This window comes from Hyla sarda, chromosome 6 (assembly GCF_029499605.1).
Source record: "Hyla sarda isolate aHylSar1 chromosome 6, aHylSar1.hap1, whole genome shotgun sequence".
Taxonomy (NCBI): domain Eukaryota; kingdom Metazoa; phylum Chordata; class Amphibia; order Anura; family Hylidae; genus Hyla; species Hyla sarda.
The window spans coordinates 155,000,018-155,243,810 of record NC_079194.1 but is presented as its reverse complement, the minus strand read 5'-3'; the positions used below and the strand labels follow the sequence as shown (position 1 = coordinate 155,243,810).

Sequence of the window (243,793 nt, the reverse complement as noted above, 5' to 3'; positions counted from 1 at the left end):
TGCGTGGGTTTGCGACCAGCTGTATTGGCAAAATGCAACTTTTTGAAAAGTTGAAGATAGTAAAAATATTACCACCGCATAACTCCTAACTAAACACAACCATATAGTCAAGGCTTCTATATGAAACGTCGCACACTTTTGCCACAGAAAATGACTGCACCAAACCATTGTGAGAAAAAAAAAAAACTCTCCAAACATAATAATAAATTCCCCCATTGTCGAGAGTAATCCCTCATTCTGCAGTACAAAAAACACAATATAGTACTAGTGCATTTACGATTATAAGAATCCAGAAAATTACATTCTGACAACACAATTATAAAGTAGAAACATTTACACTATTGCTAGTTTTCTATTTCCATTTACTATTATACATAAACATTTTGTTATGCTGCGGTTTTAAAAAACAAAAAACAACAAGTTTCCCCTATGATTCTGCACTCAATATCTCATAATGACAAACAGAACGTTCGACATCTTTGGTAATTAAGAGTTTTTAGATCCTTTACTTAGTACCTAAATGGGTATTCCAGGGAACTCAACTTATCTCCTATCCACAGGATAGGTGTCTGATCGTGGGGGTCTGACCGCTTGTGTCTGATCTCCTGTACAGGGGCCCAGCTCTCATGCTGAGCTTACCAAACTCCTGAGTGCTCCGGCCCCCATAGACTAGCAGGAGTGATAGCCTGCTCAGCCGATCACCGACTGAGACAGGACTTTCAGATGGCTGTCACTTCTGCTCATCTTGGAAGGTAGGGACCAGAGCACTTCAAAGGACTAGTGAATAGTCTGGCCCTGTACAGGAGATTGTGTGATCAGACCCCCATGATCAGACACTTATCCCCTGCTATGTGGAGTTCCCCGGATGACCTCTTTAATTGAAGCACCTTTTGCAGCAATTAGAGCCTCCAGTCTTCTTGGGTATGATGCCAAAAGGTTTGCACACCTGGATTTGGGGCAGTTTGATGGCATTTCTTGACGGGACGCAGCAGCAACAGCGGGGCCTGATGGACCCCATTTTGATGGGGGGGGGGCAAAGGGGCAACAGCAGGTCCCAATGGACCCCATTATAGTCAATGGGGTCAATCAGGCGCCGCTGTTTTTCAGCGGGAGTAGTGGGAGAAAAAGACAGCGCAAGCTGTATTTTTTTCTCCCGCTATTTTCCCCAGTGGCCCAGACGGCCATCACACTACCGTGTAATAACAGTAGTGTGTAAGGGCCCTGAACATAACAAAATATGAAAAAAGTGAAAGGGTCTGGAAACTGACCGACTAGCTGTAGATAAAATTACATTAAAGTAAACAATAAGCTTGCTAACGTGCTCATTTATGATTTTGGGAGGGTAGTTTATATGAATGATTGTACCCAAGGTAAGGTGCTGCTGACAAACAGTACTCTTTGTGCTCACATAACATACGCGTTAAGCAAGAAATGTGCATTTAAACCTTTGTTGTTTGACTGCTGGGCGTGTTTACACTAAGCAATGATTGGAAACAAACCTTACAAATGATCAACGCTCATCGCCCCTTGTAAAAGGCCATCAAGAGAGGAAACCCAACCCATGCGTCATCCAGTGTGACACTCACAAACATCTGAGGACAAACACCACTTGTGCAGTCTATCATTTTCCTGACCCATACATTATAGAAGACGGGGGTAAGTTACCAGGTGCACGGCTGTGATCTCTGCCTCTCCTGGCCTGTGAAGTGTATATATACAATGACAACATTCATAGAGAGGCCCAGACCACCACCCCCAGAAACAGCTGCTCAGATCATCAAACACTTCCAGTCTTCACAACCACTAACAAATAGATTCTCAAGGAACCCTGCAAACTACAACTTACTGTGCATATAATGCATTTGTGGGGGATTTTTCTCAACATGAAATCAGTCTTCAATGTATAGATATATGCGGAACACTACAAGACATTACACTTTATTAAGCCTAGTAAAGGATTCTGGGCAGAATCTGACAGTGGTGTTCTCTAAATCCATATGTCATGCTCTACCCCCTCAGGCTTTGCATCAAGTGCAGTATTGCTCAGAGCGTCCCTTTAAAGGGAACCTGTCATGTCTTTAATATTAACCCAACAATGAGTCGTTAGGGCTGTGCCCAGCTGCTTCTCTCCATCCCACCAGCCCTGATTTATATATCTCTTTCTGATTGGGTATAAGGAGAGATCTATGAATCAAGGCTGGTAGGGCACACAAGTTACCAATGACAAGTGATGGCTGGAACATGTTGGAAAAATAACAAATAATACGGCTACTATCATTCTATGATCAAGTACTGGGTCCCAAAAGTGACAATGGATAAGAGCAGAAGATCTGGTGGAGTCAGCTGTTACTACGCAGCAGCACAACATTTTTCTATCACTGCGGAGCAACATACAGTGCTGCTTAAAGGGGTACTCTGATGAAAAACATTTTTTTTTTTAAATCAACTGGTGCCAGAAAGTTAAACAGATTTGCAAATTACTTCCATAAAAAAAAATCTTTACCCTTCCAGTACTTTTTAGCTGCTGTATACTACAGAGGAAATTATTTTCTTTTTGAATTTCTTTTCTGTTACCTCTGTCCGTATCAGGAACTCTGTCCGTATCAGGAACTGTCCAGAGGAGGAGAAAATCCCCATTGTGAACCTATGCTGCTCTGGACAGTTCCTGACACGGACAGAGGTGTCAGCAGAGAGCACTCTGGACAAGACAAAAAAGAAATTCAAAAAGAAAAGAATTTCCTCTGTAGCATACAGCGGCTAAAAAGTACTGGAAGGGTAAAGATTTTTTTAATTGAAGTCATTTACACATCTGTTTAACTTTCTGGAACCAGATGATTTAAATAAAAAAAAATTCCACTGGAGTACCCCTTTAACAATTGTTCATTACCAAATAGATTAAAGGGGTTATCCAGGAAAAAACTTTTTTATATATATATCAACTGGCTCCAGAAAGTTAAACAGATTTGTAAATTACTTTTATTAAAAAATCTTAATCCTTTCAGTACTTATGAGCTTCTGAAGTTAAGGTTGTTCTTTTCTGTCTAAGTGCTCTCTGATGACATGTGTCTCGGGAACCGCCCATTTTAGAAGAGGTTTGCTATGGGGATTTGCTTCTAAACTGGGCGTTTCCTGAGACACGTGTCATCGGAGAGCACTTAGACAGAAAAGAACAACCTTAACTTCAGAAGCTCATAAGTACTGAAAGGATAAAGATTTTTTTAATAGAAGTACTATACAAATCTGTTTAACTTTCTGGAGCCAGTTGATATATATAAAAAAGTTTTTTCCTGGATAATCCCTTTAACTAATTATTGAATAATTACAATGGAAAACTAAAGTTCTGAACAAAGTTTTCCCTTAAAAACCTAGACCTGAGGATGAGTAAATCATGTCTTACCTATTGATTTCAATACCAGCAGATCGTAAGACTGATATAAAAAGAGATTATAATGCAGCAGGGAGTTTTTGTAATCCTAATGGACATGATGCAAATGACACTATAAGACAGTGGTCTTCAACCTGCGGACCTCCAGATGTTGCAAAACTACAACTCTCAGCATGCCAGAACAGCCTTTGGCTGTCCGGGCATGCTGGGAGTTGTAGTTTTGCAACATCTGGAGGTCCGCAGGTTGAAGACCACTGCTATGGGAATTAACAGGATCCATCAATGTGTCAAAAACAACGTAAACATAAAAAGGTTAATGTGAAAGTGGCCCAGTACTGTAACTATCAATCTATACAATTTACATAAATAATACTGTAGTGGTCATTCTGCACGCTATACATTAATAATAGTACTGTAGTGGTCATTCTGCACGCTATACATTAATAATAGTACTGTAGTGGTCATTCTGCACGCTATACATTAATAATAATACTGTAGCGGTCATTCTGCACGCTATACATTAATAATACTGTAGCGGTCATTCTGCACGCTATACATTAATAATAATACTGTAGTGGTCATTCTGCACGCTATACATTAATAATAATACTGTAGTGGTCATTCTGCACGCTATACATTAATAATAGTACTGTAGTGGTCATTCTGCACGCTATACATTAATAATAATACTGTAGTGGTCATTCTGCACGCTATACATTAATAATAATAATGTAGCGGTCATTCTGCACACTATACATTAATAATAATACTGTAGCGGTCATTCTGCACGCTATACATTAATAATACTGTAGCGGTCATTCTGCACGCTATACATTAATAATAGTACTGTAGTGGTCATTCTGCACGCTATACATTAATAATAATACTGTAGCGGTCATTCTGCACGCTATACATTAATAATAATACTGTAGTGGTCATTCTGCACGCTATACATTAATAATAATACTGTAGCGGTCATTCTGCACGCTATACATTAATAATAGTACTGTAGTGGTCATTCTGCACGCTATACATTAATAATAATACTGTAGCGGTCATTCTGCACGCTATACATTAATAATAATACTGTAGCGGTCATTCTGCACGCTATACATTAATAATAGTACTGTAGTGGTCATTCTGCACGCTATACATTAATAATAATACTGTAGCGGCCATTCTGCACACTATACATTAATAATAATACTGTAGTGGTCATTCTGCACGCTATACATTAATAATAATACTGTAGTGGTCATTCTGCACGCTATACATTAATAATAATACTGTAGTGGTCATTCTGCACGCTATACATTAATAATAATACTGTAGTGGTCATTCTGCACGCTATACATTAATAATAATACTGTAGTGGTCATTCTGCACGCTATACATTAATAATAGTACTTTAGCGGTCATTCTGCACGTTATACATTAATAATAATACTTTAGCGGTCATTCTGCACGTTATACATTAATAATAATACTGTAGCGGTCATTCTGCACGCTATACATTAATAATAATACTGTAGTGGTCATTCTGCATGCTATACATTAATAATAATACTGTAGCGGTCATTCTGCACGCTATACATTAATAATAATACTGTAGTGGTCATTCTGCACGCTATACATTAATAATAATACTGTAGCGGTCATTCTGCACACTATACATTAATAATAATACTGTAGTGGTAATTCTGCACGCTATACATTAATAATAATACTGTAGCGGTCATTCTGCACGCTATACATTAATAATAATACTGTAGTGGTCATTCTGCACGCTATACATTAATAATAATACTGTAGCGGTCATTCTGCACGTTATACATTAATAATAATACTGTAGTGGTCATTCTGCACGCTATACATTAATAATAATACTGTAGCGGTCATTCTGCACGTTATACATTAATAATAATACTGTAGCGGTCATTCTGCACGCTATACATTAATAATAATACTGTAGTGGTCATTCTGCACGCTATACATTAATAATACTGTAGCGGTCATTCTGCACGCTATACATTAATAATAATACTGTAGTGGTCATTCTGCACGCTATACATTAATAATAATACTGTAGCGGTCATTCTGCACGTTATACATTAATAATAATACTGTAGTGGTCATTCTGCACGCTATACATTAATAATAATACTGTAGTGGTCATTCTGCACGCTATACATTAATAATAATACTGTAGCGGTCATTCTGCACACTATACATTAATAATAATACTGTAGTGGTAATTCTGCACGCTATACATTAATAATAATACTGTAGTGGTCATTCTGCACGCTATACATTAATAATAATACTGTAGCGGTCATTCTGCACGTTATACATTAATAATAATACTGTAGCGGTCATTCTGCACGCTATACATTAATAATAATACTGTAGTGGTCATTCTGCACGCTATACATTAATAATAGTACTGTAGTGGCCATTCTGCACGCTATACATTAATAATACTGTAGTGGTCATTCTGCACGCTATACATTAATAATAATACTGTAGTGGTCATTCTGCACGCTATACATTAATAATAATACTGTAGCGGTCATTCTGCACGCTATACATTAATAATAATACTGTAGCGGTCATTCTGCACGCTATACATTAATAATAATACTGTAGCGGTCATTCTGCACGCTATACATTAATAATAATACTGTAGCGGTCATTCTGCACGCTATACATTAATAATAATACTGTAGTGGTCATTCTGCACGCTATACATTAATAATAATACTGTAGTGGTCATTCTGCACGCTATACATTAATAATAGTACTGTAGCGGTCATTCTGCACGCTATACATTAATAATAATACTGTAGTGGTCATTCTGCACGCTATACATTAATAATAGTACTTTAGCGGTCATTCTGCACGTTATACATTAATAATAATACTGTAGCGGTCATTCTGCACACTATACATTAATAATAATACTGTAGCGGTCATTCTGCACGCTATACATTAATAATAATACTGTAGCGGCCATTCTGCACGCTATACATTAATAATAATACTGTAGCGGTCATTCTGCACGCTATACATTAATAATAGTACTGTAGCGGTCATTCTGCACGCTATACGTTAATAATAATACTGTAGTGGTCATTCTGCACGCTATACATTAATAATAGTACTGTAGTGGCCATTCTGCACGCTATACATTAATAATACTGTAGTGGTCATTCTGCACGCTATACATTAATAATAATACTGTAGTGGTCATTCTGCACGCTATACATTAATAATAATACTGTAGTGGTCATTCTGCACGCTATACATTAATAATAATACTGTAGTGGTCATTCTGCACGCTATACATTAATAATAATACTGTAGCGGTCATTCTGCACACTATACATTAATAATAATACTGTAGTGGTAATTCTGCACGCTATACATTAATAATAATACTGTAGTGGTCATTCTGCACGCTATACATTAATAATAATACTGTAGCGGTCATTCTGCACGTTATACATTAATAATAATACTGTAGCGGTCATTCTGCACGCTATACATTAATAATAATACTGTAGTGGTCATTCTGCACGCTATACATTAATAATATACTGTAGTGGTCATTCTGCACGCTATACATTAATAATAATACTGTAGCGGTCATTCTGCACGTTATACATTAATAATAATACTGTAGTGGTCATTCTGCACGCTATACATTAATAATAATACTGTAGTGGTCATTCTGCACGCTATACATTAATAATAATACTGTAGCGGTCATTCTGCACACTATACATTAATAATAATACTGTAGTGGTAATTCTGCACGCTATACATTAATAATAATACTGTAGTGGTCATTCTGCACGCTATACATTAATAATAATACTGTAGCGGTCATTCTGCACGTTATACATTAATAATAATACTGTAGCGGTCATTCTGCACGCTATACATTAATAATAATACTGTAGTGGTCATTCTGCACGCTATACATTAATAATAGTACTGTAGTGGCCATTCTGCACGCTATACATTAATAATACTGTAGTGGTCATTCTGCACGCTATACATTAATAATAATACTGTAGTGGTCATTCTGCACGCTATACATTAATAATAATACTGTAGCGGTCATTCTGCACGCTATACATTAATAATAATACTGTAGCGGTCATTCTGCACGCTATACATTAATAATAATACTGTAGCGGTCATTCTGCACGCTATACATTAATAATAATACTGTAGCGGCCATTCTGCACGCTATACATTAATAATAATACTGTAGTGGTCATTCTGCACGCTATACATTAATAATAATACTGTAGTGGTCATTCTGCACACTATACATTAATAATAATACTGTAGCGGTCATTCTGCACGCTATACATTAATAATAATACTGTAGCGGTCATTCTGCACGCTATACATTAATAATAATACTGTAGCGGCCATTCTGCACGCTATACATTAATAATAATACTGTAGTGGTCATTCTGCACGCTATACATTAATAATAGTACTGTAGCGGTCATTCTGCACGCTATACATTAATAATAATACTGTAGCGGCCATTCTGCACGCTATACATTAATAATACTGTAGCGGTCATTCTGCACGCTATACATTAATAATAATACTGTAGCGGTCATTCTGCACGCTATACATTAATAATAATACTGTAGTGGTCATTCTGCACGCTATACATTAATAATAATACTGTAGTGGTCATTCTGCACGCTATACATTAATAATAATACTGTAGCGGCCATTCTGCACGCTATACATTAATAATAATACTGTAGCGGTCATTCTGCACGCTATACATTAATAATAATACTGTAGCGGTCATTCTGCACGCTATACATTAATAATAATACTGTAGTGGTCATTCTGCACGCTATACATTAATAATAATACTGTAGCGGTCATTCTGCACGCTATACATTAATAATAATACTGTAGTGGTCATTCTGCACGCTATACATTAATAATAGTACTGTAGCGGTCATTCTGCACGTTATACATTAATAATAATACTGTAGCGGCCATTCTGCACGCTATACATTAATAATAGTAGACAGGAGGTAATACTGTAGTCAGAACTGTAGGATAATGAACACTTGTACAATGCTACATTTTCATGCATACTAATTTTAATGTGAAATATCTAAGGATTGATAGGGGGTGACTAGCTATTGCATTCTCAGCATTTCTATCACATTTGTACCACTCACAGCGACAGCTTTGTAGATTCTCCAGTTTGTATCCAGGCAGCCTCCAACTCCTGATGTTCCCGCGTAGCCAAGACTTTAGGAAAACTCTGTATCCTGATATTAACTCAGCGGCTGAATGACTGCAGAGGAAACCTCCTCTGGAATAATTGTAGCTCGGACATGAATCAGAGTCAGCTTGTGCTTCCCCCTTATCCCCCCTCCCATCCTTCATCTACATATGCAGCTTATACTCCTGGCTTCTGCTTTGGCTGAGTACATTGCAGGAGCAGAGCGTCTCTGTGGGTGCAAACAAACATAGAAGTAAAAAAAACTCTTACAGACAAATGGGGAAAGCAATTCTGCATTGATTATGCGAATAGTTATTAAACATTGAGTTTCCACCAAGAAAAATCTTACTTTATTAGAAATTCATTGAAATCTTATCCACACAGTACAGACAGTCATGCAGGTCTGACGTGTTTCGGTCAAGCCTGACCATAATCAGGGCTCAAGTTCTGTAGGAACGCATGGGAACTGATTTCCTGCACTTTTTCCACAGCAGGAGTCTTGCAGGATCGGCCCTTGAGTGGAAATCTTAGGCGAGTTCCCACACTTTTTTCCCCCCAGGACTTGATCCTTGACCTTAATCATAGACCATGTCAAAGTTTACAGTGAAAAAAACAATTACCTCAATCAGACGTCCGGATCATCATTTCCCGGCTGGTTTCTATGTACCTGTGTGCATTTGTTACTTATTTTAATAGTTTTTAAATGTTGTAAGTACTTCCAGTTCGTGTGCAAGGACGGGGAGTTGTCCAGAATTGAGAATCAGTAGTTTTGTAAATTGTAATATATTCTAAGGAGTTCTGTAATTTTGTAAAATACTTTGGTTTCAAGATTTCTGCTACCTGTCAGTGAATGATAATTTATTTTAAAGGAGTTGTGCTATAATGACAACTTATTACCAATCCAAAAGGATAGATGATAAGAAATAGAAGAGATCTGACTGCTGGGATTTCCACTAACAAGAATGGGGGTCCAGATTGACCCTGTGTGAATTGAAAACAATTTGGATATGTAACTGTGCTCAAGTCAAACTTTATTAGACTCGTGAAGATAGTGGAGTGCTGTATCATTGGCTGTCCCATAGAGTCTGAATAGAGCAGGTAGGTGGAGTGGATGTGTATAGGTGATAAGTTGTCATTATGGCACAACCCATTTTGGAGGGTTGTGATCTTGTCCTATAAGAGCTGTCAATCAGCCAGAGTGAAACATTTCTGCTGCTGGTCTGTTCAGCACAGATACAACTGACTACACTAATACACTTCAAGCTGCATAACCTGTGTCTTTTCTACCACCAGGTTGCTGACAACAATTGTAATATGTGACCTCTTGTTCTTTTTACATAAGGCACAGGGAGCCTTTTGCTGTCCAAAGGATATGTATGTAACCCTAACAGGAAATACTCTTGTAGCAGCAGGCACTGCAAGGCACATCTCAGGGACTTTATATATGGTATGGTCTCTTATGTGTGCAACAAAATGCTTTTGTCTGGAGAACTGTTATACTAGACATCACACTGGGATATTTCATTTAAAGGGGAACTCCGGTGGAAAAAAAAATGTTTTCAAATCAACTGGTGCAAAAAAGTTAAACAGATATGTCAATCACTTATTTAAAAATCTTAACCCTTATAGTACTCATCAGAAATTTGTGAAGTTCTTTCCAGTCTGACCACAGTGCTCTATGCTGACACCTCTGTCTGTGTCAGGAACTGTCCAGAGCAGGAAAGGTTTTCTATGGGGATATGATTCTAATCTGGACAGTTCCTGACATGGACAGAGGTGTCAGCAGAGAGCACGGTTGCCAGACAGAAAAGAAATTCACAAATTTCTTTGTTTTATCCCGCAGCTGATAAGTACTGGAAGGATTAAGATTTTTTAATACAAGTAATTTACAAATCTGTTTAACTTTCAGGCACCAATTGATTTGAAAACATTTGTTTTCTAGTTGTTTTCACCGGTGTTCCCCTTTAAGTAGGTGTTAATGCAATAACTAAAGACGCCCAAAATCCTTGCAAGAGCATAGTCTCATGTAGGTCAAACACTCTTTGTATGTTAAACATTAGTGCTATGCCATTTTGGGTATTATATCATGAATTTCTATTACTTTTGTTGTGAATTTGGTGTTCCTTTAGCCATCAAATGATGTGTACACTATATACTCTATCCCTTTGACTGACAGGTCAAGCTTACAAGACAGCTGCACAACACCCGGCCTTTGACAGTCAATGACACGACTCCAGAGACACTCCAGGGAAGCCCATGCTGGCTACACAGAAGCTGAAGCAATCACTTTCTAGTCTGGTTTTATACAAGGTAAGTGGCCATTTTATGAGCGGTGCTTGCAGACAGGACAGATGTGTTTGCCATTAAACCTGCAGCAGAGGGTCAGTCACTCGGAAACAATGAGGGTAATAGGAATCTTGTTTCATGACTTCTAGTAAAATGATCTTTCTTTCAGTCACAAAAGGATCCTCCTTAAATGATCCCACACTTCAGTGAATCTCACGTTTAGAGTTACCTAAAAGAGCTGTAGAATGAAGTTTGTTAGTAACAGGAGTGAAGGGGGTTCATTTGCTATTGACTCTCTCTCTCTCAGCCAGAATGTAGAGCTGGTTTTTGATGTGTACAATCCAGAACATCCACATATGATTTCAATTTATTTCGATAGCCTAATACAGGAGAACTAAATGTAAAAAGGGATGTTTTCTACCACATAGGCTATATAACAGGGTCCAACAGGGGACCTTCCCTACAATCAGCCACCATGGAGAGAAGGGAATGCTGGATAGAGGTGCTTCAAAGTGAATGTTACTCAGGAAAACAGCAACACAGGACGAGCTGAAGTCATTATACAGGGCACCCAATAGTTTTGTTTCTAAAATACAAATATGTACAGAGCCTGGAGTAAAGACAACACTTCTCAAAATACAAACACCAGATCAAGTACGGTCAAGTACAGACTTATATCAATCGGTGTACACTACAAGCAAATACAACCAATAATAAAACAATACAATGACCATATTGTGTGCTACACACACTGGTGGGGGAGATTTATCAAAAGCTGACCAGTTGCCCATAGCAACCAATCAGATTGCTTCTTTCATTTCTTAACCCGTACAGGACCCAGGGCGTATGGATATGCCTTCTGTACCTGGGTCTTAAGGACCCAGGGCGTATCCATACGCCCGTGGGAATTTCGGTCCCCGCCGCGTGCCAGGCAGGGACCGGACCGACTGCTGATATCGATCAGCAGGCACCCCGCGCAAATGCTCAGGGGGTCATCAGACCCACCCATGTCGGCGATCGGCGCAAATCGCAAGTGAATTCACACTTGCGATTTGCGCCGATTCCGGGTCATACGGGTCTATGGTGACCCGGAATATATAAAGGGGATCACGGTTGTCAGGTGCCACCCCTTCTATCCCTGCTATTGGTGGTCTAGACGCGACAACCAATAGCAGATCGGGGGCGGCGGGGCTAACTTTCGTTTTCCACGTTCTGCCCACCCACAATAGGCGGGGCAGAATGGGGAACTGAAGGGGACCGGGCGCCAAAGATCCACTTACCTGTCAGTGGAGGCTGCTGGACGCGATCGGCTGCGGTGATCGGCGCAGGCGGCATGTCGTGCGGCAGAAGAGGACGGCTCCCTGGATCCGACGGAAGCCAGTAAGTTGCCTAGCAACATCTAGAGGGCTACAGTCTGAGACTGTAGCCCTCCAGATGTTACAAAACTACAACTCCCAGCAGGTCCAACCAGTGTGCCTCCAGCTGTTGCAAAACTACAACTCCCAGCATGCAGGGTCTTTCAGTACATGCTGGGAGTTGTAGTTTTGAAACAGCTGGAGGGTTGCCCCCCCATGTGAATGTACAGGGTACATTGACATGGGCAGGTTTACAGTAAGTTTCCTACTTCAAGTATGAGCTGCGGCAAATTTTTCGCCGCAGCGCAAATTTCTAGCGGGTAAACCTCTGCCAGTGTGAGCGTACCCTAAAAACACTACACTACCACATAATAAAGGGTATAACACTACATATACACCCCCTTACACTGTCCCCCCCAATAAAAATGAAAAACTTATTGTACGGCAGTGTTTCCAAAATGGAGCCTCCAGCTGTTGCAAAACAACAACTCCCAGCATTTCCGGACAGCCAATGACTGTCCAGGCATGCTGGGAGTTTAGCAACAGCTGGAGGCACCCTGTTTGGGAATCACCAGCATAGAATACCCCTATGTAATCCCTAATTTAGTCCTCAAATGCGCATGGCGCTCTCTCACTTCAGAGCCCTGTCGTATTTCAAGGAAACAGTTTAGGGGTATTTCTGTACTTGGGAATGCAAAGGAGAATAGGGTAAAAGGCGGCAGCGCCTCCACCAAACCGCCTTTTTCCCCATTCTCCTTTGCATTATCTATACTGGTTACCTTTGGTTCAACCAGTGGCGGTCGAGAGTGCGGCAGCACATTTGCCTTTACCCTATTTTTAACAGCAGAAAGTGCTGTTGGTTCATGGTCACCCTACAGTAAACCACCTTAAGGTCAGTATATCACTTGGGTGTGGTGGAGGGCACACACCTTTTTGATATACATTACAAGGGAGCGACCCCTGCTTTGTCTTTTTTTTCTCTTCCCGACTGTCTGTACTTGGGAGAAATTGCACTACAAATTTTGGGGGGCTTTTTCTCCTTTTACCCCTTATGAAAAGGAAAAGTTGGGGGCTACACCAGCCTGTTAGTGTTAAAAAAAAAAAATTACACTAACATGCTGGTGTTGCCCCATACTTTTTTTTTCACAAGTGTTAAAAAGAAAAAAAGACCCCCGAAATTTGTAACGCAATTTCTCCTGAGTAGGGAAATACCCCAGATGTGGGCGTAAAATGCTCTGCGGGCGCACAACAAGGCTCAGGAGTGAGAGCGCACTATGTACATTTGAAGCCTAAATTGGTGATTTGCACAGGGGTGGCTGATTTTACAGCGGTTCTGCCATAAACGCAAAAAAATAAATACCCACATGTGACCCCATTTTGGAAACTACATCCCTCACGGAACGTAACAAGGGGTATAGTGAGCCTTAACACCCCACAGGTGTTTAATGAAAATTCTTCAAATTTGGATGGAAAAATGAAAAAAATGCTGGTGTTAGCAAAAATGTTTCATTTTCACAAGGAAAAATAGGAAAAAAGCCCCCCAAAATTTGTAACCCCATTTCTTCTGAGTAAGAACATACCCCATATGTGGATGTAAAGTGCTCTGCTGGCGCACTACAATGCTCAGAAGAGAAGGAGCACCGTTGGGATTTAGCAGAGAAAATTTGTCCGGAATTGAAGGCAGCGTGTGTTTACAAAGCCCCCATAGAGCCAGAACAATGGACCCCCCCCCCCACATGTGACCCCATTTTGATAACTATACCCCTCATGTAATGTAATAAGAGGTACAGTGAGCATTTACGCCCCACAGGTGTCTGACAGATTTTTGGAAGAGCGGTCCGTGAAAAGGAAAAATGTAATTTTTCATTTGCACAGCCCACTGTTCCAAAGATCTATCAAACGCCAGTGGGGTGTAAATACTCACTGCACCCCTTATTAAGTTCTGTGAGGGGTGAAGTTTCCAAAATGGGGTCACATGTGGGGGGTTCCACTGTTTTGGCACCACAGGGGGCTTTGTAAACGCACATGGCCCCTGACTTCTATTCCAAACCAAAAAAAAATTTTCCATTTACACATCCGACTTTATCAAAAAGTCGTCAAACACCTGTGAGGTGTTAAGGCTCACTGTACCCCTTGTTGCATTCCTTGAGGGTTGTAGTTTCCAAAATAGTATGCCATGTGGTTTTTTTTTTTGCTGTCCTGGCACTATAGGGGCTTCGTAAATGTGACATACCCTCCAAAAACCATTTCAGCAAAATTCGCTTTTCAAAAGCCAAATGTGACTCCTTCTCTTCTGAGCATTGTACTGCGCCAGCAGAGCACTTGACGTCCACACAAGGGGTATTTCCATACTCAGAAGAGATGGGGTTACAAATTTTGGGGGGCATTTTGTCCTATTATCCCTTGTAAAAATTTAAAATTTGGGGGAAAACTAGCATTTTAGTGAAAAAATATATATAATTTACACATCCAACTTTAACAAAAATTTGTGAAACACCTGTGGGGTGTTAAGGCTCACTGGACCCCTTGTTACATGCCTTGAGGGGTGTAGTTTCCAAAATAGTATGCCATGTGGTTTTTTCAGAGAAACTCACTCTCCAAAATCCCACTGTCGCTCCTTCCCTTCTGAGCCCTCTAGTGAATCCGCTGAACACTTGACATACACATATGAGGTATTTCCTTACTCGAGAGAAATTGGGTTACACATTTTAGGAAGATTTATCTCCTTTTACCCCTTGTAAAAATTCAAAAACTGGGTCTACAAGAACATGCCAGTGTAAAAAATGAAGATTTTGAATTCTCTCCATCATTGCTGCTATTCCTGTGAAACACCTAAAGGGTTAACAAACCTTTTGAATGTCATTTTGAATACTTTGAGGGGTGCAGTTTTCATAATGGGGTCATTTGTGGGGTATGTCTAATAAGAAGGCCCTTCAAATCCACTGCAAAACAGAACTGGTCCCTGAAAAATTTCTTTTTCGAAAATGTTGTGAAAAATTGGAAAATTGCTGCTATACTTTGAAGCCCTCTGATGTCTTCCAAAAGTAAAAACATGTCAACTTCATGATGCAATCATAAAGCAGACATGTTGTATATGTGAATCAATATATAATTTATTTGGAATATAAATTTTCCTTATACGCAGAGAGCTTCAAAGTAAAAAAAAATGCAAAATTTTTTCATCAAATTTTGGAATTTTTCACCAAGAAACAATGCAAGTATCGACAAAATGTTACCACTAACATAAAGTAGAATATGTCACGAAAAAACAATCTCGGAATCAGAATGAAAGGTAAAAGCATCCCAGAGGTATTAATGCTTAAAGTGAAAGTGGTCAGATGTTCAAAAAATGGCCGGGTTCTACAGTGAAAATTAGCTGGGTCCTTAAGGGGTTAAAGGGCTTTAAAAAAAAAAAAAAAAAATGAAGCAATCTGATTGGTTGCTATGGGAAACTGGTAAACTTTTACTCTGCACAGGTTTTGATAAATCTCCCCATGTGTCCTTGAATATAACCACATTACACATATTGCCCCTAAAACAATGACAGTGCTGCACAGAGTGTTCTTGAAAAAAATATAGGGCTACATAAGTGGTCCAAAATCTGACAATGTCTATGCTCCCTAACTGTCCTGATTTAGGAGGGACAGTCCTGCTTTTGGGAACCCTGTCCAAAGTCCCACTTTCAGCCGCTGTGTCTTGCTGCCAAACTCGGCCAAACTACTTGCACGTCTCCTTCTCCTCACTGCAGGCTCTGAACTGTTCCCCCTGCACTGTTTCAGGCAGCGACAGTGTCTGGTGCATCCAGTAGGGGTCGCACAAGGTCTGCCTCTTTAAGAACCTGTGTGCGCCTCTGATTCTGCTCCCCCTCCAATCCCTGACTGGCATCACCTATTTAAGGGTGTACCGCCTTCCTTTCCTTGCCTGAGCAATATTGTAGTTTTCTACAAGCAAAGAGGTCATTGGTTTTGTTCCTGTGTACCAGTTTCCTGACCAGCTTCAGTTCCTGATTTAGTCTCTGCCTAATCCTTCTGCACCTGTTTAGCCTCTCTTGTGTTTGACTACACCTCTCTCTGCCAGCAAGCTTGTTCCACCCAGCTGCACCTGAGCTATTCAGCCCTGCTGTTATAACAGCTCCAGCTCTGCTAAGCACCTGACCTACTGTGTCTGACTCAGCCTGCTGTGATCTCCCATCTCCAGTGTCAGCTCACTCTCACCTCCCTGTGTCCCTGCTTTAGGGTGTTCTGGCCAGCTGCCGTGACCATTCTTTTTGTAGCGACCTGGTGTTTTTCAGCAGCTAAGACCAGCTTTTGCATCTTAGAGCAGGATAAAAGGTGAAAACCGGTTGAACACTTAGACTCCGTTCCTAAGTTTGGCCCTACGCCAAACCGGTAAGTAGCACAGGGGGTCCACACCCTTTGGGACATTACAAGGGGATCTGTCTGCCTACTGGAGTGACCTAACTATCTATTGGGGGAACCTACCTACTCTTCCCCAACCCACTTATCTACCCACTCTACTGTGTGGGACACAAAGCCTGTTAGTCTATAACCTGTTTATAGGAGATCCTCCTAAACTCAGGTGAAAAACTGTTAAAGAGGTATTCCCATTCCACATGTGCAGGTGTAGCTGAAGGTGTGGTTAGAGGTGTGTTTGTGGGCATGGTTAGGACATAGTTAGGATTGTGGCTTGTCCCTCTTTGCTCTCACCAAAAGTTAGGAGGTATGCAATGTCCGTGCTCCTTTATAACAAAAAGTGCCACACAGGGACCCCTAAACACTCAGACGGTTGGAGAGGGCCACAAAAAAAGACAAAAAACATATTCACTTGTCCCTGCTAAATGCAGCTCTGCAGTACAATACAGGTTGTAACTCAGGATCAGTACAGGATAAGTAATGTATGTACAAAGTGACTCCACCAGCAGAACAGTGAGTGTACCCCTTGACTATAATATAGGCTAAGTGCAGGATAAGTAAATATAATGTTTGCACAGAGTGACTCCACAAACAGAATAGCGAGTGCGGCTCTGGACTTTAATGCAAGCTCTAACTCAGGGTCGCTACCAGATAAGTGATGTAATGCACATACACAATTACTTCACCAGCAGAATATTGAATGCAGATCTGGAGTACAATACAAGCTATCACTCAGAATCCATACAGGATAAGTAATATGATTGTAACATCCGTGCTCTGGCCAGACACGCTAGCCGTGAGCCCTCTATCATGTCCCCGCTGCCGGTGGGGTGGGATTCGCATTGCGGGACGCGCCTGCATGCGAATCCCAGCCTGTCACTCACCTTTCTGTCCTTGCAGCCTCGATGCGCGTGCCTACGCCTCCTAGGGTGCGCGCTCGCCGGAGCTCTCACTCTCAAAGGGCCGGTGCTTATTATTTAGTGAAGTGTCTACACCTGCACCCTGGTCCTTAAATATCAGCTCTTCCCTTGATTCCTGGCCGGATATTTGGTTGTCTATTGCCATAGTGAAAGTTCTGTGACTGTTTCTGTGTACCTGTTCATTTCTACCTTTCTACCCTGCCCTGACCTGCCATCTTGCCACGTCCTGCCAGTCTCCTTCTGTGCCACGCCATCTCCCAGCTACCTGTGTGGATGAGTGGTGCCAGGGGTAGCAACCTGGGTGCCGCCTGCCACAGCAAGAACATCCTGCTTTGTGGCGGGCTCTGGTGAAAACCAGCTGCACCTTAGACTCCGCTCCCTGGCACAGCTCACATCATTATCCACACAGGCCCAGAGGATCCACCACCCGCCGTGACCATAATAATGATTATACAAATTGACAACTCCAGTAGAGGAAATAGCAAACTCCTGGCACATACCAATAGAGTGGGGAGTGACTATTAAAATGTAACTTTTACTTCTTACCAAATAAAATATAGATATGATACACATCCCATTCCTGGGGAACAAATGTAAAATCAATAGTCCTGCCAGACAAATAATCAGATAAATAGTGACCCAGATTCACAAGCGAACTGCGATCACCAATATAAGTACATATGGAGAATACACTATAAACACAACTGGTTCAATAATTACTCATGCACTGTACACACAGCATGTCATGGGTGAACCCATGACCTGTCTCATTGGTTGCTCGACACGTTTCTGCCAAGATGTAACAGCATCCTCAGGGGAAACCAGAGAGGAATGTTGCATAAAGTACAGTTTGCATACTATGGTGCAATTATAGTGCAAATCAAACATAGCTATATCCTAAACAGCCAGATGTGAGTCCGTTACTTATAATGTCAAGTATGCCGATATAGTAGACCTCATGCTGTGGGAAATAGAAAAGCCGCAAGACTCCAGGTACCTAAAAAATAAAACAGACATAGGGTGGCGGAGACAAAGGACATGATAACCTCTAGAGTGGTGTCCCTCTAAAAAAAATAGAACATGTGTCCCCCAGTAACTCTACTCACACACAGTCAATGTTGCAAAGGTGTACCTGCGGAGAGAAATCCACATTGACAAAATGTTCCTGTAAAGCAAAGGGGGAGAAAGGAAACTTTGTTTCGCAAAGCGGATTACTCATGGTCATTTTGTCTGGCTATTTGCTTAGTTGGTGGAGTGCATGCCTGCATTGGCAGGGAGCTGTGGCATCTGGCTGCGCTGTACACACCATGTGAGAGCGGCTTCTGACGTTACATCCGGTCGCCCATGCAGACATGTCAGAATGCCGCGCCCCTGTCTAACGCCTCTAATGGGCGTGGCTAGGATAGACTATGCACGTGCGCTAATGCGCTGGAGGTCAGACAAAAACACTAAGTGTTGTATGTCTTGGAATTGCAGAACTTTTCACTGAACTATTCCAAATGTAAATAATCTAAACAAAGATAAAGCCTATATTTAAAGCAAGGTGAGTATTGTATGAATATAGTGTGGTGGCTCAGTACGGTTATGTACTCTCGGCAAGGACAAAAATAAAGATAATAATGTTGTATATCAAAAGATGCAGTTTCAAACATCCATGCAGGGAAGAAGGGGCAATAATCAAATATATTGTGCAAAAATTCTCAATCCTTTACACAACTATAGACACACACTCCACGTGAGACAGACACAGAAGTATCTTCTGACACCGAAGCAGGGGACTGTGATAGGTCCACTAAGAGGCGGACGAGGACTGGTAGTTATAGAAATAGGAGAAATAGAGGTGCAGCCCGTAACAGGGGAGATTCCAACAGAAACCAGTTCAATAATACAGAATGGACTGGTGGCACGTCTTCCTCACAATCTCCCTCCTCCTCTTTTTTAGGGAACAAGGACCCCTATTCCATTCGGGTCAGAGAGGGTCGTCACAAATAATATCCACAAATAATGAGAGTACCTTAAGGATTGTGAATTTGCCTAATTTTTCTATTTCCGATACACAGATGCGGGTCTTGAGTCGTGGCCTCTCATACATTCCAACTACGCACTTTGATGTGTTTATTCTTCCATCTTCATCAGGAATTTAAAATGGAAGAAATTCTTCAAGCAAATGGATAGGAGAGAATGCATGGCATGAGGTATTAATGAACTCCCTGCTGCAAGAGATTTGACTTGGAGTCTTTCCGCACACATGGAAAATTGCCATGGCAGTGTCTGTTTTCTGGCAATTTTTCTGGTGTACTTTCAGGTGGAAAAATGCAAGAAAAAAAAAAACTGGTGGAAATAGCCTTAAAAGCCTTGTTTTTCATGTAGGCAGGGTCATACAAATCTCTTGATCGTTCACGGGGCCCTTTGCTTCCATCATTCATCGGACATGCATTCTCCTGTATGATAGGTGGCTCTTTAACCTGCCAAAAAGAAGCAATCAGCCTTTGCACATTCATCAGCTGATCCCACTATTACACAGGGCCATATCAGCCTGTTCAGCTGACAAACTCCAGGTGTAATAGGGCCCTTAGACCATGTTCACACGTCAGAATTTCCGTGCAGGATTCCGCATTAGAATCCAGCACGGAGATTCTGCTGCAGCAGAGTCCTGTTGAATTCAACGAGATTCTTCTGCATTGTGCACTCAGCAAAATGATTCCGGGAAAGAAATTCTGATTTCCATGTCCGCAGAAAGAATTAACTAGTTCATTTTTACTGCGGACTTGGTTCGGAATACATAGCAGTCTATGAGATGGTGCATTCCTGTGGGGTCCTAGCGCCAGCATATTTGTGATATTCCGTAGTGTGAACTCCGTAGTGTGAACATAGCCTTAGGCTCACGACAGGATATATAACTTAATGTTCGAACAAAGTGATTCCAGCTCTGGAGTATAATATATGATGTCACTTAGAATTAGTAAAGGATAAGTGTTGTAATTATTGTGTACACTGACTACACCTACAGAAGCATATGCGCAGCTCTGGATTATAATACAGGCTATAAATCAGGATCATTAGAGCTTAGTATAAGGTATTTCCAAAGTGACTTGCTTTCAAATGTTGATTAACTCGGAATATAATTGTGAATTTCTATTTGTAAACTGTATCTGGAATGCAAATTGGAATCAAAGCTTTGCTTACTGATCACACGTTCCTCTTAAAACCTAGGACTCCCCTCCCCCAAAAGACATAATCTGGAGACCTGCACTAGTGTAATCCATAGCGCACAGCTAATCCATAGCGCACAGTACAAACAAAAGTGTGTGCACTAGTCAAGTGCTATGTCTGCAAGTAACCTGATGTCCACTGTTGTCCTTACAGAACATTCTCGGACCCATTTTACTATGCAACCATTTAAAAAAAAAAGTGTAATAGGAAAAAAAAACAAAAAAAAAAAAACACATCGGCCCACATTTATCATTGTAGGTGTAAGTGAAGCATTTATCATTGTAGGTGTAAGTGAAGCATTTATCATTGTAAGTGTAAGTGGAGCATTTATCATGCTGGTAATGTGTAGGAGCACCAAATTTATTAAATGGCCACAGAGCATAGGATAAATTTTGTGCAGGTCACATTTTCTGAAATTTCTCTCTTCACATACTCCAAAAAGCTAAGCTAAGTCTGGGCTGGTCTAGTTTTGGAGACTTCTCAGTGGCTTTGCGCCTTTTTTGCTCCTTTTCATAAAAAGGTTGATAAAACCCTTCCATATCACGTGTATTGCCAAAATCAGTGGATTTCAACTCAAAATCAGCAGAAATGTGTAAACAAAAAGGGGCAAAAAAAGGTGCAAAAAACCCTGCTTGATCCTTTTTGCCACTTTTTTAGACACAAAAAACTGTCTAAAGACAATGATAAATGTGGCCCATCAAATCTAAAGTTCTAACCTTCACATTTTTAAACCCATAGAAAAGAATGGGATCAATTAACAGCTGTTTTTCAATATTTAAGAACACGCAGGTTAAAAAAGTTAATGAAAAGTATTTATCGACCAAAAAATACTGAGTGGACAAATGACGACATGTCAGTGAATGGAAATATTCCTCTTGAATCCGGCGGCAGAAAACCTGTACAGACCTACTACTGCTCAGAGCTGAGGGATTTTTGTTTAGTGTAGGCAATACTCTTATACTTTAGACATTTTACCTGCACTGACACCTGTAACAAACTGTTGGAATAGGATAGAGATTAGTGCTGCTAATGTATTTAATTCACAGTATAGTCTAAACCGCTTACTATACCGATTTTAAACTCTGATGTGAACAATAAATATTCCCTTTGATATTAGGAGAGTTGTTGGGAATAATGAGTTTAAAAACACAATATTAGAAAGTTACGGAACAGTTTATTATATAATAAAAGATATGGATCCTACCTCTAATGATAGCAGGTGAAATGTATTCTCAGCCCTTGCACATCTGAAAAAAAAGAGTTGATGGAAAGGATCCCAACTTTGTAAAGGCTTCGCTGCTCAGTTCTAAATGTATTTTCAGCTACTGTATCACTTAGCTTCCTAGAACAAGGAGGGGGGGGGGGGGGTTGGTCAGGCTGCCCAAGTCAACACTGCTGCCTTTGTGCAGGTGGTGACAAGGTATTTAACAAGTCCTATAAAAGCTTGGGATTTATAATCACTCACAAGGATTCAGGAGAAGGCAAGAAAAACAAATAAAAATGTTGCACAACACTGTAAATTGGGCACATCTACTGACAGCTTAGCTTTATCATATACAGTCATAACCGTAAATATTGGCACCCCTGAAATATTTATAGAAAATGAAGTATTTCTCACAGAAAAGGATTGCAGTAACACATGTTTTGCTATACACATGTTTATTCCTTTTGAGTGTGTTGGAACTAAACCAAAAAAGGGAGGAAAAAAGCAAATTGGACATAATGTCACTCCAAACTCCAAAAATGGGCTGGACAAAATTATTGGCACAATTAACTTAATATTTGGTGGCAAACCTTTTGGAAAAAATAACTGAAATCTGTCGTTCCTATAACTATCAATAAGCTTCTTACACCTCTCAGCCGGAATGTTGGACCACTCTTCCTTTGCAAACTGCTCCAGGTCTTTCTTATTGGAAGGGCGCCTTTTCCCAACAGCAATTTTAGGATCTCTCCACAGGTGTTCAATGGGATTTAGATCTGGACTCATTCCTGGCCACTTCAGAACTCTCCAGCGTTTTGTTGCCATCCATTTCTTGGTGTTTTTTTTACGTATGTTTGGGGTCATCGTCCTGCTGGAAGACCCAAGATCTCGGACGCAAACCCAGCTTTCTGACACTAGGCTGTACAGTGCGACCCAAAATCTGTTGCTAATCCTCAGATTTCATGATGCCTTGCACACATTCAAGGCCCCCAGTGCCAGCAAAACGACCCCAAAACATCATTGAACCTCCACCATATTTCACTGTAGGTACTGTGTTCTTTTCTTTGTAGGCCTCATTCCATTTTCAGTAAACAGTAGAATGATGTGCTTTACCAAAAAGCTCTATCTTGGTCTTGTCTGACATAACGTTATCCTAGAAGGATTTTGTCTTACTCAAGTTCATTTTTACAAAAATTTAGCTTTGCTTTTTTATGTCTCTGTGTCAGCAGTGGGGTCCTCCTGGGTCTCCTGTGATAGCGTTTAATTTCATTTAAATGTCGACGGATAGTTCGCACTGACACTGATACTCCCTGAGCCTGCAGGACAGCTTGAATATCTTTGGAACTTGTTTGGGGCTGCTTATCCACCATCCGGACTATCCTGCATTGACACCTTTCATAAATTTTTCTCTTCCGTCCATGCCCAAAGAGATTAGCTACAGTGCCATGGGTTGCAAAATTCTTGATAATGTTGCGCACTGTGGACAAAGGCAAATCTAGATCTCTGGAGATGGACTTGTAACCTTGAGATTGTTGATATTTTTCCACAATTTTGGTTCTCATGTCCTCAGACAGTTCTCTTCTCCTCTTTATGTTGTCCATGCTTAGTGTGGCACACACAGACAAACAATGCAAAGATTAAGTGAACGTCTCTCCTTTTTATCTGTTTCAGGTGTGATTTTTATATTGCCCACACCTTGTTACTTGCCCCAGGTGAGTATAAAGGAGCATCACATGCTTGAAACAAACTTATTTTTCCACAATTTTGAAAGGGTGCCAATAATTTTGTCCAGCCTATTTTGGAGTTTGGTGTGACATTATGTCCAATTAGCTTTTTTTCCTCCCTATTTTGGTTTAGTTCAAATACATACACAAATGGAATAAACATGTGTATAGCAAACATGTGTTACTGCAATCCTTTTCTGTGAGAAATACTTCATTTTCTAGAAAAATTTCAGGGGCGCCGACATTTACGGCCATGACTGTACATGTGAAATATGTTAAAGCCATTACACAGACACTAGGAATTCATAGAACACAAAAAGGGACTGGTGTTTTTCCTGCAAGTGTGTATTAACTGGCTTCCAATAGTGATAACTTATAACAGGCTGTAAAAGATGTGGCAGATTTATTAAGAGGCAAACTTTAAAATCTGCCATGTCGACCACGTTTTTGCCTGCGGTCGGGAAACCGCATACGGCCGAAAAAGCAGCCAACCGGAGGCTGCGGTTCACTCCGGTCGGCTCATAGACATACATTAACTACGGTTCCCTATACGGCTGAGTGCGGGTGCCGCGATTAAGCCCCGCCCACCCCTCCTCCCAGCCGTATACGGGAACCGTAATTACAAACCGTAGTGTGTACCTAGCCTAAGCTAGTGGACATAGCTTAACATCATTGATGGTTCCAATATATTGCACAGAAAAAGAGAAGATTCTGCGGCCTATGTCTCTATGGCAAACCCTCAGAAGCAACAGCATGGAGGACATTAGAAAGCAGTAAATTATTGACAGTGTAAGCTGTGAATCAAGCCCTGTGGTGAGATCTAATACTTACTTTAAGCTCCTGTAGCCTTTCTTTGGTGTATCTGGTCATTTCTGTCTCTCCTACTACTCTGCCTCTCCTCTTTTTTATTTTTATTTGTATGAGCAGCATAGTCCGTCTTGCATCTCAGGCCTGATTTGATCTGTTTTTTTCAGAATGAATACTGAGAGTAAGAAAGCGGAATAAGGAAGGAACTGCTAAGAGGAGAAAGAGCTCTTTTCAAAACCTGGGGTGCACCATGGCTCTGCGCACTGTGGCTCTGTGACACAACCCTGGCTCAGCAGGATGATTGACAAGCCAGAAGCCTGCACAGAGCCCTGCTTATCCCACCCTCACTTCCTGTATTTTATTTCCTCACAGAGATACACAGGCAATAGCTGCAGGGACAGCATTTTTTCACCCCAAAATATACATATTTCTTAACCATGTATATTACAAATATACATATAATGTTATGTACATTATATAACAAGTTTTTGCAAATGACCCGTACACTTTAATAGCCAACAACAGTCTTACGTGACAGAGTGAAAATAATGTATGGCTTGCTCACTTTAAGGGTCTGTCACATGTACTATATTTGCTGCAGAGTTCATGCTTCAGCTTTTAATGCTAAAGATTATCATTGATTTACTTGCATAAAAAGCTAAAGAGAAGATCAAATCTCCAAAATTTAAAACATGGGCAAGACTCATTGATAAAACAAGCTATAGTAAAATCGAGACCCCAGTACTCACTTGTAGACACTAAACACAGGTTAATACAGCTAAAAATAGCAGTTGTTTGTTAATATGATTATCACCCTCGTACTCATCTATTTGCAGACATCCTGTGACGTTGAACAAATATTTGACGTAACCTTTGTTTACTAGTTTATGTCACAGCACCAAGGACAATTGTTTAAGCAATTTTTTAAAGCAAATTACTAAGACAGGACAAAAAAAAAACTAAAGAAAACTGTACTTATCTTCTCTGATCCCCTGCCAATGCTGTTCTGATGGTCCCTGGTACTGCTGCTCAGTATGTCCTGTTTTTTGTTTCTACACAAGGAATATCAGAAGCTGACGCAGGACAAAAATGCACGAGTGGTGACTTCCTCATGTTGAGACCGAAACAGGGGAATCAGGCAAGGAAAGTACAGGTTTCTTTGGTTTTTTTTAAAGCACTGTCTGAGCCCATTTGCTTATAAAAATTGTTTCCAGACAACCCCTTTACATATTTCACAATGATATTTTATAACCCAAGAGGCGCTTTCTTCTACGTTCACCAGCGCACAGTCAATCATAGATGCTTACAATTGTCTGGATAAAATGCCTAATAACAAAGGGTCTTGAGTCTACTTAATGATTTAAATAGCAAATGAAATGTAGAATTTATAGGATGCATATAGTAAAATAACACATTAACAGTTTTCTGTACATAAACAATAATTATAGATGCCTGCAGAAAGAAAGCAACAATAAATAAACAGCTCTTCAAAAACAGCACATAAGTAAATGCGCCAATCAACCATAACATTTAAACCACAAGAGGAAGTAAATTACAAGGATATCTCATGACAGTGGCCCCCGTCAAGGGTGGCAAGAAGTGGAATTTTAGTCAGCAACTAACTAGGCAGTATTTGAAGTTGATGTTCTGGGTGTAAGGATCTCAGTAACTCTGACAAAGGCTAAATTGTGACAGCTGGATGACTAATGGGTCAGAATTTTTAAAGTGGTCACTGACACTTAGGATAGGGGATAGGTTTTTGTATTCCGGAGAACTCCTTTAAGACTCAATGATGCAGGTCGGGAGAAAAGGGTAGCCTGTCTGGTCTCCTCCAACAGAAGAGCGCAATTTGTTAAAAAAAGTTAATGCTGGCTATGACAGAAAGGTGTCAGAACACAGGTTGCTGCTTGTAGGCTTCATAGCCACTGAACATTCAGACAACCAATGCTAACCACTGTTTAACATTGATGGATTCTACAAAAGCCATGTGAGCATTCCATCAAGGTCATGAAACAATGGAAGAAAGTGGCCAAGTCAAATGAATTAGGTTTTAATTTACATTATGTGAAAGGCTGGGTGCATGTTTATCTTTTACCTGAAGAAGATTTAGAATCTAGATACAATATAAGGATAAGGCAGACCAGTGGAGGAAGTGTGATGCTATGGGAAATAATTGTGCTGAGTAATCTTAGGACCTGGTATTCACATGGATGTTACTTTGACATGTATCATCCACCTAAATATTATTGTAGAAGACGTACACCCCTTCTCTAATGGTAGTGGCCTCTTTCAGCAGAATAATGCTCTCTGCCAGACTGCAAAAATTGTTGAGGAATATTTTGAGGAATATGACAAAGTTCAAGCTGTTGACTTGGCCTCAAAGTTTCCCAGATCTCAATCCAACAGAGCATCTTTTGGTAACATTTTGAAGCCAGAGACCACAGGACACCTTCAGATGTATGTTATGAAGTCTATGCATTAATGGTCAAAGCTGGAGACCTACATGATATTAGACAAGTGGTTTTAACAATATGGCTGATCAGTGGAAAACATAGAATTGCTGGAATTGTAGCAATAAAAATAATAACTATACAAAATTGCAGAGTATATAAAAAAAGTCTCTATAAGTCTTTAACATCTATCATTTGTCTTGATAACCTTATCTTCTGAAAGGCTGGGAGATTATAAGGTAGAGACATCTCCATGAATGGACATGTATGTTTGTCCACATACATCAAGGTGAAAACAGGTAAACAATTAAAAGCAAGTAAAGGTAAAATGAATTAAACATGGCGGCTGGGTGCTCAGTTTGGTGGAATGATAGGCAATACAACTTGATTGAAACACTGTCCTGCCACTGAATACAAACAGTACCACATTTCTATGTTTGCATGTTCTCCCCATGTCCATATTGATGCATACTAATCTTTTCCAGGAACAGCTATGTTTTAAGAGGACATTAACAATATTCATTTTGCTTTCCAATTAAAGTGAAAAGCAATTTAAATGTGAAACAAAGCTGTAATAACAAGTATAAGAATGCCATCATCGTACAAGGATTTCTACCTATTCTGTGCACTTAATTACAAACCTTGTAAAAAAAATAGCTAATAACATTATCTCTGCGCCCATCCTAATGAAATGTACTATGCACACCTACTGTACGGTGACAAAGTAACGTAAATAAGCATTGCATATGCTAATGAAGCCACCTTAGCTTGCTTTCTCTGGCATGTTGATGTTCCATCAAAGCCTTTTACAATCAGAAGAATAAATGTGTAATCTTGCCTAGATTCTAGTATAGGAGCCAACCCCTAACCAAAGCCAGCTTTAGATTTTAGAGGTTCGATGAAGCTGCAATCGTCTTTTGTTATTGCTTTGTCTAGTGGACACAGGACTCAACCCATAAACTTCCCCTGGGGACATTAAAGGTTGGAGTTCTTGTTGCTGGGTGTCTGCAGAACCTAAATGACTTCTTATACCTTGTGATGGGGAACTAGTGAAAGGAAAACAGCTACAGGTTTCCGGCAGAGTCTGGAGAACAGGTGGACTGAAGATATCCTGCCTTAAACACTTAGATCCATCCGAGTTGGCATCAGGAGCTGGTGGAGAACCAATACTCTCAAGAGAGGAAATGCTTTGCTTCCAAGACTTTTGCAGATCCACCGGGACTATTTTTGTAGTCTCTGAGGAGATACAGACTGTGTTTTCATCCGGTTCCCCTTTCCATGGAAGAACTTTCTCAGCCATAGTTGGTGATGGTGGAACAATTCGAGGGCTTTGACAAACTCCCAACATTCCTGTGGATATAAGATTTTGAGTTTATGACAGGGTCATTTATTTGGTGTGTTTTCAAACAACTTGACTGCATTGTATAGAAACTTAAAGCAAATGATACACAGATGGAAATGGATGTGACTCACAAGTATATGAGGCAAACATGAAACCTATTAAAGAGTTCCTTCACATAGAACATGAGTCAGAACATCTTCTGTGTCTAACATATTGGTTTGTATAGAATCTTGCTATCTGCCTCTGCTCCCTGTTTGGAGATCAAACATATGTTTTACAAGTGACAAGTACTTGGCCAAGTTGTTCATGTTACATCCGTGTGGGGGGGGGGGGGGGGGGGGGACTATATAAGAGTCTACCATGTATGCTTGGCAACACTCACCTGGAGAAACAAAGTAATAGACATGTAAAAATCCAACCTTTCTCATTCCTGCTTTTCCTCAACATCTATAGAAACATTGGGCCATCTGTATAGACATGAGAAGTATGAAGTCTTACCTGAGATTTTAACACTGTGTAGAATTTCATCTGTTGCTCGAGCAATAAACGTTATACCCTCATCCTCTTCTACCTCGATTTCTGCACATTCCTCTTCTGAGTCAGGAGTGACAATAATAGATGCTGATAGAAGGAAAACATTTATAAATATTATTTGCAACAAAATGCTATACATGTGCATTATGAATAAGCAATATTATATGTTAATTTAAGTTCATGCATACCTACTAGGTTCTATAGAAGAAGTTAAAGGGGTACTCCGGTGAAATTATTATTATTTTTTTTTAAATCAACTGGTATCAGAACGTTAAACAGATTTTTTAATTACTTCTATTTAAAATTGTAATGCTTTCAGTAAATTACTTCTATTTAAAAATCTTAATCCTTCCAGAAAGAACAGAATAGTTCACTGGGGACTGCAGATATCAATTTTACCCGCAGTCAAACTGCGCACCTCTGAGGTGCTCAATAAGTGGGAGGAGAAACCAGCCACTTTGCTCTGTAAAATTTTTCCAGATTCTTCTAGAAGAAGAAAAATGCAACTTTGAGGTCTCTGGCAGAAAATTCAAAGAGCAACAGGAGGTGATGGCTAGATTCAGGGGTGACCCTAAATTTGCCACCAAAGAAAAATCAACTCCAGAGCACAATCAAAAGATTTTTCTATCACCTCAAAAAGCAAAAACATACGCAATTTGTAAGAGACCTCAAAGATTTTCTGGACAATAAACCATATACTGTCCTGGAAAAAGTAAATTTGCCTACTCCCTCCTCCTCTTCTTTTTTAGACTGGGAGAATCCATATCTGCTCCGACTCACGGTGGGCCAGGGAAAGTCGTAGCTACCCCTAAAATCAGGTGGAATCACCCCACAAATTCTTAATCTTTCTGACTATCCACTGACAGGAACTCAAACTTAAACCCTAGGTAAGGGCCTGTCTTTCGTCCCTACAATTAATTTTGACCTCTTTATTTACCCGCAAATTAAGCTGGCACAAATTTTTCAAAAACATTGACCGTAAAAAAATGCCAGGATTTGGGGACGAACTGGCCACAATTAGGCACCTAACGGACCTTTTAGAGACTGGAGAGAGGGATAGAGATGAAGGCCCTTTTACAGATTTGAGACACAAGAGTAGAGCAAAGCTATCGATGGGTTATATATCCTGCATTGAGATCTTCAGTGAATTGGTGACATGTGATCTTGGCAGACTGCAAACTAGTAGATTTACTTTGAGAAATAATCTTTCACGCCAGGAAAGAGAGGCAATAAGGGAACTTGAAAATAATAACATACTGGTCATCAACCCCTCGGACAAGGGGGAAAGCATAGTGGTGATGGGAAGAGACCAATATAAAGAAATGTGTTACAAAATACTTAATGACAGGGAATCCTACGAGATCCTACCGCATGACCCTACCACTATGTATAAGGATACATTGATTAGGACACTCCAAAATGTCAGATTGAATAGACTTATAAGGGATAAGGAATTGGAATTCTTGTCCCCTGTTGCTCCCATTTCCCCCACGTGCTATGCATTGCCCAATATACACAAAGGCATAGTACCTTTGAAAGTGAGCTCTATAGTGTCTGGCATTGGGGGCATTGCACAGAACGTGGGGGCATATCTTGACAAGGTCTTGAGGCACTTTGTCACGTCATTGCCATCATATACTCGGGATACCATGGATTTGTTATCCAAACTAGATTGAGGACACTGTGTTGTTGAGAGGAGTCGATGTGGAAGCTTTGTATTCCCCCATTCCACACGACAAGGGCCTCAAGGCAGTTGCATATTTTTTGTCCACACGGCCCACCTATATGCAAAACGATAATGCATTCGTTCTTACACTCATGGACTTAATTTTGCATCACAATTACTTTCTCTTCGACGGATACATTACCACCAACTCAAAGGGACTGCCATGGGCAGTCCCTGTGCATTAACCTATGCTAACATCTTTTTAGGTTGGTGGGAAGCAACTATGGCGTTCGTCGAGGAGACAGAACATTTTAGTGATCTGGCCCCCTTATGTATATAGATGATGTTTTCATCCTGTGGACTGGTACGGCATCTCAGTTTAGCCAATTCATGGAGTCTATCAATTCCAATCACATAGGCCTCACCTTCACTTACACATTGGACAGCCATTTCCTAGCGTTTCTTGACATGACCATCACTAAAAATGGACAAGGGGTGCTTAGTACTAATGTGTTCCATAAGACCACTGCGACGAACAGCCTCCTAGAGGTGGGAGAGTTGCCATCCAGGACCCCTAAAAAGGAGGATCCCCAAGGGGCAATATCTCCGCTTCACGAGTAACTGTTCAATGAAGCAGATTTTGCTGTACAGGCAAGGGAATTAAGAGGCAGATTTAGAGAAAGGGGCTATCCTGATCACGTCCTTACACCAGCATATAGGATAGCCCAGTCTATTCCGAAGGAACAATTACTCATCCCCAGAGAACGGACAGAGGAACCTGTAGGATCATAGGGACCTATGATAACATGTCAGACCAGTGAGGGAGATTTTCCAGAGGCACTGGAGCATTTTACTTATGGATAGTGAGGGGAATATATAATTGTATACAGAGCTTTTTTGGTGTATTTTTTTAACAAAAAAATTTGCGCAAGAGGTTTTTTTGCGCATTTTTTTTGTTCAAAATCTGATAGAATTCTTCATAGCCATGTCTACGGTTAAGTTAACCATAGAGCACTTTCTACTGTAGAATCAAATTTATTAACTGCGGGTTTTTTTTTACGCAAAAAAATGCGCAAAAGCACTTTTCTTGCGCAAATATACACCACCTCGGAGGACACATACCAAAGTGTCTATTTTGGGACAGTTAGGACTACTTTTCCCATCATGGACAGACTCTGCCCATGATCGGAGTTATAGTCCAGGGGCTGAGGTGCAGATTGCAGCAGGTCATTATCCAGAGACCTGCTGCGATATGCATTTATTAACTGTAAAAGCCGGCAAGAACAAGCGGCTACACTGCGCTGCCCACCGGCTCCTGTAAACAGTGTCAAAATTCGTAATCCCCATCAACGGAACAGAGGAGCTCTGATTGGTGAATAGCTATCCACCAATCAGAGCTCCCGTCTCCCGGTGGGGATTATGAATTATAAGAACTGTATATGGGAGCCGGCGGGCAGCACAGTGTAGCCGCATGTGCCACCGGCTTTTACAGTTAATAAATGCGGATGGCAGCGGATCTCTGGAGAACAAGTCGGCGGCACATGTATACATTGAGACGTGACCGGGACCATGCGATCCCGTATCACGTGATCCCCATACACCGGAAGGTAGTTGGACCAGAAGCAATTGTAGGATGCACGTTGTATAACAATAGGAGGCGTGGAATGGGCTCACCTGCCAGGTATCACCTCAACTAATATGTATATATATACTGGATGTGGGGAAAACTTTAGCACAACACCCCTGAGGAACACGTGGGGCTCTGGCGTGACCCCGTCCTTGCTTATTGGATTTCCATTTGTGTCTCTTGCCTAAGTATCTTTTAGGAACACCTTTATTTTTGTACATTTGATTATTGTGATGCAAGTTAGGTGCTTAAGAGGCAGCATAATTTTGTACATTTTGTGGATATTCTATTACTGTTTGCTTATATTGGACGCGGTCACTTACCTGTGGGAGGGGGTTCATGGCCCTTCTCCAGGGTTGTGCTATGCTCTGTTTGAGCAGTTTTAATTGTTTTTAAATATCTCCAAGTACAAGTTATTTGTATGTTGATTGTATATGTGCCCTAATAAAGCTTTTGTATTTTTGCAATACCCTAGTGGTGTACGCTCTTTTGCAGTGATTACTTTGCTCCAATAGTGGAAGAGAAAAATTGATGAAAGGTGTCAACGCAGGATAGTCCAGATGGTGGATAAGCAGCCCCAAACAAGTTCCAAAGATATTCAAGCTGTCCTGCAGGCTCAGGGAGCATCAGTGTCAGCGCGAACTATCCATCAACATTTAAATTAAATGAAACGCTATGGCAGGAGAGCCAGAAGGACCCCACTGCTGACACAGACATAAAAAAGCAAGACTACATTTTGGCAAAATATACTTGAGTAAGCCAAAATCCTTTTGGGAAAACGTCTTGGACAGATGAGACCAAGGTAGAGCTATTTGGTAAAGCACATCATTCTACTGTAAAAACAGAATGAGGCTTACAAAGAAAAGAACACAGTACCTACAATGAAATATGGTGGAGGTTCAATGATGTTTTGGGGTTGTTTTGCTGCCTCTGGCACTGGGTGCCTTGAATGTGTGCAAGGCATCATGAAAACTGAGGATTGCCAACAGATTTTGGGTCGCACTGTACAGCCCAGATTCAGAAAGCTGTGTTTGTGTCTAAGATTTTGGGCCTTCCAGCAGGACAATGACCCCAAACATACGTCAAAAAGCACTCAGAAATGGGTGGCAACAAAGGGCTGGAGAGTTCTGAAGTGGCCAGCAATGAGTCCACATCTAAATCCCATTGAACACCTGTGGAGAGATCTTAAAATTGAACTTTTTTTCCTCCTTTTTTTGGTTTAGTTCCAATACACACAGAGGGAATAAACGCGTGTATAGCAAGACACATGTTACTGCAATCCTTTTCTGTGAGAAATACTTCATTTTCTTGAAACATTTCAGGGGTGCCAACATTTACGACCATGATTGTATGACTAAAACACAGACAGTCAACGTAAGATATAATCGTGTCTATAGGATCAAAGGCTTTATCAATTGCAGTACTATAGCTGTAATTAAGTCGCCAACTTCTCATGTGGCCTCAAATACGTAGGAAAAACTGTACACAAAAAGCGTAGGAGGGTCCTTGAGAATGTTGGCGATGTTAAAAATAAACGGGACACAGCCATCTCTAAACATATCCATGAGGTACATGGCGGGGACAGATCTCATCTGAAGTTCTTTGGGATTGAAAAGATACTCCCCTCAGCGAGGGGCAGTGACCTGGATAATTTATTATTATAACGGGAGGCGCGGTGGATATATACCCTTGATATAGTAACACCTAGGGGACTTAACAAGCAACTATGCTTTACTAGCTTCATCTAGAGCTCTTTCACAGGGGGCTCCCCTAGGGGTGATGATTAGGTAGCTAGTGCAGGCTATAGTCAGCTCACCGGTTGGACCACCCCTTATATAGGATGTACTAGGGCTTACTAGGCTAGGTTCCTGTGCGGGACCACACTTGTTAGGGCAGCCACCCCGCCTATGTCTAATTATTTCTTACCAGTTATCCTGGGTGCATTATAATCTAGGATACCACCATCACAAACTTATTCTTGAGCATGCATCTGTACTTTAACTTTTTTTTGCCAGCTCTGTAACTTGATGTGGTATAGACTAGCCATTATGCCTTGTCCTTCTTGTGATTGAAAGCCACTTCTGCGGCCATCTGAACTGGTCCGGAACGGTCACGGATGGGTTAATGACATGCTCAGCTCCTGCTCAGTTATACTCAGGTAGCAGCAGTCATGCCTCCTTGCCTTGGTGTCGTGCTGTGGACGCGTCATTCACCGGGCGTCGCCGTCCGCCCGGAACACAGATATTACGACAGACGCTGTCTGTTTCCCACATGTGCGCATAGTAGCCAGCCACATCGCACGGGTGCACGGAGGAAACATCGGGACACCTTAACAGTGAGCATGGTATCTTACTTTGCAGGAATCTTCTTGTAGTGTTGAACCAGCTCTGATTACCTGCATAGTATATTGTTTTTCTTTTCTAGGATCTACAAGGATCTTGATGTTACCTGCTCCCTTTTTGTTTCTAGGTTCCTGCTGCTCCCAATCTGATGGAGTGTTTTGGAGCCGATTAATACATGAGGGCCATGTCTGTATTGGCAGTCCTTATTATTTATGGTTTCACATTGTAACTTGCTAACTTAGGAGGAAGTATACGGCCTTCCTGTACTATTTATACCTGTACTATACCTGTCCCTGTGTATATCCCTGTTGTAGCCCCTGATAAAAGTCACACTAATCTGTGTCCGAAACGCGTTGCGCAGGGTAAGGGAAAAATTGAAGTGATTACCTATATAATTATGTTTATAGTGCCATTCTTTATTTCTATATGTTGGAATGGTATATTTGCGTCTCATTAATGGTTTTTTACCTATCATCAGTGTTGCAGACCTCACCATCACTTTATGTATTATACATTTTAATACACTTGATTAAAAGTTACGTTTTATATCTCTCTCCCTCCTTTTCATTTAATTAGATTTTGCTGGGAGTATCTGACAATAGGTGGGTAGATACCTGCTATCATCTACAATTTAGTACTCCTTCCGGTACTACTACAGAGGAAGTTCTTTTCTTTTTAAATGTATTTTCTGTCAGACCACAGTGCTCTCTGCTGACACCTCTGTCTGTCTCAGGAACTGTCCAGAGCAGGAGCAAATCCCCATAGCAAATGTATCCTGTTCTTGACAGTTCCTAAGACAGACAGTTGTCAGCAGAGTGCACTGTGGTCAGACAGAAAGGAAACTCAAAAAGAAAAGAACTTCCTGTGGAGCATACAGCATCTTAAAAGTACTAGAAGGATTAAGATTATTAAATAGAAGTCATTTACAAATCTGTATCTTTCTAGCACCAATTGATTTAAAAAAAAAAATCGTTTTTCACCGGAGTACCCCTTTAAAATGAACATATAGAAATGTGCTATTTGATATCTATATAGATTACCAAAATCCAAATGCTGGCCCGCACTCTCAAACCCTTCCTAAAGTCTAAATCAGGTTAATGGTCACCAAAAAAAAATCATATTTCTCATCATATTGGCATAGATTTATAAATGTGCCTCAAACCAAAACAGTCTGGTTTTGCCTACATCAACCAATCACGGCTCAGCTTTAAGATCTTAATAAACTCTGGTGAAATATAAGTGTTGTGGTTGGTTGTTATGGAAAAAAAACAGACAGTTTTCGTTTCATGCAGATAAATTACAGCCTGCAAGAATGATAAAATACCAAAATACACATTTAGAGATAAGAAAACCTTTCAAAAGTGCATTTCAGCCACTCTGGCTAAACAAAACAGAAAGTTTGTTTTAGACAGAATCAGTTCTGTCAGAACCAAATTTAACTTCACCATACTTTTAAAAGATTCCCCTTGGAACCTTTTCACTGCACTACACAGGCTGCTGCATACAGCGTTGGCTTACTGTCAAATGCTACGAGGTTTCCCAGCAAGAAGCAGAAAGTTTTTGGCTGTGCGCCATAAAACTATATATATTTTTTTAAACCTGGTGTGTGCATGCTTTTTGTCATACTTAACATTTTGTGCATATGTGTGAGCATGCGTGTGACCTCCCCTTGCAGTTTATTATTTGGTCTAATTTTTGGTATTTAGTAGTGAAAGCTGTCTGATAGATGTCATACATAACTAAGTCAGGGCTTAGCTGTAGCCTGTAAAACAGCTAATTCTTAGTCCCCTCACCCCTCCCCCATTATTACCCCAGTACCCACTGACACTGGGGTACTGGGAATCGCCGGGTACAAACAGGCCCAGACTGTCAAAAATTATTATCTGTGGCTAGGCTGGTATTATAAGGCTGGCAATGGCCAAAATAAATGGCCCTTGCCACTCTGGTAATGCCAGGCTGCTAATATTTGGTTCTGTATCTGGATAATTATGGAAAATAGGGGGAAATTCCACATTTTTGTTTTTCAATTATTTATTACTTATGAAAAAACTAGCTGAATACCCGGCGTTGACCGGTTTTTCCTTCCAAATCCCTGTTGGGGAGGAAAATAAACAAAAGGAGGAAGCTTTTGACTTCACATCCCGTCCTCATATATTGTTGTCATATCCCAACCCCATATCCCCTCCTCATATCCCGACCTCCTATCCCGTCATCATATCTCGACCTCATATGCCATCCTCACATCTTGTCCTCCTATCCCGACCTCCTATCCCGACCTCATATCTCAACTTCCTAACCCGACCTCCTAACCTGACCTCCTATCTCGACCTACTATCCCGTCCTCCTATCTCGACCTCCTATCCCGACCTCCTATCCCGACCTCCTACCCGACCTCCTATCTCGACCTACTATCCCGTCCTCCTATCCCGACCTCCTATCCCGTCCTCCTATCCCGTCCTCCTATCCCGTCCTGGTATCCCGACCCGTAATATGTGTACTAGGTATTGAAATATCTCCAGACGTACGGAAATTATGTGGGAACATACATTTCCCATTGATTTGCATGGGACTTTAACCCCTTAACGATGAAGGACGTAAATGTATGTCCTGGTGATGCGGTACTTAACACACCAGGATGTACATTAACGTCCGGAGCGATGCCCGGATCATGCGCGGCAGATCCCGGCTGTTGATCGCAGCCAGATGCCGTGATCAATACCGATCACGGCATCTGCAGCATCGCGGTCACTTAATTGGATGATCGGATCGCCCGCGGCGCTGCCGCGGCGTCCCGATCATCCAGCACGGCAGCCGGAGATCCCTCTCACCTGCCTCCGCTGTCTTCCGGGAGTCTTCTGCTCTGATCTGCCTTCCCGCAGACCAGAGCAGAAGATGACCGATAACCCTGATCAGTGCTATGTCCTATACATAGCACTGAACAGTATTAGCAATCGAGTGATTGCTTTAAATAGTCCCCTATGGGGACTATTAAAGTGTAAAAATAAAAGTAAAAAAGTAAAAAAATTAAAGTAAAAAAAAAACCCTCCCCCAATAAAAACGCAAATTGCCCCATTTTACCTATTTCACCCCCAAAAAGTGTTAAAAAATTATTTTATATACATATTTGGTATCGCCGCGTGCATAAATATCTGAACTATTAAAATAAAATGTTAACGGCGTGAACGTAAAAAAAAAAAGTCCAAAATAGCTGCTTTTTTTATAACATTTTATTCCCCAAAAAATTTATTAAAATTTTTATATAAGTAAATATGGTATCAATAAAAAGTACAGATCACAGCGCAAAAAATGAGCCCTCATACCACCGCTTATACGGAAAAATGAAAAAGTTATAGGTCTTCAAAATAGGGGGATCTTAAAAGTACTAATTTGGTTAAAAAGTTTGTGATTTATTTTAAGCGCAACAGTAATAGAAAAGTATGTTATCATGGGTATCATTTTAATCGTACTGACCAAAGGAATAAAGAACACATGTCATTTTTACTATAAATTGTACGGCGTGAAAACGAAACCTTCCAAAATTAGCAAAATTGCGGTTTTCTTTTTAATTTCCCCACAAAAATAGTATTTATTTGGTAGTGACATAAATTTTATGGTAAAGTGAGTGATGGCATCACAACGGACAACTGGTTGCGCAAAAAACAAGCCCTTATACTAGTCTGTGCATGAAAATATAAAAGAGTTATAATTTTTTGAAGGCGAGTAGGAAAAAATGAAAACGTAAAAAAAAATTCTGCGTCCTTAAGGCCCAAATGGGCTGCGTCCTTATGAGGTTAAACAAAAACCCCGACCCTCACAAATGGGGGTAGTTAAGGGTTAAATTAACTATCCTATATTTTAAGTGGACAAATAAGTAACTTGTGACCAAGTATTATCGAAATATCTCCAGCTGTTTGGAAGTTATGCTGTGACATGTATTTCCCATTGACTTGTATGGGACTTTAAACATAAACCCCGCCCCTGGCAAATGGGGGTGAGTAAGGGTTAAATCACCTATCCTATGTTTGTTGTTGACATATTAGTAACATGTGTGCCAATATTAATATCTTTAGCCGTTTCGACGTGATGCTGGAACATACACACAGACACACGTTGAGTTTTATATATATAGATGTATGGTGTCCCCCCTGTAACTAGCCTAATTATACCAGCCTGCTACCACCCAGCACTGTTCCCCAACAGCAACAAGACCAGGATCACGTGTCAGGCCGATGAAGTCATCAGCACTGCATCATTGCCAATGTTGGCCGCAACATGTGATCGGCGTCAATTACTTAATTTTTTATTTTGACGCAGATGAGCGTTGTGGCTGCCCTCAGCAAGGATAAAACAGAAGGGTAAAGGATCTATTGTCATTTTAGAACTCTAGCAAGCTGTAAATATTTTTATTTTTATAACTGACATGACTCCTTTAATCCATTGCACCAATGACTAAAGGGGTACAGTTCACTAAAAATTTTTGTATTTTTTTTTTATGACCCTTTCTAGCGTACATTAGTTCTGTTTTCCCACCCTCTCCTGATAAACCATATACAGAGAGCTAAATATTGCAACTGCTTAACCTACAGAACACATTCATAAGAGTGGATGTCCAGTAGTCCATGCACAAAATTAGTTATTCTGATGAAGCTACCATGACAACCTCAGAGAAAGCACAAAATTTACACATCTCAATACATCTTCATTGATCTGCAAATCTCACAAATTCTATTGATGCCCTGCAAGCATATAAGGACGAACAAAATGCCTTACCAGTATTTTCCCAGCTCATGATTTTGCTGTGTCTTCCATTTCGTGATTCAAGCTCCATGCTAGCTCTTCTCTATAAGTTTACATACAAAGAAAATAAATACATCACCACACATGTAGATTTATTTATATTAATAAACCCTAACCTAACACATAACCCAGGGGTATATATATATATATATATATATATATATATATATATATATATATTTATATATACACACATATACACTGCTCTAAAAAAGAAAGGGAACACTAAGATAACACATCCTAGATTTGAATGAATGAACTAATCGTATGAAATACTTTCATCTTTACATAGTTGAATGTGCTGACAACAAAATCACACAAAAATTATCAATGGAAATCAAATTTATCAACCCATGGAGGTCTGGATATGGAGTCACACTCAAAATCAAAGTGGAAAACCACACTACAGGCTGATCTAACTTTGATGTAATGTCCTTAAAACAAGTCAAAATGAGGCTCAGTACTGTGTTTGGCCTCCATGTGCCCGTATTACCTCCCTACAATGCCTGGGCATGCTCCTGATGAGGTGGCGGATGGTCTCCTGAGGGATGTCCTCCCAGAACTGGACTAAATCATCCGCCAACTCCTCGACAGTCTGTGGTGCAATGTGGTGTTGGTGGATGGAGCGAGACATAGTTACATAGTTACATACATAGTTAGTATGGTTGAAAAAAGACATACGTCCATCAAGTCCAACCAGGGAATTAAAGGGAAGGGTGTAAGGGGATAAGGGAAAGGGATGTAGTTTTATAATTCTGCATAAGCATTAATGTTATTTTGTTCCAGGAATGTATCTAACCCTGTTTTAAAGCTGTTAATTGTTCCTGCTGTGACCAGTTCCTGAGGTAGACCGTTCCATAAATTCACAGTCCTCACGGTAAAGAAGGTGTGTCGCCCCTTTAGACTAAACCTTTTCTTCTCCAGACGGAGGGAGTGCCCCCTCGTCCTTTGGGGGGGGGGGGGGGGGGGGGGGGTTAACCTGGAACAGTTTTTCTCCATATTTTTTGTATGGGCCATTTATATACTTATATACGTTTATCATATCCCCCCTTAAACGTCTCTTCTCAAGACTAAACAATTGTAACTCCTTTAATCGCTCCTCATAGCTAAGATGTTCCATGCCCCATATTAGTTTAGTCGCGCGTCTCTGCACCCTTTCCAACTCCGCAGTGTCCCTTTTATGAACAGGCGACCAAAACTGAACAGCATATTCCAGGTGTGGCCGTACCAATGCTTTATAAAGGGGGAGTATTATGTCCCTGTCCCTTGAGTCCATGCCTCTTTTTATACATGACAATATCCTGCCGGCTTTGGAAGCAGCAGCCTGACATTGCATGCTATTCTGTAGTCTGTGATCTACAAGTACACCCAGATCCTTCTCTACCAGTGACTCTGCCAGTTTAATCCCCCCTAAGACATACGACGCATGCAGGTTATTAGTACCCAGATGCATAACTTTACATTTATCCACATTGATGTCCCAGATGTGCTCAATCAGATTCAGGTCTGGGGAATGGGCGGGCCAGTCCATAGCATCAATGGCTTCCTCTTGCAGGAACTGCTGACACACTCCAGCCACATGAGGTCTAGCATTGTCTTGCATTAGGAGGAACCCAGGGCCAACCGCACCAGCATATGGTCTCACAAGGGGTCTGAGGATCTCATCTCGGTACCTAATGGCAGTCAGGCTACCTCTGGCAAGCACATGGAGGGCTGTGCATCCCTCCAAAGAAATGCCACACCACACCATTACTGACCCACCGCCAAACCGGTCATGCTGGAGGATGTTGCAGGCAGCAGAACGATCTCCAAGGCGTCTCCAGACTCTGTCACATGTGCTCAGTGTGAACCTGCTTTCATCTGTGAAGAGCACAGGGCACCAGTGACGAATTTGCCAATCTTGGTGTTCTCTGGTAAATGCCAAACATCCTGCACAGTGTTTGGCTGTAAGCACAACCCCCACCTGTGGATGTCGGGCCCTCATACCACCCTCATGGAGTCTGTTTCTGACCGTCTGAGTGGACACATGCACATTTGTGGCCTGCTTGAGGTCATTTTGCAGGGCTCTGACAGTGCTCCTCCTTGCACAAAGGCGGAGGTAGCGGTCCTGCTCCTGGGTTGTTGCCCTCCTACGGCCTCCTCCACCTCTCCTGATGTACTGGCCTGTCTCCTGGTAGCGCCTCCATGCTCTGGACACAGACACAGCAAACCTTCTTGCCACAGCTCGCATTGATGTGTCATGCAGGATGAGCTGCACTACCTGAGCCACTTGTATGGGTTGTAGACCCGTCTCATGCTACCACTAGAGTGAAAGTACCGACAGCATTCAAAAGTGACCAAAACATTAGCTAGGAAGCATAGGAACTGAGAAGTGGTCTGTGGTCACCACCTGCAGAACCACTTCTTGGGGGTGTCTTGCTAATTGCCTATAATTTCCACCTGTTATCTGTTCCATTTGCACAACAGCATGTGAAATTGATTGTCAATCAGTGTTGCTTCCTGAGTGGACAGTGTGATTTCACAGAAGTGTGATTGACTTGGAGTTACATTTTGTTGTTTAAGTGTTCCCTTTTTTTTTTTTTTGAGCAGCATATACATATATATTTTAAAGGAGAATTGGTATCATAGCAAACTTCAGACCCCCCCCCCCCCCCTTTAGAGCTACATCCCAACACATAAGGATAAGAAGCTTTTTCAGACAGCTCCCAATTTAGTGTTTAGTTGCACAGCAGCATCAACAGTGAGGGGAAGATTTAAAAAGGTTCACACTTTCTATCGTGAAAAATAATGAAACCCATTATGACTGGGACCAAGTGCAAAGGGGGCTTCATTGAAGCTAGAGTAGCAGTCTCCTTTGTATGTACATCTTAGACAGACCCTAAGCATAAACAGAAAGCCCAGTTTGTAAGATCTAGCCAGTAATCATGTGCCTATCTGCTAAGGGGCAGTAACTAATCCCTACAAGCCTTGACCTGCGAGTCCTGCAGACAATGGAAGTGACCTAAAGTCCTGCATCCAGAGTAAGTGTCGATAGATTAATATATTGCCAATGAACAGAATGACAGGTGGAGGACACGGGTCAGACTAAAGTTGAGAACTTTCTAAACAAAATAAGATTTTTTAATTACCTAGTCAAACTTTGAGAAAAATCAATATTCTGATCATCAAAATGTCAACACTTAGGATTCAAAGTGTCTTTTCAGTTTTATGTAAATAAAGCTCTACAGTTTCCAATGGCAGTAACACATGAAATCTAAACACAATAAGGGCAGGACCAACTAAGCTGCAGGATGTAGGGACTGAGGAGGCAGCTTTAGGGATAATTATGTACTGGGGGTCTCTTTGTTTAAAAGCCCCACAGCCAGCAATAACATAATCATGCTTGAGCTATTAGTATAGGACCTATATTAATAGATCCAGCATGATTATGTTATTGCTGGCTGTGGGCTTTTTTAGGTTATAGGTTATCATGTATACAGAATTTATTACATACAGTTCCAGCTGTGGGCAGTGGTTGCAAATACTGAAACAAAATGATGTCCATCCTGGAGAACCCCCCCCCCCCCCCCACCCCTCCACAGTCTCTAGAACAGTTGTGGAAGCTAAAACTTTGGCATATACACCATTCAAATTATTTACAGTACATGGCTTTGGAGTGCAAGTCCTTAACCAAAAAAATTCCCCAAACTCTCAATGCCTCCATATTCACATACTGACCAACATGGTCTATGCACTGATGAACAGACAGTCCACCATGCCCAGTCTTTTTTTCCAAAAGCTATTTATCTCTGAAAGCTGATTAGCATGATTGGAGCTGCCAACAGAAGGTCATGCTCCATTTTGCACTGATAGATCCATAGTTGGTGAGTCACGTTATTCAATGAGAGATGAAAGGAAAAGGGTCAATGTCTGTCTTCTTAAAGAGCGAAGCAGAAACCCCTATATACTGCTAGCATTTTGTCAACACTTATTGTGAAAATACAGAATACAGACTGTCAAGCAACCAAACAATCTGAGGATTAGAATCTCAATCAAGATCTAAAGCAGATGAGCACAGGAATATGTTGCGATAAAAGGCAACCAATTCATGTACCATCAAGCCAATTTTATAAGGTTAATTAAAAAGTTTTTCTATGGTTTTTATTGGAAACTGAGTCTGATCTACTTAATCTGGTGATGTTGACCAATTTATTCATTGTTCAAGGAGAATGAAAGGTTCAGACAAGTTGCATCTATCAGAAACAGTTGTAGATTTGAGCCTGTGCTGCATAGTTTATTGGGAATATGGGGGTGAGGTTAACAAAGAAAGTTGTGTCTAGAGAGGTTTTGATATTTTTTATGAATTTTTTTTTTTTATGTATAATGAAAATTACTGAAACTTTCTAAGGCTCCATGTAGAGACCTGATTGCAGTTACTGTGACACAGGATTAAATGGAGACAACGGATCCACTGCGGTGGTTGGCAGGCTCTGGCATGTCTAGCTGCTTACCTTGGCTGAGTTGCTCGCTTAGCTCCACATCCCTGCTGCTGGCTACAGACTTTCTCTGCTGTACTGTCTTAGGTGCTGACAGTTTCTGGTGCACCGAGTAGGGGACATGCACATACACTTCCTGTCCCTTAAAGGGTTTAGGCATGTCCCTGATTCCAATCCCTGCCAAACATGGCCTATAGAACACCGATTCCCTTATTCCTGAGCAACATTGTAGTTTACTACAGTGAAGGTTCCTGTCTGCACTGTTCCTGTGTTCCTGACCTAAGCCTTATTTCTGACTCAGTCTCTGCCTGATCCACCTGTACATCGTTGCCCTCCTGTTATGATCTAGACTGTCAATCATGATTCTATATTCTGAGCTAGCTAACACCACCTTCTGCTTCTGAGCTACTCAGCTCTGCTAAAACACCAACTTAGCATGACTACATCAGACTCTGTTTGCTGCGCCATTACCAGCTACAACATCAGCTCATCCCTCCAGCCTGTATCCTGATGCTTGGCACTGGGTTGTTCGGGCCTGCCTGGCCAGCTGCCACACTTAAAGAGTACCTATCATGATCTAAACTCTCCCTAATTCCCCCCCATCTGTCCCTGACTCTCATTGACACTATCACTGTGTTTCTTTTCATTCAAAACCCCCTCTTTCTACCTTATTTCTTGTGTTCTTGGCTGCTCATTCAGCTGTCCTAGTGTGAGGGAGGGGGCATGGCCCAGCATAGAGGCTATGAACACAGCAGCCGGCAGCTCTGAATCTTCTCCTCTCTGTTTTCAACTGCATGTGCAGAGAGAAGAAAGATCGGAGCTCAAATAGTAAAATGAATGAGGGCATGCAGTAAGGCAGAGTCAGGAGTTTGCCCTACTGTGCTATGAGCACAGTGCTGGCTCCTGCCTGTCTGACTGACAGGCAGGGAGCAGTGCAGAGCTTGTTTGTGTCCCGGCTGCAGTCTGAGATTTAGGACTCCAGCATGAGCCTGAAATCTATAAAATAAAAAGGCTTGCGGCCAGGACTGGTAGGGAGACCCCAAGTGGAAAATTCAATAGAAAGAAGCAATTTTTTTTTTATAACATGCAATTGGAAAGTCATTCTGCATACATTAATCTATCAAAAGTTTTTTTGATGAAAGGTACCCTTTAACTGGGGAAACTCTAGCAGTAGCAACCCTGTATCTCCTCTGCAGCTAAAAAAAAAACAGCTTTCACATCCTGAAGTGAGATAAAGGGTGAAAACCAAAGTGGCACAGTGGGTCCACATCCGTTGGGGCGTTACAGGATGCTCAGAGGAAAATATAGAATATGTAGAGAAAGAACTTGAACAGGGAAAGGGTAGAAGATGCATTAGAAGAAGGTACACTATTCCATGCACTGAAGCTAATCATACTCTATCTTTTGAAGTGTCACTTGCTTAGGTAGGCATAAGTAGATGGGGGCTCCAGTCCAGTTCTTTCAATGAAGTTCCAAATATACTTGTTACAGTCTCTGATGCAATCTTCTGAATCACAATCTGCTTTATTCTGATAGCCCCAAAGTTATTTCTGTTTTGTAGTGAAAATCTACATAGTCAAGTGGCAAAAGGAGATTTGGCACTGGTATTCACGTGGTGCTCATAGATAAAAAGTAATCCACAGTATGGTAAAAAAATCTTGGCACCCACAATTTCTTGAAGAATGCTTCTGTGTTTATTCACACACTAAGGATATTTACATTAGTAAAACACAGGACGCCTTTCGGCAACAGCAGTTTTCAACTGGTGTCAGTTGAAAACAGCTGTTGCCAAAATATGTCCTATGTGTTGCTTATGTGAATAAACATGATAGCATTCTTTAAGAAATCGTGAGTGCCGAGAGTTTTTCCCTTACTATTAACAACAATACTGACTTGCTTGTCAATGTAGTTCGCAGATGCATAGCTAATGCACAAAAAGGACCCAGCCTTCGCCTCCATAATACAGCAAATCCCAGCCTGATGACCTGAACAGACAACTGTCAGTTTAGGTAATCAAACTCTTTGTCATGCCTGCAAAAACGGATGCAAAAATGTGTCCATTATACACTTATGTGTTGGGACCCTAAAAGGAAGCAGACACAATAAAAACAAGGCAGATTATACAATTAAAGCAGTGAATGTAGAGCACTTTCATTCTTTACTCACTTATACTTTTTATTCTTTTCAAGGGCAGCAATATCCTCAACTTACTTGCACTATAGCACTGTGACATTTATGCACTTGCTTACATTTGTTCCTGATGTAATCTTCAAACCATTGCTTCCATATACCACACTAGCACTTGATAAACTCCCCTGTGAATATTAAGCAGGAGCCCCAAAGAAAAATTATCTGCCTGTCAATAATAGAGGACTCTATAACACAATGTCTGCTCTAGACGAAAAAGAAAACAGAGTTATATAAAAACCAGACTGCAAAATCCATCATGCTCTCACCATACCACAGCATTTACTGGAAAATATAAGTCAGAGCAGAGCAGTGAGCTATGGATTATTTAAGAAGCAGCCTCTACTGTTCACAGGCCTATTTTCAAGCTTGTAAAGTCTCAGAACCCAAAGGAAATTGGAGTTTGCAATCCCAAGACTGATTAGAAAAATCTGGCCTGGGAAGCAGTGCTGGCACGAGATATGCAGGACACGTCTCCCTCTCCAGATCAGATTCTTTCGGTCTGTTTGCTTGCGGTGCTGGCAGACTCCGGGTAATGGGGAATTTGTATTAATAATAAAAGTGTGTGGAGCAGAATGCTGACTTAGTGTTTTTCTATTAAGACACAATGTGGTGGGTCTTCATTTGTGAGTATTTTCCATAATATCAAGCATGACCTACACTGGCTTTGGGTTCATTTGTCCAGATGTCCCATACATTTTTGGCAATGTGGGCATGATCCTCACCACACAAAGAAGTGATATGTTCTACCTGCCTAGTTCATTTACTAGTCTAATCATATCAAATTCTGTAAAAGTTGTAATATAATCAGTGCTTTAATCCCTCATCCTCTTTAAGACCTGTACCTGCTGTCAGTGAATGGTTACAAAGTTATTTACACAAAAGTTTGGACACCCAGTACATATCTAATACTTCTCGATATCTTTACTTCCACTATTCTGTGAAATTATTTCAATTCTCAGTAATTGTTCTTATTCTGTATATGTTCAAATTGTAAACTACCTTTTTTTAGTTGTGCATACAATGGTCCAGCAACACGACTGGTCTATAACACACCTACTATAGTGAAAGTAGTGAGAAAAAAACCGCTCTGGGGTAGGTGTTGGTGGTACCTCAAAATGACCATCCACTTTGACTAGTTTGTGACCATGCAGTAATCTGTTTTGTATAATATTTCTTCAGAGATCATATTTGAACACTATATTATGTACCTGGCTATGAGGGGACAGCTTTTCCTACGTTGTCATGCTAATAGGCCCCAAATATGAATCACTATGTTTAATAGAACATGGCAATATGATACACCATTTTGTCCCATATACCCTAAGGGTGACTCACTGGAACAAGTGGGGATTCCTGGAAGTTGTAGTCAACGTTGGTGACACTTGAAACAGCTCATCGTTCTTTTATGTCAAGATTTCTACATTTCTCTGAAAATGCATGTTTTATACGGTAAAATACATGTTATTTTGAGATATAATTCTCTTATTTATTGCACTGAGTAGGATACTTAGTAGTCTATTAACTGCAGTGAATACTTAGATCTTGGAAATTTGTATTATTTAGGGTACAGTCCCATGTAGCGTATATACAGCGTATTTTGTGCTGCACAGTGGAGGCAGCCCTGTGTGTGCAGCGAGGTTTGGAGGCGAGGCCAGCATGTCAACTTGGTAGCCTGTACATGCTGAGATCGTAGGGTGATAGGATTGTATTGGTGCAACCAGACTGTATAGTTGCCTGAGATTGAAAGAAATTACTGAATATGAAAATGTATTTAATTTCAATAAATCTCTTTAAAGCTCTTTAAATTATATCCATGTCCCCAAAGTGCAAAAGTCCTTTATCCACAGTTAAGCTGAATCACCATCCATCTGGTTTTATTCAAAAAGTGATCTACATTAGTAAATAAAAAACACTACAGAGCAATCTTGTATCTAGATCAGTATCAGGGTCACAAGAAAGCACTGATGAGGTTAACAAAAAAGCCTGCTAGTTATACTCAGGACCTGGCTAATCCGCAAAGGTTCCATTTTGTTGGCTCCGGCTCTACTGCTGAGGTTTATTACAATTACACAGAGGAAAAATCTTGAAATGAATCTTATTTGATAACCATCTGAGGATAAAATTACATGGGATGGTGGTGCAAACTGTACAATTACGTCAATAGAATCGGCTTGTAAATTCATAAGATGGATGTTTCCACTCACTGAGAATGTCGAAACGAACAAGAACCTGTGAATATTATATATCTCACTGCCAGGGTAAGCTAAAAATACCCTAACAAACAATCTGAAGCACAAGGACAGGTTACCATTCTGACCACAGAGCTGGCCAAGGAGTGGGACTAAAAGGGGAATTAGACTCAGGACAATGCCCAGGGCCAGAGTCTTAACTAGAATGCTAGAGGCTGCTGTTGGTTAGACCAAATTAAAAAACAATACAGAATGTTCAAAATGTTTAAGGAAAAATGTGAGTCAGATTCATCTCCTTTAGAGGGGTCCTAAATTTTATAGAATTTAGAACCAGTGAATACACAGGGGGAGATTTATGAAAACCTGTCCAGAGGAAAAGTTGCTGAGTTGCCCATAGCAACCAATCAGATTGCTTCTTTCATTCTTAACAAGGCCTCTAAAAAATAAAAAAAACAATCTGATTGGTTGCTATCAGCAACTAAGCAACTTTTTCTCTGAATAGAAAAATCTCCCTCATAATGTGTTCTGGTTGTCACAGATGTGTTTGCCCTCCTCCTTAAAGGGGTACCACGCCCCTAGACATCTTAACCCCTATGCAAAGGATAGGGCATTAGATGTCTGATCGCGGGGGTCCCGCCGCTGTGGACCCCCGTGATCTCTCCTGAAGCACCCCCATTCTTCAGCTGAATGGAGCGAGGATAGGCTGAGAGGGAGTATTGTGACGTCACGGCTCCGTCTCCTCGTGACGTCACGCCCCCTCAATGTAATTCTATGGGAGGGGGTGTGGCAGTCCCCCGCGATCAGATATCTTATCCCCTATAATTAGTATAGGGGATAAGATGTCTAGGGGCGTAGTACCCCTTTAATGTTGCTATAGCTATTTAGAAGGCATTATAAGAAGCTAAAAAAAATAATTTTTGAAAATTATGTCAAATAATATCCCCACCATGAAGTGGCCATTGAAAAAACCATCTGTTTACTGTTCAGTTGTACAGCAGCTACAATGGCTACTAAAGCTGTTAAGAAGTATCAAAGCAGTTTATAATAATTCATGGTCTACAGCAGTGCTAGCTTAGGTCTAGTGAAATATAGACATACTCCTGATGATCAAAGAAGTTTGTATCTTTTAGGGCCCATGCACACTACAGAATTTGTGTGCAGCAGGCGCCGCTAGAATTAATCAATGCTATGACTCTGCGGACATGTGCCGTCCCCAATGCAGCTCTGTGCGGAATTCCACCTAGAGGATTAACATCTTTATTTTTTCGTCAGTTCACAATCAGAATTTCCAATGTGAAATTCTGCAGTGTGCACAGTGCAGCAGATTTCCATTGAAGACAAGGCTGCTACACTGGAATCTTACCCCAGAATTTCTCTGAACAAACATTCTGTAGTATGCATAGTTCATAGTATTACACATAGTTTTTCCAACAAAAAGTTGACCATAAAGTGTCTCCCATAACAAGTTGCTTACTTTGGAGTATTGTTATGGGAGAATATCCCATGATTGGGATAAAAAAATGTTGCTTTTCCTCATAGAAGAGGGGAGGTTCTTGCAACTGAGACTTGCACTATGGGCTGTGTCTGGCCCAGGTCAGCCAAAACATTGTGACCTGATATGCGCTGCACTTGCCAAGTGCCGCAGGCCGAATTTATTACAATTTACGTCTGGTCACATTTGTCTCTTGATAAATCCGTCTCCACTGTTCACTGGCCGGGGTTTATGTATCTGACCTACAGGCGTCAGGAGCATGCACATTGGTAATAATATAAAAAAATACAATCATCCCATCATTACCTTCTTGCGTCCATCTTTTTTCACCCGTGACTTGGACAAGCAGGTGTTGTGCTTGGTAGATTTAAAAGACTCCAATCTACGCTTCATGATCTGCTGGAAAACCTCTTTTTCCTGTCGTTCCTGCTCATCCTGCGTCATAAAATGGCGACTGTAGCTGGCTTTGCACTATAAAGAGAAGATTATTAGGCCAGTGTATGCCAATTAGACTACAGGAAATGTTAATGACAAACCGCACCATCCGGCGGGGTTTGTAGAGGCTGCCCCTTAGCACATGATGCATGACCGCATCTTCTCTGTCTTTCCCACTGCGCACTGTGTCAATTGCCTGAAGATCCAGCCAAGCTTTGCTCCCATTTTCCCTCCTAGGATAAAAAGGTAACATTAACCAATGCATATATTGGAAGATTTCGGAAAGATTGAGTGATGTTATGTGGTGATGTTATTAGAATTTCCCTCTTCAGATAGATGTAAAGACAAAATACAAGTACAGATGATGCAGACAAGATGACACATGGCTCCTTACAGAAGGTTGGTCACTGAAGTCTCTGACATAGATGCTCGGCTTGGCATGGACGGTAAGGATAGTCTATCAGGAGACACTATATGACCTCCCTATAAGACAGGATTGGTCAAAGGATTAGTACACGTATGTCTAAACTAACAAATCAGATTATTGGGTGAAAAATGTATTTAATTTATAAATTCTATTATGCCAATTCTTTATGATTTGTTTCTGGGAAAGCTGGTTACTACCAACAAAATCTTTTTTGCTCCCTAGCTTTCTCAGACTTGTACATAGCAAGATAAATAACTATACTTTTTAGAGAGCCCATTTGCATTATGGAATATCCGCCCAGAGAAATTCCTTAAACAATCAGATTACGACAGCTCATCTCCATTGATGACAATGCATTTCCGAGCAGATTCTGTCAAAAGAATGAACAAGTTCCTTATAAATTCTGCAGTGTGCACGGTACAGCAGAGTCTCATTGAAAACAATGGGGGACTGCTGTACTAGAATTTCTGAGCGGAATATTTCAGCTTGAAAATTCTGTAGTATAAATGGGCTCTTATTACAGAGTGGCCAGAACTGTAAGTAAAATGGACGTCAAGTAAATTAGAGTATTTTTTTCTATTTTGCAGAAAAAAAATTCATAATGTAGTTCTGGGAACACTTGGACTCTTTTCATGCACAAGTCACTGTCATTATTAGTAAGATATAAATGTTCCCTGTCTCTTTCTCCAGTTCCAGTCTGACTCATTGTCCATCTGGCCAGGAAATCTATTTTTGAGTTGGTATAATGCGGGATGGGACCTGTGCTATTCCGGGTGCACAGATGCGAGACAACCCTTACCCTTTATCTTATTTATTTATTTATTTATTTTTTTAATTACCAGAAATTTCAGCTGTTTTATTTTCTAGAAACTTCATGTTGCATTTTACCTCCCACTGTATATTAAAAAGTCCAACAACTTTCTAATAAACTTTGTGTTTCAGCTCCCCACAATAGTACAGTTTCCTGCTTACTGACAGTGAATGGAAACGTGTTCAGAAAACCTGCTCTGAACCAGTCCTGCTCCCACAGCCCATGCGTTTGTGCACACAACAGCAGCACTAATCCCTCTCTTGTCCAGACTCTAGGCTGATCGCTCTTATTGCACCTACTCTCATCCATTGCAGCAACCTCCACAGCTTGTGGAGTTGTTGCACATATTCCCATTGAAAACAATCGGACACATGTTGCACACTCTGTAAACCTGGTCTAATAGAACAATCACATGCAGTATTCATGTTATATGTCATCCAGCAAATATGACTAGTTACACACTGCAGTGAAAATTGGCACAAAAAATTATTATATCATATACAGGGCCGGCTCTTGCAAAGGAAGTTTAGGCTGCTGCCTAGAGCGCACCATTGATGAGGGCGCTGCATGTGGCACTTTTTATTTTTTTTTGCTCCTCTTGCTTAATTCTTTCTGTGTATGTGATGTCACAGTGCTGCGCTCCTGACAGCAGGATAGAGGAGGGATGCACCACCACTGCACGTTCAGCTTGAGTACTGAAGAATCGATCCAGAGTTATGTTTACCCCTACCTTTGATGATGTCACCACATGTTGGGGCGGAGCCCAGCCGTGCAGGATAGGAGACATGGTGGTTGAAGGACCTTTGGTGATGCTGTGGAGGAGGGGGGGTTCTGAGCTGAAGTGTAGGCCACATGTTTTCTGTACAGTCACTAATGTGGTGTTGTGTATGAAAAAATCTGCACCTCAGTGTCACCCCAGTAGTAAGGTTATTACATGAGGAGGGGTTCTGTTACAGTGTCTCACCCCAGTAGTAGGGAGATTACAAGGGGGGGGGGGGGTTGTTACAGTGTGTCATTTCAGTAGTAAGGTGATTTTTATTTGTTATCTAAGAGCCGAGGAACGTGCTCTCGAATCACTAAAAAAAATTTGCAAAAAGGATGTGGTCTATCGCAAGCCCTTCTCCAACAGGAGAGAGGCTCCCCCCAACAAACCTTACCCTTCACCTCCGGACCATAAGGTACCTATGAGGTTCCAGGTTCGATGTCCCTTTTCGCCGAAACTACTAAGGGACCACAAATGCTCCCGGCATCCCCCTTGGTGTTAGCCAAGGTATCTGCCCGCAGAGCCGATAGCGGTCGGTACCCTGCCCATGCAGGAGTACCCAGGGTTTTTTCAGGGAGGTGAGGAACCTGATGGCCACACACACCTCCACTAGACCGCTAGGAGGGACACCCAGAAGGGCTACAGCATCCTAATAATTCTGTGGACACAACATGCAAAAAGTGACAAAAATAAATAAGCGAATGTGCACAGATACTGCCCGAACATCCAGACGATCTATAAAAAATGTATTTGATCCTAGCCAGAAGGCTGGGAATCAAGAGGGGAGTGCCACAAGGTGGAGAGTTCATGAGGCCAGTGCTTCAACTAAGTGAGCCAATACACCCAGTGAGTTTTGGCACCTCGGGAGTCACCATTCCCCGAGGCACTAAAATACCTAGACTCTAGACCCTCCCAGCCTCATGGCAAGACCCGGAGAGAACAGGTCACATTGGGGCAGCTGTCGAGCCGATTGCTCAGAACCACTGGTTCTGCCCCGAAATGCCCTGGTACACCTGCCCCCTCTATGCAGCACCCATCCCCACTAGTCCCACACCTCAGTAGTAAGGTGATTAAATAGGGAGGAGGTTTGTTACAGCGTGTCACTCAGCTTAGGCTGCTTTCACACGATAAAATTAATCCGTTAAAAGATCCGTTATAAACGTCCATTAGAAAAGCTTTAAAAAAGGATGTTAAAACGTCTGTTACAACATCCCATTAACCCCTTCATGTCCCAGCCCATTTTCACCTTCAGGACCTGGGCATTTTTTGAACATCTGACCACTGTCACTTTAAACATTAATAACTCTGGGATGCTTTTACTTATCATTCTGATTCCGAGATTGTTTTTTCGTGACATATTCTACTTTATGTTATTGGTAAAATTTCACTAATATTTGCATCCTTTCTTGGTAAAAAAATCAAAAAATTTCTAACTTTGAAACTCTCTGCTTGTAAGGAAAATGGATATTCCAAATAAATTACATATTGATTGACATATACAATATGTCTACTTTATGTTTGCATCAAAAAATGTACGTGTTTTTACTTTTGGAAGACACCAGAGGGCTTCAAAATCATACTTTTTCAGAGACCAGTTCAGGTTGGAAGTGGATTTTAAGGGTCTTCATATTAGAAATACCCCATAAATGACCGCATTATAAAAACTGCACCCCCCAAAGTATTCAAAATGACATTCAGTAAGTGTTTTAACCCTTTAGGTGTTTCACAGGAATAGCAGCAAAGTGAAGGGGAAAATTCAAAATCTTCATTTTTTACACTTGCCTGTTCTTGTAGACCCAATTTTTGAATTTTTACAAGGGGTAAAAGGAGAGAAATCACCCTAAAATTTGTAACCCAATTTCTCTCAAGTAAGTAAACACCTCATATGTGTATGTAAAGTGTTCGGCGGGCGCACTAGAGGGCTCAGAAGGGAAGGAGCGATAATGGGATTTTGGAGAGTGAGTTTTTCTGAAAGGGTTTTTGGGGGGCATGTCCCATTTAGGAAGCCCCTATGGTGACAGAACAGTGGACCCCCCCACATGTGACCCCATTTTGGAAAATACACCCCTCATGGAATTTAATAAGGGGTGCAGTGAGCATTTACACCCCACTGGCGTTTGACAGATATTTGAAACAGTGGACTGTGCAAATGAAAAATTGTATTTTTCATTTTCACAGCCCACTGTTCCAAAAATCTGTCATACACCAGTGGGGTGTAAATGCTCACTGCACCACTTATTAAATTCCATGAGGGGTGTAGTTTCCAAAATGGGGTCACATATGGATATTTATTGTTTTGCGTTTATGTCAGAACTGCTGTAACAATCAGCCACCCCTGTGCAAATCACCTCAAATGTACATGGTGCACTCTCCCTTCTGAGCTTTGTTGTGCACCCCCAGAGCACTTTGCGCCCACATATGGGGTATATCCGTACTCGGGAGAAATTGCATAACAAATTTTGAGGGTCTTTTTTCCCTTTTACCTCTTGTGAAAATGAAAAGTATGCGGCAACACCAGCATGTCAGTGTAAAAAATTTAATTTTTATACACTAACATGCTGGTGTAGACCCCAACTTCACCTTTTCATAGGGGTTAAAGAAGAAAAAGCCCCCCAAAATTTGTAAGGCAATTTCTCCCTAGTACGGAGATACCCCATATGTGTCCCAAAACTGTTGCCCTGAAATACGAGAGGGCTCCAAAGTGAGAGCGCCATGCGCATTTGAGGCCTAAATTAGGGATTTGCATAGGGGTGGACATAGGGGTATTCTATGCCAGTGATTCCCAAACAGGGTGCCTCCAGCTGTTTCAAAACTCCCAGCATGCCTGGACAGTCAATGGCTGTCCGGAAATACTGGGAGTTGTTGTTTTGCAACAGCTGGAGGCTCCGTTTTGGAAACAGTAGCGTACCAGACGTTTTTCATTTTTATTGGGGAGGGGAGGGGGGCTGTGTAGGGGTATATGTAGTGTTTTTTACTTTTTATTTTAGGTTAGTGTAAGTGTAGTGTAGTGTAGTGTTTTTAGGGTACAGTCACATGGGCAGAGGTTCACAGCAAGTTTGCCGCAGGGAGTTTGAGCTGCAGCGCAAAATTTGCGCCATCTCAAACTTGCAGCACTCACTGTAAACATCCAGCTGTTGCAAAACTACACCTTCGAGCATGCCCTTTGGCTGTCCGTGCATGCTGGGAGTTGTAGTTTTGCAACAGCTGGAGGCACACTGGTTGCAAAACACGGAGTTAGATAACAAACTGGTGTTTCGCAACCAGTGTGCCTTCAGCTGTTGCAAAAATTACAAATCTCAGCATGCAGTTACAGCAGAAGGGCATGCTGGGACTTGTAGTTATGCAACAGCTAGAGGCATACCGCTACCAGCATGCCCTTTGGCTGTGCGTGCATGCTGGGGGTTGTAGTTATCTAACAACTGAAGGCACACTGGTTGCAAAACACTTGAAAGTTTATTACTTAGTGTTTCCAAACCAGTGTGCCTCCAGCTGTTGCAAAACTACAACTCCCAGCATGCATGGTCTGTCAGTGCATGCTGGGAGTTATAGTTTTGCAACAATTGCAACAGCTGGAGGCACTGAGGTAGGAAACGGACAATGTTTCCCAACTAGTGTGCCTCCAGTTGTTGCAAAACTACAACTCCCAGCATGCCCAGACTGCCCAGGCATGCTGGAAGTTGTAGTTCGGCAATATCTGAAGGATCAGATGTTGCCGAACTACAACTTCCAGCATGCTTGGGCAGTCTGGTATGCTGGGAGTTGTAGTTTTGCAACATCTGGAGGTCCAGAGTTTGGAGACCACTGTATAATGGTCTCCAATCTGTGCTCTTCCAGATGTTACAGAACTACAACTCCCAGCATGCCTGGACAGACTGAGCATGCTGAGATTTGTAGTTTTGCAACATCTGGAATAGCACAGATTGGAGACCATTATACAGTGATCTCCAAACTGTGGACCTCCAGATGTTGCAAAACTACAACTCCCAGCATGCACAGAAAGCCAAAGGCTGTCTGGGCATGCTGGGAGTTGCAGTTTTGAAACTCCCAGATGCAGCGGTGAGATCGCTGCTGCCAATGAAGATGCCGCCCTGCTGCTGGAAACTTACCGCCGGAACGCACCACCGCCGGGACCACCTGGAGGACGCTGCTCGCGCCGGGACCGCTCGGGACACCGCATGGCCGGGTAAGTGGCGCCGGGGGACGGGTAAGGGACACTTAGCAGATCGGGACTCACACACCGCTCTGCTAAGTATTCTCATAGCGAAACACTGCTATCAGCTAATCAGATTTGACTAGCTGATAGCAGCGATCGCTGGGGGAATGAAACCCCCCCCCCGTGGGCGCATGGTAAGATGGCTGGCTATCAGTGATAGCCACCATCTTACTGGGCGCTGCGGGATGCCGCGAGTAGCGGCAAAAATGTTCATGACGTACCTGTGTGTCATGGGTCGGGAACACCTTCCCACTCATGACCTACAGGTATGTCATAGGTCGGGAAGGGGTTAACGTCTATGGGATTTTTTGAATATCCGATATGACCCGTTATAGTCAGTCATGACTAACGGACGTTATTTGTGACGGAAGAATTAACTCAACATGCACTAATTTTTCTTCCCTCACAACAAACAGATAAATTGACGACCATTATTATTAACATTAAAGTCTATGGCAAATGGATGAGCTTTTATGTCATCCGTTTGCACTTGGTTTATAATATCCGCTATTACTTCTGAGCTCAGAAGAGGTGACATCAGAAGACTCCTGCAGCAGACGGCTGCTGGCACTATGCGCTGCTAATAGAAATCCTTTTCATTCATATCGCTGTAGGGGTATATGTATATAGATGCGCTGGGGGGGCAGACATATAGCATTATCTGCCCCTCACAGCGCTTCTATATACATATGCCGGCGCAGTGCTATGTATGAAAAGTATATCTATCAGCAGCATCGGGCCGCCGGCTGCTGGCACTATGCGCTCCTGTTAGAAATACTTTTCATTCATAGCGCTCGGGTGACATATGACAAATGCGCCGGCGGGGATATTATATATATATATATATATATATATATATATATATATATATATATATGCGGTGGTGGGGGTCATATGTTTATTAATGCGCTGCGGGGGGTGTATATATAAATGCGCTGGCGGGGGTCATACCTTTATTAATGCGCTGATGGGGGGCATATTATAAATGTGCTGGGGGGCTAGATATATAGGCTATATGTCTAGCCGCCCCCCCCCACCGTAGCGCTATATATCTTGCCCCCCACAACGCTTTTAATATACATATGGCCCCCGCTGCCACTCACAATGTTCATTTTAAAAACCCCGCGGAGAGCCTCAATGGCTCCTCAGTACCGGCCATTCAAGGCTCCCTGCGGGGGATTTAAAAATGAAAGTTAAAACACACGATACATCGCAGGGTTGCGGACCATGCCGCCCACTCCCCTGCTTAATAACTTCTGATCGCATCGGGTCTCAGAAGTGAGACTCAGTGCGATCAATCCCTCAGCCCCTGTATTACAACCCCCATCATGGAGCAGACTCTGTTCCATGATGGGGGTAGTAGTACAAACACTAATGTAGCCTCCCGAGCTGTCTGCAGACTCCTGCAGTCAGGGAATTACTACTCCCATCATGGAAATAAGTCTGTTCCATCATGGGAGTAGTAGAAGTCCCAGCTGTGGGAGTCTGTAGGCAGAGGTGTTCAGCCATACATGACTGATGTTATAACGGGTCTTAATGGATCAATATTTATTCAGACATTATCACCCGTTATTATACATCCGTTTTTACACAGAAAACGGACGTTTAATAACGGATGAATGCTCATAGTGTGAAAGGAGCCTAAGGAGATTACATGAGGAGGAGGTTTGTTACAGTGTGTCACCCCAGTAGTAAGGTGACTACATAAGGAGGAGGTTTGTTACAGTGTGTCACTCCACTAGTAAGGACATTATATGAGGAGGGCCTTTGCTGCAGTGCGGCACCTCAGTAGTAAGGGGATTACATGAGGAGGGGTTTGTTACAGTGTGTCACCCCATTAGTAAGGTGGAGCTTGTCAAAGGGTGGAGTCAAGAAGGGGGGGGGGGCGCAAAAATCCTTGCACCAGCCCTGTACATATGTATATATGTATTAACGATACAGTCGTGACCGTAAATGTTGGCACACCTGAAATTTTTCTAGAAAATGAAGTATTTCTCACAGAAAAGGATTACAGTAACACATGTTTTGCTATACACATGTTTATTCCCTTTGTGTCTATTGGAACTAAACCAAAAAAAGGGAGGAAAAAAAAGCAAAATTGGACATAATGTCACACCAAACTCCAAAAATGGGCTGGACAAAATTATTGGCACCCTTAACTTAATATTTGGTTGCACACCCTTTGGAAAAAATTACTGAAATCAGTCGCTTCCTATAACCATCAATAACCTTCTTATATCTCTCAGCTGGAATGATGGACCACTCTTCCTTTGCAAACTGCTCCAGGTCTCTCTTATTGGAAGGGCGCCTTTTCCTAACAGCAATTTTAAGATCTCTTCAGAGGTGTCCAATAGGAATTAGATCTGGACTCGTTGCTGGCCACTTCAGAACTCTCCAGCGCTTTGTTGCCATCCATTTCTGGAGGATTTTTGACGTATGTTTGGGGTCATTGTCCTGCTGGAAGACCCAAGATCTCGGACGCAAACCCAGCTTTCTGATACCGGGCTGTACAGTGCGACCCAAAATCCACTGGTAATCCTCAGATTTCATGATGCCTTGCACACATTCAAGGCACCCAGTGCCAGAGGCAACAAAACAACCCCAAAACATCATTGAACCTCCATCATATTTCACTGTAGGTATGGTGTTCTTTTCTTTGTAGGCCTCATTCCGTTTTCGGTAAACAGTAGAATGATGTGCTTTACCAAAAAGCTCTATCTTGGTCTCATCTGTCCACAAGATGTTTTCCCAGAAGGATTTTGGCTTACTCAAGTTCATTTTGGCAAAATGTAGTCTTGCTTTTTTACGGCTCTGGGTCAGCAGTGGGGTCTCCTGCCCTAGCGTTTCATTTCATTTAAATGTTGACATATAGATCGCGCTGACTCTGATGTTCCCTTAGCCTGCAGGACAGCTTGAAAATCTTTGGAACTTGTTTGGGGCTGCTTATCCGCCATCCGGACTATCCTGTGTTGACAACTTTCATCAACTTTTCCCTTCCGTCCATGCCCAGGGAGTTTAGCTACAGTACCATGGGTTGCAAACTTCTTAATAATGTTGCGCACTGTGGACAAAGGCAAATCTAGATCTCTGGAGATGGACTTGTAACCTTGAGATTGTTGATATGTTTCCACAATATTGGTTCTCAAGTCCTCAGACAGTTCTTTTCTCCTCTTTCTGTTGTCCAATCTTAGTGTGGTGCACACAGACACACAATGCAAAGATAATGTGAACTTCTCTCCTTTTTATCTGCTTTCAGGTGTGGTTTTTATATTGCCCACACCTTTTACTTGCCCTAGGTGAGTTTAACCCCTTAAGGACGAGTGCCGTAAATGTACGGAGCTGCTAAGAACTACTTAGCGCACAGTGCCGTACATTTACGGCGCATATTTCCTGGATCACAGTGTCTCTGGACGTGGTGATCGGAACAGGATGACTGCTGATATCTATCAGCAGCCATCCCGGCATATCGCCTAGGGGGGTCCTGAGACCCCCTCATGTCGGTGATCGTGGAAAATCGCCGGTCAATTCAGACCGACGATTTGCCGCTATTCCGGGTCAATCGGGTCTCATGTGACCCGGAAAAAAAGGGTGAATGGGGCTGTCAGAGCATTCACCCTTACCCAGCAGGAGTGAGGTGGCACATGTGCCGCCTCACGATCAAGTGATTGATCGGTCGGAACGTCCAACCAATCACGGACCTGCTGGGGACGGCGATCAGAGCGGAGATCGGCGCTGGTGGGGGTCTCCTACCTTGCCCTGGTCCGGCGGGGGTCCCCTCGTGTGCGGTGGCGGCGACAGGAGCAGCAGGATCGCTCCCGGAGGCGGGATATAGCGGCGGAGGTCCCGGCGGCAGGATACAGCAGGAGGTGAGGCCTGTTCACCTCCTACTGTTGCTTAGCAATAACTCGCAGCATGCAAAGCCAAAGGGCATGCTGGGAGTTGTAGTTTTGCAACAGCTGGAGTTCCAACTACAACTCCCAGCATGCCCTTTGGTAGCCTGTGCATGCTGGGGGTTGTAGTTATGCAACAGCTGGAGGCAAATATTTTCTATGAAAAAGTGTGCATTCAGCTGTTGCATAACTACAACTCCCAGCATGCACAGACTACCAAAGGGCATGCTGGGAGTTGTAGCAGTGTGCCTCCAGCTGTTGCAAAACTACAGCTCTCAGCATGCCCTTCAACTGTCAATGCATGCTGATTGTTGCAGTTTTGCAACAGCTGGAGACACATTGGTTGTGAAACAGTTTGTTACCTAACTCAGTGACTCGCAACTAGTGTGCCTCCAGCTGTTGCAAAAAATACAACTCCCAGCATGCACTGAGAGACTGTACATGCTGGGAGTTGTAGTTTTACAACAGCTGGAGGCACACTGGTTGCGAAACACTGAGTTAAGTAACAAACGCTCAGTGCTTCGCAACCAATGTGCCTCCAGCTGTTGCATAACTACAACTCCCAGCATGTATGGTCTGCCAGTGTATTCTGGGAGTTGTAGGTTTGCCCCCCCCCCATGTGAATGTACAGGGTACATTCACATGGGTGGGTTTACAGCAAGTTTCTGCTGCAAGTTAGAGATGCGGCAAATTTTAAGCCGCAGCTCAAACTCCCAGCTCAAACTTACTGTAAATTCAACCCTAAAAACACTACACTACACAAAATAAAAAGTAAACACTACCTATAGACCATATCTCTACACAGTCCCCCCCCCCCCAATAATAAAAAAAAAAAACATCTTGTACAGCAGTGTTTCCAAAACAGAGGCTCCAGCTGTTGAAAAAAAATAACTCCCAGTATTGCCGGACAACCACTGACTGTCCAGACATGCTGGGAGTTTTGCAACAGCTGGAGACCCCCTGTTTGGGAAACACTGCTGTGGGGTATTTTTGTGGCGGATTCAAGTCCCCAATCTAGGCCTCAAATGCGCATGGTGCTCTCTGGCTTTGGAGCCCTGTTGTATTTCAAGGAAACAGTTTAGGGCCACATATGGGGTATCTCCGTACTCGGGAGAAATTGCATTACAAATTTTGGGGAGCTTTTTCTCCTTTTACCCCTTATGAAAAGGTAAAGTTGGGGTCTACACCAGCATGTTAGTGTAAAAAAAAAAAACATTTTTACACTAACTTTGCCCCATACTTTTAATTTTCACAAGCGGTAAAAGGAAAAAAAAGACCCCAAAATTTGTAACGCAATTTCTCCTGAATACGGAATTACCCCATATGTGGGCGTAAAATGTTCTGTGGATGCACAACAAGGCTCAGGAGTGAGAACACACCATGTACATTTGAGGTCTAAATTGGTGATTTGTACAGGGGTGGCTGATTTTTCAGCGGTTCTGACATAAACGCAAAATAAATAAATACCCAGATGTGACCACATTTTGGAAACTACACCCCTCACGGAACGTAACAACGGGTATAGGGAGCCTTAACACCCCACAGGTGTTTGACAAATTTTCGTTAAAGTTGGATGTGAAAATTAAAAAAAAAATGCTGTGTTACCCTACATTTTTCATTTTCACAAGGGAGAATACGAAAAAAGCCCCCCAAAATTTGTAACCCCATTTCTTCTGAGTAAGAACATACCCCATATGTGGATGTAAAGTGCTCTGCGGGCGAACTACAATGCTCAAAAGAGAAGGAGCTCCATTGGGATTTTGGAGAGAGAATGTGTCTGAAATTGAAGGCCATGTGTGTTTACAAAGCCCCCATAGTGCCAGTCGACCCCGCCCCCCTCACATGTGACCCCATTTTGGAAACTACACCCCTCCCGTAATTAGGGGTACAGTGACCATTTACACCACACAGGTGTCTTCCAGATTTTTGGAACAGTGGTCCGTGAAAATGAAAAAAAAATTTTTTCATTTGCACAGCCCACTGTTCCAAAGATCTGTCAAACGCCAGTGGGGTGTAAATGTTCACTGCACCCCTTATTAAATTCTGTGAAGGGAGTAGTTTCCAAAATGGGGTCACATGTGGGGGGGTCCACTGTTCCGGCACCATGGGGGGCTTTGTAAACGCACATAGCCCCCAACTTCTATTCCAAACAAATTCTCTCACCAAATGCTCAATGGCGCTCCTTCGCTTCTGAGCATTGTAGTTCGCCCGCAGAGCACTTTACATCCACATATGGGGTATTTCCATTCTCAGAAGAAATGGGGTTACACATTTTGGGAGGCTTTTTCTCCAATTACCCCTTGTGAAAATGAAAAATTTGGGGTAACATCAGCATTTTAGTGAAAAAAATATCTAATTTTTAATTTTCCTGTCCGACTTTAGCGGAAATTTGTCAAACACCTGTGAGGTGTTAAGGCTCATTGTACCCCTTGTTACGTTCCTTTAGGGGTGTAGTTTCCAAAATAGTGTGCCATGTGTTTTTTTTTTCCTGTTCTGGCACCATAGGGGCTTCCTAAATGCGACATGCCCCCCAAAAACCATTTCAAAAAAATTTGCTTTCCAAAATCCAAATGTGACTTCTCTTCTGAGCATTGTAGTGCGCCAGCAGTGCACTTGACGTCCACACATGTGGTATTTCCATACTCAGAAGAGATGGGGTTACAAATTTTGGTGGCATTTTCTCCTATAACCCTTTGCAAAACTGTAAAATTTTGGGGAAAACCAGCATATTAGTGAAAATTTTTTTTTAATTTACACATCCGACTTTAACGAAAAGTCGTAAAAACAACTGTGGGGTGTTAAGGCTCACTTGTTACGCTCCTTGAGGGGTGTAGTTTCCAAAATCGTATGCCATGTTTTTTTTTTTTTTTTTTTGCTGTTCTGGCACCATAGGGGCTTCCTAAATGTGACATGCCCTCCAAAAACCATTTCAGAAAAACTCACTCTCCAAAATCCCATTGTTGCTCCTTCCCTTCTGAGCCTTGTAGTGCACCCAATCCACCTATGAGGTATTTCCTTACTCGACAGAAATTGGGTTACAAATTTTGGGGGGCCTTTCTCCTTTTACCCCTACAAAAACATACGAGTGTAAAAAATGAAGATTTTGAATTTTCTCCTTCACTTTGCTGCTATTCCTATGAAACACCTAAAAGGTTAACACACTTTCTGGATGTCATTTTGAATACTTTGGGGGTGCAGTCTTTATAATGGGGCCATTTATGGGGTATTTCTAATATAAAGACCCCTCAAATTCCCTTCAAAACTGAACTGGTCCCTGAAAAATTCCGATTTAGAAAATTCTGTGAAAAATTGGAAGATTACTGCTGAACTTTGAAGCCCTCTGATGTCTTCCAAAAGTAAAAACATGTCAACTTTATGATGCAAATATAAAGTAGACATGTTGTATGTATGAATCAATATATAATTTATTTGGAATATCCATTTTCCTTACAAACAGAGAGTTTCAAAGTTCGAAAATGCTAATTTTTTGAAATTTTCATGAAATTTGGGGATTTTTCACCAAGAAAGGATGCAGGTAACGACGAAAATTTACCACTCTGTTAAAGTAGAATATGTCACAAAAACAATCTCGGAATCAGAATAATTGCTAAAATCATCCCAGCGTTATTAATGCATAAAGTGATAGTGGTTAGATGTGCAAAAAAGGCCTGCGTCCTTAAGGTGAAAAAGGGCTCAGTCCATAAGGGTTTAAAGGAGCATCACATGCTTGAAACAATCTTATTTTTCCACAATTTTGAAAGTGTGGGGGACAACTGCTGCCTAATCTGGGGGACAACTATGCTGCCTAATCTGGGGGACAACTATGCTCCTAATCTGGGGGAAAACTATGATCCTAATCTAGGGGACAAGTATGCTAATCTGGGGAACAACTATGCTCCTAATCTGGGGGACAACTATGCTGCCTAATCGGGGGACAACTATGCTGCCTGATCTGGGGGAAAACTACCTGGCCCTTCACAATTTTTTAGTTTCTAATGTGGCCCCATGGAAAAAATAATTGCCCACCCCTGATTTACAGCCATGACTGTACCTCTAGTACACTTTAAAAGTTAGCAGGCAGAAGGATTGGGAGCAGTAGGGGAAGACAAATCACCCAAAAAGAGAGGCCACAGGCTCAGCAAGTAATAGAGGGAGAACGTGTAACGTTACAGAAACCAGTGAAGGAAAGGTAAAGGAACCCAAATCTGCGCTATACACAACATTTCAAACTGCACCATGTCCAGTACACATCTATGATTGCACAATGAGTGACTGTTATAGGTAAACTTGAAAGCTTTATCACTTGGTGTATACCCACCTGGTCTGCCAGACTTAATGCGTCCCGAATATTCAGCTTGTAGCAAACATCCCATATTTCATCCTTAATCCGATATGCTGATTTTCTCATCAGCAGCTGACTCAGATACTTCTTATCGAACTGCTCCCACCTATGGCAACCAAAGAAATTTAGCATTAAAAATAAAGAACAAAAATATAAAAATATATATTGTACATTAAAAAGTTCTACAACTTCCTAACACACCTCAACTTTCAGTTTTTTTTTAACCATTTTAAAATTATCTACTTGCTGCTTATATCCAGCAACCAAAAAGATCTTATAGACCTAACATGTACAACAATTGAGTGTATGCCACACTTATATCTAGAACAGACAATGTGCAGGTAAATATATGATCCTCTAATACGGAGTTTACACAGGGATTTCATGTAACAAACTCGGCTGTGAAAAGTATAAGGCCTATAGAAGGTCTAAGTCTAGTGTCAGCTTTAGGAGGGTATGTTCACATAGGCTGGTTTCCTGCTGCAGGTTTTCCGCAGCGTACAAACCACAGCAGACCCGTATTGAGACCCCTATCAATGTAATCTGCTGCGGATTTTCGGCTGCAGAGATTACACAGCAGTGGGAAACTTAAACCGGCAGTGGGAAACTCCTCCATGTGATCATACCCTAAGGCTAAGTTTCCACTTTTTATAACTACATTTTTTATAAATTTTCAATCAGGGACCAATTAATGTGAGTGGGTGTTACGCCTAGCGCTCCGGGTCTCCGCTCCTCCCCGGAGCGCTCACGGCGTCTTTCTCCCTGCAGCTCCCCGGTCAGTCCCGCTGACCGGGAGCGCTGCACTGTCATGGCCGTCGGGGATGCGATTCGCACAGCGGGACGCGCCCGCTCGCGAATCGCATCCCAGGTCACTTACCCGTCCCGCGGTCCCCTGCTGTCATGTGCTGGCGCGCGCGGCTCCGCTCTCTAGGGCGCGCGCGCGCCAGCTCTCTGAGACTTAAAGGGCCAGTGCACCAATGATTGGTGCCTGGCCCAATTAGCTTAATTGGCTTCCACCTGCTCCCTGGCTATATCTGATCTCCTCCCATGCACTCCCTTGCCGGATCTTGTTGCCTTGTGCCAGTGAAAGCGTTTAGTGTGTCCAAAGCCTGTGTACCTGAACTTCTGCTATCCATCCTGACTACGAACCTTGCCGCCTGCCCCCGACCTTCTGCTACGTCTGACCTTGCCTCTGCCTTGTCCTTCTGTCCCACGCCTTCTCAGCAGTCAGTGAGGTTGAGCCGTTGCTAGTGGATACGACCTGGTTGCTACTGCCGCAGCAAGACCATCCCGCTTTGCGGCGGGCTCTGGCGAAAACCAGTAGCCTCTTAGAACCGGTCCACTAGCACGGTCCACGCCAATCCCTCGCTGACACAGCGGATCCACAACCCGTAAGCCGAATCGTGACAGTGGGCAGGGACATAAAAATGTAGCCAGCAATATTAAAAATGTATAAAGGGGCCATGTAATTGCAAAAATAATATATTTTTTAACTAATTTTTTGAAATGTGAATGTATTTTAAGAAACGAAAAGAAGATAGCGGAGCACTCACCAGGTAGGTCAGCGGAAGGCTTCTTTATTGATCAGATCGACCAGTCGGGATACATGCAGGGGAGGATGGAAAATGGCACCATCCTGACAAAGCGCTTTGGCGCGTAAATGGTCCGTCGCCGCTCCTTGTACCCCCGCGTCTTTTTCCATCCTCCCCTGCATGTATCCCGACTGGTCGATCTGATCAATAAATAAGCCTTCTGCTGACCTGGTGAGTGCTCCGCTATCTTCTTTTTAGGTTTCATATCATCTGCTGCTCATGTTCGGCGTGGTAGCACCGAAGAGGTTGAAACTGCTGGCTTCCAGGGACTGTGTGGATCAGGTGTCCATCCATTATTGTTCTATGCAACGTGTGGGAAGGTGTGAGACCAATCTTCTATGTCTATGTGAATGTATTTTAATTATGTATTTTATAAAGTGTTTGTAATTTTTACTTGTTTTAAACTTTATTCTCTTTATTTTATACATTATTTAGGTGCTACTTGTAACACTCATGTTTCAGAAGACAGGAACTCCAGTGGATGTGGACCTGTGTGGCAGATGACTCTGACCGTACCGGGAAGCGGAGTCTAAGGTTCTGCTGGGTCGCTACCCCTGGCACGGCTCGACCACACAGGCGGCTGAGAAGAAGCAAGGCACAGGAGGGATAAGGCAGCTTGTAGTCAGGATAGCAGAAGGTCAAGGCAGGCGGCAAAGTAGCGTAGTCAGGATGTAGCAGGAGGTCAGTAGGCTGGCAACAGAGGAGTAAGGTCAAGTCACAGAGCAAAGGATCAGATACACGGTAAGGCAACTCTCAGGAATGCTTTCTCTCAGGCACAAGGCAACAAAGATCCGGCAGGGAAGTGAGGAGGGTGGAGTAATTTATCAATGAGCCACTGGTGAATTAAACTAATGAGTGCACTGGCCCTTAAAATCTTAAAGCTTCGGCACGAGCGTGCCCTAGGGAACGGGGACATGTGCGCCTGAGCAGAGAGGCAGAGGCTGGTGCAGGAGAAGCACCAGGTGAATGACGGACTGGTGCTCGCATGCAGGCGCGTCCCGCGATGCGAGTCCCAGCCCCGTCGGCAGCAGCAGGTATCGGGACCATGCGCTCACGGCCAGCGTAATGTAACACTACTACTACTCCCAGTCTGGAACAGTACTGTACTAATAGACAGATCGCAGTGGGTGTCACTCCTGACACCCGTTGCGATCCCCCTGTATAATCTATAGAAGCCGGTGACACGGCCGCACTTGTAACATCAGTGCTCCGGCCAGACACGCTTGCTGTGAGCGCTCTCTTGACATGTCCCCGCAGCCGGCGGGGCTGCGATTTGTATTGCGGGACGTGCCAGCATGCGAATCCCAGCCAGTCACTCACCTCCCTGTTCCTTCCGTTCTCACAGCCTCGGTGCGCATACCCCCGCCTCCTAGGGCGCACGCTCTGGAACTCTTTAATTTAAAGGGCCAGTACACCATTAAATTACCTGTGTCCTCAGTTATAAGTTCCTGCTCCTTCCACACTTCCCTACCGGATCTTTGTTGCCCCAGTGCCTAAGAGAAAGCGTACCTGTTAGTTGTCTTGCCGTGTTCCTGACCCTTAGCTCCGTGACCTGACCTTGCTCCTTTGCCGCCTGCCTTTTGACCTCCTGCTCGGTCCCTGACTACGCACCTGTGCCACCTGCCCTGACCTTCTGCTATCCAGACTACGTCCTGCCTCATCCCTTCTGTACCTCGCATCACCTCAGCCGCCTGTGTGGTTGAGTCGTGCCAGGGGTAGCGACCTGGCTGCCGCCTGCCGCAGCAAGGCCGTCCCACTTTGCGGCGGGCTCTGAAGAAAACCAGCGGCACCTTAGACTCCGCTCCCTAGCACGTCCCGCGTCAACCGCCACACAGGTCCAGAGGATCCAAATCCGACGGTTTTCCTATCTGCTGAAACGAGAGTGCTAAAGCTCTGGTCCCCTACCCAGGACTGTATTCTTCTTTGATGTGAAGTTTTCTTCACATCACAGATTCATATTTGGCAGTGAGAGTTGTGATTGGCCGGATGGTGCGGCTCTGAGCGGCAAATCAGTGTTGTGAATTTCAGTGATGTTAATTTCAGAGATGTGAATTTCTATTCTTATCACTGGCCGTCCGGAGTTCATAGCTGAGATGCGGAGCGCTGCAAAGAGACGCTCTGCATCTCAGCAATATAAAGGAGGATCGCAACGGGCGTCAAGAGTCTGTCTATTAGTACATGTATTACAGAATCTGTAATAGTACAGCTCCCATGTTCCATGCTGGGAATAGTAGTAGTACCTAAATAATGTATAAAATAAAGAGACTAAAGTTTAAAACAAGTAAAAATCACACACACTTTATAAAACACATAATTAAAATACATTATTAATAAAAAGTTTCACAAAATTAATAAAAAAAATATATTTTTACAATTACATTGCCCCTTTATACATTTTTAATGTCGGCTACGAGTCTAACTTGGGGATCACTTGACGGTATGAAGTGACGCCATCGGCTCCTGCATCTGACTGCTCCTCCAGCTGCCTGATGAGTCCTGCGGACAAAGAGCTGTGCCCTCTCCCCCCAGCCTAGCTGGCAGCCGCAGTGTTGCGTTTTTGCCCTTTCTTGTGTTGCCTGCTGCGGTGGAGTCGTGCCGGCGCAGCTGCACTGGCATCAGGAAGACAGCTCACTCCTGGATATGAAGGGTTTTCTGGCGGAGAACATGAGTGGTGGAACATGGGACCAGCTGCTGGTGAACCCGGAAGACGCCGGGAGAACGCCCTAAGCCCGGAGTGTCCGGGCCATGTGAAAAAGCACCCCTGTACAATGCCACTCATGAGGTGGGTGATATGGTTGATGCTAAAGGACAAAGGTACAGTGGGTATCTGAAGATATGCCTGGAAGGATGCCCTATTCCTAAAGGGGCAATGCAGTGATGGGGCTTTGAAAAATACTTTGTTGCAGGACTGTGGGGTGATCCGTACCAAAAGAGCAGCAGAGGTAGAGTAAATAGCAGATGGTTGTTTTTAAAAGTATAAGCCATCAAGGCGAAACAGAAAGAGGGGAGAATGAAATTGTGTGCCGGGAATGAAACTCCTCCAGCTGTTGCTAAAATAAAAAAGAAGATAATTGCTTTTATTTAGGGTGGATATACTCAGGAGATGGAGAGAGGAGATAAAGAACTGATATGTTTTTGTTCATTTCCCCAGCCTTTATTAATGGTGGTTCCTGTTGAAATAGTCATCAACATGGTTGGAGTGGGGAAAAAGATTCTACAAAACTTTAAGGCTAGGTTCAGACTACTGAATTTCCGCCTGCAATTCCGCTTTGAAATTGCAGGCGGAAATTCCACTTGCTAAAATGTATAGTGAAGTGAATGGGTTTCCATTCCCAAATTCACACTTCAGAATTTGTGAAGCGGAATTTGTGATCGGAAAATCCGCTTGGAAATTTCCACCTGAAGAATGGCGTTGCTCATTCTTCAGGCGGAAATACTCGGGGAACACATTGCAGTTTGAACCTAGCCTAAGTCTGTTTTATGATATGTAAGGCAGCTGGAAATATGATGCAGGTATGTCAAATCCTGAGATGGCCCCTCCCCCATTGTTTGTTTTTGCTGCAGACTATCTATAAACTAGAAGTATTATCTAGCTGGTTCTAATAAGTATTTTAAAGACAGTAAGCCCAAGGAACAGCATGCGTTGGGACATGCCACCAAAACTTAAAGGAGTAGTCCAGTGGTGACTCAGTGGTGAGCAACTCATCCCCTATCCTAAGGATAGGGGATAAGTTGCAGATCGCGGGGGGTCCGACCGCTGGGGCCCCCTGCGATCTCCTGTATGGAGCCCCGAAAGCCCGCGGGAAGGGGGATAAGTTTTTCACCACTGGACTACCCCTTTAACACCGGGAAATCTGGAGGGGGAGGGACCGAGCATACACATACCCCCAGAATTGATAAATACCTGAAATCCCCACAGGACACTATAAAAACAAGGAAACAGAAACATGCCGGTCAGGATACTGACATGTCCACGGCAGTCTATGGGTCAAGATATGCTGCACTTCAGAGCCAAGAGGCCGAAGAGTAGGGAGAGAGGGCTACTGCGAACTCACAAGTTCTAAGTACGATTTTAAATGGGGTGGAGAAGTGTAATAAGGCTTTGGAGGGGTTGAATTTCAAGGTTGGAATCCTTAGCACAGATGTCTCTCTAATTGTGTGATGAATAAAGAAATGGATTGGCAGGGAAGAGATTTGGGAAGTTGTAATACTCTCCTGTATAAATGGTGCCAAAAAGTGGGGTGGGAGGATGCCTGGTGAAATTTGTGCTTTCTTGTTTCAATGCTACTCACAAAACTGCTTCGAGAATAGATCATGTATTGACTAATAGTTCTGTGATGGCATTGATGCAGAAGATATCTTATGAGCCCAGGTGTATATCGGACCATGTGATGGTGGTATGTTATATTATAAAGGGACTGGAAAAGAAGGAGGGAGTTAGGAGTATGTATATAAATCCCCATTGGTTCAAAATTGAGGAGATGACTAGGGGAGTAGAAGTGAAGTCAGAGAATTTGGGGAAATAAAGGCTCTACTTATATCCTCATGGTGTGGGATACTAATTAGAAATATCGCCAGGTTTAAGAAAAAAACGTAAAGAAGAAGAGAATGTGTTAGTAGCAAAAATAAAGGGAGCAGAGAGGATTTATGACAATCCTATCGAACATAACTGGAACCAGGTAAATCTACTGCAAGAAATGCATTGGAACTTAGCAATGGAAAAGTCACAACATGCTACTTTCTTTAGGAAACAAAGACAATGGCCCTGATTTACTAAAGTCCAACCGACTTTTTTTCTTGGTTTATGTGCCCCCTCCCATAGACTTGCATTGAGAGGTGGGGTGTGACGTCACACGGGGGCGGAGTCGTGATGTCACAATCTTCCATCCCGGAGGTTGAGATGGACTCAGCCTGAGGACTTCCAGCGGTTCTGGAAACAGCTACAGGTAGGTGCTGCATGGTAGATCCAGGGGGTCCCCAGCAGCGGGACCCGGCAATCTGACATCTTATCCCCTATCCTTTGGATAGGGGATAAGATGTCTAGGGGTGGAGTTTAATTTTTAATTTATTTTTAACACATTTGCAAAATTAGGTTTAAATCAATTGAACATCTAAGCTGATAAACAAGGATAATTGTTGTAATGTTTGAAAAATGATAACACATGAATACTTTGGATTCATGAAAACATTTTTAAACAAACAAGTCTAAACCATTTTGACTCACACAACTCCAGAATAAACACTCCACTCTTAGTAAATCAGAGCACATATGTAGAAACGGAGAAACCAAATAAAATATTTATGGGGATGATTAATAAAAAGGAGAAAAAAAGGATTACAATAATAAAGGATAAAGAGGGTAAGGAAGTTAGAAGACAGGAATAAATAACCCGGGTAGCACTACAGTTCTATCAGGATTTATATACAAAGGAAAGGAAGAAGACAGAAAGAAATAGAGACATTCTTGGATGAGATAAATCTCCCTAGAATTAGTGAGGAAGAGAGAATAGATAAGGAGAAGAGCATTAGTCTAGAATAAATGGGAATGGTTTTAAAACGTTCCCTCATGGCTCTGCCCCGGGGTCAGATTGTTTAGTATTCGATATCTACAAAAAATTCAGTGAACCCCTGTTATCATATCTTCTTGAGGTAATTAAGGAATCCTTGGACAAAGGGGAATTGTCCCCTTCAATGGTGGAAGCCATTATTATTTTAATGCCTAAAAAGGGGAACGATAACCGGACATTGATGCCTTTAGAACCATATCTGTTCTGAATACAGATCAAAAAAAATTTGCAAACATTTTGGCTAGGCGATTGCAACGGGAAATCAAGGGGGGAGAAAGAAAAAAAAAGAAAAGAAAAAAGAAAAAAACGCCACACCATACAACCTTCCTCTTTTGTTATCTTTTCTTTCTCTTTTCCTTTCCTCTTACCCTACCTCCTTTTTATTTTTCCCTTTCTCTCCCCCGACTTGCCGCCTCTAGGCTGCAACTTTTTTGGTCGCAATCTCTGGACGACTACCCCCCAACCTCCCATAGTGGTATTTTACTCACCATGGTCTCCCGGGTAGCGAAGAATTTCAGGTGTTGAGGTTTATGAGGTTATTTATTTCTTCATTTCACACTACTTTCTCCCAATTTAACAACAAAGGAGAGAAGGAAGAAGCAAGAGAAAAAAAAAAAAGAAAAAAAAAAAAAAGCTCCCCTCCATCCTCCACTCCACTTCCCCCCCTCCCGCCCCCCGAGGGAGAGAGAAGGTCAAACACATTCAATGCTTATTTTAACTGAGGTCCTACCAATATTTAGGGAAAGGGGAAAAAAAAAAAATCAACTCCACTCCGCCTATCAAGGAGCAGAGGTATCGGGCTGACCACAGGTATTCAAGTATTAGCATTTTTCATCAGGGAATGGATTAAGGCAGTAGAACAGATAAAAGTCTATTTACTATAGGGGAGGAAAGTTGGCCCGAAGATAGAAAAGGAATGGAGTAAATGGGAAGAGACAACCTATCTGGCTGTGGTAGGGGGGGGGGGCGGAAGGGATTGGAGTTGACATGTTTGTATTTTATATTGTCACCAATGTTGTAATATTTTGGAATAAAAAAAATAAAACATTTTGAATATAAAAAAATAAAATAATAATGTCGGCTACATTTTTATGTCCCTGCCTGCTTACATAAATTGGTCCCTGATTAATAAAAATTTTGTTCTGAAAAATGTAAATTCCGTTACATACAATTTTTTCCATCTCAACTGCATCATTTTTATTATTTTATTTTTTTGGTACCCAACAAATTTGCGCACAGGGAAACTGCCAAAGGGGCGAAAAATGCAGTTTCTACACAAAGGTAAAAAACGCCAGAAAAACAAAACACAGGGAAATGCTGTGGCCTTTTTTCTGGCATTTCTTAGCCTAAAAAAAACAAGTGGAAACTTAGCCTTAGGGTGCATCCACATCTAGGATTTGATCCCCGCTGTACCCCATTGATTTCAGTGAGCTGCCCAGAGTCAGAATTTGTTACTGGTTGGCTCATTTTCCAGCCGTTTTATTCACACAAAGCATTTTAGAAAGTTACAGACTTTTTGTCATTAAACAGCAGTACTAACTTAACAAATATTTAAAACCACTGTAGGATTTGACCAGTAAGGGCCTGTCCACACTGCTGAATTTCCAGCCAAAAAATTCTGTAGCAGAATTACATTTACAGAAGAGTCCCATTGTTTTCCAATTGATTGTCCTGCACCATTAACACTGCAGAATATCTCCGGGTGAAAATTCTGCAGCGTCGACGGGCCCTAAAGACAGCATCACAACAGTTGTTGTAGCATCACAACAGGTGTTGTAGCTGAGGTGCACCATTAGGTTATGTTCATACACTGTTTTTATTATACAGATTTTAGAAAGGATTCCATGCTGAAATCTGTGCAAAATTTAATTACTATCCACATCACATGCATGTAAATGGGGTTTCCTATTTACATGCTATGGAAAAATTCTAAAGCAAACCTTTGCCCTTTTGGAAAAAAACAAATTGGCCACAGAACTTAGTAGCATGTATTGGGCACAAGTAAAAAAAAAGATTAGGCCCATGAATGACAACTGGTCTAATCCATGTGCATCTCTGCTGCAAAAATGTTAGGCACAGCCTTTAGATTTCTGCTGGAGAAATGCATCATACTTTTTTTTCATTGTGTGAACAAAACTTTAGGCTACATGATCACCATGCCACCTTGCTATGCTGAAACTACTAATTTTAGCAGGGCAGCATAGTGATCTTATGTTGAGCAGCAACTGATCACTGTGTAGCCCTAGCTTTACTGCTATTTCTAGCTGCCCCAGACAGCTCCATTACACAAGGATATTAAGGCTATATTCACAAGTCGGAATGACCGCACAGAGAATTCAACGGGACTCTGCATCAGCGGAATCTCCGTGCCATGTTCCGACGTGTGAACATAGCCTAAGACATTTTGCATAAAGACGGTATATCATTAGGTGCTGACACTGCGTTACACGTATGTGTTCTCTGCCTTACATATGATTCTCAATTCTATCTTGGCATTCTATTTCTATCTGAAACACTAAGATAACAAATATAGATATGCTAGCACTTAATATATGTTATTTAATCATACATGGTGCAGGGTTCACTTACTTGTCTCTCCAATGATGGTAGCCATGGTGACCAATTATGTCCTCAACAGCAGCCATTATGTGGTCAAAGGCCTTAAGAAGAGAGAAAATGTCCAACTTGATACACATTCATGACTGTAATAAAATACTTCTAAATTAGAACAAATTTTCATGAATGTTTTTTTCGAGGTTCTACTAAGTATTTATTTATTTTTTTTATAAATAAAAGATGTATTTTTAGTGCACATGAAAATATGGAAGCGATTTCTATATATATCTTATTTATTCTGTACTTAACCCCTTAAGGACTCGGCCCATTTTGGCCTTAAGGACTCAGACAATTTAATTTTTACATTTTCATTTTTTCCTCCTCGCCTTCTAAAAATCATAACTCTTTTATATTTTCATCCACAGACTAATATGAGGGCTTGTTTTTTGCGCGACCAGTTGTCCTTTGTAATGACATCACTCATTATATCATAAAATGTATGGCGCAAAAAAACCCCACTATTTTTGTGGGGAAATTAAAACAAAAAACGCAATTTTGCTAATTTTGGAAGGTTTCGTTTTCACGTCGTACAATTTATGGTAAAAATGACATGTGTTCTTTATTCTGAGGGTCAATACGATTAAAATGATACCCATTATTACGTACTTTTATATTATTGTTGCGCTTAAAAAAAATCACAAACTTTTTAACCAAATTAGTACGTTTATAATCCCTTTATTTTGATGACCTCTAACTTTTTTATTTTTCCGTATAAGCGGCGGTATGGGGGCTCATTTTTTGCGCCATGATCTGTACTTTTTTTTGATACCACATTTGCATATAAAAAACTTTTAATTAATTTTTTATAATTTTTTAAAATAAAATGTATTAAAAAAGTAGGAATTTTGGACTTTTTTTTTTTTCGTTCACGCCGTTCACCGTACGGGATCATTAACATTTTATTTTAATAGTTCGGACATTTACGCACACGGCGATACCAAATATGTCTATAATAAAAAAAAATTACGCTTTTTGGGGGTAAAATAGGAAAAAACGGACGTTTTACTTTTTTATTGGGGGAGGGAATTTTTCACTTTTTTTTTACTTTTATTTTTACATTTTTTTACTTTTTTTTTTACACTTGAATAGTCCCCATAGGGGACTATTCATAGCAATACCATGATTGCTAATACTGATCTGTTCTATGTATAGGACATAGAACAGATCAGTGTTTTCGGTCATCTTCTGCTCTGGTCTGCTCGATCACAGACCAGAGCAGGAGATGCCGGGAGCCGGACGGAGGAAGGTGAGGGGATCTCCGTGCGGCGTTATGAATGATCGGATCCCCGCAGCAGCGCTGCGGGCGATCCGATCATTCATTCAAATCGCGCACTGCCGCAGATGCCGGGATCTGTATTGATCCCGGCACCTGAGGGGTTAATGGCGGACGCCCGCGAGATCGCGGGCGTCGGCCATTGCCGGCGGGTCCCTGGCTGCGATCAGCAGCCGGGATCAGCCGCGCATGACACGGGCATCGCTCCGATGCCCGCGGTTATGCACAGGACGTAAATGTACGTCCTGGTGCGTTAAGTACCACCGCACCAGGACGTACATTTACGTCCTGCGTCCTTAAGGGGTTAAAGGGGTATTCCAGGCCAAAACTTTTTTTTATATAACAACTGGCTCCGGAAAGTTAAATAGATTTGTAAATTACTTCTATTAAAAAATCTTAATCCTTCCAATAGTTATCAGCTTCTGAAGTTGAGTTGTTGTTTTCTGTCTAACTGCTCTCTGATGACTCACGTCCCGGGAGCTGTGCAGTTCCTATGGGGATATTCTCCCATCATGCACAGCTCCCGGGACGTGACATCATCATTGAGCAGATAGACAGAAAACTACAGAAGCTAATAACTATTGGAAGGATTAAGATTTTTTAATAGAAGTAATTTACAAATCTGTTTAACTTTCCGGAGCCAGTTGATATATATAAAAAAAGGTTTTGCCTGGAATACCCCTTTAAGGTTACAGCCGAAAACCTTCAGCTAAACTCCTTGCCTGCCTTTATCAGTCTTGTCATGAATACATTTATGTCCAATCCAACCACCATGAGAGATATTAATGGTTATTATTTGAAACAACATATTGCTTCTGAAAAATCAAAGCAAGACTGAGACACATGTAGAAACATTTATATTGGACACAGGCAAATAATTTTGGGCCTTTAAAGTCAAGCACTGATAACTCAGCACAGACATAGGTTATGGCATAGCATTGATAAGTGTATGCAGTCTACAGATTGCATGTAATAGTCCCCTATGGGGACTAAAAAAAGTAAGAAAAAATTGTAAAAAATCATAAATGAATTAACCCCTTCCAAATAAAAAATCTGAATCACCACCCTTTCAAAAGAAGTGTAAATAAAAAAAATATATATATTTTTTATATAAAAAGCTCTTTCTCTTATAAAAACACTCCTTTTTCCCATTAAGGGTACGTTCACACGGGTGGATCTACAGCGTAGAACCGCTGAAGAACCACTACATGCTGCCCTTAGATGTGCCTGCTCGGAACGGCAATACACCACTACGAACAGACACACTGAAACGATGTGCAAGTCGCTGCGCATGTGTGGTGTTCTCGCACACATCTCGGCTGCTCCCCCTGCTCCATGAGCTAGGCCGAGAGCAGCGGTGATGTGCGAGTACACTGCACATGCGTGCTGCGACTCACATATCACAGTGTTTCTGCTCGTATTGGCATATTGCCGCTCAGGGCACATCTAAAGGCACCACGTAGCGGCCCTTCAGCGGCGAATCCGCAGTGTAAAATACGCTGTGGATTTGCCCGTGTGAACGTACCCTTAAGGAAAAAAAAACCCTGTCACATGACATTGAAAAAAGTATCAGTAATTGGTATCAGCGAGTACTTAAAAAGTATCAGTACTGGTACTATGTCTTAATAATATGGTGTTGGGACATCCCTAACTATTATCATGGGTTCACTAAGAGACCTTTTAACCCCTTAAGGACTCAACGTTTTTTCCGTTTTTGCATTTTGAATTTTGCTCATCACCTTCTAAAAATCATAGCGCTTTCAATTTTGCACATAAAATTCCATATGATGGCTTATTTTTTGCGCCACCAATTCTACTTTGCAGTGACATTAGTCATTTTACCAAAAAATGCACGGCGAAATGGAAAAAAAATTCATTGTGCGACAAAATTGAAGAAAAAATTTCATTTTGTAACTTTTGGGGGCTTCCGTTTCTATGCAGTGCATCTTTCGGTAAAAAGATGACACCTTATCTTTATTCTGTAGGTCCATACGGTTAAAATGATACCCTACTTATATAGGTTTGATTTTGTCGTACTTCTGAAAAAAATCTTAACTACATGCAGGAAAATTTATACGTTTAAAATTGTCATCTTCTGACCCCTATAACTTTTTTTTCCCCCGCATACGGGCTGGTATGAGGGCTCATTTTTTGCGCAGTGTTCTGAAGTTTTTATCGGTACCATGTTTGCATTGATCAGACTTTTTGATCGCTTTTTATAAAAAAAATTTATGATATAAAAAGTTACCAAAAATATGCTATTTTGGACTTTGGATTTTTTTTGCGTATACGCCATTGACCGTGTGGTTTAATTAACTATATATTTTTATAGTTTGGATATTTACGCACGCGGTGATACTACATATGTTTATTTACACATGTTTTTTTATGGGAAAAGAGGGGTGATTCAAACTTTTAATTAGGGAAGGGGTTAAATTACCTTTATTAACTTTTTTTGCAGTGTTATAGCTCCCATAGGGGCTATAACACTGCACACACTGATCTTTTACCCTGATCCCTGCAAAGCCATAGCTTTGCATGGATCAGCGTAATAGGGGGTTGATTGCTCAAGCCTGTAGCTCAGGCTTGGAGCAATCAAACGCCGATCGGACGCGACAGAGCAAGGTAAGGGGTCCTCCGCTTGCGTTCTAGCTGATCGGGACATCGTGATTTTATCGTGATCAGCCTGACTAAGCTGCTTGGAAACTTTTACTTTCATTTTCGAACACCGCGTTGATCGCTACGTCTGAAGGGTTAGTAGTTATTAGCCCAGGGTCCCGGCTATCAATAGCAGCCGGGACCGACTCGGGGTGATGCGGGGTCACGGCGAGACCCAGTTTTAAACACCGGGACCGGGCGCAGGGCATACAGGTATGCCCTGCGTCCTTAAGAGGTTAAAATTTGGCTTCTAGTAGTTCCCCTTTAAATCAATAACCTGACAGCAAGAAGAGATCCTGACAACGGTTAAAACCAAAAAATGCTGAATGTTTCTGTAATGTCCCAGTACAGAACATGGTTCTGTATTACCCTTAGGCCCTGTCAGGTTGAGTCTCTCAGTGACCTGGGGGCTCTCCTGCAGTGTCTCCCCAGCTGTTACTGTACTGTTATCTATTTTATTTTATGGATAGTCAGTGACCTAATGTATAGTTAGTATAAAGGACCTTTGGAGGAATCCAGCAGTTGTCTAAAGGACCTGTGAAATGTCACATGTTATGTTTATGTTGTCACATGTTACCCAGAGGGCACCAGCTTAACCTATGACCCGCAGCTTGACCAATGGGCTTTGGCTCAGCCCCCCTCTATATACGGTAGCAGCCACTACAATTCTCTCTCTTATGCTCCCTGCTGAGGACCAGCAAACACCAGAGATCTCAGTGCTAGTGACCAGCACCTGGAAGGCCTCAAATCTACAGTCATTCCAGTAAGTCAAAAGTCTATGTCTGCTGCCACTACTACCTATAGTCAAGTCCAGTGTAGCCTCAAGTCAAGCCTCAAGATAATTTAAAGTCTATTACAAGTCTAATTGGTCCCAGCAAGCTGCAAGATCCTTCTGTGTTCCTGTGTTCTGGCCTAGCTGTGAAGATAAAACCATCTATCTAAACTCAGTAAAGCTTCCATTAAACCATAACTGGTTGTGGACTCTCCTTTCACTAACCATTGGAATAGCGGAGATACCATTCGTGTGGTTCCTGTAACCAAAAACCACTCTGGCGTCACGAATAATACCATCTTGCCCCTCCACCTAAACCGCTACAACCCGTGGTCCCGCCATACACTGTGGGTCACTACATTTCCACATTCCACACTGATTACGTTTTATCAGTACACCATATTGTTGAGTACTGTCACCTTATTGCCACCACCCAACTGCTTCTATACTTCCTCGCAACCGCTGCAGTCCCTCCAATAGGAGACCAGTGCAAGGTTTCTTACACGCCTTACAACCTCCTAATTGCTGGCAAGAGGACGCCACAAGTAAGAGCTGTACCAGTTACACCTGCTGCCCGGACATCGCAGCAGTGAGCCGGATGCAGATCCATGCCCTTCTTCAGTGGAGACAGCTGGCATTCCCTCTTACAGCGGAGTCAGCACATCATACATCACCACTAAAGCTATGATCTTCATCTTATACGGGTATTTTGGTATCTGCAGGCCGGGGTCAGCCCGTGCCATCCTGTATAGTCCATCTAACGGGACAGGCTGTTTCGCTACTACATCGCGACTCTGCTATCCAGCAATTATCTGATGTTGCATCGTAACTACCTATGTAATCTAAAAACTTCATATTAATCATATATATATATATATATATATATTTTATTATTATTTTTTTTTTTAACAACGATTTCTTTATCCTATCAATAATTTATTAACCTATTATCGCTGGATCTGGAGCAAGGGCCCTGCTCAGATACCAGCTTCTGTATTTATTTATTTATTCAATCAATGATGCTATTTTATATGAAACCAGCTACATCGCATTTCTCTAGTGAGATTTTATATTAAGGTATTATACACCTTACTTAATTCAGTTCATTCCTTGAGGTCTGATTTCCATTTCACTAGCTTTCAATATAATATAAAATATGCAATAAATCGCTTTACATACTTGCAACATATACATCATGATCTTGATGATTTTTTTAAGCATCACACCACTTTTAAACAATCAAGATGTTACTTGTTCATGATTTGCAGGGCTACAAGCCTTGTCTTGCATGATTATACACCACGAGACCCCACTGGCCCTTTCATAGCCATGCTCAAAATAACTCTTAATGCCCTTTTGATGTCATGTTTCCTTCTTCCCTTTCTTGCGCATCTATCTATACTCCCCCCTCCCCTCCAAACCACAGAAAATCTGAGCCTGGCTCTGCGGTTTGTAGAGGGCACTTAATTAGATAGCTTGGATGAATTGCCAAGGATGGTGGATGAACAGCTGTTATGGTTGAAGATCTTACGTGCTCATGTAATTCTTCACTTAGCGTTGGCTTGTGGTGGTCTCGTCTCTTCACTTTTAGCCACTTGACAAGAGGTTTGATGGTCAGACCCTGGAATAGAAGAGAAGCGAGGCATTTTTATTTTAGAACTAATATCTGTTCATGACAGATTCAATCTATATAGTAATTAAAATTCACCTACTATTAAGCATTCTGAAAACCTTTGTTCTAGTTCATCTGAGGAGAACATGTGCTTACCAGAAATTCACAGACCAGTGACACATGAAAAGCCATGATAAATGCTTCTCATAATACTACTAGAGAAATCAGAGATGGAAAGGGACTTAAGAATACTAGCGAACAGTAGGCTGAGTAATGACACCTAATGCCAGGCAGCTGCTGTAAAGACTAATCTGATCTTGGTAGTGGACCTCTGGAATGGGCCAGCATTGCATGATCTGTCATAAAGCTCTAATAAGGCTATAGCAATATGGATTTGTTAAGCACAATGCCCAGCAACAGTATGTTGTGTAGCACAGCTTGCATTATAAATTTCAAGTTGATCATTATAAAAAAACATGATGGTTGTCCTCATGGTGGAGAAAGAATGTGGCTAAGGAGAAAAGGATGACTTAGATTACCTGTAGTCACACCTACATTTTGAATGAAGTAAAGCTTTCACAAAACATACCTTTCATATTTCACAAATTTTCAAGTATTTTTAAATATTTGTTCACATTAAACAGTTTGTGTAATCTTTGGACATTTCCTCTCAGATAGAAAGGTCCCCTAAGCTGATCAATGGATGTCCCATTGTGTTGACCCCTAATGATCAGCTGTAATCTGTGAGAAAATTCTCCTTCAGCACCACCACAAGGCAAATGCAACAATTCATACTTCCCATTGAAAAAAAATAGACTGTATGCCTGAATCTATTATTCACGCTTGGTTTACTTAATAGGCACCGTCACTTAAAAAAAAATTTTTTGCCAAGAAAAGAGCATGACAAGTGAGATAAACTTACAATGTAAGTCTATTGGATTGTCTTGGTTTGTCTTATGCTTCTCTTACTGCTCATTCTAGTGACTGATCAGGATCTGAATATCCAGACCCAACCAATCAAAACTTTTGACTTGTCTCACTGACATATGAAAAGTTTTTTTAAGCGAAATGTATACTTTAGTGAGCTGATATAAGCTGCAGACAGGGTCCAATGGTTGACATGATGACAATATTAAGTATACCTTTATTAGTGTTCATGGGTTTGCCATAACTTAAAAAATTATAATTTCATTCTTAGGCTTAAAGGGGTACTCCGGTGAAAACCTTTTTTTTTTTTTTAAATCAACTGGTCCCAGAAACTTAAACAGATTTGTAAATGACTTCTATTAAAAAAAATCTTAATCCTTCCTGTACTTATTATCTGCTGAATACTACAGAGGAAATACTTTTATTTTTGGAACACTGTGCTCTCTGCTGACATCACGACCACAGTGCTCTCTGCTGACATTATTATAATAATAATAACTCTTTATTTATATAGCACTCACACCTATTTGTAGATGTTGTCCTTAGTGGGATCTGAACCCACAACCACAGTGCTGCAAGGTAACAGTGCTGACCACTGAGCCACTGTGCTGCTCTAACCATATATTTGCTAAAATGGACAGAGATGTCAGCAGAGAGCACTGTGGTCATGATGTAATCAGAATCTCCTCTGTAGTATTCAGCAGCTAATAAGTACAGGAAAGATTAAGATTTTTTTAATAGAAGTAATTTACAAATCTGTTTAACTTTATGGCACCAGTTGATTTAAAAGAAAAAAGTTTTTCACCGGAGTACCCCTTTAAGAGTCAAGTAGGCGGGTCCAGCTGCTTAAGTGCTGCTACACTGCTTGCCTTTTGTGTCCTCCATCCCTCCCCTCCCTGTCCTGGACATACAGGTTGCAGAGCCCTGTCTCCAAATTTTACATGATACTGCAGCACTTCAGATCAGCCTTGCCTCCTTGACACTTGAGCCTATGAAGAACACCCTAATTTTATAAGTTATACAAACCCATCAACACTCAAAAGGCATGTAAATATTGTCTTCCTGTCACCTATTGGATGGAGTCAGCAGCTTATATCATACATATCTGCTAACAGATTCACTTTATTATCTCACTCAGACCCTATACCACTAGCCTTTTTTGTTTAAGGTGGTTTACTTTTAGGACACATATACAGTGGTCCCTCAAGTTACAATATTAATTGGTTCTGGGACAACCATTGTAAGTTGAAACCATTGTATGTTGAGACCAGAACTCTATGGAAACCTGGTAATTGGTTCTAAAGGCTCCAAAATGTCATCCAAAAATAGGAAAAAGTGTGAATTAAAGAAAAATAAGTAGATAACTAATATAGATAAAGCAAGTCTTTACATATAAAAGTAGGAAAGATCTGCTGGGAGCTGTAAATCACTGTCTATGTCAGTGTTTCCCAAGCAGGGAGCCTCCAGCTTTTGCAAAACTACAACTCCCAGCATGCCCGGACAGCCAAAGGCTGTCCGGGCATGCTGGGAGTTGTAGTTTTGCAAAAGCTGGGGCCACCCTGCTTGGGAAACACCGGTCTATGTAGAGGACAGGAGCTTCTTCAGGGTCCTGTACAGTACACGCAATGTCACAAAAAAGTAATAGAGTCGCCCTCATCTGGTGTCTAAAAGAGCAGCTAACCCTGGGACAGGTAAAGTGTCCAGAACATGTAATACCAGACACCAGTCAGTGCATGCACTTCAGTAATACAGGTGTTTTACCAGTGAATGCCCATTTTGATTGGTCGGTTCTTCCAGCCATTGACACGTTTCACAGGTCTGGACTGTCCGTAGCATTGTATGTTGAGTCTGGTTTCAACTTACGATGGTCCAGAAAAGACCACTGTATGTTGAAACTATTGTATGTTGAGGCCATTGTAAGTTGAGGGATCACTGTACTATATTACCTTATTACTGTAAATACTTCATATTGAATAGTGTAGTTATTAATGGACACAATTAAAAGTTACATTTTGGAGGATATCATTTTTTATGAGATAGGACTAAGTGGAGCCATGAGGAGATGTGATGGCACAGACCATACCTGTCAGGCCTGACACCTTATTTTAGTAAATGTTGAGAATCAGTGTGGTCAAAACAATAGCAGTCATGAATTCATGTTATATTCAGGTGATCTGCTATCAATGTCTGAAGGACCCTTTGATACAAAAGCAATTAAAAACATCTAAACAATTAAACAATCTAAACAAAGGGGGATTTATGCCTTTCCTGACCATCTGTAAACTCCTCCTGGGACCCTTTGTACTTTGGCCCACTTACTTATTACTTCCCCATTTACCTATTGTCTCTGCATTACATAAACGGGATGATAAATAGGTATGTGACATTCATTGTTACTCCCTGGATAGAAGATATGTCCGATCAGTAAAGAAGTTAGCGACGGCTGAACTTACAGACAGCAACTGCTGGAACCACAAAGGGAGAGAACAAAAGTAAAAATAATAATTGTATGTTTTGTCAAGGACAATCCAAAATAAATGAAGGCTTTATGCTAGGATACAATTCAAAACAAAGAAATATTATGTGCTCCTTTGTGTAGTATCATCAAAAAAGATTTCTATCCAGGCAAAACAATGAAGCATTGTACAAAGCATCATAGGGTTTGGCACCCATCCTTCCTCTAGTCCAGAATGGCACTTCTGTCTAGTTATGCAGTAATACTGTCCTCTGGAAGATCAGATAGATTTGAATCTTCTTGAATATTGTGATATAAGACCATGGCGGCATAACCTAGGTATCATCTGGTATATATTTATATATGGACAGCTGGTATAAAATTATACAACTTTTTGTATATAGTGATATGGACAAGGCTGATATAACCTGGGTATATACTGTATATAATTATGTATGCACAGGAGGCATAATATATGCATCCTCTTGTATATAGTGATGTGGGCCATGCTGGTATAACCTGGATATCCTTTGTATATGATTATATGTACAGCTGGTATACGTTATACATCTTCTTGTATATAGTTATATGGACCATGCTGGTATAACCTGGATATCCTTTGTATATAATTATATGTACAGCTGGTATAAAATTATACAACTTTTTGTATATAGTGATATGGACCAGGCTGATATAACCTGGGTATATACTGTATATAATTATGTATGCACAGGAGGCATAATATATGCATCCTCTTGTATATAGTGATGTGGGCCATAATGGTATAACCTGGATATCCTTTGTATATGATTATATGTACAGCTGGTATAAAATTATACAACTTTTTGTATATAGTGATATGGACCAGGCTGATATAACCTGGGTATATACTGTATATAATTATGTATGCACAGGAGGCATAATATATGCATCCTCTTGTATATAGTGATGTAGGCCATAATGGTATAACCTGGATATCCTTTGTATATGATTATATGTACAGCTGGTATACGTTATACCTCTTCTTGTATATAGTTATATGGACCATGCTGGTATAACCTGGATATCCTTTGTATATAATTATATGTACAGCTGGTATACGTTATACCTCTTCTTGTATATAGTTATATGGACCATGCTGGTATAACCTGGATATCTTCTGTATATAATTATATGTACAGCTGGTATACGTTATACATCTTCTTGTATATAGTGATATGGACCATGCTGGTATAACCTGGATATCCTTTGTATATAATTATATGTACAGCTGGTATACGTTATACCTCTTCTTGTATATAGTTATATGGACCATGCTGGTATAACCTGGATATCTTCTGTATATAATTATATGTACAGCTGGTATACGTTATACATCTTCTTGTATATAGTGATATGGACCATGCTGGTATAACCTGGATATCCTTTGTATATAATTATATGTACAGCTGGTATACTTTATACCTCTTCTTGTATATATAGTTATATGGACCATGCTGGTATAACCTGGATATCTTCTGTATATAATTATATGCAGAGCTCGTATACGTTATACATCTTCTTGTATATAGTGATATGGACCATGCTGGTATAACCTGGATATCCTTTGTATATAATTATATGTACAGCTGGTATACTTTATACATCTTCTTGTATATAGTGATATGGACCATGCTGGTATAACCTGGATATCTTCTGTATATAATTATATGCAGAGCTGGTATAAGTTATGCATCTTGTATATAGTGATAGAGAGCATGCTGGTTTCTTCTGGACATTTTCTGGTATATAATTACATATGTACAGCTGGGCATCTTGTATATATAGTGATATGGACTTTGCTGATTTAACCTAGGCATTTCTGGTATATAATAAGATAAATGTTACATTATAACCAAGATAAATGTTAAATTATAACCATATGCATAATGAATCTTGATGTGCTTCTAGTACAAAAGTAGTTACATTAAGCATGGCAACCACAAGCTGAGCTCGCATTGCTATATTGTATTATGCAGTTATACCGCTTACCAATGAATGACAGCTTGCGCCCTGTATGAAATTTGTTCTGACCCTAATGGGCTTAAACATGTGAATGCAGGGTGCAAACACTGCCAGCTGTCATTAACCCTTGCCTGAGGTAGCCTCAGAACCTACTCTTCATCTTGTAAACCTCCCTCCTAGACAGTACGAGAGCAGTGAAAAGGTTAACAGCAGATTCAGCTCCATAATAATTAAATCATGTCAGAATGTTTAGATGTAAATAACAGGACAATTAGAGGCAGATCTGATTGAACTATTACCTTCTACAAAGATATTATTAGACACGTCTGCTGGATGTGACTGTGGTGCAGCTGATGTAGCCGAGGTGGCTAGTGAATAATGAAGCACATTATACAGACATAGGACAACGTGTAAGTGAATTATACCCTAAAGAGATACTAATGGATATGTCTCATTATCATCTTAATCTAATATTCTCTGCCACTTTCTTAAAGGACTCTTCCATTCTTATGTAAATAAAGCGTAATCATTGCACAATAAAAATGCATGCGTTCATTCTCCTTCCCATCAAGAGGGACATTCAGTGGCTGAAACCCCATGCAGAGCTAAAAGTTACATAAAGTGGATATAAAATGAGACAAAGCTAAATTATGTCATTACCTAAAGAAGCTTTCCATTCTGTCAGGTATATATATATAAAAAAAATCTACTTGTCTTCCGCCGCTCCCCCAGTGCCTCAGTTGTCCCACTACAGTCCCTGGTGCACTCCTCTTCCGGGTTCACTGTGGTCAACACGTCATTCTGTGGCTCAGCAGTCGCTGGCGGCAGTGATAACCCGCCTCGGCCAGTGATTGTTGGACAGCAATCTGATGTATTGGGCCCTGGCACAGGTCTTCCTGCTGGTGAGGGGGACTCAATACCTGTCCCATGACTCCCTGTCCTGCAAGTCCATGCCTCTTTTGATACATGACAATATTGTGCTGGACATTACATGTTATTCTGTAGTCTATGATCTACAAGTACACCCAAACCCTTCACTACCAGAGTCTCTCCCAGTTTAACACACCCTAGGACGTATAATGCACGCAGGTTATTAATGCCCAGATGCATAACTTTACATTTATCCACATTGAACCTCATTTGCCAGGTGGATGCCAAAACATTCAGTTTGTCCAAGTCATCTTGTCACTTATGCACATCTTTTACAGAGTGTACTGTGCTACAAGGCTTAGTGTCATCTGCAAAGATAGAAACAGAGTTGTTAATCCCCTCCTTTATATCATTAGAGGAAATCTGTCATCAGTATCACCCGCACTAACCTGTCATACAGGCTTGTAGTGCGGGTGATACTGATCAAAATGATACTTATAATGCCCTAAATGGTCCAGCCGTTGCACCGTTTTTCTTTTATGTAAATTAGGTCCCTCGGGCATGGGTGGAGCTAGGACTGGAGCTCCGGGCACCCCATGTGATCTTCTGCCGGGTGGAATTGTTCAATGTTGTAGTGCAATAATTTTTTCAGAATTCACAATATAGTAAAAAAACTTTTACATTCTGGGATGTTATGTGATAAAAAAATACCTATATTACAGCAAATGGTTGTTTTGTGGTACAGAAAAGTAGTGCATGCAGAACTTTTCTATTCCACTAAAAAATTTGTACACAAATATACAGGGGACAAAAACAGGTCCAAACTGACTTACTTTAGGCAACTTTTACATAATATAAGTCTATTGTGGTACTGTTATGGTATAGATGCAAACAAGCCCCAAGTTAAACAAAAGTGTGGTAAACCACTTATAATCCGGGACCAGAGTGGTAAAGGTGCTCTGAAGAATTAACCCTTTGTAAAACCCGCTTGGGGAGAGGGACAGTAAAAAAAAACAAAAAAAAACAAACAAAAAAAAAACAACAACAACCCTCTCTTACCATACTTGCTCCCACACTGGCGCTGGAATCACTTAACTCTGTGACAGGTGTCTGGCGTATCTGGGTTTCGTGACTTTGCACACATCAGCAGCTGAGGCAAGACATTGCTGAAGTCAATAAGCAGTCATGTGACATCACATCATCCAAATCTGGAAGCGCCCGACACTGGTAGGGGCTTTTTGTTTTTTTTAATGTCCCCCTCTCCATGTGATTTTACAAAGGGTTAATTCTCTAAAGCACCCCTTTAAAGCCAGTTCTCAATTCAGGTGCAAACTAAGCTTAATTTACCCATCAGGCTTCTCTCAAGGACAGTATTACATAAAAAATAATAATAATAAAACCTATACAGAGACCAATATCACCTACAAGGGACAAATAATTGCACCACACCATACCATACATAGTGTGACTGGATAATACTGCCATACTGATACTGAATAAAACCACTATACACAGACAAGTATCACCAATAACACCACTATACAAGGGACAAATAATACCGCCATACCATGGCCACTACCATTACACCATATAGTGACTGGATAATACTATTATACTGATACTGAATAAAACCAGACTACGGTAATATCACCACTATACAGTATCTGCACTATACCAGGCACAAATAATTGCACAACACCATGACTACACATTACCCCCACATAGTGAGGAGATAATTCCATCATACTGATAATGAATAAAAGCCATTGTGCACAGACCAATATCCCCCCATTCAAATCTCATATAGTGGTGACCACAACTCTACACAGGCCCTGCAGACCATATAACAGATTACAGTGCAGTTACAAGTAGTGACTCACATGGGGGCCTCTTCATCTTTGTGGTGTCATTTTCTTTCCTTTTCTTCTATGTCTTGCTTAGACGGCCATGAAGACTTCTTCCAACCATGTCACTGCAGGATCTACAAGAAAAACATGTCAGGCTCCGCACATTTTTTTTAACCCTAGTGAGAAGGTGAGCGGGTTGGGCGATGGGTAGGGCATTATGCGATAGTGGGTTATTAGGTAAACTCCCCTCGTGGGTAGGGTATGCCCCCCCCCGCTAGATAGATAGATATTGACACCTGCTAGGTAGGTAGTGTAAGTAGATAGGTAGTGTAGGTAAAAGGGTAGTGTAGGTAAAAGGGTAGTGCAGGTAGCGTAGGTAGATGGGTAGTGTAGGTAGATGGGTAGTGTAAGTTGATGGGGAGTGCAGGTAGAGTAGGAAGATGGGTACCGGAGGTAGGCAGGTAGTGTAAGCAGATGGGCAGTGCAGGTAGGCAGTGCAGGTAGGCAGGTGGGTAATGCAGGTAGGCAGATGGGTAATGCAGGTAGGCAGATGGGTAATGCAGGTAGGCAATCTTCTCCCTACCCTCAATAAAAATCCCACTAACCTTACCATTGCGCCTGCATAGAGCCTCCAATTCCTCCTTTCTAAGTGGCACAGCGCTCTGCTGTTATCACCATGTCACCTCATCGCTCGTGTTGTGCAGGGCAAGCAGAACGCTGCACCGACGGTGCTAAGTGCTGTGAACAGTACAGCAGCAGGGATTCAATTTCCCTGCTCCTGTACAGTACAGAGTGGTGATGTGTACATGGTATGCATCTGTGGTATCCCGGTACAGGACATGGTCCTGTACCATCTCTAGGTCCCCTCCAGAAGAGTCCCTGCAGTCCATAGGGCTCTCCTGCGGGGCCTGCTCCTTGCTCACCTTCTGTTAATGTATTGTAAATGTGTTGTGTACATATTGTTCATTATACATAAAGTTGCACAAATGTATAGAGGTTAGTCATGTGATCTACTGTCATGTGATGTACCCAGAGTTCCCTGGGTACAGGACCTACAGGCTTTGCAACCAATGGGCTTTAGTCCAGCCTCCCTAGTATATAAGGTGCTGTAGTCTCTAAATTCACTCTCTTAGTTCCTGGCTACAAAGCAAGCACAATCTCTGCATCTACTATATTCATCTCATCTAGGCCAAAGCCTAAAGAACCTGGAGCCACTTCAAAACGTGAGTTATCAAGCTACAATTCTAGTGACCACTACTCAACTCAAGGATATTATTAGTAGCACAGTGGCCTGCATAAATAATCACAATACTACAAGTCCCAGCAAGCCTGAGAGGTATCCTGCATCCCGGTTGCCTCTAGAGAAACTGCATAACTGTAAAGATTGTTTAATAAGAATTGCAAGTAAAAGTTCCAGTTATTTTCACAATTCCTGCTGTGGACATTCCTTTATTGCCTGCCGTTTCTGGGTTGGTTGTCGGCAGGGCCTTATACCGAAACAACCACATCCTGGCATCACGACTAATCAGCGGTTAATAACACCTTACCCCACAGGGTTAATACCACCAGATCCTGCTACCCCATTGCAACACCCCGGCACCACATGTCTTTTGGCATCCTACGAACAGGATACGGGTGTGTGCCTTTAATATCTCAGCTACCCTGACTACTCGCAACGAAAAACGGGTGTACACCATTATTACAAGTGCCATAGTCCTCCCCCTATTCAGAACTGTGTTTTCAAAACTGTGCAGGATTGTCGCGGGCCGCGACCGAAATTGCGCCCACAAGTGTGCAGGACATTGTTGCTGAAATTGTGCTTTGCCGGGGTAAGGGGGGAGGTGAAGAAAATTGTGTGGTTGCTGCAGTACCTAAAAGGGTTAAAGTCAGTACCGGCCTTCCCGCGTGCGCGAACAGCCGCAGCTCCTCCCTGCTGGTCCTCTGCAGTCACGCCTCCATGCCTGCCAGCTGGAAGGAACGAAAAGTTCCACCCTGTGTTGCCGAGGGGAAGGATTTCTTGCCCAGACCAAACCGGAAGTCCTCCGGGCTCAGCAAGAATCAAAAGTACCGGCAGCTGCGCCCGCATTGTTATAGCAAACCTCCGCTGCATAGACTCTGCAGACATCGGGACAAAGGTCCGGGCAGTACAGCAGTCCGCGGGAGCCTTGGAAGCAGGCAGCACAAGCCGCCGCAGCACTCCGCAACTCATCATAAAGGGCCAGCGTACCCTTACTGCCCAGCAGCGACAGCGCACCCCATCAAGTCTACAGGACAGTGCACCCCATCAAGTCTACAAGTCAGCGCACTCAATCAAGTCAGCAAGATGTCAGCACCCAGTACGTCAGCACCCAGTCCACCACCTGACCGACAGGATGAAGGTGCTCCTGCGACCCCGCCAAGTGGGTCACCACAGTCTGCAAGGAGAATGTTTCCCTCTTCACCTCCAGTTCCATGTTACAGCCTGGGAGCTCCTGTAGCCGCACCTGTCTACTTTAGGAATCCTGGGCTCCCTACCTATAATGGGGATCCTTTCACCCTTCGAGACTTCAAGGAGAGGATACAGAGTCTCTTTGTTTTTTTTTTCTTTTCCCCCTAACCAGCAGGTGCAGTTACTTACGGGACAGCTACAGGGATAAGCATTGGAAGAGGTCCGCACCTGTCCGGCCTCCAACAAGGCCACAGTGGAGCAGATTTTTAAGCGACTATATCAAGTGTTCGAGTCTTACTCCCCATCTGAGGCTTTTGTGACTCCGATGGGGTTATACGAGTTCAAGAGTATGCCCTTTGGGCTATGCAATGCCCCTGCCACCTTTCAACGCCTAATGGGGCGATGCCTAGGACATCTCAACTTCCAAAGTGTGCTATTATATTTGGATGATGTCATGGTCTACTCCAAGACCTATCAAGAGCATCTGGACCACTTGAAGGAGGTGTTTCAAGTCCTGATCCAGCATGGATTCGCTGGCTACTACCACCGTTTCATCCCTCACTTCGCACAGATTGCTGGACCCCTTACAGCTCTCCTTTCTGGGTACTGCAAAGGAAAACTATAATGGAAGACTCCCTATCCAGTGGGCCGAGGAGCAGGAAACAGCGTTCCTGGCTTTGAAGTACCTGCTCACCGAGCCGCCTATCCTGATTATGGTCAGCCCTTCAGGTTGTACACAGATGCCAGCTTCGAAGGCCTTGATGCTGTTCTATCTCAGGTGCAAGAAGGTAAAGAAAGGGTGATAGCCTACGCCAGCAGACATCTGCGAGGAGCGGAGAAGAACGACTCCAATTACAGTTCCTTCAAGCTGAAGCTCCTCGCCTCAGTCTGGGCAGTGAAAGAAAAGTTCAAGGACTATCTAGCAGCTACCCCTTTCACCATATACACAGACAACAACCCATTGGCGCATTTGAACCCGGCCAAGTTGGGAGCGATTGAGCAGCGTTGGGCCTCCAGGCTAGCCAACTACGATTTCAACATCAAATATTGAAGTGGCAAGTACAATGCGAACGCAGATGTATTATCTCGTATGGCCCCTGATGAAGAACCACCTGTCGAGAACGAGTGGGAATTCGAGGTAATGCCCCCATTTTATCAGAGGTTCGTGAGTCAGCATGTCTTGACTACACAGGAAGACGATGAGCCCAGGTCCACAAGGGTTCCCGAGGACCTCTATACATGGAAGACTCTACAGGACGAAAGTCGAGTCTTGGGGGATCTGTTGGACTACCTACTCCTGAAGAAGGCACCAACCCGTCTACGCCGGTCTCAGTGTGATTATGAGCTAAAGAGGCTGTGGCGACAAAGAAACAGACTGTTTATACAAAAAGGACTGCTGTACAGGAATTTGTTGGATCCATTGTCTGGTGAGCGACTCCATCAGATCCTAGTTCCCAGAAGAGATGCTGCAATGGTCCTAAATGCCTACCACGATCAGTCGGGACACATTGGAATCTACAAGACAGAGGCCACCATCAGACATCGGTTTTATTGGATTGGAATGTGAGGAGGCATTGAAAAATTGTGCGGTCAATGCACCTTCTGTAACGTCACCAAGAATCTCTGCAAGGATGCGAGAGCACCCCCTCATTCCATCCAAACCAGCTGGTCCCCTTGGATCATGTCACTTTATCCTCTACTTGGTTTGGATACACCTACACCCTCACGATGGTAGACCACTACTCCAAGTGGGTGGTGGTAGTGCCTGTCAAGGACCTCATGGCGAAGACTGCTGTGCAGATGTTCTATTCCAACTGGGTCCAGACCCTAGGATGCCCGGAGTCTGTCCTCACGGACCGGGGCACAGCCTTTGAAGCCCAACTGTTCCAGGATTTGTGTCAGTTTAACGACTGTAAGAAGCTCCAGACTATGGCGTACCATCCCCAGGGGAATGGATTGTGTGAACGCATCAACCAAGTCTTCATACACATGCTGCGGGCAGCGTCGGTATCCAAGCACAAAGAGTGGCCCTTCAACAACTCTCCACAGGTCTCACAAGACTGGATCTCCGATCATCAGAGGAGGATTCAGGAAGCTAAGAAAGAAAGACAGCAGAGAGATTACAACCGCCATGCCTCAAGACACTACAACTGGGGGACAGAGTTTGGCTGCGAAAATTTCCCAGGACGCACAAGCTGGAATCCATCTGGGAGACCGAACCCTATACTATAACTGCCATGACATACCCAGATTCAGATGTCTACAAAGTCCAGAAGACTGGATTTGAGCCGCAGGTGGTTCATCGGAACAGAATCAAATTGTGCCTCAGAGAGGATCTACCAGAACCTCCTCCTCCTGCTCCCATAGCTGCTAGACCCGTGAGGGAATATGTGCCAGGAGAGGGAATCCATCCATCGATGAACATACCGATGTTCTCATCCAACCAGCCTACAGTTTTCTGTGCAATGCCATATCCAGTTCCAGCACAACCATCTCTGGTTTCCTCACCTGCTGTAAGCCTGTCTCCCGTGGCAACTTCTTCAAGGTCGAGAACCAACCTCATCACTACACATGGGTCCCACCAGTCCAGGGCCAAGCTCAACTCATGACTCCAGCCCTCAAGCTGGTCCCTCTGGGACTGAAGCAACAAGAGTTTCAGAAGAAGAAGGCACTCCTGAGACCCAAGAGGTGGTGTTGCGTCGGTCTCAAAGGTCGACACAGGGCCAAAAACCAATTAGATTTCAAGACTGACTTCACATATATTCATAAAATTCAGTGTACACATAATTCAGTACATATTAAATCCAAATAGTGTACATTCATAAAGTCCAGTACACATAACTTATAAAATATACTCATAAGAAAAGGTAGGTATATGAATATACCTCACACGCACAAATGTCATGCACTAATATGTTCTTTCTTATCTCTACGGGTTCAGGATGCTTTTGTGGCCAAAAGGTATTCCTGTAGCTAACTAAAAAATACACGTATACAAAAAGGTAACAGTAAGTGAAATTGTTATCTAGATCCAGAGTTCTAGGAGTAAGTGTGTAGTACCGATAGACCCTAGTAGCTAAGGCATTGGGCAGAAAGCCTCAGGCAACCCAATCTGCAACCAGTGTATAACAAGAGAAATAATATGTGGTATTATATCAAATGTATATCAATAGAAAGGTAACAGTGAGATAATGTCCGTATGTAGAAGCACTACAGTCATTATACATACTTTATGTCAAGTGTCAGTCAAAAATATTTTATAGTCATAGTCAAATATCTACATGTCAGTCAAATGTCAATAAAGTTTCAGCTATAGATGGATGTTATAGCTAGGATCGAGCTAGTCATATTGTATGCCTAGTTGTTAGAGATGCATCATAGAAAAAGAAAACAAGTATACCCACACAGAAAAAGGTATTGACATAGAATAAAGTATTGTATTATTGTTATACTGATGATGGTATTAATCAGTAACTCACCAAAAGGAAAAGAAAAAAATACTTCTTCCATCCTGTTCGTAAATAAGTTCCAGAGCATGTATGGACATTATTTAAATGCACAGAGACTCTATATATATTTTTCATCATTTTTATTCTCTCCAGCCTGAACTGGGACATTTGGATTAATGCCTCAGGACTGCATCAGGCCCTATGGCCATTCCGTTCCTCTCCCTAAGGGGACATACGTCGGGGACGACTTTTGTTAAGTAATTGGGTTTGTGGTGTCCCGGTACAGGACATGGTCCTGTACCATCTCTAGGTCCCCTCTGGAAGAGTCCCTGCAGTCCATAGGGCTCTCCTGCAGGGCTCGCCCCTTGCTCACCTTCTGTTAATGCATTGTAAATGTGTTGTGTACATATTGTTCATTATACATAAAGTTGTACAAATGTATAGAGGTTAGTCATGTGATCTACTGTCATGTGATGTACCCAGAGTTCCCTGGGTTATGGGCTTTAGTCCGGCCTACCTAGTATATTAGGGGCTGTAGTCTCTAAATTCACTCTCTTAGTTCCTGGCTACAAAGCAAGCACAATCTCTGCATCTACTAAATTCATCTCATCTAGGCCAAAGCCTAAAGAACCTGGAGCCACTTCAAAACGTGAGTTTCAAGCTCTATCTACAATTCTAGATTCAGATTTTTCAGCCCCACCACCACCAGTGCCCAAAGAAAGCTGCTTCAACTGCCTTATACTAGCGCCAGGCCTGTATACAATAATGAGAAAATAGTCTGCAAAAAAAAGATACAACAAATTAAGAGATAAATATAGAGCAAAAATACAGGCTACATACAATTATAGATTCCTGTCACGATTCGGCTGGCAGGAGGTGGATCCTCTGTGCCAGAGAGGGATTGGCGTGGACCGTGCTGGTGGACCGGTTCTAAGTTGCTACTGGTATTCACCAGAGCCCGCCGCAAAGCGGGATGGTCTTGCAGCGGCGGTAGCAACCAGGTCGTATCCACCAGCAACGGCTCAACCTCTCTGACTGCTGAAGATAGGCGCGGTACAAGGGAGTAGACAAGAGCAAAGTCGGACGTAGCTGAAGGTCAGGGCAGGCAGCAAGGATCGTAGTCAGGGGCAACGGCAGGAGGTCTGGAACACAGGCTAGGAACACACAAGGGAACGCTTTCACTGGCACAATGGCAACAAGATCCGGCGAGGGAGTGCAGGGGAAGTGAGGTATAAGTAGGGAGTGCACACGTGAGAATACTGATTAGGCCTGCTGCGCCAATCAGTGGCGCAGCGGCCCTTTAAATGGCAGAGACCCGGCGCGCGCGCGCCCTAAGGAGCGGGGCCGCGCGTGCCGGGACAACACAGACGGGGAACGGGTCAGGTACGGGAGCAGAGATGCGCATCGCGAGCGGGCGCGTCCCGCATCGCGAATCGCATCCCGGCTGGGAGTAATATCGCAGCGCACCCGGTCAGCAGGTCTGACCGGGGCGCTGCGGATGAGAGAACGTTGCGAGCGCTCCGGGGAGGAGCAGGGACCCGGAGCGCTCGGCGTAACAATTCCCCTATATCCAAAGGCGCCTCCCCAGGCCAGGCTTCTACTAACCTCTTGGTTTGACAACTTCTGTCCTTAGTAAAACAATGCTGACTATCACTTATAATATAACTATTATACTATGTATAGATCACTGTTACCCCCTACATATTCCTGCATGTAGTCCCTTAAATAGTTTGTAAACAATGCATGTTAAGCTTACCGGTCTATAGTTACCTGGGGAAGACCTATTGCCCTTTTTGAAGATAGGCATCACATTTGCCTTGTGTCAGTCTCTAGGTACAATGCTAGTCACCAGAGACTCTCTAAACATTATAAACAATAGCACAGCAATAACTGAACTGAGTTCTCTAAGAACTCTTGGGTGTAATTCATCTGATCAGAGAGCTTTGCTTATAATCACTTTATTTACTTACTTACAGCTCTCTAAATGCATATTTATACACAAACAGTTGTCAATCACTGAGGAGAAACACCCACATGACTAAATCAGAGGTTTACATTAATACATGACAAGTTTTCATGTTTCTTTTCTCATACAATGACACACTCTGCTCAGCTCTTCCTTCTCTATAACAAAGTACCTGCAGGTTGGATTGTCTTTTTAATATCTAGACTAGAATCAATTATAGCAAACTCTCAGCTGAAAAAAAGCATCAGGTCTTTGCAGGTTATTAGATGTAAACTACAGTATTTGCAGTGCCCAGTCCAGTCTTAAAAATGCACATTACATTGCTATTCTGTGTTGCATTGGGAGATGCCTCTGACTGGGTGACATGCAGGATCAACTTTCAATTTAAAAACCTCCTGTGAACAGGGAGAGGTGCATGACTAAAGAGGGTACCACTCTAACTTACTTGCAATGCAAAAAAAACACAAAAAAACACAAAAAAAAAAAAAAAAAACAGGAGTTTTTTTTAAATTGATCCTGCATGTCACCCAGTCAGTGGCTATATGCACAGCAGAGGTAAGTAGAGTAACCATGTTAGGGTGGATTCACCACATTGTGGATGGGGGACACATTTTGATCAAAAGTGTGCTAAGAACCTCCATTTTATGGACCAAGAGTGCTGCTGCAGCCTTCTATTTGTATATTTCGTATTTGCTACAGCAGCGTGCACTCGTGTATTAGGTAGTTGTGCTGGCTATATATATATATACATATATATATATATATATATATATATATATATATATATATATATACATACATACACACACACACAGTGACCCCCCGACCTACGATGGCCCCGACATATGATCAAATCGACATACGATGGCCTCTCAGAGGCCATCACATGTCGATGTCAGCATCGACATACAATGCTTTTTTATGTCGGGGCCATCGCATTAAGTGCTATCCGGCAGCGCCAAATGCTGCTGCTGCTGCCGGATAGCAGCTTAATGTTCCCCGTGTGGTGTGGTAAGTATTACTTACCCCTCCACGATGCTCCGGGGTGCCCTCCAGGTCCAACGCTGGTCTTCCGGTGTCTTCTCGGCCCTCTCCGATGACGTCAATATGCTGTGGCGTAATGGCGTATTGACGTAGTGGCGTAATGACATCGCTACGCAGGCCCAGTAAGGCCTTGCGGAAGAAAGCAGAGGACCGGAGAAGACAGCGGAGGACCGGAGAAGACAGCGGAGAGCCCAGCGGAGGCCCGGGGACACCATCTCGAGCGGCAGGGACAGGTGAGTACAGCTTCCTATACTTTACATTCCACGAATCCCTCAACATACGATGGATTCGACAAACGATGGCTCGTTTGGAACGAATTACCATCGTATGTTGAGGGACCACTGTACACACATGCTATTACAGTGGGGGCAAACAAGTATTTAGTCAGCCACCAATTGTGCCAGTTGTTCCACTTAAAAAGATGAGAGAAGCCTGTAATTTTTTATAATAGGTATACCTTAACTATGAGAGACATAATGAGAAAAAAATTTTCCATAAAATCACATTGTCTGATTTTTAAAGAATTTATTGGAAAATTATGGTGGAAAATAAGTATTTGGTCACCTACAAACAAGCAAGAGTTCTGGCTCTCACAGACCTGTAACTCCTTCTTTAAAGGGTTACTCCGGTGAAAAACTTTTTTTTTTTTAAATCAACTGGTGCCAGAAAGTTAAACAGATTTGTAAATTACTTCTATTAAAAATCTTAATCCTTCCTGTACTTATTAGCTGCTGAATACTACAGCGGAAATTCTTTTCTTTTTGAAACACAGAGCTGTCTGCTGACATCAGGAGCACAGTGCTCTCTGCTGACATCTCTGTCCATTTTAGGAACTGCCTAGAACAGCATATGTTTGCTATGGGGATTTCCTTTTACTCTGGGCAGTTCTTAAAATGGACAGAGATGTCAGCAGAGAGCACTGTGCTTGTGATGTCAGCAGACAGCTCTGCGTTTCAAACTGAAAAGAATTTCCACTGTAGTATTCAGCAGCTAATAAGTACAGGAAGGATTAAGATTTTTTAATAGAAGTAATTTACAAATCTGTTTAACTTTCTGGCACCAGTTGATTTTAAAAAAATAAAGTTTTTCACCGGAGTACCCCTTTAAGAGTCTTCTCTGTCCTCCACTAGTTACCTGTATTAATGGCACCTGTTTGAGGTTGTGGACAGGTGTCTTTTATACTGATAACAAGTTCAAACAGTCACACTCCAAACACCACTATGGTCAAGACCTAAGAGCTGTCGAAGGACACCAGAAACAAAATTGTAGACCTGCACCAGGCTAGGAAGACTAAATCTGCAATAGGCAAACAGCTTGGTGTGAAGAAATCAACTGTGGGAGCAATTATTAGAAAATGGAAGACATACAAGACCACTGAAAATCTCCCTTAATCTGGGGTTCCACACAAGATCTCACCCTGTGGTGTCAAAATGATAAGAACGGTGAGCAAAAATCCCAGAACCACACGGGAGGACTTAGTGAATGACCTGCAGAGAGCTGGGACCAAAGTAACAAAGACTACCATCAGTAACACGCTATGCCGCCAGGGACTCAAATCATGCAGTGCCAGACGTGTAACCCTGCTTAAGCCAGTACATGTCCGGGCCAGTCTGAAGTTTGCTAGAGAGCATTTGGATGATCTAGAAGAGGATTGGGAGAATGTCATATGGTAAGATGAAACCAAAGTAGAACTTTTTGGTAAAAACTCAACTCGTCGTGTTTGGAGGAGAAAAAATGCTGAGTTGCATCCAAAGAACACCATACCTACTGTGAAGCATGGGGGTGGAAACTTCATGCATTGGGACTGTTTTTCTACCAAGGGACCAGGATGACTGATCCGTGTAAAGGAAAGAATGAATGGGGCCATGTATTGTGAGATTTTGAGTGAAAACCTCCTTGCATCAGCAAGGGTATTGAAGATGAAATGTGGCTGGGTCTTTCAGCATGACAATAATCCCACACACACCGCCAAAGCAATGAAGGAGTGGCTTCGTAAGAAGCATTTCAAGGTCCTGGAGTGGCCTAGAAAGCCCCATAGAAAACCTTTGGAGGGAGTTGAAAGTCCATGCTGCCCCAAAACATCACTGCTCTAGAGGAGATCTGCATGGAGAAATGGGCCAAAATACCAGCAAAAGTGTGTGAAAACTTACAGAAAATGTTTGACCTCTGTCATTGCCAACAAAGGGTATATAACAAAGTATTGAGATGAACTTGTGTTATTGACCAAATACTTATTTCACACCATAATTTGCTAAATAAATTCTTTAAAAATCAGACAATGTGATTTTATGGATTTTTTTCTTCTCATTATGTCTCTCATAGTTGATTAAAATTACAGGCCTCTCATCTTTTTAAGTGGGAGAACTTGCACAATTGGTGGCTGACTAAATACTTTTTTGCCCCACTGTAATTACTTTACATTGTATAGGAAGCCTTAATCAGAAACCATGACGTATTGGTGTATGGATAGATGACTAAAGAGCTTGCCTGCAGCCAGCCTTGTATTGACTTTATTCACTTTTCCCAGGAGTAAACATTCATGTCATGGCTGTCACACAAGAGTAGAATCCGGGCTTTGTTCCATTGTGCATATGACTGAATACACACATGGACGAGGTAGAGCTCTCTGTCACTGAGGGAGGAAGCATCTGTAGTCTGCTTGCTTACCATGAAACTTCCTCCTCTATCTGCTAGCACGAATGGCATACAGGTGTCCACCTCTCTGGTCAGTCTATGGTTATAATTCAGTAAGTGATAGTCAAGGGTGGACATCCCAACGGTGATGCTTAATGGGTCCTTTTGTGTAAGCTATATCTAAAATCAACACCATCCTCCAAATTTGGTGGCATTATGCTATAATACGGTAGTCTCAATCATGTGGGTGTCTACTTATTGTGGAGTCACAGGTTGGAGGCCACTGCAATATATGATCTATATACCATATAGAAATCCATTTTTATATAATAAAAATACTCTATATAGAATGACTCCAGCCCTATACAATCACTGCTATTTCCCACATAGAGCTGCTATTCTCTTATACATCATTGTGGACTATGCATGGGTAGGGGCCTAGATGTACCTGCTACTGCTGTACCTCCTTTTGATATACCATTGGATGGGTCATAATGCAATGATGAAATATACATAAACTATTATAAAGACTAGAATCACTCTGAACTCCGTCTTATGGATCTCTATCATCAGCCATAAGTGAGTTTTAGTTTTCTATGTCTCTTCAATAATTCAGAAAATTTGATGATCTGGCATCTATTAAAGGGGTACTCCGGTGGAAAAACATTTCCATATGAACTGGCTGCAGAAAGTTAAACAGATTTGTAAATTACTTCTATTAAAAAATCTTAATCCTTCCATTACTTATGAGCTGCTGTATACTACAGAGGAAGTGGAGTTCTTTTCTGTCTGACCACAGTGCTCTCTGCTCACACATCTGTCCGTGTCAGGAACTGTCCAGAGTAGGAGCAAGTCCCCATAGTAAACCTTTCCTGCTCCGGACAGTTCCTGACACGGACAGAGGTGTCAGCAGAGAGCACTGTGGTCAGACTGAAAGAACTATTCAACTTCCTCTGTAGGATACAGCAGCTGATCAGTATTGGAAGGATTAAGATTTTTAATAAAAGTAATTTACAAACCTGTTTAACCCCTTAAGGACCAATGCAAATAAACCTGTACGCCCCTGAAAGACCAGTCCTGTTTTTTCAAATCGGGGATGTCTGTCTTTATTAGAGAATAACTCTGGTAACGTTTTGCCAATCACGATAATTCTGACATTGTTTTTTTGTCACAAGTTGTCCTTCATGTACATAGTAAAAGTAAGCCGATATCATTTGTAGTTTCTTTTTTACAATGCAAAAAATCATGAAATTTTTACCAAAAATTAAGATTTTTTGCTATTTTAACACTAATAGGTTGCATATATTTATACTTACTGACCAAATAGTTTATGAAACTTATACTTTCAGATGTCTACTTTATTTTGACGTCATTTTTTTGTTTTTAATTAACATTTGAAATTAGTTAGAAGCCTAACAATTTAACTTGAAAATTTTGAAAATTTGAAAAGTACATCTTTTTTTATGTGCTATGCAAGGTTTGCAGAAATTAAAAGGTAGTAGAACATAGGAGCACCCCCCCCAAATGACCCAATTTTAAAAACTAGACCCCTAAAGGTATTCGCTAGGGGGTACAGTGAGTATTTTAACACCATAGTTTTTTGGCAGGAATTATTACAAAGTCAGTGTTAAAAATTCGAAATTTGCAATTTTTCACAAATGCATCATTTGGGGGACATATTTTTTGTACATCACTTCTGATATTGAAAGAAATGCACCCTATATTTTATTTAGCTGCTTGTCCCATGTTCGGAAATACCCCCGCTTAGGCCATATATGGTTCCTTGGCCGCGTGGTAGGACTCAGAAGGAGAGGAGTGCCATTTGGCTTTCAGGGCAGAACAGTACCCCCACCCCCACAAGTGACCCCATTTATATACCGCACCCCTACAAGTTATTGGCTGGACCAGGGACCTCTCTGATTGGTCCTTGGTCGGCTGGCAGTATAACGCATCAGTCTGTGACAGTTAAGGCTCCTGATGGATATATCCGCCATGTTGTGGGAATAAGCACCCGCTCATGGCGAATATATCCATCACTGCTTCGGCTGGGTAGCTCAGTGTGTCCGCTCGTGACTGCTGGCGGGAAATCCGCCGCTATGAGTGGACACACAAAGCTACCCAGCCGCAGCAGGGAGCTCACAACCGTGACTGCTGCATAATGTGTAGGATCACATGGTGGACATCCGCAGCATATTACATGCTGCGGATGTCCGCCAATGCGATCCTACACATTATGCATTTTTTTAAATTAGATTCATTTAATAAATGTATTTTTAAATTTTATTTATTTATTTATTTTTTTTACACTTTTATTACTTTTTTATTTATTTTTACACTTTTTAATGCTTTGGAATACTTAGTATTCCAAAGCATTGCAGTTATATGCTGCCTGCCAGTTTTCACTAGCAGGCAGCATATTAGGACGTGCCTCTGGGACTTCCTTTCAGGCAATACCCAGGGCAGACCTGGGGGCCTTTGTAGGACCCCCGGCTGCCCAGGTATGCAGCAGCACTCCGCGATGCTCCGGGGTGCTGCAGGAGAGACAGAGGGAGCCCCCTCCCTCTGTCAGAACTCCTTACAGCGCGCGGTCACTTCTGACCGCGGCTGTAAGGGTTAAACTGTCAGGAGTGAATTGAACTTCACTCCCGGCAGTGCGGCAGGTCCCGGCCAGCCGCGGCCACACACAGCACCCCGCGATCGCGATGCGGGGTGCTGCAGAGGAGACAGAGGGAGCCCCCTCCCTCTGTCATAACACTTACAGCCCGCGGTCATTTCCGACCGCGGCTGTAAGGGTTAAAACTGCCGGGACCGAAGTTTACTTCGGTCCTGGCAGTGCAGCAGGGTCCCGGCTGTGTGATACAGCCGAGTCCCTGCCGCGATCTCGTTGGTGCACTGGGCAGCACCCACGAGAAGAATGGACGAGTATAGACGTCCAGGTGCGGGAACGGCCGCCAACCTGGACGTCTATACTCGTCCATGGTCGTTATCGGGTTAACTTTCTGTCACCAGTTGATTTAAAAAAGAATTCCCACCGGAGTACCCCTTTAAGCCTCTTTGATGCTCAATTAAAACATTGTTGTTGTACACGGTCCCAGCTATAATGAAAAACCTGCAACCTGCACAGTAGTTCTGGTGCCAGAAAGTTAAACAGATTGGTAAATCACTTCTACTTGAAAATCTTAACCCTTCAACTACTTATCAGCTACTGTATACTACAGAGAAATGTGTGAAGTTCTTTTCTGTCTGACAACAGTGCTCTCTACTGACACCCCTGTCCCTGTCAGGAACTGTCCAGAGCAGGAGAGGTTTTCTATGGGGATTTGATTCTAATCTGGACAGTTCCTGACACGGACAGGGGTGTCAGAAGAGAGCACTGTTATCAGACAGAAAATAAATTTACTAATTTCTCTGTTTTATACAGCAGCCAATAAGTACTGGAAGGATTAAGATTTTTTAATAGAAGCCATTTACAAATCTGTTTAACTTTCAGGCACCAGTTGATTTGAAAACATTTGTTTTCTACTTGTTTCCATCGGAGTTCCCCTTTAAGATAGTTAAGTGTCTACCAACTATTGGATATGTTATTGAACTGCAGGACTATATTAACTTGTTACAGTTATGTGGAATAAACCATAGAAATCCCACCTGTAGAGCTAGTTAAAAGTATTTTTCCTGGTATATATGATACAGGCTCAATCATCTGCTAAACTGACATGTCCTAGAGATGTGTGAGATAATAGCCAAGCACATGTGGAGGTCCATGAGTTGAGACCTCCACAGAGTTATTTCTACAACAGCACTGTAATTAATGTTGAAATATAGGACACACAATACATTTGGAAAGTCTTTAGGCCCTCTTTTTTTTTTTGCAAAAATACTTTCTTAAAAATAAAGCATTTACTTAATAAACTTCATTAAAAATATGATAGCTAAAGATGTGAAAAATTTGTTGTAAAAAAACAAAAACAAAAAACGGCCACTAGGGGGTTTCTGTCTCTTAAATTTTGCAAATGAACCTTGGTAACCAAGTCCTTTAGGTCCTAACAAGATATTTTGGTTATCTCCTTGAGGTGCTGCAGAGCAGTGTATCAGCCAGCTTTCACCAGTGTGAGCTGAACCCCTGTAAGATCCAGACAGCTTGCAGTCTTTTCTAAAGAGGAGCATTTCCATGTATGCTGACAAGCAATACAAGGTGTTAATTATTATTCATATGCAAAATGATTTATTTGTAGTTATTTTATGAACTTATTTCTTGTGTATTTTTACCATATAAGTTCCACATGGCTGCTGTATGGTTATAAAAAGCATGCACTATAGGCACAAAGCTTTGCAAATGTAAAAATGCTTGTGCAGACCTCCTGACAGGGGAGAGGGAGGGGGAGGAAAGTTTGAAGTTTGTCATGCTCCAGACAAAACTCTTTCAGCAGAAGTGCAAAAAGAGTGAGCACAGAAATACATAGATCAAATGGCATTTTACAAATTAACACATGCATATTATTATGCATAAAGCTCTTAGGACACATTACTACTGACAAGCATTTTTTTTTTTCTCGATGTCCTGAATAGGGCACTGGCTGTCTGCTGGAAAGGGGCATGCTGACCCCAGCATGGAGCGGTGGCCGACACGCCCCCTCCATGTATCCCATAGAGATGCATGGAGGGGCGTGTTGGCATTGACTTCCTGCGGGGGTTGAAACGGCCGCTTCCCGAAGACTTCTGTGGCCCGGTTCAGGAGATTGCGTGAGGTCCAAGCGGTCAGACCCTCCACAATCAATAACTTATCCCCTACCCTTTGGATAGGGGATAAGTTATAATTCACTGCACTACTGCTTTAAAAGGGGTACTCCGGTGGAAAACATTTTTTTTTTTTTTTAAATCAACTGGTGCCAGAAAGTTAAACAGATTTGTAAATTACTTCTATTAAAAAATCTTAATACTTCCAGTACTTATTAGCTGCTGAATACTACAGAGGAAATTATTTTCTTTTTGGAACACAGTGCTCTCTGCTGACATCACGAGTACAGAGCTCTCTGCTGACATCTCCATTTTAGGAACTGTCCAGAGCAGCATATGTTTGCTATGGGGATTTTCTCCTACTCTGGACAGTTCTTAAAATGGACAGAGATGTCAGCAAAGAGCACTGTGCTCGTGATTCAGCAGAGAGCTCTGTGTTCCAAATATAAATTAATTTCCTCTGTAGTATTCAGCAGCTAATAAGTATTGGAAGGATTAAGATTTTTTAATAGAAGTAATTTACAAATCTGTTTAACTTTCTGGCACCAGTTGATTAAAAAAAAAAAAAAAAAAAAAGTTTTCCACCGGAGTACCCCTTTAACAGTCAAGACCTTGTGCTAAAATAAAAAAAATTTAAATGTTTTCCCCCGTTAAACGCAATATCCCATAATCAGTATGTGAAATTGATTTTTTATAAATTTTTGCTAATTTATTGAAAAGGAAAATAAAAAAAATTCACATGTACGTAAGTATTCGGATCCCTTGCTAGAAATTGAGCTCTGCCCCCCTTTCATTGCTCTTGATAATTTTTAAAATGTTTCTACACCTTGAATGGAGTCACCTGTGGTAAATTCAGTTGATCGGACAGGATTTAGAAGGTATATTTACGTCCCGTACATACGCAACAGAGGCTGCGCTCGCTTCATGCATGGCAGGTCCCGCCTGCAATGGCAGACATTATCGATCGCACTGATGTCCACAATACACCCCTTAGGTGCCATGATCAATATTGATCAGAGGTATCTGCAGCAATTGGGAAGTTCTGATGGATGATATGATCACCATACCATCACTATTCTTTCTGTGCCAGAAACCCAGAAACATCTGGTGCGGAAATTCTGGCATGTGAACAGTGCAGCAGAATCCCATAGAAATCAATGGGACTCTGCTGCTGCAGAATGTTCCAATGTGTGAACATAGCCTATGCATCATGTCTGGAGGAAACAAAACAAAAGTGAAGAATGGCTATGGCAGAATCATTTCTGTCCTAGCCTCTGAAAAACAACCCCACAGCATAAGGAGACTGCAGTAACCAAAAAGATTATCAATATTCAGAAAACAAAATCAATTCAGACTGTGGTCTAACCCAAAAATATATTTATTGCTCCCAGATCCATAAAAACACAAAACAAAAATACAAATACAAGAATTATTTAGATTTTAGTCTAGACTAGAATAAATTCAGGTTTCAGATGAGGCCCTGAAATAAATTCAAATCTCAGACCACAAACAAAAAAAGGTCAGGATTAAGAGAAGGCTGAATAGATTATTCTTTATGAAAATCTGATCCAAAGCGCTTTGGACCTCAGATGGGTCAAAGGTTTACCTTACAACAAGACAATGACCCCAAGCACACAGCTAGGGAACCAGATGTGGCTTAGGGACAACTGAACATCTCTGGAGAGACCTGAAAATGGTTGTCCACCAACGATCCCCATGCAACCGGACAGAAGCAGAGAGGCTCTGCAGAGTAGAATGGCAGGAAATTCCCAAATTCAGGTGTGTAAACTTTGTGCCATCATCTCCAAGAAGACTGGAGGCTGTAATCACTCCGACTTTAAAGGACAAGTCTCACAGTAAACAATTGTTCAGCTTTTAGTGCAGAAGGTAAAGTTATATAGGTTTGTAAATCACTTCCATTACCAATGCTGCTTAGAAACAAGCTTTATCTGCATTCTTCTGTCTGACAGGAAATTCAGCTGTTCCAGGTTTTCATGACTTTCGACCCCCTATTCAGTCTGTTATCAGCAGCCTCCAGGGGCCGTGACGTGACAATTACCCAGAAAACCCCTGTGCTGCAGAGAGCTCCCTGATCTCGGCCTTAGCCCCTCCCATCTGATGAATATTCACACTGTCCTCCCTCTGTTCTGCAGTGATTGGCTGAGCAGCACTGCCTATATGCCGGCTGATTCAGATCATAGTTCTCTCCCCTCTCCTTGCTAATGTTTTTACACTGATAACGGAGGAGAGGGGGGAGGGGAGGGAGCTGCCAGCGTAGACCTGTCAAACTGAGAATGGAGGGGAGGGAGAGTAGAATTGTCACACTGAGCACTGGGGAGAGAGGAGTGCAGGACAGAAAAGGGGGGAGGTGATTGTGCCACTGTAAAGCTGTTTCATTGAGAGGAGGAGGGGGAGGGAGTGATTTTACAGTGTAAAACTGCAGCTTCAACTCCAGGGTCCCTCTCTCTGAGCACTGAGATTACATGTTGTTTCCTCATGGCCACCCTGCTGTATAGGGCTATGATTGGAGCTCAGTGTTATGTGGGAGTGACTAACATAAGTTAGGGGAGGTAACAAGCTCTCTGCTCAGGCAGCTGAGAGCAGGAAATGTGAGCAGTGCATGCAGGGAAATGTAGTCTTTGAGATCACAGGCATAGCCACCATAACCAGGAAGTAACTGGAATTTATGAGCTGAATAGCCGGTGAATGGGGGCCGGGAAAAAAATCACAAACATGTCAGAGAGGTGGTAGGTGAATATACTATGGAATGGCTAGGTATTTTTTTTTCTTTGCTGCATGGGATATCTTCTTTAACTTAGTTCTAAGGAGAAGATCTCAAGAATTATGTTGGTGCGAAATTTGAGTTTTTCTTTTTTAATAAATTTGCAAAGATTTCTGACATTCTGTTTTCACTTTGTCATTATGAGTGCAGAATGATGGGAGAAAACTTTTCTTCCTCCATATTTTATAACAAAATGTAAATAAAAGTGGAAGGGTCAAAAGACTCTGAATGCATTGTACATTCTGTATTATACTCCAGCTGACCTTACTATTCTGCTGGTGACGTCATTGTGTATATACATTACATAACTTGTATTGATCCCTAGACAATAGTCAGGGCCAGCCTTAGGTAAATGGCACCTTGAGGTGAATTTCTTTTGGTGCCCCCTAGAATATAATGGAAGACCAACTAATTGACTATATTGATTGTATGATCAAGACTAGCATTAGTCTTCCAGTCTGCAGCAAAACACCCTGACCGTTCGCAGTTTAAACAAAACTCCGATCTTATAGGGTTCTAAAGCAATTTGAGTTTGGTAACATCAAACAAAGTAAAAGTCTTAAGTATTTTGATTAGTAATGTGGATGCTAAAATGCAATATCACAGCAGTGTGAAAGCAACTGAAGCTTCTTTCTGGACAAATATATTGACTACTCAAAAAAAAACAAAGTAAGAGTAGAATGAACATGGCACTCACCCAAATGTAGATCAAACTTCAGCTTTATTCCCAGTCCAAAAAAAGCAAAGTTCTGTGCAGAGAAAGGGAGATGAACAGCCAAGGTACGGGGGCGTACTACTGGAGGCAACAACGTTTCACATCACAGGACGCCTCTTATGGCCAACTTCATTTTAATAATGATTTAAAGGGGTACTCCACTGCTCCAGAGTTCGGCGCCGGCTCCAGCGTTCGGAACAGTTTGTTCCAAACACTGAGCAGCGGAGTACCCCTTTAATGATAATGCAATATTTGGCATTGACTCCAGGTCCACTTTAAGCCAGTTTTCCATCCAGTTACAAACTTAAAGGGGTTCTCCCTTGTTTATACTGTTTTTTTGTTATTATGTTTGTGTGTTATGTGTGTATAAGTATGTGTTTTTTTATGTGTGTTGTGATTAATTATATATGTATTTTCTTACCTTTTGTGACGATCCGGAAGCTGGTCCCTTTTTCTTCCAGTGGTATGCTGTGTACCTCGGCCTCCGCCATGTTGTTTTCGGTACGTGGGATGTCGGGGGGTGTGTTCTTGCTTCTGTCCTTCCTATCTTCTGACGTCCGAGGCGAATCTTTTCTTCCTGTTTCTTCCGTGGCTCAGCGACGAATCTGCGGCCTCTTCCGGCGCATGCGCAGATAGTTTTTTTTTTTTTTCTACCAATTAAGTTTTTTTTGTCTAATTGACAAACTGTCTGCGCTTGTGCGAAGTTACGCTATTAGCGTAGACCTAATGTACGCTACGCTGTTAGCGTAGCACTTGCGTACTCGCGCATGCGCAGACAGTTTGTCAATTAGACAAAAAAAACTTTATTGGTAAAAAAAAAAAAAAATACCTGCGCATGCGCCGGAAGAGGCCGCAGATTTGTCGCTGAGCCACGGAAGGACAGAAGCAAGAACACACCCCCCGACATCCCACGTACTGAAAACAACATGGCGGAGGCTGAGGTACACAGCAAACCACTGGAAGAAAAAGGGACCAGCTTCCGGATCTTCACAAAAGGTAAGAATATATATATATACATAATCACATCACACATAAAAAAAACACATACTTATACACACATAACACACAAACATACTAACAAAAAACAGTATAAACAAGGGAGAACCGCTTTAACTTTCTAAACCTAAACACCTTAATTTACCTATCAGACGTCTATGAGGGACAGTGTCAAAGGACGTCATGATAACGTCAAACCTGCTGAGAGCCCTTGCACCTGAGCCTGCTGGTCATGTAAGAAAAACAACAGGGGGAAGAGGGAAAGGAAAAGTGATGTGGCACAAGGGGTTAGGGGGGGGAGGTGATTTGGCACAGGGGGAATAAAGTGGCACAGGGGGATAAAGGGGGAATGAAATGGCACATGGGGGATGAAATTGCATGGGGAATAAAATGACACAGGGGGTGGTAAAGAGTGTCCGCTATTGGTAGATTCTACTACTGGGATCCCTAAATATAACTACTAAGGTCACTGTATTGATGGGCATTGTGCAATTAATATTTTTCTAGGGCTTTAATCTTTGTTGGCATTTCTCTGTATGATACTCTGTGTAATTATTGTCATCTGTTATATATGCATATGTGGGGTTTCTTACCATTTTCTTTGGGGATATATGTTTTTTAAGGGTTAGGCTAGGTTCAGACTGCGAATCTCCAGACCGAAAATTCTGCCGGGAGATTCCGAGTGCGGCCAGCGTCAACTGAATAAGTCAGCGCTAGGACCACGCAGACATTGCAGTCCCCAATAGACTGCAATGTGTTCCGAGAGCACCACCATCGTTCAGGCGGAAATTTTAAAGCATAATTTTCCGTTCACAAATTCTGCTTCCAAAATTCCGATTTGTGAATTTGTGACCGCAAAATGCATTCAATAGCTTGTACATTTTAGCAAGCGGAATTTCTGCCTGCAATTTCAAAGCGGAATTGCAGGCAGAAATTCCGTAGTGTGAACCTAGCCTTAGGGGTGGGTCCTTGTCTGTTTGTAAATATTATTCTTTAATAAAGGTACACTATATGTGAAATAGTTTGTGTATTGCTCTATCTTTGAAAGGTAGCATTGTAGGTTTAACAGACCCCCAGGTAAATTCAAACCAAAACAGACCATGACATTCATTTAGACCACAGAACCTTAAATGAACACTAAGGCCAGGTTCACAGAATCTCTGCAGAATCTCCGAACAGAATTTATAAACTTTTTCTCCCTTTGTAGGGTGCCCTTTGTAGCTGCTCTGTAATCATGGGGTTGCCACATGCCTAACCCTCCTATATCGTCTTGATCCACCTGTGTATAACCCAGACTGCGGACTCTGGACCTGTGCCACCTGTAAAACTATCTTGCTTGTACCCAACTCAACTACTGTGGCACCTAACCATCATCCACACCTGGATCAAACCTCTGCCCAATTCTTCCATATCCTGCACCAGTGCCCTTTGGTCCAATTGGTGAGTAGCTACCCCCACCACGATCACTCTTGGGACGCGACCTGGTACCTTCTAGCAGCTAAGTCCAGCCCTGGACTGGGGTAAAGGGTGAGTAGATCAGCAAGGAGCAGTGGCACTGAAACGAGTGACAGTTGGCAAGATCTTGCCACTACTACACAAATCAGTGGCTCTTGAGACACAGAAATGTTAAACAAGCAAGCACATAGTATTTTTAGAATTATCACATAGCATAGAATTTTTACTAAGACAAATTCACACTGTAGACCAGACCTTAAATTAAATCTAAACATATAGGGGGGTATTTATAAAAGGATGTGTTTTTTTTTCACGTAACTTTGGTGCAGTGTCTTTTTGCGCCAAAGTTTGGCGCATCTTCTCCACTGTCATTTTTACAACTTTCTCAAAATCACACGGTCCTGTGTGTGATTTTAACTTTAGTCAGCAATTTTGGCGCAAATCCCGTTTTTTTTTGGGCGCAAATCACCACCAAGAAATTTTGCGCATGGAAAACACACTTAGCAATGTCAGAAAATGTAAAGGTGTCAAAATACATTAAAGCATTTTTTTTTGTGAAAGCAGCGACGCCTCCAGGGCTGCTCAATACCATCCTGCGACATAGTCGTCTCTGAGGGACCTTCACCATCCATTGAGCCAGCATTGGACATGGCCACACAGGCTCAGGAAAGGTTAGCACTAAAGCAGTGGTCTCCAACCTGCGGACCTCCAGATGTTGCAAAACTACAACTCCCAGCATGCCCGGACAGCCAACGGCTGTCCGGGCATGCTGGGAATTGTAGTTTTGAAACATCTGGAGGCCCGCAGGTTGAAGACCACTGCACTAAAGTAACAAAAAAATAAAAATACCCAAGTTGAAAATAAAATCCATTTCACATGGTGGCTATAAACCCCACAAAAGAAAATAACTCATGTCGCTTGCTGATATACTGCAGGAGGGTCTCAGAAATGGCTGCTCTACAGGGTAAAATACGCGTCCTCTGTGGTGGTGAATTCTGTGTAAAAGGTGCTGGGAACAGCTGATTTCAACATTTCAGCCAAAATTACTAACAACTTGCACCAAATGATAAATTTGGTGCATGTCCATGAAAACCAAAGTGAAAAAAAAAAGGGTAAAAAGAAACGGTCAACAGGCAAAATTGATAAATCTCCCCCATAGACCAGATCACAAAATCCAGAATTCTATATGCTCAGTCAACCACTGGCTAAGAGGGACCCCTCAGAGGCTACTTAGTGGCTGAATGGGGAATACCCCTTTATATGGGTTTACTTCAATGGGTCACTGAAAATCTGCAGTAGTGGCAGATTTATGGATTATTCCAGGACCCATTCACGTCAATGGTAGCAAGATCTGCTGTGGATCTTTTACAGAAAGTACACTGCGGAAAATACGCATGTGTAAATGTACACTAAATCAGCAATCTTTAACTCCGGATCAGTACAGGATAAGTAATGTATGTTCACAGTGACTCCACCAGACAGCTTTGAAGTGTAATACAAGCTGTAACAGTACAGACATGGGCACTTTTGCCATAAGGGCCACATGAATTTGGCTGATCGGTTGTCAGGGCAGCCATTACTAGGCCTTGGTTCCTGCTGTGATTCGGCTATTGATACAGCCTACTCATGGCATGCTGCACCAATAGACCGCTGATGTAACTGATCAATGTAAAACATATATTGAATGATTTCTTACAAATCATTCACCTTTCCCCATTTTTCAAATAAAAAAATGTAAGACACATATTTGCTATAGTTGCATGCAGAATTGTCCAAACTAATGAATGATCACACTCCTAATCCCGCATGGTAACTAGCGTAATGGTCAGCAATAAAAACTCCATAAAGTTCCAGAGAGGCTAGAAGTAATTTACTGTATGTATGTTGTATATAATTTAACTCTATCAGTAAACTTTATAATGATTCAGAGGCGGACATGTTCTTTATTTCACTGCGAAAGCGTCAAATTAGGTCTTATTATTGTAAACAAAGTAAAACATAACAGCGGTGACTCAAACTTCATACAACAAGAAGCAAAGCTGTGATTCACTTACCTGAAACATGACTGTAAAAAACACAACCACAATTGTAGTTGCCACAAAATAGTCTTTAGCCTTTACTTTTTTCCCATCCAATAAAATGACCAAAGCAAAGGCAACAGCCCCCCGGAGACCACCATATGACATCACAACTTGATCTATCCTATCCAGTGGAAGAAGCCTAAAGTGGTTTAAAACGCAAGTCTGTAGCACAACACCTAGAATATAAAATTATTATTTTAAAGCTCAATTTGTATAACTTTGAAATTAAAATTTAAAGTTTTGCATTTTAAAGGGAATCTTTCAGTTGCAATTCACATGTCCTAATAGCTATCTATACCTTTCATGTAGCTGTCTGTGCTTGCATAACATAGAAAAATGTTTTAATTCTAAGTTGAAAAGAGTCAAAGTGTTCACAAGCTGCTGTACAGCTAAAGGCTGGAACAACTCCTCCCTTCCCCTCCCATCTCTGCCCGATTGATTGACTGGCAGCCGAGCCCTGTTTCTAAACCTTGTTCCCCCTCTGTGCATCTAAATTGTGCACAGGTGTGAGATCGGGAAACAAGGCTCAGTTTCCAGTTGACTGTCAATCAAGCAGGGGGAGCGATAGGCGGGAGAAAGGATAACAATGATCGTTAGAACAATGGGAAGCACGCAGCTGACCATCCCTGGTTTTTCTGTACTCCCCCCTCTCACTGCAGGAGTTGGACTCCAGGACTAGAATCAGTCAAATGCAGCTAAACAGGGAGAGAAGCAAACAGCTCATTCTAACATTTGAACCAATTGAAACATTTGACAAGTCACTGATACTTTAAAGGGGTACTCCGGTGGAAAATGAAATTTTTTTTTAAATGAACTGGTGCCAGAAAGTTATACAGATTTGTAAATTCCTTCTATTAAACGATCTTAATCCTTTCAGTACTTTTTAGCAGCTGTTTGCTACAGAGGAAAATTTTTATTTTTTGAATTTCTTTTTCTGTTGTCCACAGTGCTCTCTGCTGACACCTGATACCTTTATCAGGAACTGTCCAGAGCAGGAGAAAATCCCCATAGCAAACCTATGCTACTCTGGACAGTTCCTGACATGGACAGAGATGTAAGCAGAGAGCACTGTGGACAAGGCAAAAAAGAAATTCCAAAAGTAAAGAATTTCCTCTCGAGCATACAACTGCTAAAAAGTACTAAAAGATTTTTTAATAGAACTAATTTACAAATCTCAAAGGAGGTAGTGCGGCACTGCGTGAGTGTGCTGGATTAGGAATGGCAGGTGGGAGTTGGTGTAGCTGTAATGCCTCTGGTGGTGCTCAGATACTATAATAAGCAAAGTTCATGATATCCGTGAAGAGAAATGAAAATATCGGCACTCACCAGTGTGGCTGCAGGGTCTTCTTTATTGAGACATACTCACATGCGGGGTACAGAAGAGAGGGGAGTGGGGGGACAAGTGGTGGCGACCGAGCTCTAGTTTCGCACACTTGGTGTGCTTCGCCTGTGACCCTGCAGCCACACTGGTGAGTGCCGATATTTTCATTTCTCTTCACGGATATAATTTACAAATCTGTTTAACTTTCTGGCACCAGTTCATTTAAAAAAAAAAAGTTTTCCACCGGAGTACTCCTTTAAAGTCAAAGCAAAACAATTTCTGCAAACAATACAAATTTGGTATCATTATAATCTTGTTGACCCCAAAGTAAAGTTGTACCCATGGCACAATGTAAAACAGAAACACATTGTTTTTTTAATAGATAATGTTACATTAAGTGGTACCAATAAAAAAGAAAAACTCTTCCAACAATCCCTTGTACAGCTATATTGGTAAAAAAAAATAAAAATAATCTTATGGGGTAGTGTGCTAAAACTCACCGACCGCCCTGAACACAAAGATGAAGATTAGTGTGGACAGGACCAGTGCTGTGTCCCATGTCCACTTGGATGTGTCTACTGCTGATATTCCAAGGAAGATGAAGATGATTGTCTCAGAGCTGCTGGCTAAAGTCTTCATTGTATATTTCACAGTGGTCCTGGATTTGTTAGAGATGTTGGCTTCTACATATTTTTTGCAACATAAGCCGCAAAATGTCACCCTGTGCATATAATAAAAAGATTTCTAACATTACAAGTTGCAACCCCAAAAATGTATTCTGCACAATGTTCTATATACATATATAGTCATGTATTTATAGACCAGAGGTGGTTAACTGATACCTGTAACCTTTAACGGTTATGGAAAAACAAACCACCAACAATACTATACTACACACTGTGCTAACAGATATGGGAAACATAACCTGACCTTTTCTAAAACCACCACTAGATGGTGCTCCAACCTTGCAATTTATTTTTAAGTTAAGTACAGTATATGAAACATTCAACATATAATTTATCCCATTATTAAATAGGACACACTTTACAAACTCCTTAAACTAACCATCTGAAAAGTTAGCACTAGATATTATCTAAGAAATTATAATTGCGAGAGAGTGAAAAATTCTGCAACTTCCCATTATACTTTGTGGTTTAACTGCTCACCATTTTAAGATCTATGCTTGCTCTTAGTGAATAGAAACAATCTTTTACTGACAGTGTCACAAGGAAACATATTACTCAAACAGACCCTTGTCAAAGTCCTTTCCCCAGCCAACCAGCCAGCACCATGCTCTGTACTCTCAAGGGGCCAGAAACCTAAAATAGCTATCTACTGATAGGTACCCTTCCTTTCGGATGCAATTCTGTTTTAGCTGATAATACCTAGTCATCTCTCATGCATATTTATTGGATCGCACATTGATTCATAGGGTAGTGACTTCCAAAAGGTGGCACACAAGAGGTAATTTCAATACAGTGACCCCCTCGACCTACGATGGCCCCGACATACGATAATTTCAACATGCGATGGCCTCTCAGAGGCCATCACGTGTTGAAGGCAGCATCAACATACAATGCTTTTTATGTCGGGGCCATCGCATAAACGGCTATGCGGCAGCGCAGACTGATTCATCTGCCACCGGATAGCTGTTTACGGTGCTCCGTGAGCTCCGGTGATGTCTCTTACCTGTCCTTGGGGCTCTCTGCATCGTCGGCGCTCTCCTTCATCGTCATCACGTTGCTGCGCACGCCGTCCAGTCATCCAATAGGAGCGGCGTGCGTAGCGACGTGATGGCGACGACGGAGAGCGCGGATGCCTTACCGGAGTGTTGGGGACACCTCGGGGACGCAGCGACAGCGATGGAAGGCGACATCCCGGGCAGTGGTGACGAGCGGTGACGGTCCGGAGCGGTGGGGACAGGTGAGTACAACTTCGTCTAACAGTGGTCTACAACCTGCGGACCTCCAGATGTTGCAAAACTACAACAACCAGCATGCCCGGACAGCCAACGGCTGTCCGGGCATGCTGGGTGTTGTAGTTTTGCAACATCTGGAGGTCCGCAGGTTGTAGACCACTGTCCTATACTTTACATTGCACGGATCCCTCAACATGCGATGGTTTTAACAAACGATGGTCCGTTTGGAACGGATTACCATGATGTTGTTGAGGGACCACTGTACATGTATTGACTAAAAGGCTACCCTGATCTAGCTGTCTAACAGCTGCTGGTTTTGTAACAGTGTATCAGAGCTCTTTGTTATAATAAAAGGAGGGCAGCTTTTCAGCCACGGGATACAAACAAGTCAAGGTCATAAAAAGTTTTGACATTTTCTTTATACGCGATTATGCTTTAGATACGTCATTATTATTTGGACATGTACAAGTGACAGTAGTATTGCAGTACATATTGTGTTGAACCCAGGGCAGATTGTGTGGGCTGTGGTTTATTTCCACTTTTATTTGCTTCAGATAACCAGGTCACACAGATGAGTCACTGAGGAGCTTTTATTTCACCTTGTCCTTTTCGATTCTCAATGAGACAGGTTGGAAAAGCAAAAGCGGGTAATATACAGGGGAGCAGAATCTATGTCTGATAGCGATGCTGTTAAACCACTTTGTTTTTCAAATGCAGCTTTTTCATCAATGCCCTATCATGGAGGAATACAGCTGCCTATTTTGGAAATTATACTGGAAAGCTATTATCTAGGAAGCTATTAAAATATATGTATTTAGCTCTGTTCTGCATTACATAGGAAGACAGCATAACAGTAAGGGTCCTTTTACATGGGCTGACAGTGACACGAGCATTGGTTGACCTTCTAGATGGGCGAATATTAGCTGCTCATGAACTGCCCGAACAATTGCGGTATCACATGTGACCCTTCACTTACATCCATGTTGGCAGCGTTGGTAGCATATCCCATTTACAGATGTATGGCTGCCTAACGATGATTTGTGGTCCTGCCCAATGCCAGCGATCAGCTGACAAATCAGCGTTTGTATAATAGCTGACTGCTGAGCTTTATATACAAGACAGTAATCAGAGGCCTTTTCAAAAATGAAGATTGGAAGACGCTATCTGATCGGAGAGGAAAAGTCGACCAGTTCCCCATAGCAACCAATCAGATTGCTTCTTTCATTTTTGAAAAGGCTTCTGATAAATTAAAGAAGCAATCGGATTGGTTGCTATAGACAACTAGTCAACTTTTCCTCAGCACGGGTTTTGATGAATCTCCCGTTTGGCTCCAGTGGTCTGTTGCAAAGTGCCATAGAGGCAAGTGCAAACAATAAAACAAAATGAAGTTCAATATCAGTGTACTAGAACAGTCAGTGCATTTAGTAGTATAGTAACTCCCCAAAAAGTAAATCATGAATATTTTATTACCCATGTAGATTGCAGGGGCCATGAGGGTAAGGACTCCCTAATTCCATATTCCATTTGTCCTGGAGACTACCTCAGGGGGGTCTCAAAATATGGAAAACATGCATATAATAGGACAAGGACTTATGAGAGAGAGTAGGGATTGAATTTGTTCTGTTGGGTTAATTGGTGTGTGAGGTTTTATGTGGGAACATTAATGACAACGATTTATCAATCTGCCTGAAACCAAAACTGTCTGCTTTTGCCCCCAGCAACCAATCACAGCTCAACTTTCACTTTACCAGAGCTTGTTAAGATTTGAAATCTGAATTGTGAATGGTTGCTATGGGCAAAACCAGATAGTTATGGTTTCAGGTAAATTGATACATTTAGGCCCAAGAAGTCCAACATGCCGCCCTTCAAACATGGAGGTGTGACCCGCTGTAGTGGTAACAGTTTGTCCCTGTATGTTGTATCAGTGTCCTTTAGATGCCAATACAATTGGTAAGTTAATTACTCAGCTCCCTGTCCTGCTGCTCAGCCCTGCGGTGTGGTGCGGGAACCATTACCACTGCCTGTACCCACAGCAGTCAGACCCTAGTAGAGGAACCCAAAGCAGCGCAGCAGCAAGGACAAGTGAGTATTACCAGGGGGATAGGTTATTTAGGGTTAGTGTTCCCCAATCTGTGTCTCTTCAGATGGTGCAAAACTAAAACTCTCCTCATGTCCGGCTGTTGGACTATGATGGGAGTTTTGCAACATCTGGAAAGCCAGAGATTGGAAAACAATTAGTTAGTGTCCGGGGATACAGATCATTAGAGGCATGGTGGTACAGATTATAGGGGCATGGTGGCACAGTACATTAGGGGTATGGTGGTGATGTAAAGTTTATTGGGAGTCCGTAGCAAACCGCGAGCAAATGCACAGTTTATTACTAACTTTGCAATTAAAGTAGGGCTAGCGTACTGAGTGTCATGAGCGTAGTTCGCTAGCATAGAAGCATGGTGGTACAGATTATAGGGGCATGGTGGCACAATACATTAGAGGCATGGGAGTCCGTAGTAAACTGCGAGCGCATGCGCAGTTTAATACGGATTTTGCAGTTACTTTGCTGGTTACACTGACAGCGGGGCTTACAGTTCAGTATAAAAGTAAGTATGCTTATTACACATCCCTCCCTTTCCCCCTTCCTCCCCTGTCAGTGTAAAACTAACTATGTTCATTACGCTAGCAAACTATGCTGACTATGCTAGCAAACTAACTGCAGAGTCTGTAGTAAACTGCGCATTCACTCATGTTTTACTACGGACTCCCAGTAAACTTTACCACAGTGGTGCAGTCCATTACAGGACTGTGGTATTAATTATTAAGTGGGTTAGAGACACAAATCATTAAATAATAAAACCAACAACGAAAAAAGACTTGGGAGTACTGGTGGACAGTAAACTCAACTTTAGTAATCTGTGCCAGGCAGCTGTTGTGACTAACAGTCATGGGATGTATCAAGAGAGGCATAGAGGCATGTAAGGGAAACATAGTTTTGCCTCTGTATTAATCATTAGTCAGACTGGACATGGAGTATTGTGTTCTATTTTGGGCACCTGTATATAAGAAGGACATGCCTTAACTGGAGAGGATGCAGAGGAGGGCGGCAAAGATAATTAACGGTATGGGAGGATTACAGTACCAAGACAGGTTATCTAACTTGGGAGAGATTTGATCGCATTGCAAAAATACATATGAATGGACAGTACAGAGATCTTTCTATTGCTCTTTTTATACCTAGGCCATTAACCATGAAAAGGGGGCATCCTCTATGTTTAGAGGAAGAAAGGTTTCAACATCGTCACAGATGGGAATTCTTTACTGTAAGAGCAGTGAATTTATGGAACTCTGTCACATGATGTTGTGAATGTTGTGATGTCTGACTCAATAAACAAGTTCAAGGGGGGCCTTGATGTTTTTCTGTAAAAATATAATACATCAAGTTATGTATACCAGATTTATGTGGATAGAACGCTGATCCAGGGACTTTTTTCCTCTGTCAAAGAGCAATTGGCATCATCCGCATGAGGGTTTTTTGCGTTCCTCTGGATCAACACCGTAGGGTTTTAGGTTGAACTTGATGGACACTTGTGATTTTTTTTTTACCTTACAAACTATGTAGCTATGTAATTAGGAGCATGATGCCACAGATCATTGGGACATATATTGGAACAGATGATTAGGGGAATGGTGGCACAGATCATTATATGACAGTGGTACAGACTATTAGGGACATAGTGGCACTGATCATTAGGGAGATAGTGGCACAGATCTTTGGGGCATTTAAACATTTTTAATATGTACTGTATTGCTGTGGATCAGATTGCTTCTTCAATTTTCCCCCTGGTAATACTCACCTGTCCTGGGTCTTACAGGCAGTAGTAATTGCTCCTACAGGCAATGCTATTTGCTCCAGCACCATACAGCAGGGTTGAGTGACAGGACAGGTAGACAAGTGCTCTTTTGTTCTTTGTCAGCACTCACCTTTCCAATTGCATCAGTGTCCAAGAGACACCGATACTACTTAAAAGAGAGTGTTGTGGTTACCAATGGAGATCTCTGGCAGGCCACACATCCAGGTTTGGCAGGATACATTTGGCCTTCAGTCTGCATGTTGGATGCTCTAGGACTAGAGGATAAAGGGTATTAACATGCACAGACATTTACAAGGTCATTGCAGCCCAAATAGAAACCTCCATTCCTTACACTTCAGGTTGCTACTAGAAAATTAGGAAAATAGAAATGAGGCGACTAAAGCTCCTCAGAAAAGTAAATGCTTGACTAGCTGTTATATCCCAAATAAAATATTACTAAATGTTGCGCCTGTCATTCTCATATGAATCATGTAATACGTCTGCCAGAGGCTGAAAAAAGGCACTCACGCTAATATAGAAGAAAGTGACACCATCTCCGCAGTAAGGTGGGCGAGATAGACAATAAGGAAGATGAATAGAGGTTCTATAATGCGGACTCGTTTTGTAAACCGAGTGATGAGGGCGAGTAGGAAAGCAAACACTACACCGACAGCAGTTCCTCCAAGACTCACCACAAAGAAGGAACCTGCCAAGGGAATAAGAACACAAGATGACATCGCTTGCCTTTATATGGGGAAAAACATAGGAACAAAGAAATCTATACCCTCAGCATAATATCTCACAATCCTATAGTCAGGTGTAGTTATCATTATGAGCACTTATGTCATGATGAGAGAAAAAGCTTTGAAAGGGTTATCCAGCTTAGAAAACTGTATCCTTTATCCAAGGGATAGGAGATAAGTGTCAGATTGCAGGGGGATTTGACAGCTGGGACCCCCTGCGATCTCCTGCCCCGCAGCCGGGCTCACCCTCTGCAAGAAGCAGGGGTCAGCAGATGCCCTCCATTCATCTTTATGGTAGAGCACAAGAACTGTACTATGGTATCTTCGGCACCCCCATAGAGATGCCTGGCACCCCAGCTCCATGGAGGAGGAGAGCTGGGGGCCAGGCAGGATTTCGGGGGGGGGGGGGGGGGGGGGGGGGGGGGTTGAGATGGTGGTTGGGGTCTGGGGTCCACTATACTTTGGAATGGGGATACATTTTTCTAAGCTGTACTATTCCTTTAATAAGCTCCTTGACCCTAGTGTAAGTTGCACCTTCCAAGATGGACAATTTTGGGACAGTCCTTTTCTGTGTCAGAATGGTAATTTTATGGGTTTAGGGTATGGTTTTGTAGTAAGATTTGAAGGCGGGCCGAGTGTGCCGAAGTGACTATAACACAGCGGTCAGTCTCCAAACCTTACTGGACATACAAGGCTGCCTGTCTGCTTGTAGCAAAATCTATAGCAGATTTCCTGCAGCGTGAAATATGCTGCCTATGCGCTACCTATGACCCTACCCTTAATGTTAATTTACTGTGTTAAATCTGGGAAAACATAAGTTTCTAGATATGGCTGTTAAATGCTTGTTATAGCACCCATGCTATTACACCCTCTGTGTGATTTTGATTCCCTCCCAGAAAGTCTATCTCAGGTCTCCAGTGCAGGCGAAAAGACACAATTTCTAATGTATTGATTCCTATTCTCTGGCCTGCACAATAATGGAATCACTCCGCCACCTTGCACTAAAGGATGCAGACAGTGGGAGCGAGCTACTAAGCATGTGTGACTGCCAGTCCTTAAAGGGGTACTCCGGTGAAAACCTTTTTTCTTTTAAATCAACTGGTGGCAGAAAGTTAAACATATTTGTAAATTACTTCTATTAAAAAATCTTAATCCTTCCAGTACTTATTAGCTGCTGAATGCTACAGAGGAAATTCCTTTCTTTTTGGAACACTGATGACATCACGAGCACAGTGCTCTCTGCTGACATCTCTGTCCATTTTAGCAACCATGCATAGTGGTGGCTCAGTGGTTAGCACTGCTGCCTTGCAGTGCTAGGGACTTGGGTTCAAATCCCACTAAGAACAACAATAAATAAAGCGTTATTATTATTATTATAATAACGTCAGCAGAGAGCACTGTGCTCGTGATGTCATCAGAGAGCATTCCAAAAAGCAAAGAATTTCCTCTGTAGTATTCAGCAGCTAATAAGCACAGGAAGGATTAAGATTTACATATTAAGATTTAAGTAATTTACAAATATGTTTAACTTTCTGCCACCAGTTGATTTAAAAGAAAAAGGTTTTCACCAGAGTACCCCTTTAAAGGGGTATTCCGGGCAAACACATCTTCTCCCCTATCGAAAGGATAAGGGATAAGATGTCTGATCACGGGGGGCCCGCAGCTGGGACCCCCCACAATCTCCCTGCAGCAGCCCGCATTGTATGTGTAGCTGCATCTGAAGTTTCGTAAACCTCTGGGCTTCCGAGACTGGGACGTGATGTCACGCCACGCCCCCTCCATTCAGGTCTATGGGAGAGGGCATTTCCGCCGTTACGCCCCCTCCCATAGAAATGAATGGAGAGGGCGTGGCGTTACGTCACGTCCCACCGTCTCGGAAGCCCGAAGGTTTACGGAACTTCAGACGCAATTACGCATAGAATGCAGGCTGCTGCAGGGAGATCACGGGGGGTCGATAGGGGATAAGATTTTTTGCCCGGAATACCCCTTTAACACAAGCAGACATTGCAGCAGTAAAGGGGGGCCTCAGGAGTTCCCTGTGCTCCCCTGCTTAAAAACATAACTACTTAGGTGCAGTAAAGCAATGTGTATTGTCTGCAGCTCCATCGACCCAATGCTCATATATACCTGAAGCCACTGTAGGTGTGTCCTTGACTCATCTCCAGCAAATAAAAAAAAACCTAGTATAAAGACGAGCCATGGCACCAAGTAAAGTGTCTAGGAGGCGGTCCCCTCACCTTCTCTTGTCTTGACTGACAGGTCTGGTCTTCACAAAAAGTTGGGAGAGACCCATCATGGCAAACCAGACAGGTCAAAGCTGGGAGGCTACTTTCAACACACCTTCCTAAAGCCATGGCTCAGTTTGATATTAAGTTATCTGAAAGGCTACAGCTTTTCAAAGTAAAAAATGTAGTTGTTCATAATAAGGGGGCCTGCGGGGATTCCATGCTAAGCACCTTTATAAAATACTCCATCATAGATCATTTGTTTAGTGTGCACTGAGGATAGAAGGAAAATAGCTTAGGTGGCTGATGAATAACAGCTCAACTATCACAGTTACTCACCCACGCCTCTCACGTAATCTGCAGGCTGGACATTCCGCGGTCCCATCTCAACAAAAGAATTAAACACTTTGTACAAAACCTGAAAGGTGCAAATAATAAGCAGAGTTAGACTTCACGACCAGCACTGAGAAATGAGTCTTCACAGGCAAAATCATAAATTAAAATCTAGAAAAAAGAAAAACAATTATGTGCTCATAATAGCATTTCTAGCAGGTACAACATGGCAAAAAAGGGTATATGTCAGTTCTTGGAGCAGAAAATACTCCTTGCCAAAACCGGCATCGATGAGGCTTTTCCAGACAGAGTTTCCACATAGAAATTCTGCCTGGAATCTGCTTCAAATTATTTGTGTGCCATGGTTTTTGCATGTAGAGGAAATTCAGTTCACACAGGGATATTTCTGGGTGGAATCAGACAGAAAAATTACCTTTCGGAAATGCAATTCTTTTTTTATGGGGATTGTGCTGCAACGTGTGGCCCTAGCACTGGCAGGACATGACAATCTATGGAATGTCCGCCCATGTTTTCTGGGTGAACATTCCACAAATCTTACGCTGTTTGAACATACCTGTAGGGTCCATTCACAGGGGCGGATTTCCAACGGATTTTTGTAGTGTTTTTTCTGCTCAAAATCCACAGTTGATTTTACTACTATTGATTTCAAGGAGTCTACAGAAAATCCATGTCACTTCATCTATGCATGGTTTTACCATTGGAAGATGTTTTAAAGGGGTATTCCAGGCAAAAACTTTTTTTTATAATATATATATCTCAACTGGCTCCGGAAAGTAAATTACTTCTATAAAAAAATCTTAATCCTTCCAATAGTTATTAGCTTCTGAAGTTTTCTGTCTAACTGCTCAATGATGATGTCACGTCCCGGGAGCTGTGCATTATGGGAAAATATCCCCATAGGAGCTGCACAGCTCCTGGGACGTGAGTCATCAGAAAGCAGTTAGACAGAAAACAGCAACTCAACTTCAGAAGCTAATAACTATTGGAAGGATTAAGATTTTTTAATAGAAGTAATTTACAAATCTGTTTAACTTTCCGGAGCCAGTTGATATATAAAAAAAAGTTTTGGCCTGGAATACCCCTTTAAGTGCAAAACTGCACTAATAATTGTGCAGAAATAGGTGCAGATTTCACATATAAAAAAAAAAGGCAGATTTTACACATGTGAAGGAATCCCGAGGCTAAATCTAACCTTTTCAGATTCACTGCAGGTTTTACCTGCAGTACTGCACAGGCACAATCGGCAGCAGATTACAGCACACTACATGTGGATGAGATTTTTCCAAATCTTTCCACAATGAAAGGATATTCAAAGAAAAGCTTTGTTTTGACCAGGATTCGTGGTGCTGAGCGGAGCAAGGAATCACAGAACCAGGATAAAATCATCCGATTTAATACCAATAATGCTACGCGTTTCGCTGCGCATGCGCAGCGAAACGCGTTGCATTATTGGTATTAAATCGGATGGTTTTTATCCTGGTTCTGTGATTCCTTGCTCTGCTCAGCACCACGAATCCTGGTCAAAACAAAGCTTTTCTTTGAATATACTCTACACATGTCCAGAAAAGCTGCAGACGGTTCTTATCCAACTATACACCTTTACCATTGTTGTGTATGTTGTTGCACAACCATCTCCGGTAAGCGGTATTGAATCTGCCTCTTTCTTTACCCCTACCATCTACGTTACTCCACAAGGAGCGCCTTTTCGCCTTTTTTTTTATTTCACAATGAAAGGAGGCAGTGCTGAGCTGTTCAAGTACCACAGCCTGACATGGGTCCTCACATGTTCTCACACCTAGCTCCTCCTTGATTGATATAAAGAGCCCTGTATGTCAATCAAGAAGAGGCTGGTTCAATAGCCTATAGGTTCATTCAGTGTGCACTCTATTACAGCTAAACGGATTGTAAGCTCTTCAGCACAGTAACAGTGCCAACACTGTACTGCACACCATACATCTGTTACATATTAGAACTGCAAATGATATGAACACTGACAATGGCAACAGTTGGTTTGTAGTTCTTGTACCATCTGATCCTACTAATGATCTTATAGCCACGCAGCCAAGTTGATGTCATGGCAGCAAGCAAAAGAGGTCTTGTCATTTGCAGCTACTAAATAAATGATGAAGCCAGCAGGGCCATCAATCCTACTCCTAATGGTTGAAGATGGAATTAACATGATACTCAGACTCAATGACTGGCCACACAGACGGCCATTCGGACATTCCATCAACAGTCTTATAGATGGAAAAGTATTTCTATGCGACATGTCTATTCTTTCTGCAAACTCCTGAAACATCTACCGCGGAAACTCCATCGTGTGCACAGTGCAGCAGAATCCCACTGAAAACAATGTGACTCTGCTGCGGCGGAATGTCCATCATGTGAACATAGCCTTACACCTATATGGCTGCATTTCTAGACAGATAACTGTCTCCGAAACAGATATGAATGAAAATAAAAAGGTTTCTATCTTTGACAGTAACTCAATAAATAACATTTACCGGAGATTTGTAGGGAGTAATTACAATCAGAAATCTTCCTGACTAATATTTCCCAAGAGACAAAACAATCTGTTGGAAGAAAACAGACCTGCTCTATTGATTTACCAGTGTGAGATGTGGAAGTCATGAGACGTATGAATTTCTGTGTCTGAATGTAATAAAACATTTGCGGCTTATGCTACCGGTTACCATAGAATCGTCTCTGTGATGATCACTCATCGTTCTATGGAGCGTTAGGAACATTGCTCACAGGTTTACAGGTCACACAGGTTTAGAGGTAACAATCCAGCCTTCCCTCTCAGTTTCCGCTAATGTTGAGCTTCAAAAGCCAAATTAACTATATGATGACTTACATTCTTGTCACTTATAAGGGAAGTCAACATATATTGTAGGGTAGAGATTTTTTTATTTTTTTTATTTACTTGCTTCACTTTAAGAGACTGTTCAAGTCATATGTTTTTTCGAAAATTGTGCTCGGCCTGGTAATAAAAAGCATAACATTCTCCCGAAGCCTGTCTATCTGTACAGCACTTATGTAGCAGAACCAGCTCTGGAAAACCGACAGCAGAAGTTTTTTCACATACTGAGCACATTTTTAGACAATACTTACAAGGGCAGACAAAAAAAGTTATTGGCTTCTTTATTTAAAACTGGTTTTGAAAAAATATAAATAGACAGTAAAACTTCTTTGACACAAACGACCAAAACTGCATTAAGATGTGGTTTACTGGTGGTATGCATAATAAATGGGAGAACTGAAAATCTGTTCAGGAACTGGGGGTGACCTTCTCAAAAAGTTTGTTTTTCAGAGAGATATCATTGTACTAGAGTGAGAGACACGTACCACAGTAACGGCATCATTGAGCAGAGATTCTCCAAATACTATGATAAATAGGGTCTCATTGACATGAACCTCCTCAAACACAGCCAACACAGCAACAGGGTCGACGGCTGAAATAAGGCTGCCGAAGAGCAGGAAATCCATCAAACCAGCCTCCACCTGGGGGTCTGTAGAGAAAGCAATGTTAAAGGTTTTAGTCATTTAAAAAAAGACTCCACTTTATAATTAAATAGAATGTTAAACTGTGCTCTAGAAAGGAGTAGATAAAACAACCTAAAATAACAAAACTGGTACAAGCTTTGAAAAAGGTAAATACATTTTTGTGTAGTTAAATACTGTTCAAAATAACATGAGCTTATTCACATGCTGCATTTTAGTTATGTTTTTTTTTTTGTTTGTTGATTTTAAGAAAAATATGCCCATTGTTTAACCACATTATTCTGAGGACCACAGTAAAGAATTACAAAACTGTAATGTGATAAATCTTAAAGGTGTACTTCGCTGGAAAACATTTTCTTTTTAAATAAACTGGTGCCAGGAAGTTAAACAGATTTGTAAATGACTTCTATTAAAAAATCTTAACCCCTCCAGTACTTATCAGCTGCTGTATTCTACAGAGGAAGTTCTTTTCTTTCTGAATTTCCTTTCTGTCTGACCACAGTGCTCTCTGCTGACACCTCTGTCCGTTTCAGGAATTGTCCAGAGCAGGAGCAAATCCCCATAGAAAACCCTCCTGCTCTGGACAGTTCCTGAAACGGACATAGGTGTCAGCAGAGAGCACTGTGGTCAGACAGAAAGTAAATTCAGAAAAAAAAGAACTTCCTCTGTAGAATACAGCAGCTGATAAGTACTGGAGGGGTTAAGATTTTTTACTAGAAGTAATTTACAAATCTATTTAAACTTTCTGGCACCAGTTGATAAAAAATAAAAATAATAATAATAATGTTTTCCAGCAGAGTACCCCTTTATACACTGGCATGAAGTCCCTTTGGCAGCCTGCTAGAATGTGCTTTGCTTCTGCCACCTATAAAGAGAAACTACGGAATTACCAGTTTATTATTTCTAGGCCACAAGAGGAGGAAGTAAAGGTGTTTAGACTGACTGAGAGTAAGGCTATGTTATGTTCACACGGCTATTTCCACCCAACCCGCTAAGGGTCTGATCGGCTATTTTTTCTTTTTTTGAGCAGATAGGATGATTTGTATGCAAATGGCTACTGCCGAGTCCCAACGGCCCCAATTCACTTGCATGGGGTCTGTCGGTGACCAGATAATTTTACAGGATTTTAGCGGAGAAAAAAATAGAGCTGCACTATTTTTTCTCCGCTAAACTTCTGTCCTTCTGGCTGGATTGCTGACGGAACTCCGAACAGCAGAGTCAGACGGCAATGTGAACGAGGCCTTAGGCTCTTTGGAGTGTGTTAGAGGTATACGTCACTGGCAGCCATAATAGACTCTGTTTAAATTTATTTTCTTTCTCTCTCTCTCTTTTTTTTTTTTTTTTTTTTTTTTTGGTATAACGCTTCCTGTCTATTTTCTTTCATATAGCAAATAAGCTCAAGTCCCAATACAGCTCAAAGCTGCTGGAAAAACGGCAACAAAACTGCAGTGTCAGAGTAACCTAAGGTTATGTTTCCACTTGGCAGTTTAGTTTGTTTTTATAAAACTTCCACTTTAGTTTTTGAGTCAAAGCCAGAAGTGGATTAAAAAGGAATGGGAATCATAAAGGAAGGACTTCTCGTTACAACTGGATCCACTTCTGAGTTTGGCTCAAAGACTACCATGGCAGTTTTCCAAAAAAACTGCCATGTAAAAACACAGCATCCTAAGCAAAATCCACTCCAAATAAGCTGTAACAAATCGAGAGTATTGGTGTGAAAATGCTGTGTATTTTCTACTGGTGATAATGCGCAGCATTTCACTGTGTGTGGCCCAACCTTCAATGTTATAACATTACAGAGCCCTGAACAGCCTAGACAAGGCTATGATAAGGCTATGTACAACTGTACAACTAGGATGTGGCTAAATTGTACTTGTGATGCTACGGGTTGTCACTAGACAGAAATGTCACTTTAGTAAAGCAGTTATCTTTAGCCACATGATTTCAGATCTATTTTTATTAGACTGGTAGCTATAGGCAACTGCATTACTTTTCTCTGGAAAATGTCTTGATATATCTATTCTATTGTTGCATTAACATGTAGAAGAAATCAGCAATCAGAGCGCCCAATCGGGTTCTGGCTTTTTAAAAATCAAAGCTGGAATCTACTTGGTTGCTATATGCAACTGCTCCATTGTTCCTTAGTACACAGCGTTATGTCCTCCGCTCCAGCCAGACACGCTGGCCATGAGTGCTTTCCTACTCTGCCCAACTCTGCCGGCGGGGCCGGGATTCACATCGCTGGACACGGCCATCACTCACCTCCCTTATCCGTTGTCCCTCCTGTGCATGACCCTGCCTCCTAGGGCGCGCGGGCGCCAGTGATCAAAGATTTAAAGGGGTATTCCGGGAATTTTTTTTATTTGACTATGCTACAGGGGCTGTAAAGTTAGTGTAGTTCATAATATAGTGTCTGTAACTGTGTGTGTGATGGTTTTCTCACAATTTTTCTGTGATTTTCATCCCAATATTTATTTTTACCAGCATACAAAATGACTGTTGTCTCGGATTTTTCCCAGCTTGCAATGCGGTCCTGACCTGACTCACTAGTCAGCTGATGACAGGGAGCCTGTCTGCTTCAATGGGTGGAGGGATCAATCTGCAACTAATGCAACAGCTGTAGGCACCCTGATTGAAGACCACAGGTCTGCAGCTCATTTATGTTTCAATGGGTGGGGTAGCTGATGTGTGGGAAGGAGGAAAATGGTATCATGGGATTTGTAGGCAAACAAGAAAACTGAAAACAGGAAATACAAGTTCACAGAAAGCTAGCTACAGTGTTCTGGTAATCTCACAGCATAGCCATTTAGCTCAAGACAAGCGCAGATCCTTCCTAAGCATGTCCATTACTGTCTGCCAGGTACGTACTAAAATCACCTTATGCTGGATAACCCCTTTAAAAGGGCCAGTACACCCTTAATTATTAGTTACACCTGCTCTCAGTTATAAGTTTCTGCACCTCCCATCACTCCTTGCCGGATCTTTGTTTGCCTTGTGCCATTGTGAAAGCGTTATTCTGTGTTTGCTCTGTACCGTGACCTAACCTTGCTCCTGTGCAGCCTGCCTATTGACCTTCTGCCACGTTCCTGACCTCGCATCTGTGCCGCCTGCCCTGATCTTCTGCTATCCATCGACGAATTGCCTAAATCCTCCTGTGCCACGTATCTCCTCAGCAGCCTGTATGGATAACTCGTGTTTGGGGTAGCGCCCTGGGTGCCACCTGCTGCAGAAAGTCCATCCCGCTTTGCGGAGGTCTCTGGTGAAAACCAGCGGCACCTTAGACTCCGCTCCCTGACACGGCCCAAGTCATCATCCACACAGGCACAGCGGATCCACTATACTGTGACTGTTGCACACAGTTTAAAATGAGAATCTTGTAATACATTTTTTATTGGATTTTATTTTGAAACTACAAGCTTTTAGAAGTCCTCCCTATAGCAAGTCAAAAGGGAGGACTCCTGAAAGCTTGATATTCCAAAATACTGTTAGTCCGATAAAAAAAAAAAGGTATTACTAGTACTGATATCACTAGCCTATACAGCATAGGACGGGTAATGGTGTATGGCAGGTGCTCAGACGTTGGGTCCACGCCCTAAAGGGCTGATGCTTGGTGTCTAGTGGCCCCATCGCCCCAATTTACATGATTGTTTGAGGGTACTCCATCCCACGGAGCTTGTTCACAAGTTCTACACACGCATAGACTACTTCTTAGTATCCAGATGTCTCCTTCCCCTACTTTATGAAGCCTTAATACACTCTTTTGGCTGGTCAGACCATGCCTCCATTAGTATCAGTAGTCCCATCATCCAATGGCGCCTTAACTCCAAGGTTCTGCAAAACCCGAAATATGCGGAAGCCACTAAGACCAAAACTGCTGAATATTTGGATAGACAAGACACGGGGGACACATCTGATAGCACTTTATGGTGCGCCTTTAAAGCCACTTTAAAAGGGGTCACTTTATTAGTCAGACTTTATACAATAAAACTAAAAATGACACCTATCTACATCTGCAACAGTCCCTCACTATTTTACATAGGTAGAATAAGGACTTATACTCACCCACCAGAGAAATGGAGATCTCTAGGATCCAGTCAAAATTGCATGATATGGACTTGCATAAGCATAATTTAGCCTTGCGGCATCTTCAGCTAACGTGCTATTGGCATGGCAATAAAGCTAGCTCATTCCTAGTGAGGCTACTTAAAAAGCGAGAGGCCTTCTGAACACTCCAGGTTATTCTATGGCTTTTGAGCCTCAAGGTTTTCATAACTGCTTTGGCAAATGCTATGATGGCCTTTGTAACCTTTGTGATGGCCTTTCCACCCCTCAACCTCTATCTTATCTTTCCTGTCCCCTCTTAATCTTCCTGCTGTTTCGGATTCCCAGGGAGAAGCCATAACACAAGACTTCTCTTCTGAGGAGTTTATGATGGCTGTTAAATTGAAATCCTCAAAAAAAAAAATATATATAATATATTAAAACAATACTCTAATGGCTCCATTCCTCACCAGGACCTTTAACAATATTGTTTCCAAAGTGTACCCCCTTAGTGAAATACTAAAAGGTGCTCATAGCAACACTGCCCAAACCTAGGAAAGAGCCTTACCATGCAGTCAACTTGTGGCAAATTTCATTGCTTAACAGCGATATCAAGTTTTATGCCACAATTTTGGCTGTACGGCTGAACACAGTTCTGTCCTCTCTGGTGGCTAGAGTCCAGGTGGGGTTTTTCAGGGGTGAGCAGACAGTGAACAGCACATGCAGGTTTCTTCACATCATCTCCAAAGCGAATGTCAATCTGATGCCCAGGATATCCTGTGCAGCTTGTTCTAATGCAGATCAGCACTTTCACATATGGGCAGGGAAGGAGTGCAGTACTGATCTCACCAACTCCCTCTATCCCTGCCTACTTGCCCATCCGCCCTAAATAGCGGATTGACAACCACGGTGACAGCTCCTCCCTAAATATGTGATGGAAGTCACTGTCAACAAAATAAAAATACAACACAAACACAGGTCGGGATACAGTAAGGAAGTACACAGACTAACAGAAATAATATCTAAACACACACTAAGTCAATGTCCACTAGCTGCGTCAATACCAGGAGTTGTCTAAGTACAAAAAGCTAATACCAGAGAGAAGTCGAGAAGTCAAGCCAATAGTCACAGATACTGGGTAAACAGGAATAAACAGGTAATATCGCTAGCTACAGGAGATAACCTTTTTCACAGGCAAAGCCTGGATGTAAACTGAAGGTTTAAATAGGGAGTACACAAGTGAAAGCTAACGAGCTCAGCTGACCATCCCAGAGAGCTAGGTGTAACCACAGAAACCAGAACAAAAGCTCTCAGTGCAGATTAACCCTTCGGGTTCTTACAGGCACACCAAATCTATAAGGAGCCATTTCTTAAGTAGCCATGTCTATTCTTTAGACTCCAACCTAGGCAGGACAAGAGATAAGAATGATAAGATCAAACCACCATTTTAATGAAAGTGGAGGGGCTGAAACAGAAGAGCATGGTGGGCCCAAAGGGCATATCAATTCTGCTATAGAAGCCATATACCGGTGAAAAATATGTGAAATCTCTATCAGAGGGCTGGCAAAATTGCAGGGTGTGGACCAGAAGACCTGTGGGTAGAGGAGTACTGAGAAGAATCAATGACCATGTTAAAATCACCACCCGAAATAAGCATACCTATCTAGAAAAAGCCTATATAAGAAAAAATATCATACAGAGCCTTACCCTGTGTTACGCCGAGCGCTCCGGGTCCCCGCTCCTCCCCGGAGCGCTCGCAGCATCCTCTCATTCGCAGCGCCCCGGTCAGACCTGCTGACCGGGTGCGCTGCAATATCACTCCCAGCCGGGATGCGATTCGCGATGCGGGAGGCGCCCACTCGCGATGCGCATCCCGGCTCCCGTACCTGACCCGTTCCCCGTCTGTCTTGTCCCGGCGCGCGCGGCCCCGCTCCTTAGGGCGCGCGCGCGCCAGGTCTCTGCAATTTAAAGGGCCACTGCGCCACTGATTGGCGCAGCAGGCTTAATCAGTATGTTCACCTGTGCACTCCCTACTTATACCTCACTTCCCCTGCACTCCCTCGCCGGATCTTGTTGCCATTGTGCCAGTGAAAGCGTTTCCTTGTGTGTTCCTAGCCTGTGTTCCAGACCTCCTGCCGTTGCCCCTGACTACGATCCTTGCTGCCTGCCCTGACCTTCTGCCACGTCCGACTTTGCTCTTGTCTACTCCCTTGTACCGCGCTTATCTTCAGTAGTCAGAGAGGTTGAGCCGTTGCTGGTGGATACGACCTGGTTGCTACCGCCGCTGCAAGACCATCCCGCTTTGCGGCGGGCTCTGGTGAATACCAGTAGCAACTTAGAACCGGTCCACCAACACGGTCCATGGCAATCCCTCTCTGGCACAGAGGATCCACCTCCAGCCAGCCGAATCGTGACACCCTGATCAGCATTGGCTAAGTATGCATTTCCAACAATATATACCTTGTCATGGCATATTTTGTTCAAAAAATGTTTAATATTGTCCTCTTCTGACCACTTATAACTTTCTCATATTATTTATATTATATATATATATATATATATATATATATATATATATATATATATATATATATATATATAGGGCTTCATGAGTGCTCATTATTTGCACTGTGATATGTAGTTTTTATTGGTACCACTTTTGCATATATGTGACTTTTTGTTCACTTTTTTTTTGCGTTTTCTGGGATGTGGTGTGACCAAAAATCTTTTTTTTACATTTACATCGTTCACCAAGCGGGATCATTAACATTTTAATGGCTTGGACATTTCCGCACAGGGATACCAAATATGTTTATTTATTTTATTGTTTTACATCTTTTTATTTTCAAATGGGTCAAAAGAGGGGTCATTCAATTTTTATTGAGGGAGGGATTTTTTTTTGTGGGACTATTAACAGTCTATTGATTGCTAATAGAGTTCAGCGCTATGCATAGGCATAGCACTGATCAGTGATATTGGCAATCTAAAAACAGAAAGGGTAAATGACCTTTATTCCATCATCTTATAAAATCATGATACAAAATCAAAGTGTGGTGCAGCAAACATAGGGCAAGTGTTACGCCGAGCGCTCCGGGTCCCTGCTCCTCCCCGAAGCGCTCGCGGCGTCTCTCTCTCTGCAGCGCCCCGGTCAGACCCGCTGACCGGGAGCGCTGCACTGACATTGCCGGCGGGGATGCGATTCGCTCGCGAATCACATCCCAAGTCACTTACCCGTCCCGGTCCCTGGCTGTCATGTTCTGGCGCGCGCGGCTCCGCTCTCTAGGGCTCGCGCGCGCGCCAGCTCTCTAAGATTTAAAGGGCCAGTGCACCAGTGATTGGTGCCTGGACCAATCAGTCTAATTAGCTTCCACCTGCTCCCTGTCTATATCACCTCACTTCCCCTGCACTTCCTTGCCGGATCTTGTTGCCTTGTGCCAGTGAAAGTGTTTAGTGTTGTCCAAAGCCTGTGTTCCAGATCTCCTGCTATCCTCATTGACTACGAACCTTGCCGCCTGCCCCGACCTTCTTCTACGTCTGACCTTGCCTCTGCCTAGTCCTTCTGTCCCACGTCTTCTCAGCAGTCAGCGAGGTTGAGCCGTTGCCGGTGGATACGACCTGGTTGCTACTGCCGCAGCAAGACCATGCCGCTTTGCGGCGGGCTCTGGTGAAAACCAGTAGCAACCCTAGAACCGGTCCACCGACACTGTCCACGCCAATCCCTCGCTGACACAAAGGATCCACATCCAGCCTGCCGAATCCTAACAGTAGATCCGGCCATGGATCCCGCTGAGGTGCCGCTGCCAAGTCTCGCTGACCTATCCACGGTGGTCGCTCACCAATCGCAGCAAATTGCCCAACAAGGACAGCAGCTGTCGCAGTTGACCGCCACGTTACAGCAACTTCTGCCACTGCTACAGCAGCAACCATCTCCTCCGCCAGCTCCTGCACCTCCTCCGCAGCGACTGGCCGCTCCTAGCCTCCGCTTGTCCCTGCCGGACAAATTTGATGGGGACTCTAGACTCTGCCGTGGCTTTCTGTCTCAATGTTCCCTACATATGGAGATGTTGTCGGACCAATTTCCTACAGAACGGTCTAAGGTAGCGTTCGTAGTGAGTCTTCTGTCTGGAAAGGCCTTGTCTTGGGCCACACCGCTCTGGGACCGCAATGATCCTGCCACAGCTACAGTCCAGTCCTTCTTCGCTGAAGTCCGTAGTGTCTTCGAGGAACCAGCCTGAGCTTCTTCTGCCGAGACTGCCCTGCTGAACCTGGTCCAGGGTAATTCTTCAGTAGGCGAGTACGCCATCCAATTTCGTACTCTCGCCTCCGAATTATCTTGGAATAACGAGGCCCTCTGCGCGACCTTTAAAAAAGGCCTATCCAGTAACATCAAGGATGTGCTGGCCACACGAGAGATTCCTGCCAACCTGCAAGAACTTATCCATTTGGCCACCCGCATTGACATGCGGTTTTCTGAAAGACACCAGGAGCTCCGCCAGGAAAAAGACCTTGATCTCTGGGCACCTCTCCCACAGTATCCTTTGCAATCTACCCCTGTGCCTCCCGCCGAGGAGGCTATGCAAGTGGATCGGTCTCGTCTGACCCTTGAAGAGAGGACACGCCGTATTGAAAAAAATCTATGTCTGTACTGCGCTAGTACCGAACATTTCTTGATGGATTGCCCTATTCGTCCTCCACGTCTAGGAAACGCACTCACGCACCCAGCTCACGTGGGTGTGGCGTCTCTTGGTACGAAGTCTGCTTCTCCACGTCCCACTGTGCCCGTGCGGATTTCTCCTTCTGCCAACTCCTCCCTCTCAGCTGTGGCCTGCTTGGACTCTGGTGCTTCTGGAAATTTTATTCTGGACTCTTTGGTGAATAAGTTCTGCATCCCGGTGACCCGTCTCGTCAACCCGCTCTACATTTCTTCGGTCAACGGAGTGAAGTTGGACTGTACTGTGCGTTACCGCACAGAACCCCTCTTAATGTGCATTGGACCCCATCACGAAAAGATTGAATTTTTCGCCCTTCCCAACTGCACCTCTGAAGTCCTGCTCGGTCTGCCATGGCTCCAGCATCATTCTCCCACCCTTGACTGGACCACCGGGGAGATCAAGAATTGGGGTTCTGCTTGCCGTAAGAAATGCCTCATGTCTGCTCCCAGTCCCGTCTGTCGGGCCTCAGTGTCTCCTCCTGTGCCTGGTCTCCCCAAGGCCTATCAGGACTGTGCCGTGCCTCCTCATAGCCCCCGTCCTGGTGACACTCTGCCCCGTGACAAGCTTCACCCTCTGCCCCCCCTCCCCATTCCCACTTCTTCTGAACTACCTGCCGCTGGTATAGCTACCCAGGACTTCTTTTTTCAGAAGGAGACTCAAGAGGCGTCCCCTATGTTCTCGTCTCTTTTGAAGTGACAAGGAGACAAAAAGAGGGGGAGACCTAAGGGGGGGGGGTACTGTTACGCCGAGCGCTCCGGGTCCCTGCTCCTCCCCGGAGCGCTCGCGGCGTCTCTCTCTCTGCAGCGCCCCGGTCAGACCCGCTGACCGGGAGCGCTGCACTGACATTGCCGGCGGGGATGCGATTCGCGTAGCGGGACGCGCCCGCTCGCGAATCACATCCCAAGTCACTAACCCGTCCCGGTCCCCGGCTGTCATGTTCTGGCGCACGCGGCTCCGCTCTCTAGGGCGCGCGCGCGCCAGCTCTCTAAGATTTAAAGGGCCAGTGCACCAGTGATTGGTGCCTGGCCCAATCAGTCTAATTAGCTTCCACCTGCTCCCTGTCTATATCACCTCACTTCCCCTGCACTTCCTTGCCAGATCTTGTTGCCTTGTGCCAGTGAAAGAGTTTAGTGTTGTCCAAAGCCTATGTTCCAGATCTCCTGCTATCCTCATTGACTACGAACCTTGCCGCCTGCCCCGACCTTCTGCCACGTCTGACCTTGCCTCTGCCTAGTCCTTCTGTCCCATGCCTTCTCAGCAGTCAGCGAGGTTGAGCCGTTGCCGGTGGATACGACCTGGTTGCTACCGCCGCAGCAAGACCATCCCGCTTTGCGGCGGGCTCTGGTAAAAACCAGTAGCAACCCTAGAACCGGTCCACCGACACGGTCCACGCCAATCCCTCGCTGACACAGAGGATCCACATCCAGCCTGCCGAATCGTAACAGCAAGACTATGGGGAGTCGTTCCTTCTAATGATCTGACATGTTTCCGACCTACCGGGCCTTAGTCATAGACTTTTTCGATCTACTTCTATGATCTGCCAGAAGGCAGACCATGAGAGGAAGATCACCAGAGCCATTCAGGAGCAGGTGGAAGCTCGGAATTTACTCATCGGACCCCTGCAATCAGGCTACGGGTGGTGAGATGAGTCCCCCTCAAGCCCTGCAGACACTTCAGATGCCTTAAAGGGGTACTCCGGTGGAAAACAATGTTTTTTTTAATTAACTGGTGTCAGAAAGTTAACCAGATTTGTAAATTACTTCTATTTAAAAATCTTAATCATTTACTTATCAGCTGCTGTATGCCCCAGAGGAAGTTTTTTTCTTTGAGTTTCTTTTCTGTCTGACCACAGTGCTCTCTGCTGACACCTCTGTCCATGTCAGGAACTGTCCAGAGTAGGAGCAAATCCCCATAGCAAACCACTCTTGCTCTAGACCGTTCCTGACATGGACAGAGGTGTCAGCAGAGAGCACTGTGGTCAGACTGAAAAGAAATTCAAAAAGTAAAGAACTTCCTCTGTAGTGTAAAGCAGCTGATAAGTACTAGAAAGATTAAGATTTTTAAATAGAGTCATTTACAAATCTGTTTAACTTTCTGGCACCTGTTGATTTAAAAAAACAAAAAAAAAACAAAAAAAAAAAAACACACGTTTCCACCGGAAAACCCCTTTAATCAATATATCGGTATTGATCAGGGTATCTTAGGGAACAGCGGAATTGCTGATGTCCGCCATTATCCATGAGGTCCTGGCTGCTGATAACAGCAGCCGGCTGGTTCAAGTAAGCATGTTGGAACCGTGTCTGGACCAGGACAAAGTGATATACATGTACGCCGCGTGTACTCAAAGAGAACAAAAGAAAAACAGCAAAAATACTAGGGGCCATATGAGCCACAGCCCCCCCCCCCCCCACCCCCACATAAATTAACGCACACAACAGCAGAGCATCCATGCAATCAGACAAGAGGAAAACCTAGAGAGTGTGGTCGGTCCTCCAATCCCAAAGGTACACAAAGGTCTTCCCACGGGCAGCTGTGGAGGTCTAGGAGGGATTGGGGCCAATAAGGCAAAACCTCAAGAGGAGGTTCCATAGCCTCTAGGAAACGTGAAAGATCCACAGGATCTCTGAGATCATACCTTCGTCCATTTTGCCAGTCAGCTGGAATGGAAATCCCCAAGAGTAAGAAATATCACTGGACGCAGAGCAAATCACATCTCATCAGAATGCCTACCAGGATCCTGCCGACAGAGCTTGCACTGAACATGCTTTCATTGCAGCATAGCCAGGTCACACCCTTTACTTATCTAGATCTTAGTAAGCTTTTGACACTGTCCCAAATGGCTGACTTCTCAACAAACAGCTTGGACTCAAATATTGTTGAGGCTAGGTTTCCACTGGCAAAAACGCCAATAAAAATGCTCATTCTGCCGCATGGCTTTTTTAAATGAAAAAAACGCTGTGGCCAGATGTTAGCTGCAAGTCAACAGGGAACTGCAAAATGCCATATCCACTTGGCGTTTTTCAGTTTGGCTTTTTTTTTTTTTTTTTTTTTTTTTATCCTTTTGGTGGTTTTCAGATATTTTTGGCTCCTTGGCAATTTTTCCAAAATGACCTCTTGTTGAGACTTTGGTGTTTTATTTCAGGAAAATCTTGGCATTTTCCTCCCATAGAAGTCTATGGGAGTGAAAAAACGCCATGTGGGTTTTAACTTTGGTGTTTTTGCTGACTTTTTTTTTAATTCTTTTTGGCGATCCATAAAAGTGATGGAGATACCTTTTTTAATAAAATTTTGTAGGGTACCATTAAAAAAAATTATAAAAAAAGATACAGTAGTAATGGAATTTTTTTTATACATTTTTAAACAGGGATCAATTTTGGTGTGCGGGCAGGGCACTAAAAATTTAGCCGACAATAATAAAAATGTAGTTTGTGTGTTTTTCACTTTGTATTTCCATGGTGATGGAAGACAAAGTCAAACTTCTTTTTCCTATCTCTTATGTGAAATATGATGTACGTTTATTGCATAAAAAGATAGAATGTCGGCTCCTGTTATACAATGTGTGTTGTGGCCCCTACTATATTCTTTTTCCCAAAATGGCATCCAGGGTCTAGCCAACGCCCTAACATTCCGATAAGTGGGCTTGTCCTAAAAGGTAGCTGTAATATAATTATTGTTTTGTCCTTCACAAACGTTGCCCAAAGGGGAGGGGCTTATATTTTATATGGACAAAGAACTGTGTAACATAGCAGGAGAATTTGTGAATAGTTTAGTAAATTATGTACAACAAATAATGGTTTAATAAGTGACAAAAGAGATAATTTCATGGGATAAAAAGGCAATCAATATTTGCAGTAATACATTTAGTAAATGTAAAATATTGCCGGATTAAAAGGAAATTCTGGAGTATGTAAACCTGCTTATGTTATTTTCAAGGATATGTAACGGGGAAGGGGGGGGATAGCAGCCCACATACCCAGCTGCAGCACTGAACTCCTGTTCATATACGGAACAATCAAAAGAGATACACTCAGAGTCAGGGGGTATTTTAAATCCAGAGGGCCGGTAACCCTTGTCTTCTCTTTCTCTCTCTATCTCTCTCTCTCTGTTTTTCTCATAGTTCTCTGTAAGAGCGCAATTTCTAGTTTTCTTTTTGTTTTTCTTTATTTATATTTTCTTGTGTTTGTTTGTTTTTTCTCCTCAGTATAGCTTATACAGCGGTATTAGACCAACTCCAAAATACCCATTCCAGCACATCTGTATGGATTTTATTGAACTTCATAGTTGTGAGAAAAAGAAATATTGTCTAGTGATAATTGATGCATTGACCAAATAGGTAAAAGTATTTCCCACAGGAAGTGCTGATGCCCAGCAGTATCTAAAGCTTTACTAAAAGACATGATTCCACAATTTGGGATTCCAGAAAAGATCTATTAGTGATAATGGTCGACATTTTGTAAACCAAAGCTATAAAACACCTAATAGAAGTAATAAATCACTGTGCACACCACCCCCAGTCAGCAGGGTTCGTAGAAAGACATAAAGGTATACTGAAAAGAAAAATGAGAGAAGCTATGGAAGAGACAGAGAAATGTTGGATGTACTGTTTACCATGAGCTGTTCTAAGTATGCATATTACACCCACTAAAGATGGATTAAGTCCTTTTGAGATGGTGTATGGTAGACCATATAACATACCTTTGTTACCAAATGAGACACATATTGAGGAAGCAGAGAGAACCTTAGCAGAATATATGTCCAGACTGCTGGAGCAGAAACAAATTAACCAAGCCTGTTCCATTCCAGAAGAGGGATCCATAGAAGAAGGAAAAAATTTAACATTTTAGAATGGGTCCTCATAAAAGTGATCAAGAAGAAACACTGACATTCACCTAAGTAGAAGGGACCCTACCAATTCCTATTAACCACCCTACAGCAATAAGGATAGCTGAGAGGAATTCCTGGATCCATCAGTCTCACTGTACAAAGGTTCTGCAGGCAGAGCAGGGTGAGAAGGCTGAAGGAACTCCAATAAGTCCGGCTACAAAGGGAGATTCTGCATAAGGCAGAAACTGTCAAACCGGTGAAGCCTCCAATTCCCTACCTCTTGGAGCTCCTCAGCTAAATAGGAGGATAGGGACAATGCTAGTGGTGAGTATGGTGGGAATTCCAGGAATCTTCGGAAGGATAATCTCCAACCTTTACCATAAACACCATGATCAGACACAACTAACAGACTGGGTGGCTGTAGGTAGACCTCTCAATTTGACATTCTCATATGGAACCAGTAGTAAAATACTAGCAGAGCTGTGTCAGTTGATTGAGTGTGGGGATTTAAGACAGGCAAAAGCGATAAGGAATAGTAATGTATATGTATGTATGTATATGTGGCAAAGCCACAGGGTGTGAAGGGGAGGTGTATGGGGAAGATGTTGTAGCACAGGGGCAAGGTGTTATTAACCCCTAATGTTCGTGATGCCAGGGCATGGTTTTCCCGGTAACCACCGGAACGGTAGTACCGCTATCCCAAGGTTAGGCAGGGCAATAATAGTCCAAGACCAGGTTAGGGTTAACGGTAGCTTTACTGAGGTAGACAGATGGAAATAGTCTTTACAGCAAGGCCAGGATCCCAGAGAGGTTGCCAGTAGCACAGTAGGGCCTCGCAGCTTGCTGGGACTTGTAGTGAATTTAATAGACTTTAGTTCAGCCACGCAGACATGGACTTGACTTCCTGGAATGTGGCTGTGGGTGGTTTGAGGCCTTCAGGTGCTGGACACTGGCACTGAGATGTCTGGTCTTTACTGTTCCTCAGAAGAAGTGATGGTGTGAGAGCGAGATTGTAATGGCTGCCCCTCTTATAAAGGGGGGCTGAGGCAGAAGTCCATAGGTCAAGCTGCAGGTCACCTGGTTGGCTGGTGCTCTCTGGGTAAGATAACTCATCATGTGAACACATCATCATGAGACAACTCAAAAGGTCCTTAAAAGGTCCTTAAAACATAATGCACATAACACTAAATACAATATATATGACTACGGGAGAGAGTGGGTCGGCACTGAGGCAAGTAGTGGAGCTCTTAGCGCTAAGATTGCTGTGGATACACAAGTGGAAACATGGAGACTTCAGGCTTACTGCAAGTGCAACGTGGTACTTATTCTAAGAGTGGCAGCTCATAGATGCGGTAAAAAAGAAAGCAGAAGGCACTCACGTTTAGAAGCTGTGCAGATTTCTTTATTCCAAGTGTTTAAGTCCATTTGCGGGACGCCGGAGCAGAGTCAAGCCAGTGCAGTGGTAATGGCCATATCGTGCCTCATCCTCTGCGCTTCATCATGATGAAGCGCTGAGGATGAGGCGCAATATGGCCATTACCACTGCACTGGCTTGACTCTGCTCTGGCGTCCCGCAAATTTTTTACCACAATAAAATTATAATATATATATATATATATATATATATATACACACACACACACACACACACACACACACACACACACACACACTAGCTGAATACCTGGCGTTGCCCGGTTTTTCCTTCCTGATCATTGTTGGGGAGGAAAATAAACAAAGGAGGAAGCTTTTGACTTCATATCCTGTCCTCATATTATTGTCACATCCCAACCCCATATCCCGACCTCCTATCCCGGCCTCCTATGCCGTCCTCATATCCTGTCCTCCTATCTTGACCTCCTATCCCATCCATCTATCCCGACCTCCTATTTCGACCTCCTATCCCGACCTCCTATCCAGTCCTGTAATATGTGTACCAGGTATTATTGAAATATCTCCAGCCGTACGGAAGTTATGTGGGAACATACATTTTCCATTGATTTGCATGGGACTTTAAACAAAAAGTCCGACCTTCACAAATGGGGGTAGTTAAGGGTTAAATTAACTATCCTATATTTTAAGTGGACATATAAGTAACATGTGAGAAGTATTATGGAAATATCTCCTGCCGTTTGGAAGTTATACAGTAACATAACTTATGCAGTAACTTAACACTTCAAAAAAGAATCAGATTTTTTGTCCATAGGATCCTTTAGAAGCCTAAGATCCTCCATTAAAAGTGCTCCTTTCCTAGATAGTTTAGATATAGAGGCATCAATTTTCGGAACCTTCTCCCAGGAAACTAGATCTGTGTCATCATACTAGTATTTTTTCTTGAATGCCCTTGGTAAAAAAAAAAAAAAAAAAAAAAAAAAAAAAAAGACTATCTGGATTACCGCATTCTTTTTTAAATAGAGAAGTAATGCTTCTATGTACTGGAAACACCCTTCACAAACATGATATCCTGTATGGATTTGACCTGTTTGGGGTCCTCAATATTCATGGTATGTCTTATGCTTTTGATAAGGCTGTCAGTGTCTTCTGCTAGAAAAAAAAAAAAAAAAGTCTCCCAGATGTAGAATCTTCTGCAGATGAGGACTCGTCATTTGAATCCACAGAGCCCAGGATAATGTCCTCTTCTGAGCCTGCACCAGGCAAAGCATCACCCACAGGAGGGTCAGGAGCAGTCACAGAAGCAGGTTTAGAGGTATTCATAGACTTCAAAAAATTCTGAATCTCTATTATTATCATCTCTTGCATTGAGGATAGCAGAGATGGTACCTCAGTAGTGTGCTCTAATATTGTGTGCTCTAATATTTGTGGTATCTGTACCTGACCATTAGTTGTGGCTTTACCTACCTATAACAATTTTGGCACAATTTTGCGCCCTGGTTTTAACGTCATTACTAAAAGTTATATCTTAGGCACTTCCTGAGCACTTTTTTGCTTATAATTTTGTGTACAGCAGAATTCCAGTAAAAATTATGGGAGGCTGCTGCACTGAAATTTTGTGAGCAGATTTTTTCCGCTGGATTCAGCTTGGAAATTCTGCTGTGTGAATGGGCCCTTACACTATCTAGATTTAGTTTTAGACCTGTCTAACTTTTATGCAAAACTTTTGTCCACCATGTCACAGCATGTCACATTTTAAGCCACGGCCCTTCATCTTAAAACTATGCCTCTCCGCAGTAAGCCACAACTTCTTGCTGAGTGAGCCGTAAAGAGTGTCTAAGACATAATAAATATGTTTTAGATCAGTGGTCTCCAAACTGTGGAACTTCCACCACTGCAAAACTACAACTCACAGCATGTTGTAGTGGCTGGAGGTCCATGGTTTGGAAGTCAGTATTTTAGATTAATCCAAACAAGAGAAGCAGCACTTCGGCAATGAAAGTTAGAGTATATTTATTATCCCAGTGTGAAAAATTGACTATTTAACTTCATATGAAAGTCTTTAAGCTTAGAAGGGCATTTATTAACATGTGAGACTTTAGGGTTTTTTAATTTTTCACCTGTATGGTACACTGGTGAGCTCCAGATGCAGCTGGTCAGTGTTTATCAAGATGCGAACGAGTGACTTGGTGCTTGTGTGAGGCGCACTTGTCAGACAGCCCTGCATGGCTGCCTGTGCCTGGTCCCCTGGTGAAGTGGAAGATGCGCAAAACTTTTGCAAAACTTGCACGCCATAAATCAGTGCGTAGGCTACGCATCTAGGAAATCATGCCCACAAAACTGGATTTGCTGATGCAAAAAATCATATATGCTGGCAAAATTCACAACTGTGTGCCGCATCTTTGCAAGTTTACACTTAGGGGCCTTGATAAATCATTCCCTAAGTGTTTAAGAAGAAGAAGCAACATACTTGGGGAGTTTTATCAAAACAGGTGACTGATACATGTGATGTGAAGATCAATTACAGGTCCCATTGGAGGTATATTTAAAATCAGGGCAACATATTCTCAGCTTTGTATAATTGATGTATCTATATATTCAGTCACTTCGCAACAGCAAAGCTACAAATACATTAACAATATTCCTGTATGAATTATGAACTCATCCCTGAGAGATCCCATTACACCAAATAAACACGGTGTACGCAATAAAGAGAACCTGGCATTACCGTTTCCCTATTGGGATATACGAATCCTTGTGACAAAAAAGGGGGCCTTTTTAATTTCTTTATAGGAGAGATCCGACCACAAAATATTTTATGAAGTCAATGCATATTAAAGGGGTATGCCCGTGGAAAACAAGTTTTTTTCCCCCCATTTCAATTGGCTCCAGAAAGTTAAACAGATTTGTAAATACTTCTATTTAAAAATCTTAATCCTTCCAGTAGTTATCAGCTGCTGTATACTACAGAGTGCTCGAGTTGTTCTTTTCTGTCTGACCTCAGTGCTATCTGCTGACACCTCTGTTCATGTCAGGAACTGTCCAGAGTGGGGGCAAATCCCAATAGCAAACCTCTCCTACTCTGTACACTTCCTGATATGTACAGAGGTGTCAGCAGAGAGCACTATGGTCAGATAGACAATAACACCTCAACTTCCTCTGTAGTATACAGCAGCTGATAAGTACTGGAAGGATTAAAGGAAATCTGTCACCAGTGTCACCTGCACTAACCTGTCGGTACAGACAGGTAGTGCAGGTGACACTGATGACAACGGTACTCACCTTGTCCTGGTCCGTGGCGGGGATCTTCTGTAATATTCTCCGGTATCTTGGCTCCAGGCACCGGCTTGTGGCATGGGCGTAGCCTAATGATGTAACCGCTGCTGCTCCCAGGACCTGGGACCCAGCAGAGAGCAGCAGCAGTGATGTCACCAAGCTCCGCCCATGCCCAAAGCCGCTACTGCTTTCGGCAGGGTCCCGGGCAGCAGCGGTTACATCATTAAGCTCCACCCGTGCCCCAAGCTGGTGCTCGGGGCGAAGATACCGGAGAGGATTACAGGAGGTCCCCGCCATGGACTGGGACAAGGCGAGTACCGTTGTCATCAGTGTCTCCTGTACTACCTGTTGGTACCAACAGGTTAGTGCAGGTGACACTGGTGACAGATTTCCTTTAAGATTTTTAAATAGAAGTCATTTAGAAATATGTTTAACTTTCTGGCACCAGTTTATTTGAAAAAAAAAAATTTCCACCGGAATTCCCCTTTAAGTCCAAGGAGTCCTCTCATGTATGGCCTCTGAATCATTGCCATGAATATTTAACAACCCTGCTTTTAATGTGATTGGCAAACAAGCTGCACATGATCAGAAGAGGGGCCCTTTGCTTTGCCAGGGGATGATGTAAGTTTAAGGGTCTCAAACATCACAACAATTTCAGTACCATATGATATTAGAAATACAAAACACATGAAACACAAAAATATGAAAGCATACATCAAAAACACACTGATGGGTTAATAAAGGCGTTCAGCTTGGACATTGCACATTGGTTTGGATCAATGTAATTGATAATCTCTGTACAGTTAGCTGGCCCAAAGCTTCCCCCACCAATAATGGCTGATTGTCTGACCTTGAATAGGACAATCCCTTTAAATTGTGAATTTATTGTGACTTGGTTATCAGTTTAATAAAAGTTTTTTTTTTATTTGATGTTATTGTTTAAGGTTTTAATACACTTTTCCCATCAATATTACAGCATTTCAAGTTCTCTGTTTGTGGATAGAAATGTACAACCAAATTTACATCCAAAGGGTTAAAACTTACCCTGACTATAGGCTACTTATATAAATGAAGCATGACTAGTTAAAGAGAGTATGTCACTAAGCTAATTCTGCTCTAACTGAGGACAGCATAAGCTAGTCACAGTCATGTTTACAACATAATGTATCTGCTCTAAATACCTGTTCTGAGGGTTCGTTTTAAGCTGGTCACGGCAAATGTTATAAGTACACTTTATGAAGTTTTTCACTTACCCATTAGCCCCAACAGCTTCACACCCCATAGGGCTATTCCAGTGGCAAAGGAATTCCAAACTGTTCCCACCACAGCATACATAAGAATGGCACCAATGTTGTCAAAAAAGAGGCGACTGGGCATAAAGTAGCCAGAGTCCAGGACTATTGGGGGAAGCAGGAAGAGGAAGAACATATTAGGTTCTAACTGGAATTCGGCCCTCTGGGCTATGGCCAAGACAATCCCTCCAAGGGCCAGTCCCAGGATGATCAGCAGACAGCTCTCTGGAACTATGGTGGTCACCTTCTTGGACAAGCGGAACACTGCACAAACAATAAAGACACATTGATAAGGACCTCCAAAACAATAGTCATTGACTTATAATAAATGTCAGTACTATGATGAGCTGTACACAGAATGCATGCATTCCATCTCCAAAAGGAGCTTACAATCTAACTTACATATTTTGTATACATTAGTAGAGTATAAACAGAAAAATGCTGATGGGCAACAATATATCTCCCATCAGGACACAAGAAGTATTGACCACCTCTGCATTCATGTGAAAAACCTTCTAAGGATAGATGGGGTTCAAGCCATTTGACCCCTCCTGTGTTTAATGGGCAAAGTAAAACAAAAATTTTTTTTTTACATATTCCTAAATGTCTCCTTAGAGAGCAGGCCCGTATTTTCTGCATGTTATCATTTGCAACTTTTTTTTTTTTATAGTTTCTGCCACAAACCAACGTGAACTGATTAGTAAATGTTAGCTTTTGTTCTCAAGATTACAGGTTCATTCTTCAATATGGCCCCCTCCAGCTGCAGCACTTATAAGAACAGCACTCATCTGCTTCCAGAAAGACATTCTATGAAAGGAATCCCATCTCCAACAGCCAAAGCCGTGTGTTGGTCAAGCCCTCGAAATGGATTTGCCACCAAAAATATTAATTAAAAGGAGCGGCATTACCAGGCTGACACGTCTCTGAAAACAGCGCGAGTGTTAATTACACGCTCCTAAAATAAGACACTGTTTCCTTAGTTACTGAAGATACTACTGAAATACAAGGGAAAAAAATCTGAGAAACCTTTTACTGCAAAAGAAAAACCCTTCTAATAGGAGACGGGATCATACATTTTATAATAATAATACATGTCTTATAGATCTACTACATTGTGAATATGGCATCCTCAAGAATTAGCAAAATATTAATATTAATTTAGGCATAGCTCCTGCACTGGTTATCACCTGTATTCACTTGGGAAGATCCCTGTGAAGACTGTGTATAACACCTTACAACTAGTCCCACCTTACAAAAAGAGGGGAATTTATTAAATGGGCACTGTTAGATCAAAATACTTTTACATGTTGTTACTGATGAAAATTAAATATTTAATAAAGAAAATGGCTCCTGAAAATCCCACCACTAAGGCCCCACATACCTACTGGGACACTAACTAGTCCTGCAGCAGCATCGGGCTTGTCCATGAGGAGACAGACCAATCACCTCCCACCTCCTCAGAGAGGATTTCTAACACTGTGAGCTAATGAGAAGAGTATGAGTAAGGGAGATATGATATGCCAGTCTACACTGACATACGCCTAGACACAGGTCTCTGCATGCCATCTGGACCCTGAAAAACAACAGAACATGAAAATCTTTTGCTATTGGTCATTTCTTGTGGCTCAGTGAAATTAAAGGTCGTTCCTGGTATTTGTCTCCCCCAGACATCAGATCCTATAACTAAATATGTCACTGTTAGGATTCTAGTAGGTAATGAACTTTTATTTTTATGAAGCTGTTTTGCTGTATTATGCTTTTTTTATATTACATTTTATTTATATTGAACTACAATTAATTTATGCTGTCTGTCACAGGTATCCACCAAGAGGTATGCTAAAGTATACTGTGGCAACCACCCTTACTCTATCGCAGTGGAGGGAATGTTGTGCCACTTTGGGAAGAGGGAGCTGGCAGATCTCACTATCAGAAACCTCCTTAAAGATTCTGCACAGGACATACAGAGTACCAGTAGTGCTTCATAGTATATATCCTGAAATCTCCCCACTTTGTTTTAAGGGTTGTGGAGCAAGGGGGACTCTGTATCATATATGGTGGAGTTGTCCTGTGGTTACGGAATTCTGGGATAGGGTTACGGATCTCCTCATTTCGATCCTCCCTGGTAGGGTACCCCGTGCACCTGTATATTACCTCTTAGGTCATAAACCCTCAAGGATGCCATATAGCACATTTAAATTGTTCCAGCATATATTGCTTGCCGCTCGCATTCATATTGCTTCTCAATGGAGGAAACCTGATCTGCTATTTTCTAGAGTTGTGGGGAGGATCAACACGATAATGTTGAATGAGAAGCTTTCTGCCATCAGAGAGGATAGGACCAAGCAATTTAACTTAATGTGGGACCCTTGGTTCACTTCACCGCATTGCCCGCCTATAGCTCATAGCTTTTCCTTATATTAACCATTTCAATTTGGGGGGGGGGGGGGTTATGGGAATTGCTGCGGGAGTTATAAACCTGCATATTGTACACTGTTAGTTGTGAATGACGTTCTGACAATTGACCATACCATGCCGAGAAGTTTTATTGTGGTGTCCCGATCCTTCATTACTGTATTGTAATAGGATTCTTCATTGTACACCTGTCCATTCCTGATGTGGTTGTTTGATGGCTGGTCTCCGGACCAGTTCAACTTTTCATTTGCCTTTGTATGTAACTTTTTCATTATCTAAATAAAGCTTCACTGTTTGATGATTAAAGTATATTGTGGCATAGAGCTGTTGGCACTGTTCAGTTTTTAGTGGCCTGAACAGAGTAAACTAGTGACTAAGTTTAGGCCAGTTTCTGCTGGTACAGGCTATTTTAATGGGACTCTGTGTTGTCTGCTGCGAATATACCAGTGAAAAGCAGTTCAAACAAAGCATCCTTTGGGCCACTGAAATGAACGGCATCTGCTGCTGGATAACTGTGAGAGATAGCACTTGTGTTTTTAGACAAATTCATGTAATAACCCATTAAATGGGTGCTCTGGCCCTAAGACATCTTATCCCCGATCCAAAGGGGAGTACCCCTTTAAGGACATGCGTTTATTTAATTTTTCAGTTTAGTTTTTTCGTCTTAGTATTCTAAAAGCCATAACGCTTAAAATTTTCCACTTACAGGCCCATATACTAGCTTGCTTTTTGCACGACCAACTGTACTTTGTAATGACATCACTAATTTTACAGCGAAATGAAAATAAAACATTTGTGGGAAGAATTTGAAAAAAAACCTAAAAAAAATGTTAGCAAACCTTGGGGGCTTCTGCTTCTACACAGTGCACTTTTCGGTACAAATGACATGTTATATCTATTCTCTAGGTCGATATGATTAGAATTATACCGAATTTGTAGGTTTTGTTTTATTTTCCTACTTTTAAAAAATTATAAATTTTTTGTATGAAAATTATGTTTAAATTGACCTCTTTTGACCCTTATAAACTTCTTTATTTTTCCCTATACAGGGACGTATGAGGGCTCATTTTTTGCGCAATGGTCTTAAATTTTAGTGATACTATTTTTGTTTTGATGGGACTTTTTGATCGCTTTTTATTCATTTTTTTCTGGCATAAAAAAGCAACCAAAAATATGAAATTCTTGATTTTGGTATTTTTTTCTATTTACGCCATTGACCATGCAGTTAAATTACCATTATATTTTAATAGTTCAGACAGTTAAGCACACGCCGATACCAAATATGTTTATATTTATTTTTGTTTACATGATTTTATTTTAGAAATGGTAAAAGGGGGGTGATTCAAACGGTTATTAGGAAAGGGGTTATTTATTTACATTTATGAACTTTTTTTCTTCCACTTTTTTATTTTTTTTACACAGTTTTTTAGTCCCCATAGGAGACTATTACCTGCAATCTTCAGATTGCAAACACTAATCAATGCTGCTCCATAGGAGAGCATTGATCAGTGTTATCAATGTTCCATTGCTTCAATATGCAATAGCTGGCTCAAGTATAGAAGCGCCGATCGGACAACAGGGAAAGAAGAGATTTCCTCCGTCCACACAGCTGTTCGGGACATCGCGGTTTCCAAGCAATGGTTACCATCAGCTCCGCTGAGCTGCCAGGAATATATTTTGGCATTTTTAGACGCAGTCATCAACTTTGATCATGGCATCTAAAGAGTTAGTGCTGGACATCGGCCTGAACGGCAATGTCCGGCATTAGCCATGGGTCTGGGTTGCTGATAGCAGCCAGGACCGTGCGGGTATGATGCGAGCTCAGCTTTATAAACAGTGTTCTGCGGCAAGGGGTTAAAGGGGTACTGTGGAGGAAAAAAAATCCCCATAGCAAACCTCTCCTGCTCTGGACAGTTCCTGACACGGACAGAGGTGTCAGCAAAGGGCACTGTGGTATGGTGGAAAATAATTACAAAACTTTCTCTGGAGCATAAAGCAGCTGATAAGAATCGGAAGGCTTAGTATTTTTAAATAGAAGTTATTTACAAATGTGATTAAAGGGGTTATTCAGGAATAGAAAAACAGAGATAATTTCTTTCAAAAACAGCTCCACGTCTGTCCCCAGGTTGTGTGTGGCTTATTACAACTTGGCCCCGTTCACTTTCATAGAACTGAGCTGCAGAACCACACACCTGCAGACAGACGGGGAGCGGTTTTGAAAGAAATTAGCTATTTTTCTTTTCTTGGATTATCCCTTCAACTTTCTAGCACTAGTTGATTTGAAAACATTTTTTTCCCCCCACCGGAGTACCCCTTTAAGCGTGGTACATACAGCGCTACATGTTAGAGAAGATAATTGTTGTGAATTGTGATTATGTGTAGATAAAGCTAGGTCCAGGCTGCGTTAGAGGTTCCATCAGACGTGTCCGTCGCGCTCCTGATGAAAACGGTATGTCGGCATATACAGTAATGAAGGGCAATGGATGTGATTCATTTGAATGGCCCAAATGGAGTCACCTAGTGACTCAGTTTGGGACTTATGCACTATTTTCAGTATATTTGAAACACAGTATGCTACTTGTAATGTAAATAGAGAATATATATCCCAAACGGCGTCACAAGGTAACTGTTTGTGCCATTGAAATGAATGGTAACCATTGCCCTCCGTTACAGTATATGTCAGTATTCCCTATTCAGCGGGATGCCGACAGATACATCTGACAGAAGCACTAATACAGTATCCTCAGTGAAGAAGCAGCTAAAGGTTTCCTGATAGGTCTTGAAGCAAACCCCAAACACACTCACATGTAAGACAGTCTCTGATCTGTGGCTCGTTGGTTGTTTTAAGAGTTATAACAGGCCTTTAGTTCAATGTCCAATATAGGCCTCTCTACTCATACAACACGTTATATATGGTTAAATAAGCTTTCTTACCAGGTCCGGATTTCCTCCTTGGTGTTTGCTAAAGTGGCAAAATGAAGTTTGAAAATGTCCTTCACTGCATGGTATGGTAATGTATGGTAGTCAGCCACAAGTAGTCTTCATGGTGTCATGCGCCATCTTCATGCAGTCCCAAGCTATGGGTATTAATCATTCCAAAGCGTGATTGAGAGTCCAGGCACCGCGGCTGTCAACGCTCCCTCAAGTCTCCACTGCCCCTGCATTTGAAACATTTTGTTCCGAATGCTGGGTGCGGGCTGCAGGGGTCTTTGATGTCACGACCACGCCCCTTGTGAGATCACACCACACCCCCTCAATGCAAGTCTATGGGAGGGGGCGTGGCCCTCTCATAGACTTGCATTGAGGGGACGTGGTGTGACGTCATGACGCCTGCAGCCAGCATTCGGAACAAAATGTTCCAAACGCTAGGGCAGTGGAGTACCCCTTTAACCATCCAAAGCAGCTACCACTAAAAGGTAACCCAATAAGAAATCATGGGGTTAAAGGGGTTATCCAGGAAAAAACTTTTTTTGATATATCAACTGGCTCCAGAAAGTTAAACAGATTTGTAAATTACTTCTATTAAAAAATCTTAATCCTTTCAGTACTTATGAGCTTCTGAAGTTAAGGTTGTTCTTTTCTGTCTAAGTGCTCTCTGATGACACGTGTCTCGGGACCCGCCCAGTTTAGAAGAGGTTTGCTATGGGGATTTGCTTCTAAACTGGGCGGTTCCCGAGACACGTGTCATCAGAGAGCACTTAGTGGAACTGACCGGAGCGCTGCAGTGAGGAGAGTGTAGCGAGCGCTCCGGGGAGGAGCGGGGACCCGGAGCGCTCGGCGTAACAGTACCCCCCCCCCTTGGGTCTCCCCCTCTTCTTGGAGCCTGAGAACCTGAGGACCAGACTTTTGTCCAGGATATTGTCCTCAGGTTCCCAGGACCTCTCTTCTGGACCACAACCCTCCCAATCCACTAAAAAGAAGGTTTTCCCTCTGACCTTTTTTGATGCTAAAATCTCTTTGACGGAGAAGATGTCCGAGGAGCCGGAGACAGGAGTGGGAGGAACAGATTTGGGAGAGAAACGGTTAATGATAAGTGGTTTAAGAAGAGAAACGTGAAAGGCATTAGGAATACGAAGAGAAGGAGGAAGAAGAAGTTTGTAAGAGACAGGATTAATCTGGCGCAAAATTTTGAAAGGACCAAGATAGCGTGGTCCCAACTTATAGCTAGGGACACGGAAGCGGACATATTTAGCGGAGAGCCATACCTTGTCTCCAGGGGAAAAAATGGGAGGAGCTCTTCTTTTCTTATCCGCGAATTTCTTCATGCGTGAAGAAGCCTGTAAGAGAGAATTTTGGGTCTCTCTCCATATGATGGAAAGATCACGAGAAATTTCATCCACAGCGGGCAGACCAGAGGGCAAGGGGGTAGGGAGGGGAGGAAGAGGGTGACGGCCGTACACCACGAAAAATGGGGATTTGGAGGAAGATTCAGAGACTCTGAAATTATACGAGAATTCGGCCCAAGGTAGAAGATCTGCCCAGTCATCCTGGCGGGAGGAAACAAAATGTCGTAAATAATCACCCAAGACCTGGTTAATTCTTTCTACTTGTCCATTGGATTGAGGATGATATGCAGAAGAAAAATTTAATTTAATCTTGAGTTGTTTACAGAGAGCCCTCCAGAATTTAGACACGAATTGGACGCCTCTATCCGAGACGATCTGCGTAGGCAACCCGTGAAGACGAAAAATGTGTACAAAAAATTGTTTAGCCAACTGAGGCGCTGAAGGAAGACCAGGAAGAGGGATGAAATGTGCCATTTTGGAGAATCGATCAACGACCACCCAAATAACAGTGTTGCCATGGGATGGGGGTAAGTCAGTAATAAAATCCATACCAATCAGAGACCAAGGTTGTTCGGGGACAGGCAGAGGATGAAGAAAACCAGCGGGCTTCTGGCGAGGAGTCTTATCCCGGGCACAGATAGTGCAGGCTCGCACAAAGTCCACCACATCAGTCTCTAGAGTCGGCCACCAATAGAAGCGAGAGATGAGTTGCACAGATTTCTTGATGCCCGCATGACCTGCGAGATGGGAGGAGTGACCCCATTTGAGGATTCCGAGGCGTTGGCGTGGAGAAACAAAGGTCTTTCCTGGAGGAGTTTGCCTGATGGAGGCTGGAGAAGTGGAAATCAGGCAGTCAGGAGGAATGATGTGTTGAGGAGAGAGTTCAACTTCAGAAGCATCTGAGGAACGAGAGAGAGCATCGGCCCTAATGTTCTTATCGGCAGGCCGAAAGTGAATTTCAAAATTAAATCGGGCAAAGAACAGAGACCACCTGGCCTGACGAGGATTCAGCCGTTGGGCAGACTGGAGGTAGGAGAGGTTCTTGTGATCGGTGTAAATAATAACTGGAAATCTTGATCCCTCCAGCAGATGCCTCCATTCCTCAAGTGCTAATTTAATGGCTAGAAGCTCTCGATCCCCGATGGAGTAGTTCCTCTCCGCCGGAGAGAAGGTCCTAGAAAAAAAACCACAAGTAACAGCATGCCCGGAAGAGTTTTTTTGTAGAAGGACAGCTCCAGCTCCCACTGAGGAGGCATCAACCTCCAATAGGAAGGGTTTAGATGGGTCCGGTCTGGAGAGCACGGGAGCCGAAGAAAAGGCAGACTTGAGCCGTTTAAAGGCGTCTTCCGCTTGAGGAGGCCAAGACTTGGGATCGGCATTTTTTCTGGTTAAAGCCACAATAGGAGCCACAACGGTAGAAAAATGTGGAATAAATTGCCTGTAATAATTGGCGAACCCCAAAAAACGTTGGATGGCACGGAGTCCGGAGGGGCGTGGCCAATCTAAGACGGCAGAGAGTTTGTCTGGATCCATTTGTAGTCCCTGGCCAGAGACCAAGTATCCTAGGAAAGGAAGAGATTGGCATTCAAACAGACATTTCTCTATTTTGGCATAGAGTTGATTGTCACGAAGTCTCTGAAGAACCATACGGACATGCTGGCGGTGTTCTTCTAGATTGGCAGAAAAAATCAGGATATCGTCCAGATATACAACAACACAGGAGTATAGGAGATCACGAAAAATTTCATTAACAAAGTCTTGGAAGACGGCAGGGGCGTTGCACAGGCCAAAGGGCATGACCAGATACTCAAAGTGTCCATCTCTGGTGTTAAATGCCGTTTTCCATTCATCCCCCTCTCTGATGCGGATGAGATTATAAGCACCTCTTAAGTCCAGTTTGGTAAAGATGTGGGCACCTTGGAGGCGATCAAAGAGTTCAGAGATGAGGGGTAGGGGGTAGCGGTTCTTAACCGTGATTTTATTAAGACCGCGGTAGTCAATGCAAGGACGTAGAGAGCCATCTTTTTTGGACACAAAGAAAAATCCGGCTCCGGCAGGAGAGGAGGATTTACGGATAAAGCCCTTTTTTAAATTTTCCTGGACGTATTCAGACATGGCAAGAGTCTCTGGGACGGACAGAGGATAGATTCTGCCCCGGGGTGGAGTAGTGCCCGGGAGGAGGTCAATAGGACAATCATAAGGCCTGTGAGGAGGTAGAGTCTCAGCTTGTTTTTTGCAAAAAACGTCCGCAAAGTCCATATAGGCCTTAGGGAGACCGGTTACAGGAGGAACCACAGAGTCACGGCAAGGGTTACTGGGAACCGGTTTTAGGCAGTCCTTGGAACAAGAGGGCCCCCAACTCCTGATCTCCCCAGTGGACCAATCCAGGGTTGGGGAATGAAGTTGAAGCCAGGGAAGTCCAAGGAGAATTTCAGAAGTGCAATTGGGGAGGACCAAAAGTTCAATCCTCTCGTGATGAGATCCGATGCACATTAGAAGGGGCTCCGTGCGGAAACGTATGGTACAGTCCAATCTTTCATTGTTTACACAATTGATGTAGAGGGGTCTGGCGAGACTGGTCACCGGGATGTTGAACCTGTTGACGAGAGAGGCCAAAATAAAATTTCCTGCAGATCCGGAGTCCAGGAAGGCCACAGCAGAGAAGGAGAAGGCAGAGGCAGACATCCGCACAGGCACAGTAAGACGTGGAGAAGCAGAGTAGACATCAAGGACTGTCTCACCTTTGTGCGGAGTCAGCGTACGTCTTTCCAGGCGGGGAGGACGGATAGGACAATCCTTCAGGAAGTGTTCGGTACTAGCACAGTACAGGCAGAGATTCTCCATGCGGCGTCGTGTCCTCTCTTGAGGTGTCAGGCGAGACCGGTCGACCTGCATAGCCTCCACGGCGGGAGGCACAGGAACAGATTGCAGGGGACCAGAGGAGAGAGGAGCCGGGGAGAAGAAACGCCTCGTGCGAACAGAGTCCATATCCTGGCGGAGCTCCTGACGCCTTTCGGAAAAACGCATGTCAATGCGAGTGGCTAGGTGAATGAGTTCATGTAGGTTAGCAGGGATTTCTCGTGCGGCCAGAACATCTTTAATGTTGCTGGATAGGCCTTTTTTGAAGGTCGCGCAGAGTGCCTCATTATTCCAGGATAATTCTGAAGCAAGAGTACGGAATTGTACGGCATACTCGCCAACGGAAGAATTACCCTGGACCAGGTTCAACAGGGCAGTCTCAGCAGAAGAGGCTCGGGCAGGTTCCTCAAAGACACTTCGAATTTCCGAGAAGAAGGAGTGTACAGAGGCAGTGACGGGGTCATTGCGGTCCCAGAGCGGTGTGGCCCAAGACAGGGCTTTTCCAGACAGAAGGCTGACTACGAAAGCCACCTTAGACCTTTCAGTGGGGAACTGGTCCGACATCATCTCCAAGTGCAATGAACATTGGGAAAGAAAGCCACGGCAAAACTTAGAGTCCCCATCAAATTTATCCGGCAAGGATAGTCGTAGTCCAGAAGCGGCCACTCGCTGCGGAGGAGGTGCAGGAGCTGGCGGAGGAGATGATTGCTGGAGCTGTGGTAGTAACTGTTGTAGCATAACAGTCAGTTGAGACAGCTGTTGGCCTTGTTGCGCTATCTGTTGTGACTGCTGGGCGACCACCGTGGTGAGGTCAGCGACAACTGGCAGAGGAACTTCAGCGGGATCCATGGCCGGATCTACTGTCACGATGCCGGCTGGCAGGTAGTGGATCCTCTGTGCCAGAGAGGGATTGGCGTGGACCGTGCTAGTGGATCGGTTCTAAGTCACTACTGGTTTTCACCAGAGCCCGCCGCAAAGCGGGATGGTCTTGCTGCGGCGGTAGTGACCAGGTCGTATCCACTAGCAACGGCTCAACCTCTCTGGCTGCTGAAGATAGGCGCGGTACAAGGGAGTAGACAGAAGCAAGGTCGGACGTAGCAGAAGGTCGGGGCAGGCAGCAAGGATCGTAGTCAGGGGCAACGGCAGGAGGTCTGGAACACAGGCTAGGAACACACAAGGAAACGCTTTCACTGGCACGATGGCAACAAGATCCGGCGAGGGAGTGAAGGGGAAGTGAGGTGATATAGGGAAGTGCACAGGTGATAACACTAATTGGAACCACTGCGCCAATCAGCGGCGCAGTGGCCCTTTAAATCGCAAAGACCCGGCGCGCGCGCGCCCTAGGGAGCGGGGCCGCGCGCGCCGGGACAGGACTGACGGAGAGCGAGTCAGGTACGGGAGCCGGGGTGCGCATCGCGAGCGGGCGCTACCCGCATCGCGAATCGCATCCCGGCTGGAGGCGGTATCGCAGCGCCCCGGGTCAGTGGAACTGACCGGAGCGCTGCAGTGAGGAGAGTGTAGCGAGCGCTCCGGGGAGGAGCGGGGACCCGGAGCGCTCGGCGTAACAGTATACATTTTCCTGCATGTAGTTATGATTTTTTCCAGAAGTACGACAAAATCAAACCTATATAAGTAGGGGATCATTTTAACCGTATGGACCTACAGAATAATGATAAGGTGTCATTTTTACCGAAATATGCACTGCGTAGAAACGGAAGCCCCCAAAAGTTACAAAATGGTGTTTTTTCTTCGATTTTGTCGCACAATGATTTTTTTTCCGGTTCATCGTGAATTTTTGGGTAAAATGACTGATGTCACTGCAAAGTAGAATTGGTGATGCAAAAAAAAGCCATAATATGGATTTTTAGGTGGAAAATTGAAAGGGTTATGATTTTTAAAAGGTAAGGAGGAAAAAACGAAAGTGCTAAAACGGAAAAACCCTGAGTCCTTAAGGGGTTAAGCAGCATGATTTGGAAGAGGGCCTCACTGCGCAAAGACCTAGTTGTCACTGTGCACCTTGTGCATTTTTCTCCCATTCTTGATCTCTCAGCAGCTATTTCTTATCCTGTCTATCACCTTTAAAGACTTCTTTAAGATTCTTGTGGTTTTCATTCTCTAGTTGTTACATCCATGACAACTCATCACTCCTAGACCTTCCCTGATATAGTTATACAGTACCCCTCCCTGTAATACTATGTGGTTATACAACCACTACATCCACAAGGGCATCATATGGTGCAAATTAACACAGCAGCAATATATGTTATTTATGTAACAAACCAGTAGCCAAGCACATAGCATAATTCCCCACAGGAAGGACTGCTGATGTCGGCAAGACTTACAGGAAAAAGAACAGTCGGGAAGATAGAGAGACACAAAAAAATGAAGGCTGAGCTGAGGCATCCGCTCTATAGGCATAAGATAACTGTGGTTGTAAAAGAAAAAGGTTGAAATGTAAAGAACCTTAATAATAATCACAGTGTTTTCCTCTCCACATTGACAAAGCCCATACACATTAATTCCTTGTTACATTGAGCAGTAATGAAACAAAAGAGTTTATTAATATTAACACATAAAATAAACGTGAATAGAAATACACATCAATGCAAGTCACACTGACACTTGGGAGGACAGAACAATGACACTGTGACACTTGAGGGTATGAGCAATTATATGCTTTCATTTAGGGGTCCAGGACAATGAGACAATGGCTCTTGGGGTACAGGATAATAACACACACTTCCCTGGGCTGAGGGCTGCACTACAGGACATAGACTGGGGGGAGGTGTTCTCAAATGCTGATACAGAAGGTAAATGGGACAGCTTTAAATCAACTCTAAATAACTATACAGCTAAATATATACCAAAGGGGAACAAATATAAACGATTAAAACTAAATCCTACATGGCTGACAAATGATGTTAAAAGAGCAATAAACAACAAAAAAATTGCCTTAAAAAAATACAAATCTGATGGGTCAGCGATAACATTTAAACAGTACAAAGAGCTTAATAAAATCTGTAAAAATGTAATAACAGCAAAAATTCAAAACGAGAGACAGGTGGCCAAAGAAAGCAAAACTAATCCTAAATATTTTTTTAGATATATAAATGCAAAAAAAACAAGGACAGAGCATGTAGGACCCCTTAATAATGATAATAGGGTGGTTGTCACAGCCGATCAAGAGAAAGCGGAGCTACTGAATGGGTTCTTTAGTTCTGTATATACTATGGAAGAAGGAGTAGCTGACATTGGCCAGGTCAGTGCTGGTAACACATCATGTAATGTACTGAACTGGCTTAATGTAGAGATGGTACAAGGTAAGTTAAGTAATATAAATGTAAGCAAATCCCCAGGACCGGATGGACTACACCCAAGAGTTCTTAGAGTGGTAAGTTCAGTAATATCTGTACCCCTGTTCATGATATTTAGAGATTCTCTGGTGTCTGGTATTGTGCCAAGGGACTGGCGCAAGGCGAATGTGGTGCCAATCTTCAAAAAGGGCTCTAGGTCTTCCCCAGGAAACTATAGACCGGTAAGTTTAACGTGCATTGTGGGTAAATTGTTTGAAGGACTTATAAGGGATTACATACAGGAATACATAGGGGATAATAGTATTATAAGTGATAGCCAGCATGGGTTTACTAAGCATAGAAGTTGTCAAACCAATCTAATTTGCTTTTATGAAGAGGTGAGTAGAAGCCTTGACAGAGGAATGGCTGTGGATATAGTGTTTCTGGATTTTGCTAAAGCGTTTGATACTGTCCCTCATAGACATCTGACAGGTAAGTTAAGGTCTTTGGGTTTGGAAATTTTAGTTTTCAACTGGATTGAACACTGGCTCATGGATCGTACCCAGAGAGTGGTGGTCAATGATTCGTACTCTGATTGGTCCCCGGTTATTAGTGGTGTACCCCAAGGTTCAGTACTGGGCCCGCTGTTGTTTAATTTATTTATCAATGATATAGAGGATGGTATTAACAGCTCTGTTTCTATCTTTGCAGATGACACCAAGCTTTGTAGCACGGTACAGTCTATAGAGGATGTGCATAAGTTACAAGATGACTTGGATAGACTAAGTGTTTGGGCATCCACTTGGCAAATGAGGTTCAATGTGGATAAATGTAAAGTTATGCATCTGGGTACTAATAACCTGCATGCGTCGTATGTCTTAGGGGGGGATTAAACTGGCAGAGTCACTGGTAGAGAAGGATCTGGGTGTACTTGTAGATCACAGACTACAGAATAGCATGCAATGTCAGGCTGCTGCTTACAAAGCCAGCAGGATATTGTCATGTATCAAAAGAGGCATGGACTCAAGGGACAGGGACATAATACTCCCCCTTTATAAAGCATTGGTACGGCCTCACCTGGAATATGCTGTTCAGTTTTGGGCACCTGTCCATAAAAGGGACACTGCGGAGTTGGAAAGGGTGCAGAGACGTGCGACTAAACTAATATGGGGCATGGATCATCTTAGCTATGAGGAGCGATTAAAGGAGTTACAATTGTTTAGTCTTGAGAAGAGACGTTTAAGGGGGGATATGATAAATGTATATAAGAATATTAATGGCCCATACTAAAAATATGGAGAAAAACTGTTCCAGGTTAAACCCCCCCAAAGGACGAGGGGGCACTCCCTCCGTCTGGAGAAGAAAAGGTTTAGTCTCAAGGGGCGACACGCCTTCTTTACCGTGAGGACTGTGAATTTATGGAACGGTCTACCTCAGGAACTGGTCACAGCAGGAACAATTAACAGCTTTAAAACAGGATTAGATACATTCCTGGAACAAAATAACATTAATGCTTATGAAGAAATATAAAATCCCATCCCTTCCCCAATATCGCGCCACACCCCTACCCCTTAATTCCCTGGTTGAACTTGATGGACATATGTCTTTTTTCGACCGTACTAACTATGTAACTTGAGGGACATGACAATGACAGTGACACGTGGGGTACAGGACATTGACACACTGACACTTGAGGAGATAGGGCAAGTCACACAGTGACACTTAGGGTACAGAATAATAACTCAATGACATTTGGGGTAATTGGGGGACAGCACAATGACACACTGGTGATTAGCATTAGATAGCTCAATAGCACATTGACACTTGACTTAGTAGTACAATGACACACTCACCCATGGGATACATACTGACATTTGGTGATACAGAACAATGACACGCTGACATTTAGGTCCATGGACAATGAGACACTAACAACTGGGGGATAGGACAATGGCGCACTGACACGTGGGGTTCAGGTTAATAATACAGTGACATGACAATGACACATACCCCACATAAATGGCTGAACACCACTTGCAGATTATTATGACAGGGCTAATGTTATCTCTCATGCTTCATACACAGTGTGACTTCCACATACGTTACCACTCACGATAGTGTCATTAAACCTATGAGATTCACAACCCACCCCCAAATGCTCCGAACAAGCTCCCACTTCCAGTCCACTTGAAAGTCTTATTCCCTGCTAAGTCACTTAGTAAACGCAGCTTATTTTCCTAATAGAAAGCAATAAATAGTACTCCAGCTTGCTGAATGTGCACCATGGTAACACTCGCTGTACAAGGACATCTTCTTCACTCTCATAAATTCATGACAGAAGTAACAAATTCAGAGTACAGCACAAAATGTAACAAGGCTATGCCCAATAGTATCATAAGACTAGTGCATGCCTAGCTCTTACAGCAGTAGTACCACTAATGCAAATGAGAACTTTTCATTGCATTTAAGATAAGACGAGTCTCTAATATACAAGGCATTTGGAAAGTATTCAGACACTCAATTTTTTTTCTCCACATTTTGTTATATTGCAGCCTTGTGTTAAAAAAAAAAAAGTCAATCCTTGCAAACTTTTATGAAAAGGTAAAAACTTAAAAAAAGTTAGCATGGACATAAGTATTCAGACCCTGTGCAAATGGTCTGAATACTTATGTCCATGAGAATTTAGCTCTGGCTCCTCCCATTTCTATACCTTGATTGGAGTCACTTGTGGTAAATTCAGTTGATTGTAGGGCTGGGCGGTATGACCAAATATGTGTATCACGGTATTTTTTTAACTTACGGCAGTTCCACGGTATATAACGGTATTTTCACCCCCGCCCCAATCATGTGACCCGGCAGCCCCCCCACCAAATCATGTGACCCGCCAGCACTGTTCTCCTTCCTCCAATTAATGATCAGCCTAGCGGGGTACTACTCACATATGTCACCCACAAGCACAACTTGCAAAACTACAACGACCGCCAATGACTGTCCGGGCATGCTGGGAGTTGTAGTTTTGCAACAGCTGGAGGTCCGCAGGTTGGAGACCACTGCTGTACACTGTATACCTATGTCCGGGCTGCAAAAGATACAGAAAATAAACTTTAACCTTACCTACGTCAGCCACACGCTGTTCCTTGGGACTGGAACGTCGGACAGCCGTCAGCCTATCACCGACCGCAGCGATGTCCCGCCCCGGCCAGTGATAGGCTGAGCGCAATGTCATGTAAGAAGCCGGCCAGAGCTCCTTACATGACAGTGGGCTCAGCCTATCACTGGCCGGGGCGGGACATCGCTCCGGCCGGTGATAGGCCATGTTCACACTACGGAATTCTCGCGGAATTCCACGAGCGGAACTCCGCGAGCGGAATTCCGCGGTGTGAACTCAACATTAGTGTGAATGGGTCTCCGCAAGACCCGTTCACACTGCGGAATTTCCACAGCGGACAATTCCGCATCACAAATTCTGTGATGTTCCTTCTTTGCGCGAATTCTGCGAGCACTGCATAGCCGTCAATGGTGACGGCTCAGTGCCCCGCAGCCCTAGCGCCGGAGCACCTCCGGCGGCGGCCGCCAGGCGGAATCTCCACTCGTGGAATTCAGCGGCGAGAATTCCGTAGTGTGAACATGGCCATAGGCTGACGGCTGTCCGACGTTCCCGTCCCCAGCGTGTGGCCGACGTAGGTGAGTTACAGTTTATTTTCTTTATCTTTTGCAGCCCGGGCATAGGGATACAGTGTACAGCAGTGGTCTCAAACCTGCGGACGTCCAGCTGTTGCAAAACTACAACTCCCAGCATGCCCGGACAGCCGTTGGCTGTCCGGGCATGCTAGGAGTTGTAGTTTTGCAACAACTGGAAGTCTGCAGGTTGGAGACGACTGGCGTACAGTATAGAGTTCCAGCGCCCGGCAGCCCCCAACAAAGAGGAGGAGGGCAGTGCTTGCGGGTGACACATGTGAGTAGTACCCCGCTGGGCTGATCATTAATTGGGGGGGGGGGGGGGCAGAACAGTGCTGGCGGGTAACATAGGATTAGTTCCCCGATGTGGGGACAGCGCTGCACTGGGCTGATAATACATTCCCGAGGGGGAGGGCCCCAACCGGTATTGCGGTATGGGGGAAAATTCATATCGTGCAGCCCAGAAAATGTGGTATTCAGTATGAACCGGTATACCGCCCAGCCCTACTTGATTGGGCAGGATTTGGAAAGACACACAGCCATGAGGTGAAAGGAAATGCCTGTAGAGCTCAGACAGGATTATGTCAAGGCACAAGTGTACAAAAACAAGTTTTCAAGAGCACAGTGGCCTCCATAATTCTTAAATGGAAAAGTGTGGAGCAACCAGGACTGTTCCTAGAGCTTGCTACCCCACAAAACTAAGTAATAAGTGGGGAAGTGCCTTGGAAGGAAAGGTAACCAAAAACCCAATGCCAGCATTCAACCAATCTAGACTTCATTGCGATGGCAGAGTGGCCAGAATGAAGTCACTCCTCAGTGGACACATGAAAGCTCACCTGGAGTTTTCAAATAAAAATACCCTAAAGGACTCTCAGAATGTGTTTTATTAAAGGGGTACTCCGGTGGAAAACTTTTTTTATTATTATTATTATTATTATATTTTATTTTATTTTTTTAAATCAACTGGTGCTAGAAAGTTAAACAAATGACTTCCATTACAAAAATCTTAATCCTTCCAGTTCTTATTAGCGTCTGTATACTACACAGGAAATTCTTTTCTTTTTGGATTTTTTTTCTGTAACAAAGTGCTCTTTGCTAACACCTCTGTCCATGTCAGGAACTGTCCAGAGCAGGAGAAAATCCCTATAGCAAACATATGCTGCTCTGGACAGTTCCTAAAATGGACAGAGGTCTCAGCAGAGAGCAATGTGTTTGTGACAGAAAAGAAATACAAAAAGAAAAGAATTTCCTCTGTAGTATAGAGATTCTAATAAGTACTGGAAGGATTAAGATTTTTAATAGAAGTAATTTACAAATCTGTTTGACTTTCTGGCACCAGTTGATTTAAAATTAAAATAAAAAGTTTTCCAAGGGAGTACCCCTTTAAACCTGGAATAAAAGAAACATTACTGAGAGCCTACACCGTTTATTTACTCATTGCTTCCATTTTTTTTAAATAACAGCAGAAGTGCTGCAGTTTTTACAGGATTTTTCTGAATTTTCGTGACGTTGCTGCAAAAACAAAAACATGACTTTGATGTGTGAAAAACCCTTACTAATAAATGTAGAATTTTCTGTATCAGTGCAGGAAAAATGTACGTACCTAGAGGGGAATTTATTAAATCTGTACTTGCTTCCTGTTTAGAGCAAAAAACTTGCAGAGAAAGTGGCAGCCGTGCACCAAATTTATCAAATGTTGCACGGACTTTGATGAATGACCACAGAACTGCTCTGGTTAAATGTCTCAAAGTAGTGGCGGGCCATGTGACAATTGTATAAAATGTCACATGGACCTTAAAAGCATACGAGGCATATCCCACACAAAAAAAAAACTGTTATGTTACTTAGTACCTCATCCTGATGATGTACATGTCATTTTTATATCTCTATCATGCATATGTCACTAAAAAATAGCATATAAACAGTGCTCACTGTCTTTCCCATCTTGTCAAAAGGAGGAGGTGTGTCCTTCTCTTGCCTGCAGTGTGATGACTCCTCCCCCTCCTTCACTTTGCTGACTCACTGCTCTTGAAGGAGCCTGGCAGCCCTGCTCTGTAACCCTTTATTTCCTGGATTTATGCTGTATACACACACGCACAATGATTATTTGAGATTGCCTCTAAAGACAATATGGTGAGTGCATAATTTACATCTTCCTAAATTAGTGCTAAAAGTACAGTGTTTTTTTATGCAAAAATTTCTATATGCTCCTATGTCCTTCATGTGTGTCATCCTTTGGCAGTCCTGTAATGCTGGGACTTGGAATAGTTGGAGGTACACTGTATGGATAACTTTTTTACAGCAGTGTTGCCTTCAGCTATGTGCCTACAGCTTTTGCAAAACTACAACTCAAGGCATGCTTGGAGTTGTAGTTTTGCAACAGCTGGCGGCACATATTTGATAAAACTCTGTGTTACAGCAATGTTGTTCCACCTGCAGCCTTGTCAATCAGCCATCTAGTGTCCATGACCCTTGGACACGATAATGCTGCTGTGGAATTTTCAAAGGCAGTTTTCTTTTATAAAAATTGTATTTTATTTTTTAAAGAAGTATATTAGAAAAACTATTGTTTTGCAAAGATCTACAACATATACAAAGTAGTTATACCTGACAGTGCCTATTCAATACAAGTATTCCATAGAGTTATATAGGGCAGGGTTAAATTGCCCTGTGATAACTTCTAAATCTGGCCCGTGAGACTTTTCACAAAAAGTTGCACATGATGAATTAGTGACCACTGCACAGCCTCGACTTTTTCTGCGTCAAATTCAAAAACAAAACAAAAACAACAGATTGATAAATGCCCCTCCTAGCGTGTTAGTTGTTTCACTCACGAGGATTGTCTAGACTGGATACAACTGTAATAAACCCTAGGCAGTGAGACGTATTAGGTCAGGATAGGTTTTCTTGCTCCCACGTTGAATACTAGATTACCATGTAGCGGAGGAAGAAACTGTCTAAAAGGGGCGCCCCTACACAATGACTATTACTCATTCACATTATAACCAAAAAGACCGTGTAATTTAGTGGCCCATTTGTAAATTTCAGCCAGGAAGCAGATTAGAGCAGCCAGAAGGAGAGAAGGTCACAAAGGAGAAATAAAGTTACAGATGATCACAATTACAGAAAGGGATATATTTAGCTGGAGAGGGATAAAGAGATTTAGACATACATTAGAATGGCGGTGATGGAATGAATGGTTAGATTAAATGACCACGGTCTCCAATATGACAAGAAGTTCTGTAATGTATGCAGATATAGGTGAATGACGGGCAGCTGTGTACAACCTATACCAGCTCGGTAGTTTTCCACTGGCATGCTGAGAGTGGCACCCTGGAGTTCACAGAAATACTGTGTGAGCAAAACAAAGGCTTCCTCAAGAAATGCTTCTCCTCAACAAAAGGAAATGTATTTTGGAATTGTATTATCAGCAATTCTATATTATTACAGTCTGAAGCAATAATAACACGGTAAAAACTGTGTATGCACAAAATCTCTACTATATTCAGTTTCTAGGGCGAAAAGTAACTATCTGACATTTACTACTGTCAGCCATATTAGCTCTCATGGGGCTACTTATCAAGTCACTCAGGATTCTACCTGGTAGTCAAACGCAGTTAAAGGAGTAGTCTAGGATCTGAAATCGTATCCCCCTATCCTGTGTTAGATTGCAGGGGGTCCGACCGCTTAGACCCCCCTGTTATATCCCGTACAGGGCCCCAGCAGTCCACAGAAAGGGGGCGTGTTGACCACCGTACAAGAGATTGCTTGGGGTCCCAGCGGTCGAACCCCCCCCCCCCAATCTGACACTTAGCTAAGGATAGGGGATACGTTTTCAGTTCCTGAAGTACTCTAAATCCTTCTCCCAACAATCTCAGTGTATAGAGCTATTTCTTGCCTATACTCTGAATAGGTCTAATGGAGCAGTGGAGTAGGCATCACCCTATAGATGGGGGTAGGGCACAGATTACTGACTATAAAAGTGTTGTTAATACTAAATATTAAATATATATGCCATACACACAAAGATGAGACACAACCTTACAATCATACAGGAATGTTACACACAGACAGTCAGCAGTAGTGAATGTCCATGTCCATGTGTCCAATTGATAATTCAATAATTATTTCAGTGAGATACAAGTAGCTAGCTTCTCTCTGCATATTGCCTACCATTACCAAATACTATTTAAATATATAGTGGGAATTTTGGGGGAGATTCCTCAAGACCTGTGCTGAGGAAAAGTCAACCAGTCGCCCATAGCAACCAGATTGCTTTTACTTTTCAGAGGCCTTTTCAAAAATGAAAGAAGCAATCTGATTGGTTGCTAGAGGCAACTAGTTAACTTTTCCTCAGCACATATTTTGATGAATCTCCCCCTTTATGTTTACAACTACCTTGCCATATATTGGTATAAAATTGCCCCTGTGCTGCTTTAAGGTAAACTTTAAAGGAAAGATAATGGGGGTCATTTACTAATGTGATCCCGCTGTTTTATCTTGGGTCTCGCACCCAACTGTGTCCCACACTTCGTGCACCAGAATTTGTGACCAAAAAATCCAGAAAACCCGACCAAAAATGTGTGTGGTCACCGGGAAAAGGGGCATGTCCCTGACCGTTTCAAAAAATCTCTATATATTTATTAATGTTCCCACATACAATTTGGTGGATTTTAGCTCCGGAAAACCCAATAGCTCAATGCAGTTATATAAAAAAAAAAAAAAAAAAAAGCAAAACCTAGGGAAAAGTAAAGCATAGGAAAAAAATTGGAAATACCATGGAAAATCCACACGAGCGGATTTTGTTTCAAACTCGCAGCAGGTTTCTTGTTACGAATCTAAAAGGGGCCAACTCTCCGCCGGATGTCCGCAGCAGATTTTCAGCGGAAGAATCTAAGCTGTTGAAATTACGCCACAGACCCCATTGACCTCAATATGTATTATTCAAAAGTCAATCTCACTAGTGTAAGATAGGAAGTGGTCAAGATTTTAGCAAGTGTGAGAATGCAAAGTTATCAGTGTTGTTGTCAAAAAACATACAAATTAGTTTTTAATGTTGCCCCATTTACCCCAAAGAAGTAAAGGAAGGGGGGGGGGGTGTTGGGGAGTGACAAAGACTCAGTATGGCTGCATTCACATCTTTTTACACTACGGGTGTCGGATCCGGCTGGGGAAGGGGCTCTCCCGTACCACTCCTGTATTCACTTTAATGAGCCGAGTGGAGTAAAACGGTGACTCCGGTCGGCTCATTTTTGACCCGTATCAAGTTTTGTGACCGGACCTAAAACCGTAGTATACTACAGTTTTAGGGCCGGTCACAAAACTGGATATGGGTCAAAAATGAGCCGACCGGAGTCACCGTTTGACTCCGGTCGGCTCATTAAAGTGAATGTAGTTCACCGCTGGTCCGGATGGGGTACAGGATTGCCCGGTTTGCCCCTCCCCCAGCTGGATCTGGCACCCATAGTGTAAAAAACGAGATGTGAATGCAGCCTAAATGTTATATAGCGCAATGTTAAAAATAACTTCATAGTGTAAGTATAATACAGTGAGAGGGCACAGGACAGAGTGCGACAAGAGGGCACAGGACGGGGTGAGACTAGAGGGCACAGGACAGAGTAGGAGGGCACAACAGAGTGTGATAAGAGGGCACAGGACAGGTTGTGATAAGAGGGCACAGGACAGGGTGTGATAAGAGGGCACAGGACAGGGTGTGAGGGCACAACAGAGTGTGATAAGAGGGCACAGGGCAGGGTGTGATAAGAGGGCACAGGACAGAGTAGGAGGGCACAACAGAGTGTGATAAGAGGGCACAGGGCAGGGTGTGATAAGAGGGCACAGGACAGAGTAGGAGGGCACAACAGAGTGTGATAAGAGGGCACAGGACAGGGTGTGATAAGAGGGCACAGGACATGGTGTGATAAGAGGGCACAGGACAGGGTGTGATAAGAGGGCACAGGACAGGGTGTGATAAGAGGGCACAGGACAGGGTGTGATAAGAGGGCACAGGACAGGGTGTGATAAGAGGGCACAGGACAGGGTGTGATAAGAGGGCACAGGACAGAGTAGGAGGGCACAACAGAGTGTGATAAGAGGGCACAGGACAGGGTGTGATAAGAGGGCACAGGACAGGGTGTGATAAGAGGGCACAGGACAGGGTGTGATAAGAAGGCACAGGACAGGGTGTGATAAGAGGGCACAGGACAGGGTGTGATAAGAGGGCACAGGACAGGGTGTGATAAGAGGGCACAGGACAGGGTGTGATAAGAGGGCACAGGACAGGGTGTGATAAGAGGGCACAGGACAGGGTGTGATAAGAGGGCACAGGACAGGGTGTGATAAGAGGGCACAGGACAGGGTGTGATAAGAGGGCACAGGACAGGGTGTGATAAGAGGGCACAGGACAGGGTGTGATAAGAGGGCACAGGGCAGAGTACGAGGGCACAACAGAGTGTCATAAGAGGGCACAGGACAGGGTGTGATAAGAGGGCACAGGACAGGGTGTGATAGGAGGGCACAGGACAGGGTGTGATAGGAGGGCACAGGACAGGGTGTGATAAGAGGGCACAGGACAGAGTAGGAGGGCACAACAGAGTGTCATAAGAGGGCACAGGACAGGGTGTGATAAGAGGGCACAGGACAGGGTGTGATAAGAGGGCACAGGACAGGGTGTGATAAGAGGGCACTGTGCAGAGTATGAGGGCACAACAGAGTGTGATAAGAGGGCACAGGACAGAGTACGGGGTTATAATGGGGGCTTCCAGTATCTTAGAAGCCCAATTGATGGCTCTACTTTACCAGGGTGAATGGTTGCTGACCCAGGGAGCGGGTCCTCTTGCCCTGTACTCACCAATTTTGGCCAAGCTGGCCACCAATATCCAAACGGCCACCAGATAAGGAGTCTGCACCATGTGCCATTCCCAGCGCACCACCTGGAATCCGCCCGGTCTCTCAATCTCCTCCTCCCGGTCATCATGTGAACAGAGTGCCGGGAGTACCGGGAGCAGAAGCCCCGGTAGCAGCCGCTCCATCTCCCGGCTCTCCTGCAGGACCTCGGAGAAGATGCTGAAAGCCGGGGGAACCGTGACCTCCTCCACCAATCAGGAGGCGAGTAGAGGCAGGTGAAGCCCGGTGACGTCACCAACCATGTGCTCCGCAGCCGGCGCTTCCACATAGACGCTAATGATATACGGTAATTATGTGTTATGACGCACACCTTTATGGTATATTACGTCATTACACACAGCCCATATACACGTGGCTCCAGGAGTATGTGGACAGTGACGCAATGTCCATACACCACCACAATGACAACAAAGACATCAATATGTGATTGAAAGGTAGCCTTTCATCTGTAGGCCAGGTTCACACAGCACTTTCTGGGCGTACTTTAATGAATATTATGTTCCCAAATAGGCTGAAAAACGTGGATGTGTTGTCCCAGCACCAAAGGCTGTCCAGTGGCTTCGGACTGCTTTGGGTGGACCTGCGGCACAGGTGCTGGGCTCCCCTAAAGGACTGGTTATCCCTGGTCTTTTGTTCAAGCACTTTATTAAATGGTTAATATATTTTCATAAGGCTAGGTTCACACGGCTGTTGTCCCCCATCCTGCTTTTCTCTTGTCAATGCCTCCTAAATGGACCATTATTACTAATGGAAGCAAACTGATGCAAAAGGATCCCATTCTGTGACATCCTTTTGCATCAGTTTATCATCTGTTACAGTAGTATGAAAAGTCAGCCGCTAGAGATGAGCGAACTTACAGTAAATTCAATTCGTCACGAACTTCTCGGCTCGGCAGTGGATGTCTTTTCCTGCATAAATTAGTTCAGCTTTCAGGTGCTTTTGTGGGCTGGAAAAGGTGGATACAGTCCTAGGAGACTCTTTCCTAGTAATGTATCCACCTTTTCCAGCCCACCGGAGCACCTGAAGGCTGAACTAATTTACGCAGGATAAGCCATCAACTGCCGAGCCGAGAAGTTCGTGACGAATTGAATTTACTGTAAGTTCGATCATCTCTATAAGCCACCTACAGACTCCCGCAGCCAGGACAACTACTACTACTACTCCCATCATGGAACAGACTTCCAGTTCCTGGCTGCAAGAGTCTGCAGGCGACTGGGGAGGCTACATTAGTGTATGTGCTACTACTCCCATCATGGAACAGAGTCTGTTCCATGTTCGGGGTAGTAGTACAGGAAGTAGAAAAAGAAAATTCAGCTCCTGGTGGAGGAAAAATAGATAAAACTTAACGTTTAATAGAACATGTTAAATACTGGTAGCCACATTAGTGGCAAGTGACATGTCACTCATAAAAACAAGAGTGAAATGCCGACGCGTTTCGAGCAGACACTCTTAGTCATGGCACTGATGTCATGTCACACGGGCTTTTATATAGTCTCTGAACCAGGTCAGGAACCCACCGCAGGCAAAAACCTCCCCGCCTCCCGGAGCAGGAAATGACGAGTATTGGCTGGGACATATCCCGACAGCAACCCTTCCAGGTGTGAGATAATTAGGGTAAGGTATGAGTTAATTAACCCTTTTTCAGCCACGTACGACCCAAAGAAAGTTGGTGGGCTGTTTCCTTCTAGTTCACATTTTATTTTGCTTATGTAGAGAGTATCAAAGTTATTTGTAGCCTCTCTTGTCACCACCAATTTCCCCGCATCATGAATTTGTATTTTCAGAGATCATGCCTTGTAATGCAGGAAAGTGGAGGTAAACCGCATTCCATGTTGTGCAGTGTGAACTTTCCTCTAAACAGTAAGTAAGGATATGTAGAAAGAATTCAGACATCGTGTCAGTAACACAAGTAAATTGCACAACATGGAATATTGGTATGTCAGTTCTTGGTTTTATTATTATTTTTTATTCTTTTCAACACATCTGACAAGTTCCTGTGATACAAAAGATTATGGTGAATTACAGATGGAAGATAGCCTTATGCGTGTTTCTCAAACTACAACTTAAAGACACATAAACCAAAGGTTATCGCAGTATCTCATGCGTTTTTGTCGGACTATAGGTCAAGTTGACACACACTCGAAATAGTGTCACACTCAGGACGGTTAAACAAAGTCATGCGTTTTCTCGGACTGTGGATAGAGTTCACATGCACAGAATAATCTGCAGAATCATATCATCATCCATATCGGGCAATGTGAAAGAAAATGAGATGATAACGTACGCAGATGCATAATACATATCAGAGATACATGGTTCATATTAGAGTTCACACTTAATGTTAGTATGTGGCCACATATATTCTTTCAAGGCCATACTGCAAAGCACAGGCGAACGGAATATTATACAGTGTGCACGACACATATATGTAATAAAGCCATTTTATGCAATAGGTGCCAAAGCTGTGTGCTCGTGTCACACATTTTTAGCACAACATGGAATATGAGTGTATTTGTTTTTTCAAATATTAATCCTGATAATTGCAGATACAAACGAAAAAACATAAAGGGGGAAGAAAGAAGAAGAAAGAAAAAAACATAATGAAAAAATATATATTTTTCTGTGTCCATTTTGTGGTCAATATACATTAATGAAAAATAATTAAAATAGAATTACAAGACACGAAGTATTGTCAATAACCCATGACGTGCAGTGTGGACAGAAAGTCAAAAATGAAACAAAAAAATATATTGTAAGTATTATATTAAACACCTGCAACCCACACTTATCACATCATGGAGGGTAAATAGTTCACTTTTTTCAACCTCAATAGATCCTAATGAAGAGGGTTTAATGCGATCATGCACATATAGAACGCAGAACGCAAGAATATCGCATACCATACCTAATGCGAACTGTGACATAGGTGGTTCAGTCCAAAATTATAAAATTAATGTGGAACACCACCGGACAGCTTAAATAAAATATGATGTTATTACAAATGGACACACTATTTTTATAGGGTACCTTTCATCAAAAAAAACTTTTGATATATTATAGATTAATGTATGCAGAATAACTTTGCAGCCGGAACACAGACAAACTCAGCACTGCTCCCTGCCAGGGAGTTTGTCTGTGTCCCGGCTGCAGTCTGAGATTTAGGACTCCAGCATGAGTCTGAAATCTATAAAAAAAAAAAAAAAAAAGGACTGGTAGGGAGACCCCTAGTGGTCATTTTTTCAAAGTGGAAAATTAAATAGAAAGAAGCATATTTTTTTAATAACATTCTATTGGAAAGTTATTTTGCATACATTAATCTATAATATATCAAAAGTTTTTTTTTTGATGAAAGGTACCCTTTAAAGAAAGAAGATGAATGATATAAAATAAGATAATGATACTACAACTGAAAAGCACATATCTCAAATATCTGAAGAATAATATATGTAAAACTGGTACCACAACGAATGTGCCTTAATAAAAAAAAAACACACACTAGTCCATTTGCAAAATAACCAGATAATCACATGCAAGAAAACCGTGTGGTGTGAACAACAGTATTAATTACAAAATTGTATTAAATCCCGAAGAGACCTTGCTGTGTGGATATAGACACAAATAAATAGATGACAAATGGCACTTTAAATAAACTGCCCTATTATCCACCTGTAAGCTCTGATAGGAAATAAATAAAAATAAACGCATGTGAAAGAAAAAGAAAGAGAAAGAAAGTATGTCATAAAAAATCATGTATCAGTATGCTTAGCACATACGTAAATAACAATAACCGTAAAAACCAAGGACTATAGGTATAAATGCAGCAATAAATTTTACCAATTAGTAGAATTACATAAGGTCATTTCTATAATTCAGGCCCAGTGGAGCTCTAGTCTCCATTCTGAGAATCCAGAAAGCCTCCCTAGTACGGAGGGCATGCAACCAATCACCTCCTCGTTTGGGAGGGGGAACCTTTTCTATACCTTGAATGGTTTATGTGTCTTTAAGTTGTAGTTTGAGAAACACGCATAATGCTATCTTCCAACTGTAATTCACCATAATCTTTTGTATCACGGGAACTTGTCAGATGTGTTGAAAAGAATAAAAAGAATGAGAAAAAGAAATAAAACCAAGAACTAACATACCAATATTCCATGTTGTGCAATTTACTTGTGTTACTGACACGATGTCTGAATTCTTACTACATATCCTTACTTATTGTTTAGAGGAAAGTTCACACTGCACAACATGGAATGCGGTTTACCTCCACTTTCCTGCATTACAAGGCATGATCTCTGAAAAATACAAACTCATGATGCGGGGAAATTGGTGGTGACAAGAGAGGCTACAAATAACTTTGATACTCTCTACATTAGCAAAATAAAATGTGAAATATAACGAAACAGCCCACCAAATTTCTTTGGGTCGTACATGGCTGAAAAATAGTTCATTAACTCATACCTTACCCTATTTATCTCACACCTGGAAGGGTTGCTGTCGGGATATGTCCCAGCCAATACTCGTCATTTCCTGCTCCGGGAGGTGGGGAGGTTTTTGCCTGCGGTGGGTTCCTGACCTGGTTCAGAGACTATATAAACCCCCGTGTGACATGACATCAGTGCCATGACTAAGAGCATCTGCTCGAAATGCGTCGGCGTTTCACACTTGTTTTTATGAGTGACATGTCACTTGCCACTAACGTGGCTACCAGTTTTTAACATGTTCTATTAAAGGTTAAGTTTTATCTATTTTTCCTCCACCTGGAGCTGGATTTTCTTTTTCTACTTTCTGTGACCATGAGGAGAGGCTCCTTTCATCCATGCTTCCAGACCATATGCTATGGTGTCTATTGAATGAGAAGACTGTGGTGAGCTGATCTTTCTTTTTTCTCCCTGTAGTAGTACAGGGTCTGAGTGATTGATCACAAGTGTGATCAGACATTAATAACCAGGGGAGCAGACGGCATGCTCCGCTCCCCTGCGATGTATAAAGTGTATTTTTACTTTTATTTTTAAATACCCCACCGGGAGCCCTGAATTGCCGGCACCGAGTGGCCAATCAGGGCTCCCAGCGGGTTTTTTGAAGACACATAGCGCTGCAGGGGTCATATGTATATAGAAGCGCAGCAGGGGCAAGATATATAAAAGCGCTGCAGGGGGCTGTATGTCATCAGCAGGGGATCGGGCAGGCCGGGGAAAGTGGGGCGGCATTGCACTGCACTTCCCCGGCCGGCCTGATCGCTTGCTAATAGAATAATTTTGACACATAGCACTGTGGGGACTATGGGGGAGATTTATCATTAGGCGTCTATTGTAGACACAGATCCACCCCCTTTATACTGCTTGTCTAATTTACACTCTTGCTCAAGATTTACTAAAGTTGTGCACTCCTTTGATAAATTTTGTGCAAATATAGAAACATCCCCCCCGCCTCACTCTACCATACACTCCTTCTCTACTGCACACTTCACAGAGCTGCACTTCACAGAGCTGTGACATTTTCCCCTGTACACTGCTTACATAGCTAGAAGTGCCGGAGCTGCTGTGTGTGCCGAACAAAACTCTGCACAATAGTAAATTCATAAATCTTTATAAAGTACCTAGAGGGGGAGATTCTCAAAGAATTTTGCACCAAAAAAAAATAAAAAATTTTGGCGCGAAAAGTATCGACCACATTTTCAAAGAGCTTTGTGCCGCGGTTTACACTGTTCACGTCAGTTTTGTTAAAGTGGGCGTGTCCATGTATATTGTCTGCTTTTACATGCTATTTTCGAAGGGGTGAGAGTCCAGTTTACATCAAAAATTTCACATCAGCTTTTTCATAGTGTAGAAATCACAGAAATGGTTGTAGTTTTATTGTTTTGTTTTCTTCTCATTTTAGATACATGAATGCGGAGGACTGCGACGATGACCAGCGTTTTTTAAAATGTCAATAAGAGGGTTAACAAGGGTTGTGGGGGAGTGTTTTTTTTTTCTAAATAAAATGTTTTTTTCAATGTGTTGGGTTTTTTATAATTGAATTTTCAGGCTTAGTACTGGAAGCCGTCTTGTAGACAGAATCCATTACTAAGCCAGGGCTTAGCGTTAGCCCCCCCAATTATTGCTCCCCGCTACCCACTGCCACAGGGCTGCCGGGAAGAGTCGGTACCAATAGGCCCGGAGCATCAAACATGGCGCTCCTGGGCCTAGGCGGTAACAGGCTGCCGTTATTTAGGCTGGGGAGGGCCAGTAACAATGGTCCTTGCCCACCCTGGTAACGTCAGGCTATTGCTGCTTGGTTGGTATCTGGCTGATAATGAAAAAATGGGGAAACCACACACGTTTTTTTAATATTTAAAAAAAAAATAATAATAAAAAAAACGCATAGGGTTCCCCCTATTTTCAGTATCAGCATGATACCAACCAAGCAGCAACAGCCTGACATTACCAGGGTGGGCGAGGACCATTGTTACTGTCCCTCCCCAGTTTAAATAACGCCAGCCTGTTACCGCCTAGGCCCAGGAGCGCCATTTTTAACGCTCCGGGCCTGTTGGTACTGGCTCTTCCCGGCACCCCAGTGGCGGTGGGAACTGGGGTAATAATTGAAGGTTAGCGCTAGCTGATTTTGGGGCTAACACTAAGCCCTGGCATGCTAATGGATTTAATCTATAAGATGGCTTCCACTACTAAGCCTGAAAATTCAATTATAAAAAACACAACACATTTTTAAAATTTATTTTAAAAAAACACTCCCCCACAGCCTTTATTAACCATTTTATTGAAATAAAAAAAAATGCTGGTCATCGTCACAGTCCACCGAATCTGACGTAGTCCCCTGCATTCAGGTATCTGAAATGAGAAGAAAAGAAAAACAAGAAATATGGTTTAGTCAGTTTTTTGCGCTCTCCCCTGGGGAGAGCGCACATAATGCAGTGTGTTCATGATCAGGGAGCCTCCAATTGTTGCTAAACTACAACTCCTATCATGGGGGCTATAGTTAAGCAACAGCTGGAGTCTCCATGTTTGGGAACTTCCAGAAAGGCTCTGTTCCCATTATGCAATACGGATAATGAGAAAAGAGTCAGGCCTGGACAGTGAAGCTCAATCTGTCCCTCTGCCCTTGGACTACTACTCCCATCATGGGACAGAGTCTGTCCAATGATGGGAGTAGTTGTAGTACTGCAGCACTGAGGGATGGCTCTTGCACAGTCCCCGGCTGCAGCACTTTTAGGACTACTACATCCATCATGGACAGACTCTGCCCATGATAGGAGTTATAGTCCAGGGCCTGAGGTTCAGATTGCAGCATATCATTCTCCAGAAACCCACTTCAATCCGCATTTATTAACTGTAAAAGCCGGTGGCACATGCGGCTACACTGCGCTGGCCGCCGGCTCCTGTATACACCGCTCATAATTCATAATCCCCGCCCGGGAGACGGGAGCTCTGATTGGTGAACAGCTTTTTACCAATCAGAGCTTCAGTCTTCCGGCGGCGGCAATTATGAATTATGAGCAGTGTATACAGGAGCCGGCGGCCAGCGCAGTGCAGCCGCATGTGCCGCCAGCTTTTACAGTTAATAAATGCGGATTGCAGTGGGTCTTTGGAGAATGACCCGGTGCGATCCGCCCCTCAGCCCCTGGACTACAACTCCCATCATGGGCAGAGTCTGTCCCATGATGGGAGTAGTTGTAGTACCGCAGCGCTGAGGGATGGCACTTGCACATACCCCGGCTGCATGATGGGAGTTATAGTCCAGGGGCTGAGGTGCAGATCACAGCAGTTCATTCTCCAGAGACCCGCTGCGATCCACATTTATTAACTGTAAAAGCCAGCGGAACATGCGGCTCCACTGCGCTGCCTGCCGGCTCCTGTATACATCTCTCATAATTCATAATCCCCACTGCCGGGAGACAGGAGCTCTGATTGGTGAATAGCTTTTCACCAATCAGAGCTCCCGTCTCCCGGGCAGGGATAATGAAATGTGATACAGTATACAGGAGCCGCCGGGCAGCGCAGTGTAGCCGCATGTGCCGCCGGCTTTTACAGTTAATAAATGCGGATCGCAGCGGGTCTCTGGAGAATGACCTACTGCGATCTGTACCTCAGCCCCTGGACTATAACTCCCATCATGGATGGAGTCTGTCCATGATGGGAGTAGTAGTCCTAAAAGTCCCGCAGACGGTGGATGTGCAAGTGCCATCCCTCAGCGCTGCGGTACTACAACTACTCCCATCATGGGACAGACTCTGCCCATGATGGGAGTTATAGTCCAGGGGCTGAGGTGCAGATCGCACCGGGTCATTCTCCAGAGACCCGCTGCAATCTGCATTTATTAAGTGTAAAAGCCGGCGGAACATGCGACTACACTGCGCTGCCTGCCGGCTCCTGTATACTGTATCACATTTCATAATCCCCGCCCGGGAGACAGGAGCTCTGATTGGTGAATAGCTTTTCACCAATCAGAGCTCCCGTCTCCCGGGTGGGGATTATGAAATGTGATACAGTATACAGGAGTCGGCGGGCAGCGCAGTGTATTCGCATGTTCCACCGGCTTTTACAGTTAATAAATGCGGATCGCAGCGGGTCTCTGGAGAACGACCCGGTGGGATCTGCACCTCAGCCCCTGGACTACAACTTCCATCATGGGCAGAGTCTGTGCATGATGGGAGTAGAAGTCCTAACTGTCCCAAAATAGTTAATATAATTCTCACAGCGCTATGTGTTAAAATTATTCTGTCAGCAGCATACAGCGCTGACAGAATAATGATTTTTACACATAGTGCTGCAGAAGCTATATGTATATAGAAGCGCTGCGAAGGGTATGGCACAGCGGTGGCACTATATCTATATCTATAGTACTGTATATATAGCGCTGGGGGGCACTGAATGCATATAGCGCTTTGGGGGCACTGTTTATAAAGCGCTGCGGGGGGGGCACTCTATGTATATAGCGCTGCGGGGGGGCACAGTAACTATAGCGCTGCAGGGGGCAAGACATATAGAAGTGCTGCAAGGAACCAGATCAGATATATAGCACCTCCCCCCACCCCGCAGCGCTTCAATATATCTTGCCCCCTGCTGTGCTTCTATATAGATATGGCCCCTGCAGCGCTATGTGACTTGAAAAACCCCACTGGGAGCCCTGAATGGCCACATCAGAAGTGAGACCCAATCAATCCCTTAGCTCCTGTACTACTACCCCCAACATGGAACAGACTCGGTTCCATGATGGGGGTAGTAGTACAAACACTAATGTAGTCTCCCCAGCTGTCTGCAGACTCCTGCAGCCAGGGGAACTACTACTCTCATCATGGAAGCAAGTCTGTTCCATGATGGGAGTAGTAATAGTCCCACAGCACTGCAGGAGTCTGCTGATGTCACCTCTTCTGAGCATGTTTAGAAGTAATAACAGTTCAAAAACAGATATTATAAACCGGGTGAAAACGAATGACATTGAAGACTCATCCGTCTGCCATAGACTTCAATGTTAAATTTATAATATCCGTTTCTATTCCGTTATTTTTGACGGGAGAAAAAAAATACTGAAAACAACGTCTTTTCCCCATCATAAAAACGGAACAGGAAGCAAACAGGTGAAAACGGGTGATAAAGGATTGTAAAAAAAAATCCCATTGACATCAATGGGATTATTTTACATCCGTTTGCAACCCGTTTGAAAAATTATTAAAACGGATTGATAACGGGCATTTATTAACAGGTGCAGACATTAATGTGAATGAGCCCTAAGTATTATTTTACCTGTTATTTATAAATGTGTTGCACCTTTTATGACTAAGAAGCCATTGAAGCCCATGTGACCCTTTATGCCCAATGGGAACCCCCAAATTTTTGGCCATATAGTGTAGAGGGGGGAAGAGTTACCCCAGTTCAGTTCTAGTTGTTCCTGATCACCAGTGTGGTAAAGGTGTGAGGTGTGTGGAGAAGCTCTGAGGGAAGGCCCAGAACAAATCTATCATTTCAAGTCTTATCCACTCATTTTGCAAGAATCACCCGCAAAGTGGAAGTTCATGTCCTGGCGGAGAAAGCTACAGGACCTTGACAGAACCCTAGCTACCTGGAACAATCTTCAGTCCTATTTCAAGTCAGTATGAATCTATTGGGTGAAAAGCACCACAAGTCCCAGCAAGGCAACAGGGCTCCCCAGGGGTTACACTGCATCCTCTCCACTCTGTACCATATGGTCTGTGTGTATCAATATCTGCTCCCTGTTCTGTAAAGACAGTTATCCCTAACCTGACGTCGGTGTGTTCCTTTACTCCCCATGTCAGGCCCAGGAGAAGCTGTCTCTAACCTTAGACCGTGTAAAGGCTAACAGTGCCCTGGCGTCATGAAGTGATAAGGTATTCCTAACACCACCTGTGGCACCACATGTGCAATGCACGTTCCATGAATTTAAATGGAATTATATGACAGAGCTTTCACTATTTCAGATACGCCGGAATATTTTACATGCCACTTATTTGACGTCAATATATTGTATTGCATGCATAAAAAATCCATAGCAAGAAGCAGCCCCATTAAATAGGCTACTATGCATCCAAAATTGCATTTAGGAATGAAGATTATTTCAAATAAAAATTGTTTTTTTTCTGCCTGAAAAAGACTCCACAAAAAACTGCCCCTCTTTTTTTTTCTACTCCAATATGCATTTTCCTAAAATAATGGCCCTGATTTACTAAGAGTGGAGCGTAGGTTTCTTTGCGGGTTTTAATTCTCTAAAATTTTTTCCACAGTATTTACTAAGGTTTTCCTACATTTTCCACTTTATTTACGTTTTGCATTTTTTTTTTTGATCTGTAGGGTTTTCCTCAGCGGAAATCCACCACATTTTCTGTGGAAACCTTAGTAAATATGTTGTTTTTTTGTGAAAATGTCAGGAACACACCCCTTTTTGGTGACCACGCCCTCTTTCCCCGATGGTGACGCCCCTTTTTTGGGTTTTCTTAGTAAAGTGGAGAGTTAGTCAGGTTTTTTTCAATTCTAGCACAGACAGATTTGCAATAGTAAATGAGGGCCAGTGTGTATTAGCAGAGATGTGGAATTCCTATCGCCCGACGCCCAGGACTAGCAGTTTTTGGCACCGGGCAGGTGAATTTGTCCGGCCCTTAGCCCGGCTTCGGGCAAGCAGGGCCGGACCTGACAAGTGCGGGGGCGATCTGCAGTCTGTATGGAGCGGGCTCCCGACTCCTGCCCGCTCCATACTCTGCCGCCTCCGACAATAAAAAACTGTATCCTCGAAAGCAGAGCAGGGGAGATGAGAAGCTGTGTATTTGTCTTCTCTCCCCTGCTCTGCAGACGTGCGGGGGGAGATGAGGGGGCGTGGCTTCTTGCTCCCCTTGCAGACATGCGTCCTCTGCCTTCACTCCCCGCAGCTGTAGCTTCGGAGAGCTGAGGGGATGAGGCACGTCTGCACAGGGAGATGCTTGCGGCGCTCTGCAGTATGTATGGAGCGGGCTCGGGATTCCTGCCCGCTCCATACTCTGCAGCCCCCAGCTGTTCTCAGTAGCCGGGGGCCGCCGCTATTAGCCAGCATGCGGCGATCGCCGCGGCTGGCTATTAACCCTTTAGATCGCCGCTGTCAAAGCTGACAGCGGCGTCTAAAGGGAGATGTGAATGCTCCCTGGTGGGCTAGTGGGGTGGATCGCCCCCCCCCCCCCCCGCAGCGCGATCGCAGCGGGGCGATCCACTATGTAGGTAGCCGGAGGACTTACCTCTGCTTCCTCCTGTCCCGGCTCTGTCATTGATAGATCCTGGCTGGACCAGACTCTATCAATGGATAACAGAGCACACAGATTAATAGAGTTGAATAGAATCAATTCATCTGTCTGAGGAATCTAATGATTCCTCCTATAAGTCTAATAAAGTGTAAAAAAAAATAAAAAAGTTTTAATAAAAGTTTGAAAGACACATTAACCTAGTGGTCTTCAAACTGTGCCCCTCCAGATTTTACAAAACTACAATTCCCAGCATGCCAGGACAGCCGTTGGCTGTCCGGGCATGCTGGGAGTTGTAGTTCGCAACATCTGGAGGGCCACAGTTTGAAGACCGCTGCATTAACCCCTTCCATGTTAAAAGTTCAAATCACCCCCTTTTCCTATATAAAAACACGCAAACATAATAAAAATAAACATATTTGGTATCGCTTCGTGTGTAATTGTGCAACCTATTAAAATATAGCATTATGTATCCCGTACGGTAAATGTAAAAAAATATCAAACCACAGATTTGCAATTTTTATAATATCCCATAAAAAAAAGTTAAAAAGCGATTAAAAAGTCAGATCAATACCAAAATGGTACTGATACAAAAAACAGATTATGGCGCAAAAAATGAGCCCTCATACAGCCTGGTATGCGGAAAAAAATAAAGCTACAGGGGTTAAAAAATGGCAATTAGAAAAATTAGAAAACGTTCAAAATTAGTAAAACATGACGTAAACGATAGAAATCTGGTATCGCTGTAATCAGGCGGCCTAAAGTATAAAACTAACATGTTACCTCAACCACAAGGTAAATGGCGTAGAAAAAAAAAAAACACCAAATCTGCAAAATTATCTTTTACTATTTCAATTTCACTTCCCCAAATATATATATATTTTTTGGTTCAGAGAATATGTTATTGAAAAATTAAAAGGTATCATTATAGTAGGTAGTTATGGCTATTATAGGGCGAGGAGGAAAAAATGAAAGTGTAAAAGCGAAAATTGGCCCGGACAAGTGGATCATCATGAGGGACAAGTAGATTTTGCTCCATTTTAGTCCCGTGGACAAGTAGTTTTTTATAAAATTTCCACACCCCTGGTATTAGTAAAGGGATTTTTATCTGGCATTTTCTCTTAACCAGTTATGTGATTCGAGAAGTTCTATTGAAGAACTGGACAAAAAACTGGCCACATACATGAACACATTTTTCCAGGTGTTTTTTTTTTTTCTCAACTATAGAGGTCTATGGGAGGAAAAACGCAAAAAAATTAAAGTCAAAAAACTGCCAGAGCATGCTGCAGTTGAAAAAAAATCTAGTCACCTTGTGGCGAATATGGTGTTTTTTTTTTCAGCATTGTTATTGAAAACTGACATGTCTGATAGTGTACAACAGACATATTTAACATCTTCACTAAATTTTTTACACCCCTCTTCTACTAGTCACCTCTACTAGTCCCCTCCCCCCATCCTCAGCTGCACTGCCCATTGCACATCGGCACTTCTGCTAGCTGCTGCTCCTCCTCCTTTGTCATCCTCCTCCTCCATTGGCAGCACCATCCTCCTGGATGATGGGAGTGCTACTGCCAGGAGGATGATCCTGCCGGTGGATGATGAGGGTGCTACTGGCCTGCTGACGGATGATGAGGGGTGCTATTACCAAATGGGGGGGAGGGGGTGTTGCTGGTGGATGATGGGGTGCTACTGCCAGGAGGATGATCCTGTCAATACATGATGGGGGTGCTACTGCCAGGAGGAGGGGGGGGGCAAAAGCACCCTCATCATCCATCGGCATGATCATCCTCCTGGCAGTAGCACCCCCATCATCCACAAATCCACCAGCAGCACCGCCCCCCCCCCATGTGGTAATAGCACCCCTCATCATCCATCAGCAGGATCCCCTCCTGGCAGAAGCACCACCATCATCCATCAGCAACACCATTGCTGATGGATGATGGGGGTGCTACTACCAGGGGCGGATGCTACTAACCGGCAGTAGCACCCCATCATCTATTAGCAGCAACATCCTCCTGACAGTAGATGATGAGGAGTGCTACTGCTGGAGAGGCTTGGGTCTGGCTATGTGTTGACCCAGCAAGGAACTCCTTGGGGGAGGGGGATATACAGCGGGGATCAAAAGTTTGGGCACACCAGGTAAAAAAATGTATTAATGTGCATAAAGAAGCAAAGAAAAGATGGAAAAATCTCCAAAAGGCATCAAATTACAGATTAGACATTCTTATAATATGTCAACAAAAGTTAGATTTTATTTCCATCATTTACACTTTCAAAATAACAGAAAACCAAAAAATTGCATCTGCAAAAGTTTGGGCACCCTGCAGAGTTAATATCTCTTACTGCCCCCTTTGGCAAGTATCACAGCTTGTAAATGCTTTTTGTAGCCAGCCAATAGTCTTTCAATTCTTGTTTGAGGTATCTTTGCCCATTCTTCCTTACAAAAGTCTTCCAGTTCTTTGAGATTTCCAGGCTGTCTGTCACGCACTGCTCTTTTAAGGTCTATCCATAGATTTTCAATTATGTTGAGGTCAGGAGATTGTGAAGGCCATGGAAATACCTTCAGTTTACACCTCTTGATTTAATCCCCTGTGGATTTCGAGGTGTGTTTATGATCATTATCCATTTGTAGAAGCCTTACTCTCTTTAACTTCAGCTTTTTCACAGATGGCATCAAGTTAGCATCCAAAATTTGGTGAAATGTTATTAAATCAATTTCCTTCTACTCATGAGATGTTCCCTGTGCCACTGGCTGCAATACAACCCCAAAGCATGATTCATCCACCCCCATGCTTAACAGTTGGACAGAGGTTCTTTTAATTAAATTCTGTTCCCCTTCTTCTCCAAACGTACCTTTGCTCATTCCAGTCAAAAAGTTCAATTTTAACCTCATCGGTCCACAGAACTTGTTTCCAAAATGCGTCAGGCTTGTCTATATGTTCATTTGCAAAGTTCAAACACTAATTTTTGTGGTGAGGACGTAGAAGAGGTTTTCTTCTGATGACTCTTCCATGAAGACCATATTTCTATCTCTTTATAGTGGAATAGTGTACCACAACTCCAGTGTCTGCCAGATCTTTCTGGAGGGATTGTGCAGTCAAACTTGGGTTTTGAATTGTTTTTCTCACAATCCTGTGAGCTGTTCTGTCTGATATTTTATTGGTCTTCCAGATCTTGCTTTAACTTCCACTGTTCCTGATGACTGCCATTTCTTAATTACATTCCGAACAGAGGATATTGACATCTGAAAACGTTTTGCTATCTTCTTATAGCCTTCTCCAGCTTTGTGAGCGTCAACTATTTTCAGTTTCAGATTTCTAGACAACTGCTTAGAAGAATCCATGGTGCTGATTGTTGGGGCAAGGTCAGATGAGTCTGGGCATTTAAAACCTTTGAGATTGACATCAACTGGTCTTCCCAGATGATGATTGAGAACAATCCATGACACTGGCAGGTCTCAGCTTTGCAAAGGGGGCAGTGCATGCTATAAATTCTGTAGAGTGCCCAAACGTTTGCAGACACCATTTTTTTGTTTTCTGTTATTTTGAAAGTGTAAATGATGGAAATAAAATCTAACTTTTGTTGACATATTATAAGAATGTCTAATCTGTAATTTGATGCCTTTTGGAAATTTTTCCATCTTTCCTTGGCTTCTTTACGCACATTAATACAAATTTTTACCTGGGGTGCCCAAACTTTTGATCCCCACTGTACTTACCACCTTGTCGCAGGCCTGGGCCTCTTCTTCTGTAGCCCCGGATGACACCAGCCTGATGGGGGTGACACCGCGCTCAGCACCCCTCCTGCCTCAGCTGAGCCGCCCATCGCACAGCGGCACCTCTGCTATCCCCCCTCCCCCCCCCCCCCCCGTCCTCAGCTGCGCCACCGATCGCACAGCGGCACTTCCGCTAGTTGCTCTTCCTCCTCCTCCTGTTTGCCCCAACTGTTGCTAAACTACAACTCCCTTCATTCCCAGACAGTCAAAGTCTGTTTGGGAACATACTGCTCTATGGGTGCTCTCCCCGGTGGAGAGCGCCAAAAAATATTGTTTTGTACCATTTTCTGTGCTTTTCTTTTTTTTCTTGTTTCAGATACGTGTATCCTGTGAACTACGTCGATGACCTGCGTTTCTTAACATTTTTTAATAACATTATTAATGAGGGCTGGTTGTGGGGGAGTGTTTTTTGTAATAAAATATTCTTTACCGTCTGGTGTTGTTTTTTTTATTTACTTTACAGGCTTAGAAGTGGAAGCCATCTTATAGACAGAGTCCATTACTGAGCCGGGCTTAGCGTAGCCCCAAAACCAGCTAACACTAACCTCCAATTATTACCCACCACCACAGGGCTGCCAGGAAGAGCCGGTACCAACAGGCCCGGATCGTCAAATATGGCGCTCCTGTGCCCGGGTGGTAACAGGCTGGCATTATTTAGGCTGGGAGGGCCAGTAACAATGGTCCTCGTCCACCCTGGTAATGTCAGACTGTTGCTGCTTGGTTGGTATATGGCTGAGAATGAAAATAGGGTAACCACACACTTTTTTTTCTTTCTTTTTGAAAAAATAAAGAAAAAAAACGTGTGTGGTTCCCCTATTTTCATTCCAATCAAGCAGCAACAGCCTGACGTTACCAGAGTGGACGAGGACCATTGTTACTGGCCCTCCCAGCCTAAATAACGCCAGCCTGTTACCACCCAGGCACAGGAATGCCATATTTGATGCTCTGGGCCTGTTTACATCGGCTCTTCCTGGCACCCCTCCGGCGGTGGGTACAGAGGTAATAATTGGGGGTTAGCGCTAGCTTGTTTTGAAGCTAGCCTGAAAAGTCAAAAATTTATAAATAAATAAACACAACACACAGAAAAAATAGCAACCAATCAAATCGCTTCTTTCATTTTTCACAGAAGCTTTCTCAGAAGCAATCTGATTTATTGTTATGGGCAACTCAGGAACTTTTCCTCTTCATGGGTTTTGATATTAGTTCCTGAATATAAGACAATAGACATTGCAATATTTAATTGTAGACCCCTATTACAGCCTTTTGTTTTATGTGTGGGAAACCTTTAGGAAACTTTTCCCTTGGTGAAAGTCTGGTGACAAATATTTTGCTTATACATTGGCATCCTTTTCCGCAATCCATGGGACAAAAAGAGATTTTGCAGATATCAGTGTCAATGTAGTAGTTTCCTAGTTATCTGTGCTGGTCTGTTTTTATTTACGAACGTATTCCCACTAAATGACACCGAGGACAACCTCCACGTCTATACAGAACATGGACTCTCTTTAATTGTATCATAAACTTTGTTGTTATCATTGTGTACATAAGACACATAATCAGAATGGTCTAATAGTTTTTCTTTATGAACCAACCTAGAAGAAAAATTCCCCAGAGTAAAGTGATCATTCCCAAAAGTCACCTACAAATAGGGACAGCTTTACTGGGCTTTTATGCCCCTTATTATGTCAAACCCTTGGCCATATACTGTGGTGGTCCAGACCAACCCTGCTTGCATACAATATTACAATACTTATGGAGAGCTGCATGAGACATATCATAGAGATTATAATCTGAGCAGTCAAACAAACAGATAATGGGGTCGGCACTACTGAACTGTACAACTCACGGATCAACCACGGGGAGATTCATCACAGAACTTTTAGCATTATGTCCCGGTACACAGTGGTACTCAGTTGATAGTGTCACAATAGTCCAACAGCAATTGCAAGCAGAAGAATGATATACAATGGCACTCACATTCCGGGTGGATAAAACACAGCAGTCTTGTACTTGTATTGTACTTATGTGGTGAGGGTGTGGGGTGTGATGAGGGCAGATCGAATTCCCCTAGGGGCAGATGGCATTAACCCCTTATGTTCGTGAAGCCAGGGTGTGGTTTATCCTCTACACCACTCAAAGGTATACCGCTGGATCCTGGGCTAGGCACGGGGGCAAATAATGACTCCGACGCCAAGTTATGGAACAACGGCAACTTTACTGAGTCAGACAGATGTAACAGTCTATACAGCTTGGCTAAGCCCAAGGAGGTGACCAGTGTCTTCAGAGACCACAGGGCTTGCTGGGACTTATACTGGACTGGGAAAATTTGATGCAGGGCTACGCAGACTTGATACAGAATACTTGACTGAGACTGACTATGACTGACTTCACCCGTTTGTAGCTTACCAGGTTTTGACTTGGATGAGGGGGGTAGTGGACTTGTGGATCCGTGGCTGCTTGGTAGACTTTAGGCCTCTTTAGGACACCAGACACTCTCTACAGACTTAGGACACCAGACACTCTCTACAGACTTGACCTCACTGCAACTCAGCACTAAAGAGACTGAGGAAGCTCCACCCAGGGCTTATATGGGGGAGACTCAGGAGGGGTCCCATAGGTCACCCTGTAGGTCACATGGTCACTGGTACCTTCCCTGGTTACAATCACATGATAACAACACAAAGGTATATAACATTATATGTACATTCAATATATAACATGGGCACTTAAGGTGATGCATAAGACACAAGTACGGTGTCACGGAATGAAGTCTGCCAGACAGGGCAACAAAGGTACAGGGGTGCAACTCCTGTACTGGGCCACCACCCTTACATCTGGGTTACAGAAGGAAAATGCAGGGAAGGAGCAGACAAATGTAACTATGTCCATTTCGCAGCAATCAGCTGCTTTCACTGGTTCCTTGCTGATTGCTGCGAAATGGACGTAGTTTCCTTTGTCTGCTCCCTCCCTGTATTTTCCTTCTGTAACCTAGATGTAAGTATAATAAAGACTGCTGTGTTTTATCCACCAGGAATGTGAGTGCGGTTGTATATCATTCTTCTGCCTGCAGATTATAATCTGATTTAATTATAAGTAAAGGAAGAGAAGGAGAATGAAAGGGGAAGAGGAAGAGAAGGTGGAAGAGGAGGAAGATGACAAGGAGAAGGAAGCAGAGGAGGAGCAGGATGAATGGGAGGAAAAGGAAAAAGAAGAAGAGGAGATAGAGCAGAAGGATGAAGGGGAGGAAGAGGAAGTGAAAGAAAACGACGAGGAGAAAGATGAAAAAGAGGAAGAGAAAAATGACTAAGAAAAAGAAGTAGGTCATTTATATTTATTTAATTCTTATTATAATGGGTTTTGTAGAGGTCATTCTCTGAAAGCTTAACTGAACCTAAAAGTCAGCTGTCAACCGAGCATTAGGGGCTTTCATGACTCAATTTTGTAATGTGCGAAAATGTGAGACCTAATGTGCAATCCTATGGTAAAGTTTAGTCTCTAGATTTATTACAATAGGGGGAGGTTATGTGGATCATATACCATTTAATATGCCTTAATTGGGTTCTCCGGAAACACAGATCCAAGATTCTTTTGAAAGACCACAGGTTTCATAGTGATGGCAGAGGAAACAGCAGAAGAGGAGAAAACCTCTTACTGCACCTGGTTCTGCACACCAACAAAAGACATCATCAGCAGAGTATGGGCCATAATTTTTAACATCTAAAACTGGAGTACAAGTCTCCCTTAACACCTAGTGGAGTCTGGAGGAGGCACCCTTAAAGAGGTTAGCCACACAGCTAAAATGGTATTACCTCTCTGTGCTCAGCAGCATCTCACTTCTGGTTTGGTCTAAACTTGTCTGTTACCTTGGGGGACTGACCGGAGAGCTAGCGCTGCCGCTAGGCAAGCCAGACTGGAAGGCTTCTCCACTCAGGCCCAGACTGACAATCTGCCCGGCTGTGCAGATTTCCTGTGGGCTGCTTGCCTGAGTCCGGCATCCTGGCTGTATGTTTCAATTATATACGTCACCGCTGCCTGAGGCAGCTTCAGACGGATCCGCCGCTGCCCAACACCTTATTATTGTGGCTTTGAGGGCAGCAGGACAGATAGTACTGTGCCATTGCACAGGCCCCGGGTATTGAATGCAACACTACTTATTTTACTTCCTGCCAGGGAAAAAGGGCACTTTTAGGTGAGGCATCAAAAGGACAGGGGCTTAAGCCCCTTTCTAGTCGACCTGTGCACGTCCCTTTTATTTACACCATGTTTTGCTTAATTTTGAAAGTTATTGTTTTTTGTTGGGCAAATTTACCAATAAAACAGGATGCAACAAGACACTAACACAATGCAGGTTGCTTTTTTCCTGTCCTGTTTACGAACAGGATCCAGAGGGATCTCGTTTTTTTTTTAATGCAGTTCCATGGCAACTGGATACAACTGAATCCTGTATCATCCTGTTTAAAAAGCACAATTTTCCTAATGTGTAAAATATTTAAAAAAAAACTACAGCAAATAAAAATTTTGTGTAAATGGCACTTAATTTAAGTGCATTATACATTGTTCATTACCTTCTGTCTAATGTACAAATTACTGGCACTCGCTTTGCACTTTGGGCTGAAGATTTTGCTGTTCCATGTGCACTGCACTTACCAGCAGAGTGACGACTGTTTGCAATATTACTTAGATTACTTTAAAGCAGTGTTTGGATGGCCATGGTACAGTATCTTAAGCAAGCCATTTTCTTACACTCTCCGGCAGGGCACCAACTCAGGGCTCCGGCAGGGCACGCATTCCCTGCGCCACTGGGGGATGGGGATGCTGGGACACGGATCACGGCACTGGCCCGGCCCAGCTTCCGCATTCTTCCCCTCTCTGTCAGGGAACTATTAGGCCACAGGGGGAGGGGGACGCATGCATGCACATGCATGCACCCGAACTTCAGTCCCCCCTGCGGTGCTTGGGAGGGAAATTTAAAAATAAAAAAATAAATCCTGCAGCACCTTGGGCAGTGCCGCAGCACCCCGGTTGGGAATCACTGCTTTAAAGAGTTCCTGTCATAAAAAATACCTTTTCATATGTTGTTCTTTAATGTCTCTTTAACAACTTTCTAATTGCATGTAATTACCAAAAATGTTTATTTATATCTTTATTTTTAAATCTAAAATATGACAACTAGGGGCCTCCCTACATGTCCCCAGCCACACGTCTCTCATAGATTTCAGACTCATGCCGGCCTGGCATGAGTCAGAAATCTCAGTGCAGCCGGACACTGACAAGCAAGCACAGTGCAGCTCCTTGTCTATCAACTAGACTGGCCGGCTGACTGGCCGGCTGCGTCATCAGGCTCTGCCCCCTTAGAAGGAGAGCCGACGCACGCTGGCCAAAAGTCAGTGTAGCGCAGCTCTGGTATGCAAACGGATGGGGTCCGTTTTCCCCTAGCCTGATCGGGGTCTTCTATATACAAAGTAAGTTTATTTGGCACAGTACATAGTAAGTTTATTTGGCACAGATATATATCTATATATAGAAGGGCGGAAGTGAGCCCAGGCAGGCTTCAGCTGACGTCTCGCCTGCAGGGCCCCTACCCCTTCCTCGCTCACAGACGGCTGAGAAATGAGCAGCCATACAGGAACAGATTAGGGTAGGAAAAGGGGTTTTAAAAAAAAAAAAAATACAGAATTAGTGTCAGGAAGAGTCAGGGACAGATGGGGGCTGAATTAGGGACAGTTTAGTTTGTGATAGGTACTCTTTAAGCACAGGCCTTGAATAGCAGTGAATGAAGCCCCTATGGGTCTAAATTAGGCTAGTTTCATTCCATGCTTTTGCACCCTGTTGTCTACCCTGTTTTTGTAGTACACAAATTTCATAGTAAAACAGCATGTAACAATGCGCAAAAATGATGCAGTTTCCTTTTCTTAGTCCTGTTTAAAAAGGTATTCCAGCCTCAGTAAAAGGTTTTTTTTAAATGCAGTCAGGGTGATAGAAAAATAAAAAAGAAAGCATGCTTGCCTGCCTTGATCTTTTGGAGCTGCCATTTTAACAGCTCTTGGTCCTTGACATTTAGTACTGCTTCCTGGTTCATGGAGAGTTTCATGAAATCCAAAATCAATCCATGGGCGTCCATATAAAATTAGGATCCTAAGAATCCTATACACACCCTAATGCTTCTATACACATTAGATTGCCTTTGGCCAAAGCCATCAATTTAAATCTAATGTCTATGGCCATCTTTATTTTATCAGAGAGGCTACATTCACAGCATTCTCAGAGCCATAACTTTTTATTATGTTTACTATCTTATCTACATTTATGGTTTTTAACATGAGCACTTTATTGTAGGAGTAATTGCAAGTTCAAGAATACCTAATGTATGTATATTTTTCAGTTAATAAAAACTTTCTTGGAAAAATGTGGCAATATAAAATTGTCAGCCCAGTAATGCTGGTGGTTAGTACGGATAGGTATCTGTCAGTCCCAGTTGTTGTCTTGCAGGTGACTTATGGGGTACAAACAAAGACAAGTATCAGACATAAAATTACACAATAACTATTCAAATAAGAGGTGTGGGGATATATTGAGGATATGTTGGGGATATGTTGGGGATATGTTGAGGATATGTTGAGGATATGTTGAGGATATGTTGGGGATATGTTGAGGATGTATTGAGGATATGTTGGGGATATGTTGGGGATATGTTGAGGATATGTTGGGGATATGTTGAGGATATGTTGAGGATATGTTGGGGATATGTTGGAGATATGTTGAGGCCAATTAGAGACTGTTATAGGCCTGTCTGAAGAGATGTGTTTTTAGGCCACGTTTGAAACTATGGATGTTGTTGTTGAGTCTGAGGGATAGCATTCCAGAGAACCGGTGCAGCACGAGTGAAGTCTTGGAGACGGGAGTGAGAAGTTCGGATTATAGAAGATGTTAGTGTGAGGTCATTAGCAGATCGAAGAGAACGTTTAGGATGGTAGACAGAGATGAGAGAGGAGATGTAGGGAGGTGCAGCATTGTGGAGAGCTTTGTGTGTGAGACTGAGGATTTTGTACTGTATTCTGGACTGAATTGGTAACCAGTGTAGTGACTGGCACAGGGAGGAGGCGTCGGTGTAGCAGCAGGAGAGGAAGATGAGTCTGGCTGCGGCATTAAGGATGGACTGGAGAGGAGAGAGTTTGGAGAAAGGAAGGCCTATTAGTAAAGAGTTACAGTAGTCGAGGCGGGAGTGAATCAAAGTAATAATGAGAGTTTTAGCAGTTTCAGTAGTGAGAAACGGGCGGATTCTTGAAATGTTTTTGACATGCAGGTGACAAGAACATGAAAGAGACTGAATATGGGGAGTGAAAGACAGATCAGAGTCAAGTATAAATCCTGCTGCCCGGGAGTTATGGTAGTACCACATACCTGTTAGGATTCGGCTAGCTGGATGTGGATCCTCTGTGTCAGCGAGGGATTGGCGTGGACCGTGTCGGTGGACCGGTTCTAGGGTTGCTACTGGTTTTCACCAGAGCCCGCCGCAAAGCGGGATGGTCTTGCTGCGGCGGTAGCAACCAGGTCATATCCACCGGCAACGGCTCAACCTCGCTGACTGCTGAGAAGGCGTGGGACAGAAGCAAGGTCAGACATAGCAGAAGGTCGGGGCAGGCGGCAAAGTTCATAGTCAATAGTAATAGCAGGTGTCAGGAACACAGTAATGGTAAACACAGTAGTCGCTTTCTCTAGGAACTAAGGCAACAAGATCCGGCAAGGAAGTGCAGGGGAAGTGAGGTTATATGGACAGGGGGCAGGTGGAAGCTAATCAGACTGATTGGGCCAGGCACCAATCATTGGTGCACTGGCCCTTTAAATCTTAGAGAGCTGGCGCGCGCGCGCCCTAAGGAGTGGAGCCGCGCGCGCCAGGACGTGACAGCCGGGGACCGGGACAGGTGAGTGACTTGGGATGCGATTTGCGAGCGGGCGCGTCCCGCTATGCGAATCGCATCCCCGCCGGCAGAGTCAGTGCAGCGCTCCCGGTCAGCGGGTCTGACCGGGCGCTGCAGAGAGAGGAACGCCGAGAGCGCTCCGGGGAGGAGCAGGGACCCGGAGCGCTCGGCGTAACAATACCGAGATGGAAATGTCAGGGTTAGGTACAGTATCAGTTGATAGAGAAAAGACAAGAAGTTCTGTTTAAGAAAGATTTAGTTTCAGATATAAAGAGGACATGATGTCTGAGACGACAGAGAGACAGTCACTGGTATTCTGTAGGAGTGCAGGTGCGATGTTGGCAGAGGAGGTATAGAGTTGGGTGTCATCAGCGTAGAGGTGGTACTGGAAACCAAATCTACTGATTGTTTTTCCAATGGGGGATGTGTAGAGTGAAAAGAGTAGAGGACCCAGGATCGATCCCTGGGGAACCCCGACAGCAAGGGGAAGAAGTAGAGCCAGAAAACGAGACGCTAAAGAAGTGGCCAGAGAGATAGGAGGAAAACCAGGTGAGAGCAGAGTCCTTGAGACCGATGGAGCGGAGACTACTGAGGAGGAGTTGGTGATCCACAGTGTCAAAAGCCGCAGACAGGTCCAAGAGAATCAGTAAAGAGAAATTGCCATTTGATTTGGCCGTCAGAAGATCGTTAGTGACTTTGGTTAGGGCCGTTTCTGTGGAGTGAAGGGAGCGGAAACCAGACTGTAAGGGGTCAAGGAGAGAGTTCTCGGAGAGATAGCGGATAAGGCGGGAGTAGACCAAGCGTTCCAGGAGTTTGGAGATAAAAGGGAGATTTGAGACGGGTCGATAGTTGGCTGCACAGGACGGGTCCAGAGATGTTTTTTTCAATAGTGGGGTTATGATAGAGTGTTTGAAGGAGGAGGGAAAGTTAGTAAAGGATCTTTCTTTGTTGCTAGCATCAATCAATGTAAATGATCTTAGGAGACTCTGTGTGAAGGCCCAGGACAGGACATCTAAGACCCTTGGTCTCTAGGGTGGTCCACTTAAAACAGGTTGTAAATCTAAATAAGTAAGTTGCACAATTCTTTGTCTGCCATGATTACATCACATATTTGAGTGGTGTAGTAATAAAATATGAATACAGTGTTTTTCCATAAGAAGTATTAGAAGATCAGTCATAAAACATTTATATTCTGGAAATACACTTTTCCTCTTGGACACAATTCACAGAATGGAGAAAACATTAAGTGGGTTGCCTATTACTGCCCTCTAGTGGTAGCTTGTGGTAGCTTGTATGTGTAGTAGTAAAAATCATGATGGGATTGAAACCTTGGGGGAATAGTGCTCTTATTCACTGTGTTAGGGGGGCGGTTTAGTGGTTGCGCATCACCTGAATTACTGCTGTTACTTTGCTGTGTTATTGCCGTCACCCCGCGTCATAGCAGGTCGGTCCCGGACGCTAATGAAAGCCAGGACCCTGGGCTAATAGCGTGTGGCACCGATCATTGTGCCGTGCGCTATTAACCCTTTGGATGCAGCGTTCAAAGTTGATCTCTGCGTCTAAAGTAACAAAAATACACTCCCGGCAGCTCAGTCGGCTGATCGGGATTATCGCGGTGAAATCGCGATGTTCCGATCAGCTAGAACACAAGCAGAGGGTGCCTTCCCTGCCTCCGGCACGTCCGATCGGCGATTGTTTGCTCCAAGCCTTAAAATCCAGGCTTGAGCAATCGACCGACGATAACACTGATCATCTCCATGTTAATGCATGAAACTGATGTGTGTATAAGATCGGTATGTGTGGTGCTATAGCCACTAGAGGGGGCTATAACACTGCAAAAAAAAAAAGGGTGAAAAAAAGTAAAAAAGATAATTTAACCCCTTCCCTAATAAAAGTAAGAATCAACCCCCTTTTCCCATAAAAAAAAAAAAAAACTGTGTAAATTAAAATTAAAATAAACGTATGTGGTAACGCCACGTCTGGAAATGTCCAAACTATAAAAATATATTTTTAATTAAACCGCATGGTCAATGGCATCAAAAAGCGATCAAAAAATCTGATCAATACAAAAATGGTACCGATAAAAACTTCAAATCAGGGTGCAAAAAAAATGAGCCCTCATACTGGACTGTACGCGGAAAGATAAAAAAGTTATAGGGGTCAGAAGATGACAATTTTCCTGCATTTTAATCATATGGACCTACAGAATAAAGATAAGGTGTAATTTTTACTGAAAAATATACTGCGTAGAAACGGAAGCCCCCAAAAGTTACAAAATGGCGTTTTTTCTTCAATTTTGTCACACAATTTATTTTTTTTCTGTTTCGCCGTGGATATTTTGGTAAAATGACAAATGTCACTGCAAAGTAGAATTGGTGGCACAAAAAATAAGCCATAATATTGAATTTTAGGTGCAAAATTGAAAGCGTTGTGATTTGTAGAAGGTGTTGAGCAAAAAATGAAAATGCAAAAACGGAAACCAGTACAAATATATGTTGTTAGCAGCAACTGGTTATGTTAGCAATTCATATAATTGTCCGTAATATACAGAAAAGTTAATTGGTGGTATAATGAAATTGGTGTAAAGTTCCGTTTGTGGGACAAAATTTTGATGGTATAGTAGGAGCAGTAATTCTCCTGAAGGCAAAGTATTTGGAAGAGTTTCAAAGACTTTGGTGCACGGCACCTCTCACCGACCAAAGAGAGTAATCCTAAGGATTGCAAAGTGGTCTGGCACGGCTGCGTCCAGCACAAGAAGTGACTTGAATGATGCCTGCCTGGTTAGGTGAGGATTGTAGAGCCTCCTTGTCTCTTGTCTGTCTTTGGCTGGCACGGACTGTGTCCGGCCTGGCAGGGGATGGTGTGCGTGACTGGAGATCTTGTAAGGAGACAGCGAAAGATACTACCCGCTAGGGACTTGATTAACCCCTTAAGGACTCAGCGTTTTTCCGTTTTTGAAATTTCATTTTTGCATTCACTTTTGCACCTAAAAATCGATATGATGGCTTATTTTTTGCACCACCAATTCTACTTTGCAGTGACATTAGTCATTTTACCAAAAAATCCACGGCGAAACGGGAAAAAAATCATTGTGCGACAAAATTGAAGAAAAAATTTCATTTTGTAACTTTTGGGGGCTTCCGTTTCTACGCAGTGCATTTTTTGGTCAAAATTATACATTATCTTTATTCTGTAGGTCCATACGGTTAAAATGATACCCTACTTATATAGGTTGGATTTTGTCGCACTTCTGAAAAAAATCATAACTACATGCAGTAAAATGTATACGTTTAAAATTGGCATCTTCTGACCCCTGTAACTTTTTTCTCGTACAGGCCGGTATGAGGGCTAATTTTTTGCGGTACCATTTTTGTGTTGATCTGACTTTATGATATAAAAAATGACCAAAAATACGCTATTTTGGACTTTGGAATTTTTTTGCGCGTGCGCAATTGACTGTGCAGTTTAATTAATGATATATTTTTAGAGTTTGGACATTTACGCACGTGGTGATACCACATATGTTAATGTTTGTTTACACAGTTTTTTTATGGGAAAAGGGGGGGGGGATGATTCAAACTTTTATTAGGGAAGGGGTTAAATGACCTTTGTTAACTTTTTTTTTTGCAGTGCTATAGCCCCCATAGGGAGCTATAACACTGCACACACTGATCTCCTATGCTGATCCCTGCAAAGCCATAGCTTTGCACGGATCAGTCAGATAGGGGCTTGATTGCTCAAGCCTGCAGCTCAGGCTTGGAGCAATCAATCGACGATCGGACGCCGCAGAGTCAGGTAAGGAGACCTCCACCTGCGTCACAGCTGATCGGAACCTCGCGATTTTATCGCAATGTGCCGATCAGCCCGACTGAGCTGCCGGGAAGCATTTACTTTCGTTTTCAGATGCGGCGGTCAACTTTGATCGGCTTGTCTGAAGGGTTAACAGCGCGCGGCACAACGATCGGTGCCGCACGCTGTTAGCCCAGGGTCCTGGCTATGATTAGCAGTCGGGACCGACCCGGTGGGATGCGGGGTCACGGCGTGACCCCGCTTTTCACACTGGGGCCGGGCTCGGCGTACAGGTACGCCCTAAGTCCTTAAGAGGTTAACCAATGCACGGACAGCAAACACCTTTTCCCAACTTTGCAGGTTCCTGCATTCAGACGAGTTGCTCAATCCCAAGTTTATAGTAGTACAGTAGAAAATAATTAAAAACATATAGGTGTGAGAATAGGTATGGTCTGATGAAGAGTGAGGAACACGTGCAACATCTATAATTTGTTTTGTAGCTATTGCAGCCTTGTCTGCTACAATACTCTGTATCTATGCTGCACTGAAATAAAAAAATAAAAAAATGATTTGCACAAAGAGTGATTCCCATGATTTAATACTGCAGGAGTGTATAGGGACTAGGTCTCCAAACTTTGGACTGTTAGCTGTTCCAACAACAGTCTGGGCATGCTGGTATTTGTAGTTTTGCTGGGAGTTATAGTTAAGCAACAGCTGGAGGTCCACAGTTTGGAGAACATTGGTATAGGGGGAGATGTGTCACCCACCAGATTAAGGCTGCCTGGAAGACGGAGCACTTCATTATGTTGCCCCCCCCCCCCCCCCGACAGTTCCCCCACATTAGGTGCAGTATAGTTCCCCCTCATTAGGTGCAGTATAGTTCCCCCACATTAGGTGCAGTATACAGGGTGGGCCATTTATATGGATACACCTTAATAAAATGGGAATGGTTGGTGATATTAACTTCCTGTTTGTGGCACATTAGTATATGTGAGGGGGGAAACTTTTCAAGATGGGTGGTGACCATGGCGGCCATTTTGAAGTCGGCCATTTTGAATCCAACTTTTGTTTTTTCAATAGGAAGAGGGTCATGTGACACATCAATCGTATTGGGAATTTCACAAGAAAAACAATGATGTGCTTGGTTTTAACATAACTTTATTCTTTCATGAGTTATTTACAAGTTTCTGACCACTTATAAAATGTGTTCAATGTGCTGCCCATTGTGTTGGATTGTCAATGCAACCCTCTTCTCCCACTCTTCACACACTGATACCAACACCGCAGGAGAAATGCTAGCACAGGCTTCCAGTATCCGTAGTTTCAGGTGCTGCACATCTTGTATCTTCACAGCATAGACAATTGCCTTCAGATGACCCCAAAAATAGAAGTCTAAGGGGGTCAGATGGGGGGACCTTGGGGGCCATTCAACTGGCCCACGATGACCAATCCACTTTCCAGGAAACTGTTCATCTAGGAATGCTCGGACCTGACACCCATAATGTGGTGGTGCACCATCTTGCTGGAAAAACTCAGCGAACGTGCCAGCTTCAGTGCATAAAGAGGGAAACACATCATCATGTAGCAATTTTGCATATCCAGTGGCCTTGATGTTTCCATTGATGAAGAATGGCCCCACTATCTTTGTACCCCATATACCACACTATACCATCAATGTTTGTGTTCCAACAGTCTTGGAGGGATCTATCCAATGTGGGTTAGTGTCAGACCAATAGCGGTGGTTTTGTTTGTTAACTTCACCATTCACATAAAAGTTTGCCTCATCACTGAACAAAATCTTCTGCGTAAACTGAGGGTCCTGTTCCAATTTTTGTTTTGCCCATTCTGCAACCTGAAACTACGGATACTGGAAGCCTGTGCTAGCATTTCTCCTGCGGTGTTGCTATCAGTGTGTGAAGAGTGGGAGAAGAGGGTTGCATTGACAATCCAACACAATGGGCAGCACATTGAACACATTTTACAAGTGGTCAGAAACTTGTAAATAACTCATGAAAGAATAAAGTTACGTTAAAACCAAGCACATCATTGTTTTTCTTGTGAAATTCCCAATAAGTTTGATGTGTCACATGACCCTATTGAAAAAACAAAAGTTAGATTCAAAATGGCCGACTTCAAAATGGCCGCCATGGTCACCACCCATTTTGAAAAGTTTCCCCCCTCACATATAGTAATGTGCCACAAACAGGAAGTTAATATCACCAACCATTCCCATTTTATTAAGGTGTATTCATATAAATGGCCCACCCTGTATGATGCCCCTGTGCACCTTAACCAATTGAATTATGTCACTGAGAGAATGTCCACAAGGAAAATGTGTGAACATTACCCTGACAGCAGAGCACTGGCAGAACATGCTGGAGCTAGGACCACTTGGAAATGTGCCATCTCATACATGTTAATGCATTTCCGTGTGGAGTCTGCAGAAAGAATAGACATGTCTATTCTTTCTGCAGTCATCGGCATCCCAATTTCCTAAGTGCAATGTGAACAGTGCAGCACAATCCCATCAATTGGACTCTGCTGCTGTGGAATCTTCGTGCGGAATTTCAATGCTTCTGGGTAAATTCACACGTCCAATGCTTCAGGGTAAATTCACAGCAGATTTTGCAATCCATGGAAGTCAGTAGGCTGCAATCTACTATGGCAAATCTGCAGCACAAATAAGGACATGTGAACATAACCCTTAGGGTGTGTTCACACGTACAGTATTCTGCGCATATTTGTTATGCAGGATTTGAAGTTGTGTTAAATCATTTAGTTTACATCAAAATCTGCAGCATAAAATATAGGCAATAAAGTATACATGCGAATACACTTTAAGGCTAGGGTCACACACAGCGCAACAGCATCATATTTGACACTGCAGATACGCTGCCGGCAGTCACAGATCAATGGCAGCGCAAGCTCCCTGTAGCTCTTTGTCCACTCGTAACAGTGGATTTCCCACTGGCAGTCAAGAGCTTACACACAGAGCTACCCTGCCGCAGCACAGTCTCTCTGTGACTGCCAGCAGCACATCCGCACATCCGCAACATCAAATATGCTGTGGATGGGCTGTGTGTGACCCTATGCTTAGGCTAGGTTTCCACACAGGTTTTTTGTGGCTTTTTTTTTTTTTAAACTACCACTGCAGTTTTTGAGCCAAAGCCAGAAGTGTATTCAAAAGGAACGGCAAATATAAATAGAAGGACTTAAACTTCTCCTTCCTCATGGATCCACTTCTGGCTTTAGCTAATAAACTGCAGTTGCAGTTTAAAAAAAAATAAAAAACAGTTTGGAAACCTAGCCTTAGAGTCCATTCACACAGGCGGATTTCTTGCAGATTTTCTACTGCGTATTTGCTATCATTGATTTTCTACTGACCTATTAAAGGAATAGTGCAGCAAGTGAATCATATCCCCTATCTGCAGGATAGGAGATAAGTGTCTGATCGTGGGGGTCTGACCTCTGGGCCCCCCCTGCAATCTCCCATACGGGGAGCCGGCATTACCGCGGCTCTGCGCGGCTAATGCGCAAATCGTCAACCTTAGTGAGGTCACACTCCCCCTCCATACTCCAGCTCTATAGGAGAGGCAGGAATGCACGAATGCTGCATCTCCGCCTCGCTCATAGAGATACATGGAGGGGGTGGGGGGGGTGGGGGGTGGTGTGCAGTAGTGCCAGAGCCCTGTATAGGTGATCAGGGGGGGCGGGTCCAACCCCCAAGAAGTGTCTATGGCTTCAGATCTCCTTAAAAGTCAATGGAAGCAAAATCTGCTGCAGATTTTCTTCCAAAAATAGGCTGTGGAAAGTCCCCAGGAAATCTTCTTGTGTAAATGGACTCTAAAGGGTTTTTGTAAATTATAAAAAAAATAAAATAAAAAATCTCAGCCATGTCCAGTGCTGCCGCTTTAGTCCTCCCAGCCACCTTTGTTTACTTTCCTGCAGAGATAGCAGACCTGTATATCCTACAACCAACCACTAACGTCAGCCAGTAATTGGAAGTAAAAATACAAAGGGTTGAGTGAAGGACCAGAGAAGCAGCATGGGTGCTACCATACCCTAATGAACTGTGCCACTGCACCTATTGATCTGTGTCCTAATAAACTGTGTTGCTGTCCTCAAATTATCTATGCGACATCTGCTATCAAACTATGCCACTATGAACTAATGGACTGTGCTACTGTTTCCTAATGATCTGTGCCACCATACCCTAATGTACTGTGCCACCATACCCTAATGTACTGTGTCACCATTCCCCAAAGGGTACTAAACCTCACCCAATGTAACTATCAGGAACAGAAAGCAGTAAGTCTGCAGCATGCTAAGTCTTTTACAGATTTTTCAGGGATTTTCCCTTTGGATTTCACCATGGTCACTGTAGCAAGGATAAAATAGGAAGTGAAACAACATCAAAATCTACATGGGGCAGGAAGCACAGCTGAAACTATTTACAGTGCATGGAACCAGCCTTAGGCTGGGTTCACACTACGTTTTGTCCCATACGGGAGCGCATACGGCAGGAGGGAGCTAAAACCTCGCGCTCCCGTATGTGACCGTATGCGCTCCCGTATGTCATTCACTTCAATGAGCCGACCGGAGTGAAACGTTCGGTCCGGTCGGCTCATTTTTGCGCCGTATGCGCTTTTACAACCGGACCTAAAACCGTGGTCAACCACGGTTTTAGGTCCGGTTGTAAAAGCGCATACGGCGCAAAAATGAGCCGACCGGACCGAACGTTTCACTCCGGTCGGCTCATTGAAGTGAATGACATACGGGAGCGCATACGGTCACATACGGGAGCGCGAGGTTTTAGCTCCCCCCTGCCGTATGCGCTCCCATATGGGACAAAACGTAGTGTGAACCCAGCCTTACCTTGCATGTGAACATGGCTTTAGTTATGTATTACTGCATACAACCTGTAGGTGGTGCTGTTGGTTTAAATAATCCAGTATAACAGTATACATTCTCCCAGTGGCTGGATAGCTGCATAAAGAGAGCAGCTATCAACAGAGGTTTAGAAGTGTTATCCATGCCTTTAATATTGGAAGACTATCCCTAGGTTAGTCCTAGACTTACCATACATCTTGTTTTTAATTGGATAATCCTGTTTTGTCTTGTTTTTTTAATTTTTTTTAATTTGATTAAAAATGTTGATATTTTTTTGTCCCGTTTAGTTTTTTTTTTTAAAACAGAACAATTTTTAAATTTCTGCTGTTTTTTGTTCTTGTTCCTAAATTGACCCATGCTGCCTTATATTAAAGTAGCAGCTGCTGGTACTTGTGAGGATGCCCTGACATCGCACCCTATGGATTGGTCAGGAGAGCCCAAGCCTGGACTTAGGCTTTGGACCCTGAACTTTTTAAGGTGATGTGCCGTGCCTTGTTATTCACCAAAACATGGTGTGTATTATGACATTCAAACAGATAAATTTGGCTCTTATCTGAGCACACTATGGGGGGAACCTGCTGCCATCTACAAGGAGGAAGAAAATAAAAAGTGGGTGGACATTTTAACAGACATTGATCCCAAACACATAGCCAGGGAAACTTTCAAATGGTTTCAAAGAAAATAAATAAAGCTCCTAGAATGACCCAGCAAATCACCTGTCTAAAATCCAATTGAATATGAGGTGGCCTAAGGCAGTGGTTCTCAACCTTTTTTGCCTGAGTACCCCTTGACAGCCCATTCCCCCAAAATTGTATCCCCATACTAGAGACATTTTGTAATGATTATGGTATATTTCATATGCTTCCTCTATAACAGGCCCCCTGTTCCTCTCCCTATATCCCCAGTCCCCCAATTTACAGGTGAGGTATTCTCTAACTGGGGTTGTTTACTTTTCTTTTCTTCAATATCTGGCCTAGACCGCCATTAAGATTTCTCCCATACAAGACTTCTTCACAGAACCAGCCAAGCAAACATTTTAGGCTCCTTTCTGCAGTACAATACCCACCTATTTACAAACTCCCCATGTTTATTGTCACACAAAGTAATAGTACCCACTTTGCATTCCCATAAAGTTGTTAGTCCCCCTCTGTGCCCCCAAATATAGCTGTAAGCCCCCAAACTGCCCCAATATAAAGTTGTAGGCCACAATTCTGTTCCACTTTGGTGCACCACTGCTCCTCTGGTCTGGGGGACCTATTGCTATGGCTCATAGCAGTAGGTCCCCGATCTGCAGGCTCTGTGGAACAGCAAAGCTGATGGTAGTTACTGCCCACAGCAGCCCAGTGCCTGCGCTTTACCTTTGTTGTCCTCCTACTCCGCTTCTCGGTGCAGTGGTGTCAGACTACCATTTCTTTCAAAGTGGTCCAGACCAGAAACCAGTGGCTGTGGCTGCCATTACTGATTTTTCAAGTACCCCCTGGAGAACTGCTAAGTACCCCTGGGGGTACTTGTACCCCAGGTTGAGAACCACTGCCCTAAGGGGTGTTATGTAGATAGACTAGAGATCCTGATGCCAGCAGTGTTAACCACCACACTACCAAGGATAAGCAGTTGCCTGTGCCAGGCACAAGGCGAAGAAACACCTCAAGTGCCAGGTAAGGGAAACCTCTTTAACTTTACTTCAGGAATGTATACAGGCAGGAACAGTTCACTTTAGTGGAATATTCCCTGAAGAGTGCAACAAAGAACCACACTTGCTTGTAGTCCTTACAGATTAATTTTAGATATAACTGAAACTGTTTTGAACTTGAATTGGAAAGACTAACTGACTTGCTGACTGGACAAAGGTGAGCTTGACTAGACTTTAGACTTGACTGAAGAAAGCTTAGATGATATAGACTTAGAGACAGATGAGAGCACTTCCACCGGTCTAGACTTTCTACACACGGGGGTTCCAGGATTAACCTATTGGGACCAGAGTTGCCTGAGACTTTCTTCCTTGTTATTGTTTGGAACTTGACTTGTCTGAACTTGACCGGACAGAAAAAAAAAGGTAGACAAAGAAGAAGGTATAGAACTTGTCCCCATTAAAGGTATGGGACAGGTATGCTGCAGAGATGCTCACATTGTTGACTCCTCACACTAACTGTTAACTAGCTCCTCCCCATCTAGCCAGACCTTGGTGGAGCAGGGAAGGAGGCCCAGTTTGGCTTCCATGCTCATCTGATTCTCTGTGCATCCCCCAGCAACTACTACATGGAAAGAACACATTACGTAGACATTGAATTAAAAAAAAACACTGCATTGAAACACATAATAAAACACAATACAAGTAACCTTAGCTGTGGGCCTGTAGCAGACACAGCTAAGTGACTTCCTCCTGACAGGGCAGGTAGACGGGTGTGTTTTGCAGATCCCAGAAATATCTAAAATAAGAAATATCAAAAAAATTGAAAATCAGGATTCATGGAAGAGGTCCACAGAACCCTAAAGATTTCTCATTCAAAAATTGTTTTATTTTGAAGTATTTCAGAGATCAACATAAAATCTACAATGACAATGTATATAAGCATAGAAGCGTTAATACAGTATAGAAACATTCTGAACATTAGAACAAGAGAGGAATGTAGCCCTAAGGAACATGGGCTATGGCACATTTATCCAGAGAAAGTACAAGAAGCAGGTAACAATCTTTCAAGTAGCCTCGTCACTAAATCTGAGAGGACAGTGAGGACTAGATAGCCAAACTCCCCATTGTGTTCGGTATTTGGGGACGGTGTTGTGTGCAAATGCGAACGCTCTCTCGTAGGCACAGGTGAGATTGACCAAATTAATGACCTCACACAGGTGGGGTACTTGTTTTGACATCCACTGTCTAGTGAGTAGTAGTTTAGTGGACATGAAAAGTTGAGCAAGGGGCATCCTCACATCAGGGGAGAATGTATCTAGGTCAATCAGTAAGAGAGCCGTTTCAGGTTTCAGGGGGTGTTTGATCAGTGTCAGTCTGTGGGCCAACAGCTCTATCCCCTTCCATAAGTGTGCAATTTTAGGACAGCTCCACAATAAGTGGAGAAGACTCCCTACCTCTCCACAATCTCTCCAACACAGATTAGAGCACGTCGGGTTCATCAGGTGTATTCTGGAGAACCCTAAAGATTTGAATACTGTTTATGTGGAAGAATGGACCAAAATCACACCAGAGCAATGCATGCGACTGTTTTCTCCATACAGGAGGCCCCTTGAAGTGGTCATTACCAACAAAGGCTTTTGTAGAAAGCCTTTAATAAGTATTATTACACATAACTTAAAGGGGTATTTAGCCAAATACCTCTCTGTTCAAATAAGATGTCTGAATGCAGGGGGCCCGCCTCTGGGACCCCCCCCACGATCTCCGTGCAGCACCCGCATTCTATGCCGTCATGCCCCCTCCAATAGACGTGATTGGAGGGGACATGGCGTGATGTCACATCTCCAGTCCCGGAAACAAAGAGGTTTCATAGACCTAGGTTCCACTCGCGATCAGACATCTTATCCCCTATCCTTTGGATAGGGGATGAAATGTATTTGACCGGAATACCCCTTTAATGTCTGAACCTATGTGATTTGATTTCTTTATATGCATAGATCACTTGGGTTGTTACCAACATCTGGTTACAATTTATGTCAATAGCACCTTTGGAAATATATTTAGTGGGAAAAATGTTCAATGTTTATTTCACCCACTGTAAGGGGGCAGTATGGGGCCTGCAACTATATATGGGAGCAGTATAGGGGTCTACAACTATATATGGGAGCAGTATGGGGGCCTACAACTATTCATGGGGTAAAATGGAGAGAGTTGAAGAGAGATAAGAGTATTTTTTACTTATTATAATTTCTTTATTTAACCCCTTCCCGCTACAGGACGTATGCATACGTCATGAGCGGGCTCCCGCGATAGAACGCGGGGTCACACGCTGACTCCGCGTCATATCGCGTCGGTCCTGGCGGCTATCAATGGCCGGGGGCCGCGGCTAATACCGGATATCACCGATCGCGGTGATGCCCGGTATTAACCCTTCAGACGCGGCGATCAAAGTTGATCGCCCCGTCTAAAGTGAAAATAAACTGTGCAGGTTAACTCAGTGGAGCTGTTCGGGACCGCAGCGATGAAATCGCGGTGTCCCGAACAGCTTGCTGAACAGCTGGAGGGTCCCTACCTGCCTCCACGCTGTCCGATCGCCGAATGACTGCTCCGTGCCTGAGATCCAGGCGGGAGCAGTCGAGCGGCGATAACACCGATCAATGCCCGGCTGTTGCCAGGCAATGATCTGTGTAGAAGATCAGTGTGTGCAGTGTTATAGCCCCTTATGGGAGCTATAACATTGCAAAAAAAATATAAAAGTGTTAATAAAGATCATTTAACCCCTTCCATAATAAAAGTCAGAATCAGCCCCCTTTTCCCAATAAAAAAAATAAAACAGTGTTAATAAAAATAAACATATTTGGTATCGCCGCGTGCGTAAATGTCCAAACTATAAAAATATAATAGTAATTAAACTGCACGGTCTATGGCGTACACATAAAAAATTCCAAAGTCCAAAATAGCGTATTTTTAGTCACTTTTTATACCATAAAAAAATGAATAAAAAGTGATCAAAAAGTCTGATCAAAACAAAAATGATACCAATAAAAACGTCAGATCACGGCGCAAAAAAATGAGCCCTCATACTTATATGCGGAAAAATAAAAAAGTTATAGGGGCCAGAAGAGGACATTTTTAAACGTATACATTTTCCTGCATGTAGTTATGATTTTTTCCAGAAGTATGACAATATCGAACCTATATAAGTAGGGTATAATTTTAATCATATGGACCTACAGAATAAAGATAAGGTGGAATTTATACCGGAAAATGCACTGCATAGAAACGGAAGCCCCCAAAAGTTACAAAATGGCATTTTTTTCTTCAGTTTTGTCGCACAATGATTTTTTTTTCCGTTTCGCCGTGGAATTTTGGGTAAAATGACTAACGTCACTGCAAAGTAGAATTGGTGGCGCAAAAATTAAGCCATAATATGGATTTTTAGGTGCAAAATTTAAAGCGTTATGATTTTTAGAAGGTGATGAGGAAAAAAGGAAAATGCAAAAAAAGAAAATACCCTGCGTCATTAAGGGGTTAAACCCTAGCTACAGTATCTTTACACTAAATCTCAAACCGTCCCTCTAACATCTACCCTCACCCACACTAACTAACATTCACGAGAATAACATATGAAAAACTACATAACCATCCCAATTTTGCTATCCTAACAGGGACGTAGCTATAGGGGGTGCAGAGGTAGCAGTCGTATCGGGGCCCTGGTGCCTCAGGGGATCCCAAAGCACATTTGGCCCATAATAGACCAGTATTATAATTGCCACATGGGGCCCTGTTGCAGATTTTGCATCAGGGTCCAGAACCTAGAAGTTATGCCTCTGTATCCCAGTGTCTCGTTTTGGTCTCAAGGAAATATGGTCAGCCTAGTTGGGACGTCAGCATTACGGGAGGTACACACGCAGATTTTTTGGAAGTTTTAAGGCAGTTTTTTAAGCCAAAGCCAGAAGTATATCCAGCAGGAAGGAGAATTACAGTATAAGTTCCTTTATACACTGCTCAAAAAATAAAGGGAACACTTAAACAACACAATGTAACTTCAAGTCAATCACACTTCTGAGAAATCACACTGTCCACTCAGGAAGCAACACTGATTGACAATCAATTTCACATGCTGTTGTGCAAATGGAACAGACAACAGGTGGAAATTATAGGCAATTAGCAAGACACCCCCAATAAAGGAGTGGTTCTGCAGGTGGTGACCACAGACCACTTCTCAGTTCCTATGCTTCCTGATTGATGTTTTGGTCACTTTTGAATGCTGGCGGTGCTTTCACTCTAGTGGTAGCATGAGACGGAGTCTACAACCCACACAAGTGGCTCAGGTAATGCAGCTCATCCAGGATGGCACATCAATGCAAGCTGTGGCAAGAAGGTTTGCTGTGTCTGTCAGTGTAGTGTCCAGAGCATCGAGGCGCTACCAGGAGACAGGCCAGTACATCAGGAGATGTGGAGGAGGCCATAGGAGGGCAACAACCCAGCAGCAGGACCGCTACCTCCACCTTTGTGGAAGGAGGAGCACTGCTAGAGCCCTGCAAAATGACCTCCAGCAGGCCACAGATGTGCATGTGTCCACTCAAATGGTCAGAGACAGACTCCATGAGGGTGGTATGAGAGCCCGACCTCCACAGGTGGAGGTTGTGCTTACAGCACAACACCGTGCAGGGCGTTTGGCATTTGCCAGAGAACTCCAAGATTGGCAAATTCACCACTGGCGCCCTGTGCTCCTCACAGATGAAAGCAGGTTCACACTGAGCACATGTGACAGACTTGATAGAGTCTGGAAACGCCGTAGAGAATGTTCTGCTTCCTGCAACATCCTCCAGCATGACCGGTTTGGCGGTGTGTCAGGAAAGGTGTGGGGTGGCATTTCTTTGGGGCCTCACAGCCCTCCATGTGCTTGCCAGAGGTAGCCTGACTGCCATTAGGTACCGTGATGAGATCCTCAGTCCCCTTGTCAGACCATATGCTGGTGTGGTTGGCCCTGGGTTCCTCTTAATGCAAGACAATGCTAGACCTCATGTGGCTGGAGAGTGTCAGCAGTACCTGCAAGAGGAAGGCATTGATGCTATGGACTGGCCCACCCGTTCCCCAGATCTGAATCCGATTAAGCACATCTGGGACATCATGTTGCTCCATCCACCAACACCATGTTGCACCACAGACTGTACAGGAGTTGGCGGATGCTTTAGTCCAGGTCTGGGAGGACATCCATCAGGCGACCATGAGCCACTGTCAGGATTCGTCAGGCTGGAGGTGGATCCTCTGTGTCAGAGAGGGATTGGCGTGGACCGTACCGGTGGACTGGTTCTAAGTTGCTACTTGTATTCACCAGAGCCCGCCGCAAAGCGGGATGGTCTTGCTGCGGCAGTAGCACCCAGGTCGTATCCACCGGTAACGGCTCAACCTCTCTGACTGCTGAGACAGGCGCGGTACAGAAGGACAAGGCAAGAGCAAGGTCGGACGTAGCAGAAGGTCAGGGCAGGCAGCAAGGGTCGTAGTCAGGGGCAACATCAGAAGGTCTGGAACACAGGCTTGGGACATACACAAAACGCTTTCACTGGCACAAGGCAACAAGATCCGGGCATGCTGGGAAGGGGAAGTGAGGTTATAAGGGCGTGGAGCAGGTGGGAGCTAATTACAGTGATTGGGACAGGCACCAATCAGTGGTGCACTGGCCCTTTAAATCTTAGAGAGCTGGCGCGCGCGCCCTAGAGAGCGGAGCCACGCGCCAGAACGTGACAGCCAGGGACCGGGACAGGTAAGTAGCTTGGGATGCGATTCGCGAGCGGGTGCGTCCCGCTATGCGAATCGCATCCCCGCCGGCAGTGTCAGTGCAGCACTCCTGGTCAGCGGGTCTGACCGGGGCGCTGCAGAGAGGAGAACGCCACGAACGCTCCGGGGAGGAGCGAGGAGCGCTCGGCGTAACAGTACCCCCCCCTTAGGTCTCCCCCTCTTTTTGTCTGCTTGTCCCTTCAAATGAGACGAGAACATTGGGAGCGACTCTTGAGTTTCCTTCCGGAAGAAAGAGAAGTCCTGGGTAGCTTCATCAGCGGCAGGCAATCCAGAAGAAGTGGGAATGGGGAGGGGGGGCAGAGGGTGAAGCTTGCCACGGAGCAGAGTGTTACCAGGAAGGGGGCTATGAGGAGGCAAAATCTCAGCTTGCTTTTTGACGAAAATATCCTGGTATGCCTTGGGAGAGGCCGATAAGGGTGGAACCTCAGGAGTTAGACAAGTGGGAGCAGATGTGAGGCATCGTTTGTGGCAAGAGGAACCCCAATTTTTGATCTCCCCGGTGGTCCAGTCAAGGGTGGGAGAATGACGTTGGAGCCATGGCAGACCGAGGAGGACTTCAGAGGTGCAGTTGGGCAGAACAAAAAATTAAATTTTTTCGTGATGCAGTCCAATGCTCATAAGCAGGGGTTCTGTGCGGTAACGCTCAGTGCAGTCCAATTTTTTACCGTTGACAGAAGAAATGTAGAGCGGCTTGACGAGACGGGTTACTGGGATGCTGAACCTATTAACAAAAGAGGCCAAAATAAAATTTCCAGCAGAACCAGAGTCCAAGAAGGCCACAGCTGAGAAGGAGGAGTTGGCAGAAGGAGAAATCCGCACAGGCACAGTGAGACGTGGAGAAGCAGAAATCACACCAAGGGATGCCACTCCCATGTGAACAGGGTGCGTGCGTTTTCCAGATGCGGAGGACGAATAGGGCAGTCCACTAGGAAATGTTCGGTACTAGCGCAGTACAGGCATAAGTTTTTATCTCTGCGACGAGACCTCTCTTCATGGGTCAGGCGAGACCGATCCACTTGCATAGCCTCCTCGGCGGGAGGCACAGGGGTAGATTGCAAAGGATACTGGGAGAGAGGTGCCCAGAGTTCAAGGTCCTTTTCCTGGCGGAGCTCCTGGTGTCTTTCAGAAAAACGCTTGTCGATGCGGGTGGCCAAAAGGATAAGTTCAGACAGATTAGCTGGAATTTCTCATGCGGCCAGTACATCTTTGATGTTGCTGGATAAGCCTTTCTTGAAGGTCGCGCAGAGGGCCTCATTGTTCCAGGCTAGCTCTGAGGCGAGGGTACGAAACTGGATGGCGTATTCGCCTACGGAAGAAGTTCCCTGGACTAGGTTCAGCAAAGCAGTCTCGGCAGAGGAGGCCCGGGCTGGCTCCTCGAAGACACTACGGACTTCAGCGAAGAAGGACTGGACAGTGGCTGTGGCAGGATCTTTGCGGTCCCAGAGCGGTGTGGTCCAAGACAAGGCCTTTCCAGACAGAAGACTAACTACGAAAGCCACCTTAGACCGTTCTGTAGGAAATTGGTCCGACAACATCTCCAAATGTAGGGAACATTGAGACAGGAAACCACGGCAGAGTCTAGAGTCCCCATCAAATTTGTCCGGCAGGGACAAGCGGAGGCTAGGAGCGGGCACTCGCTGAGGAGGAGGTGCAGGAGCTGGCGGAGGAGATGGTTGCTGCTGTAGCTGTGGCAGAAGTTGCTGTAGCATGGCGGTCAACTGCGACAGCTGCTGTCCTTGTTGGGCGATTTGTTGGGATTGCTGGGCGACCACCGTGGGTAGGTCAGCGAGACTTGGCAGCGGCACCTCAGCGGGATCCATGGCCGGATCTACTGTCAGGATTCGGCAGGCTGGAGGTGGATCCTCTGTGTCAGGGAGGGATTGGCGTGGACCGTACCGGTGGACCAGTTCTAAGTTGCTAATGGTATTCACCAGAGCCCGCCGCAAAGCGGGATGGTCTTGCTGCGGCGGTAGCAACCAGGTCGTATCCACCGGTAACGGCTCAACCTCTCTGACTGCTGAGACAGGCGCAGTACAGAAGGACAAGGCAAGAGCAAGGTCGGACGTAGCAGAAGGTCAGGGCAGGCAGCAAGGGTCGTAGTCAGGGGCAACATCAGAAGGTCTGGAACACAGGCTTGGGACATACACAAAATGCTTTCACTGGCACAAGGCAACAAGATCCGGCCATGCTGGGAAGGGGAAGTGAGGTTATAAAGGTGTGGAGCAGGTGGGAGCTAATTACAGTGATTGGGCCAGGCACCAATCAGTGGTGCACTGGCCCTTTAAATCTTAGAGAGCTGGCGCACGCGCGCCCCAGAGAGCGGAGCCGCGCGCGCCAGAACATGACAGCCGGGGACCGGGACAGGTAAGTAGCTTGGGATGCGATTCGCGAGCGGGCGCGTCCCGCTATGCGAATCGCATCCCCGCCGGCAGTGTCAGTGCAGTGCTCCCGGTCAGCAGGTCTGACCGGGGCGCTGCAGAGACGAGAACGCCGCGAGCGCTCCGGGGAGGAGCAGGAACCCTGAGCGCTCGGCGTAACAGCCACCTTATCAGGAGCATGCCCTGGGGTTGTAGGGAGGTCATACGGGCACGTGGAGGCCACACACACTGCTGAGCCTCAGTTTGACTTGTTTTAAGGACATTACATCAAAGTTGCATCAGCCTGTAGTGTAGTTTTCCATTGATAATTTTTGGGTGATTTTGTTGTCAGCGCATTCAACTATGTAAAGATGAAAGTATTTCATACGATTAGTACATTCATTCAGATCTATGATGTGTTATTAGTGTTCCCTTTATTTTTTTTGAGCAGTGTATTTCCCATTCCTTTTCAATGCCACCAAAAGCTATGTGGAATACCTCTTATACTGGTAGGAATCCAACTCTTGGCAATGCAGCCTCTTCATTGTTTATATCCAATCTTTACAGTGTTTGGCACTTGCAGACGCAATGGCCCTGATTTACTAAAAGTGGAGTGTAGTTTTCTTTGTGGGTTTTAATTCCCTAAATTTCCCTACATTTTGCACTTTTCCCTACAGTGCTTTTTTTTACACATGTTCTGATCTGTCGGGTTGTCCTCAGCTCAAATCCTCCACATTTTCTGTGGAAACCTTAGTAAATATGTTGTGTTTTTGTGAAAATGTCGGGGACATGCCCCTTTTCGGCAACCAGAGAATTAGTCAGGTTTTATTAAATTCTGGTGTAAATTCTGGTGCACAATCCAACAAAACATATTGGGCCTCATTTACTAAGAGTGGAGTCAGGAGAAGGCGTCCCCTCTGTGTGAGCCGCATCTGCAGCTTACACAGAGGAGACATGACCTCCGCCCCCACGCAGCACGCAGTACAGGCGCCGGTGACGTCACTCATCGGCGCCTGTACTGTGGAGGGGAGAAGACGCAGGCCCCTGTTGCTGAGGAGATCGCTGCGTGGGACATCAGGTGAGCATCATCTTTTTTTTTTTTTTTAAACTCTGCATACACCTAGTAAGAGGATTACTCTGGGTAAGAGGGGGGGAGGGGGGTAATTCTGCATATACCTATGGGGAAGAGGGGGGGTAACTCTGCATATACCTATGGGGAAGAGGGGGGTAACTGCATATACCTATGGGGAAGAGGGGGTAACTCTGCATATACCTATGGGGAAGAGGAGGGTAACTCTGCATATACCTATGGGGAAGAGGGGGGGGGGTAACTCTGCATATACCTATGGGGAAGAGGGGGGGTAACTCTGTATATACCTATGGTGAAGAGGGGGGGGGGTAACTCTGCATACACCTATGGGGAAGAGGGGAAGAGGGGGGGTGTAACTCTGCATATACCTATGGGGAAGAAGGGGGGGGGGGTAAATCTGCATATACCTATGGGAAAGGCGGGAGTGTAACCTACTAGGAAAGCTGAGTGATGATTCCTGTGAGAAATATAATTGCAGCCACATTTTTTCACCCAGCTTTCCTAGACTTCGGAACAGCAAAGTTTGCCTAAATATGTCATAACACATCCAACACTTCATACAGGGGGAATGTATGTTGTTACCACATACATAGGTAAGCTTTGCTGTTCTAAAGTCTAGAAAAGCTGGATGAAAAAAATATGGCTGCAATTATATTTCTGCAATTATAATATATGTGTTATCACATATTTAGGCAAACTTTTCTGTTCTGAAGTCTAGGAAAGCTGGGTGAAAAAAATATGGCTGCAATTATATTTCTCACAGGAATCATCGCTCAGCTCTCCTAGTAGGAAAGCTGAATGATGATTCCTATGAGAAATAACAGGAATCATCATTCAGCTTTCCTACTAGGAAAGCTGAGTGATGATTCCTGTGAGAAATATAATTACAGCCATATTTTTTTCACCCAGCTTTCCTAGACTTCCGAACAGCAAAGTTTGCCTAAATATGTGTTACCACATATTTAGGCAAACTTTGCTGTTTGGAAGTCTAGGAAAGCTAGGTGAAAAAAATATGCCTGCAATTATATTTCTGCAATTATGTTATGTGTTACCACATATTTAGGCAAACTTTGCTGTTTGGAAGTCTAGGAAAGCTCGGTGAAAAAATATGCCTGCAATTATATTTCTGCGATTATGTTATGTGTTACCACATATTTAGGCAAACTTTGCTGTTTTGAAGTCTAGGAAAGCTGGGTGAAAAAAATATGGCTAAAATTATATTTCTCACTGGAATCATCATTCAGCTTTCCTACTAGGAAAGCTGAGTAATGATTCCTGTGAGAAATATAATTGCAGCCATATTTTTCTCACCCAGCTTTCCTAGACTTCAAAACAGCAAAGTTTGCCTAAATATGTGGTAACACATCCAACACTTCAAACAGGGGGAATGTATGTTGTTACCACATATATGGGCAAACTTTGCTGTTCTGAAGTCTAGAAAAGCTGGGTGAAAAAAATATGGCTGCAATTATATTTCTGCAATTATATTATGTGTTACCACATATTTATGATAAATAGATGGTTTTTGGCTGGAAGAAGTTGACTTGCCAGTCTGATCCAAATGCAGAAGAAAAGGAAAGAGGACATTGGTGATCAGAAATGACCATACCTGTGAGTCCCTAGATGTAACTATAATCACTTGCAGTATATGGTATACAGACCCTGTGTATATGGTCCTGTATACAATCAATTATATGGTATACAGGTCCTGCAACAAAGTCGAAGACCACAGCTTCAAAAATTGACAACTCTGGATATGTGCAGAAGAGCAGTAGTTTATTGGTTCCCCAAAAGCTTTTTTTGAGGAACAGATAAATGATAGATCTTTTGCACATATCCAGAGTTTTCCACTTCTGGTGCTGTGGTCTTGGACTTTGTTGCATGTTTGGTATACAGATACCAAACATGCAACAAAGTCCAAGACCACAGCACCAGAAATGGAAAACTCTGGATATGTGCAAAAGAGCTATCATTTATCTGTTCTATCTGGGTGACTACAGGGACAATGGATTTATCCAGTGCTGTCTTCTACTGCTTTTCTGTATACTGCTTCTGTGTACAGCTGGTATCTACTTCTTTATGGTCACTGTACAGGGAGATACAGGTCTGTATACAGTGGTTTTATTCAGTGTTCCTCGTGATGCAGTATTATTTGGTCCTGTTATTGTTTATATTCTGGTATTATTGGTATTGTTAGTGTGTACATAGTGGTTTTTACTCAGTATGGTGTTATTATCCATTCTTTGTGTGGCGGTATAATGTGTTCCTTGTATACTGATATTATTGGTAATATTGGTCTTAGTATTCAGGATTTGGTCAGTAATAATATGGTTGTAATATGTATGGTGATTTATTCCTCCTTGTATACTGGTTTTAATGCTTAAAATTGTCCTCTTCTATAAGACTTTTACATATTTTTTGCACCGTGGTCTGTAGTTTTTATCGGTATAATTTTTGTTTTGATGGGACTTTTTGATCACTTTTAATAAACTTGTTTTCCGGTATTTGAAGAGACCAAAAATCAGTAATTATGGACCTAGGTATTTTTTTTACGTTTACACCATTCACCATTGCAGTTTCATTAATGTTATATTTTAATAGTTCTGTCATTTCCACATGCGGTGATACCAAATATGTTTATTTTTGTTTACACTTTTATTAGGGGAGGGGCGTGATCACTGATGTCCGGCATTAGCAGTAAATGAAGAGCGGTCAGCTTGTAAGCGCCATTCGTACATCCAGACTGCTACCACGGCATACATGTATGTTTCTTCAAGGTGTCAATGGTGCCTACACTAACCCCTCGTCCTGACCTCACACACAGGCTACCTCCCACAGTTGTTACGCCGAGCGCTCCGGGTCCCCGCTCCTCCCCGGAGCGCTCACTACACTCTCGCTCCCGCAGCGCCCCGGTCAGATCCACTGACCGGGTGCGCTGCGATACTGCCTCCAGCCGGGATGCGATTCGCGATGCGGGTTGCGCCCGCTCGCGATGCGCACCCCGGCTCCCGTACCTGACTCGCTCTCCGTCGGTCCTGTCCCGGCGTGCGCGGCCCCGCTCCCTAGGGCGCGCGCGCGCCGGGTCTCTGCGATTTAAAGGGCCAGTGCACCAATGATGGTGCCTGGCCCAATCCTCCCAATTACCTTGATTAGTTTCCACCTGTGCACTCCCTACTTATACCTCACTTCCCTTGCACTCCCTTGCCGGATCTTGTTGCCATTGTGCCAGTGAAAGCGTTCCTTGTGTGTTCCTAGCCTGTGTTCCAGACCTCCTGCCGTTGCCCCTGACTACGATCCTTGCTGCCTGCCCCGACCTTCTGCTACGTCCGACCTTGCTTCTGTCTACTCCCTTGTACCGTGCCTATCTTCAGCAGTCAGAGAGGTTGAGCCGTTGCTAGTGGATACGACCTGGTCACTACCGCCGCAGCAAGACCATCCCGCTTTGCGGCGGGCTCTGGTGAAAACCAGTAGTGACTTAGAACCGATCCACTAGCACGGTCCACGCCAATCCCTCTCTGGCACAGAGGATCCACTACCTGCCAGCCGGCATCGTGACAGTAGATCCGGCCATGGATCCCGCTGAAGTTCCTCTGCCAGTTGTCGCCGACCTCACCACGGTGGTCGCCCAGCAGTCACAACAGATAGCGGAACAAGGCCAACAGCTGTCTCAACTGACCGTGATGCTACAGCAGCTACTACCACAGCTTCAGCAATCATCTCCTCCGCCAGCTCCTGCACCTCCTTCGCAGCGAGTGGCCGCTTCTGGCCTACGACTATCCTTGCCGGATAAATTTGATGGGGACTCTAAATTCTGCCATGGCTTTCTTTCCCAATGTTCCCTGCACTTGGAGATGATGTCGGACCAGTTTCCTACTGAAAGGTCTAAGGTGGCTTTCGTAGTCAGCCTTCTGTCTGGAAAAGCCCTGTCATGGGCCACACCGCTCTGGGACCGCAATGACCCCGTCACTGCCTCTATACACTCCTTCTTCTCGGAAATTCGAAGTGTCTTTGAGGAACCTGCCCGAGCCTCTTCTGCTGAGACTGCCCTGTTGAACCTGGTCCAGGGTAATTCTTCCGTTGGCGAGTACGCCGTACAATTCCGTACTCTTGCTTCAGAACTATCCTGGAATAATGAGGCCCTCTGCGCGACCTTTAAAAAAGGCCTATCCAGCAACATTAAAGATGTTCTGGCCGCACGAGAAATCCCTGCTAACCTACATGAACTCATTCATCTAGCCACTCGCATTGACATGCGTTTTTCCGAAAGGCGTCAGGAGCTCCGCCAGGATATGGACTTTGTTCGCACGAGACGTTTTTCCTCCCCGGCTCCTCTCTCCTCTGGTCCCCTGCAATCTGTTCCTGTGCCTCCCGCCGTGGAGGCTATGCAGGTCGACCGGTCTCGCCTGACACCTCAAGAGAGGACACGACGCCGCATGGAGAATCTCTGCCTGTACTGTGCCAGTACCGAACACTTCCTGAAGGATTGTCCTATCCGTCCTCCCCGCCTGGAAAGACGTACGCTGACTCCGCACAAAGGTGAGACAGTCCTTGATGTCAACTCTGCTTCTCCACGTCTTACTGTGCCTGTGCGGATATCTGCCTCTGCCTTCTCCTTCTCTACTATGGCCTTCTTGGATTCCGGATCTGCAGGAAATTTTATTTTGGCCTCCCTCGTCAACAGGTTCAACATCCCGGTGACCAGTCTCGCCAGACCCCTCTACATCAATTGTGTAAACAATGAAAGATTGGACTGTACCATACGTTTCCGCACGGAGCCCCTTCTAATGTGCATCGGACCTCATCACGAGAAAATTGAATTTTTGGTCCTCCCCAATTGCACTTCCGAAATTCTCCTTGGACTACCCTGGCTTCAACTCCATTCCCCAACCCTGGATTGGTCCACTGGGGAGATCAAGAGTTGGGGGCCCTCTTGTTTCAAGGACTGCCTAAAACCGGTTCCCAGTACCCCTTGCCGTGACTCTGTGGTTCCCCCTGTAACCGGTCTCCCTAAGGCCTATATGGACTTTGCGGATGTTTTTTGCAAAAAACAAGCTGAGACTCTACCTCCTCACAGGCCCTATGATTGTCCTATTGACCTCCTCCCGGGCACTACTCCACCCCGGGGCAGAATTTATCCTCTGTCCGCCCCAGAGACTCTTGCCATGTCTGAATACATCCAGGAAAATTTAAAAAAGGGCTTTATCCGTAAATCCTCCTCTCCTGCCGGAGCCGGATTTTTCTTTGTGTCCAAAAAAGATGGCTCTCTACGTCCTTGCATTGACTACCGCGGTCTTAATAAAATCACGGTAAAGAACCGCTACCCCCTACCCCTCATCTCTGAACTCTTTGATCGCCTCCAAGGTGCCCACATCTTTACCAAACTGGACTTAAGAGGTGCTTATAATCTCATCCGCATCAGAGAGGGGGATGAATGGAAAACGGCATTTAACACTAGAGATGGACACTTTGAGTATCTGGTCATGCCCTTTGGCCTGTGCAACGCCCCTGCCGTCTTCCAAGACTTTGTTAATGAAATTTTTCGTGATCTCTTATACTCCTGTGTTCTTGTATATCTGGACGATATCCTGATTTTTTCTGCCAATCTAGAAGAACACCGCCAGCATGTCCGTATGGTTCTTCAGAGACTTCGTGACAATCAACTTTATGCCAAGATAGAGAAATGTCTGTTTGAATGCCAATCTCTTCCTTTCCTAGGATACTTGGTCTCTGGCCAGGGACTACAAATGGATCCAGACAAACTCTCTGCCGTCTTAGATTGGCCACGCCCCTCCGGACTCCGTGCTATCCAACGTTTTTTGGGGTTCGCCAATTATTACAGGCAATTTATTCCACATTTTTCTACCGTTGTGGCTCCTATCGTGGCTTTAACCAAAAAGAATGCCGATTCCAAGTCTTGGCCTCCTCAAGCGGAAGACGCCTTTAAACGGCTCAAGTCTGCCTTTTCTTCGGCTCCCGTGCTCTCCAGACCTGACCCATCTAAACCCTTCCTATTGGAGGTTGATGCCTCCTCTGTAGGAGCTGGAGCGGTCCTTCTACAAAAAAATTCTTCCGGGCATGCTGTTACTTGTGGTTTTTTTTCTAGGACCTTCTCTCCGGCGGAGAGGAACTACTCCATCGGGGATCGAGAGCTTCTAGCCATTAAATTAGCACTTGAGGAATGGAGGCATCTGCTGGAGGGATCAAGATTTCCAGTTATTATTTACACCGATCACAAGAACCTCTCCTACCTCCAGTCTGCCCAACGGCTGAATCCTCGCCAGGCCAGGTGGTCTCTGTTCTTTGCCCGATTTAATTTTGAAATTCACTTTCGGCCTGCCGATAAGAACATTAGGGCCGATGCTCTCTCTCGTTCCTCGGATGCTTCGGAAGTTGAACTCTCTCCGCAACACATCATTCCTCCTGACTGCCTGATTTCCACTTCTCCAGCCTCCATCAGGCAAACTCCTCCAGGAAAGACCTTCGTCTCTCCACGCCAACGCCTCGGAATCCTCAAATGGGGTCACTCCTCCCATCTCGCAGGTCATGCAGGCATCAAGAAATCTGTGCAACTCATCTCTCGCTTCTATTGGTGGCCGACTCTGGAGACGGATGTCGTGGACTTTGTGCGAGCCTGCACTGTCTGTGCCCGGGAAAAGACTCCTCGCCAGAAGCCCGCTGGTTTTCTTCATCCTCTGCCTGTCCCCGAACAGCCTTGGTCTCTGATTGGTATGGATTTTATTACTGACTTACCCCCATCCCGTGGCAACACTGTTATTTGGGTGGTCGTTGATCGATTCTCCAAAATGGCACATTTCATCCCTCTTCCTGGTCTTCCTTCAGCGCCTCAGTTGGCTAAACAATTTTTTGTACACATTTTTCGTCTTCACGGGTTGCCCACACAGATCGTCTCGGATAGAGGCGTCCAATTCGTGTCAAAATTCTGGAGGGCTCTCTGTAAACAACTCAAGATTAAATTAAACTTTTCTTCTGCATATCATCCTCAATCCAATGGACAAGTAGAAAGAATTAACCAGGTCTTGGGTGATTATTTACGACATTTTGTTTCCTCCCGCCAGGATGATTGGGCAGATCTTCTACCATGGGCCGAATTCTCGTATAACTTCAGAGTCTCTGAATCTTCCTCCAAATCCCCATTTTTCGTGGTGTACGGCCGTCACCCTCTTCCCCCCCTCCCTACCCCCTTGCCCTCTGGTCTGCCCGCTGTGGATGAAATTTCTCGTGATCTTTCCATCATATGGAGAGAGACCCAAAATTCTCTCTTACAGGCTTCATCACGCATGAAGAAGTTTGCGGATAAGAAAAGAAGAGCTCCTCCCATTTTTTCTCCTGGAGACAAGGTATGGCTCTCCGCTAAATATGTCCGCTTCCGTGTTCCCAGCTACAAATTGGGACCACGCTATCTTGGTCCTTTCAAAATTTTGCGCCAGATCAATCCTGTCTCTTATAAACTTCTTCTCCCTCCTTCTCTTCGTATTCCTAATGCCTTTCACGTTTCTCTTCTTAAACCACTCATCATCAACCGTTTCTCTCCTAAACTTATCTCTCCCACTCCTGTCTCCGGTTCTTCTGACATCTTTCCTGTAAAGGAGATACTGGCCTCCAAAAAGGTCAGAGGAAAAACCTTCTTTTTGGTTGACTGGGAGGGCTGTGGTCCTGAAGAGAGATCCTGGGAACCTGAGGACAATATCCTGGATAAAAGTCTGGTCCTCAGGTTCTCAGGCTCCAAGAAGAGGGGGAGACCCAAGGGGGGGGTACTGTTACGCCGAGCGCTCCGGGTCCCCGCTCCTCCCCGGAGCGCTCACTACACTCTCGCTCCCGCAGCGCCCCGGTCAGATCCACTGACCGGGTGCGCTGCGATACTGCCTCCAGCCGGGATGCGATTCGCGATGCGGGTTGCGCCCGCTCGCGATGCGCACCCCGGCTCCCGTACCTGACTCGCTCTCCGTCGGTCCTGTCCCGGCGCGCGCGGCCCCGCTCCCTAGGGCGCGCGCGCGCCGGGTCTCTGCGATTTAAAGGGCCAGTGCACCAATGATGGTGCCTGGCCCAATCCTCCCAATTACCTTGATTAGTTTCCACCTGTGCACTCCCTACTTATACCTCACTTCCCTTGCACTCCCTTGCCGGATCTTGTTGCCATTGTGCCAGTGAAAGCGTTCCTTGTGTGTTCCTAGCCTGTGTTCCAGACCTCCTGCCGTTGCCCCTGACTACGATCCTTGCTGCCTGCCCCGACCTTCTGCTACGTCCGACCTTGCTTCTGTCTACTCCCTTGTACCGCGCCTATCTTCAGCAGTCAGAGAGGTTGAGCCGTTGCTAGTGGATACGACCTGGTCACTACCGCCGCAGCAAGACCATCCCGCTTTGCGGCGGGCTCTGGTGAAAACCAGTAGTGACTTAGAACCGATCCACTAGCACGGTCCACGCCAATCCCTCTCTGGCACAGAGGATCCACTACCTGCCAGCCGGCATCGTGACAACAGTCCTGACAGATCCCTATCCCTTGAATTCACTGCTCCCTGAAGGTACCTGTGATGAGGAGCCTGTATTGTCATGCAAAATTGAGTGACCCGCCCCTTTTAGTCCCTCCCCTTTTATGGCTCTGCTTTTTTTCAAAGTCACAATACTATCTCCCCCAGATTTTTAGCGCTGGTGGAGGGGAGTTTTCTTTGAGGGTTTTTGTTTCCGACAGGTATTTCTCCATGATATTTACTATAATATCTTAAAATTGGTGATTTTTCCATAGGTTTCTTTCGAAAATGTAGGTTTTTTGATACACGCCCCTTTACTCTGATGACCGCACCCCTTTGTAGGGTTTTCTGAGTAAAGTGGAGAGTTAGTAGGGTTTTGTAGATTTTTTTGTTGGAAATTCTGGCACATGCGACACAAAAAACCCTACAAAATCTATTCGGAAAAGCCTTAGTAAATGAGGCATATTTGGTTTACAATAGTAAATTAGGGCCAATTTCTTCTGTATAGGATGTGCAGGGAGTTGCAACTTTGACTCATTCCAGTAGCCCTTCAAACTGTCAATTAATGAGAGTGCCAAGTGTCAGACCTCCATATGTTGCTATGGTTGCTGTAGAAAAAAAAATACCTACCTGGTCCCCTGCAGCTCCCAGCCCAACGACTTCTGGTCCTTGCTGCTCCCTGCTTGTAGCTGCTTCCAAGACAACACGTTCAGAAAATTGTCTAGACAGGATACAACCGTAATAAACACTTCTTTGTCATTCAGGAGTCCGAGAAAGCTTTGACTATTTCAGCATGCTGGGATTTGTAGTTTAGTAACAACTGAAGCTGCAATGTTTGTAAATGTAAACCAAACTGAAGAATCTGTAGGAAGAACACAGGTACTGGTGTACCAAACAGTTAATGGCAAGAAGGGAAGAGAAAAAATAAATGAATTAGACAGGGAATTTTCTTGATTCCCAACCTCGCCTATCAGCGTGCTTCCTGCTCTGCGACATGTAGCCAGAAGCACGAGGTTGGGATTCTCTCATTGGATTAATAGCAGTGTCCCATGAGACATTGGTGAGTGGAGACTGTGATACCGAGGGGTTTACGCTCACCACCAAATTCATAGCAGCGGCTGAGGCCACTGGCACTACCGTTGGTGCCGATTGGTCTGGCCTCACCTCCTTGGGTGGAGTAGGCCGCGGCACTTCCATTCGTGCCTGCTGGTTAGGCCACACCTCAAGGCATGGAGTAGGCCTAGGCACATCTGTTGGTGCCCGTTGCTTAGGCCTCACCTCCTCAGAGGGAGTAGGCCTGGGCACATCTTCTGTTAGACCTGCTGCAGAAGAATAGGACCTCGGCATATATTTAGGATCCATGATGGGTGCTCTGTACTCCTCCTCTTCACAGGCTGTGTTATGCAGCCTCATTGGCCCGATTCCATAGGGATCTGCGTCCCAGTCATCCGTAGGGAAGTACGTGAAGGGAATTTGTGTCAGATTCTTAGGTCTTATTACTAATGCAGCCCATTCACCCGGCAGACTCTTTACTGGGGTGTATTCGACAATCTCCCCTCGCTCCAGGGAGTGATACTTTTGTGGCAGGTAGTCTCGCTGAATGGCCCTTCTGTTGACCAAGATAGTCACTCCGTGTCGGCAGTCCAGGAGGACCCCAAAGCCTCTGGCCTTGTCAAACTTGACCACCGTGGCGCGTCGGCGCTCTAAGGGTGCTTCACCCTCTCGTGGGTAGTCCAACATGTGGATATACAGCGCATCTAGTTTCTTTGTGTAACTCTGCTGTTCCACGTGGACTTCATACGGGAGGTGTTTCGGGCCATATCTCTCCCTGTGCTGGACTTTTAGTTTTTCAATCACGTCGGAGATTTCAGCTTCCCTGCGGGCCCTTTCTGCCTCTGCTGTGGGGACCGGTGGATGAGTCCTCCACGGTAGGGGAAGGACGTGGTCCCACATGTACTGTATCAACGCAGGCTCATCGCCAAACACCCATTTTGGAAGAGGGGGTGATCATGGGCGCGTGCTGGCTGAAGTTACTTGGGACAAGGGGACCTCTCTCTCTGGGCTGGATGAAGAAGAAAAGGAGGCTTCAGGAGTACTCACGTCCGATTCTTCTTCTTCCAGGGAAGCCGGCCACTCGTCATCCTCCGGTAGCGGGGGTAGGCCTCCTCGGCCCCAAGGGACAACTGCTGCAAGCGGTCGGCAAGATCTTGGAAAAGTTGCGCTGTGGCTGCGGCAACTTTCCTCTGACTCGGTGCCATCTTAGGACTCTCTTCACGTGTTGCAGTGGGCTCCACCATCTCTGTACACCTCGCTGCCATCTCGAGACTGTAGAGGTCTGGCCGCATGGCTTCTTTTATATGGGGCTCCACCAAGATGGCCACCAGCAGAAAGTACGTAATCGGTGCAGCTCTGACTTCCTGTCCCCCGGCAAACACAAGCAAAAGATAACAGTTCCACTTTGGCATAGGAACAACTACTTGATGTCCACACCCAAGGGGCGGGTCGCGGACTAGCGCGGGACATTTTCACACGCTTTTCGGAAAGATCATTAACCCTTGCAGGTACTTGTTGTAGAGAAGAGCACAACATGGCTTCATTCCTAATCTTACACATGGCCACAATACAGTTTTCTTCACTTCCCCCTTACTTTTTATAACGCCCCAGCTAAGCACAATTTCAGCATTAAAGTCCCGTATACTTTTGGGCGCTATTTCAGTCGCAACTTGCGATAATCCCGGACAGTTCATAAAACAAATTCCTGAATAGGGGGAGGACTATGGCTCTTGCAATATTGGTACACACCCATTTTTTTTGTTGCGGGTGGTCAGGGTAGCAAAGTTATTAAAGGCACACACCCGTATCCTGTTCGTGATGCCAAAAGACTTGTGGTGAACCAGGAGAGTTGTGGTGTCTGGGGTGGGGTGGGGTGGTGCGGTAATGTTACAGGGTCTGGTGGTAGTAACCCTTGAATGTCGTGATGCCAGGGTGTGGTTTGCTTAGAGTTAATGGTCCTACCGCCAACCGGCCCAGAAACGGCAGGGAATAAATGGAATGTCCACAGCAGATTTTATGAATTAACTGGAGAACTTTACTTGCAGATTTTATGCAACAGTCTTTATACAGAAACAGTCTCTTTAGAGGTAAGCGGGATACAGGCTCCTCAAAGGCTTTGCTGGGACTTGAAATAATGAGCTGTTTTATGCAGGCCACTGTGCTACTAATTATAAGATTTTAGCTGGTAGTAGTCACACAGGATTTGGTAAATTGAGCTTTGTAACTCACGGTTTAGTGGCTGCAGGTTCTTTCAGGCTTTGGCCTAGATGAATTGAATGAAGTTATGCTGCTTGTGCTTGCTTGATATCCAGGAGATAAGAGCAGGAACTAAGAGAGCGAAGCAAGAGCGTGGATTTAGCGGCTACAGCCCTTTATATATGAAGGGGGCTGGACTAAGCTCATTGGTCAGCAAACCTGTAAGTCCTGAACCCAGTGAACTCTGGGTACATCACATGACCCAGTAAGGTCCTTAAGCAATTATACATTACAACTGTACATCACGTGACCCGGGAAAGGTCCTATACATACATATTTCCTATACATTAAATAATATATTAACATAGGTTGTATGAGGCGACCAGGGATAAGCCCTACAGGAGAGCCCTATGGAAATGGAGAGACTCTAGCTGAGGGGACTCCAGACAGGGACAGGACAAGGTCCTGTACCGGGACACCACATGATCACCTGATACCCAGAGTTCCAGAGGCACAGGTAACCCCCTGGCAACCAGCTACCAATGGGCTTTAGTCCAGACCCCTGATGTGTAAGGGGCTGTAGTCTCCACACTAGCTCTCGTTACTTCCTGCTCTATTCCTGGACACTAAAGCAAGCACAAGTCCTGTACAAGTTTAGTCCAGTCCAGCTAGGCCAAAGCCTACCAGTCTGCAGCCACATCTAATCTGTAAGTCTTCTATGTCTACAAGTCAAGTCTCTACTGTACCTACCAAAGTCATAACAGTAGCACAGTGGCCTGCATCATCATTATTACCACTACAAGTCCAAGCAAGCCTGAGAGGTTCCCTGTGTCCAGGTCACCTCTTTTGAAGTTGGCTATCTATAAAGACTGTTATACTGTGTTCTTCAGTAAAGTTCCAGTTGCATCAAAACCTGCTTTGGACTCTCATTTAATACATTCCGTTCTGGATTGGTTGTTGGCGGTGCCCTACAGCATACAACCACATCCTGGTGTCACGGACACTAGGGGTTAACAACATCTTGCTCCAGGGATTAACACCATCTGGCCCCACCACCTACACCGCTATACCCCGTGGTCCCGCCATACACACGTGGGTCACCACATAACTGTATCCGGACCCATTTGCCCCTAATCTCTAAGGTGCCTGTGTGTGATTTAAAGGGGTCATCCGGCAAACAACTTGTGTATGGTGTTAAAAAGTATAATAAAGCAACTTACTAATATAAGGTTATTAGCCATACTGCAGAGATCTCTACATATCAGCTCTGTGGTGCAAACTGTGGAATCATGTCACAGGGTGTGAAAATAGTCTGCTTCCTCCCTGCTTGCCCCTCTCCTCCTTTTAGTACAGGGGGGACCAGATCAGTGATGTGAATGGGTGAGCTGGTATTACTGCTCATTAGGTTTATGACTCTGTAGAAAAGGCAGCAGGAAGCCGTTTTAAGTCACATATGTTTCTTTCAAAACATACTTACTACTGCTTTATCTAATGAGTCAGAAATCTATTAAGCAGTAATACAAGCTCCCCATTCACATCACTGGTGTTCTCCTCTGCTTGCAGGACGTGCCATCACTGCTTACAAGGGAAAGAGCATAGTTGATATTGATGATCACTGCAATATGGCTAATAACATTATCATAATAGGTTGCTATATTATACTTTTGACACCATACACAGGTTGCTTCTTTCGCTGGACAACCCCTGTAAGTATTTTTAACAAGTCTGTTTTTTTTTATTTTTTACATAACAGTAATCAAAATACAATGATAACAATGAATGGGATCTACACAATGTATTCTCTTTGCTGGATAGAGCAATAAGCAATCGGAATGGTACATGTGCACTGTATATATAGCCTTTTACACAGAAAAGAGACATGCATAGATATGTAATCCTGGAAAGATCCCATTATTAAAACACAAATATCAACAAACAAAACAAGTCACGTGAATCGAGCCGGTCAAGAATTGTTACCCTTCAGTGAAATAGAGTGGTGAGCTAGCTAAAACAGCTAAAGGTTCATCAGTTAAAATATGATCTCTAGGAGGATGAAAGCTAGATAAGTATATCAGTGTGGGGGGGTGGGGGGGGGTGGGAGGGATATACCAGGAAGTCCTGTGTGGCGTAGCACTCCTAGAGGTTGTACATTGCGGTGGTCTATTCGTGAGGTCCGGATACTTTGAATCTGTTTAATAAGAGGGCAATGGCGTAGAGAGGGACTGTGTCATGCAAAGGCGCTTATATGAGAGCCAGGGTCCCCATAACATTTCAAACTTGTCATGGGTGAGGGATGACCAGCTGGATAGTTCCTCCATTCTGCATATTTGATTCAACTTCTCTATCCATTGTGTTTTTGTGGGAGGTACGGTTTGTCGCCACAATTGGGGAATAAGAGCCTTAGCTGCTGCTATCATGTGGGTAGGCAAGGATTTGTTTGAGGGTACCCCTGTAAGTATTATGTGGAGTAAATACTTGATGTTACACAGCGACATTTAACTTTTGGGTTAATCTTTTGCATGTGCTAGCCATGGTCCTGTGCCTGTGGACTTCTGAAGGCCAGGTTGTGCGTGATACATATAGATAAAATATGAGGTAATAATTTTTACTTGTTTTCTATTTTTTAAAAGTAATTTTACTGTCCTTTTGCCATCAAAACATTTCTGACCGGAGCAATGGACTCCACATGCCCTCTGAACTACTTTTTGCTGTGTTCCATGATGCATTCTTGACCAATTTTTGCAGTGTGGCAGGATATTATTCTGTTAAAAGATATAATATTTCTAATATGGAATCATACTTCCATGAAAGTGGTGTACTTGTTGTGCAGCAATATTTAGGGAGGTGATACATGTCAAAGTAACATCCATAACAAAGTGACATCAATATATATGCCAGAACCTAAGGTTCCTAAGAACATTGCTCAGTGCACTAGATTGCTTCCACAGGCCCCCTTCCCATGTGCATTCGGAAGTGTACATAAAGTATAAGAAAATATTATACAAAAAAACAGGCTGCCTTCTTCCGTAGCTTTACAGTCTAGTTGTGATGCTAATGTGGCTACTATAGTCTATTTTAATTGTGGATATGGGTCGGTGATGGCATTCTGACCACTCTACAGATGTGCAGCTCCCTATTCAAATCAATGAGTCTAAGGCACCCATGACCCAGTCAACATTTCACCAGTTGTCGGCAATACAAAAAAACATACATGCACTCACCACAGGGATCAGCACGTCCGGGATCACCGGTCCATGTGGAGACGATGTGGAGCGCCTCTGAGCTCTCCACATCGTCTCCGCATGGTCCCGTGATCCCGGACTCCCAGACGCGTTGATACTTTCCCTGTAGTGAGTGCATGTATGTTCTTTTGTATTGTCGTTCACCTAGTACATGCACCCTGCAGGTATCACTGACTGACGAGGACCTGGGAACTCAGCTACTGTGGTTGTGTCACTATATACCGCTCCATATGCCCGTTATTTAGAGAGATTAGTGTGCTCTCCCCAGATCTTTTCTGAGTTCTATTTCACCAGTTGTCTTGAACCACTCTTGAAAGGTGCAGTATTAAGGACTGTTTGATAGGAACGTTTTGGAGGTGCTTTGACCCAGTAGTCTAGCCAGCACTATTTGGCCAAAATTTTGTCAGAGCCGTACATGTGCAAGTTTTTCTTCCTTCTAGTACATTAACTTTAAAAGCTAACTGTTTACCTACCCCTTGACTGGTAACAGTATAACAAGATAACCAACGTTATTCACTTCACTGCATTTCTAGGGATGGCACAAGGAATTGCTTGCTAATCCAATCAGTGGCTCTGTAATACCAGCGGAGGAGTGAGTATAGCCTTTTTTTTTCTTTTTAGCACCTGCCGGAGCATAGTTCTTCGTATTGGGTGCTCCCTGGAATACCCCTTTAACACATAGACATATGTTTTTTGGCAGATCTCAACAACATTAACATAGGAATCCTCAATAAAACGAATCTCATATCTAAGGCGGTCTGTGATCATAAAGAGACACACACAGTTTAATGATAACTTCCTGAAGTCCCTCACAAGCACAAAGCTGAGGAAAACATTTCCTGTTAATTATCACTCAGAAGAACGCCCTCGGCTTTATTATTGCAAATTAAAGTATCTTTTCAGCTGTTCCTTCCTTTGTTTACCATCTTGACAGGAAACGGGGTTAGAGATGGAATGAGAGCACATAAGAGATCATTAACCCTGTGCATCTTAGATGTTGAGAGCAGTGCAAAGGGCATCTTACCAGGAGGCCCCGTAGATTCAGAGATGATGCAGTATATGTTGAGCCTTTTTTTTTAATTTTTTTTATTGTATACAGTAAAAAAAAAATACTGCATTTATTTATTTATTTTTACAGTAGAAGAACCTGTTATTTCATAAATTGGGATTCATTTGGGATGAATATCACAAAATGTCAGGAGAAGGTAGGATCACATGACCACTTGTTAAAAAGCCATTGCTTCTTCTGATATCACTGTGTATAAACATATTACTAAAAACACATTTAGAAGTAAGATTTCATTAGATGTTACCATATATATGGTAAACACTATATATAGGGTAAAATCAGCTTGCCCACCATATAAAAGTAAATCATGAGCAATAAATCCACAGGGCATTCTGCATCCTGATGTAGTCACAGTGCTCCAGGCTTTAACCATCCCTACTGCCTCTGACATCATTGCTCTGCCCCCAAACTCTTGCAAGCCAAAAGCAGCTTCAATCACAGGGATAACACTGTTTCTAGTCCTGTGCAAGATATCGGTGAAGAGCCGTAACGTCGGAATTGCCCAGGCTGTCAATCAAGCCGGATTAGAATTGGTTATAGCCCTGGGGACACTATCGCTGCCAGCCCTAAAGACATCTTGATATAGCTAGCAGGCTGATTTTACCCTATATATCACATTGTCAAAAGTTATATATACCCTTTAAATGAAGCAACCAAAAAGTACATCTTTTATTAAGACCTCACAGATTCACCAATTCGCTAGTCAAGAATTATTTTGTCCCTTAACCCTCCCTTTTAACCTCAGTTGTGCAAAACTTGATAGCCTTGGGGTCCCTCCATGTATTTCCAGGCATGGTGGGTAACAAGGTTGTCCCTTCTGTTCTCAATATCCTCTATATAATCCCTAACACGTGTCATGTTGTTACGCCGAGCGCTCCGGGTCCCCGCTCCTCCCCGGAGCGCTCGCAACATCCTCGCAATCGCAGCGCCCCGGTCAGACCTGCTGACCGGGTGCGCTGCGATACCTCTCCCAGCCGGGATGCGATTCGCGATGCGGGTGGCGCCCGCTCGCGATGCGCACCCCGGCTCCCGTACCTGACTCGCTCTCCGTTGGTCCTGTCCCGGCGTGCGCGGCCCCGCTCCTTAGGGCGCGCGCGCGCCGGGTCTCTACGATTTAAAGGGCCACTGCGCCGCTGATTGGCGCAGTTGGCTTAATTAGTTCATTCACCTGTGCACTTCCCTATTTAACCTCACTTCCCCTTCCCTTCCTTGCCGGATCTTGTTGCCATCGTGCCAGTGAAAGCGTTTCCCAGTGTGTTCCTAGCCTGTGTTCCAGACCTCCTGCCGTTGCCCCTGACTACGATCCTTGCTGCCTGCCCCGACCTTCTGCTACGTCCGACCTTGCTCTTGTCTACTCCCTTGTACTGCGCCTATCTTCAGCAGTCAGAGAGGTTGAGCCGTTGCTAGTGGATACGACCTGGTTGCTACCGCCGCTGCAAGACCATCCCGCTTTGCGGCGGGCTCTGGTGAAAACCAGTAGCAGCTTAGAACCGGTCCACTAGCACGGTCCACGCCAATCCCTCTCTGGCACAGAGGATCCACCTCCTGCCAGCCGAATCGTGACAGTAGATCCGGCCATGGATCCCGCTGAAGTTCCACTGCCAGTTGTCGCCGACCTCACCACGGTGGTCGCCCAGCAGTCGCAACAGATAGCGCAACAAGGCCACCAGCTGTCTCAACTGACCGTGATGCTACAGCAGCTACTACCACAGCTTCAGCAATCATCTCCTCCGCCAGCTCCTGCACCTCCTCCGCAGCGAGTGGCCGCTTCCGGCCTACGACTTTCCTTGCCGGATAAATTTGATGGGGACTCTAAGTTTTGCCGTGGCTTTCTTTCACAATGTTCCCTGCACTTGGAGATGATGTCGGACCAGTTTCCTACTGAAAGGTCTAAGGTGGCTTTCGTAGTCAGCCTTCTGTCTGGGAAAGCTCTGTCATGGGCCACACCGCTCTGGGACCGCAATGACCCCGTCACTGCCTCTGTACACTCCTTCTTCTCGGAAATTTGAACTGTCTTTGAGGAACCTGCCCGAGCCTCTTCTGCTGAGACTGCCCTGCTGAACCTGGTCCAGGGTAATTCTTCCGTTGGCGAGTACGCCATCCAATTCCGTACTCTTGCTTCCGAATTATCCTGGAATAATGAGGCCCTCTGCGCGACCTTTAAAAAAGGCCTATCCAGCAACATTAAAGATGTTCTGGCCGCACGAGAAATTCCTGCTAACCTGCATGAACTCATTCATCTTGCCACTCGCATTGACATGCGTTTTTCCGAAAGGCGTCAGGAGCTCCGCCAGGATATGGACTTTGTTCGCACGAGGCGTTTTTTCTCCCCGGCTCCTCTCTCCTCTGGTCCTCTGCAATCCGTTCCTGTGCCTCCCGCCGTGGAGGCTATGCAAGTTGACCGGTCTCGCTTGACACCTCAAGAGAGGACACGACGCCGCATGGAGAATCTTTGCCTGTACTGTGCCGGTACCGAACACTTCCTGAAGGATTGTCCTATCCGTCCTCCCCGCCTGGAAAGACGTACGCTGACTCCGCACAAAGGTGAGACAGTTCTTGATGTCAACTCTGCTTCTCCACGCCTTACTGTGCCTGTGCGGATATCTGCCTCTACCTTCTCCTTCTCCACTAAGGCCTTCTTGGATTCCGGATCTGCAGGAAATTTTATTTTGGCCTCTCTCATCAACAGGTTCAACATCCCAGTGACCAGTCTCGCCAGACCCCTCTACATCAATTGTGTTAACAATGAAAGATTGGACTGTGCCGTGCGTTACCGCACGGAACCCCTCCTAATGTGCATCGGACCTCATCACGAAAAAATTTAGTTTTTGGTCCTCTCCAATTGCACTTCCGAAATTCTCCTTGGACTACCGTGGCTTCAACGCCATTCCCCAACCCTTGATTGGTCCACAGGAGAGATCAAGAGCTGGGGTACTTCTTGCTTCAAGGACTGTCTTAAACCGGTTCCCAGTACTCCCTGCCGTGACCCTGTGGTTCCCCCTGTAACCGGTCTCCCTAAGGCTTATATGGACTATGCTGACGTATTTTGCAAAAAGCAAGCTGAGACTTTACCCCCTCACAGGCCTTTTGACTGTCCTATTGACCTCCTCCCGGGCACTACTCCACCCCGGGGCAGAATTTATCCTCTGTCCGCCCCAGAGACTCTTGCTATGTCTGAATACATCCAGGAAAATTTAAAAAAGGGGTTTATCCGCAAATCCTCCTCTCCTGCCGGAGCTGGATTTTTCTTTGTGTCCAAAAAAGATGGCTCCCTACGTCCTTGCATTGATTACCGCGGACTTAATAAAATCACGGTAAAGAACCGCTACCCCCTACCTCTTATCTCTGAACTCTTTGATCGCCTTCAAGGTGCCCACATCTTTACCAAACTGGACTTAAGAGGTGCATATAATCTCATCCGCATCAGGGAGGGGGACGAATGGAAAACTGCATTTAACACCAGAGATGGACACTTTGAGTATCTGGTCATGCCCTTTGGCCTGTGCAACGCCCCTGCCATCTTCCAAGACTTTGTTAATGAAATTTTTCGTGATCTCTTATATTCCTGTGTTGTTGTGTATCTGGACGATATTCTGATTTTTTCTGCCAACTTAGAAGAACATCGCCAGCATGTCCGCATGGTTCTTCAGAGACTTCGAGACAATCAACTTTATGCCAAAATGGAGAAATGTCTGTTTGAATGTCAATCTCTTCCTTTCCTAGGATACTTGGTCTCTGGCCAGGGACTACAAATGGACCCAGATAAACTCTCTGCCGTCTTAGATTGGCCACGCCCCTCCGGACTCCGTGCTATCCAACGTTTTTTGGGGTTCGCCAATTATTACAGACAATTCATTCCACATTTTTCCACTATTGTGGCTCCTATCGTGGCTTTAACCAAGAAGAATGCCAATCCTAAGTCCTGGTCTCCCCAAGCGGAAGACGCATTTAAACGGCTCAAGTCTGCCTTTTCTTCTGCTCCCGTGCTCTCCAGACCTGACCCATCTAAACCCTTCCTATTGGAGGTAGATGCCTCCTCAGTGGGAGCTGGAGCGGTCCTTCTACAAAAAAATTCTTCCGGGCATGCTGTTACTTGTGGTTTTTTTTCTAGGACCTTCTCTCTGGCGGAGAGGAACTACTCCATCGGGGATCGAGAACTACTGGCCATTAAATTGGCACTTGAGGAATGTAGGCATCTGCTGGAGGGATCAAAATTTCCAGTTATCATTTTCACCGATCACAAGAATCTCTCCTATCTCCAGTCTGCCCAACGGCTGAATCCTCGCCAGGCCAGGTGGTCGTTGTTCTTTGCCCGTTTTAACTTTGAAATTCATTTTCGCCCTGCCGACAAGAACATTAGGGCCGATGCTCTCTCTCGTTCCTCGGATGCCTCGGAAGTAGAGGTCTCTCCGCAACACATCATTCCTCCTGACTGTCTGATCTCCTCTTCTCCAGCCTCCATCAGGCAAACTCCTCCAGGGAAGACCTTCGTTTCTCCACGCCAGCGTCTCGGGATTTTCAAATGGGGTCACTCCTCCCACCTCGCAGGCCATGCGGGCATCAAAAAGTCCTTGCAACTCATCTCTCGTTTCTATTGGTGGCCGACTCTGGAAACAGATGTTGTTGATTTTGTGCGGGCCTGTACTGTCTGTGCCCGGGATAAGACTCCTCGCCAGAAGCCTGCTGGTCTCCTTCACCCTCTGCCTGTCCCCGAACAGCCGTGGTCTCTGATTGGTATGGACTTTATTACAGACCTACCCCCATCCCGTGGCAACACTGTTGTTTGGGAGGTCGTTGATCGATTTTCCAAGATGGCACATTTTATTCCTCTTCCTGGTCTTCCTTCAGCGCCTCAGTTGGCAAAACAATTTTTTGTACACATTTTTCGTCTTCACGGTTTGCCCACGCAGATTGTCTCGGATAGAGGTGTCCAATTTGTGTCAAAATTCTGGAGGGCTCTCTGTAAACAACTCAAGATTAAATTAAACTTCTCTTCTGCTTATCATCCTCAATCCAATGGGCAAGTAGAAAGAATTAACCAGGTCCTGGGTGACTATTTACGGCATTTTGTTTCCTCCCGCCAGGATGACTGGGCAGATCTTCTACCTTGGGCCGAATTCTCGTACAACTTTAGAGTCTCTGAATCTTCTGCTAAATCCCCATTTTTCGTGGTGTACGGCCGTCACCCTCTTCCCCCCCTCCCTATTCCCTTGTCCTCTGGTTTGCCGGCTGTAGATGAAGTGACTCGTGATCTTTCCACCATATGGAAAGAGACCCAAAATTCTCTTTTACAGGCTTCATCTCGCATGAAAAAGTTTGCCGATAAGAAAAGAAGAGCTCCCCCCATCTTTGCTCCCGGAGACAAGGTATGGCTCTCCGCTAAATATGTCCGCTTTCGTGTCCCCAGTTACAAACTGGGACCACGCTATCTTGGTCCTTTCAAAGTCTTGTGCCAGATTAATCCTGTCTCTTACAAACTCCTTCTTCCTCCATCTCTTCGTATTCCCAATGCCTTCCATGTCTCTCTCCTTAAACCACTCATCATCAACCGTTTCTCTCCCAAACTTGTTTCTCCCACTCCTGTTTCCGGTTCTTCTGACATCTTCTCCGTAAAGGAGATACTGGCCTCCAAGACGGTCAGAGGAAAAAGACTTTTTTTGGTAGATTGGGAGGGCTGTGGTCCTGAAGAGAGATCCTGGGAACCTGAGGACAACATCCTAGACAAAAGTCTGGTCCTCAGGTTCTCAGGCTCCAAGAAGAGGGGGAGACCCAAGGGGGGGGGTACTGTTACGCCGAGCGCTCCGGGTCCCCGCTCCTCCCCGGAGCGCTCGCAACATCCTCGCAATCGCAGCGCCCCGGTCAGACCTGCTGACCGGGTGCGCTGCGATACCTCTCCCAGCCGGGATGCGATTCGCGATGCGGGTGGCGCCCGCTCGCGATGCGCACCCCGGCTCCCGTACCTGACTCGCTCTCCGTCGGTCCTGTCCCGCCGCGCGCGGCCCCGCTCCTTAGGGCGCGCGCGCGCCGGGTCTCTACGATTTAAAGGGCCACTGCGCCGCTGATTGGCGCAGTTGGCTTAATTAGTTCATTCACCTGTGCACTTCCCTATTTAACCTCACTTCCCCTTCCCTTCCTTGCCGGATCTTGTTGCCATCGTGCCAGTGAAAGCGTTTCCCAGTGTGTTCCTAGCCTGTGTTCCAGACCTCCTGCCGTTGCCCCTGACTACGATCCTTGCTGCCTGCCCCGACCTTCTGCTACGTCCGACCTTGCTCTTGTCTACTCCCTTGTACCGCGCCTATCTTCAGCAGTCAGAGAGGTTGAGCCGTTGCTAGTGGATACGACCTGGTTGCTACCGCCGCTGCAAGACCATCCCGCTTTGCGGCGGGCTCTGGTGAAAACCAGTAGCAGCTTAGAACCGGTCCACTAGCACGGTCCACGCCAATCCCTCTCTGGCACAGAGGATCCACCTCCTGCCAGCCGAATCGTGACACATGTCTGTCCTGGTCTGTGTTCACACACAGCTATTGGATTTGCTGTGTGTGAACAGTTTTATGTTTCCTGGTCAGGGAATAGTTAATTTCTCTGGCTCTTTCAGCCTCAGCCTCTGTTAGCCAATAGCCTTTAGGGTGTGTCTATTTAATGTCAGCCCAGTCTAGCCTCTGGGCTGGTGATACTTCATATGGACTTCCTGATGTCTAGCTGCTATGCTGGACATGCTGCTAATGGTTTTAGCCATGTTTAGGTGGCATGCTCTTAGTGGATTTTTAGCTGTGTTTGTTAAGTCGGTTTTAGGATTTGTTTATCCTTTCTGCTATGTATCCACACTGTATTTTCTCTTGTATCCGTTTATGTGAAGTTCTGTGTTTTATATTTCTGTTTTCCTACCGGGTCAGCTTCTTACCACACTGAGTGTGCTGCTGGCCAGTAGTCTATTTGGATTTATTATTATTAATGGCTACTCCTATAGTGGAGTGAAGTGTCCACTTTGTGTGTCCAGTGTGAACAGTGTCCTATCTGGCATCCCTGTTTCCGCTTCATGGGACTCCTTGTCTTCTGGAGGTGTTCTGAAAGGATTGCGATTATTCCGGTCTTGTGTTCAGTGTGAACAGTGTTCTATAAATATATCCTGTGTATCTGGCATTCCTATTACTTGTCCATGGGGACTTCGTGTCTATTGGATGTTTTGCATAGGGAATGTATATATTCCTGATTCGCGATAGATCCCTGTTTCTGGTCCATGACAACTTTGTGTCTATTGGACGTTCTGGGGGATTATGCTATATTCCTGTCTGTTCCTAAGTCTGTTGACTTATCTGTTTTCCTGTTTGGTGTTTTGAACTCTATTTTTATTAGTTCTTAATCTCAGATCTTTGGAGTTCTGTACATGACTACTGATCTATAGAGTCCTCTGTTCATGTCCGATGATCTATAGTGTCCTCTGTTCATGTCCGCTGATAGTGTCCTCTGTGCTACTCACTGATCTGTGTCCTCTGAACTTAATCTGTTTTTATAGAGTTGTATGTTCCTGTTATGTTTCTGGTTTTTGACCGACTCTTTATTAGTATGTGTTTATATTAGGCCCCAGCACTTTAGTTCAGGAAGGGACCGGCGCCCACTTGTCGATCCACCGGTTGGGGTGGATGAGAGATGCTTTTGGGTCAGTTTATGGCTCACTCTCCCTGTCCCCTGGTTGGTCCCTGACAACACGTCTCCTAAATTCTCTTTTTGTTTTCTGTTAGTAGTCCATAGGACCAGTGTACTTGCTTAGATATATGTGTATATGTATATACTCTGGTAGGCATCTGCCCCCAAAAAGGGATATTTTTTTTCAACAGGATGCAAAAACATGCATTTAACCTAGCCTTAAAGGGGTAGAAAACCATTTTTTTTAAAGGGGTGGAAAACCATTTTTTTTAATCAACTGGTGCCAGAAAGCTAAACAGATTTGTAAATTACTTTTGTTTGAAAATTTTAATTCTTCCAGTACATATCAGCTGCCCTATGGTCCACAGGAAGTTCTTTTCTTTTTGAATTTTTTTTCTGTCTGACCACAGTGCTGTCTGCTATCACCTCTGTCCATGTCAGGAACTGTCCAGAGCAGGATAGGTTTGCTATTGGGATTGGGTCCTGCTCTAGACAATTCCAGACATGGACAGAGGTGTCAGCAGAGAACTCTGTGGTCACACAGAAAAACAAATCAAAAAGAAAAGAACTTCCTGTGGAGCATACAGCAGCTGAAAAGGCTTGAAAGGATTAAGATTTTTTAATAGAAGTAATTAACAAATCTGTTTAACTTTCTGGCACCATTTGATAAAAAAAAATGTTTTCCACTGGAGTACCCCTTTAAGGAAGCACTAAGGGATTTTTTTTATTTGCTAATATATTGCAGCATCAGTGTGTAACGCAGTCTTAGTATAGTCCCCCATTATGATGTCCCCCATTAGTCCTACCATTATGATGTTTTTGTGGTTGCCCAGTACAGGAGGTGTTACATGTGCTCCTGCTGTCCTGTTAGGCAGCCTCCTTCAGTGTCCCCAAGGCCCCCTGCACTTGTTTGCGCATTGTAAATATGTTTTACCATGTAAAGTGTTATAAAAGGTAATGTTGTTTTAAGAGTTATACCATGTGATATGTCATGTGATTGTTACCCAGGAGGTACCAGTGACCAGGTGATCCCAAGAGTGACCTATAGGCTCCCTGCTAGTCTCCCCCATATAAGCCCTGGGTGGGGCTAGCTTCTCTCTCTTTGAGCTCTGCTCTTCTGCTAAGCTGAGGTCCAGTGCAGTCATTCCTAGTGTGTGAGTCCAGAGTGTTGGAGACCTCAAAGTCAAGTCCTGCAGCCAACATCAAGTCAAGTAAGCTAAAGTCACAGTCCCTGTCATCTGCCAAGTCAGCGTGGGCTGCATTATATTGTCCAGTCCTACTACAAGTCCCAGCAAGCCCTTAAGGTCACTACATCACTGGTCACCTCCTTGGGCCCTGGCTGTACTGTATAGACTTTACCAACTCAGTAAAGCTACTGTTGTCCGTAACTTGGCGTTGGAGTCTTTATTGCTCCTGTACCTAGCCCAGGATCCAGCAGTATACCTTCGGGTGGTTATAGGCTAAACCACGCCCTGGCATCACAAATACAAGGGGTTAATGCCATCTGCCCCTAGGGTAACAACATCTGTCCTGCACCACACACCCCGCCACCACATTTTTATACCATCTCTGCATCTAAAATCTACACAAGTGCAGAAAAGTAAATCACCTTCTGCTCTTTCATTTTCATTTCTTATCTAATAGCATTGAAATATTTTACTACTAAACACGTGTTTGTGGGATGCAGGCAAAACTTAGGATTTTAGATGGCTTGCATCATTAAAAAGTAAAACAGATGTGTGCCTCTATGAGGCAGATAAAGACACAAGATTCTGACTGTGAGTAGTAGGAACTTGCTAAAAGGAAAAACACTAGGAAAGTGAATTTGTTATACATGTAATGTGAATTGTATAATTCATAGCTCTTACCTGTACTGATATCCTGCAAAGTGGCAAGCTCTTCGGACAGAAGTGAGATAACTGAGGTTTGCTGGTTTTTCACATTAGACATATTAAAGGAAACTCACAGCTGGTTCACCACATTATAGATCGTGTAAACCTGACAAAAATGATTTATCCCTTCCATAAATCGGTGGTCCGATTGCAAAGTAATAATTCCTGTGGCTAGTAAGTTATGTCACGGTTCGGCTTACAGGTTGTGGATCCACTGTGTCAGCAAGGGATTGGCGTGGACCGTGCTGGTGGACCGGTTCTAAGAGGCTACTGGTGTTCACCAGAGCCCGCCGCAAAGCGGGATGGTCTTGCTGCGGCAGTAGCAACCAGGTCGTATCCACTAGCAACGGCTCAACCTCGCTGACTGCTGAGAAGGCGTGGGACAGAAGGACTAGGCAGAGGCAAGGTCAGACGTAGCAGAAGGTCGGGGCAGGCAGCAAGGTTCGTAGTCAAGATGGATAGCAAGAGTTCAGGTAACACAGGCTTGGACAACACTAAACGCTTTCACTGGCACAAGGCAACAAGGTCCGGCAAGGGAGTGCAGGGGCAGTGAGCAGATATAGCCAGGGAGCAGGTGGAAGCCAATTAAGCTAATTGGGCCAGGCACCAATCATTGGTGCACTGGCCCTTTAAGTCTCAGAGAGCTGGCGCGCGCGCGCCCTAGAGAGCGGAGCCGCGCGCGCCAGCACATGACAGCAGGGGACCGGGACGGGTAAGTGACTTGGGATGCGATTCGCGAGCGGGCGCGTCCCGCTGTGCGAATCGCATCCCCGACGGCCATGTCAGTGCAGCGCTCCCGGTCAGCGGGACCGACCGGGGTGCTGCAGGGAGAGAGACGCCGTGAGCGCTCCGGGGAGGAGCAGGGACCCGGAGCGCTCGGCGTAACAAGTTAATCTGGTCTTTTGCGCAATGGAGGCAGGAGCTGGCTTTTTGAGCTTCCTTACCCCCTTCCTCTGTGCTCCTATATATCTGCCCATCTCTTGAATATGCAAAAATACTGACTCTCACGTCCTAATGAAATGAGAGCCTATGCCCACATGAGCGCTCTGCTAGAATTACAGAACGTTCACATGAATATATGCTTCATGTCATTAGGAATTGAGATTGAAGAGGAGGGAGCAATGTCTGCACTCTACTACTCAAGCAGAGCACTCATGTGGACATAGGCTTTCACGTCATTAGGACATGAGAGTGAAGATTTATGCATATTCAAGAAATGGGCGGGCATATGGGAGCATGGAGGAAGGAGGCAGGGAAGCTTGGAAATGCTCCTGCCTTCATTGTGCAAAGAACCAGATTAGTTTACTAAGAATGAGGGCTACGTAAGTGATTGTTTTTCTCAGGTTCGCCTGTACTGTTACTCTGTGTATTGGATTTAGTACAGGTGAACCGGCTGTAAGTTTCCTTTTAAAGCATTAATTTTATAATCCAGAAAGGTTTGATTGATCATACCACACCGGCTATTGGCTAATGGCCCTATTAGACAGGCAGATGCACTTTGTAAATGAGTGCCAAAGCGTATTACATGACCTATCATGCAGGAAGCGTGGAGTGAACGATTGCTGGATGGTTCATGCAGACTTTTCTTTCACAATTACATGCGGAGTTGTGTGACAAATGAACATGAATGATCTTTAGGCAGGGCCGGCTGGCTTCTTACATGACAGTGGGCTCAGCCTATCACCGACCGAGGCGGAACATCGCTGCGGCCGGTGATAGGCTGACGGCTCTCCGACGTTCCAGTCCCCAGGAAGAACGTAAGGCCGACGTAGGAATGTGCGTTAAAGTTTATTTTGTTTACCTTTTGCAGCCCATGAATAGGGTTACAGCGTACAGTATAGAGTGTCAGCGCTAGCAGCCCGCAACAAACAGGAGGACAAGGAGGGCAGGGCTTGCAGGTGATATGTGAGTATTTACCCCGATGGGGACAGTGAGGCCCTATGGTCTCCTCATGCTGCCGCCACCTCAACACTCTGTCATTCAACCACTATATGGTCTCCTCATGCTGCCGCCACCTCCACGCTGTGTCATTCAGGCACTATATAGTCTCCTCCTGCTGCCGTTACCTCCACGCTGTGTCATTCAGTCACTATATGGTCTCCTCATACTGATGCCACCTCCAGGCTCTGTCATTGTGCCCCTCTGCGACAGTGATTCGAATAGCGAAGCCTCTGATCTGCTTGTCATACTGAATAACAGTATTATTTCACTAACCCAGCACACACCCTATGCGTGTTACAGCAAGGCAAAGTGTTCTACCCCCCTATTGAGGCTCTGTGTAGGTCAGAAATAGCCATATGAATAGTGTTTTTGTGAGAATATTCTTCTGGTATATAATACAGTCTTATTATCAATATTTAATGGTTTGCAGTGATAATAGTGTTTCTTCACTATGTTTCTTTCTGAATTGCTTTACCAGAAGAATTTTTTTTTGTAAAATTCATGGTTGCAGTCTGATAAAGCACTACTCAGTGTGAAACAGCCGCTGCTACTGCAGCGCTATATCCTGCCTTGCTGGCATTTTTTATGCACAAAGAAAATAAAGCTAAGCACATGAAACGGTTAGTGGCCTCTTGTTATCTTCCTTTCTTATGTTTTGAACTTATCTGTTGGCTATATGGGATTGAGAATCTCCGCAAGCTTTTTCGTTGATTTCCTCCAGTCAGTACGTGGTTATAGCGGCAATCTAAAGGTGCAAGTGTAAGTGGTTGTGCCGACTTCTGTATCTATTTGTTTGTCATTTTGTTTTAAGGTTTTCCCCTTTTGGGCTGTGACAGCAAGGTCACATGACCTGGGGGAAGGGAATTTTAAGGGTTAATTTTATTATCTTTTATACATACCATGAGTAAGGACAAATAGTCTGAAATACATCAGTGTTTTTGCTGTACTCCACATGGGGCTGGACAACTCTTCCTCTTGTGCTCTCTCTCTCTCGTGTGCTAAGAATAGGAAATAACTAGCTATTCTGACCCCCACCGATCAGCTAGTTATCCCCTATGCTGTGAATAAATTTAGATTTTTATTATGTGCACCTTATTTACTCTATACAATCTAGTATGAAAGGGGTGCACTGCTGTCTAATGTCCGATACTATTGAGCCACGAGTATAGGCAGTTGAATACCGTCATCCATGTTATGCGATGTGTTCAGTGGTGTGTTTCTGTCATACGTTTCAAACAAAGAAAAGTGACTGTGCACTCACCTGATATCTTGCAGCTGTAAAAATCTTTATTGCTTGGTACACTGATTACAGGATTGGTGCAAACGGACCCGGGTAGTGGCAAGTGGGTGTAGCGTTCAAGGGCAACGAACAGTGTTGCTCACCTGAGCTTCATCAGGCCCCTGATAAGTATTTAGAATATTGGTCTGACTAGATGGGCCAAATGCCGACACATTCTATGTTTCTCAAAACACAGCATTTTGCTGAAATTCAAAGCCCCATTGACTTCAATGGGATTCCACCACGGAATTCCTCAAATTTAAAGGCAGGTCTTTAAATTTTGCAGAATGCAGAAATTCTGCTGAGTGAATAGGACAGTGGAATCCTATTAAAGTACATGGGCAGTACATTTTGGCAGTCTCAGCGAAATTCTTTTGTGGAATTCCGCACAAAAAATTTGCTGTGTGAACATAGCCTTAGCATAGACTTTTTTTTGTTTTTGCTTTTACTCCTGCGTTTTTCTCATTATAAGACATATACAGTGGTCCCTCAACAATGGCCTCAAAATACAATATTTTCAACATACAATGGTCTTTTCTGGACCATTGTAACTTGAAACCAGACTCATCATACAATGATATGGATAGTCCAGATCTGTGAAACGTGTCAATGGCTGGAAGAACTGACCAATCAGAATGAAAACATTTTCTGGTAAAACTTCTGCATTACTCAAGTCCATGCCGGGCGGGTAGCGCCCCCTACAGTACAGGGAGGTATTACATGTTCTGTACTACTCTTTACCTGTACCAGGGTTAGCTGCTCCTTTGGACACCAGGTGGGGGCGGCTCCATGTTACTTTTTTAGGACATTGCATGTACTGAACAGGACCCTGAAGAAGCTCCTGTCCTCTACATAGACAGTGATTTACAGCTCCTAGTAGATCTTTATTACTTTTGTATGTAAGTACTTGCTTTATCTGTATTAGTTATCTACTTATTTTTCTTTAATCCTTGCTTTTTCCTATTTTTGGATGACATTTGGTGGCTTCAGAACCAATTAGCAGGTTTCCATAGAGTTATAGTCTCAACATACAATGGTTTCAACATACAATGGTCGTCCTGGAACCAATTAATATTGTAACTTGAGGGACCACTGTACTTCTTTTGTCACATACTTAAAGTATTTTATTTGAACAATTGGGGGGGGGGGGGCAGAAAAAAATATGTGTCAAGAAGTCTATAAGAGGAGAAACTACACAAAATCTGGTTAAAAACACCATAAAAACACCAAAGCCACAGCATGCTGCGAATTTTAAAATCTGCTGCTACGCTGGAAACTTTACTAAAGGGTATAAAGGATGCCGCAGAAAAATCCCACTATATAGGTGTGGAGCTATATATTTCCCTGTTGAAACCCAGCTAACATCTGAACGCAGCATTTTTGTCAATTGCTAAGCTTTTCCTGAAAACTGGCGTGTAGAAAATACTGGGTAGAAAATACCAACTTTTACCAGATGAACTACCTTACTACAAGATTTGATTAGATTTTTAAATATCATACACAAGTACGTATTAAATATAGTCAAGAGCTTAAGAATGTCATGTGGTCATACTACCAAGTACCTGTGAAATATCTCCATAGATTGTGAGAAATTCTCCTTATATAGTATGTTGTGGACTTTTAAGATCTGCTGCTAAGCTGAAAACTTTACTAAAGGGTATAAAGAATGCCAAAGAAAAATCCCACTATATAGGTGTGGAGCTATATATTTCACTGTTGACACCCAGCTAACATCTGGACGCAGCATTTTTGTCAATTCATGAACTTTTCCTCAAAACTGGCGTGCCGTATTCTCTACTTGCGAAAGGGGCTGTCCATCGAAAAAAAATTGATACAGAGCTGTGGGTAGTGTAAATATAATATATAGAGATTAGCGAACAAAAATTCAATTCGGCCGATTCGCCGAACTTTTTCGAAAAGTTCGTTTCGGGTCGAATAATTTTGCGGCAAACCTATATTAAAAACGTCTATTTCTGGCCTACTGAGAGCCCCAATAGGGGTGCAGAACACTTTGCCTTGCTGTAAGATGCATAGGGAGTGTGCTAGGTTAGGGAAATCATACTGTTATTTACTATGGCATGCAGATTATAGGCATTGCCATTAGA

General features: G+C 43.6%; 1 protein-coding gene and 1 long non-coding RNA gene across 3 annotated transcripts; one reads left to right on the top strand and one right to left on the bottom strand.

Moving 5' to 3' along the window:
• Positions 1-24,761: 24,761 nt before the first annotated feature.
• Positions 24,762-170,156, bottom strand: SLC9A5 (solute carrier family 9 member A5). 2 transcript variants are annotated; one of them, XM_056525621.1, is made up of 16 exons: positions 146,449-146,569; positions 140,399-140,492; positions 126,795-126,958; positions 123,432-123,510; positions 120,653-120,830; positions 114,862-115,082; positions 113,014-113,216; positions 80,573-80,662; positions 74,312-74,382; positions 64,540-64,669; positions 50,512-50,600; positions 50,224-50,350; positions 49,989-50,153; positions 39,310-39,379; positions 28,869-28,991; positions 24,762-28,378 (listed from the first exon to the last, which is right to left on the bottom strand). In XM_056525621.1, exons 3-16 carry the CDS (start codon positions 126,933-126,935, stop codon positions 27,909-27,911), a joined length of 2,157 nt encoding a protein of 718 aa, XP_056381596.1. In that variant the 5' UTR covers positions 126,936-126,958; positions 140,399-140,492; positions 146,449-146,569; the 3' UTR covers positions 24,762-27,908. The 2 variants fall into 2 exon arrangements, with proteins under 2 accessions (XP_056381596.1, XP_056381595.1); XM_056525620.1 differs by lacking the exon at positions 140,399-140,492 and adding an exon at positions 169,866-170,156 and having other exon boundaries at positions 24,764-28,378; positions 146,449-146,751.
• A 112-nt stretch (positions 170,157-170,268) lies between these two features.
• LOC130276364 (uncharacterized) lies at positions 170,269-170,574 on the top strand. Its single transcript, XR_008845097.1, has 2 exons — positions 170,269-170,355; positions 170,432-170,574. It is a non-coding gene; the product is annotated as an uncharacterized LOC130276364 (long non-coding RNA).
• Positions 170,575-243,793: the final 73,219 nt, after the last annotated feature.

Coding starts and splice junctions, on each gene's coding strand:
- SLC9A5 (XM_056525620.1), bottom strand. CDS start 170,046: ATGGAGCGGCTGCTACCGGGGCTTCTGCTCCCGGTACTCCCGGCACTC. Junction 120,831..123,431: donor AGATTACGTGAGAGGCGTGG/GTGAGTAACTGT, acceptor TTCCCTTGGCAG/GTTCCTTCTTTGTGGTGAGT. Junction 50,351..50,511: donor ACTTCAGTGACCAACCTTCT/GTAAGGAGCCAT, acceptor TTTTTATCCTAG/GAGGGAAAATGGGAGCAAAG.